This window comes from Polyodon spathula, chromosome 7 (genome assembly GCF_017654505.1).
Source record: "Polyodon spathula isolate WHYD16114869_AA chromosome 7, ASM1765450v1, whole genome shotgun sequence".
In the NCBI taxonomy this organism is placed as follows: domain Eukaryota; kingdom Metazoa; phylum Chordata; class Actinopteri; order Acipenseriformes; family Polyodontidae; genus Polyodon; species Polyodon spathula.
Window position 1 is genome coordinate 19,815,497 of NC_054540.1, and position 237,357 is coordinate 20,052,853.

General features: G+C 37.2%; 2 protein-coding genes across 7 annotated transcripts; both read left to right on the top strand.

Annotated features, from left to right (window-relative positions):
• Positions 1-26,412: 26,412 nt before the first annotated feature.
• On the top strand, positions 26,413-37,440 carry LOC121319033 (solute carrier family 13 member 1-like). The gene is made up of 15 exons (XM_041256260.1): positions 26,413-26,490; positions 27,111-27,239; positions 27,366-27,502; positions 28,032-28,219; positions 28,304-28,343; positions 28,444-28,507; positions 29,945-30,102; positions 30,413-30,532; positions 32,579-32,677; positions 32,784-32,885; positions 34,209-34,312; positions 34,745-34,854; positions 36,205-36,366; positions 36,550-36,687; positions 36,771-37,440. The coding sequence occupies exons 1-15, from the start codon at positions 26,413-26,415 to the stop codon at positions 36,912-36,914; spliced, it is 1,773 nt and encodes a 590-aa protein (XP_041112194.1). The 3' UTR covers positions 36,915-37,440.
• Positions 37,441-42,919: 5,479 nt separating this feature from the next.
• On the top strand, positions 42,920-225,584 carry LOC121318323 (calcium-dependent secretion activator 2-like). 6 transcript variants are annotated; one of them, XM_041254845.1, is made up of 29 exons: positions 42,920-43,985; positions 91,617-91,730; positions 108,326-108,658; positions 120,553-120,633; positions 121,048-121,284; positions 122,117-122,238; positions 129,069-129,180; positions 131,906-132,045; positions 154,625-154,691; positions 154,994-155,102; positions 156,053-156,262; positions 161,104-161,240; positions 166,768-166,955; positions 173,266-173,367; positions 176,450-176,513; positions 178,665-178,788; positions 180,280-180,383; positions 183,575-183,731; positions 190,261-190,402; positions 190,646-190,765; positions 195,970-196,125; positions 196,296-196,443; positions 196,988-197,002; positions 198,535-198,609; positions 200,689-200,772; positions 200,873-200,905; positions 202,655-202,762; positions 221,429-221,533; positions 224,557-225,584. In XM_041254845.1, exons 1-29 carry the CDS (start codon positions 43,662-43,664, stop codon positions 224,725-224,727), a joined length of 3,882 nt encoding a protein of 1,293 aa, XP_041110779.1. In that variant the 5' UTR covers positions 42,920-43,661; the 3' UTR covers positions 224,728-225,584. The 6 variants fall into 6 exon arrangements, with proteins under 6 accessions (XP_041110779.1, XP_041110782.1, XP_041110780.1 ...); XM_041254848.1 differs by having other exon boundaries at positions 156,053-156,223; XM_041254846.1 differs by lacking the exon at positions 196,988-197,002.
• The last annotated feature ends 11,773 nt before the right edge of the window (positions 225,585-237,357 follow it).

Genomic DNA, 237,357 nt, shown 5'->3' on the forward strand with positions numbered 1-237,357 from the left:
AGAGGCGGGGTGTTAATATGCCGGGTAAGCACTGAATTTCGCCGACTGTTATTGAGAAAAATAATACATTTCAGTATTTAGAATTTAATTTTCTAGCTCTGTATTTTTTATTTCACCAGACAAGGGAAACGCCGTAGTATATTTAGTTACGAATCCACTTTCTCTGAATAATTGTACTGGAGATGAGCGATTTTTAAAACAGAGTAGTGTTGACAAATTTGCCAAATTGAAACAAAGCGAGACGCTATCTGTACTTTATCTGTGCTATCTGTATTTTAGTTTACTCATGGTTATCTGTGTAAACATGCTAATTAAAAATATTGTTAAAAATATTTGCACACACACACACACACACACACACACACAAACACACACACACACACACACACACACACACACACACACACACACACACACACACACACACACACATATATATATATATATATATATATATATATATATATATATATATAGTCAGCATGCCCGCAAACAGCCAAGTAAGATCAACTTATGCCTGTGCTAAAATTACTTTGAGGACCACTGTTCTAGACTATAAGCACTGAATTTTATGGTTCGAAATAGAACCTTCCTTGGTCTATTGGTTAGATGTAACGGTGTACTTTGGACATAACAGAAAATGGGTAACATTATTAATCAAACAATAATTAAACGAATAATGGTTGACATGTTTCTCCCCCCGTTTAATTAATTTGTCTCCTTCCAGAAGTTACAATGTTCTGATCTCTTTTTATTGTCATATGCAAAATAGTAACCCTTTGGATAAAAGTTTAACATTTGTTAAGTGATTTGTTTCCTGGTGTTTCAATCATCGTCTGTTCCGTCTAACTGTGATTCTAGTTGTTTTAATGTAGATAGATATCTTGCTTGCTAAATGCCGCTGTAAATCTAGTTCCTTTATTGTTGCTGGTAATGCTAAAGGAAGAACTGAGCCTGTTCCTGTTTGAACAATTCCCTTGTGTTTTTTTTAATGTACTCTTGTCACAGAGACGGCCGAAGTGGGCGGCGTCAGAACCAGGAAAAGTAATGAAATACACAAAACACAGGACGGATGAAATGAAATGATGAAGACGCCTGTTGGCGCCGGTTTAATACAAAATAAAAGGTTTAAACAAACACGAAAAACACAGGACACGGCACTCTACGCCAAAATAAATAGACAAACAAAAACAGACTAAACTTAACAAAACGGTGCACGGACAGACACTGACAAACACGGTGAGCGGATACTTTCTCTTATTATTATTATTATTATTATTATTATTATTATTATTATTATTATTATTATTATTATTATTACTACTACTAATTTCCTCCGTCTCCAATCCCGTTCTCCGCTCACCGAACACCCAACCACCAGTATGTGACAACGTGCATCTATATATACTATTGTGCTGGGATTCAATTACCAATTAATTATTCACTTGAATCCCAGCACGTGAATTAATAAAGTGCAATTCCCCGTGCTCACATATTACTACATTTTACTTGCACGTGAAGTGCTGTGCAATCCTCGTGCCTAAATACACATATACATTTTTAAACACTCGTGTTACACAGACCCGTTTATATCCCGTGTACCAATGTCTATACACCAACATTTAAACACACCACACGCAACACATAACAGATAATATACACAGGGGCGGGCACTTTGTTACAACTCTCTATTACATTATTATGCTTGTCACATTCTCACAGCTTCAATGTTGCTTGTGCTATGGTGATCTCTTGGTGTGTATTTCAAAAAAATAAAAAAATAAAAGATAAAAAGTGAAAAAAAAACAAAACATGTTAAATTAATTTGAAATAACTTCCACTGGCGCCTCTCAGTCCATGGCTACCACGGCAACACCCTCATTGAGTGACTGTGGGGAGTGGTAAGTCGCCATGGTGACCAGGCACCTTCATCTGCACTGCGAGCTCCGTGCCTCAGTACTGCAATCTTCTGGCTTCCTGCTGCTGCGCTTTCACAACCTGCGAGGGCTCGTTCAATTCGCCGAATTGTGACATCTAAATACTGTGTTAACGTATTCATATACGTGACTAACTGTCCTAAAACGAATATATTCAAATCTAAAAGAATACGCAATTGTTGTTCAACATTGACAAGGATTTCAATCACAATAACCAAATATATTTTAATATAAGCCAATGGTTAATTCCAATCATAACCTCTATATGGCAGTATAACACCACAAATTCTAAACATTCTTTAAGCTGGTTTGCTATCACTGTGAACCTCACACACTCCAGTTTTTCAATACATTCCTGCAGTTTGTTGTCATTTCAAGGGATTCTCAGGAGTTCCCCCCTCCTCCTCAACCTTTTGCCTACTTATAGCAACTGACATTCTTCAAATTCATCTCTTCCCCTCTTCGAGGACCTGATCATGAAGCAACGTGCTCAGCTGCTTTTTGAGATGCTCAGAATCTAGCATCACAGTAATGTCCAGCTTCCCTGCATCAGGCATCCATTCCTGCGACTTATTCCTGTTCCCAGATTCATGTTTCCTCACCTGGCGCCGCTCCTCCAATCTGACCAGCTTCATCAAGGCACCTTATTCAACTTTCAAACTCATCATTTCATCAACACGAGCCGCCAGTCAGTCACGGAAATATGTCCTACGATTATCAACGTTTTAGTCAATGTCCTCCTACCCCCAATAGACAATACTCTCATAAACTACTCCTGAACAATCAATAGGTTCTGCAGATACCTTGGACAACACATTCTTCATCCTCTCGGGTTCTGCAGCGGTCTCAGATCTCTGCATTCTTCATCTCTCCCAAAAGCAGCCCCATCTCTGGCTCCATCTAAAACTGCCTTAAGATTGAAAAAACAATTTCTACCGCATTCCGCAGATCCCTACTCTCTGCAGCAGACCACCACACTCTACTGGTGGTAGTCCTGTGTTCACTATTGCATATCTCTGCTTCAGCAGATCTCTGCTCTCTACAGCTGGGCCTCTGCACACTACTGACAGCACATCATTTTCTTCTTCAGACCTCTTCTCTGTTCAGCAGATCCCACCCTCTACTGTTAATCGCTCCTTACTACAGCAGATCTCCGCTCCCTGTTCAGATCTGCTCACTACTGCAGCATGCAAAAGTCGCTCGAGTTTACTGTTTAGATCTGCAACTGCACTTCTCCAGAGCCTCCAATGCTTCAGCTTTCCTCCAATACACGATCATTGCAGCGTTCCCACAATCAAGGCTAACGCTAATCCCCATCTAATCAAAATACGGGGCACTTCCTCAGCAATCCTATTCATATCTCCGCTCATACTCTCAAATGTTACAGCATCAATACTTGATGAGAGACGTGGGACGAGACTGGAAATCTGTCTGATTATGAGTTAAGGAGTTCCACTATTAAAGAGAATAACTGGAGTTGCAAAACCCAAATCTCTGAATGTGAGTTTACCTTTTCCATTTCAAGCAGACATGATAGTAGCAAATCGCTGATCGATCCTGTATTAACTAACAAATAGAATAGTGGCATCTCATTTCTCTGCCTTCTTTTCTAGAACCTGGGGCGAAAAGGCGCCGAGTTTCCCCAGCAGACGATTCATATGTTCGTTCAGTCCAGCTGTTACCTCAGCCCTCAGTTCCAGCTCTCCTTCTGCCTCTACTTTTGGTATCCAAGTTCAGTCAACTGGTCTCATCTGCTTCCACAACCCCCATCCAGAATCCCCAGCTTCTCCAGATGTTATTTGACTGAATCCTACTCTCAGTAACCTCCTTCAATCTGCTCAGCATTGCATGCCTGCATCCCTCGCCCCTTGTTCAAGAGCTCCTATTCTACAGCCTGCTCAGTGTCTTCAACCTTCTGCACCCAGAATCGAATAATCATATTCCTTCAATCAAAACCGGATCCTGGCTCTCATCGTCCATGATAGGGATTCTCTCCATTGCCCTCCAGTCTCTCCATACTAGCAGTTTGCCTGTGGGATTCTTAAGATCTTTCCTCCTGCCTCACCTTCCTGTCTGTCTATATCAACGTACATTCTCCAATAGTTTGTTACTAATTGCTCGTCATCCATTATATCCAAAGGATTTTCTTTCTGCAAATCCTTCTGCTAAGTGTGGCTCTGTCCTCTTCAATTTCCAAGAACTCTGCCTTACCGTTTTTTTTTTTTTTTTCGATTTAAGGGGCTTCAGTACAACATGTAAGTATTTTCACTTAGTTACCCCCTGCAGCGTTATTTCATTACAAACCATGCCCGCATTGACAATGAATTTCCAAAAGATTCTGAACTTCTGTCTTTAAAAGTTAATGCTAGAACCGCCACAAGTCATGCGTTTTATGTGCTAATTTTGAAAATAAACATTTATGTTTGTTTTTTCCATTAAAATATGATGTTTCTGCTATGCAAATGATAGATGTTATGTTCATGAATACATCTTTTGAGTTGTATTTGAAAGTTTGTATTTCATTTTCATATCGGAGTTGATTAAAATGTTCCAGTCAAATTGACTGATGTTGGTAAAAAGCAACAAAAAGCCTACTCCTAACAAGTGGCCTGGAACATTGCCCGTGCAAAAAAAACTCCACTCCGAAGGTGAGTTTGTGAAAACTTGCCTTAGGGATGTTATTGCTATCCTATGTCCAAACAACAATCAACTGCAAAAGCTAATTTCAGACCTGCAGCTCTCACATCACACAGTAGAACGTTTCCATCTCAGATCTAAATAGTGACATTGAACTACAGCTGCATTCGGAACAATGTGCATAGTAAAGAATGCCAAAAGCCAGTCACACTGAGTACAGATCCTGCCTGTATGTGGTATAAGAAAATAAATTATAGTTAGCTACTCACCCAAATAATAAACATAAACAAAAATAGTGAAAATATAGTTTGGATATCAATATTACATATTTACTGGAAAAAGGTCAGCTGCAGTTAATAGTATGTGTGATAGTAATTGCAGTAAAAAAATATCAGTGAAATGCTAAATTAAGCACTTTTTAAAGTTGGTGGCTCTTTGTCACTGTACACTTTATTTCCTTGGCTCTTGGTATATGAAAGGTTGGCCTCCCCTGGTCTAGAACTACATTGCTGTGTTTACATTAAACATTGGTAAGTTCCACCTAGATCAAAGTGGATGCCCCTTTAGGATGCTTGTGGCAGAGCAAAACTCTGCCCTTTTTAAATTGGCAGGGATGGGGTTAATTTCCCCTACCTGCCTGGGTTTATTATGTTCAGGTAGCTGGGGTTGATTAGTTGATTAGGTTAATTAATGATCAATCAGCGCCCAGCCAGCTGACATAAAAGGAGGCCTCTGCTTCTCCTTGAGGAGGAGGGAGCTGAGGTTGCTGGTTGCTGGTTGCTGGTTGCTGGTTGCTGGTTGCTGGTTGCTGGTTGCTGGTTGCTGGTTGCTGGTTGCTGGTTGCTGGTTGCTGGTTGCTGGTTGCTGGTTGCTGGTTGCTGGTTGCTGGTTGCTGAAATTTTGATCCAGTGAAGGCATTGCCCATCCTGGAAACCTTAATTTTGTAAGTTTTGTTGTTTTTCTTTTTGTGTTTAAAGATTTATTTTGCCCTTGTGCACTTTATTTTTGTGTTTTTAATAAAAATTAGGATTTTTTGAACTGCAGTCTGTCTCTGGGCCTCTATCCACTCACCAGCCTGCCACAATGCTCTTACCAGGATGTTCTGTATTACACTGCTTTAATTTTGTGGTAAAGTCTGGAGTTCTGGGGGTGATTTTTACCTGCATTTTAGTATTCTGCAGGCCTCAACTGCAGTGGACCATGTTCCTGTTCTCATTTGGTCATCTCAAAGGTAAGAAATGTCATAATTCCATTGAGGAAATCTTAAAATAATCTTATATTTTTAATTGTATGTATTTTTTGGTTTGTTTTTTTGTTGGGCTTTCCTTTTTTTAAGGAAGAAGTGAACATTTCAATATGTGCATTACAAATGTGGAGAGCTTGCATAAAACTCAACTGACATTTTTTTTTAGTCTGTGGTACATGTTATATTTCAATTATGACTATTACCCCAAAATGTCATTGCCATAGAACTACTAATATCATAGTGCTATTGAATTGTGACACGTGCAAACCATGAGTATACTTTTCTGGTTTTATGTCTAATTAAAAGAAGGGTTATTTTTAAATGGAGTAACCCATTTAAGGTATACAGTATATTGCACTTATCTAATGTAAAAACCCATCTTTTTTTAGATCACCAAGAATGGTTTGATCTTTAAGTGTCATGTTCTTTTTGGGTAAACCTCCAGAGTTACCCCACAATCCTTCAAGGAAGAAGCTGGGTTTAAGTGTTGCATCATTTGGTGCAACAATAGAGATAAAAAATACATCAAAGTCCTTCACCAGGACTCCATAAAAACCAGCTTAAATTTACAATGGAGGTCTTGTTACAGTATATGTAGCTTTGTATGTATGCTACCATCAATAGAAAAATGCATTTGAATATCAGTCGGTGCATGCAAAATGTGACAAGCTGCAGTAAATGCATTATTTAGGTACAATGCACTCATTGTATACCTTTGTATGTTTTTACAGTACACAGTCCAAATAATGTGTTAAAATACAAACCTATTTGTCTTATGACAAGAGTGGCTCTGGGGTATTGGACTATGCTGTTGAATGTGGATACCAGCCTGTTCTAGGCAGCAGTGGCACACTCAATCTGAATGATCTAGTTCAACAGGATCTCCTTTGTGTGTTCATTGTTGTCATAGAAACCATTGGGAACTTTATGGAACACAACTGCCTTACATGTTTTCATTCAAACAGGCTACTCACTATTGGGAAAAGATTCCCAGTCTAAATAAATTTAAACATCTGTCATTAAGTTTTCATATACTAGCTTACATTACAATGAGGGAGTGTATCCAATACAAGAATATCAGCTTAGAAGTGGTTTTATATAATTTGTCATTCTGTCTTTACAACCAAATGAATGGTTTCTGCAAGACAGCACATAGTTAGTCACGAAGAGCATGGTATATTTAACGTATAAAGGATCCTTGGAATGCTGTGTTTTAAGTGTTTCTCTGCAGAGATCATCTTGTATGGGTATCTTCAGTCTGAACATTTTATAATGTGCTTTTCTTGTCAAAAGGCAAAGTGACCACATACACTTTATATTGACATTTATATAGGCTATGTTTATTAATCTAAGTTATTTAATCTTTCATGTTTTGTTTTTAGTTCCCTGTGGGGAAAATCAGCTTTATGAAATATGGAGCTGCATAATGTGCTGCAGCCACTCTAACCAGAGTTCAAGGAACATAGTGCTGTTTCTTAGACGCGTTTCAAGCATCTCGTGACTGGAAAGCAAGTTGGTTAAAATCCAAGTAGGAAATAAAGTGTGTACATCTTGTGACTGGATGCAACATTATTTAACCAACACAGAACATTTTGAAATGTATCCTTCTGAAGCATTGCCACCAACACTTTACATTGAAATATTGCAATGTAAAGTTCCTCAAGTATAGCAATACTTCCAGAGCAAGATCCAAGAGTCACTTTGTTTTTCAGATATTGCAGTTGTGTTGTGACTTTCACAAGTGTGAGCATATAAAGGTGTCTTATAGGGTGAAGAGAACCAAAAGGAAAATGTCATAAGGGAGATAAATAGTTCTCCATATGTTAACTGGCATGTGAATTAGGGCTACCTGTATTGTTTGACTAGCTGTGGAAGCCCAGGATATATATACACACACTGTCATTTCCCATGAATCTTCAGAATATTATGTTAAAGTACATCTCAGAACATTTTACTAAATGTACTGTATTTCTGTAGGGGGTTAGTTTATTCTAGAGAGGTTCAAGCATCCTGACTATTCTAGAATAGTTTGGGTATATAAGGGTTAGAACCATTCTAGAACAGGTCAGATGTACAATATGCATGTATACGTTTTTAATATGATTAAAAACCAGTTTTAACAAACTTGGTTAATGAAAATAAAAATAAAATGCTTTTTTTTTTTGACAAAAAAAACGTCTGACTGCTAGTCCCTTTGGTGGCTTTCTATTATACATATCAATTGAGACTTCAGCTTCATCCTTGGTTTTACCAGCAGTGACAAGGCAAGGCTCAAGCCACTTGTCTGAGTATCTGCAGAAACAAACAGAATGGAACATCTTCACTGCATATCATTTCCCAATAGAAGACTTGGATATAGATCCATCCAAGCCTAATTTGTTCCTGGTTAACTTACCAGTACTAAACAGATATAGTATTGAAGGCTTTTGCATGTGTTGTATGCAGTGTTTTTGTAAAAAATAATTAATTGGGTATTAATGTAGGCCAAGTTACAAAGAATGGGGGGGAAAACTACAATGACTACCTTTACAGGAATTTACTTTGTCATATTAAATTAACTCCTATGGTCGCTAGTGTCAGCTCTGTTAAGATGTAATGTTAAAATGGCTACTTTAAACAAGACACAATTGGAGTATACTTCAACCCACCCCAACCTTTTTATTCCTGTAGTTACTAGTTCTTACTGTCCCTACAGAGACTTGTCCGTTCTCGATATGTGAAATGTTTTTGGGCAGATACAGAAGACCACAAAGCTCCAGAGCATACTCCTACATAATATTCACTGCAGTGTTGACAATTCTTAAAACTTTCTTAGCAGGATCTGTGCACTGAAATAAAACAAAAGATTTGTTTTCGTTCCTGACCACTGAACTATTAAAGCAATTTACCTTGCCAGAAACAATTGTTATAAGTTTAAAAAAAAGTTACAGGTAGTTATTTCCAGTTGCTTTGTTGCTGGAATGATTGTTTGCATATAGAAGTAACAAATGGCTTGTCGCCATGCAGATTCTTTAAACCTTTTAGCAGGTTATTGTTTCAAGATGCAATATAAATTTGAGGACATGGTGGGAAAGGCTGCCTGTTGGTTTCCTGGTGATTCACAAAGCAGCCATATATAACAATTTTCATAAGTCCTTGAACCATGAGCATTAATTTGCATACACTAACATTGGTACCACATGTAAGTTTACCTATGTACCCTGTTATCACTAGAAATCTGGAGCCAGTTTCATAAAGCACTGCTAAGAATAGAACTCAGCAAGTCTGCATGATTAAAGGATACATATGAGTTTTTTTTTTTTTTTTTGTGGAAGTTAATTGGATTTAGCAGGCTACTACCTACAACTGCTTTGTGAAAGTAGCCCCTGTTTATTTTAATAAAAACATATGTCTTAAGTCTTTAATATCATGACCCCGTCCATTTTTTTCCCTGTTAATCTTTATGATTTCCTTACTGTGAACTTTGATAGTACAAAGACAATATGACTGGGTTTTTTTTCTTTGTCATAGTGACAATGTCCTGGCTAACAATGATAAGTCATACATTTAGTGCTGTTTAAACACTTTGTTTAAACACAGTGTTGTAATTCACTAGCCTTTCAAAATGTACAAAATGATTTACTGTTAATGTTTCTGTTGCAAAAAGAGTAATTATTTTAAAACTGATACAATTAGAAGCATCTTAGAGCAACTTGGTATGGGAATAAAATGTCATAGTATTCTAGATTCACTTTAAATCAGTTTGTTTAAACCCTTGGCCTCAATACAGATCATATAATGGGAACGTTCACAACAAATTTGAAAAATCGTGGAATTCAGTTTGGTCATTTATACTGCATTTAGTCCTTCCAAAGGGAGTACAAAATGATTCCAAACATGATAGTGGCTTTAAACATCAAGTTATTGGATGTGCTGAAGATTCACATACTTCTAGATGTGCATATTTTATTTTAATTCCTAATAAAACAGAAATCATAAATATAAGTTAACACTAATAGTCTCTGAACACTGAATACACCACATCATGTTTAAGTATAGTATACACAACCAAGTGTGCAATTACTGTGTTTTTACACTTAATGTAAAGTGTTACCCAAGAAATTAATAAATGACTGTACTAAATTGCACTAAATCAAATAGAACTACACACACTGTACATGCTTAGAGCAACTCAACAATAACAACATCTCTAATGTTGTTTTCAAGGTTAAGAATTGGCATATGTTGATGACTTATGTTTTACAGTATGGAATGACCTTCCTCACCTGTAAACCCCAACTTTCATTCCAGACTTTTGATTTTCCAAACTCTTGAAGGTCTAAAGTCATTTTAAATGTGCTAAGCAAGTGTTTTTTATGACCTTGCTTTTGTTTTACAACATGTACTGTTTGTCTTATCCTGTAGACAAGCCTCATTTGAGTAGTTGATGGTTTTGCTAGTAATGCAGTATTGTGTGTTTGCTCTAGGTGATTGTAAAGTTCTACTCCACTGCTTATCTGTTTGCATAAAGCACTCCTCAGTCTAGTGACTAATCTCACTAAATGGAAAGACAAATAGATTTTCATCTGAAAGTATTGCAATCCCCTGTGTTTAGGGTTTATTGGACACTTTTCATTAAGCCCAGTTTATCTTTTTTGCTTTTATGTTCTTGATGCTCCTGTGTGCCTCTGGAAACTGAAAACAGTTTGGATCAAATATTTAAAATATGGATTAAAGGCATAACGTCTTAAGACCTGATAACACAACCTCTGCAAATCCTTGATAATTTGTTATTTTGACTTTAACTTGAAGTATAAAAATGGGCAAGGGACTTTACTGAGTAGTTTGGTTAGGATCCCAACAGGTTCCTATGAAATGGACCATATTCACGATGCATTTACTCAAAGCCACTTTTTTTAAATTAAGTAAAAAGATTTGTAATCGGTGAAGATGGATCATATACTTGTTTCCAGCCTGGGTAAGAATGACAGTAGTAATGGTTAGCTTGATGCATTAAGAAAGTTAAACTGTAGCTTTATGAATCAATTGCAGATGCCAGTAGAATTGCAAATGTTTAGTTTTTATGCCTTTCCCATGAACAAAGGTTTTGGTGAAAGGTTGTAGGCCATTGAGTCTGAGTGATGTCAGCTTTAGTCACTTTATTTGCATTTTTCCAATAGTTTTAAATAACTGAGGTTTCAGTGCACAGGTCATTTATGTTAGAGCGACTAAGCACAGTTGGATGGTAGATATAATGCAAGCCTAAATAGTTCAAGGTTTAACACTGTGGCAGTGTCCTGCCCCTATGTATTTGTGTGTATTGTAACCAGGGAGAGTTAAAATCCTCCCTACTGAAAAGTGCAAATGCACATTTAATTGTTGTATTAATTATCCCCTGCACCTGGCTATCATTGTAAATTGGAGCCAGGTGCAGGGTATTTAAAGAAAGCAGTCAGTCAGTGTGTGTGTGTGTGTGTGTGTGTGTGTGTATATATATATATATATATATATATATATATATATATATATATATATATATATATATATATATATATATATATATATATATATATATATATATATATATATATATATATATATGTGTGTATCCTTGTCACAGATCTCTATGGAGGTTTTAAATGGCCATGATAGGTGTGCATTCATGAACATAGCAAGGCTACGTTATTTCCTTTTTGGTGAACTTTTTTCTTTCTATTTTGGCTCTGAACATCACCCATCATGAAGATGTGATGGACCTGCCAATCAATTACTGTTTCCCTCTCTTTACAGGGACTCAAGTACTGACGTAACTTTTCACACTGGACGTCAGTTATTGGGTGTGAATGTCCCTGCTCTGGCCCGATATTCTCCTAACTGACTAATGGCACTTGCACGTGCATCATAATGTTTGCTACGAAACTAGCCTTTAACTTTCGAAAATACCCTTCATGTTGACCTGACAAACAAAACATGTTTCCCACACAGTGAATTGAGTGCTCTGACGCCAACAATTCGTAAGTATTTTTCAGTTATCAAGTTGCCAAATTAAATTAAGAGGTATTTCCACACAATGTGCCTTACAGCACTATTGTTGGTCTTAGTAAATGGACAAACATGAGAATCATGTCATTGATGTAAACAAGGCTAAAATAATTAAGGGGTTATAGCTAATTCCATTACCTGCAACGCACCTTTGTACTTTATGCAAGTCTCATGTAAACTTAAATAATCAATCATTAAATATTATGACTTGTGTTTGTAATGGAGATAAATGGGAAACATAAGTTTAACAAAATTGTTCCGTTTTACATGCAATCCTTATGTTTCATAATATTTAATATGTTTGTTTAAAGGTCTCTAAAATATTCCAGCCCTGGTGAAGGAATCAATACACTGAAACTCAGGTGGGATTTTTATCTCAACATTGTAAATATCTGCTGTACCTATACACTGTTACAGCGCAAGACTGCTAGAATGCAGCATCTTTCTTTAAATGAGGAAAGTTATTTTAAAATACAAGAACAGTTTCAGTATAGTTAATATGCAGTTACCTACTTGTTGTTCATTAAGTTACTAAATGTAACATTTATATGCTTTTACACATTTCTAATGACCAAGTTCTACAAGGGCTCAGCACGCAAGTGAATTACTTTTGATTTGCTGGAGAATGTACAAGATCATTTATATACTGCAAGGTTTAATGCATCCATCTCTGCACCTGCAGAGTATTCTCATCACTGTTGGCTAGTGGGAACAAACATGAATTATGCTTCAAGGGGGGAGGGGACGAAAGTGTTTTATACAAGAAATGGAATCTAGTTGGATAAAAGTAGCTTTTCAACGATTATTGGGCATTAGTGGGTTACAAAGTAAAAACTTTGGTAGCTGGGGGTTTGTGTAAAAATAATTTGATAGAACCATACATTGTTGTAATCTCTTCCAGATTCAAGGTTTCAACATAAATAGCATTTTCTTATGCCTGTGCATCATTCTTCACTCCTGGGATTAGTCATTAGCTAACCACTAATGACAGATTTGATGATCCAAAAGGTGCAGTTATCTTTGTTCCTCAGACTAACACTTCTCTTATATTTAATCAATGCTTGTGAAGTTGTTGGTTACAATCTCTTTTTGTCCAATAAAAGGACTTGTCTGCTCAGAAAGGAAATTGCTTAAGTGAAGCAATTCTCTTGTGATTGTAATCTAACTTGATCTGATTTCTGTGAACTGCTCTCAACTGTTTTCAGTGGTTTACAAATAATAAAAGCATAAACTCGCTTATTGGGATTACCTCTAGGGCTTTACGGGTAATCATTGTTTTTAGGATAAATTATGAAAATGTGGTTGTGTAGTAATCAAATAACACTATGTAACACAATTTTTGTTCCTGGGTAGTAAGTGTTATTTCCTAATTGCTTATGCCTCAAGTATAGAAAATGGCTATTCCCCACAAACTTTGCTTTTGTGACCAGGACATATTTCAAAATATCACTATTTCCAATGGGAAAACTGGCAAATGTGTGTCTTCGTTCACAAAGTCAGAAAAAAAACAACATATGAATCCAAATTAACATGTATTTATACTAAAGTAATACAAAGATGACTACAAAAGATTTAGAAGTGAGTAGTTTTGAGATTTATGATTATACTGTATTTACAGTAATCGTAAATCTCAAAACTACTTGCTTCTAAATCTTTTGTAGTCATTTTAGTGTTACTGGGGTACATTTTCAGTTTCCTATGTTTTTCTCCATGCTTACAGTATGTGTTGCCTTACTTTTACAAGCTTAGTGTTTGTACTGAATCAGCGTAACTTAATCTAATTATTATTGTATTGCCTTTGGTTGCATGACACATCTTACCATGAGAAAATAATGTACTGCCTTTACCAGGAAGTTTAACACCTTTTCTCCACAGGCTTTTAACTGGCATGTTGTGCACTTCTAGTGTTCTTTTTGTGTAGATACATTTGTTGGTAATAAAGCCTCATTCTTGCCATACCTCCCTAAATAAACCTGTTAAATTGGTTTTTATTCAGTTATTTGACTTCGTGAAATCCAGACAATACAAGTCCTATCACAAGTACTCCCATTATCTATCAACTATATTTGGCCTCAGTTTTAAATTCTTCAAATCTATTAAATACATCTGCTTTGTGAATGTTAAAAACTTCTAGTTAAACTGTGGTACCTAGCCTTTAAGTAGCATTGGCCTTTTTAGCAAATGTTTAAAACAGTTGCTGGTATCGATCTGAGAAAAGCATGAACACTTCTCAGAATTGGAGGTGGGACAGGTTATTGCAGGTCCTGTTTATATTGTGAGGTTTTATTTTTAAAGTTTTACACATGTAATGTTTGTACAATGTGTTAATATTAACAGATGCATGCAATGTATAAACATTTGCCACTGAAGTGGCATCCAAATGCATAACAAAAAAAAATGTAAAACTGCAGTAACAATTTAAATGTGTGTTTGTTTTCTATTGTTACAGGATTGAACGGGTTATATGATTAACCAATACTAAAAACATTAGTTTACCTACTGTAAACCTGGTTCCCTGAAAGAGAAGACAGCCACCAAACATTGTTACGGGGATATATGCCTGCCTAATGGTAGGTGTCGCTGAGCTCGTTCTATCAAAGCTGCAGATAGGCCCCCTTCCTTCGGTGACCTCCTTAGTCCCCGCCTACCAAGGGTACATAACTGTCACACAGGGAAGGATCATTCCCTTTTTGCAATGAAACCGTGAGGACGACCGACGTGAGCTTGTGGTTGGTGGCCATCTTCTTTTTCAGGGAACCAGTCTGACCAACGGTCAGCGCTGCAAGTGTGCAACCTCAAGGACCCTTCTGCCTATTGAAGGCAATGAGGGATCTATTACGTTAAGGTGATTAAACCTGGAAAAGTTTGCAGGGTAGCCCAGCTAGCTGCATCACCAATCTCAGCCATGGAGGCACCTCAAAAGAGGGCCCATGACGTAGCCACACCTCTCGTGGAATGTGCGGCTACCAGCTCAGGTGGGGGTAAGCCAACACCGTCATACGCAGTCAAGACTGCGTCCCAATCCAATGCGACAGTTGCTGCTTCAAGAGTAGCTGTCCCGGGGTCCGTGTCCTGCGGCAGATGAAGAGCTTGTCTGAAAGACGCAGCCCGCTCTCATCCTATCCCCATAACATTTCAATGCCCGACTTGGGCAGAGCAAGTTCAACTTCTTATCCTCCTCCAAAGTAAACAGTGGAGGATTAAAGGACTCCAGTTCCAGAGACTGATTCACGTGGAAGGCTGTAACCACCTTGGGGAGAAAAGCAGGGTTTGAGCGCAGTGACGCTCTATTACCATCATCCCAAATCCGCATGCAGGAGCTATGCACACACAGTGGCTGCAGCTCACTAACCTGCTTTCTAAAGGTGATAGCCAAGAATAAGGCTGTCTTCAACCCAATGGAGTATATAGGCTCAAACGGGGCCTGCGTGAGAGCCTCCAGTACAACCTCAAGCTCCATTCTGGGAGAGTAGCTCTCCTACAAGGGCGCAACTCCTGCGTGCCTCTGAGAAACCAGGTAGCCAGAAAATGCCCACCTTGGGACACTGAGTCAACGGGGGCATGGCAAGGAGAAATAGCCGCTAGGTATGCCTTCAGTCTGGAAGGAGATCTACCAGCCTCAAGCAGATCTTGCAGAAACTGCAAGATGACAGGCATAGGACAAGAAATTGGATCAGGACCGTTAGTACGGCACCAATCTTGGAAATATTTCCACTTATAGGCGTACGGCAACCTAGTGTAATGCACCTAGCACCCTGTAATGTACACACAATTGCATCTGACAGCCCTAAGGCTGACCAGCGGTCCCTTTCAGGGGCCATAACTGGCGCCTGCCCGGCTCCAGGTGCCAAAGCGTGCCTCTCGTCTGACTGAGGAGATCCTGGCGGGGCCAGCAGAGCTGAGTCCTGGTGGAAGAATCGCGCTTGTATTATTTTTTATTTCTAAACTGCAAAGCAGTAAAATTAAACCACACATTCACAGACACAACAGAAAGCTGTGAGGGTAATACAACAGACACCATGGCAATTAAATTTTAAGCACACCGAGAGGGCGGGCTGAGGCAGTCCAGCAGAGTCAACTCTAGAGCGGAGCATAGCAGAGCCGGGGTCCGATGGACGATCACGCGTCTCTTTTTTCCTTCAAACTGCAATAGCAGAGAAAAGCACAAAACAGCGAGCGCTGTAAGGTTTAAGCAGACTGCAATCGCAAAACGATGCAGGCTATTACAAAGAAAAAGAGTAAACACAGTGTAGTAGCTGGACAAGGGTGTCTAGCCTGGACTACATGCAGTCACACGACCGAGGCAGCGCATAGCCTACAGCGGAGTGGAGCACCATCTACAGGCAGAAGCAACGAGGCACTGTTGCGCTAAGTCTGAAGCAGTGGCCAAGCACTGTGTGCACCTGAGCAGCATGCACACTGTACTGTGACGTGTACCGTGCAGCACTGCGTTCCCACACTAGCTCCAGATACCGTGCGCACCGCGTGCACCGAGTACTGCGTGCACCACATACACCAACTACCATGCGCACCAAGTGCGCTAAGCACGGGGTAGCAGGTACCGTGCACACTGTGTGCACCAAGCACCGTGTGCACCGCATGCCGTGCAGCACTGGGTATATTGTGCACCGAGCACCGTGCAGCGCCAGGCACCGTGGGTACCGTTGGGTACTGTGAGTCAATGAGCACCGTGCGCACTGTGGTACCGAAGTAGCACAGGCCAAGCACGCACCACGGTGCCTACCCTGACCGTGTGGTCAAACACTTGGGCACCACGTAACGTACAACGGGGACAGGGCCGAAGCAGCAGCAGGCAATTAACTTTAGCAATACAGCAAAACACAATACAGTAATACAGTACAATAATAACACAGCAGTACAGATGGCGGAGAGCACACTGTCTGTTTGATTGCAAGGCCCACACACATGGTGATAGGCCAACACAGCATGAGTATATTGCAACTCAACAACGGGGCAAGCCTCGGTGAGGAGTACACACTTGGTCCGGGACGTGCAGCACAATCAAAACAACAAGGCCCGACCAGCAGGCCGAAGGCGGCTGGTGGACTAACTCGACAATGGGGACAAGGCAGACCTAGCCCCAGTGGAGTAACAACACTCTCCCAAGTAAAAAAAGGGGTGAAAAAAAACACACTCACTCCTAATAATACTGGCAGTCGACTACACAGATGACAGACAGAAGAGAAGCAGTCTGACACGCGTAGCGAGCAGGTGCTAAAGACAGTATAAGAAATACAAAAATGGCTACAATTTAGGAGCTACTGATTCTGTGAAAAGCGGCAAGCCAGCTTTCAGCAGGAAGTGCAGGGGAACTAGCAGCAAGCTCAATGCAGCGCTTTTTAAGTAACAAAAAGGGCTCAATGCAACAAATTAGGTCTTACTGTACCATCTTGAGAAGTGAAAAGAGAGTGCTCTTTCCCTGCATGACGGTTATGTACCCTCGGTAGGCGGGACCGAGGACATCACCGAGGGAAGGGGGCCTATCGGAAGTTTTGATAGAAAGAGCTCATTGACACCTGCCATTAGGCAGGCGTATATCCCATAACGATGTTTTTGGTGGTCATCTTCGAATTGAAAGGGAACACTAAGTTATGTACATAGTTTTAGCGGTTCAAATGTTCATTTACAGAATACTGATGTAATATTGTTTCCATGCACTTTCAGCATCACAGCAGTTCATTATCTTGTTTATTAGTTTCTTCAATAAAGAAAAACAATGTGAACTGTATATAAAAGGGTCAGCTTACTGTTTAGGATTAACCACTGTTTCAGTTGTAATATTCAATAGAATTTCCAGCTGGACAAATTCTGGTTAACTGGTTTCTGTCCACTGCACCACCACTCCCAGTCGGTCTCAGATTCAGTTATTATTGCCTCAAAATCACTTATCTATATAACTTTAGGAATGAGAACAGATATAATGGCGCAGCATACCTGAAGGACAATTTCACCTACTATGGATGGACCGACACTGAAGAGGTATAACAGGGTCCTATATTTTATTTTGTGGCTAACTGCCACAGAGTGATGACCACGTTTTTTTCTTGACCGACATTGCAACACAGCTGGTGGATGGCCGGGAGATGAATTAAGAAAGCTGCTCCCAAAAAAAAAAAAAAAAAATCAACAAAAAAGTTTGCTTGACATCAGGAAGTTCGATAACTAGTCCTACTCATTTCAGGTTTCCAAAACTGAGATCCCACCAGCTGGAGCTTCTCTCATAACTTCAAATTGATCTCTGTACTGTCTAACACAACAGAAAGATACTGCTTCTAATATCTCCTTTCTTATGCAGCCGCACTTGACTTCGGAATTTAAACTGATAGCTGACAGGGACAAAACAGCATCCTTGATGGAGAAGACTTTGTTTTTCCTTGCAGATTAAGAAGTTTGTTGGGATACTGTACTCTACTAAAAATCAGACTTAATTAACCCTGTTTCATTACTGCAATATGCACACACATAGCCCCTGAACTACAGTGGTGACCTCAGACTTCATATCTCCATGGCAACCTTACTACACACTGGACTAAAAGTTAACAGACATGCCTTGCGGTTCCCTGAGTTTACTAATGATTGAAATCCATTTTCATTTTATGGTTAACACAGGTCTTTATTTGGCCACTAACAAACATATACTGTATTACTTAGTGATTAGCTACAACCTGGGGAACTACACAAAGCATGGCCCATGAAGCATGGAGGACAAAGTCGAGCCCTGCAGGTGTCCTCTCTGAACTCACTGGGCTGTAGCATAAGGAGCAGTTCCTCCTTAACCCATGCGAGTCCCAGAGCCAATGCGACACTCCCTTTGGAATCCCCAGCAAAGATAGCGAGTCTGCACAGCCAAGACGCAAACCTGCATTTTATGACTCACCCTGCACACCACACGGCTGTGCTTCTACTAGGAGTAGGATTTTCTATTTGTATAAATAAGTTGCTAGTATATATTACAACTCTTATTTGCAGATATTGAAAAAATTATGTATTTTTTAATATTATTTTACTTTCAATATACATGTTATATTAATAGTATTTTAATATTACTTTAACATTATTATATGCATGTAAAACAAATGTTTTCCAGTTACAAGCATTTGCAATATTCACCTAAAATAAACAATATACCCAACATATAGTTATTTCTTGCAGCTATTTAAAATACAGTTTTTTTTTTTTCCCCTGTCTAAAATTGTTTTTGACACTGATGAAAATAATTTGACACTGATTTACAAAAGGGAAAATTTACAGAAATGCAAACTATAAAGTTATCTTACCTTTATAATATCATATTTGAATGTTCTACATTTTATATAACTCAAAACTTATATGTTGCTTATTATTGAAAACACACATTGTTCACATATGCCTATGCTAAAGCAGGCTATTAAAACTTGGTTTTGTATTAGTTTAACCCTCTCAGATAACGACAACATTAATATATATTTTGTTTGTTTGAAACAATACAGAAAGGAGAAAAGAGTTGGAACAGTCCATATCATATGTGTTGTAATAAAGAAAGCATACACAGCAAGTATAGGCTATATAATGACTCTAAAATAATAAAGATTTATTGTTAACTAGGACTATATTTGAATCTGTGCTAAGGGTAAAGGTGACCATTTAGAGAAAAATTAATCAAGCTTGAGTATTTAAAATGCGTGAAGGACTGGAAGGACCAGATGCTGGCTAAAGACAGAAGATGGGCTTTTTCACCAAACTCTGGACTTTCCGCAGTATCCTCATTATTGTGCTCACTCCACTGCTGCTACTACCACTTCCATTACTCATTGGTACAAAAGTAAGAGAAAGCTGGTTTATTATTTTGTTACATATTGCAGTGAAGAAAGTTAACAGGAATTAAAATAAGTGCAGTATAATGTGTGTATCTTAAGGTTAATCTATCAATTTACAGAGGTTAATAAACTTGCACTTGCATTTCCTAGGATTTATATTGTATTATTATTATTATTACTAGGTACTTTTATATAAAGTACTATAGCTGAATTTGTTTTAAACAAAGCTTGTAACATCATGTTAATATCAGTACAAATGACACTTAGACTATTTTCTTTCTGAAATTTTCAGATTTTTTTTTTATTATTTAGTTATTAGCAGTTGCACTTATCCAGGATGACTTACAATTGTTACAAAATATCACAATACAAAGTATCACATTACAAAATAGTAATTTTACTGCTGTAATGCTAGTGATTTTTACACTATATGAACAGTGTTTTGGTGCTATGCGCAAAGTCAGGCCCATGTTGGGGTCCCGTCCTTGTACAGCCTGTAACACTGTCATCCCACAGGAGGATAAACATACCCTCGGTGTGTGGTGCTTGGGCATTCCTCATTCCACCGCTGCCCTTGAAAGGGACAAGGCATGCAGTGTTTGTGTGGTCTTTCAGCTTGGAGAGAGCCAGGAGGGCGAGCTCTGCTTCCTCTACGGTCGGACCGTCAACGGCTCTGGGTGCTCCAGATAGCATGTCCCAGGACTCTCTTCTGGATGTTGTCAATGTGCAGGCCTCCTGCAGTTGCTCTGCATCTCCACAGTCGAGACGGGCAAAGCGTTCTAGGCAGACGAGGGACATTATGGACCTCAAGGCTCAGGTGGTGCAGGTCCTAGAGCTCTTGACAAAGCAGGTGTCGGCGGCCCAGGCCCCTTTGCAGGGTACACCGTAACCCCAATTTCCATACCCCCACCCGCCCTCCCCCCCCCCCCCCAACTCCCCTTTGGGGATGCAGGGTGACTGGGGAGAGCCGCCTCAGCTGGAACTGGAGGATACGCCAGCCTCAGGGGATGGAGCTTCTTTCTCTTCTGATATGCAAGTGGGTGAGACCCTTGCTGAGGAAGAACCCAGCTCCAAGAGTTTCTGCAGGTCCCCTGGATGCTGGTGGCAGAAACACGCTGGTCCGTTTTTCGGACACAGGCGCTGGCTCCTCACCCTCAGAGTTTCCCGGCCTTCCCAGATTTTATGGAGGAAGTACGCTCCTCCGGGGTCACCTGGCTTCGGGTTTACTTAAATAGGCCGCACCGCTCACCTCCTTGGAAGGTGCGAATAAGCTCGGCCTGGTGAGGTTTCACCATCGCGGTAGACTTCACCATCGTGGCCCTGGTTAAGGCCCCGTCGGTGGGTGGTCTGGCTAGAGACCCAGCGTGCCTGAACCCTCAATGTAGGGTAACGGAGACGCATTTGAAGTGAGCTTACGCAGCAGAAGCGCAGGCAACTCGATTTACCAATACAGTGAGTGTGCTTACTGCGTATTTGGACGGTGTACTGCGTGAGGCCCAGCTCTCTGAGCCAGTGGCCCCTGAGTTACATCTCCTGTTCAGTACACTGCTGCAGGTCTCCAGTCTCCAAAGGCGAGCCCTTGGCCGGAGCCTAGCCAGCTTGGTTGTGGCTCGTGGACAGCTGTGGTTGACACAAGCCAGGGTCCCTGATGCTGATAGGGTCACGCTACTTGACGCGCCCATATCTCCACGACACACTTTTGGGAGATACTACAAAGGTCTCACCGGGAATGCAAAGCGTCCCGTCAGATGGCTGTGCTGCTCCCTTCTCGTGCGTCTGCATGGGGTGGGTCGAGCCGCTGGCAAGCTCCCCAGACTCGAACTGTCACTAGAACGGACCCAGTCCCCACAGCTCCGCTGGGTGACCTAAGGCATCGCCTTCAGGGCACGTCAGCAGGTAACTGAGCCCAACTGACAGGCAGAGGAAACACAGGTTGTGGTCTGTCCACAAAACCATGTCAGAGGAGGCGTTTTCAGGGCCAGCGCCCTAAACACTCACTCCAAACTGCCCAGCCCCAGCCTCAGCAGCCCTGCCAGGGCCCCTGAAGGCTGACATCCTCAGATTCCATTCTCGGCACAACAGCTGCAGTACTGGCGTGCTTGCACCTCAGACTCCTGGGTGCTCGCCACCGTGCAAACGGCTATGGGCTACAGTAGCCTTTCGAGGTGTCACAAATACTTTAGTGACAGACCCTCTATAAGCCTCGATACGATTTGGCTGCCTTTTTGTTCAAAGGAGCCATTCGTCTTGTAGACCCATTCTCCCACGGAGAGGGATACTACTAGAGATACTTTCAGGTACCCAAAAAAGATGTCAGCTTTCGCCCCATCTTAGACTTGAGGCTCCTAAACGGGTTCTTTAAAGAAAGGAGGTTCCGAATGCTGACACATCCTCCTATCTGGTTCGCCATGGTGGACGGGATGCATACTTTCATGTTCCCATTCGCCCAGAGCACAGAAAGTACCTGTGCTTTTCCTTTCTGTTGTGCTGCCATTCGACCTCTCACTGGCTCTGCGTACGATTTCAAAGGGTGTGGATACTATCCCGTCTCTTCTGCGGCTGCAGGGTATCAGAGTAATAAACTCGACAACTGGTCGATTTGTTCCCAGTCGCGAGAGGGAATATTGGCCCTCAGGGTAATTGTGACGGAGCATCTGGTCAGGCTGGTCCTCACCATAAATGATGCAAAGAGTCGGCTTACACCAGTGCATTCCACCACGTACCAGGGGCTCTGGCTGGACTCCACCACGATGCGCGCATACCTGTCGGACAACAGAGTTGCAGCTATCCAGGGTTGCCTCTCCCTGTTTCAACAGGGATCGCAGGTCACCCTCAGATTGTGCCAGAAATTACTGGGTCTGATGGCCGCAGCAATCTCAGCCATTCAGCTGGGTTTGCTTTGCATGTGCCCACTATGTGGCTCAATGTGTTTCACCTCAATGCCAAAAGCGACAGACACCATCGGCTGACTGTGACTTACACGTGCTCAGCAGCCCAACACTGGTGGAGGGTTTCCTCTCAGCTGCGCAAAGGAGTGCAAATGGGAGTAGTACTGAACTGCCAAGTGGTGACGACAGACAAGTCCAACCTGGGTTGGGGAGCGGTCTGGGAAGGCAGAGGAGTACATGGATCCAGGTTGGACTGCTGGACATCCCTAAACATGCTGGAGTTGCAAGCGGTGTCCCTTGCTCTCCACCACTTTCTCCCAGTGCTGAGCGGCACATGTGCTGATCTGGACGGACATCAGAACATTGGTGGCATATGTCAATCACCAGGGTAGCCTATGGTTCCCGGGGTTGCATCGCACAGCTTTTAAGCTACTGATATGGGCTCAAAGGAATCTGCTGTCCCTACAGGTGATGCACATTCCCTGCACAGTGAATTGGGCAGCGGAACTCCTCTCCAGGAGAAGCTCGCTTCCGTCGGCAACTCCACCCTCAGGTGGTGGAGCGCATTTGGGAATGGTTTGGGAAGGCGCAGGTCGATCTTTTTGCTTCGGCAGAGCCCCCTGTGGTACTCCCTCCAACGCTTAGGTGGTCCACTCGGCGTAGACGCCGTAGCGCACGAATGGCCCAAAGCGATTTTATATGCTTTCCCGCCCATACCGGTACTCCCGGCTTTTCTCGAAAAAGTCCGGTTGGAGAAGACGTCAGTTCTCCTAGTGGCTCCCAAGTGGCCCAGGAGAATATGGTTTTCGACCCTGTGCCAGCTGTTGCACGGCCAGTCCTGGGAGATTCCACTTCGTTTGGATCTCCTCAGTCAGGCAATAGGCTCTCTTTGGCACCCTAAAAGGGACTGTTGGCTAGCCCTAGGGCTATCAAACGCGGTTGTGGAAATGATGCAGAGCACCATGGCAGACACCACTAGGTCATTGTATACCTGTAAGTGGAAGTATTTTCAAACTTGGTGTCTGGCTGGGAACCATGGCCCCATTACTTACCCTATGCCAGTCATTTTGCAGTTTCTGAAAGAAGTGCTCGATGCTGGAAGATCACCTCCCACCTTGAAGGCGTATTTAGCGGCTATCTCTGCTTGCCATGCCCCCATAGATTCTATGTCTCCGGGTGTGCATTTTTTGGTTACCCATTTCCTTAAAGACGCACGGCGATTATGCCCTCCTAGGAGGACTGTTCTCCCAGAATGGAGCCTTAATATTGTACTAGAGGCTCTCACGAAGGCTGCATTTGAGCCTTTACACTACATAGAGCTGAAGTATCTGTCTATGAAGACCGCAATCCTCTTGACCATTACCTCCGCTAAGCGGATCAGTGAGCTGCAGGCGCTGTGTGTACACAGCTCCTGCATGCGTATTTGGTAAGTTGGCAGTAGGGTGTCACTGCTCACCAACCCCGCCTTCCTCCCCAAGGTGATTACAGTGTTCCAAATCAACCAATCTGTGGAACTGGAGTCTTTTCATCCCCCTCCGTTTGCTTCTAAAGGAGGATGAGAGATTAAATTTCCTGTGCCCATTGCGGGCATTGAGATGCTACGTGCATAGAACAAGAGCTCTGCGTCAGTCTGACCAGCTCTCTGTCTGTCACGGGACACGGACCTTAGGACAGCTCCTCTCTAAGCAGCGTCTGTCACACAGGATTGTAGACACAGTCTCGACTGCGGATGATGGTGCTGGCTTGCCCCCTCCAGGTAGGGTAGCCGCACACTCCACTAGAGGGTTGGCTACATCTTGGGCCCTTTTCAAGGGTTCAGATGGAAAGCCGTAGCCACCTTAGACAGGAAAGCTGGTTCGTGAGCAACGATACCCTGTTTCCATCATCCCAAATATACATACAGGCACTGTGCATTGACAGAGCCTGGAGCTCACTAACTCGCATAGTGGAGGTGATGGCTAACGGAAAGGCTGTCTTCATAGAGAGATATTTCAACTTTATTTAATGTATATGCTGAAACAGGGTCTTAGTGAGAGCCTCCAATACCACATCCAGACCATTCGGGGAGGGCGTCCTTTCTAGTAGGATGTAGCCACCGAGCGCACTTTAGAAAACAGGTCACCAGAATATGAACACCCAGGGAAACTGAGTCAATGGGGATATGGCATGCAGGTACTGCTGCCAGGTACACTTTCAGTGTAGAGGGGGACCTGCCTGCCTCCAGCAGATCTTGCAGAAACTGTAGGATAGTTGCTATAGGGCAATAAATGGGGTCATGACCTCTGGTCATACACCAATTTTTTAAATATCTCCACTTATAGGCATACAGTGCCTGGGCCATCTGGGGGCCACCAGAACTGTTGCCTCGTCTCTCCAAACTTTCTCAAGGAAAGCCGGGAGCAATGATATTGGCCGGAATGCGTATAAAAGCTCTCTGTGTCACTCGTGCGCTACGGCGTCGACACCTAGTGGTGAGGACCTTCCCTGGAGAGAATATCCGCCGCTCAATTCACCACTCCCGGGAGATGAACAGCCTGGAGGGATAGCAAATGCCTCTTTGCCCAGGTCAACGGCTGAAACGCTCTGCGGTGCAACCCCGGAGACCAAAGTCCTCCCTGGTGGTTGACATACGCTACCACAGACATGTTGTCCGTACGTGCCTGGCCAGACTGCACCCCAACCCAAGCTGGATGCGTCTGTCGTTACCACCTGATGGTTGTGGATTACTCCCATCCTTAAGCCTTCTCGCAGGTGAGGGGTTTGCTCGTCCAGCGTAGGGCTTCCCAGCATACGCAAACACGATCAGCCGACAGCGTCTGTCGCCTTTCGGATGTAGCCGGAAGACATTGAGCCACATTTGGGCCGGGCGCATGTGGAGTAACCCTAGTGGGATGGCTGGTGAAGCTGTGGCCATCTGACCGAACAGTTTCTGGCACAACACCAATTGTACTGTGGATCCCTGTTGAAACAGGGCTAGACAGTTTTGAATGGCAGCCATTCTGTCATCCGACAAGTAGGCTTGCATTGTAAGGGAATCCAGCTGGAGACCCAAGCAAACCGTATTTTGCCCCGGTGTTAATTGACTTTTGGCATCGTTCAAGGTGAGACCCAGTCTCGCCAAATGATCTGTCACGATCGCCAGATGGATCACTGCTCTCTCCAGCGACTGGGAGCAAATCAACCAGTCATTCAGGTAGTTCAACATCCAGATCCCTTGCAGTCACAAGGATGGGATTCACAAACTTTGAAAATGTGTGGGGGGCTAAGGAGAGGCTGAATGGCAGCACGGAAAACTCAAACACGCTTCCCTGAAAGGCAAGGCGGAGGTATTTCCTGTGCGCTGGACGAATAGGGATGTTTAAATACACCTCCTTTAAGTTCACAGTGGTAAACAGGTCGCCTGGCCAGACTGACTGGAGGATGTGGCGATGTGTGACCATCTGGTACCAGCTCTCCCTCAATAACCTGTTGAGGTGTCACAGATCTAGGCTGGGCAAAGGCCCCCGTCATTTTTTGGCACTAGAAAGTATCTCAAGTAGAACCCCTCTTGTTGAGAGGTGCATTCTACAAGACTGATGGCTTGTTTTTGAAGTAGCGTTTCTACTTCTTGCCTTAGAGCCAACACCTGGAGAGGATCACTCACAAACGGGAGGAGCTCCTATGTAGAGTGTCTGAGGCTGGACCCTGTCTCCCGAGTCACTTCCTGGACATTTGTGTCCTGCTGCTCCACAGGAAGTGCAAAGATGGAACTTGGACATGGTGCTGTCCGGAGCGTCTGCAGTAGGAGTGTCTGAGCCCCGATGCATCGAGGTCCGGGAAGAGGCCAAGGGGCTAAGCACCGAGGCACTGAAACACCATGCCTGAAAATGGTATTGCTGCTCTGGAGCACCGACGGTGCTGAAGCACTGATGCACAGAGGCTCTGAAGCACCAAATGCACCAAGGGTATCAATGCAGAGGGTGCCTGTGCACTGAAAGTGCCGAGGCGTTGAGGCTCTGGAGCACTGAGGGTGTCGAAGCATCGATGCACCAAGGCTCTATAGCATTGAAGCACTGAGGGTATCAATGCAGAGGGTGTAAACTTTCTTATGTTCTTATGTATATGCACCAAAGCACCAATGTGTCACTGCTCTGGAGCACCAAGGGTATCGAAGCACCAGTGCACTGAGGCTCCAAGACACCTATGCACCAAGGGCAGTGAGGGCATTGATGCAGGGAGCGATTAAGCACCGAGGGCACCGAAGCATCGAGCCCCAAGGCACTGAATGTGTAGAGTGCAATGTCTGTGTGAAGGTGCTTTAGTTCTAGCTGCCTGCAGTAGAAATATGTAACATAGGCTAGACTTACCAAAATTACTTTAATAATAATATTATGTGTACAAGAAAAACAAAAGGAAACCTCACAAGTGGCCAGTCACTAGATGGCCCTGCCTGTTACTTCAATGAAAACACTTTGGCTCATCTAGCTCATGTTAAAAAAGTCTACTGAAGAGCAGCTTAAGAACTCGTGGATATGTGATATTCAGCTCCTGTTGACATGTACTTCTGTTCTCTGTATTTTCTTAGGAAGCAAAATGTGCTTACACACTGTTTGTAGTTGCTATTTACTGGCTAACAGAAGCAATGCCACTTGCAGTGACTGCTCTCATCCCAGCCCTGATGTTTCCTTTGTTTGGCATTATGAAATCCAAAACGGTAAAAAAAAATTTAAACACCTACCATGTATTTTATTTGTATTTTTTTTTTTTATTTTTTTTTTTTTAATTTATATTTTTGACATGTCTATAGTCTGATTCAAACTGTTTTGCATGATGATTGCAGGTGGCCTCATCATATTTCAAAGACTTTCATCTCTTGCTAATTGGGGTTGTTTGTTTGGCCACATCGATTGAAAAGTGGAATCTGCACAAACGCATCGCTCTGAGGATGGTTATGCTGGTAGGAGTCAACCCAGGATGGTAAGAACAAGTTTATCCAAATTATAGCAAACCTAGACTGTGCACCTGCAAGAAAATGTTACCCGTACTACTAAAAATGAGCATAAAGATTTTTCATGTCTAAAGATAGCAAAAATACATAAATGAGTTATTCTATTTCAAGGCATTGTTAATCTTTTTTTTTTCAGCAATCCTAGTAAATTAATTAAGGAATGTGTGGAAAGCGCTGCTGAGAGCTTATTGGTTAGTCAATTGGCCATTTAATTTTGATGTGCTTTGGGCCTTTTGAGAAATTCTTTACCGTGGTAGTTTGATGGCACCGAGAAAAGGTTGGTTAGTCCCCACAATGTACAGTATAGACTTGTGATCCTAGATAGTCAGAGCAAGCTGCTAGTCCTCTTATAAGCACCTTTCAAGAGGTAGACTTTCATGTTGTAGAGCTCTCTAGACTGCCAATAAAAGTTGGTCAGTGAACTAAGTCAAAGCTGTACAAATCATTGCATTCCCGTGTAATTCGCTAAAATGCTAACCATTCTTATTTGTTTTTCAGGCTTATGCTGGGGTTCATGGTCAGTTCTGCCTTCCTGTCTATGTGGCTTAGTAACACCTCCACTGCTGCCATGGTGATGCCAATAGTTGAGGCTGTTATTCAGCAGATTCTAAATGCTGAAGCTGAGGTTAATGCTATTCAGATGAATAATATGGAAGGAACATCAAATTTAGGACTACAACTTGATGGTATATATCTTTGTTATAATATATTGTAAACATTTTACATATGTATTAAAGAAAGTGAAATAATTTAAAATCATATTTTCACAGAGGACGACGTAAAACATGAAAATAACACAGAAGCAATAAGGTGGTGTAGCTTTATTATATTTTATTCATATTGTTAGTTTACAGGCAAAAATACTTACTTTATATCAGCATTGATATATTTTATTTGTCTTAATATTTAGCAATGGAGTTGAACATAATACTGCGTGCAAAATAGAGCTGGAGGATGTGTCTCCACAAGGATCGGTAAGTGTCTCTAAAATGATTGAATGTTAAGCCTAAAAGATTGTTTAGAAGACTTTCAGAACCGTAATAAGATAATAATGATAATAAAAAAAGAACTGACCCCCCCCCCCCCAAAAGCTTTCTTCTACTAAGAAAGGGAGCAAAAGCCAAAGTCATTAAGAGTGACATCATACTTGGGTGGAATAGCTGTGCAATCATTCAAATATTGATAATATGAGCATTAAGAACTGTGTAGGGAAATATTGAATAACTATACCTGTAGTTTATTAGATGTAAGATCAGTTGACATCCTTTGGATCCATGTGACTCAGTTTATTACAAACTATGATTTGAGCCCTCCAGTGATAATACAGATACCACACATTTTGTTACTAACTATGCACAACTAAATTACAATGTCCAAAATACATTTTTCGGAGAGGTTTTTTTTTTTTTTTTTTTTTTAATAGATTTGACTATTACTGTAGGTATTTTAGATATCATAAAACCATCAGTTTTCAATAGCAATTCTACAAGGTTATTTTACTGCTATTCCACAATTGTGTGGTTATGTTTCTTGGTTTAAACCAGGACTCTCAGCAACCCATTGCTGTATCTTCCTAGTATATATTCCATACCACATCTTAAAATGTAGTACTGAAATTTAAAGGAGTGTGCTAATGTTTAATATCTAATATTAGCATCAGAAGCATTGGGACCTATTTTTAAAAAAATACTTATGTGCCTAAAGGGGCCATGTTCCTTTCTAAAGTAACTGAATTAAGCACAGTTTTCCAATTGCTATATTTAACCAAGCCCAATTAACCATATAATAATAATATGAACGTTTCTTTTTTCTTACCAAATCATTCAATTTCATGGGCATTCCCAGAGTTAAGTGTCCCATATTCAAACATTTTTTTTGTTTTTGTTTTTGTCATGGTGGACAGAGGAGAACCACAATTAATTCCTGGGGAACCATTTAAAGGGATACTCATCATATTGATACAATATTAAAACGCTGTGTTGAACATTTCTAATGATTAACAAAAAAATAAAAATAAAAAAGACACATATTTTAATCAGTTAGCCTATGTAGGACACATTATTTTATTCACTAAGTCGTGGATTTGTATTGGACAGCCAGCTGTGCCCCAGAATAAGTGCTACAAGTGTTTTGCAAATTTTGTATTGATATTTTTTCTTTTAATAGTTTATGATTATAATGTAAGTAAATATAACTAGTTTTGAATTAAACTATGCCTAAGGTTGCCTCTTAATTATAAACAAAACAAAAGCGTGTTTTGTTTTTTTGTTTTTTTAAATATGGGGCCCATTATATGTTGCACTCCTTCCTGCATGGTATCTATGGCTTATATAAATATAATGCTGTTTCAACCTCGCGACATTACTAACAAGTAAAGGAAATCATTTATCTCCACAATTATATATTTTTAGGTGCCTAAACCAGAGATAGAAGGAAAATACATAAGCAAGAAAGATCATATGATGTGCAAAGGAATGTCGCTGTGCATTGCATATTCCTGCACCATTGGAGGATTGAGCACCATAACAGGAACATCCACCAACCTTATTTTTGCTGAACACTTCAATAAGTATGTGTTTAAAATATCTTCCTCCTTCCATTGATATTACTATAAAACTATAATTTGATTAAGTTGCATTTACTGTATCAGGTGCAACCTGAGTTGACTAATTCAATAGTACTGGTACATTTATTTTCTGCTATAAGCTGCCCCTTTAGTGTGTCAGAAGGCTTTAGATGCCAGTAAAGTTGATCATTTTGTTATTTCCCTTCAATCAGCTTTTTTTTAAAAATTGTAATTAAAATAAAGCCAGTTTTACTGTCAGGCAATACCCATACAATTGAATACTTTGCCTTGATCAGTTTTCTTTCTCTCCTAGCCGTTACCCAGACTGTCAGTGCATTAACTTTGGAACCTGGTTTGTTCTCACCTTCCCGATAACTATTATCATTCTGATTCTGTCCTGGGTCTGGCTGCACTGGCTTTATCTTGGCTTCGAGTAAGTATTTCCTTCTGCTTATTGAGGTATGCAAACAATTATTTCATACTAGCACACCCCAGTGTTGCCAGGTCCGTGGTTTTCCCGGGGAATTAAGCTACTTCAAAACCACAGCCGCGGGAAATATTAAGGAGTCGCGAGTTGACAATGTAATTACATTAGTGGTATGACTTCAAAAGACTGTTTTTACGTTTGCAATATTGTTTGGTATACAGTACCAATATTAGTATTTCAACAAAGGGATCATGCTGCAATTAGGGTGCTGGTCTGGTATGAATCTCGATTTGTCCTTTCAGAGCTTCCGTACGCATTTGTTGACAGTGATGTCTGGATGAGCTGTACTGGGGCTTGTAGTTTTTATCAAATTTATACTAGGTATCTTTTCCTACAAACGTTTTTTGTTTGTTTGTTTGTTTGTTTGATGCATAGGCCTGCGTGTTAATAATAAGCTTGTTTTCAGTTAAATCAAATAATTGGGCTATTTTGAAGTGACTTTGGGCTATAAACACTTCAGAAATCTGGCTAACCTGGCACACAGCAGGGCTCGGGTGTGTTCGCACTACTGTACTGTTCAAAGCAGAAGCTGCGCTGTGGAATGTCACGTCAAATTTAGTAGCCACAGGCGCACAAATGAGTGGTGTTGGTTTGTTTTGTTAATGGATCCTGGGGTCGCACGATAAAGACTACCAAAAGATTACAGAGGAATTGAGAAATATGGGACTAAACCGCAGCGTGAAACGGTGTTGTGAAAAACAAAACAAAAAAAACAAAACAACAACAACTTATCGTTTGTATTTGTTTTTCACATGTTGCTGAATGCAAATACAAACCGAATTATTTAATTTAATATTATTAAAGTTAAATTAACTACTACGACTGCTAATAACTTTAAAACGTTATAGATAGTATTTGAAAAATGTCAGTAAACACTTAAGAAAAATAGATTTAAAGTAGGCCTATTAAAAACCAACTCTAAACGTAAAGTATTTAAAGATATTTCTTTACAACTTGTTTTTATACATGCAGTGTTATGGTATTCTTAAAAAAAATGACCCTATTGAATGGGATTTTCAGATACTTTGCTGAAGCGTCAGCGTTAAACAATTTAAAGGAGAAATACTTAAAAAAAATAAAATAAAAAAAAAACGGCAAAGCGTTAAGCGTGTTGTAATATGTAAACCCAGCTTCATTATATGTGGGCCTGCACATCGATTCCAGAAGGCATTAAATCATAATATTTCCCTTTTTTGCGGTCTAACCCGATTTAATTGTTTTAATCTTTTTTTTTTTTTTTTTTTTTTTTTTTTTTTTTGTAATCCTGTTTTATTTATTTATTTATTTTCACAACACTGTTTCACGTTGCGGTTTAGTCCGTATTTCTCAATTCCTGTCAAATCTTTTGGTAGACTTTATCGTTTCAGACAGTGCGAGTTAACCGCGCCGCCAGCCTTGCTCAACCCCGAGCCAGTACCAGATATCTTGTGAGGCCAGAGTTTCACTGTTCCGGATCGGCTTGGCTCGGCAAAATGACCGGTGTGAAACTAGCTGTACTCTGAGGGCTTGGCTCGGCTTGGGTGTGCTAGTGTGAAACGGCTATTCTTGACTGCTTCTAAGATGAAACACAATATCGTGGAGGGAGCGTCGAATGCCAGTTCCAATTTTTTCACTAGATCGCTAGTATTGAGTCAGCAGATACTGGCAATTATGTTTTCACAGAATGTAAATTTTATGTCAAATCATGTAAATATTTTTGCTATACTGGTACAACCGTTTTTACAACTTTCATTGCTAGCAGATTTGTCTAATAATTAAAAGCTATCAAATACAAACATTATTTTCATTGTATTAAAACACTGAGTAAGATGTGTGCAATTATATCACTTTTACGCTAGAAACGCAAGGTGGACAGGAGACATTGTGGTTTAAACATTCGCCTTATATGATGCTCCTGTATTACAATGTCTTGTTTTATGTGTAAAGGGAAAAATAATCACTTAGTTTAAAACTTTCTATATACTGATTGTTATTTAATGTTTTAACCTACAGCTTTTCCGGAATGTTCAGATGTGCTAAGGACAAATCAGAAAAAGAGAAAGCCTCATCAAAAATCATAAACAATGAATATAAAAAACTTGGTCCAGTAAGGTAATAGTTCCCACACTTCCTGACAAGAACTAGAAATCAAAATAATAAAACAAGGAAGCATGTCATAAAGAAAACAAAACAATAAATGTATGTTTTTGTTTTCCAGCAATCAGGAAATTGTTACACTTGTTGTATTTATCTTAATGGTGCTGCTTTGGTTTACAAGAGAGCCAGGATTTGTTCCTGGATGGTCATCACTCTTTCCTCAGTAAGTAAAAACAGTATTTTTCAAAAGTATTTTGGTTATGAGATTTTAATCCTCAATTATAACAAGAGGCAAGAGATCACATACATTTGTACAATAAACTAAAGGTTGTGATTGAATTGTGCACAGGTCAGGATTCAAACTTGATATACACTATAATATAAGTCGGTCTGTCAAGTCTTCACATACAAATTAAAGTAGACAAAATAGTGACTTTAGAAGGCTACATAGTATCAAGTTGTTTCTAAGAACAAGACCCCTTTGCATATATTTTTGCGTGTACTGCTAAGGTAAAGTGAAGCATGTAGAATGCCATTCATGAAAGTCGACACATGTAACATGTTGGTCCTGAAGTGCAAAACACATACAAACCAGAAAACCCCCCACATACAAATTAAATCAAATTGCGTATTAATTTGTGAAGCTACATCGGGTTATAAGTTTAAAGTTTCATTTTAGGAACCAATAACAGAGACAGAAAGTTTTTCCAACCCAAAAGATAATATTATATAGTTTCATGTTAAGAGGAGCAGTGTCTCATTCTCAGTACAGCACTGCCGTTGTTAATCTAAGACATTGAAAACTAAGCGCTTGTCTGACGGCAGCTGAGGCTCCTTTATACATTTGTATGGGTTTTGTACTTTAGGTCCAGTATAACTTGGTATATGTTTCTTTTTTATAATCTGTATGTGCTTTTTTTGTAATTTGAATGTTTTAAGCACATCAGGGCCACTGTACTAGTCATATAATTATAAGCCAAATATACATTATTAGAATGTGATGAATTCAAGTGCATTTGTGTGACTTGTAGCGTTTCATGAGGCAAGAGCCAGGCCTATGTAAAGAGAGTAGTACAATAAAGAGACTAAGTGATCGTGAATTTAGCAGCAGAATAGGGGTTTTTCCATCCCCTATTCTATGAACTAGTCTGTTATCAGGTATTAATATCTATCAGGCTAAAGCAAGTTTGGTTTAGGTAAAATGATCTTAGGTCTGTTTCAATAAAAGATTAAAGGTTAGAAAATTCAACACACATATCTAACCAATTCTTAATAACTAGCTTAATAACATGTTATCAAGTATATTTAATTATTTATAGTTAGTTAATATATACAGTAGTAAACTATTTATAAATTATTAAAGACTTCATAACATTTTAGTAAGCCAGTTGTTGACAGTTAATACAAATGAGCCTGTTTAAATAAGCAATACCCTACCTACATCTTTATTTTTTTTTTCCAGACTAAGAATAGTATGCTGTTGCAAATGAACTGCTATTACTCTTAACTAACGCCACACTGCTAATTAAATGGATTTCTTTCACAGATACAAGGGTTATGCAACAGATGCTACTGCAGCTTTAATTCTTGGCCTTCTATTTTTCATCATTCCTGCAAACATGCCAACCAACTCTTCATTTGGCAAAAAGAGTAGGTATTTTTTTATCATTAAGAGGAGACCGTCAATCAACTTGCATGTAATCAGCATACTAACAGTATTTCTCCCTTACAAATATTTCCAGGTAACAACTAACTTGTATAATTAGCCCACAAAATGCAGTTCTCTTGTATACCAGTTATTGTCAATTAAAGCTACTGTATACTGTAAGATTACAATGTAAAGTGCTCCTTCCAAAGCTAAAGCCATTTGACAAAATGTTTCTAACAAAATAACTTCATAATTAATTTCAACACTGCAAACCCTTCAAATGAAAATGTAAATAATATATCACAGGAATCACCTGCTAGTTATTTATTTGATTAATAAGGAATGGCCTGTGGAAACTAGCATATAGAGTACTTTATCAGAATCTCTTCTGTCAACTTAAATGCAGCCTTCTTTACAATGGTTTTGTCTTGCAGATGATTTGTCCTACACTACGCTGATTACGTGGAAGGAATTCCAGTCCTGCATGCCCTGGGAAATTGCTCTCCTTGTGGGCGGTGGGTTTGCACTGGCACAGGGCACTGAGGTAATGCACAGCCCCAGCTAGTTACACTCTCAACTTTTGCTTGAATTTTCAGGGAGCCTAATTACCAAAATATTGATAGAGCTTAAGTAGCAGGGTTCCAAAAATATAACGTTACATGTCCCCACGTGTTGCTATAACTGTTTAAATAATGGACCTTTTCATTGTTAACATCCTGACAACTTTTTACACTTATGGCTTTAAAGTCTGTTTCAAAGTTCTTTTCAAAATGTCTGCTCTAGTGAACTGATAGTGTAAGGATTATTGCCCACATTGTCAAACAGGTAACGCAGCAATGATGATCCATGAGGTGTGTGAGAGGGCATGAGTTATTCACTGAACACAGGAGTCAGAAAGTTTATTTGAAACACCACTGGAGTGCATTGTTTTATTTATTCCGGCAGCAGTCACTCTTATGCAGCAGTCTGAACACTGACAACATTAAGTGGGTAGGGCTCAGAGGTTACAAACAGTTGTATAGGAATAGACACAGTCTGGTTTGCACTCACAGGTGCTGAAAATAAAGCAAAGAGTAAAATAAAACACTGCAACAAAACTACAAAATAAAAGGTGCTGCTCCTTGCAGCGTCCAGCGGCCTCAACTCTCCGGTATGGCTCGGGTTTCAGAGACACTTTGCTGATCCCTCACTCACATTCAGGGGGTTGCCCAGGATTCACCCGCTAATCTGACAACATCCCACTTGGGTACGTATTAAAATAATAGGCGTCGGCTGTCTTCCTCAGCCGGGCTTGCTTGTCCATTTTACCTTCCGGACACCGGTGATCTGTTTTGACTTGCGGATCCCAGAGGGCTCCCGACTTCCCCTCATGCCTGCGCCTGATGGCCAGCACAGGTCTCCCCTATCACAGTGTGGTACGGAACAGAAAAGCCAGAGCTCTTGTTTTGTTTTTTGCAGTGATTTGGAGGACAGATCTCAAATCCCAGTGCACTAGAGCAGGCATTTTGAAAAGAGAAACAGACTTTAATGTTATAAGTGTAAAAAGTTTTCAGGATGTTAACAATGAAAAGAAAAATTACAGGTACGTTATTGAAACAGTTGTAGCAACACGTGGGGACGTATAACGCTAGATTTTTTTATGAACCCAGCTACTTACTCTTTAAAGGCTGCCAAAATGTATGATTCAGTTTGGTTAACAGATTATTAAATGTGTGTTCTAATAACAAGCTCTGAACATGCTGGTAAATTAACTTTTAGCTATTTTTATTTGTGACATGTGTTCTTTCCCCTTGTAGTCATGTATTAACTGAAAACAATCAAAACTGATAAACTATGCAGACTTGAAAGCTTTTTGATATATATCACTTCACTTCAGGATATATTACATTTGCAGGATTCTGGACTTTCTGCGTGGGTTGGAAGTAAGCTGACTCCTTTAGGATCCTTTCCTATTTGGGTAACCATTGTAGTGTCTAGCTTAATTGTAACCAGCGTGACTGAAGTTGCAAGCAATCCAGCAACTATCACAATATTCCTGCCTATACTATCTCCCTTGGTAAGTATTTATTTTGTTGTAATAAGATACCAGAAAGCATCTGTATAAATGTTCTTTGTGGATAGTGTATTTTATTTCTTCACGGCTATCTCAAATGAAAATGTGAAATGTATGCTTCAAATAGTCAACTTGGGCTATTTAAGAAGGTACATTTATTTGTTCATGTCTTTGCTTCCCTGACAGGCTGAAGCCATCAGTATCAATCCTCTTTATATTTTGATACCAACTACATTATGCACATCATTTGCATTCTTGCTGCCAGGGGCAAATCCACCTAATGCCATTGTCTTTACCTATGGTCACCTACAAGTAATAGATATGGTAAGTCCTATATGTTCAATGTATTTGCTTTTAATATAAAATAGTCTAAGATAGATAATTATTGAGGTTTTTTTCGACTTCAGGTAAAGGCTGGACTGGGAGTTAACATCATTGGAGTTCTTGCTGTCATGCTGGGTGTAAGAGCATGGGGAGTCCCTCTTTTTGATCTGGAGACATATCCATCCTGGGCTCCACCAGATTTCTCTGCCAACATGACTGGCCCATAAATGCTGAGTGATACGTAATGGGGAGCAAGGCAATGACACTCACATTTGTGAAGCCAGCAGCAGGACTGTAGTGGCAAATTAAAAAGTACCGGAGCTGTCCTAAAAAACAATAATGTATGCTACATTACACTGTGTAACAAAAACATTTTTTTTTTTGAACAAAACTTGTGTTACATAGTGTTATCAGCAGTTAACCTACATTTTAAGTTTAATTAAATTAAACATCAGCTGTGTCAAAGTACACATACTAATGCTACTAGCACTTGAAGTATAAAGAAAAGCATATAACAATACGTATTGTGTATTTTAATTAAAAAACCAAATATACACCCACCCTTTGTTATATCACCCCTCGCTATACTGCAGAATCGGTTATGTCGCAGTCCTGGAGCTGGCTCCCCATTTCTACTGTCTAACTGCGTAAGCCTTAGCGGCATTATACATAGGAACTTGGAATTACTGATCGTTTTATTTTGTACTGCACATCACAAACAACAATAAACAAAACAATTAAAAACAAATCATTAATATCATAAGAACATAAGAAAGTTTACAAAAGAGAGGAGGCCATTCGGCCCATCGTGCTTGTTTGGTTGTTAGTAGCTTATTGATCCCTGAATCTCATCAAGCAGCTTTTTGATGGATCCCAGGGTGTCATCTTCAACATCGTACTGTTATTATATACACACATATTGCACAATAACACAAAGCAAATTAAATATCTACTTGCTGAAGCTGTTTTTATTTTAGCCAACAAGGTGTTCACTTTTGGCAGCAATGCACTAGCAAAAGTCATAAGGCAGTGACATCAGCTCCCTAGCAACAAGCCTCCTGTGTTGTTGCGGGGAATGGAATATTTCAATGCAGCGGGTTTGTGCATTTGAGAAAGAAGAGGAAGACTTGTGTAATTAATTGGAGACTGAAGTTGATGAGAAGCGATTACCCTCCGCTGTACGAATTAAAACGGTGTGCTGCTATACGAAAAATGAGAAAAAGTAGGTTGCGTAGAGGATTTATACTGGACCCTGACAACTGCGATATATCGAGTGGCTGGTGTATTAATATTAGAAGAACACTGCTTGAAAAAAGTGATCTCTGTTTCCCGCTCGCTCCTTCTCCTTCACCACTTGGCCTCCGCGTTTCAAATAAACCTCTTCCTGGTTAGTTTCGCCCTCCAGTCTCTCATTAACTCCTGTTTTTTTTAAAGAATAAAATACATCTGAATGTTAAAAAAATGAAAAACAAACACCCCGAGAGTGCTCAAAGGAACTTGGATTACATTATTTAGTTGTTTCGTTCTAGTTTTGTCAAATTATCAGCCATTGTGACCCAAAAATAGCAGTTAATTAAATGCTGGGTAAACACTTTGAAAATATGGTCCAGATAGTCTTGCAATGGGGAAACATCAAATAGTGGCAGCAATACAGAAAATGATTGTTTCACTGTATTGAAGTTTTCAGCAGATAACTCAGACAACATGAATGCTATGCCAGTCAAAAACTATTGTAAAGCCATTGAAATTTACACAAATGTAAATAAATTGTGTAATGATGGGAAAGGGTCTGGACAGAAAATGAATTTCCCTTTAAAAAAATTGGGTTTTTAACTTTTTTTTTTTTATTTTCAGTATTGTGTCATGTGTTCTAACTTAAAATATATTTAATCTTTAACAAACTATCCCTTTGACTTTTGTTATTATACATGTGAAATGTTCTGGTCTGATATCACTGTCTTTTTTATATATTACATTTGTAATAAAGATTTAAAAAAAATGAAACAACATATTATTTTTTGCTATTTTTTGGCTATTTTGTAAACTTGCTTAATGTTTTTAAAAAAAAAAAGAAATAAACAAACAAAAAACCTTGACTGGATTCAAACGTTATTTTTTTTAAATTTAGGCTAAACAGTCTTTTATTTAAATTTTAGAGCATCAGAATTGCAATCATATTTTATTATATTCTTGAATTGATGAGTGTGTAGTTGTTACATTAGACTGGTAGGACTTTCAGATAATTTAGAACACTTTTTTGCCATGTGTAGACATAGGAAAATAAATTATTTTTAATTTTGTTTTATGAAAGACGTAACTGATCAAACGTGACAATATAACATGGATACATAGGCATAATACAATGATGCAAAATGCATTATATTTATAAGAATAACTAGAAAGACCCAGATGTTTTGGGGTCTTGGTTAAACCAACAAAAGAGTAGACAGTTATACAGTTGTTGCCAGCTGTACAAGGCTACGCTATTACAGTATTGAATCATGCGGTATAGAATAAGATCACATCATAAATGTACATTTAAATTCATCGTTAAATTCAGTTTGCTCTTTGAGTAAAATATTTGTTTATTCCAATATAAGCTTTCTAAAGGATGTGTGCCATAGTCTTTCTGTGTTTAAAAATGTGGACAGAGCAATATGGGTACAGGGGGAAGAAACTATAATAATAATAATAATAATAATAATAATAATACAATGTACCAGTTGGAATTGCCATAGCCAGTAACATTTTGATCAATTTCTTTTATGCTTAATTTACTTTTTTTAACTGTCCACATATTATTGGTTCTTGATAGTTTTCCCTGCCTTGTTGTTATCTACAATGTATCAATACAATGTTGATGCAGTCATAAGAATCTTCTTTTTGTTCTTCAATTGTAGCCATTTGTAAGACCCCAGCCATTTGTGCGTGCATTAAAGGCACATGCTAACTCTCTTTTTATTTTTCTCTACAAATTGTTAATACACACAGTGCAGTAATTGTTAGTTTGGTATGTTAAAGAGCTACAGAAATAGTACTATAGGTTTTTTTTTTTTTTTTTTTTTTATTAAGTTCAGTAATGATGGCAAAAAAAAATATGTAAAAACAGTATACAGTCGATTACATTTATATTCTGTACTACATGCAAATGAAATTAGTTATTTAAAAAAGTGTACTGAATTATTACTTATCACTTAATGTTCTAATGTCCTGTAATAACAAGACAGAATTTACAGATTCATTACAGCTGTCTAAATTATGTACAGTAAACCATAAATTTACCTCTATATATATATATATATATATATATATATATATATATATATATATATATATATATATATATAATAGTATGGAGATTATACTGCAATTTATCTTTTAATGTCTTTCAGTTATATTTAAAGTGAGTGCGTACATGCGATCTGTATTACAGAAGATGAATGCCAGTTGTCTCAGCCTCAGAGCAAACCTGAATCCATGTTAATAAGATTGATAAAAAACTATCCAGATAAAAACTGTCCAAGGTGAATTACTTTATTTAAACAGAATAATTTCCCCCTGGAACGTAAAAACGCATAAAGCATAAGAACAGCACCACCATGTGGTAACATTTTCACTGCATGACACAGACATCTCTAAAGGAAAGCTTTTTTTGCAATTTATGAAACACATTTTTTAAAAACTGCAACGTCTCACAGTGGTTTTTCATCATTTAACACTTTATCAAAAAGCAGACCCTGTTTACTATCCAAGCTGTTTACATTTCCCAAAGGTAGTTTTAGCTCTGAAGACACAAGCTTCTTTCGTGAACCTCACCCTGCCAGCCTAGTAGCCATGCAAATATTACTGCTTCAACAACTGGAGGTTACACATTACATCTTTAACCTTTTAGGATTTAGAAAAACAACATAACAATGCCACAGAGCGAAATGTCCTGAATACTTCTGTATTTATGTTGTACTTGTGCACCTTTAATGTTACTTTAATGGTGTTTTTGTTTGTATATATAGTATTGATACATATTTGAAAAAATAAAAAAAACCTATTTATATATTTTTTTTTTTATGGACAAAAATAATTATTTATTACAGATAATAATTTGCAAAGCATTACTGAATCATCATAATACATCTTTTTTTCCATTAATGCTCTCCTACTCTCAGCACATCTCTACTCTGGCACACTTCTGTCACTTTTTCCTCAACAACATACATAGAATTCACCCCTTCCTCATCAACTACTCCACTCAGCTCCCAGTTCAGGCACTGGTACTGTCCCACCTTGACTACTGGAACTCCCTTGCCTTGTCTTTTCCCTTCCTCGTTTCTCCCAAGCTACTCCACTGCTTCTTCGCCCCTCCACTGTCCTTATTGCTGCTCACATCCAGTTCAAAAACTCTGTACTCGACAATCGTTGACTCGACCTTTCTGTCCCCCCCACCCCACCCCACCCCATCCCCACCTCTGCCACTGGGGCAGATTGGCTGTACCCTCCTCTGCTCCCCCAACCGCTTCCAAAGCCCGCTCCTTCTCCACCCTTGCCCTCAGTGGTGGAACAACCTACCCACAAATATCAGGACTGCTCAGTCCCTGACCACCTTCAGGCGCCTCCTCAAACACATCTGTTCAGACAGGATCTGTAAATCTAACAACTCTCAACTATACTGGACTATATGACACTCAACTGTATCAGTACTTTTATCATCTTGTACGTACACATCATACTTTCTAATGTGATACTTTGTAAAAATTATAATTTGTCCTGGATAAGGGCGTCTGCTAAGAAATACATAACAATAATAATAATAATAATGACACAGCCAGTACAGTCAAGGAAATCTCCTGAAGTGCATGCTGCATTGCTGTACTCTTGTATTACTTCTTACTGCTGTCAATTTGTCAAACTGCTTTTAACTTTATTAATTAAATATTCAGAGGATTGGTCTCTGGGCTTTAACGTTTTATCATATTAATTAAATTGCTCATGATTTGAGCCCCAAGCCTATACTGCCAAAATACATATATAGAGAGAACATGAACCACCACAAATAGTTTTGTCTGTTTGCCTTCCTATTCCTTTTCATTCAAGTCCTTTGATATTTTCTTCAAACAACTGACTTTTCAATAACAGCCAACAACATAATGATAATATGGAGAAAAGTAAATCTGACACATATGGATCTGAAATTAAGGCAAGACAAAAGGTATTAGACTGCCACTTCTTGGGGAAAATAAGTTTCTATATCCTACACTTACCATACAGTATTAGTTGGGTTTGAAAGTGGAGCGAATTTCATCAGCTCCTGAACTTGTCTGTCTTTCTGTCCTATTTCTGAACCCATACTGAATCACTTCGATTTGTAATGAAATTTCACTGACAGATATATTCTCAATATTGTGATAACATCCCCTGACATGCACAATGGATCATGTTGTAGACGAATGGCACAATTAGAGGCACATGCACATTTTCAGGCATATGAAAATATTTCACCCTCATATTTTGTTCTCTAGCAGTTATGGGTTATGGTCATCATGCGTTGAAAGCACTACTAATAAGTCCCAGTAAGGATTAGCAGTTTTGATGTGTGGGTTTGTGGAGGATGGATATTTAACTGTGGCTAAAATGAACACCAACAGACTTTTAAAATAAATACATTTTAATGTATATTTTATAAATAACAGCAGGAGCAAAAATAAAAAGAATAGTACCAATGCCTCTAAAGCACAAAACAAAGCTGTGTATGCGTTACACTGCAATATGTACCATGACAGAAATTTACAGAATATGTCTATGTCATTTTTTTCATAAACAAAACTGAAAAAAAAAACAACAACAAAACTAACAAAAAACAACATCAATTAACTTTAAATGCAAACAACGGAGAGCTGCAATTACCACGAATAACCCACCGCCAAATCATAAACAAAACATATTAAATGTTCAATGGTTTCTGTTTTGTTTTAGTTTCCTGTGTTTCTAATTATTGCATATGAATGCTGTTCATAAGACGGGTGGCAATCGTGACTGCTGTGGATACTGATACACATGCAGTAGTGCTGAGACGCATGGGAATTCTAGACTTCGAATATTTTAATGACAAAATTATATATATATATATATATATATATATATATATATATATATATATATATATATATATATATATATATATATATAGCGGCATGGCGCTGCACTGTTTTCAGGTACCGCAGTACGGCCCATACTACATTTAATTTGTTTATTTTAGTGCACAATGTGAAAGAACAACGGTCTGTTCAACAGACAGAGCTCTACAAGCTCATATGGTCGCTGATATGTTATAGTTTAATTTTAATGCAGTTAATAACAATCGAAGCTGTGAACAAAATACACTCGACTCTGACTGCCACAGCTTGTGTCCCAGGTTACAAGGAAGTGCCCTCTTGAGGATGGTTTGTACAGCCTCGAAGGAATGCGGATGACCGACTAGAAAAATAGTACTGCTTCCAAGAATCTAAAAATCAATTACGGGGGCTGTTCTATATTCCAGGAAACGGGGGATTAAAATAACATTTCCCTCTAAAAATCATTAAAGACATGCAGGCATAAACATGTAAAGGCATTCTCATGTTATAAAGTACCCTAAGAAAATAAGAGTGAAACGAAAAACTTATTAGTGCAAGGTCCCCTTAAGGAAGCAAATTGCGTCCCACGTGTTGCGTGTTGTTGAGTGTTCCAGGTTGCCCACCTGTGCTCCCTGCATCCCTTACGTTTTCTCCAAGCCGTGATCTGCTTACATTACATCAACCTTGACAGGATCATTTTTGAGCAAACCTCCCAGGGAAACCGACTAGCCTCTTTCCAAACTCCGCCCCTCTCGATCATTGTTAGGAAACATTCAGTTTTAAAGCGACGTGTACAAAAAAGCATATCTCCAAAAACTGGAGCGCCTGTTGATTTTTTTGTCTCAGTAGTTCAGATCAGCGATTAAAATGCTGGACCCATCTTCAAGCGAAGAGGAGTCTGGTGATGAGGTCCTGGAAGAAGACCGACGAGACGCCCTACTGGCCGTCTCCCAGAGGTCCCTGCCTGCACCGGGGCGAGATTCAAGGAATGAAAGGCGATCAGGTACCGCTAGACCTGCAAGCCCAAGTCCCTCTATCATCAGCGAGAAAGAGAAGGAAGACCAAGACCGGTTACAGAGAGAAGAGGATGAAAGGAGGACACGGCTACAGATATATGTGTTTGTGCTAAGGTGCATAGCATATCCTTTTAATGCCAAGCAACCTACAGATATGTCCAGAAGGCAGCAAAAGGTATGTAGACGCACTGTATAATGACCAAGCGTGATACATGTGTGTATTGATCAATTTACTGACGCTTGTTTTCTATGTCTGTTGTGAGATGAAGTCGCTGACAGGTTATCTTATTTTTTGCACATCAGAGGGACTTTTCACGCAACAACAGGTGCGGCAGATCTGCAGCTAGAACACATAACTTTGTGGACTGAAAGTTACTTTGCTGTCATTTAAAGTAATGCAAATGGTAGAGGACACGTAAAGGTGGCATTTAAAAAATGTAAATTGCGTAAGAGGAAATAGACAACAGAGTGCGTGTCTGTGTGTCTGTCTGTCTGTCAGGGAAAACTCCTGTTCATGAATAGTTATTCAGACTGAATAAACTTCAGTACTAAATGTTCGGTTACAGCACAGATGTTGTTTGAGAAAACCTGATGCTTATGTTTGTGTACCAGTACACGTGACGGTGGCACTGATACAATCTGTACATTCTGACACCCGCTGACACTAAGATGTTTTTTATCCTTCAGCTACATATACTTGGTAAACCCACATGCAAAACCATTCCCCTAATATTTGCGTTACAGTATAAAAATATCCTGCCCCTAAGGAAAACGTACATTACCAGGTAAGCTTGAATGAGCATTGGAAAACTTTTCAAATGAACATTTTTCAACACTTAAGCTTATTAAAAAAGAAAAACAGAGAGAAGCCTCCATAAAGAGTCAAATATAATGTTCACAAAAGCTCTGAGAAATAATTTAAATAAAGCTGAAGCCCTGGAGATAATATGCAAAGTGTTGGAACTTTATTTTGGTGAACAACCTGTTTACATAGTATTGTTTAGGGGGTGTGCATAATTCCTCAGTGGAAACCCTGGATATGAAACAAACCTTCTTTGTACTATATTTACTTTGCTACAGTTTCAAAGACTGGGACCCCTTTTCACTGTTGCACCCTGAGACTGCTGGTAAGCTCTCAGTACAGTATACATGAAAACAATTGATTAGTCACTAATTATGGCCAATTTTAAAATACTTTTGCATGAAAGGAACATTATTATATTGAACTTTATGCAGGGCAGTGATCATTTCCTAGTTATTATGTCGTATTTGGTACTTAAATGTATACAATTCATGCATCACCCATGCTGCTGATTCTGCACAATCTACCTGTCCGTGCTCCTTTGTTGTTGACCTATAAGGATAAAACAGACAAGGGCTTTTATTATATTTATGGATTACATTCTGTTGATCACCAAAGTTTGGTCACATTTCCAAAGAGTACTTGAGCTGAGGCAAGTGAAATTTAGCATCTGTGTTACAGCATTCAAGGATAATGAGGGACAGCTACAATTCTTTAGGATTTGTTAAAATAGCCTAAAGAATTGCATTTCAGTAGAATTCAAATAGTCATTCATAAGATAAAAAAGGAAGGTTCCGTTAAATTTTCTTTAATTCAGTGCACCCTCTATCTGTGCTCTACGTGATGTTTAAATTGAAAACTGGATTTGAAGTCCAGTCCTTCATATAAATGAATCATTCTCAATTGAGTCAGGCTGGTATGTTAAGGGGAAAGCGGCGCTATCATTATTATACTCGCTGGGTATGCATATCCAAGGCAACAGGGAAATAGTGGAGTTGCTTGTACTTGAGCCACGTATTCCAGTTCTGCAGAACCACTGATCTGATTGGGATGAACGTTGGTTAGGATATTCTTTATCACAAGTTAATGAAAGAACTTGAATCTAGGGGAGGAAACTTTCTGCCTGTGTGTAGATGTGACCAATTACTTCATAAGAAGGCATTGTAATTGTCTGCTGTGAGATTTATGTTCTTGCTGGCAGGGATACAGAAAAAGAAGTTAAAACAAAAGTAGTGCCCAGACATTCAGGCAGAGAAGATCCTCATCAACTACCTGGGGCCAGTCTGGCATAAAAACACCAAGGAACTGTAAATATTTGGAGCTATCCCCTTAGAGAGAATGTTACTATACCAATGTGTTCATAAGGCTGCTGTCTGTAGTGAAACGTGTGTTTCTCTGGTTTCTCATTTGCTGACCTGCAGTAAGAGTCATGTAGATTCAAGGTTGGTTTCTAGCCAGTCAGTTAATCCTTGCTGAAAGATAAGGTAGCTCCTTAAATGTCAAAGTCTTTAAATTAAAAGTACTCTAAAAACCACTGAAAAAAATAACATTTTTGTATTGTGTGCACTGTAGATTGCAGAGCTTTTTTTTTCTTTGCATCTCTGCTTCATGAAAAACTGAGATTTGCATCGCAACTGAAAAAAAAAGCAAGACACAGATGCCTAAATGCAGTGGTAGTCATGACAGTAAAATACTATACTGTAATGTAATTTTAATTCAAAGCACATTACACATAACACCAGTTAAGGTAGGCACTCTCATGAGATGATCACGTCGGAAGTATACTGTAGTAAAATAGGATTTTGCAGCCGTGAGTAAGCATACTCGTGATCATATAACAAGCTGCTTACCCACAAGGACTTGTTTTGATTGTTTTAATATATTGTCCTCAGTGGTAGAACACCATTGACAGTTGTATACTGTATTTAAACTGCTGATGCGTGGAGGCGCTTCTGCTAATTGTAATCATATCGATCTGCTTTTAAGAATCAACTGCTTATAAGAATCAAATCGTCCGGCACGGATGTGATTCTTATAAACGGCCTGCACTGCATATATATATATATATGAAAAAAATTGGATGTCCACAAAAGGTTTAAATGATTAAATAAATAACTAAATAATTTCAGTCATTTATTTAAATTGTTGGCAAACCTTTGTACATATATCGACACACATTCAGTAGTCCCTCACTAATACAGACACCGTCATGCTGTACAACGTATGTCACCCAATAATAACCAATTTAGTGTGACGCTGTGAATTGCACGAGGCAGTCTGGCACAGTCCATGCTATGATTTGATTTAAGACGTCAGTGTTTTTTTTTTTTTTTTAAATCGGGTACCTCATTATTTCAGACAACCTGTTTGTCTCCCAACATCCAACAGAACATTGAGGTTTAACGCTCCCTATATATATTTTATACAAAGCTATATATTCCCGATATATATATATATATATATATATATATATATATATATATATATATATATATATATATGTGTGTGACAGACAAAGGTATTGGCACCCTACATATGGTAATTTTCTCATCATTGCAACATGTAAAGCATGGTGAAAGCATTGTAAAGCCCAGGTATGGTACCCAATGCTTTGGGTCTCTGTCATGTTGGAAGATAAATTGTCTGCTAATCAGCCTACAAGTGGCTTCCTGGTATCATTAATGTTTGATATGTGACTGCATTAATTCAATCGTCAATCACATGAATGTCTCCAGTCCCTGAACTGCTAAAACACCCCTATATAATGATCGAACCACTTCCATGTTCAGATGTAGGTACAATGTTTTCTTCATTGAAGGCTTTACCTTTTTTTTCTAAACATACTGCGGTCCATTTTGGGGGAAAGTTATATTTTAGTATCATTGGAACAGAGAATTTTGTTGAAGAATGTTTCAGATTCTTGTTCATATTATTTGGCAAATTTTAGACAGTTTGATTTAAGTTTTGTTCAAAAGAGGTTTTCAGTGAGGTCTGCATGCATACAATCCTCTTCTGTGTTCAGATGCGTCTGTACAGTTGTTTCGTGCACTATTATGCCTGATTCATCTAAACCTTTCTTTAAGTCCTTGGCTGTTAATCTTGGATTTTGTTTTGACTTTATAATGCAACTTAGTTACCGTGTAATGCTTTTCAATCAATGAATATATGTTTTCAATTAGTTCTATTATATTTTTTACTGGCTTTTACTGTAAAGGAGCCAATATTTGAAATTGCTTACATGCTTTTTTTTCAGTCTGGTTTTGAAACTCAAGAACTTGTTTTGCTTGTTGAGCATACTTTGCTGCATGCTGTGATTCTAACAGTGCATAATGTTATCATTGAGTAGTTGAAGCACCCTGAAGCAAAAAGACTGCAATTCAGAATATGATCTGATTTGCAAGTAAGTCACCATGCAAATTACAAGCTTGCAGAGCTGTAGTCTCTCCATAGGTGATGAATCATTAAAGGAGTGGTTTTCAATCTGTGGTCTGCCGGCTCCCTTCAGGTGGTCCGTGGAAAGGTTACATAATTACGAAAAGGAAGCGGCAGCATAATTAATAGATCCTGTTGCAAACCCAAAAGACCTTAAAAGCATAAAGAAAATGCATATATGGAGAATATCTCCAAGTTAAAAAAAGGTCTAAACTCTCCTTCATATATAGTTTTGGAGTGTCTAAAATGTATTCTTTACTAGGGAGTTTTAATTTATTGTGCTTATGTGCACACAACACAGCAGCTTGCAAAGTAAGGGACAACACTCGACAGGGCGTGCCTTGTGTTGCATTAGCATACGGCTGTAGTTGGGTTGGAGGCATGAAGCGAAGCCGATTACCTTCAGTCAACAAAGACGTATGTAAATGCACAAGCCCTGGTGTGTATCCCGCTTATAAAATGGATACAATAAAAAAAAAAAATATATATATATATATATATATATATATATATATATATATATATATATATATATATATATATATATATATATATATAAAAAAAAAAAAAAAATGAACACATTTATTATATGTCCTTCCACTTTGGAGAAAGTCCCTCAAACAAGGTTTTATTTGGTGTAAACATCAAACTGGAGGTTTCCATTTATTGTAATTAATTAAAATGAATGAATACCCTGTGCTGGTCTCGATTGCTCTGTAAACAGAGCAGACATAAACTGCAATGTTAGCCTTGTTAGTGACCAAGCATTTAAAAAATGCCAATCATTTATTTTTGTTGATAATGAACAGCTACAGAAAAGGAGGCAAAGACAAAGTTGACCCGGAGAAGGTAATACAAAAGACATTATTGGCATTTTTAAATGCTTGGTCACTAACAGACTGTCTATTGCGGTTTGTGTCAGCACTGTTTACAGAGCGATTGAGACCAGCACGGAAACTAAAGTAAAAAAATTGAGGACACTTTGACCAGCCGAATTACGCACTGAAGCATAGAATTATTGTAACAGAGCCTTTACATTTTCAAGACAAACCGTTTTTAAGTCGATTACCATTTCTTTATGTTTCCTCCAATCAATAAAAACACCAGCTGCCCAAGCCATTTTAGTTTCCTTCGATTTCATTAAGTTGTTGTCTTGTTAGATCTTAGATCTTTTATTTTTTTTCAACTGATGAAACATCAGTTGAAAAAAATAAAAGATCTGCTTGTAATTCTAGCCACTTGTCTACTTATGCCTCCAAAGATTTTTAAAAACATTAAAATACCTCTCTCAACAATGTGCATAGGTAAGTTTAATATATTGTTTATTGATAATGTATTAATTGAGCTGTGCTTCGTCAAATAAGTTTGACCATGTATTGTATTGTATCGCCATGTATTGTACTATTTAGCTGCACGGAAAAACAATCCTCAACAGCCAATCAGCGTGCAGCATCCAAACCTTCCGTTTTATAAGTAAGCAATAAGACCCAACAGGGTGGGCGGTATTGGGCAATACTGGACTGCCCAGGGGGCGGAATGAGGCCATACCCACCCACTGGAGGGTCTGTTGTAGTTAGAAAATGGGAAACTTTTATGAAAAAAAGACAAAAACAAGTTTTGTGATTTAAAACTTGAATGTAGAAGTTTTATTTTTTTTTTTTCAAAACAAGAAAAAAGTTGTCTTCAAACAAAACCCTGTCTTATGGGTTTGGTAAAGACAGTTATTTGTTGTGGGTTTAATGACAGTTAAATGTGCAGTTGCTTGGGTTGAAACTGGGGCCAGTGTGTATGTTGAGCTGTCAGCCGGTCTGAGGACTTGTGAGGTGGCTGTTTACAGTAAAGGCACGCGCAGAGAACAGTAGCTGGCCACAGAGAAGTTTTCTCCTGCGGCTATTCTGACCTTTGTGAAAAATTTACGAAGGTGATTATTTTAAGTGTCAGTGTCATTGTGCCAGTCAGCAGTGATGTTATTGTGCCCAGCCCACTGTTTAAATACTGTGATAGCCCACTTGTTGTTTTTTTGTGCGTCTGTTTCTTCACGCTCCGTCTATATCAGGTCTAGCTGCCTGTCATCTATTGTTACAAATCTTTTAGTTACCGTTTGTTCATATTTTGTTCTTCTCTGGTGGCATTTGTGAGTTGTTTGCCGGTGGGAACATTCTCTTCACGGTATCTTCTGGGTTAAGTTCACAACTGAAAGAAATGTTGTCGGACATTTTTTTTTTCTTCTGGTGGTGGTTTCTTGAGCAGGTGGCACAAGGATATCTGTCCAGATGAAACGGTACCTTTTATTTCCTGGGTCGTGTATTGAAGGTTAAAGTAGCCCTGTTCCAAGGGTACTAGCCAATGAGATGCCAGGAAATAAAAAGCCAGTTATCTAAATAAAGAATATAGCTGGAGATTTGTAGCTCTGACTGTGCTGGTACCTCATGGATGTAACTTCACAGATTATTAATTCACATAAATCAATTACTGCTGTAATTATCAATTAACTACCCTCTTGGTAGATTTATGTTATGAAAAGTCAATTAAAACTGTTATTTAAAACTCAAATTTTAAAACACCTTTGCTCATAGAAACAGGCCCACCCATTGCATTAAAATAAAGAAAGGTAAGTCTGCAGTTATTCTTAATATTATAGTGATTTTTTTTTGTAGTGCTTATTTTCCTGTCAGCTATACTGTTTGTTGTGAGGTGCGCAAACAAAAAAGTTTGACAACCACTGTAGTAGAGTATACCTGGGGACCATTTTGTTTTCTTCTGTATGTCACAACATTTTTACACATAGTCGAGGGCTTTAGCAGTAGGCCATGCCATTTATGTTCTACCTTATTATGAGAATACAAGTGCCAGCCACATTTGACCCACCTTATAACCTGCTCCCCTGTATAATGGGATGCCTTCTAATGAGTGCATCTAGAAAATTGCCTAATCATTTGTGATGAAATCTGATCTGGATTTTGAGAGCATCAGAATACTATTTCTGTATGCCAAACTTTGGCCATAGTGATCTACCTTTTCATATTATTGATAGTCCTGGCAGGATTATATAAACACCTTGGCAAACGTACTGGTTACCTTCACCTCTATCTTAATATGGCTGTTTTGCTTCCCCGATCATTGAAGACCAAATAATATTTTTCAGTCAAGTGTGAGTATTCATATCATCCTATGCAAACTGACTAGCTTTCATATTCTCCTCCGTTTGCATGGAGTCACAGTATTCAAACAGGACATTCACATTTCACAATACCACAATGTATTTGTTTTTATGTGGGGTTTTTGTGATGAAACAATCATTTTTGTTATCTTTTTATATAGATTTTGATCATTATTGTAACAGGTATTTATGGTCATTAGGGTGCTAGTCAAAATATGCCAGTGTACCCTTAATTGGGCTTGCAACTGGGCATTGCAGGAGGCCATAGCAGCTGGTTTAGGGACTTGTGCACCAGCCTGCAGAGCTGGCCAGGGAGACCTGTGTGTGCTCGGCGGGATTTTGCACACGCGTCATAGCTTCGTGTTAGCTGTCAGTCACCCACGCAATTAATAGAAGATGTTTACATTGTGTTGGTTTTTGGTTATCGCTAAAGGATGTGTAAGACCCCTGTGCACTGTATGTTGAGTAGCTTTAGGGAGAGATAAATAACTGGGTCAGCCTATTGTTACAATATCTGGAGGTATACTGAAGGTATGTATTGAGTACTGGCTCTATACAGCCATGCGTATCGAACAAAACAAGGGTTTCAGTCCCGAAATAATAAGACACTAATCATAACACACAACACAGACACAGTCACTTCTCCAGGCAGTGAGTGCTCTTTCTGTAGGTGTGGTGCAAGACAACAATTGTTGCTGGCTTGTAGCGATGCCTCCCGGTTAGTGTTAATCATCTAACAATGACAATTAGTCAGAATAACAAACAAACAAAACACAAAACACTCATGGTACATTTACACTCAGTAATGGACCTTTACAGGTCCTTGCAGTAACAATAACAAAGGAACAGACTGCTTCATCACATCCCCTGAAATACCATAGTCATGCCCACTTCGATAGCTAGTGCAATCACTTATCCTCCAATCCATGACTTCTGGTATTGTGACTCCGACTCCATCCTGAATGGCTGGCTTCTGACTGACCCTGGAATGAACTGTCAAACCATCCAGTTTGGAGCACACTGTTCGTGTTATACAGCGCCCCCACAGGTCGAGAGGGAGATTGTTGACTAAGATTCATTTGCTGTCTGTCACAGTGTCACACTTTACATTTTACATCTAGAGATCAGCTTGTTTCTTTAAACGTTTGGATGTCCATACCCTACAATCTACACACATTCCACAGAATCTGGCACATTAGACGAGCTTTGCAAAACAATTTGAAAGAGTCTACGCTATCAGTCTGTACTGATTGATTTAAGACTTCAATGTTGTCAGTATACTTCCTTCTGTGGACATGAAATGTAACGCCTTGTATTTGGAAGCCGCTCAAGAAATGTAGCATTTCAAGTCCTTAAAATACTCCTCTAACCATTGATATTCGTATAGCTTTGTTTTAAGACCAAAAAATGGATTGTTAAAACAATCGTATGATGGAGTATTTGTCCATAGAGCTCACTTCAACAGAGACATACGTCAAAATTGTGTTGTGTGACAGTATGCTGCTGGTTAAGGGCATCCTCTGTTGTATTTATAAAATTGGTTACTGCCAAGCAGTGACTCTTGTGTAAAAAACACATTACTGTTTATTTGATTTGTCTTGTTAGCCTCTGGTGGTGAACCTTTTACTAATCTGTAATTTTAACACTTCACAGAATATATCTTGACAACTCTTGCTGCTAAGTAATTGCACAGAAGCCATGATTTGATATCAGCTGCTTGTAAGCCTTACTGTCTCTGACAGCTGTCAAAACCTGGACAAAAATGGGGATATTCAACAGATATGTGGAGTACAAACCATTAATTATGAAATGTATCCATAATTTACATTATAACCCAACTGATCCTGACATTCACCATAAATGCATGTGAAATGTCAAATCCTCAGATATCTATATCTGTCTCCATAATACTGGTCCCTTGACTTTCCTAGACTGAACTTAGCCTAGGAGTCATTTTAATGATGGTCCCACTGTCGTTATGGCTGCTTTAAAGATTTACAAATAACAAATGATAAATACAGCTGATAATTAAGATGTGTTTTAACATTACATAATTGTACATGCATATCATAGTTTAATTTTTTTGGTAAAGCTTAACTTTTAAGCACTAAGTCTTCTGCTTTAGGGTACATCTTGTTTGCTTAACTAATATACTGTAGTATTGGTGTCATTATTGAGATCCAGTATGTCTAATTCTTTGTGGTTTATCTCAAGAGCTTTATCGATTGAAAGTTGACTGTATCGGGGGTTGTTATGCTAATATATATACAAACAGGCATCCATTTATATTATTATGGTGTATCTATACAAAGGCTTGCTGCATGTCTGATTATTATCACTATAGCAACATCTACAGGTGCATTTTGGAAAAAAAAAAAAAGTGTATAAGTAGTACAAGCAGATTTTGTTGTTTAGCCTCCCTGCTTATTAAAGTAAGGAGCCACTACGGTCTGTATTTGTTTCATTATTTTTTGTGAGTTGTTAACAGTTGTTCCGATGTGCTTTCTAAAATAAAATGGTTGATTGATGTGGTATCAACAACAGTGTCTTCTCCTGTCTTTTCTGCTCTTAGAAAGAAAATGTGAATGCTTGTCGAAAGTGTTTTATTATTGAAGTTCATAGTGGCCCTGTAGGATTGCTGCATTGGGGACATTGGAAAGGCGTGCCAGTGTGGCTTATAATTTAACAGAACTCAAATAAAATCTCATAGGAAGTAGCAATTCATTCAGGAAACATCCCTAGATACGACTTGCATCAGAAGTATATCAATCTTAGCGAAAACAAGAGAAAACACCAATAGTCCCATACTGCAGAAACATGACAATTACAGTGGCTTGCGAAAGTATTGACCCCCCTTGGCATTTTTCCTATTTTGTTGCCTTACAACCTGCAATTAAAATTGATTTTTTGGGGGGTTTGTATCATCTGATTTACACAACATGCCTACCACTTTGAAGATGCAAAATATTTTTTATTGTGAAACAAACAAGAAATAAGAAAAAAAAACAGAAAACTTGAGCGTGCATAAGTATTCACCCCCCCAAAGTCAATACTTTGTAGAGCTACCTTTTGCAGCAATTACAGCTGAAAGTCTCTTGGGGTATGTAGCTATAAGCTTGGCATATCTAGCCACTGGCATTTTTGCCCATTCTTCAAGGCAAAACTGCTCCAGCTCCAGTTGGATGGGTTCCGCTGGTGTACAGCAATCTTTAAGTCATACCACAGATTCTCAAATGGATTGAGGTCTGGGCTTTGACTAGGCCATTCCAAGACATTTAAATGTTTCCCCTTAAACCACTCGAGTGTTGCTTTAGCGGTATGCTTAGGGTCATTGTCCTGCTGGAAGGTGAACCTCCGTCCCAGTCTCAAATCTCTGGAAGACTGAAACAGGTTTCCCTCAAGAATTTCCCTGTATTTAGCGCCATCCATCATTCCTTCAATTCTGACCAGTTTCCCAGTCCCTGCCGATGAAAAACATCCCCACAGCATGATGCTGCCACCACCATGCTTCACTGTGGGGATGGTGTTCTCGGGGTGATGAGAGGTGTTGGGTTTGTGCCAGACCTAGCATTTTTCTTGATGGCCAAAAAGCTAAATTTTAGTCTCATCTGACCAGAGTACCTTCTTCCATATGTTTGGGGAGTCTCCCACATGCCTTTTGGCGAACACCAAACGCGTTTGCTTATTTTTTTCTTTAAGCAATGGCTTTTTTCTGGCCACTCTTCTGTAAAGCCCAGCTCTGTGGAGTGTACGGCTTAAAGTGGTCCTATGGACAGATACTCTAATCTCCGCTATGGAGCTTTGCAGCTCCTTCAGGGTTATCTTTGGTCTCTTTGTTGCCTCTCTGATTAATGCCCTCCTTGCCTGCTCCGTGAGTTTTGGTGAGCGGCCCTCTCTTGCCAGGTTTGTTGTGGTGCCATATTCTTTCCATTTTTTAATAATTGCTTTAATGGTGCTCCGTGGGATGTTCAAAGTTTCGGATATTTTTTTATAACCCAACCCTGATCTGTACTTCTCCACAACTTTGTCCCTGACCTGTTTGGAGAGCTCCTTGGTCTTCATGGTGCCGCTTGCTTGGTGGTGCTCCTTGCTTAGTGGTGTTGCAGACTCTGGGGCCTTTCAGAACAGGTGTATATATACTGAGATCATGTGACAGATCATGTGACACTTAGATTGCACACAGGTGGATTTTATTTAACTAATTATGTGACTTCTGAAGGTAATTGGTTGCACCAGATCTTATTTAGAGGCTTAATAGCAAAGGGGGTGAATACATATGCACGCACCACTTTTCCATTATTTATTTTTTAGAATTTTTTTAAACAAGTTATTTTTTTCATTTCACTTCACCAATTTGGACTATTTTGTGTATGTCCATTACATGAAATCCAAATAAAAATCAATTTTAATTCCAGGTTGTAATGCAACAAAATAGGAAAAATGCCAAGGGGGGTCAGTACTTTGCAAGCCACTGTAAGTATGTTCAAGCACAGATGTTGCAATAATATATTCACCTCACACTGTTCAGAAGTACTTGTGAATGCCAAGCCAGGATATGAATAACAGAATCTTACAAAATATGAATTTAAATTTGGCTGCCAGGAAAGTGACAAGGATTTAGTAGTTAAGTAGACACTTATAGAGAACAATACCTCAACCAGAGAAGTCACTGACTACCATTGGCCATTGCTGGGTACATATTAAGCTGCTCCAGTCCTGTCTGTCACAGCAGGTCTAAATAATAAACTCCTTTAATCCCAGAAACACATCAGGCAGACTGGATTGACTCTAGGTGCGTTTACACTAGCGTTCCGGAATCTTTCGGATAAGATTCTGGGACAGTCTGTTCCGGAACAGTGTGTTTACACTTGCTTGAAGCAGCGGGGGCTCATAGGAGCAGATTCTCAGCATGCATACTTTGGGGGGGGGGGGGATCAAATGCCCTGCTGTAGTGACAGATTTTTCTGCTGCCCATTTAGTGCTCGTTTGGATCCTCTCTTCTCTCCAGATAGATATTAAAACCCTGCTTTCTTCATCAGTGAAAATGCACAAGTGTCCTTCAGACATTATTTCCGAAATCTGTAATGCCACAAAGCAATTAGGTTTAGCCAGTAATTGCTACACATTGAAAAATGCAAACTACATAACCAAAAAAAAAAACCCCAAAACATGCAGCCACCACTGTTAATTGATATATCAAACATATTCTCAACACTTAATATAAAAAATATAGAAATGTGTTACACTTACTTCTTTAGATGCTATGAGTTGGAATTCTGCAGTCTTTCCAGAACACATCCTCAGCGGGTTAACACTGAAAAAAAATAATGACCAGAATCTGTCCTCTTTTCCTCTCAGTCCGGAATACGAACTCAACATTTTAGAGGATACGAGGATGGAATGTAATCAGTAGCGTTTACACTAGCAAAAAGTGACCGGAATCCATCCTCTTATCCTCTTGATCTGGAATATTTGTGCCGGTGGAAGCGCATCTGTAGAGGTGGCTATTGTGATCAGGTTTACCCAGATATAAAAATAATATCATAAATAAGTGCTTTTTTTTTTTTTTTTCCTAAGTTTGATAGACCTGACAGAATACTGATTGTGTTAGGAATTGTATTTTATTCTTTAGGTATACTCTGGAATATTGCTGTTGTTTTGTGTCCACAGTACAAATGAAAGGAGGCATATTGAGGGTTTAAAAATACTGCATTTTCAGACAAATGCTTCACAATTTTAGCAAGTTAAATTGGTTGCCTGAAATAATGACTTGTCCTGTATGTGTTGGCGCTTTGTCCTTGTTAAAGAGAAATGTAATAAGTGAACTTAATAAGTGGGGAGAAAGAATGCTCTGGAAGTGCTCTACTTACTGTAAGGGCAGAATGAAAGGCATATATTTGATGGCCTAGTGCAGTGGTAGGCCCGCAGACATGTGTCATCTGACCCGCGGAACTTCATTTTAATATTACCGTAAGGCGGCTGTCATGTCAATGACCTTCATTTCTTGCGAGTAAGCAGAAAATTAAGTGTTTTGCAAAATCGATTCCAAAGTACAGATTAACCCATTTTATATCACCCACTTAATATCATACCCCGTTTACTATCATTATTTTTCAAAAATCACTCGACATGCACCATAGGTTCACTGCTGCATGACAGGGCTTTACTAAGTAACCACAGTATACAGTTAATTTCCAACGGAGCTAACAACCAGAAGGACCTAACAATTTTGGCTGATAAACTGACATTTTGTGCAGCCTGTCAAATGCTTTGTGGGTGGTACTAACGGAATACAGTTCAGTTACAAAACACCAACGGCACATGGCACTTTCCTACATAGACAGGAACGCAGAATAACATAAAACAAATTTCAAAAGTAGTAAATTTAAAAGTTCATGGCTTTATGACAAATTTAATGAGAAAAATGGCACTTTCCTTCAGCGATCAGCTTTAGAACATCAGGTGTGATAGACGTGACGGCGATACGTAGGCAGTCCTCCAAAGATTCTTGTGTCGGCCTGTTTCATGCCTCTGTTTTTAATATTGTATTCATTGTGGAATAAGCCGCTTCGCATGTGTAAGTCGATCCGAGCATGGAGAGCACAAACAGAGGCAGCTTCTTCATGGTCGTCTAGTTCTCTGGACATATATAGGCGACCAGAATGATTCCAGATTTGCTTTGTTAATTCAGTTTTCAGCAACGACAATGCCTGCAAATCTACTAGTTATAGGGTAGGGCATTGCAAGTGGCCCGATCTGTGGCTGCCCACGGGTCATTTGGCCACCCGTCAAATTTAATTGCCGGCAACTGGCCTAGTGATTTAGCTAAAAATGGTTATTTGCAAGGAATCCTATTGGCATTTGTCTGAATCATTATTATGGTACTGTTTTTAATTTTACACTCACCTGAAGGCAGTCTGCAGCACAGCATAGAATATAGTATGTATCTTCAGCTAATGGAACATGATGGAAGTGTATATTGCATTTCTTCTTCACTTTACCAATTTCAGCAGCAACCCAGATAACAAGAAGTTACATTTAAGAACAATGCTCAATTCTCACAGGCAGCATAGCGCTATACCCACACATCACAAGGTTGAATGACAGGCCTGGTGATTGCAAACTACTGATGTGCACCAGCTATTTACAGCTTAATTTTAAGAGTTCATTAACTCTGCGTTGATTCAGAGCTTACATTAAACAGGAAAATCACACCAAGTTTACAGACAGTTTCAATTGTTTGTTTACTATTTAAATGGGACACAAAATGGAAAGGAACAAAGGCTGATGAAACGATAAGAGCTTGTGCCATTTAACTGGAACAATGTGTTCACTGCCCCACACAAGGTGCCTGGTTACCAGAAAAAGCGTATCTGTTCCAGTAGTGTGTTATTGTGTGTTGTGTGACACTTACCTAAAGTTATAGCATGTCACTTCTGACAAAAGTAAGTTAGAACCAGTTTTAATTGGTTTGATTATGGTTTGTACATAAGTTCAAAACAGCTTATCAAGCAGAAACAAAGGTTTTATCATCCCTCTGAGGTCACAGCTGCACTCAGAGTTATGTAAACCCAGTTACTCCCTACATGGGTGTATTTTGGGCCACGTGCCAAGCAACAGAGCTACAAAGTCAGGGCAATACATAGGCAGAAATCCTTACACAGATATAAAAATAATATTGTAAATGCTTTTTTTACTAAGTTTGATAGACCTGACAGAATACTTTTTTTTTTTTTATTAGGAATGGTATTTTAGTTATTATTAGGTATGCCCTGGAAGTAGAATATTATTGTTGTTTTGTGTCCACGATACAAATGGAAGGCAGCGATATTGAGAGTCTAAAAATACTGCATTCCTTAGACAAATACTTCACAATTTTAGTAAGTTAAATTGGTTGCATGAAATGATGACTTGAGGTCCTGTATGTGTTGGCTCTTTGTCCTTATGAAAGAGAAAAGTAATAAGTGAACTAAATAAGTGAGGAGAAAGAATGCTCTGGAACTGCTTTGCCTACTGTAAGGGCAGAATGAAAGGCATATATTTGATTGCCTAGTGATTTCTTAGCTAAAAATGGTTATTTGCCAGGAATCCTATTGGATGTCTTAATCATTATCATTATGGTATTGTTTTTAATTTTACACTCAACAGAAGGAAGTCTGCAGCACGGCATGAATATTAAGCTGCAGATAGTATTTGTCTCCAGCTAATGGAACCTGACGGAAGTGTATATTGGACCTGTCAGACTTCCAGCCAAACAATTAAAGGAAATGGCTAGGGAACACAGTGTTTCCTGCTTTGTAGGAAAATACTCAAAGCTGTATGTTTCTGCCAAATGCCTGGATTGCGTGATCAAAACTAAAGCTGTTGCTACACAGATCATCCAGTTAGTTCTACAACAATCTAGTTATTGTCCAACGCTGGTTTACAAAGCAGGCAAATAGTGTCCATGATTGGTCATTGATGTAAAAGAAACCTTAAAAGTTACTGGATCATCATCAATAATAATAATAATAATAATAATAATAATAATAATAATAATAATAATAATAATAATAATAATGACCTCTTGCACATCGTTTTTATTCAAATAAAAGTATACCATGATAAAAATGCTGTTTTGTACACTAGTCTTATAGAGACACTCATAGGTAATGTTATAATGGAATACTAGCCTATATTTTCTAGACTGAGTACTAAATTCTGTTGAAATAAATAAAAATTATAATCAATTGCATTCTAACATTAAAGTATAAAAGCAAAAAGACCATCCACATCGGCATTACCAGGCATTATGGACCGTTTGGATGTAACAATCCCATTACCCAAATGGTTCTTAGTGCCTAGTTATGCCCTCTGTCATCTTATTGCTTACTTATATTTTTAGAAAATTGTAATAAAAAAATTCATTAACAAATATAAATGTCCATAATTAACTTAAATTCACAATTCTTTATTGATACTGATTTAGAGACACCGGCAAGATTCAAGTTTCATGACCCTAGGAGAAAGAGAACTGCAGCATCCCGAGACACAGAATGCAACCTTGCTATTGTATAGCACATGGTATGCCCCACTACAGATAATGTTGCAGTTTTGTTTTTTGTAATTATTTTTTATTGATTTTGCTTTTCTTTTCCCCACCCTTTGGGAATAGGGAAATGGGGGAGACATTACAATAAAAAATAATAAAAATCACATTTAATAAGCTAATACAGAGAATAATAATAACTAGAACTGCCAGGCAGTTTTACGGCTTCCAAGCTCAGTACTAATTGGAAATTGTGGCAAGCTGTAGCATTGCAGAACAAGTGTCAGCAAAAGATCAGTTTTATGGAGCAGTTTCAATTCAAAATACTGTATTAGTTAATTATCTCACAATGCTTTATAACATTAAACACCATAGTAACCATCACCCTATCTACACACTGTAAGGAGTTATACGCTAATTTTACATTTAACCTTAAGGAGAGGTCAAGGGTCACGATTAAGGTCATTTTTGAATAGCACATATAGGGGTTCCTAAATGTGTTGTACAGTAACCATAATCCTATGTGCACAGTAAGGAGTTATAAGCTAGTTTTACATTTCACCGAAGATTTTGAAAGGTTTTTAAAGAAATGCTTCAGGTGGCCATATTGGTTTACACACAAACACCATTTCTGAAAAAGTCAGTTGATATAGGGATGATGCTTGTGATTTTTGGAGTAAGATGTTTCCACTTCCATACTGTGAATACCGTGCGAAAAGTTGTAATCCGGAGCAAAGTTATTTCATGCTTACTGACATTCCATCCGAATCAAGGGGTGAGAAGCACAGGCTCCTGCGCGCAGAGGAATCAATAGACCCCATCGTATCCTGAAAACATTAAGCAAAAAAGGAATTGACCTCCTCAGGAGTAGTGAAGGACAGTCGCTCTCCTCTATGATTTGACTTTCTAGGTAGCTGGATCCACCAAGAAATTGTCCATGTCTGGAACCTAACTAAATAAACAGGACGGCTAAGCTGCTTACCTGTAAAATGAAGACACACAGTTTGGCACTTGTGACTGCTGTGAAGCAGGATACACACCATCCTGCTTCCTTCTCATCAGCAGTCTCGAATGAATGATCTGTGAGGTTTTTATTCCTCACAGAAACAAGTATAGGCAGATGGCGCTAATTTACAATTAACTGCCTAAAAAAACTAAACAAATTAACAATAACACACATTTGCACGTGTGTTTGTGACAGGGATGGCTAAGTAGTGACGTCAGGCCAGATGCAAGAAGAATTCAGAGACACTGCAGGTAGGTGCAATGGTGCTTGCGCTGTTTTATTTTGAAACAGCGCAAATTAAATAAAAGGTTTACAAAAACACACTGCTCACAGAGCAAAATAAATATTCAAACAAAAACAAATCTTGAACACATAAAACACAACAAAACTCGGGTCAGGCTGAGCAATCGCTTTCACTGATCCTGTAGTTTCTGTTTAAACTCACTGTTCGCTCTCATTCTGTCGTTCTTCTCCTCTGCAGTCCCACCCCAAACTGAGAGCGCTGCAGGTTTATATTTACTGTGGCCGAGGGGTTAACAGTCAATTATCTCATTACCCCTCGGCCACAATCAGCACAAGTTTTTTTTAATTACCACTGGCAGAGGATGAGCTGCCAGCTTCGCCTCTGCTAGAACAGATTTAAATGAAACACAATAACAAAACAACGCATGGCTATGCCTTCATATATATTTTTTAATAAATACAAAAATGAAACAAAACAGATACAAAATAATACACACTAAACACGGGCGGAGGGGTAACCTGTTCTAAAATAAATAAACAATACAAAAACAAAAACGCCCCTTTTTCATGTGCAGGGCTTCTCTCCTGCTGCCCTGCTACCGCATCTCAAAACCTAGCCCGCAGTACAAATGCATTCATTACAAATCAGGAACGAAAACATAATTCTAAGAACACACTTCAAAATTTATATCCCAAAAGCATGTTCATTTAAGAATATCGTAGAAAACCTTTGTTTGAGTCTATGTATATCTTAGTTGTGTAAAGGAAAAAAGTGCAGTACATACAGTAGGCTACACTACACTACACTAATACTTTTCAGCATATTTCAGGTGTCTATGCACTACATAATTACTGAGAAGAAAAGATTTCAGTTTGTGTTTAATTAAAGAACTCTGCAATGATTTGTTTCTGTGCTTCCCTTGATTAATAAAGCGCCTTAACATATAAAAGAAACCAAAACAACATGTATGTATTGCCATCTTTATCTAATATAAAGTATTAATAATAATTATTTTGGTTTCTTTTATATTTTATGGTGCTTTATTTTAAAGTAATGGAAAACGTTTAAAGAGGAAGTTTCACATACGAACAGCTAGTTAAATCTACGCCAGTGAGAGGAATGCGTAAAATAACAGGCACAAACCGAAGTAGTAAATCAGGACAAAATGAGCATACATCAGGGGTAAGCGTGAAACTTTAATATTATAATGAGATTCGTACATTTGTATACTAAAGTAGTTTAAGACGAACTTTCGTAACTAAACTGCCGCAGCAGGGATGAAACTAAGTGAAAATTACTTTAAGACATTGTCTACGAATTCGCAAAAACCTACGAAAAGGCAAGATACGAAAGAATAATCAATGATACACAGAGGCCAGTATCTGTTTGAAATGTGAATATATTGCTGTGGTAGGCTAGACCTGGATTTCCAGGAAAAATAGGGTTTTTATTTGTCAGCTGGGGGAGGGGTTAATAAGGTTTCTAATGTTTGTAAAGATACATCATGAGGCAAAAAGCATCTTAAACACGTGATGTGTGATATAGTTTCGACAGTGCAGCATATAAGGCATAGAACAGTCCCATGCTGGTTGGTTGTAATGATATAAAAAGTGGATCCCAGGCAGAGCATGTACTGTACAAAGTATCTGCTGCAGGAAATCTAGGTCCACTGTGTGTATCACTAATGTATGTTCATTTTATAGGAGAAACCAGCTGGCAAAATTAGTGTTTTGAAAGGATTTGTGTCTTGTAAGGAGGTGTCTAGTTTGGTGTAAGCAGCTTCTCATTCAAAATGGTTTTAATTGTTTCTTGTATATTGACAAATGTTGTTATATGGTTTATCAATCACCCACTTGTTGATTTATCCTGTTGTCACTGTCATCAATGGATAATTAATTTAAACCCCTCTTTGCTTAATTACCTGGAGCCCCTCCACATATGTTTTCACGTTTATTTCCCAGGTTTGCAAAGATCTCACTGATTAAGATGTATTACTGGTTTGAACTGTTGGTGTTAAGCATCCTGTCATGCGTGGAGCTTGGGATTCATACTTTGCCACAAGCTGTGCGCTCTGCTTTTACCCGCAGGGCTCACGGGCTAAAGCACCACCTCTACAAAACTTCTGTAATAAAATAAAGAATAAATCAATACTGTGAAAGGTAACTCATTTTACCTACTAACAGCATGCAACAGTACACGAACAACAATACCTTTTTAAAAAAGTAGCAGAAATGAATGAAATGCTGGTTGGCCAGCCTTGATCTATGCTGTTTCTACAAATTGTACATCACTGTGGTACTGACGCAGTTGAGAACTGTGTATCTCCAGCTATACTCTTCTGTGTTTATAAGCTTGTGTTTTGATGGCTATACCCCTCTAGGTCCGGCTGGCTGGGCTTTGAGGGCTGGATCCAGAGGATGTGTACTAGAACTGACATTTTCTTTCATCAAGCAGAAAAAGATCAATTACGTGAACAATACTGTATGTAGTTTTCAAGTTAAAGGGAATCTCTGATCCATTTTTTTAATATACAGCTATACCTCTTACATGCCTTAAAGAGACTTAGAGTTGGTCCCCCCCAAGGGGGGGTTGGAGGGGTGGCAGGGGGGGCGCTTCCCAAAAGGGGGGGGTGGCAGGGGGGGCAAAATCATATTTCCGTTGCCCCCTCCCTGCCCCCGCAGTTTCGCTTTCAGTGGCTGAGAGGACACTTTCATAGATTGGGAATGTACACTTGGCCTCTGACACTTTGCAATTAAATGCTTATAACCCATTGACTATAGCATATATATACAGTACCTATAGAAAGTCTACACCCCCTTTCAAAATGTTCAATTTATTTATTCATTTATTTATTTACACATCCTACCCCACAACTTCCAAGTGAAAAAAATATTCTAGAAATTTGTAGAAAATTAATTCAAAATAAAAACTGAAATAGCTTGGTTGGATTAATGTCCACCCCCCTTGTAATAGCAATCCTAATTAGCTCAGGTGTAACCATTCACCTTCAAAATCACACACCAAGTTAAGTGGCCTCCATCTGTGTTAAATTGTAGTGATTCAAGTGATTTCAGGATAAATTAAGCAGTTCTTGTAGGTAGTGCATTTCAAAGTAAAGACTCAACCGTGAGCACCAAGGCGCTTTCAAAAGAACTCTGGAACAAAGTTGTTGAAAGGCACAGAGCAGGGGATGGGTATAAAAAAATATCAAAGGCCTTGACTATCCCTTGGAGCACGGTCAAGACTATTATTAAGAAGTGGAAGGTGTATGGCGCCACCAAGACCCTGCCTAGATCAAGCCGTCCCTCCAATCTGGATGACCGAGCAAGAAGAACACTGATCAGAGAGGCTACCGAGAGGCCAATGGCAACTTTGTAAGAGCTACAGGCATGATTGATTACTGATAATTAAATTCTGGGTGGTTTTAGCATGTAATTTAAATAAGCCTGTACTCGTTTTCTGTCTATGTTATCCAAAATGGTTTCAGTACACTGCCAATTGAGGGTATTTTTAAACTCATTTTCTTCATATGTGAAATTCAGTTTGTTGAAGAATTTGGCTGCCTGCCAGTCTCATTGGTACCAATCAAGAAATCAGCAATGAGTGCAACAGCCTGTAAGATCCACTTAGACACAATGTCTCATTTACAAGGGTGTCCTGCAGTGGGTTAAAGGTCACAATTGTATTGACCTGTATTGGAATCTATGTTTAAACTGTCCCCTGCTGAGTTACCAGCACCACTGCTCAGCGCCTGCTTTTCTAGAGGCCCCTCAGCCAAGTAAAACCAGGCTCAACCTGGCTTAGCTTCTGAGATCTGATGAGATCAGGCTCCAGTGTGGTATGGTTGTAGACAGTGAGACATGTTTGAATAATGACACCTCTCTGAATTTATCTTTGAGAGGTTCTTAAGTTATAGGTGCTTAAAGAAGGAAACATCTCCAGCCCCTTTCACACTGGCACTCCTACCCGGGTCCCCACCCTGCTTCTGGCAGCCCGGGTCACAGTCCTGCGTAGTGTGAAACCATGTACCCAGGTTGGCTCGGGTCAGCAGCGCAAACCTCACGATGTTTGTCTTGTGTGTCCTGTAGTTTTATTGTGAAACAAGACAGTACCATACTGCTGTAGTTTAACAAACAAATCATACTCCAAAAATAAATAAATAAATAACATAGGACTTTTTATAACCCTGTAATATGCAAAATTGTTACCTACAAATAAATAAGGTTAATAGAGTTCATGGGTCTGGCTAATATTTGTTAATTTTTAGTTGTTTTAAAGTGCATTAAGAGACAACAGCAACATAATACAGCTACTTCTCCCAAGTCACTAACGATTCCTTGCATTTTTCAACATATCTGAGTGAAATAAACAATTTAGTTTTTCTGATTATACTCTGATAGTAATAAGAAATATAGTTTGCCACGAGTGACCCTAAAACCCATCTTACCTTGTACGAGGTGAGAGCACCTTGTTTAAGTGAAAGGTGTATGTGGCAGAGATGTATGGCTCTTTGATAGAAACAGCTTAACTTATATGAAGTCTTCCCACTGATGATGGGAATGAGAATGTAGAGATGGGAGCCCAGCTAACAAGATTAAAGTTTTTTGCAGGTATCAGGCTTTTAAAGACAGTCACCCACACCTGTGGTGGCTTTGACAGACTCACTGAGAGTGAGTTTATTTAGTATACAGTGGACCTACCAAAGAAATATAATTCATTTGTTGACCTCGTCTTTACCTGCTTGTAGCAGAGTGGTGCTGGGCATGGGAAGTGCTTTTTAGGCAGTCGAAGTGAGACTCACTGGTCATTAGCAGTTTAAATTCAAGGTCTTTCCATAATGAGCGATCTTTTTAAAAACAACTGACAAAATACCTTTTGGTAACAGAATAAAGGAGTATATGGTGTAATGTCCATTCACTTCATTATATTATAGAAATTAATAAAAACTTGGCAGCCGAAGCGAGCATTTGATTTAAATTAGAAAAGTTGTCAACAGTATAAGTTCTTGTCAGGACGGTAGCGACTTTAATTGGGATGATGTTTGTGAGCCAAAAATACAGAGGGCCTGATCTTCGATCTTCACGCAATCTCATCGCTAAATTAGTGCCTCACTAAAAAATAGTCACAAAATGAGAGATATTCCAAAACGGCACAAAGCATTTGCAAGACATTGGAATATAGCAGTTTTTTTTAGCAATTTGCAAATCTTGTCTGCGCATTCACTACCAGTATAGCAACTGCACATAACAGCCAAGCAAGAATGCAGAATGATGGACAGTCACCATTAATAATAGCATTACCCCAACAAGATGCTATCGTTGGTGTCGCCACAGTATGTACCGGTATGACAACAGACGAGACCACACAATATATCGTGCACACATACATACAGACCATTCAAATACACAATTGGCTCCATAGCTTGGCATATTGAAACTGTCCTAGAGAAACTGCCGCACAGTTGCCTTATACAATCGTTCAAGTTTCATCATCAGCCAGATATAAAAAAATGTCCTACTCTCCTCCGTCTAAAAGAAGTTGACTGTCTTGCCAGAAATATAGACAGGAATACCATACAGAATGGCCTGTTATTAAAACAAGTAAAATCTCTGACTTGCATGCCTACTTTGAATATTGCCGGACTGACTTCTTGGTGAAACACGGTAGACGTCACAATTGCATCGTTCATGTAGGTACAAAAAAACATCAACAATTTGCCAAGTCTATTGGAAATCATAAATCTGTGCGTGAATTTTGGTGAGTATAGGTGAAGATAATGCAGTGATAAAGGCAGAGACACTTGTTTTGTAAACTTTATTGTTGAGCACAATCTTCCAATTGCTGTTTCGGATCATATTGGTCCACTTTGCAAAGCAGCATTTCTGGACTCAAACATCGCCAGCAAGTACGAATCAGGCCGCACAAAAAACACTGCCATAAACCACTTTTTATTAATTAGAATCAGCCATTCTTGATAATACTACCATAGCAATCAGTCCATTTTTTAAATCATTATTTTCATTATTAATGATTCAACAAAAACATTTAACTTATAGTTGTTGACTAACTGTGTGTGGTTGAATTTGTTGTGTTGCTTATATAATTTATTAGTACATTGTGAATTGTTTAAATGAAAGCCTTAACCAAATTATTAAATAATATGTATTATTTGAATGATTGTCAGTGTTCTGCTTTTTTTTACAAAAGTCTATTTTTATGTAGTTATTGTTATTTATTCATTTATCCAAGTGTAACATTCAAGTCAGTTCTGACAATATGAAAAATTGCATGTTACATGCTGTAGTAAATATGCTTATTTTAAGGACTGTTAGCTAAATTGTAGAAAAGTACCTGATCAAGGACAGAACCTTCCACTGCCTGCCGTCAGCAAAGAAAGTGTAAAATGCAGATCCCATTCAGGTTCACAGATGACACCTGTAATTTGATTCCTGATTGAATTAGCCTTTTTTTGTAAATGTTCAATCAATACTTGGATGTTGAATATTTCAGTCGAGATTTGATTCTTCCTTAGGTGATTTTCATTTTAATTTGAAGGTGCTAGGTGCAAATCCAACCTACTGAGGGAAATATATTTTAAGCCTGGGTTGGAATGATTAAACAAAGTAGGTATTGTATATTGGAAAGCATCTCTATATGTATTCTCTATATCTATCTATCTATCTATCTATCTATCTATCTATCTATCTATCTATCTATCTATCTATACTTGTACAAGCTGGTGTTATGTATTAAACAAAGATCTCTCTCATATATACACATATCTGTTTTGTACTTGGTAGCAAGGACCGTGTAAACTCCAGTTCACCTCATTTTTAGAGGAAGGAGGGGTGAAACATGAGATCATGACCAATTAATTTTAGATTTATTTTTCACTTAAAAGATAAGGGTTGTAAAACAAACCAAGTAATTAGATTTATTTGGGTCTTCTGGCGAAATATAGCAAGAAAAATATTGCTGTGTGAAAAAAGCTTGAAGGTGCCAGATAAAATCTTGCTGGAATGGAAATTGTGATTACATTATTGGACCCAAGCACTTCTCAATGCTAAACTGTGCTTTCATTCCGGATAGCTAGTTCAAACCATCTCCAGGCTTTGATGTCAGTTGGCTTCTTTGATGTTTCAGCAGATTCATACAGTACAGTATCCACACATTTCTGTGTAAAAAATAAATGTGTGCAAACAGGTGGTGTAAACCAAGTTGTAATTCAAGTAATGTCACCAGTGTTGACTATAGCTGAAACATTTGCATACTTGATTAAGTGGCATATTTTCAAGGTCTCTTGAACTCTTAAAAAGTGTTTCTTGTTTTAAATGTAACATATAATTTACTCATTCACTTAATGTGGAATGTTCTTGTTTGATGTGCTGTAGCATCTGATTTTAAGGTATTAGGTGGGTGTTTTTTTATTATTATTATTATTATTATTATTATTATTATTATTATTATTATTATTTAACACGCCACTATATTCGGCATGATAGTATAAACATTTTGGGTTGGTTAAACATAGCTATTTGCTCAGAAACATTTGCTGCTTAGCTCATCAATTTATAACTAGAGTTGACATTTACTCAGCTCATTATAGTTTATTGTCACTGTATATCCATTCATTGTTGCTGTATTTATTAAGAGCCTCGATAAATACTTTAAATTAATTGATCTTTTTAAAGCGTGGTGGAATATATTCTGCTGACTGCAAACAACAGGCTGTACTCACAGTCCTCAGTTGTCCCACTGCACCCTGTTTCAGGCTTTGGAAGATGTTTCTGACACCTAGATAGATATTTCACCATCAAAGCTGTGTTCAAGTGGCAGTCATTACTGGCTGAAACCATGCCAGTCAATAGGGGAAGCAGCTGGTTGGTTAATGACAGAAAAGAAGCTACTGAAGGAGCAGGAACAGTTTCCCCCAGAATACCTAATGGAGGACTCTGCTCCTCAATGGAAGAAGGTGGAGAAAGCCATGAAGAATCTACAGCATTGTGACACAAAGGTTGTACACCTATCTATTGAAGAACCGCATGATCGATAATTCCCAGTATCCCAGACTTTACAGCGTGTTTGGAGCATGACAGTGTGATCTAGCAACAGATTTAGTTTGGACAAAAAGAAAAGGAGCTCCATGTAACATTCCTGAATTTAGCTAATGGTCATAATAAACCACATAAACTCCTTTTGGAGTGCTATAAAATAATTAGTGAAAGCCTATTTCGGGGACTTGCAGTTCTGTTTTTCAGTTCCAGACTTTGCCACTACTTTGTCAGTTTCTCAAAGAAATCATGGCAGTTGCATCATCTCTCCACTAGCCTTCACCATGGCAGTGAAATTCATTATTAGTGCCTCAAAATAGGTAGCGGGTGGAGAACAACTCGCTTCTGCCATGTAGCTGCGACCACTTAGAGCATACATGGATGACATGACCACCATAACTACAACGGCAAACTAGCAGATAACATCAGATGGGCATGTATGCAGTTCAAGCTCTCCAAGTCGAAGTACATCTCCATCATCAAAGGCAAAGTAGTGGATAAGGTGTTCTGTATTGATGGCAAGGTGGTATGATGGAGATTTAACACTAGAACCGCCGAGATTTTGGACTACATACAACTGCCGCACCCGCAAAATGTGCAGCTCCATTTTAAAACAGCTTCGATATGAAAATGAAAAACAATTCGATCCAACTTAATATTTTTATTTATGAACATCATACATAACATTTTCATAGCAGAAACTCCGTATTTAATAGAGGAAAGTGTAAGGTACTGCACGCAGGAAATAAAAATGTGCATTATAAATATCATATGGGAGAAACTGAAATTGAAGGAATCTATGAAAAAGATCTAGGAGTTTTTGTTGATGTCTTCATGTAGACAATGTTGGGTAGCTATAAAAAAGGCCAACAAGATGCTCAAATATATTGTGAAAAGTGTTGAATTTAAATTAAGGGAAGTAAAGTTAGAACTGTACAACGCATTAGTAAGACCTCATTTAGAATATTCTGTTCAGTTCTGGTCACCTTGCTACAAAAAGGATATTGCTGCTCTAGAAAGAGTGCAAAGAACAGCGACCAGAATTATTCTAGGTTTAAAAGGCACGTCATGTGCAGACAGGCTAAAATAATTGAATCTATTCAGTCTTGAACAAAGAAGACTACGCGGTGACCTGATTTTCAAGCATTCAAAATTCTAAAAGGTATTGCCAATGTCGACCCAAGGGACTTTTTCGACCTGAAAAAAGAAACAAGGATCAGGGGTCACAAATGGAGATTAGACAATGGGGCATTCAAAATAGAAAATAAGAGACACTTTTTTACACAGAGAATTGTGGGAGTCTGGCACCAACTCCCCAGTAATGTTGTTGAAGCTGATACCCTGGCATTGTTCAAGAAGCTGCTTGATGAGATTCTGGGATCAAGAAGCTACTAACAACCAACCAAGCAAGATGGGCCGAATGGCCTCCTCTCGTTTGTAAACTTTCTTACGTTCTTATGTTCTTAAGTGCAAGGGCTGAAAAGTATGCTCCATCAAGCTGTTCTAGACTCTAGGGAGGCCTCACTTTGGTTGATTGCTAGATTGCTGGAGCAGTCGCCACCATGGTGTGTGCGGATGTGCCAGGGAGGCTGCAAATAGGCTGATCCCTGGAGCCAACATTGCATTTCAGCCATCAACACAGTACCAATAGGAAGTCCACATTACCTGGCTGAGGAAAAGCATTGAAGGCTCATATATCACAGCAAAGCTAAATAACAGCTACTCGCATATAATAAAAATCATCATCCTCCAAGCAGGTGCAACACTAACTGTAAGAGTGGTTGCAAAGAGAGATTTCAGTAATGATGTGTAGTACCATAAAACATGTTTTAAAATAAAAAATGCATGTTAATTACTGGACATCGAGACCTATATAATGAATGGAAGTGCACAACCAGGGAACCTTTTTGGAACTACCGGTGTTTTGTTAGCTACAGTGATTTTAAAGAATGTGTTGTGCTTCCTGCAAGTGCCTGCTTTGGGAAACACTTCCATGGGTTGATGTTCTGTCATTATGATTCATGCAGACTCACTTGGAGCAGGGTACAGGAGAAGCACAAGTACTGTGAAACTTCTTGGCAGGCTGCTTTTGGCACTGATGTAAAGTTCAAGCATTGTAATAAATGGATCTCTTGAATACTGGGGAGGGGGGATTTATGATTTTTGGCTTCCCCCTCCAGTTACAAGTAACACAATCCTATTTAATTTCCCTGCTTATGTAACTGACACTTGCTCCTGCTGTAAATAGTGTTGCCATGACAATAGTATCAAATGCTTCAGTAATTTTGGTCAGCAGCAGCTGATGCATATGGAGAAAAAACTGCCTCACTTTAAGCATAGGACACCAAATCCATTATAGTGATTTATGTAAGAAACTACAGTTGTTTTATCCAATGCATTCAGTCTGTTGTTCAAATTGTACAGTGAATGACTTCAAAAAACATTGATATTTTAATTCCCCCTCCTTTTAAAACAAACACTAGTCCTAGTGCAACATCAACACAACTCCTAAGCCATCTCTTTTTTACACGAAAGGTTTTGCTGGTTGTCAGTTTGGAGTTGTGATACATGGGATATTCAGCATGCGTATATCATATATATATATATATATATATATATATATATATATATATATATATTATATGGGCACTGTAATATATATAATATATATATATAGATATATATAATATAATATATATAATACATACACACATATATATATATATATATATATATAGAAAAAATATTATTACTTTTTACTTATTTTCATTTGTGATCAAGGGAAAGCAATGCCATTTGCATTCATCATTGGATTTTCCTTTTCATTTTACTCTGTGTAAGAAATAAAATTCAAAAGGTGAGTTAAAATAGTTTTAGATGCAGTTATCTCTTATAAAAGAGTAGTATGGAATACCATGATAAAAACACCTTGCATACAAATATAAAACCAAAGTATCTCTTTAAGTTTAAGGTCTGTGTATGGGTCATAAAAATAACAATGGAATTCATGATTACATTATATAGCCAACATTTATTTGTATTTTCTATACAGCTCTTTCCTAGTCAGCTAAAGATAACTACACTGGGTCTTCTGCCCATGTGGATGTCACCTCACATGTTAGACACACATAAATTAGTCATTGGGTGCTACTTTCATCTCATAGCTTCAAAGGGAAAGCACTATTTCTATTTTATTAGATTGTAGCATTGTTTTGACACCAGCACAGAAGCTTCATTCATTTTAATTAATTACACTAAATGGAAATGTAGAAAACCTCTAGTTTTAATGTTTACAACAAATAGAACCTTGTTTGAGGGACTATTTTTTTTCTCCAAAGCAGGATATATAATAAAATGGTTCATTTTTTTGAAAAAAAAAACAAAACAAAAAACGTGTTTATTTCATTTTTTTTTATAATTGTATCCGTTCTGTAAGCGCAATAGCACACTCCAGGGCTTGTGCGTTATGTTACATTAACATACCAATTTGTTGGTTCAACTACAGTCGTATGTTAATGCAACACAACGCATGCACGCCCTGGAGTGTGTTATCTCTTACTTATATTGTGTTGTATAATTTTTTATACAGTTTGGTGCCCTGGCAAGCTACATGTACTATATTTATCTATGTGCTAAGCTTGTATACAGCTCCTGGTGTGTCCCTCTCAAACAGCTTTTCCAGTTAATTATTGGCACACAAAACATAATCAAAAGAAATGTAACTCAAGTAGACATATGGCTTTAATATGGGTCTGTTTTGTTTTTCTGTAGAAAAATCTGCAAGATCTCTCCCATGGTATACTTTAATGAATTCTGAGGTGTCCTACATGACAGATCTTCCCACTCTTGAATGCCACAGCATAGCTGCATGTAATCATTTGCCTTAGATACTGGCCCTAGGGTTTAAAGCTTGATGCTAAAGAGCTAATCAGTGACAATTGTAGTGCAAGAGCAGACTCATTAGTGGTGTTTCTGTGTTGAGTTTAGTAACGGTTCTGCACGTTTTATCTTGCCAAATGGGAAAACAGTCTTTTTCAGGCCAAGCCCAGCCATTTTTAACATTCATTCCATAATTTACTACGCTTAGTGCTATTTGCGAATGAACAGTTTTTCTTGATCTAAGTAGTTTTAGGTTTGTTATAAGTAACGCATTCATTAAGGGACTTTTATTAAGACTTCAAACCGAACATTATTTTAATGGAACACAAAAGTGTAAATATTGAAACTACTAACTACTATCCAATACAAAGTCTGTAAAAAAAGTGTGCACAACTTTTCTAGATTTATTAAAAAACATGCGCAAAATACATTTAAGAAAATATCTTATTGTTTCCAGTGAGTTCATTTGTGTTAATTTTTTTTTTTTTTTTTATCTTGCTCAAAATGAGGGACATTAAGGCAAATGCAGTCCTTGTTATTTCTTGTTGAAAGACAGTTACCCTTCTGTACCCCCTAATGATGCTCTTGTCTTTATAGTGTCTACTAGAGCTGCTTGCACTGCCTGTTGATAAGCGGTATTATTCCTTTTTTTACAAAGAAGTGTTTAATCACAATCCATTCATACTGTTTTTAAAATACATTTTTACTCGGGTTATTAAGGGTTTTAAAGTTTATTTTGTAATAGTAGGACATAAGATATTAATAATAATAATCTTTTATATAGCGCCTTTCATTGTGGACCACCTTCACAAAGCGCTTTGCAAGGTACAAGACTAGGGTGTGTGAACTATGCATCGGCTGCAGAGTCACTTACAGCAACGTCTCACCCGAAAGATGGGAGCACAAGGTGGTTAAGTGACTTGCTCAGGGTCACACAATGAGTCAGTGGATGAGATAGAATTTGAACCAGAGACCTCCTGGTTACAAGGCTGTTTTTTTAACCACTGGACCACACAGCCTCCTGAAGGTTAAATATCAATATTTAGTCTTAAATACCAAATATTTATTAAATCCAGTCACATATATATTGATTTCCTTTGTTTTGTAATATCCGCTTCCTTACAAACAGAGTGTATTGATTTAGTGTTACTGAGGCGTCTCTGTTTTCAAACAAGTTCATAACTGCAATGGTTTATACAACAGGACCATTGAAATTGTCACGTCTGCTGCGTTTCGCAGATTTTCACGTACTCTTTTTATTCGGTCTTATTTATTTTCTGTTTACTCTGCACACACTCTTAACTCAGGGGAGACGTTAGGAGGACAGAGATATTATAAACTCCTAGTGGTTTATGTTCGAGCACTGGACGAGCTGTAAGTATGTCCATATAACCTTTACTTAATCGGAAAGAAAGACACTCAAGACTCATTCATTTTAAGTTTTACGAATCAGAGCAAAGCTCTTTCGCTTTATTAAAATGCTTTTAATATTGGAAAGGTAGGTTGATCAGACCACCAAATTCCAATACACGTGGTCTACAAGCACCCACTAATATATTTTAGTTTCATTCTATATAACACTCTCTTAAAACCAAAACATAGTTTCAAAACCTTATAGCAATACAACCAATACAGGTAAGATATAACAATGTTAGTAATATGCTTACCTCCTATTATAAGGAAAAGTAGCGTGAACAAAGGAATCAGTCTGGTGGAGATCTGCAAGTGATGGACCACTTCACCCTGTCAAGCAAAGGTCTTGATTGTGGTACCCCTTTGTGAAAAGTGTGAGTTTTTATAGGATTTGTCTCCATAGGAATACATGGATAATCTTTATCAAGTCCAATTCTTATCTCTTTGGCACACAACAGCCTAAAAATTTAGAGCCTTGTGTCAGCAAAATTTTTAAAGATATGACACCTGGTCTACACATCCGATCATGATCTCCCCGGCTCATCTCTCGACCCCTCCTCTATCTAAAAAGTTAGGTGAAACAAAGAAAATAATATTATTTTGAATATATAAGTGTTGTTTGAAATATATACAACACTATAGTGTTATGTTGAGTATATAAGTGTTGTATTAAAGTATATACAACACTAATGTTATTTTGAATAGATAGGTGTTGTTTGAAATATATACAACACTAATGTTATTGTTGAATATATAAGTGTTGTTTGAAATATATACAACACTATTAGTTATGATTATACTGATTATATGTATTAATGTCTAATAATATATTCCCTCATGCCATTCTATTCTTCAAATTAGTTTTCCTTCTCTCTTTACAGGCGTGTGCTTAACAGATATTATAAGGAACAAGTGTAATACTATCCCATAAGCTTTCCAACAGCACGAATTCAGTAGTTTTAGCTAAGTTCATGCTGCTAAGAATACCCATAGAACAGTTAGATGAACTCAGCTGAACTGCAGACAACCTCCTATTTTTCAGCGGCACATAAACCAGCTAAAACCGGTTTGCTAGCTGTGCACTTATCTTTCCAATTTCCAGCGATAATCAAGGTTCCTCCCGATTTTTCTATGGCGAGAAGACACTCTAACCTTGATGCTGTTTGATAAGAGAACTCCGCTGTTCGTGCCAACTATCCCTTTACTTTCTGGCACGACTTCAAGACAGGCTCACAGCAAGTTATAAAGTTTTTACTTTCTTAAAACCCATCTTCTATTCTTTTTCTTAAAATTACTTTTTAAGCTTCTTATTTTATTTTTCAAACAATATCCCTTTATGTTGCATCATCTTTTAACTCCGAGTCAAACTAGACAGTTTACTCCCTGTAGAACACGATTATTAACTATTTTAAATGCGAACCTATCTTGACGAGAAACAATTTCATGTATATTATTATAATAGGCAGTGTTAGGCATATGATCTTACACGCACAAATTGTTTATAGTAAAAAGCAAGCATATTAAACCTTATTTCAACATTTAACAACATTTTCTTAGGCTAAAAAGGGTGCTGCCGAAACTTAGCATTCAATTCTGGGAATCAAGCCCATCTTGATAAGAAACTGCCTAAAAACTGGCCACTGCCCAAAAGCTGGCTATGTATCAAATTATACCAGTTTCTACTGCATGAAATCTATATATAAAGAAAATACATAAGTTATACAATTACCAACTAAAACAGCATTAAGCGTTACTTTTGATTACACACTTACATAACACATATTATTGCATTAATACATTTAATTTTAAATAGGCACAAAGTCAAGGGTTTCAGCTTGTTCCCAGCAAGACTCCACTTCGGTCTCCGGTTCCGCTTGGGTTGGCTCAGCGAACACGACAACAGGCTCTCGAATCCATCGTCTCGCATCACAGGTGTGAGTCGCCATGGCCTTGACTTCGTACCTACAAGACACTTGTACACGCTTAGTAGGGACACCTTCCTCACATTCTAATTTTCCCAGATGCGCCCATTTTACTAAGTGACCCTTTCACAACTCATGCATTCAATCCTCTTAATATCTTTTTGGGTTTACATTTAAATGAGAGGAAGAAACACCTACATAATTATTGCATTCAAATAAGATTCTACAGCGTTTAGCCAAATGACTGCATGCCGGACAAAGTCTGAGCCCAGTCACTGGTGACTTGCTTTGGCACATATTACATACACAATTAACAAGAGGATTATGTTTTAATTTATATGTCAGGGTTACTGCTGCACCATGTACAATAGTTCTGGATCTGTACACATTGTTACTATACACTTCTTTCTGCTCACATAGAGGCACTTTAAAAGGGATGCCATAAAATCATCCAGAATACAGTAGGGGGCCAAAACTCACTGTTTTTCATATCAGCAGGCGCCTAACTTGTAGTTTGTTTATCATCGTCAGTTGGCAGGCACAATACAACTGAATCTGAATCAGTTGATGAACCATGAGCCTTAGCTACTGATATTCTCCATACAAAAGGATTCAATGTTTTACTGACCAGCCTAGCTGATTCAGCGTTATTTGCGACAAAATGAGATAATGGTGCTATCAGGGAGTGTTTGTCATTCTGCCTCTTTCAAATTATTTGCGAATACAATCTAATGTTCCACAATTTAGACTTTTTTTTATCATTACTGTAAGTAATCAGTAATAAATACATGTGTGGTCCAGTGGTTAGATAAACTGGCTTGTTACCAGGAGGTTCCCAGTTCAATCCCAGCAAGCCATGTAACCTCCTTGTGCTCAGTCCTTCGGATGTAACGTAAAGCTGAGGTCCTATTGTAAGTGACTTTACAGCAGCAGTTGTGATTCATAGTTCACCCTCCTAGTCTCTGTAAGTCACTTCGTATAAAAGCGTCCGTTAAATGACTAATTATTATTAATAATAATATGTAGAATATATCATATATATTTAATATGTACAGTTAAGGCTATTTGGTCTGTAAAATATCTATTTATTGATTTATCAACTGTCAAAGAAATAATAAATCCACTCAAAACAGCAGACCAGTAAACTAGTGTATGTCTGCATATTTTCTCTTGAGTGAGTTAGTGCTGAAATTGACTTCTGCATGTCAACATTTTTCATCTTTTATCCACAGCGGATTATCAATGCTTGTTCATGACTCCGCCCACCCAAATCCGTTTGGATTAGGTTTGTACACACCCCGGCTGCTAAAGTGTAACACCTGTATAATGAGAGATTGCCTTGAGCAAGAAGCATGTAGTTTTATAAAAGCCAGCTTTTCGTTTCTTTTGACTGGTGTCTGTAACATCCCACACGCATTTTTAAAAAATAAAACTTTTTTTTTTATTGCGTTGGTGTATAAGAATCTGAAGCAGCGCAGAGGACAGAACCTGCATTATTGTTAATAGTACTAGCGAGTGACATTAGTCTCTGCCTGACAATTTTGCATATTTAAATCTACAGTCCATTACCTTGTTCTTGTCAAAGTACATCTGCAGACTGATGCCATCCCCAGAGGGTACTTCATATTTTTGGCATTATATGTTGTAATAATAAAAGGAACACTAGACGAAAAGTGACCTGGACTTGTTTAATATGTCCATTATCATAAAATCTTGTTTCCTTCACCTGTGTTTAATGGCTATCCAACCCTCAGATGCTTATGTAATTCTGATAGTGGTTTCTATATAAATATCTATGCAAAGTGCAGTACAGTAGTTCATTTTATGGTTTAACAATCACATACATTGTTCAATGTTCTAATGTACATATCTTCTGTAGTGAATCAGTTGTATGATTTCCCTAAGCATTTGTACACACGACAAAGCCCAGTAGTTTAATGGGATTTGTTGCTCGTGTACCCCTCACCTCTATAACATGACCTATTGAACAGCACAAATGCCTGTATAAATTATATGCTATACACAGTTGCTCCAAATTTCATTAGATCTTGAAGAGCAAATTATTGGATCGCTATGACCCTTTTTAATAAGTGTGTGTGTTGAGTAGTATTCAGGCACATTCTTGTTAGGCATGGATAATTCCAAAAAAGTGCTTTAAAGTATTTACAAATACAACAGCAGGTCTGCACAACAGCCTTCAAAGTCTTGTGGTAAATATTACTTTCATTTTGTAGACGTTTTAGTCTTGGTTTATTCAACCATGGCATTTATGCTCAGCAGTAATTATCTGATATTCACTTCTATTTACAAACATGCAGCAGTTATTATTTTAATACCATCTCAAGACACTCTTTGGTTTGATTCCAACCACCTATCAAATGGCATTTCATTTATATTTTATAATCCTTGATATTCACTGCTCATTACACAAATGACACCCTGTACTGGTTTGCTGCCTAGGCCTAGATTTCTACTGAAGTGCCATTATTTTCTACTGTTGTGTACTCTTCAATGCCTCCACACCACTTTGCAAATTCTGACACCTTTTTAACAGCAGTATTGACAAGTTGAGTATGTTTTGATTTATAAAAGGATTGTGCATGTTTCATCAACCGTAAAACAGGTGCTGAGGGTTCTGAATTCTTGGATGGGATTTATAAAACACACGCAATGGCATAAACATGCAATTAAAGCGTGATTTGCGGGGGCAATGTGCCCTTAATGCATATGTAATTCTGTATATACATATGTAATTCTGGGGTGTTTCAGAATGAAACCGCTAAAATTTGGAGGGGATTTTGCAAATGAGGTCTGTTAAATATTCCGTCTAATTTATTAAAGCTGATGTTAATTTCAGGCCTTGTATTTGCGTGATTATTTTAAGAACTCTGAAAAGCAGGCTTTAATTTACCGCAGTCAAACTATATTAAAGGCAAGGTGATGTGGGAGACTGCTGCAAGAAGAAGACATCGTTTTCAAGGACAAAGAAACATCATATAACATTTTGCAAAGAGCTCATTTTTTAACCCTTTTAAGAACATAAGAACATAAGAAAGTTTACAAACGAGAGGAGGCCATTCGGCCCATCTTGCTCGTTTGGTTGTTAGTAGCTTATTGATCCCAAAATCTCATCAAGCAGCTTCTTGAAGGATCCCAGGGTGTCAGCTTCAACAACATTACTGGGGAGTTGATTCCAGACCCTCACAATTCTCTGTGTAAAAAAGTGTCTCCTATTTTCTGTTCTGAATGCCCCTTTTTCTAAACTCCATTTGTGACCCCTGGTCCTTGTTTCTTTTTTCAGGCTGAAAAAGTCCCTTGCGTCGACACTGTCAATACCTTTTAGAATTTTGAATGCTTGAATTAGGTCGCCACGTAGTCTTCTTTGTTCAAGACTGAACAGATTCAATTCTTTTAGCCTGTCTGCATATGACATGCCTTTTAAGCCCGGAATAATTCTGGTTGCTCTTCTTTGCACTCTTTCTAGAGCAGCAATATCTTTTTTATAGCGAGGTGACCAGAACTGCACACAATATTCAAGATGAGGTCTTACAAGTGCATTGTACAGTTTTAACATTACTTCCCTTGATTTAAATTCAACACTTTTCACAATGTATCCGAGTATCTTGTTAGCCTTTTTTATAGCTTCCCCACATTGCCTAGATGAAGACATTTCTGAGTCAACAAAAACTCCTAGGTCTTTTTCATAGATTCCTTCTCCAATTTCAATATCTCCCATATGATATTTATAATGTACATTTTTATTTCCTGCGTGCAGTACCTTACACTTTTCTCTATTAAATGTCATTTGCCATGTATCTGCCCAGTTCTGAATCTTGTCTAGATCATTTTGAATGACCTTTGCTGCTGCAACAGTGTTTGCCACTCCTCCTACTTTTGTGTCGTCTGCAAATTTAACAAGTTTGCTTACTATACCAGAATCTAAATCATTAATGTAGATTAGTCAGTTTCTAAATTACGGTTTATAATACCGGTACCATATTGTTTTCCAAACTTCAATTTTCAATACATGTTTCATAGTTTGCTTGACAAAACAGAAAGTCTGCAAGTAGAGAATATTGAATCCATATTAAAAAAAAAGGTTCTTAGATGCACCTAAAAATGTCTCCCACAGTGGCAAAGCAAGGTTCTATTATTATAAGCAGGGTGGAGGAGATTAAGAAAAGATGGAAATGATATTCGGAGGCGGACGAAAAAGTCTCATATACATGTAATGTATTTTTTGTAATATGGCATTCTGGTATTTAACAATACTGGTTCAGACAGTATTGTGAAAATTCGAGTTGGAAAGAAAACGGTAAAAAAAAAAAAAAAAAAAAAGACAGGGACAGATGATGCAGTTAGTTTGTAGCTAGAACAAGTACAGTTTTTCAACCATATATACCATACAGATATGCTTTTAAGTCATACATAGAGTAAGAAATACAGACAAACAAGAAATAGGAGAGTTGAGAGTTGTAGACTTTAAGAAGATATAAGTCGTAGTTAAACTGAAGACTTCATATGCAGCTGTATTGAACACTTCTGTACAACAATGGAAGGATTATCCACCCGTTTGACTGCCATGGGTGTAAGTAAATAAAACTTACTGTTTCTGAAGTTTGAAAAGTACATACGCCTGGAATTATTCTTTATGAAATAAGAAGTTGAACTAATATGCGAAGCACAGTAAATGGATGATGCGTTGTAATGTATAAGAAACCTACTGTACAACAAACTCTGAAGTGGTACATTTGTTTATTAAGAAGCCACCACACATTCCATATTTTATTCCTTTGTCCTGGGGATGTATTTCGAGCTTGTAACACATCTTCATGTGTTACAAGTACTGCTTGTACCAAAATCTCCAATTCCTTATTGGTAAATTTCAGTTTTCACTTCAGAGCATCCTCATCACCATGGCTAGTACCAGACTAAGGTCTTTGTGTGCCATTCATCTTTTGGAATGTGTAGCCTACACACGCAGGGTTGACCCAAACCCGCTAGTTATTGTGAGAGGTGTGTAATTCTCCACGGCTAAATGCGGTGAGGGGTATTTAAATTGGTTGATGGCGGAATTGCCTGCTTTTTCTAATTAGTTTTATAAAATAGGTCATTATTTTGATGATGAGTGCGGCCGTACTGAACACTCACAATATGTGGCTTTTTGCGGTCGTTTTTTCCCCTTTATAAATTTGGGCCCGAGTTCACTTATATTTTTATATAAACTTACTGGGACTGATTTATGTGACAATAAGTGCTCTGGACAGTATAAAGTGAGTGTATTTCTGTTGGCATATTGTTACATAACAACTTGAAAAGTAAAGTACTATACAAGTCTGCATTGCAACTTTTGACATGACACCATTTCAAAATATGTTCCAACTGCTAGCTTGCAGCATATTGTTCTTGTTATGTTTAAAATGGACTATTAATTAAAAGGTGAAAGGGTAAAGATCCTCAATTGCATCAAAGCGACCAAAGGTAGTACTGTTGTGTGCTATTTGCATAATATTATAAACACAATAGGCAATAGACTGACACATGATTAAAGTGATAGTAGCTTACAAAATTATTCCATACACATGCACATCCATCATTCACTATATTGGTATCAAATGTGTTGTTTTTAAAAACCGTGATATCTCAAACAACACTAGGTTAAAGGGATCTCTGTTTGCATACCTTGCTTTCTGGTAGTCTTGCACGTTTATGATCATTTCGTCGGTCGAGTGCGATTGGTCCACCATTTCAGGGGCCACCATTACTAGCTTCTTCCCCTGGTGTGACAGACTTTGCAGCCGCACTTGACCTCAAAGATACTGTTTTGGTGACCCAAGGACAAGGAAGTGCAAGTGTGACAGATTTCCTGGAAGAGAACTTTCTTTTACCTAGTGTAGTAGCAGATGTCATGTTTTAAAAAGATAATACATGTTTACGATGTTTTTATTGGAAACTGCAGATTTCAAATTTATACAGTCAATGTAACTGCATGACCCGTAACATTTATGCAAGTATTTTTTTAGCTACAACCACTTTCAAGAACTATATGTAAACCTAGAAAATGTAATCAGAAAAACAGTCATGTTATTTTTCAAAACACAGGAATACATCTTCTAGTTCATAACCAGAAAAAAAAAAAACATCCCAAACCAAGCACTTGGTACTATGTTGGAATCCTCAGGTTTATTTATTTATTTATTTATTTTTTTTATTTTTTTTAACCATTAACTCCATGGGAATTTGCTCAGAAATGCAATCATGTTAAATAGTATTTGTGTACAGTAGAGTCAATTATCCAGTCTTTGATCAACTGTATTGTCTAATCAACCGAAAGCACCTGTAATCCCATGATGAATTTTGTGTGGTCTATTATGCACACAGCTTCTGCTGCTAAAACGGCTGCGAGATTTAGCTGCCAAAACAAGGACCAGCAGACTGAGGCAAATGAAAGTTACAGAAATAACCACCAAAACCTCAGGAGGAGCATTGTGTGCTGTAAATTGTTGCAGTTAAGTAAATTGTTGCAATCCTTGATTTTTCTTCTATTTCGTCAGTAAGGGCTGGAGATCCTGGCTATATTACTGAAAAGCTAAGAACTTTTATTTTATTAATTTCAATTGCACGTTATTACAGTGCCGTAACAGCAAGTATCAAAGTATACAAACATTTTACTGAATTTTTGAAGTTTAATGATTCCTAACGTTCTGTAATGTGTTAAAGTTGTGCATTAATTTAATGATTTGTAAAGCTTTGTAACTTTGTATGCAAAGGTACTTGTGTAATAAGTACGTGTGTATGTTACCTTTAGTCTATACCTTATTAAAGATACAGTAATTGTTATTAATACCTGTTTAATTATGCAAACTACTATCAGTCCCAATTAGTTTTGATAATTGACTCTCTACTGTATATGTTTTATAATAGCTTTAAGGCATGCCATGTGTCTCATAACATCCCAAGTGTGTGGTTTCTAGTGGAATGCCTTTGGTTAACTAACTACTGTAGCATCTCAGTAAAAAAAAACAAAAAAAAGCATTTGTCATTCAATGTGAAGAAATTTCAATTCACTCCAGAAATGAAAGCATTTACTTCATGGTTTTAATTTGAGTAATGAATAGACTTGCATTGTGATTCAGCTAGATGTTAAATAGTTACATTTGTTGATGACTCTGGCATTGACCCATGACCTAATTCTTGGGTAAAAAGTCAGCATAGTTTTTGTTGAGGTCGTAATATTTGGTACCCAGCACTATTCTATGATTATTTGTCAGGTAAAAAGGAATGTTCCATTGCCACAGTCTGTTAACCTCTGTCCATGCATTTTCAATAATCTTCATTCTTTTTCACTTCAATAATCTTCCTTCACATATCCACTGTACTTTATTTTACATGCCTTGCTTTGTTGTTGTTCCAGAAAAATAAATTTTTGTGGTATTTGTCTCTTGTAACATAACATTAAACCGCAAGTCAAATTATACCCCTGCGCTTCAGTGCTGATGTGATTATCTTACATTACTGTATTTAACTTAGCACTGAGCTATATCAAAATGAAACAGCTGCATTGGCAAGGTTTTTCATGATACCAGTTGATGGTACCAATAGTAGCATTCCATCATTTTATAATGTCAACATAATCTACCATGTCTTGTTCATATATGTGAAGACTTAGGGCCTAAGCCATGGCTCTTCTTGAGCTGTTACCATGGGAACCATTTTTACACAAACAAAGGAAGGGATGTTGGTTTTATGTCTCAGCCAAGTATTAACACAGTGCCCCCACGCCTGTTGAATTGCTAATAGGTATGTGCTCAGGTAATCCCAGGCAGGACGTGTATATGTGACTGGACTGTTAATAATGTGATGCATATATGTGATATGCTGGAGCCAGTAGGGAAGACGGCCCAAAATGTAAATATTGCTTTTTAGAAGCCAGCGCAGGAAATGTGAAAGTGCTGGAAAAATGCCAATGTCCGTCAGCTCTGTCATCACATCTGTGATGTCATCTGCAAAGTTTGTAAACAGCTGTTGACTGCAGTTTAAATACTGATGTTGAAGTACCAGGCAGAAACGTAGGAAGGATAAAAAGCAAACAAAGTGACTTGTCTTGATGAAGAATTGCTGACAAGCAAAAAGATATGTCTTGGCTATACTGTTCATGCTGCGTGTTCAGTGCCAGGCTGCACCAACAGTGGTTACAAAGATCATTGTATGATCGTTGTGTAATTTAACATGTACTATTGTGAGTCTGACATATTCTTTGAGATACTGCATGTGTATAACGTAACGGAAATTCCTATATTTGGAAGTAAGTGAAGGTGTCCACCTTGTGGGCACATTAAATTCATACTAATGTTCATTGTTTGTTGATCTATTTTTTTTTTTAATTAAACTTAAGAGAAAACGATTAACTGTAGTCAAGCGAAATTGCTTTTACTTTGTAGCTGCAATGAATCTTTGATGACGATGCACATAAAAAATACATAAAGTTCAAGCCTGTGTCTTATATTTACATTTGACTTGGAGTAAAAGCCGGAAAGAACCGGACTTGGAACGGCATTAAAATGAATTATATTGCATTTAAAAACAGCAGAGAAAGTTACACACACTTGAGAAAAGAATGAAAATCGATTTAATTATTGCTTGTCATCCCTAAAATATTCATCTCAAGTGCATGTCACTTTATCCAACGTCACAAAATGTACTATATATCAGTGCAGTTCCCCATGTTAAATATTTACAATTTGAGCATTCTTTATAGCATATGAATACTGTTTACAAAAGAATGGGACTTAGATAGTGTAGATAGTGACTTTACATGATTGCTTTCACATTGTAGTGTCTACACAAGCTGCAGCCAAGGGTGTGAAATGTATTCCGCTCAATTGTGTTATAAGTCGCATCTTAACTCGCCATTGAGCGTATGCACATAGGCCTGCTAGCAACACTGTACATCCTTGGAAACATGCTTTTGTCCGGAGTTCTTGGATTTAGTTTTAATGTAAGTTTCCACTGTTGAAAATGTTATTTTCTGAAAAAACAGGCTGTACCATCTATAGGAAACTGAACATTAATAAAAGCTAATGTGTGATATTGCTTAGTGGAGCAACTTTTAGGGCCTTGTTTTAAAAATAACTGTTAGTTAGAAGTTTGTCTTCTTTTCTTCTTCGTGCATTCGAAAATATAAATAATTATTGTGATACCGAACTCAGTCAAGCAGATGGGTATTCCATTTTCCCTAAGCACAGGTCATAACAGAATCAACAAGACAATACAATGTTGGGGTTAATATAGACTTAACCTATGACATCACCTCTTCTTAACACTAGAAAACCCTGCAGCAGTAATTTTGGTGGTTTTTGGTTTTAAAATGACATTTTCTCCAGTTGTGTAACACATATGGGGCTGCACGTTCATGTACCTTTCTGCCCGTATGCATTAAATATCCTCACAAAGCATGAAACGTGGGAGTGCAGAAATAAAGGCAATATATTACATTACACCTGAAAGCCCGGGAGCAGTCACATTGACGGCCACACAGAAAACAATTGTATTTTGATTATACAGAATGGTATTCTACTTTATTATTTTTATTTACCAGTCCAAATTGTGTTTAGCTGTAATCAGATTAGTCTCCACTTGCTGCCTGAGTGAATGACTGACAGTCATTGTTGTTTTTCAATCAGCCTTTTCAAAGTCTGGCGTCTGCTTGCCAGCTGCGCTGTTTTGGTCAGTCAATTACCATCAGGACTAGTGAAAATAAATACCAGAGACCGCAAAGTTTTACTACGCAACAAAATATGGAGTTGATATTTTGGATCAGATGGCATGGAAGTATTCTGTGAAAGCTGGCTCCTGATGGTGGTCTGTTCAGGTGTTTTACAATGTATTGGACATAGCAGCCATCAACTCCTGGGTATTTTACAAAGAATGCAGTGAGAAGAATTTACCAAGGAGTGAATATATTTTACAGTTAACACAGGAACTTTGCAAGAAGCATTTGGCACAGAAGAAGACTGCCAAGCATGTACCCACAGCTCAAGCTGGCAACCCCGTTGAACGCCGCAAGAGACGCCAAGGTCAGGTTGGCAAGAGCAATAAAAATAAAACTTCGGACAGCTGTGCCCTGTGCAGAAAGGCAGCTTGGAGAAGTGCATTATCTGTGCTTGATTGTGAACAGCCTTGTACTCAAGGTAAAGGAATACCCTTTTGTCGAAAAGAAAAAAAACTTTTTGTGTTGTGCACTTCTGTAAAATGTTTTTCTAAGTTTATTTATCTACATTGTTTAGTTGCTTTTGCTCGTCTGATAATAAACCGATTGCTGTTGAATAGTAAAAAATATATAGCTATCGTTTCAGTTTTAAAAATATGTATGTTGTAAACCAATGTCTGTTCAGTTGTTTGTTTATTTACATTTGCTTGTTTTGATTTGTAAAATAAATGTTCATATATATATATATATATATATATATATATATATATATATATATATATATATATATATATATATATATATATATATATAATATATATAAGTTTTATAGTATAATAATCGATCGAAATTGTGCAGTTGATTAATCGTTCCATTGTATAACCAAACAGTAACAGAACACCTCTGTTACACCATGGACAACCAGGACCCTACCTCCTGCGCCATTCAAGGGCTTAGAGGAAGAATAATAGTGTGCACTATCTACAGACAACTTCTGTTTTCATTGTAGACATTATAAATTACTTTGCAGACTTGAGGATCTGCTACTTCTTGGCTTTGGAAAGTCAAAAAAATCTGTTAATTGAATCATGTTTGTTTTTATAAGTTAGTAATAGACAGGATAAATCAGGTTCAAATTATAAAACAGGTTTTTTGTACATACTTATTTAGCCTGGCCTTATATAATGCAGCTACCTTTTGTAAATTTAAAGGTTAAATCCCAATGTTTCTGGTTAAATTGTCATTGAATTGATACGCTAATCTTGCATCCGTGTGGCCTCTAGAGCTCTCAAACATGTTGTTTTGTTTTTTTTTTTTGTTTTTGTTTTTTTTTTTCTAGAATGATACACCAGATGTGATACACCAGAGTGTAACATTTAAAAATCTGTTCTCTGCAACACTGTGCCCCCACTGCATGTAAGAAATATGTGGTGTTTGTACTGATGTAGTTTATTTTGAATATCCACTAGGGGCAGAGTGTTGCAGGGGGGAAAAGTGAATGGTTACACAGTGGTGTACCAGGTGTACTGTATTGAGGCCATAGGGTTAGCTCTGAGTTTAAAAGGTTTTAAAAGTCCCCAGGTTGTGACTGAAACAGAAACTGATAATCATTAGTTCAGATAACTGGTGTTTCATACTCACACTAAGTTGTTCTTTATCACTTTATTAATATTTGGTTTAATTTCCTAACCATTTTACATATTTTGAATGGAAACCCACTACAGGAAGCCCTCCAGTTGAGTGCTGAGTAGAACATTTATGTGGAAAATGGAAACTGCTTTAAGTATATACAAATAAATTGCATACTTACTAATGTGTAAACACTAAGGTTACCACCTATGTTTGACGTGCGTATTTTTGACAAGGTAAACAATTAGGCACAATTCTAAACTAGTAACAACCATAGTACTTACTGGTACTCAATACACACTGAGCTGTACATTTTCTGCGGTGGGTTAAACAAGCACTGAAAGAATATATATATGATACTGAATGATCATTTGTGGTATGCAGTTTTTATTCACCGCATATAATTATACAGTGCAGAGAAAAAGTTTGTGAACCACTAGTTTTCAAAGCTCAATTAAAGGCATAATTAGAATCAGGTGTGTAAATAATTAGGTACATCTTCAGGGGTGAGTTTGGGAGGCCTCACCGTATATAAAGATCAGAAACTTTGTGAGTTTGGTCTTCATCATACAGGTGTGTGATAATACATCATGCCACGATCAAAATAAATCTCTGAGAACCTCAGAAAAACAATTATTGATGCTCATCAGTCTAGAAAGGGTTATAAAACCATTTCTAAGGATTTGGGGCTCCACCAATCCACTGTCAGACAGACAGTCTACAAATGGAGAAAGTTTAAGACCACAATCCTCTACCCAGGAGCGGTCGTCCTACCAAAATCTCTCCAAGAACAAACCGGAAAATCATCAAGGAAGTCACAAAGAACCCCAGAGTAACATCCAAGGATCTGCAGGCCACTCTCGCCTTGGCTAATGTGAGTGTTGATGACTCAACTATCAGAAAAAGACTGAACAAGAATGGTGTTCATGGAAGGATAACCAGGAAGAAACCACTGCTCTCTAAAAAGAACATTGCTGCCCGTTTTTGAAGTTCGCCAAAGAGCACTTAGATGATCCACTAGACTTCTGGAACAATGTTCTCTGGACAGACGAGTCAAAGGTAGAACTTTTTGGCCTCAATGAGAAACGTTATGTTTGGTGAAAACCAAACACTGCGTTCGAAGAGAAGAACCTCATACCAACCGTCAAGCATGGTGGTGGGAGTGTGATGGTTTGGGGCTGCTTTGTTTCCTCAGGACCCGGATGGCTTCCCATCATTGACACAACCATGAATTCTGCATTGTACCAGAAGATTCTAGAGGAGAATGTCAGGCCAGCCGTCCGTGAGCCGAAGCTGAACCGAAAGTCGGTCATGCAGCAAGACAATGATCCCAAACATACAAAATAATGGCTTAGTCATTTTAGAATGGCCTAGTCAAAGACCGGACCTAAACCCCATCAAAATGTTGTGGTAGGACTTGAAGCGAGCTGTCCATGCAAGAAAGCCCTCAAATGTTACCGAGTTGAAGCAGTTTTGGAATGGGCCAAAATTCCTCAAAACCGATGTGAGAGACTGACCAACGATTAAAGGAAACGCTTAGTTGAAGCCATTGCTGCTCAAGGGGGTGCCACCAGTTACTGAATCTAAAGGTTCACATACTTTTTCACACATTGATATTGAATGTTGAATAATTTGTGGATGAATAGATGTTGATAAAGTATCATGTTTTTGTGTCATTTGTTTAATCAGGATCTAATAACATGTTGTTAAATATTGGTGTAAACTATTTGAAAATCCTAAGGGGTTCACAAACTTTTTCTCGGCACTGTATATATTGGAATGGTTGGTTGGCAACAGCAAAAGCTGTTACTAAGACAACTGATTGGTCTTTATTATTATGTCCTAGGTTAAGTGTCCAGAAGCAATTATTTAACAGAGGCACATTTGATTGGCATAGCCACTGAACCCTCAGCTGGCTAGAATTTTCTCAAATGTGTTAGAAACTTTACTATACATAATAATATTTAGCACTGTGTAATAAGTCTAGTAATTCACACACACATGGAACATGTACTTGTATTTTTCTTCGTACCTAGCCCCTTTTAAACCACACAGTGCATGGTATATGGTTTTAGTGCACAGGAAGTATGTTCAATGGAAACTTCTTGTGGATGATCAAGAGGAATCAAACACCTTTAAATATCTTATTTTTATACTTTTGCTTTTATTCTTTGTAAAAAAAAAAAAAAAAAGTATTCCCAGATGTAAATTGAATAGTGTTTAACTAATTCATTTTTAACTTTGATTTATGAAATCAGATTATTTGTTATGATCTATATTTCAAGTAGATAAAGAAATACATTAGATTTTTGACCAGTTATAGTGTTGCTACAGCTGTGGATTGGAAGTGGGGGTTCTTTTGTTTTTGTGTCTGTACAGCAGCTCAGGAATGTGCCGTTCTTTAGTAAACAAACTTAATATCCTGAATAGATTTACTTTCTAGCTGTGGGAACCATTAGTGTATTATTGATAAAGGCAATACATGTGTTCTCATTTAGACCAAGTATGAGAGAAATATATTGAACATTACATGTCTTGGTCTACCTGGTATTATCATAGTTAAGGTAGTCCGAGTTTAGTGATAATCAGTGTTTGTGAAACCAGCTGTACACTATATGTTCAAGATGGGATGTGGAATCAGGGGGCGTTTCTGCCCCTTCTCAGTTAACCTTTAACAGAACACCCCATAGAAGATAACAATTACAACACAAAATGCAGGTGTTCTTTTGAAGGTTAAATGGTCATATATGATTCCTAAACATTTTCTTTGGCAATCGAGAGCTTTTATCTTTTACCTTTACAAAATGCAGAAAAATTCTGGTTGCCTGAAAAATTCAGGTTGTATGAAGCTGGTGGATCAAACTTGGCCATAGGCATTTAAAGATAGTAAAAGGTAGATTTTTATACTGGACCACAATTGTGTAAATGAAACTGCCCAAAGTTATGAAAATCAGACATCCAAAAATGTGTTTGAATATCTTTCGTTTATTAAATAAGTCAGTTCACTTACTGAAAAATAATGTTTATTTTTACCTGAAAGTGATGTTTTCTCATTCTGAAAAGAAAACCCAATTCTGTTTGTTTTAATTAATTTGAAAAAACTCTAGCTATCCTGTTAATTGTTAAATTCTAGCTAGAAGGGACATTATTGAAGTCTTTCAAATTTTAAAAGGAGTTGACATTCTTAATCCTAACCAATACTAGTACAGTAGAGACACCAGGACCAGAGAGCAGTGTTAGAAATTAAGTGGTGATAGACTTTGAAAAGACAGAGAGTAGTGAGGGTGAGGACTGGGTTACCTAGTCATGTTAAGGCAGAATCACTTGGACCCAACTTGACAAAGTTTTAAGATCAATCAGCTACCAGCTGGCCTTTCGTTCATAAATTTTGTTATGCCATATTTTGTACTGCAGTTTCATTGACTATTCTGTATTAATTAGTGAGTGTAAGGATTGATTATTTTTTTTAAATATATATTTTTCTGTAACCTAATAGACTTGTGGTGGGTTTTTTTTTTTTTTTTTTTACAGCTAAACAGGCAACAACTACTGACAATTAAAGAGCGTTTCCAGGCCTTTTTGAGCGGAGAGACCCAGATTGTGGCAGATGAAGCTTTCTGCAATGCAATTCGAAGTTATTTTGAGGCAAGTACATTTAAAACAATTATTTATTTATGTCCGTGAGGCGGATGTTATTATGGGGGTCATCATTTACATATAGTGGGATTAATCCTGGTATACAATAAAAATAAATAAATAAATAATAAAAACTTTATTTTATTGAGTATATTATGGGAAAGCATCCTAAGCCATACAGTTAATCTGCCCTACACCCTGAATTTTACAGTTTTGTCTCGTAGAAGCTGGGAAGAATTACTGTATTTCAGTTCAGTTCTACTGACCTCAAAACAGTTGTTGTAGGCGTCAAAGGCATTACAGGTGATTTTAATAAGCATTTTATTTCTGCAAAAATAGAGACCGAACATCTGCTGTCAGATACTTGCTCAAGTGCCCAGGTAATGTGTCCACAAGAAGCCTAATTTTCCCCACCTCTTGTAGGTAGAATAAATGTGTTTATACTGTCTAGAAATATTTATAATGGGATGTATTGCTTGCTAGTTTCAGCTGTTAACCAACCAATCAACACACATCACTGCTGCACTGCTTTGCAATTTAAAATACTTAAAATCCGCTGTCTGGGTTACAGAGATAAACTAGCTTAGGGGGCAATTTATTTTCAAAGGTATAACTGCAAGCAATAAGCTACCAAACTCTTTTTGTGCTAAGATGTTACTATCTCATTCTCCTTAGGACAATCTCTCCTCATTTCAAATTAATGTGTTAATGCCGCATAGCACAGTTCAGCAGACCTGGAGAGATGTAGTAATCTTGCTATTTAGGAATATATGTGTGTGTGTGTGTGTGTGTGTGTGTGTGTGTTCAAAAAACTCAATTTGTTGTATACGAACAATGGATTTCTATACAGAGAAAAAATGTATAGATTTTTTTTTTCTCTGTGCAAAAAACGTTGTTCATGTATAAGAAATTGAGTTGTTTGAAGTTAGTTTGGTGTGATTTAAGAACAATAAAACAATTCTTAGCAAGGAAAATGTTCCTTTCTGTTTCTTGTCTTGCAGGACGATTTCAGTATCTCCTAAATAGTGTTTTTTTGCCTGTTCTGAGGCTATTTGGCCACCAACCCAACAACAGCTTTTCTTTTTAATGTCTGCAGTGTTGACTGTACTCTAGTGTCCGACTTGAAATAAAATATTTTTCAACTGTTAGCGCATCAACAATAATAATAATTTTAAAAAAAAAGAAAATAGAATGCTGTATTTCCAACCCACAAGAGTAAAGTAGTCTTCATGGCAATCTGATTCTAAGAGAGAGATGTTCAGATTGAGAAAGAGACAGCTCTTCTGGAAAGCTGGTATTTATAGTGAGAATTATTTTTCTTTAATGTTTTGTGTTTGAATTACGCTTTTACAGATAACGTTTGTGTGATGAGAAAAATGTAGCCAATGCCAGGAATGTTTATCTGCGTTTACACTTTCAGCTGAAATTAGTGGGCTTATCATACTGAAATTAGTGGGCTTACCGTACTGAAATTAGTGGGCTTACCATACAAACCTGATTTTTCGCAAACCTCATTTCACTTTACGTAGTTATGTCAATCAGCTGATAAGGAAAACCCCAGCTGGATTGCTATTGAGATAAAGACTGTCAGAAATTCTCTCATTGAAGAATAGATAGAGCTTTTCAGACCTCTTTTGGTTTGTATATGTAATCTTGAACAGGAAGTCCTTGAAGGCAGCCATTGTAATATTTAATTAATCAGACCTTGGCTCAGATGGGGCCGTGCATTATCATGCTGAAACATGAGGTGATGGCGGCGGATGAATGGCACGACAGCCTCAGGATCTTGTCACGGTATCACTGTGCATTCAATTTGCCATCAATAAAATGCAATTATGTTCGTTGTCCATAGCTTATGCCTACCCATACCATAACCCCACCACCACCATGGGGCAGTCTGTTCACAACGTTGACATCAGCAAACCGCTCGCCGACACGACGCCATACATGCTGTCTGCCATCTGCCCGGTAGAATTGAAACTGGGATTCATTTGTGAAGAGCACACTTCTCCAGTGTGCCGGTGGCCATCGAAGGTGAGCATTTGCTCACTGAAGTCGGTTATGACGCCGAACTGCAGTCAGGTCAAGACCCTGGTGAGGATGATGAGCACGCAGATGAGCTTCCCTGAGACGGTTTCTGACAGTTTGTGCAGACATTCTTTGGTTGTGCAAACCCACAGTTTCATCAGCCGTCCGACTGGCTGGTCTCAGACGATCCCGCAGGTGAAGAAGCTGGATGTGGAGGTCCTGGGCTGGCGTGGTTACACGTGGACTGCGGTTGTGAGGCCAGTTGGACGTACTGCCAAATTCTCTAAAACGTGTTGTAGGTGGCTTATGGTAGAGAAATGGACATTCAATTCTCTGGCAGCAGCTCTGGTGGACATTCCTGCAGTTAGCATGCCAATTGCATGCTCCCTCAACACTTGAGACATCTGTGGCATTGTGTTGTGTGACAAAACTGCACATTTTAGAGTGGCCTTTTATTGTCCCCAGCACAAGGTGCACCTGTGTAATGATCATGCTATTTAATCAGCTTCTTGATATGCCAAACATGTCAGGTGGATGGATTATCTTGGCAAATGAGAAATGCTCACTAACAGGGATGTAAACAAATTTGTGCACAAAATTTGAGAGAAATATGCTTTTTGTGCTTATGGAAAATTTCTGGGATTTTTTATTTCAGCCCATGAAACATGGGACCAGCCCATGAAACTGGGACTTTACATGTTGTGTTTATATTTTTGTTCGGTGTGTGTGTGTGTGTGTGTGTGTGTGTGTGTGTGTGTGTGTGTGTGTGTGTGTGTGTGTGTGTGTGTGTGTGTGTGTGTGTGTGTGTGTGTGTGTGTGTGTGTGTGTGTGTGTGTGTGTGTGTGTGTGTGTGTGTGTGTGTGTGTGTGTGTGTGTGTGTGTGGCAAAGAAAAGTCTTATTTGCTGCCCAGTTTCAAATTGTTGTGGGTTTTAGCAGAGCCAGAGTGGTCTTCGCAAAATGCTTTTCAAAGTGCTATATCAGAATGTTTTATTATCCTGTTTCTTTTTTATAGTACCATTTAAGGTTTTCACATCAGTTTTCTAAATATTTCACATTACTGCTTCCATACTATTCTTGTGCAGTTGAACTTGAAGGAAGTCCTTTTAATCGTTTTGAAAAAGGTCTTATTTGGGTCAGAACAACAAAGATAACTTGATAAAAAATATGACTCACTTAAGAATTGTTTGTGATTTTTTCTGAAGTTGTTAATTGTGGCCTGTTAACTGTGCTGTTAAATGTATTCATTGTCCAGTGTAATTAAACTTGGGGATATATAAAGGAGCCTGTCTGTCCTACTGTACAGTATGTCACATATTTATACATGTACATATACTGTTAAATATATTTAACATATTCAATATAATCTAGCATGCAACATGAGGAGACAGCTGCAGCTGAACTGCTTTTCTGTATAATGCACATATTATAGTATTGATGTTATATTTTCATAATATATTTTCATATTTGAACACTTTCCTTTGTAATCGGGTTCGGGTGTGTAATGTGATGCTCCAGTGTTGCACATTACACTGATCCCGAATATGACAAATATTGCCATTTCACTGAAGGTTAGTACTTAATCGTGCAAAGGGATCTGATTCTACTGAGGTCAACAAGTATACTGGTGGGACTATGAGGTAGCCCGTTTGTGTCTGGCATTTGCAGTGTATTAATTACTGAAGAACACCTATCCTGTGAAGTTATGATTTTGAATATTAAGCAGATACTAATCTTGTGCTGCATTGAATACAGTGCTGAGATTCTATGTTCTGGTTCAAAGGTTGAGCAAATATTTTGAAGTAACTTGATTGACTGAGTAGTCCAATGTAATGAAGAGTATTATTATTATTATTATTATTATTATTATTATTATTTTATTATTATTATTATTATTGGTTCCTTGCAGAATTATTTGGTTCTTTTTTACATGCGGAAAGTGATTGAATGAACTGTCCACTATATAATTACTTGCAGACTTTCATCTGGTTAAATGTCTGAGAAGCAAGTCAGGGAATGTACAACTTGAAAGGTTAATGAATTCAAGGCAAAAAAACATGCTTTCTGATGAGAAGTGAAGCATGAAATCCATATTAATCCGTGCAAGTCATGTTTTATTTATGTTGTTTTAACCATAAATTACCTGAAGAACTTTTAAGATGGTACTGCAGGTACAAGTTTTGTAAGAATTTACGCTTCCTGAACGGATTAATTATTTCCTAGATAAATGTTATCTTGATTCCATGCAGTGACGTCCAATTTTGTTTTCAGTTGTTTTTATAGCAGGTTGCACATCTATTGGAATGTATGTGCAGTTCGAGGACCACAAGAATGCCTTTATTAAAAGGTTAACCATTGTTTGCTGAGCCTGATGTTTCTTATCTATGTAGTTGTCACGGCTACAGGGAATGATTGGCTCAGACTGAGGCACCTGTCAGCAGAATGTTTTTTGCTGCTGCAAGTGTGTATTCTTTGAAAATCCTCTAACAAAAGTGTCTGTCAGACAGTTCATTCATTTCTGAAAATACATTTTCACGTGTTTTTATTAAATAGAAGCGCATTGGAAATGATAATGATGTCCTGCACAACATGTCTGTGAGAGGAATGGGTTTATACTTCAGTTCATGGATTTACATTTTCTGTACACAGAATACTGTTTTTCTTCCTATTCTTTCAGGCAAGTTAAGATCCTCACTGAAATAGGAAAAATAACTCCCTTCACAGTTTTGCAATTTAGTAGTCCGCCGCTTGTTTGTTATTTTAGGACCCAAAGACATGTAAATCGGAGGCTCCTACAAAAATTAGGGTTCATTTATCATCATCTTGCCATATTACAGTGGTGTGTTTACTGCCCTAGAGATTCAAATTGAAATCCTTTTAACTTCTTTGAAAGCATGCTGTAGACATTGGCTTTGAAGATCAATTATGTAAAAATTGTAAGCTTAAGGATGTTAATGCTTGTAGTTAATTTTGAACCAAAATGTGCACGTGTAAACAGTGACACAGTCTTTACAACAGTGGCAAACTTCCTGGTGCAATTTTGATAAAATAAAGTCATGTGTGTAATGTCTGAAGAAATGTTCAAGTGATGACTGGCCTCATATTCCTGGGAGTTTATAGTGCCATAGAGTAGGGTCATAATGTAAATCATAAAGATAAATGTGTATTGTTTTGACCCAGGAGGTGCTATTATTTATTATTATTATTATTATTATTATTATTATTATTATTACACCGTGTAACAATTATTATTTTTTTTTTTTGGTTCCTGGGTAGTAAGTGTTATTTCCTAATTGCTTATGCCTGAAAAGTATAGAAAATGGCTATTATTCCCCACAAACTTTGCTTTTGTGACCAGGACAGTGATATTTAGAAATTTGCCTATTTTCCAGAACATTCCAGATAGATTCAGTGCTGAGTAAACTTGAAGTAACTTCTAGAACTTTCCAGTAATATAAATAATAGTATAAATACAGGGGCTTTAAGCCCACCAATTCAGTTTAGTTCCAGCTGCCTAAGTGAATACATATCTGCATTTTTCTGAGATGGCATCAAGAGGTTGCAATGGTGGCATTCCTGATGGGTCTCCAAGGTGGTTTTACCAAGTTTCCCTGCTATCTTTGCCTTTGGGACAGCAGGGACACCAAGGCGCACTACTACAGGCGGGACTGGCCACAGCGGACCGAGTTCTCTGTGGGGAGGAACAACGTCAAGTGGGAGCCACTGGTGGACCCCCGGAAGGTGCTGATGCCACCACTGCACATCAAATTGGGCCTTATGAAACAATTTGTCAGAACGCTAGATAAGGAGTCGGCAGCCTTCAAGTACCTTCAAGACTTCTTCCCTAAGCTGTCTGAGGCAAAGGTCAAAGCCGGTGTCTTTGTCAGACCACAGATAAAGAAGATCCTGGAGTGCAATGAATTCCCCAAGAAGCTCACCAGTAAGGAGAAAATGGCTTGGAACAGCTTTATCGCAGTGGTTCGGGGCTTCCTGGGCAATCACAAGGCTGAAAACTATGTGGAGCTGGTTGAGACTCTGGTGAAGAACTACGGCACAATGGGCTGTAGGATGTCCCTCAAAGTCCGTATCCTTGATGCTCATCTTGATAAATTGAAGGAGAACATGGGAGCGTACTCGGAGGAGCAAGGCGAGCGCTTCCACCAAGATATACTGGACTTTGAACGCCGCTACCAAGGACAGTATAACGAGAACATGATGGGAGACTACATTTGGGGGCTGATTCGTGAAAGTGATTTACAGTATAATCGTAAATCTCGAAAAAAACTACTCACTTCTATTACTAATGTTACTTTCAGTATAAATACATGTTAAATTGGATTACAAATATGTTGTTTTTTTCTGACTTTATGTGAACGAAAAGACCGTTTTCTCATTGGAAATAGGTAAATTTCAAAATATCACTGTCCTGGTCACAAAAGCAAAGTTTGTGGGGAATAATAGCCATTTTCTATACTTTTGAGGCATAAGCAATTAGGAAATAACACTTACTACCCAGGAACAAAAATTGTGTTACATAGTGTTGTTATTATTATTATTATTATTATTATTATTCTATTATTATTATTATTTATTATTATTATTATTATTATTATTATTATTATTATTATTATTATTTTATTATTATTATTATTATTATTATTATTATTATTATTATATTATTATTATTATGTTAATATGCATGTCATCTGATGCATACAATGCAGTGTTTCCAAATGTTTCAAGACATACTTGTACCTCTTTCTGCACTCAGTATATTATTATATTAGAATAAATTCCAGGTCTACTATTTTTGAAGAAAGTGAATTGTTCCGCTGGCAGAGAAATAGAACAGTGATCCCTGGGCCCCCCTCCTCCCAAACTTAATGTAACACTTGTTTATAAACAAACATGCTAAGCCAATATTTTATTCTCAAAACGTGAAAGAGCAAAAGATTACTTACAAGAAGAAAGTTATCTGTTCATCTACTTGAATTGCATTTTGCGTGCATATTTACATCTAGCACTGCACTATACTATTTTAATCTGAAGCTAAGAAGTTTAATCACCAGTCCCTTTAGGATTCCACGATTCTGCGATTGCAGAAATCAGTACAGAATTCACACATCGGTGAAGAATTCTACGCAGAAATTCTCAGACATTTTCTCACATAGAATTTTTTTTTTTTTTCAATCAGAACTACAGGCATGGTAATTTGCTTTAATTTATTTTGGTAGTCAGCAACACTTGTTAACCTCTTCTGCCCAAACAACAGGATGAATCGTGCACACAGAATATAACTGCAACAGACTGCTGAACAGTACCCCAAAAACTTCCATGAAGACAGTGGGAAACTGTTTTGCACTCTGTAAACCCTAAGCTACAGTGGTTGTGGAGTTCAAAAAAGAGATGTCTTCGACACATAACCGTGCCTAGTGCCAGCCTCCATGCAAAAACAGTTGCAGCAGGGGGAGGAAAAAAGTTAGGAAACTAATTTTAATTCAACAAGAGAACAGCGGTAAATGTTGAAAATAGGGATGATAAAAGCATAATTACTGGCACCAGTAGCTACAATCATACGGATATAAAGAGGTTGCAACATCTGCAAAGATAAATGTGAAGGATATTATCACTGTTTTTTCCAAACTGTCATACTCCTGTGCACCTCCCTGAGTGCTGGGGCCCCTGTGCAGATGCACTGGCTCTTCCTCCGCCACGGAATTGTTCGGGACCAGCAGGCAACAGGATAAACAATTAATTACACCATATTACATACTATAGTTACAACATCTGTGCTGTCAAGATTAGCTCCCAGTTCCAAGCCTTTGGGGGTATACTCTACAGTATTGATAATTAGAATAATTTTGAAATACGTCTTGCAAATTACTGGAAAGTTAAATCCTGACATTTGCCTTAATTTTGTATTAAATTCAAATTGATTGCTTTTAGCTACAGAAATGCAAATACAACTTGACTGTCTTCACATTTTACCTTGTGCTTCATATTACAGCTACATGTGCTGTGTATCAACCACGTGTAAACCTTTAATCTCCCTATATACATGTACATGCACATTCTTAATCTAAAATGGTTTATCAGTCAAATATGTCCAAACTCTACATTATGATAGTGTATGTGTCTGTGTACTTGTCTGTGTACAGTCCATTTTATATATCTAGATTAAAACAGATTGTCTAAATTGAATCAGCAAGTGCAAATAGAAACAGGCTCAGGTGTTTGGGGCATTGGTACTGTGACGGTTTAATTTAACATTCAAATACTGTAGCGTTACCAAAACAAGAACGCCTGCATATTCTGCAAACAGCATCTTTAACGACCATCTTTCTCACTGCCTGAGTGAAGCGCCAGCTAAATTAGCTCCAGCTCTGCACGAATCCATCACAGATATGATACAGATTAAAGCAAATCAGTAATGTTAACCTTTAATACCCTTAAAACAGCTCAGTATCTGAGTGCAAACTAAGGTTACGTTGTAATGAGTATTTCAAGTTTGAATGGTTTATCGGTTTTATTCCCAATTAAATTTTGAATAAATACTGTATTTAACTAAATACGCAGCAGATCACCATTTGCCAAATAATTATCTTATGAAAACATTTCTCATGATCACAGTTATGGAGCTGCATGACACACTGGGATTATTGCACAATTTACATTCATAGTATAATACAAGATTAGAATAGTATCCAGTGCACTCCAACCCTACAGTAAGTGCAGACATATTAGCATTTTCAGGTTTAAACTGAATGTGTTAAACAGTATTGTAAATCAAAAATAATAAAAACAAAGGCAATGCAATCAAGTTGTAGCTTTTGACTTATGTGTAATATATATATATATATATATATATATATATATATATATATATATATATATATATATATAAACACATAGCTGTTCCAATCTACTTTTAGCATGGTTTTGTTGTTTACTTATTATATAAATATAAATTAGTTTATTAGGTTTGCAATTCCCATGTTTTTGGTGGAATGTTACCCAGATCACTGATGATTCATTAACTTTAAAGCATCGTATCAACCGGCAGGGTTACTGTATGCTCAGATGTTAACTTCAATTAGAAATTCAGAGAGGATCATTTATATCTGCTTAATGTATAATATTAAAAATAACAGCAGTTTTGATCCCTTATGATGATAAATAATTTACTTGGATTGTAAGTCCCAATTAAGAGTAACAGCAGGAAAGGAGGAAATCCCATTGTGCCCCTTTCATTAGCAGTAATATGGGTGACATTGCCTAATTAAGTGCTTTAGTTAATCCTCTAAAACCACAGCATAGCTTTACATTGATCTGGTTACTGAATTTAAACCAAATTATATGAGAAATAAAGCAGACTACAAAACATTACTTTGATTATCTTCATATAATGCTATTTAACAACACCCTTTGAATTAATTCTGACTGATACATGTGTTTATCACATTTGGTGTTTTAGCTGTTGGCATCACAGAGAGTCTCTTTCAGTTAAGTTTTAGTGGGTAACATCTGCCAGAAACATTTCATCAGGGTTAGCACCTGTTCTTCTACACACAATAAGATACAGCGCAAGGCTCATTCTTGCTCCTTTCAACAATTTCGCACTTTAAGAATGTTCTTGTGCAGTAGACTGTAAGAGATGACGATATGTGATCAAATGTGCTCCATTGTTGTTTATCCCTGTTCTTGCTGCATACATACAATCCACTGTTTTCTTTATACACATTGGTATGGATTTGTTATTTGATATTGCTCATAGGTGCTATACCTTAGAAAAAAAAACAAACTTATCAAAGGCTTTTTTCACATTTGGTACACCATTTTAGGCCAACATGTATTGAAGAAGCAAACACGAAGAGACACAAAGTGCATGAGCGAAAAGAAGCAAACAGTTAGAATTAGATTTTCATTTACTGTTCTGATTTAAAGATATATCTTTCTTAAAATAGATCTTGCTGACATGGGACCAGTTTTTGAAGGATTTCAGTAGCTTTGTTTATAGTTGTTTATTTGCATTTTTTAAAAAACAATGATGTCTAATGAATGTTGGTTATTAAGCACCTTTTCCTAAAACATATTTGATAAAAGTGAAGTCTAAACAAGTAAAGTGTTGGACCAAAGGCCACAAGGAGGCAGAAAAGCAGATGCTCTTAGAGCACTACTGTCAAAGCGAATATAGTTGAATAAAACAGGGAGTCCAAGCACACAGGATGATAAGAAGATCTAATGACCAATGACAGGCTGACCTGAGAGAATAAGAACCAAACCAAGAACAACATGAACATGAAACTAAAACAGTGGAGCAGCACAGTGAATTACGAAAACATGCTTTTTCTTGACAGGCTTTGTTGGAGAATTAAAACAGAAAATTTAGTGAGGTTTATCACTCCCTAGTTCACTTCAGCCTGGAAGTAAAGTATTAAAAAAAAACAACAAAAAAAAGCAGTATTGATTTCTTGTAATCAATAATAATAATAATAATAATAATAATAAAAAAGTCATGGCCTGTATATGTTTAGCTTTAAAAAAAAAAAAAAAAAAAAAAAAACTCCCTTATGTTGTTTTTTGTATCATTGATTTTTGTTTTGCTGTATTTGTGATAGTTTAACATATGGCTAGTACTTGGTTCCCTAATTGGGTTAGGTTTTGTTTGTTTATTTGATTTTGTTTTTCCAAAATTAAATACAACCCACGGAGGGTAACTGTAATACTGTTGTCAGTGTTTGTTATTTAAACATACCTGGTAGTGTGTGGAAGACTGTACTATACAGTTATAGAGTGCAACCAGAAGCAAGAATTCGTCACTATATATATATATATATATATATATATATATATATATATATATATATATATATATATATATATATATATATAAAAATGTTAAGGGCGAAACCCAGTGGTCTTGCCTAATTTTGCCTGGACCAATCTAGTTTCACCAAGGGCTTCTGGGCGAATCCCGAAGTTACCCCTTTTTTTTGGCACTCGTCTGCATCCAATCGGGTGAATCTAGGTTAGCCCAGAACTTGAAAGACAACTGGGCGAAACCCGTTTTCACTGAATTTCGGGGCAAACCCAGGCAAGTCTAGTTTCGTCCAACAGTAAAGTGCAGGCAACAGAGAGAGAAATAATATGTTAATTGTTTGTGTTCTAATCTTCTTTTGCTGATTGTAACAGGGTCAATAATGCACCTGTTGTATTTCACATATTTATTTGTCACTTTTATATTTTATTTTTATAATTGTACACTTTGATTTGATTAGTGAATGTTTTTTATATATTGTCGACCTAGCACTTTGTAATTTGATTTATCAACCAGGTTCGCCCAGCATCGATGTTGAAGCGTTGGACTAAATTACACTCATCCGGGCTAGCATGAAACAATTATTCACTTAATCAATTATTGCTTCGATTCATCGATTATTATTCGGATAAATACCAACACATCACTCGATAGACAATACAATATGTGCCTCGATATGATTGCACTTCCTTTGCTTTTTATATTTCAACAACACAAATTACTTTATAATTTCTAAAATATTAAATAAGAACTACTCAGCGTAGTATTCTTTTGACAAAAACTGCCAAGATCAAATGATGGTAGCTAATAATGCATTGAAACAATTAAACATACCACAACTTAACTTAATAATTTTGCAAACAAACTATTTATTTGAGTTAACAGCTTCATAAGACAAAAAGCAACTACGGTATATGTTAATTATTGCTTTTTGATCAATGGAATGACTTGAAAAAAATGTCATTCTTGTAAAACAAAACAAAAATGGTCTAACTTTTCTATTACATTTCGCAGCAGGATGTACTTTAAACAAATGACCCGTTTTGTTTTCAAATATTAATAGCCCTTTTATTAATTATTTGTGAGGAAACTAAAGACATGAATTATATTTGGTCTTTTCAAGTCAGTCACGTGACAATACAAAGTTTTTTGTTAGACAGTATTTGAGTGCAAGAATACCAGCATATCAATGTGTTCTGGGGTTAGGCCTGCCCTCTTCCTTGACTATAGAGCCTGCTACTGAAGACAAACGCTCAGAGGGAGTTGATGTTGCTGGTATTTTGCTTGCAAATTTTGGCAGGTAAGGAAATCTTTCTTGATTTGCCTTCCACCATGCTCAAGGGTCAGTGTCTCTGTTTCTAGACTTTTCTGAAAGATATTGCATGATTTCTTTCTGTGCACATGAAATGTGCTGTCCATCAGAATCTTCACAGCTGCTGGTGGTTCACTGAACTGGCTGCCTCCTTTCTGCCCTGCTTCTCCCCACAGAGGAAGGTGGTTGCAACCTCAAAAGGCTCTAGTAACTATTACATTTTTAAGTACAGACCACTGGTTTGACTGCAGGTCCAGTTAATGCTGACATTTTGCAGTAATCGATGAATCAAAAAGCACAGCAGTCAGTGGCCATCTTTGCTCTAGCAATTGTGTGACCATGTGTGGAACCATCTTGTTTCAGGGAATGTTGTGGCACACTCATCTGCTGCTGTGTGTTTTTTAGAGCACTGGGTTCTGCCTCACTTCTGTAAAAATGTTCCACCAAACATTTTAATACTCCCATAGCTCTGTCAATTCTTGTAACTTTTAGAGCATTGCTCACTACTAACTGAATTGTGTGCCCTGCTCAGCTAATGTTGGCCCTGCTGAACTTGTCCTTCAGTTTTCGGGTATATTCACAATGTGCTGTTATTCATTGCTTTGGCGCACATTCGACACTGAAAGAAACACTGCAGGAAATAAACCATGAAGTATCAAGTCTCCTCTGTTTTGATTTTGTAGAAGCTGCATTATAAACAAAGAAAAAATGTAGAGTGTATAAAATATCAAACAGTTTTTAAAATTTGGTACATCTTTTTACTTAATGCTTTGCTTGTGTTGTATTTGATACAAAGCCCCTTCGTTGAATATAATAATAGTAATAATAATAATAATAATATAAGGATAATATTTTGTGTATTTCTTTGTTTCCTTGTAGCTATTAATCTTTTAACTACCACTCAATAGTGAATGCTAAACACTAAATTATATTTAGAATAGTATTTTCTGTTTAGTGTTCAGTAGTAGAGTTAAAATAAACAGAAACAAATACACAAAATATTATCCCTACATTATTATTTTAAATGTTATTCAACAAAGGGGCTTTGTTACAAAAATATAAATCGCTTGCGATGTGAGTCACCAAGTGCTATAAGACAGACCTTTCAAAGTAATGAGGCATATAACACAAGTGAGCCTGATAAGTAAGAAATGTATTTTATATTTGCCGATTTTCATTATATTAGACCTTTAATTGTCACAATGTTAGCTGAACTGACACAAGTTAATGTATTAATTACATGCATGGCTTAAAATGGGCCTTTCTTTCATCTGTTCATTTACTTTCTTATATTTAATGATGCAGATTCAAAGTCAGATTTTTTATTTCTTTTTATTTTATTTTTTAATAATGATAAATAACCAGAAGAACGTAAATCATAAATTAAAATGTTTTATTTTGATAAGATCGTATCACTTACATTTTGGTTTCTGTTTCATTCAAAGGGGTGCTTTGCTTTTTTAGGTATTCAAGCAGAACGGTCATGCTGCTATGATAAATCATCAACTGTTTATGTAAAGAGCAAGTCACTGTGCCAGTTTTTCCACCTGAAGGAAGAAAAAAATACTTTTGACTTTCTTTGCTTCAGTGCTTTTGGACAGCCCTTGTCCATTAGAGCAGGTGGATGCAGAATTGGTGTCTTAGTCTTTGTCACGCCTGCCATTTCAGTATTTTTGCGGGCCTGTTCAGATTGGACGTGGCACGGGCAAAATGACGTCATAATGTGGGTAACCATTTTGCCTCAGTTATCTGTCTACACTGCCTAAAAAAAACAACACATTGTTGCAGGTTCATACTCACTGCCATCCCGTTTTTGTTTTTGTTTTTGTTTTTCACAAAAGATGAAGTTTTCCAGGTGTTGCTACAAGTCTATGACAGGAATGTCTTTCATTTCGCATTCCTGTCCAGTTTCTCTGAGATACGAATGTACCAGTGCTACATCAAATTTAGATCAAATTTGGGCTTCTTCACACAGCAGAGCCGTGAGTAGGCTGGCTATTGTTATTATGTACACTGCAGTTGGCTGCAATTTGCAATGTTTGCCAGCTGATAGTAATTAGCAAAACAATTATCAATTAACAACCAATAATGCATTTTATTTTTACAGGGCCTCCTGATCTGTCTCACTCTATCTATCTATCTATCTATCTATCTATCTATCTATCTATCTATCTATCTATCTATCTGTGTGTGTGTGTTTATGAGGTCTGTAGGCACCAGGGTGATTGATTTATCAATGCTTGTTTAATTGAAGGTCGCAGAATAAAGCCGTAATGATCAATAATCAATTAATCAATTAATTGTTGCATCTCTGCCAGTAGTCATTACTGGGTCCAGTAAACAAATCTATCAACTAATGTTTACCAAATCTATGCATATTTATTCCGTTTTAATGGGATACTGCTTACTGCTCCTGAATTTAATTTGACCAAAACATTTTTTTAAAAATCTGGTGTTTCATTTTCAATGTTCAGTGTCTGTAGGTTATGCTTTACCTTCTTTCTCAACATACTGACACCAGTAATGTGTTAAAAAATACCTGCAGCAAGAGATGTATATTCCTGACATAGTGTGACAGAGATCGAATGATTCTTGGTGTTAGATCTCCCTCCCTACCTGCAAGGCAGCTGCGTAAAGGGAACAGAATACCCTGGAATAAATTACATGACAGTTTTTTCCCAGGGTTAGGTGGAAGTCGGCCATCTAGAAAGGGGGTAGAGCTATGATACACAAAACCAAAGACCTGGACGGAAACGGCGTGGCATCCGCGGATTGGAGGAGCGGATGCTCTCATTGACCAAGGGGTCACGGGTGCCGTTATAAAAAGGAGATGTAGTGATGTGATCTGTTCCTTTCTGAATGGGTAATTTAAATGACCAGAAGGAGAATCTGTGCTGTGAAACATGAGTGATTTGTTTGTTTTTGTTTGTCATTAATAACACTGTTTTTAATTATTTGGATGGCTAACACAATCCGGCCAACAAACTGCACTTTTGTTGTCACTAAAGAACTGTATTCACCACGTGCACTAGAGCACGCACTGTGGACTGGTGTTTGTGTTTGTGTATGTTATGTGTGGGTGAACTGAAACAGGGCTGTTATTATTATGGGGCAAACCTGTGGATTATAAATAAGCAATACACGCCGCTGTATTGCTTCATTAAAATCATTATTCTTTACTGCCTTTATCCACCAGGCATTGGATTATACAATTAAACCTTCATTGCACCTGGGTTATTGTGCACTGTTAACCACTTTGCCACACATACGTTATTCCATTTGTTTGCCACTGTGCTTACTGAATACACTTGCAGGTTTTTACACCTCATACCAGATAACATGCACTTTGTAGGTTAGTACAGCGTGACCAATTTAATTGGAACCTTTTATTGGTTTCCCCAGTGATGGTCTCATCAGTCTATACTCTGCTTACCAGTTGATATATTCTTTTATTCCCAGGCCCCTAAGGAGAATACAGTGACATCAGATAAGTAGATATAATAAAATACAACCAGCTTCTTATCTGTAATGTCAAGTGGAGCTAGCAGGCATCCAGCACCTTTTTAGCATAAGAACACTTTTTTTGTGTGTTTTGTTTCTCTAAAGACCCAGCTTCCCTTCTTGATTTGGTTGATAATATATCTTTCTCAAGGGAGTTTATTTATATTTAAATCAATGTTATTAAGTTTATGCTGTGATTTTGAAAATAAAAAAGGAACAATAATGTTTAGTAAAGAAAGATCTTGAACATAAAAACTGCCCCCCATTCAGTGTATCTACCGTATATTAAAATCTGGTATTATCTCATTTTGATTTATTATATTCATGACATCAATCAAAGCATACATAGTTATAGTGTTTTTTTTTGTTCAGAAAATGGTTTCAACCTTTCAATATTGGACCAAGAACTGTAATGTTTCCACCAGTGTTAAGCCATTTAATGAAACTACAATATTTGTGGGCACTATTAAATCATACCAAGGAAGTTTATTTATATTTTAGATTTAATTTAAAGCACTGTTGGATGTCAAAAGTTGTTTATACTAAGATAAGTGAGACTTATCAACAACCATTTATTGGGATATTGGAGTCATTTATGTGGTGTGAACAGGAGACTGGTATTTAATTCAGTAGAATCAACTTGCAAGGCACTGAGAACAATAGATATTATATGCCAGAGTTAATGATTACAACAGTTTAATTAGAGCTTTCTTTTCAAGACTACAGGAGTTGTCTATAGTTAGTTATCATTCCTAGACCTGTATACAGGTCTGCAGTGTTCAAAGAATTACATGGTGCAGCTATATCAAAACTGAATTGTGCTGCAGAGCTCCTGAAAAAAAAGGTCCAAGCTGTAAACACTATCTTTATTTTTATGCCAGGCGTGTTTAATGAAAGGGTCTAGAAGAAACCATCATGATTAAATTAACTTTCTTTTTTATATCCAGGTGTTCCTCAAGAGCGACCGTGTTGCCAGGTTGGTTCAAAGTGGGGGTTGCTCAGCTAATGACTTCAGGGAAGTCTTTAAAAAGAACATAGAGAAGAGAGTGCGCAGCCTTCCTGAAATCGATGGCCTGAGCAAAGAGACTGTCCTGAGTTCCTGGATTGCCAAGTTTGATGCGATCTACAGAGGAGAGGAGGACCTTCGTAAGCAGCTACCCAGGATGCATTTAAACGCTGTATCAGAACTGATCCTAAGTAAAGAGCAGCTTTATGAAATGTTCCAGCACATTCTGGGAATCAAGAAATTTGAACACCAGTTGCTGTACAATGCTTGTCAGGTGGGTATGCTGATTGTTTATTGTAAGACACCTGAATTGAAATAAGATTAGATCTTTGCTAATAATGTTGAACAATTATTCTTTTAGATTTTAGATTTTGAGTTGACATTCTGAGCAAATGTATATAACGACATATGATACCTTTCAATCCCAGTATATTTCACAATATATGGACTCTTTTATAATTCATTTTAAAAGAGCCCAATATCTTACTCTTCACAGGTGTTAAAAAAAATAGTATTATTGTCACTTTCAACATTCTGACAGTTTTTTAAGCTTTCTAACTTAATCACCAGGTAGGATTAAACTAGAAAATAATACTTGTTATACGAGACAGCTAATATTTCACTGGAATTGTCTCGCTATGAATACAGAGCAAAAGTAGATTAAGAATTGAAATCCAAATATATATGGGAATCTCACATACCACGTACCAAGTGCAGGATATGCTCTATAGCCTGGAGATCGCAATTTCGAATCCAGGCTATGTCACAGCCAACCGTGAACGGGATTTCCTAGAGGGCGGCGCCCAATTGGCAGAGCGTTGCCGGGTAGGGAGGGCATAGGTCGGCAGGGGAATCCACGGCTCACCGCGCATCAGTGACCGCTGTGGCCAGTAGGGCGTCTGTGGTTCTGCAGTGGAGCCACTGGATGTGTGTTGTCTGGTGGCATCTCTCTCTTGCTGTTGTTCACTACTCCGAACACCCGCCCTGAACAGGGAACAGCACCAGACTTTTTAAACAGGTGACCATCTCCCAATTATTGCTGTCTACCAAATATAGTAAAGCAATACAACCAGAAAAATCTTTTAAAAAGTTGTGTATTTATTAAGCAGTTATAGTTATAAAAAATGTTTCTTTTAGCTGTAGAATCAGTTGTAGAAATAAACCCTTGCCTGACAGTTTTGTTTGTGTTTGTTTTTGTTTTATTTTATTTCTTATTTATTTATTTATTTTTATAAACCTATAAAAAATCTATTACTTATATTAAGTAATAGAGAATAAAACACACTAAGTTAACAACTACCTAGCCTAAATTTAATTAATCGTTTTTGTAATCTTCCAGCGGCTTCTGTTGCATACACATTGCTGATAATAATGCAAACCGTGGGTCAAACCAATAATGTTCGTTGGGGTGCGTGTTTTTTCCATCAATGTCGTCCTTTTGGAGGGCCTCTGAATGCCTTTTAATTTATTTTTGTTTTTTAATCCTTTAATTAATTTCTCTGCACGCACTACTACTTTGTATATGATGTAGAATACGTGATTGTAAATATCTAACACAAGTACGTACAATACTCTTTCAAATAAACGTGTTATGATTTGGAATATGCGCTTCTTAGGGTCGATTTTGTTGTCATTGCTTGCCCCCCGGTACCTCTTTCTTTAAAAAATTAAGCACTGACTTTTTTTTACAGCTTCTTGTGCTGTGCACTTCTGTAAAATGTTTTTTTTCTTTATTTATCTATGTTGTTCATTTGCTTTTGCGCGTGTGATAATAAACCGATTGCTGTTGAAAAGTTAAAAATGTATTAGTATTCGTAAATGTATTTCAGTTTTATATTATGTTGTAAACCGATATAATAATTGTTGATATGCATATACAGTGCCTTGCAAAAGTATTCAGACCCCTGACCAATTCTCTCATATTACTGAATTGCAAATGGTACATTGAAATTTCGTTCTGTTCGATATTTTATTTTAAAACAGTGAAATTCAAAATCAATTATTGTAAGGTGACATTCGTTTTATGTTGGGAAATATTTTTAAGAAAAATAAAAAACTGAAATATCTTGCTTTCGTAAGTATTCAACCCCCACACATTAATATTTGGTAGAACCACCTTTCGCTGCAATAACAGCTTTAAGTCTTTTGGGGTAAGTATGTACCAGCCTTGCACAGTGTCTGAGTGATTTTGGTCTATTCTTCTTGGCAGATTTGCTCCAGGTTGTTCAAATAGTGCCACAGATTCTTAATGGGATTGAGATCAGGACTTTGACTGGGCCACTGTAGGACATTCACCTTTTTGTTCTTGAGCCATTCCAATGTTGCTTTGGCCTTGTGCTTGGGATCATTGTCCTGCTGAAAGGTGAATTTCCTCCCAAGCTTCATTTTTTTAGCAGACTGAAGCAGATTCTCTTGCAGTATTTTCCTGTATTTTGCTCCATCCATTTGCGCCAAACATAGCGCTTTGAGTTTTGGCCAAAAAGCTCTATCTTGGTCTCATCTGACCACAAAACCTTTTCCCACATTGCAGCTGGGCCACTCTCTTGCTTTCTGGCAAAATCCAGACGTGCTTTCAGATGGTACTTTTTGAGTATCTGCTTCTTTCTTGCCACCCTCCCTTACAGGCCAGTGTTATGCAGAGCTCTTGATATGGTTGACTGGTGCACCATTGCTCCACTCCCAACCACTGAACTCTGTAGCTTCTTCAAAGTGATTGTTGGCCTCTCTGTGGCTTCTCTCACAAGTCTCCTTCTTGTATGAGCGCTGGGTTTTGAGGGACGGACGTTTCTTGGCAGTGCATGGGTGGTGTGAGGTAGCTTCCACTTCCTGATTATTGATCCAACTGTGCTTACTGGGATATCCAAACACTTGGATATTATTTTGTACCCTTCCCTAATCTATGCATTTGTATTACTTTATCTTTAACTTCTGTAGAATGCTCTTTGGTCTTCATTTTCCTTCAGATTCACAGCCTTACCAATGATCCTTCAACGATGGGGTTTTTATCCAGAAAATGTGACAGCAACTTTAATGGTTCACAGGTGGAGGCCAATGGTAAGGTAATTGTGTCCTCGTTAGGGCAATTTCTTTCATCGGTGCAAACTGGGAGCTTCCACAGCACAGGGGTTGAATACTTATGCAAGCAAGATATTTCAGTTTTTTATTTTTCTTAAAAATATTTCCCAACATAAAACCAATGTCACCTTACAATAATTGATTCTGAGTTTCAGTGATTAAAAATAAAATATCAAACAGAACGAAATTTCAATGTACCATTTGTAATTCGGTAATATGAGAGAATTGGTCAGGGGTCTAAATACTTTTGCAAGTCACTGGATATAATATGCTTCGGTTTTTCGGATGTTTATGTAACGTACGCAATAAAAAAAAAAAGTACATAGGACTGTTTCTCCTTTCGTTATACTATTTACAGTGTTTTGAATACAGCCGTCAGAAAGACTGCTGCTGGGCTTCTAGGTGTGAGTATATCCGGTCCTTCTAGTGTTAATAGAGAAGTGTATTGGAGATTCCGAAGGCAGTGTTGCATTAGCTCTAATGCTCCCAAGGGTTGAGGCGGCAAAACCAGCATGGGTAGTTTCTATTCAACACACTACAGTGAACCCTGCTGGCAAGGTGCCCAGCGAGCTCAGAACAGCAGTGCTGGCCTTTGTCCTCCAGAAGCTGGTAGTTTGCTGGCATTGGCTCTCGAGTGCCTTGGTGTAAAAGAGGAAGCTAGCTTGGACATGGGATTGGAGGACGCCCACTGAACCTTGGGTTCTCCTAAACTATGTAAGGGAATTTCTGCAGTGAGGGGGAAGAATTATTGGACTATTGGAGTCAGTATGTGGAACAAGTCCCAGCCTTAACGTTATACCTAACATAAATAATCCACCAAGCAAACATGACCACCACCACTGTCCATTAAACAGGATGTGTTGTCAGTCTGTGCCAAAAGATATAACTGATAAATCATAGTTAGAATGTCCTATAGGGTGTTTCATGGTTACGGAACTTTTATGCAAAATACTTTTCTTTGTAGTGTTATACTGAAGGGTATTCTGGATACACCCCTGTGACAGAGACAGAATGATTCTTGGTAATTAATCTCTCTTCTGACCTGTGAGGGCACTTTGTAAGGACTGGATGGCCAGACAGTTCATTCCCAGGGTTAGAAGGAAGTCGGACATCTAGAAACGGGGCAGAGCTACGATACACTAAATCATTGACCTGGAAGGGAAATGATGTGGCAGCCGCGGATTGGAGGAGCCGTTGCACGTTAACCAAGGGGGCGTGATTGATGGTACAAAAGAGGGCGTAGCGAAGTGATCTGTTCCTTGTTATGGTTAAGCTGAACTGGAAGGAGAAACCTATGTTGTTATCGTGAGTGTTTTGTTTATTTTGTCGTTAATAAATACACTGTTTGTTGTTATTAAGATGGCTAACACAATCCGGAGCTGTCGCCAAAGGCCAGCACTAAACCCGGACAACACTTCACCTTGTTTGCACGATAAACTGTATTTGCACTACGAGCACTAGAGCACTCACTGGACTTGTGTTTGTATTACATGTGGGTGTAAAAAGATCAGGGCTATTATTATTTTGGGACCAACCCGTGGAGTAAACCAGAGCAATACATGCCGCTGTATTGTCTGTTATCATTGCATCTGGATTATCATTGACTGTCTGTTCATTGATCACTGCTATATTCCTGCACCTGCACGCAGTTAACCACTTTGCCACAACCCCCTGTCTCTGTTTTTCTCATTAACTCTTCTCAATTTTGACCAAAATCAATTTTTCACTCTGTTGCTGTTGGTAATGTGATCTGGTAGCTAAGTGAAGTTTTAATGTTTTGTTATTTTTCTTAAGGGTGCTAGTGTAATAGCCATTTCTATTTTCTCGTTGCTACTTTTTGAATGAATAAGTATACATATCGGTACATCTGATCCTTCCAGTGTAAATTAGTCTAGCAGACAGGATCAGTGCTCTTCTCAGCTACTCAATGTCATTAGCCACAGTCCATCAGAAGATCCATGGTACCTAGGGGCAGAAGCTCAAAGGACTCCTCTTAACTTTTCTTACTGAATAAATAACAAGATTTGAGCTTTTTTTAATTTGTATTTTAGTTTTTATGCTTTTTGATGGTTCAATAACCTAGTTAATCATATATGTTAAATGGGAATATATAATTAAAGGTACAGCAATTGAAATGGTTCTGTATGGGGCACGTGTCACAGAGACGGCCGAAGTGGGCGGCGTCAGAACCAGGAAAAGGAATGAAATACACAAAACACAGGACGGATGAAATGAAGTGATGAAGACGCCTGTTGGCGCCGGTTTAATACCAAATAAAAGGTTTACACAAACACGAAAAACACAGGACACGGCACTCTACGCCAAAATAAATAGACAAACGAAAACAGACTAAACTTAACGAAACGGTGCACGGACAGACACTGACAAACACGGTGAGCGGATACTTTCTCCTATTATTATTACTACTACTGCTTATGCTTAGTGCTCTCCGTCTCCAATCCCGTTCTCCGCTCACCGAACACCCAACCGCCAGTATGTGACAACGTGCATCTATATATACTATTGTGCTGGGATTCAATTACCAATTAATTATTCACTTGAATCCCAGCACGTGAATTAATAAAGTGCAATTCCCCGTGCTCACATATTATTACATTTTACTTGCACGTGAAGTGCTGTGCAATCCTCGTGCCTAAATACACATATACATTTTTTAAACACTCGTGTTACACAGACCCGTTTATATCCCGTGTACCAATGTCTATACACCAACATTTAAACACACCACACGCAACACATAACAGATAATATACACAGGGGCGGGCACTTTGTTACATATACCCCCTCCTGTGCAAAGCACACATGGCCTCAATGGCCACCTCCCCCCTTAAAAGCCCAAAAGTCCCGCCCAAAGTCCTTGGCCAGGACCAGAGGCTTCCAGGGGCCCACAGGTCGTAATGCTGTCAGCAGGGTAGCATTCTCCTGCCAGGGTAGTCCTAGCAGCGGAAAGGCTGCTTGGGGTGTGGTCTCCTGACCTTCCCCCTCCTTCGGCGCCGGCAGCTCCCCTTGGTGGGGCTTCAACCACCGTTCTTCCTGCAGGGAAGAAACTGCAGAGGGAGCAGGTCTCCGGACCTCCCCCACGATCTCCGGCGGAGAAACTGCTGCTGGGGTTGGCGGTCTCCAGACCTCCTCCCCCTCCTCCGGCAGCGAAACTGCTGCTGGGGTTGGCGGTCTCCAGACCTCCTCCCCCTCCTCTGGCAGCGAAACTGCTGCTGGGGTTGGCGGTCTCCAGACCTCCTCCCCCTTCTCCGGCAGCGAAACTGCTGCTGGGGTTGGCGGTCTCCAGACCTCCTCCCCCTCCTCCGGCAGCGAAACTGCTGCTGGGGTTGGCGGTCTCCAGACCTCCTCCCCCTCCTCCGGCAGCGAAACTGCTGCTGGGGTTGGCGGTCTCCAGACCTCCTCCCCCTTCTTCGTGGCCGGCAGCTCCCCTTCGTGGGGTTCCGGCCACAGTACTTCCGGCTGTGATGCGGAGCGGCGGGCAACCCCAGGCGATGCAGAGCGGCGGGCAACCCCAGGCGATGCAGAGCGGCGGGCAACCCCAGGCGATGCAGAGCGGCGGGCAACCCCAGGCGATGCAGAGCGGCGGGCAACCCCAGGCGATGCAGAGCGGCGGGCAACCCCAGGCGATGCAGAGCGGCGGGCAACCCCAGGCGATGCAGAGCGGCGGGCAACCCCAGGCGATGCAGAGCATCCTTGGGCGAAGCGAGGCTGGCATCCTTGGGCGAAGCGAGGCTGGCATCCTTGGGCGAAGCGAGGCTGGCATCCTTGGGCGAAGCGAGGCTGGCATCCTTGGGCGAAGCGAGGCTGGCATCCTTGGGCGAAGCGAGGCTGGCATCCTTGGGCGAAGCGAGGCTGGCAGTCAGGACAAGCTGGGGTGCGGGTGTTGGCCCTCTTTTCGGCCACTGCAGCCGGGAGGTTCTTCCCCGTGCTTCCCTCAGCAGCCTATGCAAGGGCTGCTGAGGACCGCCAGCATCTAGTCCTGGCCCTTGTGGTGCAGGGAGAGGCAGCTCCTGCTCCTCTCCCCCTGATGGAGGTGGAGGCAGAGGAAGCTCCAGCTCCTCTCCTCGTGATGGTGGGGGAAGTGATACCAGCAGGCATTCACCCTCTGCTGGTGGGGGAAGTGATACCAGCAGGCATTCACCCTCTGCTGGTGGGGGGAAGTGATACCAGCAGGCATTCACCCTCTGCTGGTGGGGGAAGTGATACCAGCAGGCATTCACCCTCTGCTGGTGGCGGAGGCAGAGGCAGCTCCTGCTGCTCTCCCCCTGCCGGTGGAGGTGGCGGAGGCAGAGGCAGCTCCTGCTGCTCTCCCCCTGCCGGTGGAGGTGGCGGAGGCAGAGGCAGCTCCAGCTGCTCTGCTCCTGGCGGTGGAGGTGGCGGAGGCAGAGGCAGCTCCTGCTGCTCTGCCCCTGCCGGTGGAGGTGGCAGAGGCAGCTCCAGCTCCTCTCCTCGTGATGTGGGGGAAGTGATACCAGCAGGCATTCACCCTCTGCTGGTGGGGGAAGTGATACCAGCAGGCATTCACCCTCTGCTGGTGGGGGAAGTGATACCAGCAGGCATTCACCCTCTGCTGGTGGGGGAAGTGATACCAGCAGGCATTCACCCTCTGCTGGTGGACAGGGACCCAGCAGGCATTCACCCTCTGCTGGTGGACAGGGACCCAGCAGGCATTCACCCTCTGCTGGTGGACAGGGACCCAGCAGGCATTCACCCTCTGCTGGTGGAAAGTGGACCCAGCAGGCATTCACCCTCTGCTGGTGGACAGGGACCCAGCAGGCATTCACCCTCTGCTGGTGGACAGGGACCCAGCAGGCATTCACCCTCTGCTGGTGGGGGAAGTGATACCAGCAGGCATTCACCCTCTGCTGGTGGACAGGGACCCAGCAGGCATTCACCCTCTGCTGGTGGAGAGGGACCCAGCAGGCATTCACCCTCTGCTGGTGGCGGAGGCAGAGGCAGCTCCTGCTGCTCTCCCCCTGCCGGTGGAGGTGGCGGAGGCAGAGGCAGCTCCTGCTGCTCTCCCCCTGCCGGTGGAGGTGGCGGAGGCAGAGGCAGCTCCTGCTGCTCTCCCCCTGCCGGTGGAGGTGGCGGAGGCAGAGGCAGCTCCTGCTGCTCTGCTCCTGCCGGTGGAGGTGGCGGAGGCAGAGGCAGCTCCTGCTGCTCTGCTCCTGCCGGTGGAGGTGGCGGAGGCAGAGGCAGCTCCTGCTGCTCTCCCCCTGCCGGTGGAGGTGGCGGAGGCAGAGGCAGCTCCTGCTGCTCTGCTCCTGCCCATGGAGGTGGGAGCGGCGTGTAGTCTCCTGGTGGTGGAGGTGGGAGCGGTGTGTAGTCTCCCCTTGAAACAGGGGACTGGTGCGGCTCTCCCTCACTTGCAGGGGACTGGTGCGGCTGTGGAGACAGCGGTGGGACCTCTGCCTTCCTCTTCCCTTTTCCCCTTCTCTGCCACCTCCTCACCTTCCTCTCCTGCGGCAGTTCCTCCTCTCCCTCCTGGTAGGGGCAGCGGAAGGGACAATTGGCAAAGAGATGGTCCTGGTTGCAGAGGAGGCACCCCGGCAAGGACTGGTTACATCGCCGGGGATGTCTGGCCCTTAGGCGGCACTCCTCCTCCCTGTCCCTCACCTCTTTATCCTCTTTCCTGCTTCTCCCCATTTCTTTCTTTTTTTTTTTTTTTGTAATCCAAAGACGCCCCTTTTTTTTTTTTTTTTTTTTTTTCTCCCACACACAAAAAAAAAACACCTCTCCTGGTCTGACGCTTGGAGGCGCTGTTAAATCCCACGCAGGACACCACGTGTCACAGAGACGGCCGAAGTGGGCGGCGTCAGAACCAGGAAAAGGAATGAAATACACAAAACACAGGACGGATGAAATGAAATGATGAAGACGCCTGTTGGCGCCGGTTTAATACAAAATAAAAGGTTTACACAAACACGAAAAACACAGGACACGGCACTCTACGCCAAAATAAATAGACAAACGAAAACAGACTAAACTTAACAAAACGGTGCACGGACAGACACTGACAAACACGGTGAGCGGATACTTTCTCCTCTTATTATACTACTACTGCTTATTTCCTCCGTCTCCAATCCCGTTCTCCGCTCACCGAACACCCAACCGCCAGTATGTGACAACGTGCATCTATATATACTATTGTGCTGGGATTCAATTACCAATTAATTATTCACTTGAATCCCAGCACGTGAATTAATAAAGTGCAATTCCCCGTGCTCACATATTATTACATTTTACTTGCACGTGAAGTGCTGTGCAATCCTCGTGCCTAAATACACATATACATTTTTAAACACTCGTGTTACACAGACCCGTTTATATCCCGTGTACCAATGTCTATACACCAACATTTAAACACACCACACGCAACACATAACAGATAATATACACAGGGGCGGGCACTTTGTCACAGGCACCTTTTGCCATATGAAACACAATTGCATAGCTGCATGTTTATAAAATTTATGTGGCTTTGTTTAATGATTTTTTAAAGTATTTAAAATGATAGATGAAACAGCATGATGTTTACACGATGGTCCTATAAGTTAACAGCATTCTTAAATATGGAAAAAGCAGTGTTTTGTAACTGTGGACATCTTCACCTTTAAAATAGGCTGTATTATTTATTTCTAGCATGAAAATTGTCTTATAACTTGAAGCAATGTACAAAATACGAAGCTTTCATGAACCACTAATGTACACTTTAACCAGACAAGTGTGTGTTGTCTAAATTTAGATATCACCATGGAGGGGTAATTAGATAAATGTGCATTTTAGCACTGCTTGTCTCCCTCCTACATGAAACAATTATTAATTACAGACTTGCTTTAGAGGTTTCCAACTTTCTGTAGGCTATATGTGAAAGTGAAATTATAAAATGACAGATAAAACAATATTTATGTATTCATACTAACAAGACATAGAAGCTGTAATATTTGTGTGGCATACCATGCTTAAAATCTCATAACTTAACCAACATGATAATGAAACAGCTGGAATTGTATATATAATGGGTATCCTGTAGTTTCCCCATATTTTAGGCAATGTCTAAACCTTAAACCCCTCCTAAAGAATTGATAGCATGCTCTGTCAAGTTAATAGAACAGTATACTGCATTGTGGGCAGAGAGATGCTGTATGGAGACTGGTGAAGGGGGCAGGGTATAAGAATATTCAAATAAGGCATTTTAAACTGAATAAAAACTGTGCTTTTTTGAAAGGAGAGTCAATTTATGTCAAAGATTAGATGTAAATATATATTTTTATTCTAGTTGAAATAGCATATCTCTTATATTGTCTTTTCCCCGGATTTCATTGATCTCCTATAACCTTAATAATATTGTATCTAAGGCATTGGCCTTTAGATTACTCAGTGGAATGCTAACATATCAAGAGTTATTTCTCTTGTTTTGTCTTAACATAAAAAAAATTAAAAAAAATCACAGCACTGTTTGGCAAGGCGTACATAATAATAACCTTTTCAATTCCAGCATTTATATTTCAGGCTTTCATTACATATTCAATAGAGGATGTACTGTCGATTTAAACTTCTTTGAATGAAAGCTCTGTAGCTTTCATTCTCTATAGTACTTGGTTTTAGGAATCAGTTACTTCTGTACTTGCTTATTTCATTATGTTTTAACTCTTTCATCACCGGATCTTAAAATTTACAGGAAAAAAAAAAAAAACTCCACTCAAAACATCAGACCAGTAAACTGATCTAATATACTTATATGTTTACATATGCCCATTTGTTTTTCATTATTAGACACTGAGACTACTTAACCCTTTGCTCAGTGGTAAGGGGGGAAAATGAGCCCCAGTTTAAAATAAACATATCTCATAATGTTTTTAAGATTCTGGGATAGTCTTACATTAAATGTTGATCAATTAACTAAAATATATATGACGGTGTAGAATGTGTATACAGTGCTAATTTAACTATAAATAATGCATAATGTAACACAATCATGTAAAACGTACAAAATATTATTAAATATTCTTGAATTGCAATGATTAGTAAGTAGTAGTAGCAGTTTAGCAGTGAATCATCATAGTGACCATTTATATATAAATCACAAGACTTGCTTTTAAATCACAAGTCTTACATTTTGTTTTAAAAGCCAAAGCGACTAATATTTGTTAATGTAAATACAGTTACCCATAGCAGTTTGTAATGAAGTGTGTCAAGCATTAAATACTTAATCTCTCATTGTAGCTTTAGCAAAGATTAGTGTGTGATTGGTGTGTATCTATATCTGAAATTCACGATAGTAGGAAATATATATATATATATATATATATATATATATATAATAGAGAGAGAGAGAGAGAGAGAGAGAGAGAGAGAGAGAGAGAGAAAACTTCGTTGAGAAGATTCAACTAAAAAGGAAAGATCCTACTTTTATACTTATTGGTAATGTAGAAGAAAGATCAGTTTTGAAGGCACAAAAAGTCAGAAACAACACTTTTCATTTGTTGCTGTGTTTTGTTTATAAAAGTGCTCTTTAAACTGCAGCTTTCCGCCTCCGGGTCTGCTTCCTGCCATTTGTCAGCCTTGGCCATGGTGCTGTCCGGTCACAACAAGTGGTACTCAGCCTCTTACACCAATGAGTTGTGTCAATAACTTTTTTTGGGAGGGAATTCCTTAAAACGTGCTTTTAGAATGACATTTTATGTGTCTAGCCCTATCCCCCAAGCATGCACATAACACATGCATAGCTGTGTCACTCTCATTGGTTAATGTATAATCAGTCACAAATGGAGAAAACCCACCCCATTGTTCCGCGTGAACAAGAATGACCCCAAAAAATACTTTCATGCATAACTGCAGTTAAACACTGTACAGTAAAATATTGTCGTGCATAACTGCAGTTAAAGACTGTACAGTAAAATACTGTCGTGCATAACTGCACATAAAGATTGTACAGTGTGTACTGTGCTAAATCAAAGATAAGTCATCCTTGATTGAGACACAGTTCCTGTTTTAACCTATTTTTTTGGTTTTATGAACACAATTTCTTGTCATTTTTTTTTTTTTTTTTTTTTTTTTTTTTTAAATCAGCTGGACAATGCAGATGAACAGGCAGCACAGATCCGAAGGGAACTGGATGGACGCCTGCAACTAGCTGATCAAATGGCTAAAGTAAGAATGAACAGAATCTATTCATAAAAATAAATAAATAAATAATAAATCGGCAACCAGCTCTCCATGGGTTTTCCCTTGTATTGTAATAAGCTATTGTATGTGTATCAGAAACTCTTTCAACTTACCCCTAAATGACAATCACAGAAACTTGATATACTGAATGTATCTTAAACTGAGGAAATGGTTATTTCCTAGAGTACTGTTCTCATATAATTAATCAATATCACTGATAATACAGGAATCTGCAGAGTGCACTGGCAACAATTTTGACAAGTTTAAAAATTATTGAAAGTGCAATCTGTTTTTTTTTTTTTTTTTTTTTTTTTTTTTTAATTGAAAACTGTATAGAATTACAAATAAAACTGAGAGTTATTCATGTTAACACCAGTGTATTCTTGTTTGTGTTTTAAGGAAAGGAAATATCCAAAGTTTGTTGCAAAAGAGATGGAAAGCCTGTATATTGAAGAGTTGAAATCTTCAGTAAATTTGCTCATGGCCAACCTGGAGAGCCTGCCAGTTTCAAAAGGTGGTTCTGAATTTAAGCTTCAGAAACTGAAACGATGCCAGAATTCCTCGTTTCTTGACATTGGAGATGAAAATGACACCCAGCTCTCCAAGTCAGATGTTGTTCTGTCATTTACACTCGAGGTGAGAAATGTGCACCAATACTGCTTTATTCACTGAGTAAACAATGGCTTCAGACATATTGAAACAGATATAACTGTACCAGGACAAATCCACAAGAAATATTCGAAGTTCAAATGTATACAGTGCTCCCCCTTTATAAGGTGGCCCGTTATATGTGGAACAGTTTATAAGGCAGTACGGTCATGGCTCCCATTTTCCCCATAATGCCTTTACCCTAACGATAGTATTCTCGTTATAAGGCAGAACACAAATAGCACAGTCTCTTAACTATGGCTCCCAATTACAGCGTTATAAAGGAGGAGCACTGAATTTCCTGCATCCTGATTGGCTGCTGACATTCCAATGCAATATATTTAAAAGAGTACAACCATTGGTTTGTATCGCATTTGATTACAATAATGATAGGCATACCAATAGTTACAAAAAGATAATTTGACATCTATCTAATATAATACCACAACTGCTCCAAAACAGTAGAATATTGTATTTAAAATATAGTTGAGCTATGTTCCCTAAATGTGATTAGATCTGGATGATGAGTGGCGGAATAGTTGCCTTATTTGGCTTCATAATGATGTAACATCATTTTTATTTTATTAATTAATTTTTATATCCGTTCACATAAGACCTGCCATTGAAATCCAATTTTACACATGTAGATTTATTTTATCTTTTTTTTTTGTAGTTGAGACAGCTTATTTTATTTGGATATTGTCCTCTTCAAAAATTATAATACTAGATTTGAATATTTACCAACATATTTGTCCTCAGCTAAACACATTCAAGTGCTGTGGTGTATGCTTAATATTGTGGTCTGTTATTTCTGTCTTAGATTGTTATTATTGAGGTGCAAGGCTTGAGGTCAGTGGCTCCCAACAGGATTGTGTATTGCACAATGGAAGTAGAAGGAGGAGAAAAGCTCCAGACAGACCAAGCAGAAGCCTCAAGACCACAGTAAGAATATGTTTTATTCTCCATTTCTCAGTTTGGAAGTAATGCATTATTGTTATTATTTAGTGGTTTCACAAACCCCGATTTTAATACTCATTTTATTTAAGCTACAGTAACATTAGGCAGTCCACATGTGTGCTAATCAGGGTCTCTGGAACCAAAATGCTTTTCCATTTTATTGCACATGCAATAGTATGACAGTTTGCAGCAAAAACATTTTATTAGTAACTAAGGGATTAAACTAACATGTAAACCTGCTGAATATTTCCGGTTTAGTAATAAAGATGGTACTAGGAGAACATGAGAAACATATGTATGAGTTAAACTACACAAATGTTTTAATTAATTGTGTGCAACTTCATTTAAAGCATAAGTCCTGCTTATCATGTGAGTTGCATAGCTGAAAAGCATCCTTTATATCCATCCGTCTTATTGTTTTTAAACGTTTAGTAATACAAGTGCAGCATTTAACTTATTGTTTTGCCTCAACTACCACTTGGATGCAAAGCAAAAATGAATTCCTTTATCATGATAGGTCCTTTTTCATTGTTTTACTTTGTTGTTTTACAAGGACAGCCCTGAAATGCTTCACTTGTATTCGTTTTATGTCATTCAAAAACTGATGGCTCTTGATAATACCTGAAATAATTGTGTTTACTAGAAAGACACGACACAAGAATCTCTGAAAAAAAAAAAAAAAAAAAAAAAAAAAAGATTTGTTTTATGAGAATCATCCAGTCCTACTCTCTACTGCAACAATATTGGTTCTCTGATTGGAATGGCTTATTGTGATGTCTGAAATCAATAAACAGTGTTGCAGAAATAGCCTGATCTAGAAACACTTGCATGCTTGTAAGAAAAAAAATACCTCAACTGTCTTGCAGACAAAACCGTTTTGAATACTGACTTATTTTGAATACTGATTGTACATGGGAAAGGACCCCTTGATCAGAAGCCTTTGGATACCCAAAATGCACCAGCAGTGTTTGACCACTTAAGTTAAATGCTGTCCATTTGAAAAAGAATGTTCCTTGAACATACACTCCACAGATGTGTCTCAGCCTTAATGCTTTAATATGAATACAATCACAATGGTTTTATTATTTGTATTTTATTGCTCTGGCATAGTTGCAACAACACTGCGAAGGCAAGCTTATTCTCGTGTGTTTCTCATTGAAAAAGCAGGAAGATTCGCAATTGTATTTTAATTTGTCATCTGAGGAGGTTTTCCTATGCTTATGATCCTTGGATGTGGAGGAGTACTGAAACAGCAAACACTAGATCTAGATGAGTGTTAAAATATTGAGTGAGAAGAGTAAATCAACATAAAACAAGCTTCCTATGTTTAAGATTGGTGACAGTACCTGCCAGATCAGGTGTCAGGAGGCTACTGTACCTCAGCCATTCATTCTAAAATGTGTCAGTTTTCTCAGAAACAAGATACTCCTGAAAAATAAATTTCAAGCAAAGTATTTCACCCACAAATCCCAAGCAAAACAGTATCAGTTTTTATTCTTATCCATTTTGCTCAGTGCAGTTTGTCAAAACTTCTTTAATACTGTTGAGCAATGGATCAAATGTAATAATGCAACCCCAAGAAATGTAATATTTTTAATTGCATGCTCATTTTCATTACTTCTTTGAGTTTGCTTTTATACAGTGTAGACATCAGTGGGACATTTTGTCTCCTTCAACATCTACAATCTACTGTAACCATGGATATTGTAATAACGTGGTAAGAATGGAAGCGAATACCTGTTTAAAAATTCTATTCATGGTCAAATTCCAAATCTCATTTAGATTTCTTATTGATCCCATGGATGTTCTCTAAAGGATGAACTAGGTCATTTTAATCCATTTTAATAAAGCTGAAATTAAATCATACTGACTTAATTAAATATGCTAACCGCCAGTGTAATTTTATGTCAGAAACAAAAGGACAAGCCCCATTTGGAGTAGTCATATATTTATATGACACATTCATAGAGTTTGGCCTAACAAATTAATGGAATGGCCCTATACCTGGGAGGACAGTCGGTTGGTTTCACAGGTCTTGATTAGCTCTGATCTTTGACTACCTACTGTTATCTTAGGCAAGGCAGTCCAAGACTAGTGATATTTAGGGTGTGTGAAACCAGTCGAGGATGATACATTTTATTATCCACATAGGAATCCATCCTCAAGTGATCTAAATGTGTTTACCCACCTATTTTTATTATTTTGCATAAACAGATTAAGCCTTTTGTACTGAGTGATAATAGCAAGGCTTGCATATATTATTCCATCCTGTATGCAGATTTAGCACTTTAATCCAGACACACTTGCTCATCTGCATGACAATGATCTTTTTCAAGCAGCACCTACATGGATTCCACAAGACAAGACTATAGTAATTTAGGAGACGTTGCTCACATTTATTTTAGCCTTTCTTGACTGGGATTGCTCTAGCAAATTAGCACAATGTGACAGATTGTCATTGAAAATCACTTAGTGGTGCACAGTGTGACGGATTTTCTTTCTTACTTTGAAGCAGACGAAATCCTGATATGGCAAATTGACTGATAAAGGCAGTAGAGAATATGATTTTTCCTCACACTAGTAATGTATTTCAAACAGAAGCAATTATTAAGTCTGTGTATCCCAGCTGGTGGTTTAAAGCTGCAGTCGTACAGTCGTGACGGCAGTTAAAAGTTTGCTATAATATGTATTTCTTTCAAAACTGCATGTTTTGAAACCTCCTGTATGCAGCCAATGGAAGTGCAAAACAGATTTATAGAATTATTTTCTAATCTAAATGAACTTTTAACGTGTATCAATATCATACAGTATTATTATTTTCAGATTGAATTCTGAATATTCCTATTTCCTTGAAGAAACACATGTTTCAATTTCTAGTGAGATATTTCATTCAATCCTAAGGCATCTTTTAGAAACTATTAATCTGTGAATCAAAAATGGTTTGTATTCGTGTGCTGTTTAGCTTTGGAGATGATAATAGCTTTGTCTTAAGTCCTGGAGCTTTTGTCATTGTTTGTTTCAATTATGAAACAATTTAATTTATGGTATTTTAGGAAAGGCAGGGAATTACTAACCTGCTACATAATATAAAGTACAGTAATTTCCAGGTCTGGTCTACTCAACATGCTAAATTTAAATGGGATTCTCCATTGTGTAATGGAGGGGGCAATACAAATGTATATTATGTATATTCAATGCATATATCTACGTTTTCATTTTCCTGATCTCTCTAGTTCTGTATTTATTTTGTATTTATTTATACAATTATAAATACGTATTCCCATGCAAACTTGACACAGGATTTATGTTAAACACTTAGTTTGGCCAATGGCTAGTTTACCAACTGTACCAGAGAATGAACATTTTATTGGATATAAGTGTGTTTTGAAATATAGTTTTGTTTTTGAACCCTAATTGCATCGGTCATAAATAGACTTTATAATGTCTGATTGTGAGTTTGCAATTGCCATGAGGGTTGTAATAATCTCTTCCTAGTGGCTGATAAGTTAAAAGTACTGACATCAGCATAAGACCCTTACTTGCCTCTCGACTCCAGAGCTTGCTCTTTAATTGAGTGGCAAGTCATTTGTCTGGAACTGTGTGAATCCTGACCCCTGTGGTTGAAACAGGTAATTTAATTTCTGTGTTCTTTGCATTATTATAAGCTATAGGATGTATGCTGGCTTGCAAGACGTGTGATTCTATGTAGTTGCTCATAATCTTTGGGGACAGTGAGCCCGATGTTGAAACTCCCTGCCTGAGCCTAGGTGATGCAAGCTTGAGGACGTGCTTTGATTTAAGCGGACGGAGAATGTAATGAATTTCCTCCTTCAGCTGATGAGTTAATAATACTGACCGCAGCATAAGACACGTATCTACCTGTTAATTAGAGAGCTTTCTCTTTAGCTGAATGGTAAGGCGCTTGTCTTTGAACTGTATGGTTTGCGTTTTGTGTCCAGCCCTTGCCCTTCCATTCAGTTTAATGACCCGGGATGCCAGTTCATTACAGTGCCTTTCCTGTAGGCTGAAAGTCTCCTTTGCCAGTAAACTTGAGTTCACAATAGGATTTCCTTATACATTATTATAGTTTCTAAATGGAACGTCTGTGGAATTTCTTTCCTTAGCTCGCTTATCTGTACATTGCCCCAATATGTATGCATAAAGATTGAATCTTTGCAGCCGAACCTGTGTCAATTGATTTTTACAGTTGTCATATTATGAGATGTAGAGTTTTGATTTGCCTCTGGAAATGGAGCAGCAATAGGGATGTTATGATCAAATTAACCGTAACTGTATAACTAAAGATGAAAGATTTGTATGGTTTAGTTAAAACCTATCTAAGAAACCTCATAATCCTCTTAATGTAGCGTGAATGATCATTTTGACAAAGTTTTGTGTGCAGTTTGAAAATGAGTTAAATCATGTGTCACAATTGTTGAATTATGGTAATTAAAAAGTAAAATGATCAAATGTCCATTAATACAGGTTCCAACCCATGGTGATATCCCAGTCAGAACAAATTTTAAGTGTATTCACACTTTTTAAATAGGAGTACTTTTTTGGATTCCATAAAAGGTCACACAAATTTTCAAATTTGTGATTGGTTATTGAGTTGTATGCAGTGACATTACCAAGAGTTTTGTATTCTGGGGTCACAAACTCTAAACTAATTATATTGTAAAATGTAGTTAAAATGTCAAATGCTTTATAAACATGCAAAACGAAATATTTTGGTGTCATTCCCTGAACTTCGGTCAATCTTAGTACGTTTGAAAAGCATCTATTAGTAGCAGTGTCACTAGTCGGCATAATTGATCCTGCTCTGCTGGAAAAAAAACATGCAAATGTACAGTGATCGTCTGGTTCTAGCTAATATGAAAAGTTTTATTATTATTTTTAATCTTTTGTACCCATTACCAGTAAGACTAAGTACTATGAAGATAAACCCAGAAGTACATAATACAATACACACTGTTAAATAATCAAACATGAGTTTAAATAAAAAAAGGACAACAATCTTTTGTTGTGTATTTCAAATGTTAGCAACAAATTCAGAATGCCTCTGCTAGACAAGGACTAGATAAAGAGCAGCTGGAGACTGCAGCTTTCCTGAGAATGGCTTGTGTCAGAGGGCACACAGAGCCTCAATGGTTTTCACACCCTGCAGTACATACAGCTGCTGTATGAACAGAACCCTGTAGGCTGTGCAGCCATTCCTTGTGCTTGTGTACTATTCATAACTACACAGGAATTTTTTTTTTTTTCTTTCAGTATTAAGCTTCAAAAGGAATACACATTTTCTAATCGGTAAGGACTGCAGCACATGTGTGTTTTCTGATTTGAAACCCATTTGTAGCAGAACTATTGATGTGAACCCAGTTAAGATAACAAGATTTTAAAGGGCACTAGGATGAGTAGGATTGGTTATTCCATAGATGAGACAGAGAAATATAACTGGAAATGTCCCCCAGATTGATTTCAGTTTTCATTTTTCTCAGCATATTTGTTTTTGTCAGAATATGTGTTTGAATCTACCGTGCATAGCAGTACATGGGTTGCATTATTTGCTGCTAAAAGACAGGTCTATTATGTTTAGTATTTTATGGCATTTCAAGCTGTGCTTTGAAGAGTTGGAACGGGGCAGATTTAGTCCTGCTGTTACATTCAGGAGCCATCCAGGGCAACACACAGAGTAAATCATTATTTAGTAACTTCACCCTATATAGAGCAGTGCTCTAAAGGAAGATTCTGAAATACCATTTTCTTATCATGCACAAAAAAAAATTAATAATATATTTCTTTTTTTTTTTTTTTTTACACAGATACAAACATTAATTGTAGCAATAGTTCAACCTGTCCATTATAGTTAGGACTGACCCGGTGTCGGTTGTCTATTTCAACATGTACATACATTATACAGTGCATCCCGTTTATAAGAATCACATCTGTCCCAGATGATTTGATTCTTATAAGCAGCTGATTCTTAAAAGCGGACCAATATGGGTACACTTGGCAAAAGCATGCTGAGTAGAACACATCAAAACAAACAGGACAAGTCCTTGTGGGTAAGCAACCTGTTATATTCATGATTATGTTTACTCAAGGCTTCCAATCCGTGGCTGCCAAATCATTTCCCTTCCGGGTTGATGACTTGGTGTATTGTAGCTCTGCCCCCTTTCTAGATGTCTGACTTCCACCTAACCCTGGGAATTCATTGTCTGGCCATCCAGTCCATGGCACTTTGTTCCCTTTACGCAGCACCCTCACAAGTCAGGAGGGAGATTTATCACCAAGAATCATTCTGTCTCTGTCACAACACATCATTGCACTTTGTACAGTACCGTATTACATGTAGTCGGTTTGTCCCGAAATTATTCTTATAAGTGGATTGCTTGATTCTTAAAAGCTGATTTATTTTAGCAAGGTTAGTATAGGAATTATAGTGGGGGGGGGTTGCATTTCTTTCACAGCTGCTGTTTATAAAGATTGTAACAAACAGTTTACTAACAAGGTATAAAATCATAAGTACTTCTGAAAAAAATAAACACACAGGCCTGTCAGTCAACTAATTCTCTGTGCGAACGCCTATATCACAGATTAATGGTAACGGCATTTATCAAATTTATTGTAAATACATAGGATAACATAGTTAAAGGTGTTCATGGTCAGCTTATTAAGCTTCCCATTTTTAATACTACAAACAGAACAATAAATGACCAAACCAAGAGAATCAAGAATCTGCTCTCAAACCTATGAGGTCCCTGTTGAGCCTCCAGCCACAATTCTGCTGCATAATGAACCTTCTTGTTTTGCAGGTGGGGGACCCAAGGGGATTTCACCACCACTCATCCTCTCCCCGTTGTCAAAGTGAAACTCTTCACTGAAAGTACTGGGGTCCTTGCCCTGGAAGACAAAGAATTGGGAAAGGTATTTTTTTTTTTCTGCAGAGCTGAGGAACTCTGGGACCTGTAGTTCTCACTGGAAGGATAATGGTTGGCTGGATCTATTCATTTGATGTGCATTACAACTAGGAGCCAGACCTAACCTTCATTTAATCTCTTTGCAGGCATAAAGACCAGCAGCTTGCTGTGGCATTTTGTGTGTTATTGTTTTTACTAAAACTGCACCCCTAACCTACATAAAAGGTATTTCCTTCTGAGGTTTTCTGAATGAAGCCAAGTGGACTCCTTTTACATGACCACCTTTAGTTACATTACAGGTTTTTTTTCACTTGGTTCATTAAAAATGTTCAAGTTAAATCTGAAGGTTTTTGTGGGTTGGTCACATTGTAATAAAAAATGCTTGTAGTGACAGCAGGGGAGCAATTGTTTTGAGGACGGGAGATGGAATTCACTAACTTTTCCAGTTTTACTTTCTCTATAGCTGAAATTATTTAAATTCACTTTGTCGACTTCTTACAGCAGCAGAATGATATAGCCGTTAATTTTTGTTTTTCATTTTAGCTGATGCTACCACTTCATTAAAAAAACAAAAAAAACACCCACACACTTTACTCATAAGAGCCTTAATTAGTGTCTGTGAAAGACAATTTCGTAGCTTGGTGGTGCAGCAATGCACATGCTTATTAGAGACCTATTTCCGTAACCACAATAAAACAGAGATTTTCTTTACAGAATGGAGCTGAATATGCTTTACATGGTAACTAACATTATAGTAGGCCAGTGGCACAACAGTTCTGTGTAATCACTATTTGCAGTGCTTATGTGTTAGCATATGTCTTTGATCCAGCAGCAAAAGCCTGGAAAGAAACAAAGATATCTTAATACCAACAGATTTTTTAGTACTCCTACAACATGGAGGTGGTTCCACCAGGCTTTGCCCCAACGGCTCCTTTCAGCACACTAGTGCAAGAACCTAGGCTTAATTATGCAAAATCTATGTTACTGTGTGCACATAGAAATATATGTAAAATACCGTGGGTCCTGTTTGAATGAACTGAACAGCTGTGTTTCTGTATACCACTACCCTTTCACTTTATATTAGCCCTGATAGTGTACACCAAGGGTGATTTACTTATACCACTATTTATCACTAAATTAAATCTTGAATCTGATTTAATGTGGATTTTATAGTCCTGGTCACCCCTAGTATTCCTTTCTGATCACCATTTGTTATTCATGTCCTTTAGATTGAGGTGTGAAGCATTTAAAGGTGTGCAGCATAAGTTAATGTCGACCCAAGGGACTTTTTCAACCTGAAAAAAGAAACAAGGACCAGGGGTCGCAAATGGAGATTAGACAAAGGGGCATTCAGAACAGAAAATAGGAGGCACTTTTTTACACAGAGAATCGTGAGGGTCTGGAATCAACTCCCCAGTAATGTTGTTGAAGCTGACACCCTGGGATCCTTCAAGAAGCTGCCTGATGAGATTCTGGGATCAATTAGCTACTAACAACCAAATGAGCAAGATGGGCTGAATGGCCTCCTCTCGTTTGTAAACTTTCTTATGTTCTTATGTTCTTATGTGTGTGAGGTGTCTCTTAATGTTGTAAGAGATGTCCTGTTGTGCAGTTTGGGTGAGTGGACTGTGACGTGAAGCTAAAGCGATTCTGTCTGCTTAAACTGTGAGAAATTATTTATATTGTAAGAGATACCTAACACACATCATATTACATTATTATAAATGACAAAAATAAAGACACAGGATAAGATCTCTTGGATTTTTGACAAATCCTTAATGGTTAAATTCTCATACAGTACATGATTTACAATAAGCACTACACACCATGTTAGCTATTTTTTTGCTTGAATTTCTGCAAAACTATGCTGTGACCTTAATATAGGCAATTATTGTACCCAACAAGGCTAGGTAATTACTGTACAAGTGTTGTGTCTTACATTCTTTGCAAAGCAACTACAGTTGTGAACAAGACATATATTGAAAGAAAATGAATGCAAATTTGGCCTAGACTACTAAAGAAGACTTAATTTATTGTTAAATATGACAACCAGTGACTAACTTGGTTTAAATCACTTTTACATTGCACTGATAATAATCTCTGCAAACCTGTTTCAAGATGCAGAAGCTTTCCAATATGTCTGCCTCTAGGCTGTGGTGTGTGGGATGACTTCACTTTAGATCATGTGATCACTTGCTGTCGAACTTTATGCAATGGAGGAGAATCCACGTTCATACAGATTCACTGTTGTTAAATTTTTATTACTGTGTGGGGTACTATGTAGTGTGTTCTATTAATAGGTAATTATAGCTTTCCTTTAACGAAGATGCCATCTATGATTCTGTTAAGCATTGTACTGGGTAAGGATTCTCACTGTTGGGTCTGATTTTAGATTCCTGGGGTCTAGCCAATTGCGTTTTATTTTTACTGACATTTTTTTTTCTGTTCCCATTACCAGGTACTGTTGTGCTTTTAGTAAAAAACTGGAAAATGTGTTGTTCATAATAGAAAACACCTATTTGTCAGAATATAAACAAATCTGTGATAAACACATCTAGTGAATGTGATGGAGTTAGTGGGTTTATTAGCCTAGCCTCAGCAATGCCAGCCCTGATTCAAGCATACAGTGACAAGCTGCCACACTCAATCTGCCATATCATATTCATGACATCCAGTCGCTAACTTACTTGCAGCTTTAAATATTGATAGATTTTTCTCTGTCCTTTTAACAGGTTGTTCTGTATCCAACGCCAAACAGCTCAAAGTCTCCAGAGCTGCACAAAATGATAGTTCCAAAAAACAGCCAAGACTCAGAGCTCAGAATCAAGCTTGCTGTACGGATGGACAAACCACCAAATACAAAGCACTGCGGGTAGGTATTTTTTTTTAAACGTGTATTATGTTAAAAAAAAAATATGACTGCTTATGACGAGAGTGTGAGAAATAGCAGTGTCTAAATTCAGGTACAATGTGTGGAATCTGTTGTGCAATACAGAGCCAGTGCAAATCTGACTGTATAGTCAGGCATATTGCCAGGTTGTACAGAGGCTTTATGACTTAACTGGGAAAGAGAACCTTTTCTCACTTTGACAAACTCTAGGCTGGCTGGAGCAGTTGAGCAGTAATATTATATCTATATCTATATCTATATCTATATCTATATATATATATATATATATATATATATATATATATATATATATATATATATATATATATATATATATATATATATATATATATATATATATTAGTGCCAAAAAAAAGTTTTACCATGATAGCCGCCTTGTATCAAAACCAGTATTTTCTTAAATATCCAATAGGGTATATATTAACCAATTCCATGTCTTTTGAAACAAAATGATGTATGAATTAGACAAACAATGAGTAATTAAGATTCAGGGTATGTGAAAAAGTTTGTGAACCCTGGTTTTATCAGCTCAATAAATGGGATAATTAGAATCAGGTGTTTAAATAATTAGGTAGATATTTAGTTGTGAGTTTGGGAGGTCCCACCCTATATAAAGATCAGAAACTTTGTGAGTTTGGCCTTCACCATACAGGTGTGTGGAAACACGTCATGCCACGATCAAAAGAAATCTCTGAGGACCTCTGAAAAACAGTTATTGATGCTCATCAGTCTAGAAAGGGTTACAAAACCATTTCTAAGGATTTGGGGATCTAAGGATTTGTCAGACAGATAGTCTACAAATGGAGAAAGTTCAAAACCACAGTCACTCTACCCAGGAGTGGTCGTTCTACCAAAATCTCTCGAAGAACAAACCGGAAAATCATAAAGGAAGTCACAAAGAATGTGAGTGTTCATGACTCAACTATCAGAAAAAGACTGAACAATAATGGTGTTCATGGAAGGATAGTGTGGAGGAAACCACTCTAAAAAGAATTGCTGCCCATCTGAAGTTTGCCAAAGAGCACATAGATGATCCACAAGACTTCTGGAACAATGTTCTCTGGACAGATGAGTCAAAGGTAGAACTTTTTGGCCTCAATGAGAAACATTATGTTTGGTGAAAACCAAACACTGCATTCAAACAGAAGAACCTCATCCCAGCCATCAAGCGTGGTGGTGGGAGTGTGATGGTTTGGGGCTACTTTGCTGCCTTAGGACCTGGACGGCTTTCCATCATTGACACAACCATGAATTCTGCATTGTATCAGAAAATTCTAGAGGAGAATGTCAGGCCATCCGTCCATGAGCTGATAAACACACACACACACACACACACACACACACACACACACACACATACACATATATATATACACACACACACACACATACATACAGACACACACACACACACACACAGGTAGTGGACAAAAAAATGGAAATACCAATGTAAAGTCACTTAATAGGGTGTTGGGCCACCACGTGCGGCAAGTATGGCCATTATGCGCCGTGGCTGTCAGCCTCTGGAATTCTAGAGGAGGGATGCAGCACCATTCTTCCACGAGAAAGTCAATCAACTCACGCCTGGTTGATGGAGGTGGGAAAACGCTTGCTCAAGTGTCGTTCCAGAATCCCCAACAATCAGCCCTCTTTCAAAGTCACTGTGGTCTCCTCTTGCAGCCATTCTAGCCATAATTATAGGCAACCAGACCTGTCCATCATTTTTATATATGACCATAAGCATGCTGGGGTGTTATTTATTAACACATGAGCCACACCTGTGTGGAAGCCCTTGCTTTCAATATACTTGGTGTCCCCCATTTACCCAGGTGTTTCCATTTTTTTGTCGAAAGGTAAAAATAAGGTATATATATATATATATATATATATATATATATATATATATATATATATATATATATATATATATATATATATATCTATATAAGTAATCTACAATAGATGCCACCTCCAGCCAATTGCAGAAAAAAAAGCCAAATCTACAATTAGATGCCACCTCCATGCCAATAGCCTATTTGGAAGGGATCCCAGAAAAAAAGCCTTTATTGAGAGCAACCAACAAATGTAAGCACCTGGACTTAAAAGGCATTGGCACTTGGATTGGAACCAGGTGCTATGGTCAGATGAGACGAAAATAGAGCTCTTTGGCCACGCACACCAGTGGTGCGTTTGCTGTCGAAAGAAGGATGTGCATGCAGAAAAGAACCTCACATCTACTGTAAAATATGTTGATGGATCTTTGATGTTATGGGGCTATTTTGCTTCCACTGGTCCTGGGGCCCTTGTTAAGATGAACGGCATCATGAACTCTGGACATTTTAGCCAACCAGGACATTTTTGCCAAAAACTTGGTTGCCTCTGCCAGGAGGCTAAAACTTGGCCGCAAGTGGATCTTCCAGCAAGACAGTGACCCCAAGCACACATCAAAATCCACAAAGAAATGGTTAATTGACCACAAAGTCAACATTTTGCAATGGCCATCTCAGTCTCCGAATTTGAATCCCATTGAAAACCTGTGGATGAATTGAAGAGGGCAGTCCATAAGCGCAGACCGAATGATATCAATGATTGGAAAGATTCTGTATGGAGGAATGGTGTAAGATACCTTCCAGTGTGTTCTCCATTCTCATAAAAAATTATAGAAAAAGGCTCAGTGCTGTTATCCTTGCAAGCCGAGGGTGCACAAAGTACTGAAAACAAGGGTACCAATAATTGTGACACTTAATTTTTTTGGAAATAAATGTACAATTTGAGAAATGTGTAATTTTGATTGATTCCCTTGAATCATTAATAAAGTACAATATATTCCACATGGTGGAAAATTACAATATAGCTCATTACCTGTGTTGTTTATTTTATACAGCCTTTTTTGCTCATCTATCAAGGGTGCCAATAATTTTGGACGTGCCTGTATATATATATATATATGCACGTGCACATGCCGACACCTTGTTTTATATACCTGCCTGCTTGCTTGATCATTGGCTCATTATATTAGTCAGGTGATTCCAATTATGGCTCTAATTCCAACCCCAAGGTATTCTGGGGGATGTAATCCTATGTCCTATTTTATCAAGGGTGCCAATAATTTTGGAGATGCCTGTATATAGGCTTGCTACTATTCAATTTTTTTTTTTTTTTTTTTTTTTTTTTTGTTTTGACAAATCAACATTTATTTTAGAAAGAATTTACTGTTTTTTTTTTTTTTTTTTATCTTTATATTTTGATTAAAGCAGAGAACGGGTGAAATCGACCTTTATGCTTTCAAAAAAATAAATAAAAAAAGAAAAGACTTTTTATGCCATTGAGGAATGTCTAATTTAGTGAAGCCCCATTATATTCAGCATTCAACAAAACCATGGTTACCGACATTCCAGTTGAAATAACGTTTGGTCACATCAGAGCTATACCTTGTAAATATAAAGATCCTACACAAATTTTAAAAAGTGTCTCAAATAAGCATATAAAAGTGTATTACAGACTTATATAGCATATATTTACAAGTATATATTCTTCAGCACTGGAAGGTAAGGCAGACGGGCCTGCTTTATCCTGCCGCGGAGACGTCGGTCAGGGGATTGTGCACAATACTCATTAAGTGTTTTCCTCTAACTAGTAACTGTCATCGTGTACCTAGCAAAAGCCTATCTACTCCTTAACCTGCTAATTTCAGAAGTAGGCGCTTTGAATGACAGGCGCTTGAGCTAGCAAATGAAAGCGCACAGTGGGTACAGGTCTGGATGATTGACAGTCAATTAAACGAATGAGAGTAATCTGTCGCTGCTTCAGTCAACGAGATCTGTCAGAACAGTGACAGTGAAACTATACTAACAGATCACTGAGATAATTGATAGCAACCTCTAGCCATTCAGAGTGGAACAGAGACAGGACAAACAGCAAATATAAAAACTAAACAAACTATAGATGATTTCTACATTGTTATTTTTGGTACGAAAATAAGAACTAGCAAGTGGTTTTACCAACGTTTATCCTATATAAATTTATTTAAGTTAGTTTAATAAATAAATATACAGTTTATTAACCTTAACAACTATCTTACTAACATGTCACAGAAAGTCAGTTGATATTTTGAAGCTATTTACAAACTAATACAAAAAAAAGAAATAAAATAAAACCTGATATTATTTGCTAACTCTTACTGTAGTGGCATCTTTAATTGCCTTTAGACAAATATAATCCCAGGCATCTGAGTAGGTTTATGTATATTAACTAGCCAGTAACAAGAAAGGAACAATGTTTATTTTTATTTTTATTATTTATTTATTTATTTATTTATTTATTTATGTATTTATGTATTTAATATAATATTGAGCTAGTTGTTAACAGCTCATAAACTAAAAACATGTCCCTCAAAATAATCTGTCACCATTTGATATGTTCCTACGTAGCATAGAAACAGTTATTTGCACAGAGACAATCCCTATGTCAACAAAAAGCCTGTAGTAGGTGTGGTGTTAATGCCAGATATGCTAACAGTTTAGATAATGTGAAAGGATATTTTCAGTTGCAGTCAATACCAGTATTTAATTTGAGGTATTAAGTTCCTGACGTTAGGTGGAGAACATACATAGTAGATTGCAGAACTTAAACTATGTTATAAAAATGTTGCCTTTTTAAAGCAATTCCAGAGATGATAACTAACTAGTAACTTAGATAATAAAGAAAAACCGTGAGGCACCCAATTGTTTTTCATGATCACTCATGTAATGGTACAGTATTACTGTAATAACACCAATACGTATAACTTTGCAGTATGGGTGCTTGAGGAACACCCAGAAAGCAGTGAAATGGGAAATGATGAAACGCCGACAAAATATACCCCAAAAAACAACCATCTCTTTAGACTGTGTACATCTTTGTAGGAAATCAGTATGCTAAATATGTTCACATGAAGGATACATTGGCAATGCTTGAGTTCTGAGAGCAGTGGGTTGAGAAGGAATTACAGAGTGACTCTGCAGGTGACAGCTGGTGCATCTGCTGTCTCCTGGGGCAAAATAAGCTCTCACATTCCTTTTAACAAAAACGGTGCTAAAGACTAGTGTTGGCTTTGTTTCCATTAGATTTAACACAGAGGACATTCCCTGCTGATCACATTAAACAGTGCGTGTCTGCACAACTTACACAACCAGCTACCAGGCTGGCAGTTGTGCTCTCAATATGACTTCTCACCGTATTGTGGTTTATGTACCCGTACTAAACGCAGTGCCAAGTACCACCTATCTAGGTTCATGTGATGTTCATATAATGTGCTTTGATTATGATTCTATTTTTTTTTACATTCCCCTGTTCACCCACATATAGTCATTCTTCTCTACTTCCAAGTACCATCAAGATCATTCATGTGTTTAAGTTTGCTTGTTTTGGCTAGAGATTGTGTTGCAGTCTATGTTATTCCACAGTCAGAAGTGCCAGGTGGAAACAAAAGTAACAGAAGAAAGGCAATAGCAGAACACTTTCTATAAAAGGCCTGTCCTGAAGGTAGTGTGATAAAGCAGTGTGCTTTAAAAAATCTTAATTTGTGTGAAACTAAACCTTGAAAGAAAAGTGTACTAGCGCCATCTACCTGTCACCTGTAGAATCATAACACTTCAAATGCAAGTGGTTCACTGGAGTTTACATGTATTAAACTGGGATATGTAATAGTTCACAGTGAACTGTTTACATGTTGTGCCGTGATAGAGGTGTGTAGCATGATAGATAACCAAATGGTGCTTAAATGATGCATACATGCCATTTATAGTTAATGAATACCTGCTCTTTCTGTCTCTTTAAACAAAATTTTATCTATGTATCTTATTAACTATATATATATATATATATATATATATATATATATATATATACACACACACACACACACACACACACATATATATATATATATAGAGAGAGAGAGAGAGAGAGAGAGAGAGAGAGAGAGAGAGAGAGAGAGAGACACACACACACACACACACACACACAGTGGTTTGCAGAAGTATTTGCCCACCTGCAAAGTTTTCACATTTTTTTGGTACCTGAGCGTACTCCACAACGCTTTCAAATTAGACTTTACATGTAGAATCTACACAAACTAAGCCACATTGATAAAGTTAAAAAATGCATATTGAATATAAATAAGATTTACAGAGAAAAACAGATTAATCTCAGTTGCATAAGTATTCAACCCCTTTGATACCACCCAGACACTAGCCAGATCAGGTTGCCCTCCCAAACTGAGCAGCTGAGCAAGCAGGAAACTAGTTCAGGATGTCAGTCTGAAGCCAACAATGACCTTGAGAGAGCAATGTTCTGTGTCTGAGATGGGAGTCAGTGTTCACACATCAAAAATAAGCAGGTCGACTTGTCAGGATAGAGGGGAGAATGGATGGTGCAAAGTACAGGGAAATCCTGTGTCGGTCAGACAAGACTCTGAAACTGGGGAGGAAATCCACATTTCCACATGACTTGCCCGATTCTGATTGTCCTGTGCATGACCATTTCTTGTAAGATGTCATTCTGCATACTGTAAATGTAGGTCATGGTGATATAATTTGTTACTGACAACCTGTATAAGTGTTGTTCACATCCTTGCCTGGAGATATTTTACATTTTTTACATACCCATTTAATAAGGGGTTTCTTCTCCCTTGGTGAATTCATTAGTTTGTGTTGTATAATTGAGGTTCTGCCTAATTTAAAATTGTAGTCACAATTTGTTTAAATGAAACATTACACATGTTTAAACTATAAAAACATGGACTATTTTCTTTGTAAAGTCCTTACCACAATAAATATTTTTTAAAGATTCAAATATAAAAATAAAAAATTGAAGCATTTGTAAGAACTGCCAGAAACATTTAGCAGTATATGAAAGGTCAACACGGTTTAATTAAGTTTCTATTATTTATGTCCCTGCATACTGGTTCAGTCACAGCACTTCAATGAATGCCCTATCACATCTTAATTAAGTCAATAGATTCCAGCTTCATTGTATCATATTAATTTCTGATGTTGCTTTCCAATTGTCATTATACTTTCCTGCTGTGCAGTAATGTGTTTTTTTTTTTAATTAAAACTCCGTACTCCCATGTTCACTGACCTTGTGGACCAGAACCAGTGGTCAGTATGAGTCAGATCCTGGCCTGGGAGGACCCACCTGTATATTTGCAGGGAGACAGTAAATATGTGGCTTGACCCATTCCATTGGAACAGCAGTTTTCTGTATCTTCCTTGGCCTTTGTACCATGAGCATCTATTCCCTGTTTTGATGGATGGAATGAGATTGTGGATCTTTTGTTTTCTCATTTAACCATTGATCAGTAGGGAGCTAGGAGCCTGTTATGTTCCCTGGATTATGAAAAAAGATACACCAGCTTATCTTTGTAGTAAGATTTATCTTTCGTATCATTATGAACACTGCCATCTTGTATCCATATCATGTTGTCGCCCCATTTTTAGAACATAAATAAGAAAAGTTTTTTTTTGGCTGTGAGAAAGGTGCATAACAATTTATTTGTAAAGGCAAATGCTTTATAATTCTTTCATTTTCTCTTTGAATCATTGGTTGGTAGGGAGCCGAGAGCCCCAGAAATCTATTCCTGTAATGTCCTGGACTTATCAGGTCTGTACTGTACTGTAAACTGGTTGCAGACAGATTGGAGCACTTCTTGTTTTTTCCTTGTTGTTGATAAATATTTGATTCTGTCATCAGCGTGGGAACCTACACGCTGAAAAGTGAGAACGTTACTCAACTGTCAAGACTGCAGTTAACTCGATCTGATATAAAGGAATGTGCCTGTCTTGAGAGGACTTCGTCCTGCCCATTCACAGGATTTCAGCACATTCTGTTTAATTAAACAGTTTTTGAGAAGAAAAAAAAAGGATGATGCAGTTGCCTTTTCTAGTAGAACCAGCAGATGGCACTGCAAATTAATAAAATAATCCCCTAAAATATAACGTGTCTTTGCGGTATGAAACATCGGATCAAAAACAAAAGTGTTCTAATCTAGGGGTTGCATTTATCCAAGCATCCCACCCTGAGGTTTGGTATTAAATTCTCATTTATCACCCACTACCCCATGCAGTATATTTTATATCTCTGTGAGCATTTTTTTTCCTGCCAGTCCTACAGTTCAATGTTGCTTGTTGCTGGGAGCTTACTATACTTTAGTATTCTTTAGTGAGTTATTCATTCGCTCTGTGGTTGCGTGTGCTCTGTTGCTGGTGTTAATGAGTTCGTGTTTTCCGTAGTAACCAGACGGTTTGTAACGGGAAATGTCAAAAGGAGGAGCCGATTGAAAAAAAAAAATGCTCGCAGAACTAACTTATACAACAGTTGCGATTTTATTTATTTATTTATTTTTACTTCAGATATCATTATTATAAGCCAGGCTTTTGTTTTTCACATGGGCATGAGAAACACTTTTCTTAAGAGTGTAAATACTGTTCTTAACATACAAATTCTTACTGGGAACATGAATCAAAAAATTGAAACAGTCAATGAAAACTTTCAATGAAATTAACCTTCTGATACTCCTAGTGAGTTCAGTAAAGAACAGCCACAGCTACCTGAAATTAATGAAACTAAAAGGCAAGCAGTGTATCTTAACTGATTAATTATGTTTCTCCTCCAGTGTGAGGTTTTGCTCCACATTTATCAAAGTAATTTTTTAATTTATGGTAAATACAACATAAAGTAGCATATGGTAAGTAAAAATGTATTTCTAGTTTTGATTAGCTTTTGGAATAAAGGCATATTAAATGTAGCCCAAAATGTTCAGCTGCACTCTCAGTTAACTGGAACTTAATATTATGGCTCCAATGATCAGCTTGTTGACAAACTTTGCAGTATTTGAAACAGACATACATTTTACAGCCTTTTGCATTTTAATCTGACTAGACTGGAATAATATTTAACCTAATAAAGTATTTTAATATATTGGGATTTTAGTGACAGGTGCTCAGTATTTAGTCTTGCTATGTTCCAAGGAAGTGAAAAAAAAACATACACTTGCTTATCCTAAGATTTTTAATTCTCATCATTATGAACATCACCAATCTTGTATCCGTATAATGTTCTTGTTTTTAGAACAAAAGTAAGAAAAGATTTCTTTTAGCATTACGCTTTCTTTTTTTTTAAAGCTAAATGCATTCATATTGTACCATAATGACCAGTGGTGGAGGAAGAGGAAGATGGGCCCCACTGCAGGACCTTATTGTGGGCCCCCCCTCCCCAAACGTTAACTGAACCCATATTTATAAACTGTTTAAACATTACCCAAGAAGACGTGGTCATAATACCAAACTGTATTTATTTGTCAGATCAGTAGCATGTAACAAACAGTACGGAAATTTTTAAACAGGTTACTCCTTACCTGGATGCAGTCATCTTTCCATTTGTCGTCAGTAACTATTTATAAACATCAAACATACCAAATCAAGTGTTCAATATTGAACTGTATTTATTTGTCAGACTGTTAGCATGTATGAAACAGTACGGAATAAGAACATTGTCTACTCGCTTACTTTATTTTGCAGTCATCTTTACATCTAACAGTAACTACACTATTTTTTAAAAAATAAACACACAGTTTTAATCACTAACCCTACCAGGATTCCCCAGTTATGCGATCACAGAAATTATTACAGAATTCACAATTCTGGCACCGCACACCGGCAGCTACAGTGATACAAATGTGTAACATCTGCAAATATAAATGTGAGGGATATAATCATTGTTAAATAGATAAATAAATAAAAACTTTGGAACCCCTCCGGGGTCCTCTGAGTGCACGGGCCTGTGTGCAGTTGCACCTGCTGTACCTGCTATCGCTCCGCCACCGATAATGACATAATAAAAATAATATGACATGCCACATCAAGCAAACCAAGGTCTAGTATTTCATACATTTTAAAGTGTACATTTTAAATTGCACAAGCTAATTTTTACAATAATGTCACAGCAACACAAACAGGAAGCCTTTGGATGAAAGCCATATTGCGTGATTATTTTTAACCTGTTATTGGCCTGTAGATGGCCTGATAAAACGACGTTACCTATTTCTTTATTTACTTATTGAACATTACGCCAATCTCCATTTGTATTCATATAAACGTGATTGACTGGGGAACTCAATCCCAAACAGTTGAGGCATAAAGGAGTTAAAGGGTTTTTCCTGGATTTAAAGAGTAGCAGCCAGAGCTGTTTACTTGCTTGAATGTAATTACTCAGGAGGACCTGCATGTGTGATGAGTCCAGAGGAGGTGAATGTCTGTTTTTAATTGCCTGAGGATATAATTTTAATTGAAATGTCATTCTGCACTGACCTTAAATAATTGGGCTGGATTGTTGATGAGAACCATCCACACTCCTCTTCATGCCTGAATTGAGCTCAATTTGAGGTCGTGCCATAAGCATAAAACACTCAGTGGCATGAGTAGTAATACTAAAATATGCTTATAAAATTTTGTGACAAAATGTCTTCATTGTACCAAATGGACCTAATGTAAATGTATTTACATTTGTTGAACATTTTACCACACTCAAACTGCTTCCTTACCAAATATTTTGGAATTCTAAAAAAAGATAATCACCTGTTTTTCACATATATATAAATGATTGAATTGAAAAATCTATCGAAGAAGAGCAGCGGTGCCCCAGAATGTTACCCCTTTAATAGGAATGGCAAATAACTGGTGGTGTGGCATGGATTGCCCTTTAATCCCACTTGTTGTTTGCCAAATATTTTTTATACCTCGGAATAGATAATGGAGCGCTATTCAAAAATAGATTAAATATTTTAATAAAATGTTTTTTTTTTTTTTTTTTTTTTTTTTTCATAAACTACCCATGCAGGGCTGCTTATCCATAGTCATGACACTAACTTAATATTGTTAGCAAAAATGTGTTAAAAGTATGGATATTAAGTCTGTCTGTTTATTGTGTGTATATTGAATTCATGCTGATTTACTTATTCATGGTACTGAAAAATTATGTATGCACAACCATGGTGGGGGTGCGGGGGTGGGGGTGAATGTTACTGACATTTCTGTTAAGTATAAAATCAGTTTAATTAAGATATCACTTAAACTGACTGTACTGCATATTTAGTATAATATTATTCTGTGAATGAAAATTAACAGGCATATAACTCCCAAGAATCATAATCATTATACAACCTTGGTCAGTTTTGTACCTGACATGTGGATTCTCCGCTCTGTTTAATTTCACAGACACCTGAGAATGTGCTTAACTAGCTGCTGTGGGAATTTAGACCCCTGTGCACTTTTCCCAGATTTTAAGGTTGAGTGATCCTGCTAAACAGCCATCTGTTGATCTTAATAGTGAAGTAAAGGCACTTTTGTGAGTGAGTGAATGCCTTTTCAGCCACTTTTACTTCATCTAAATGGCTGACAATCTGTCACGGCTAGTCCTTTCTGAAGTATATGAGAGTATTTATTAGTAAAAAAAAAAAAAAGTTAATTCTCTTTCATACCCTGTTGAAGACAAAGATTCCCATAACATGACAGAAGCTTCATTGTAATCACACGCTGCTACTGTTTGTTCCATTAACTTAGAGTGTTTGATATACATCAAGTACATGCCCTTTCAATTTACTAAGCCTGAAATGGTTGTCTCACCAAGGTTGTCTTGGCATATGTGAATTGAAAAGCTTACTCTAATTCATAGCATACTTCACAAACAAAAGGGTCTAGTTCTTAATGTTAGTACGTATCTTGTAAACCTCAATTGCTCTTACATCAATACAGTTAAATTGTTCTCCTGCAGGATAATTGATGCCCATCTCTAGACGTATAATTGTTTTGTTAGCTGCATCAACTTACTGATGCTTCATAGCATATGGGACCTAGCTAGTCTTTAGATATGTGTAAATCTGAACAATTACATCTGTTGATTTAGTGGAAAAAAAAGAAACTTTTTCAGGCCAAAAACTGGGTGGTTGGGTAAAGAGCAGTTATAAAAGTACAGTAAGAGCAAAATGAAGATTACAGTAAATTATAAGTAAGGGCGAGTTTGACTAAGAGCAGTTAAAACTCATAGTAAATATTTGCTTGCTTGAGAAACGAGGAAGGGAGAAGGCAAGGCGAGCAGCAGAGTTTTGGATGACCTGGAGCGGATGGGTAGCAGAGGCAGGAAGGCCGGCCAGGAGGGAGTTGCAGTAGTCAAGGCGGGACAGTGCCAGGGCCTGAACTAGGAGCTGCATAGAGTAGTCGTGAGAAAGGGGCAAATTCTATATATTTTGCTGAGGAAGAAGTGACAGTAGCGTGCCAGAGTACAGATGTGCTGAGAGTAGGAGATGAAGGGGTCAAGGGTAACACCAAGGTTCTTGGTGAAGGAGGAAAGAGAGAGGGTGGTAGATTCAAGCAGAATCTAGAAATAGAGAGAGAGAGCGATCAGTGGGGGAGGAAGAGGGGGAGGAAAGGAGGTCTGATTTGGAGATTGAGTTTTAGATGATGCGAGTGCATCCAGGAAGAGATGGCTGAGAGACAGGTAGAGATATGGGAGGAAATGTCAGAGTCAGAGGTGGGAAAGGAGAGGAAGATTTGAGTATCATCAGCATAGAAGTGATACGAGAAGCCATGTGAGGAGATAAGGGGACCCAGGGAGCGGGTGTAGAGTGAAAACAGGAGGGGTCCCAGGACTAAGCCTTGGGGGACACTTAACAAAAGACAGAGAGGCAGAGGGTGAGCCACGCCAGGTCAACCCGGTACATGCGCTTGGAGAGGTAGGAGGAGAGCCAGGCGAGAGCAGTGCCAGAGAGTCCCAGGTCAGCTGAGGTGAGTGGGGAGTGAGTCTGAGCATGTGGTGGGTTTATGGCTCTGGAGCATGGAGAAGAGATCAGAATCTGAGACGGGTGAGAAGGAGCAGTAGATGGTAGAGTAGTAGATGTTGCAGAGGGTGATGGGCAGGGAGTGAGCAGAGGATACGGTATGGGTGGGGAAGGATGCGAGGTAGTGAAGAGTTTGCAGATGTCTACAGTTTTGGAGGAGAAGGAGGAGGCATTATGCCTACATTCCTGAATACGTACAGTAATTAAACAGTTTAATTTCATTCAAGTAATTAATGTTTTAAGTGACGAAAAAAGAAGAATTACTAATGAGTACGGTAACTGTAATTGGCAAATTATTGCTGCTTTCTTTATTGAGTGAATTTCCATTACATTCGAAACATACTGAGCAAAACCTAAGTACTGTAACCAAGACTGTACATACATTATATTTAAAGAGAGATTTCTTTCATGCCGGACAGATTTTTAAATGTAATTCTGATTTAAGTTCCTTATGTTATTATCCATAAAGAGCCTCATCTATAGTTTGTATTGTTTCAACATTCTAGCTGACATATTTATAATATCAGCTTTTAGCATATGACAACAAAACTGGAACTGTCAATATTTCTCTCTTAATTGAGTAAATCTGTTACTAGATGATAACACACATTTCTATTAATTGGAACAGGTTACTATAAGTAACACATTCCTTTTAAATACAAAAAAGGATGCTATAAACAAAGTAAAGAAGGCTATCCCTACATCACTCATAACAACAAAGTTTATAATTTTCCTTAATTGGAAGTCTCACATTTCTGGTGGAATAGTGTGCTATATTCTCAGACTGCTCTGTGTCCCGCCTGCTCGCTTGTGCTCTATGGGTGACGGGGCCTTCTGTTGCTATGCCCCCAAATTATGGAACTCTGTTCTACTAGAGATCAGGAACTCAGCTTCTTTGAGTGTTTTTAAAGTTAATTTAAAGACTTACTTTTTTAGAAAGGCGTTTTTATGATTTTTTTTTATGATGGTTTTATCTCATTGTGTTTCTTTTATGCATAATTATTTATTGCAGTACTATTAATTGTGAAGCGCTCTGAGATCACTGCTTTTAAGGGCACTATACAAAATGAAGTTTATTATTATTATTATTATTATTATTTATTATTATTATTATTTATTATTATTATTATTATATTGCCAGTAAACAGAGTTCCATTTAAAGACCCTATAACATTGAAAAATGATTTCACAGAACAGCAAAAAAACTCGCATTGCAGTTATTAGTTCAGTAGAAAACGGAAAGTATTGCACACAATATTTTTTAGCAATTAGATATGCAATACTTAAGCAGCTTGATTTGCTAAGTTGGATTCCCAGGCTATAACTCATCATTGTATATACTAAGTAAATATATCCTGTCATACCATTGGTCTGTTTATTTCCCTGTTCAACTGTGTAACTTAAGATTTCCAGAAGAGGGCACTATTGCAACTATTGTAACCACCTGCTCAACTACAGCAGTCATTCGAATTTTGTTTCAATTGTCATTTTCTTTCTGCTACTATACTAGAAGAGGTTGTTCATTTTAATCAATTTCACAGAGTCATCTGTAGTTGGTAAGGTTTCCAAGCTGTCACCAAAATGCGTGCACTTCTATATTACAGCAAATGTACTACATGTCTCATTATTTATTTATTTATTTATTTATTTATTTATTAACAGACACCCTTACCCAGGGTGAATTACAGTTGTATACAAAAAATACATATCAAGAATTACAGTACAATTAAGAGCAAGATACAAAATTCAGTGACTTCAGTCCTAATAAGAGCAAATACAAAACACAGTACGATTTGATGTCGAGGCAGTTCAAGAGCAGATAACAGTGTTGATATAGTGTGCAAGTGAAATACAAAATACCACAGATTGGGATAAATGCTGGATTAAATACAGTAAAATAGGGAGAATATAAGTGCAATTTAAAGTGCATTAAAGGCAGAGTGCTATATAGTCCAAAAGAGAAGAGTTGAGTTTTACAGGTGTTGTTTTTAGAGATGTGTCTTGAGGAGGCGCCAGAAGGTGGTCAGGGACTGGGCAGTACTGACATCCAAAAGAAGGTCGTTTCACCACTGCGGGGAGAGGGTGGAGAAGGAGCAAGCTCTGCAGGCAGGGGAGCGTAGAGGAGGTACAGCCAGTCTTCTAATGCAGGTGGAACAGAGAGGTCGGGTGGGAGTGTAGGGAGAGATGAGGGTCTGGAGGTGTAGTCTGGTCAAGGCATCGGTAGGCGAGTACAAGAGTCTTGAACTGGATGCGAGAGAACAGGAGAGGAACCAAGACTGATCCTTGGGGGACTCCTGTTGAGAGTGGGTGAGGTGTGAAGGTTGAGCCGTGCCAGGTTACCTGGAAGGTGCGATTGGAGAGGTAGGAGGAGAACCACGTCAGAGCAGTACCAGAGATTCCGAGGTGAGCGAAAGAGGATAGGAGAATAGAGTGATTGACAGTGTCAAAGGCAACATAGAGATTAGGACAGAGAGAGAGAGGCAGCACGGGCAGAATTTAGAGAGTTAGTGACAGACAGGAGAGCAGTTTCAGTGGAGTGAGCAGAGCGGAAACCAGATTGGAGATGGTCAAGCAGAGAGTGGTTAGACAGGAAAGCAGAGAGCTGGAGATGTACTGCCCACTCAAGGGTTTTAGAAAGGAAGGGTAAGAGGGAGACAGGATGGTAGTTCTGGAAGGAGGTGGGGTCAAGGGTAGGTTTTTGATGATAGAGGCTTGTTTGAAGGCAGAGGGAAAGAGGCCAGGAGGAGAGAGGTGTTGAGAAGGGAGGAGATGATGGGGAGTAGAGAAGGAGCAGCATCTTGAAAGAGGTGGGTTTGTGGCCCTGGAGGAGGGAGGAGAGGTCAGAGTCTGAGAGGGGAGAGAAGGAGAGTGTGTTAGTAGGGGAGACAGAGGGTGTTTGGGTTGGAGCAGGATGGGGTGAGGGGGAGGGAGAGGTGTTAAAAAGTTTGCAGATATCATGTTTTAGAGAAGAAAGAGGCAAAGTCATTAGAGGAGATAGAGGAGGGAGAAGAAGGAGGAGGGTTGAGGAGGGAGGAGAAGGTAGAGAATAGTTTCCGGGGGTTGTTAATGGAGGATTGGAGAATAGATTGGAAACAGGAGCGTTTAGCAGAGGAGTAGAGGAGAAGGAGGGAGCAGGGCGCGGTAGAGGTCTAGGGCAGCAGGGAGTTTGGTTCTCTTCCATTTCTTTTCTAATTACGTAGTTATGTAGTTGGAGCAACATGCATATCTCAAATTACTAACACTTAAAATTAAGAGAACTTTTACAATTGCATGGCAAACATTTAGCTTTTATCAAAGTTTCATCAATTTGGTTATGTATTTGGAAACTGTTACGCTGTAAATTCCAAATTCCATTATGTTTATATGGTACATTTTTTAGAAAGTCATATTCTAATATGATATTACATGTAGTTTGAGGGGTCTATTTATTTGATCTAAAGCGCAGCAGATAACAAAGTTGTGTGAATCCGTGACCTTTGACCTCACTCGGGTCAAATCGCGTAACCTTGGAGTTTTGTCAGTTTTTGATAGATTGTAGCCTAGACCCTTATCTACATTTCCTGCAAGTTTAATTTTGTGCCTGCCATTTTGTGTTTGCCATTAACTAACGTGCCCTATTTACACAATCAGCTAAAACAAACAAATACAGGTGAATTAAATATAAATCAATACTGAATTGTGCACATTTAAATTTGTCCCCACTTCTGTCAGCGCATGTTTGGTATTTTAATGATGCTTCTCCAGGAGCTATAATTACCACTGTTCAAATCCAATGAATCACTGAGCCCTGAAAAGAAAACATATTGTTAGAAGTTTTGGAAATGTAAATGTTTAATTTTCAGGTCTCTATCCTTATATTTCTGCATCCAACACAATATATCACTCACCTCTGCTAAGTTGCCCTTTTCCTTCATAGCCACTCTTCTCAAGGCTTTTGATGGTTTGGCCTTGTCCAGTTGTTGGCTCCACTGATGTCAGCACATCCCTCATGACTACAATAAATTGATCTGGACAGCATGGGAAACAGAATGATTGTGTTGGTCCATTCAGGTGCAGGAAGTTAATTTCTACCTCCTGTATCTTCTGATCAGCAGACACCACCAGCCCGAGCCACCAGTGACTGGCATACAGAACAGTAACATACCCTTTCACTTGGTCAAATGGTAGCACATCCTCTTCGACTGTGATTGATTCTTTTCTTTGTTTTGTTGACTGGGAGAACTCTCGTACAAGGACTTTTGCTTTGGAAACTGGTCGAAAGAAGTGGAGAGGCTCTGTGCCAGACACAGTTCTTACCTTGAGGAATCGTTGCTCCAGAAACTCTTGCTCAGCTTGCCATTGTGCTATTGTGAAGCATTCTATTTCAAGAGTATGAATGTTGTCTTTTGCAAACCTGTACAATTGATGTGGAGTCTGGATCTGGTCATGATATGGACGCTGCAAACTGGCTTTTGTTGCCTTTTGTTGAATGGTTCCTCCTACACCATCACAGGGTCCTTTGCCATGAGATGTTGCAAAGAAGTTCCACTCTGCTTCCACCCCAAAATCTTCCAAGTGCTGGCACAAATGTTGAGGACGTTTTTATAGTTCTTATATTGCCCTTCACACCCATCAGAGAAGTAATAGATTTTTCTCGGACGCCTCCCAGATTTGTTCTCCAAGAACCTCAAAAGATGCTTTTGAAAGAGATAAACAGTGACTCTTTCATGAGTCATGCATTCTGATATTGCAACATACAAGATGTGCTGAGAATTCCCATCTTTGTCTCACCAATAGCAAACAAAAGAATGTATGGTTGCCTGAGAGTTGTTCCAATAGTGTGATTGTGCTTCATCTTGCATGACAAAAGTTTTCTGCAAAATCACCAACAACTGGGAATTAATTTTCTTGAAGGAGTTCATTCCTCAGCTGTTGGTAATATGCATTCTATTGATAATATGTCGATGAAGACGTTTGGAGGTGGCTTGTGGAAGTCTCTATGAACTGATCAACACGTTCATTGATTGTCTGAAGGGTGGATCTGTCCATTGTAGTCCCCTTCCGATACTCCACTGCATCCACCAGGCTATCTTGAAAGAGCATTTGTAGTGATGGACAATTTTCACACTTTCCTAAGTGTCAGTCAACGTTAGGTGGGGAACACATGAGGTAAGATAAGCAATGCCGATAGTGATTCAAAGGCGCGTCTGTACTGGCACACAGTTGTGGAAGCTTAGAAATGAACATCAGCTTTACATTCAGGTGTGTTGTGCAGACACACAGCATGTATACCACTACTGCCTGCCAATACACACCATCCTTTGGTGTCAGCTCTGCAAATTTAGAGAGACAGTCTTAATGCCAGGATGCTGTAATTTGAAGAAACGATAGGCCTCTCAGTGATTGCAGAGAACAAGGAGTTTGTGTTGGTGTTCGCTCCTTCCTGACTCTTTATTGTAAACAGAAACACAATCTTTCTTTCCGGCCATGTGTTAACTAACATCTTCCCTCTTGAAGAACAATTTTACCAGTTGAGCAATCCCCTCTGTTAGCGCTCTCCCCCTCTCTTTTGGATTTGGATTCGGTAGGCATCCCTTCTCTTCCTGTAAAGCCTTGGCTGCCCTGGACATGTGGTAGCTAGCACCAAACTCAACAACAGTCCTCCATATAGACCAAGACATTGAGACAGTCAAAATATGAACTTGCTGACTTTGACTGATATTTGAATTAAATTCTCTCTTAGGCTGGGCCATCATCTCTTGATATACCTGAGCCTGCCCCTTGATTGTTTCATTGTCTTCCACTTCTGTTTCTGTCTTAGCTTTCTCTTCATTGCTTCTCCGACCTTCTTTACCTTGTGAGCTTTGTGACAATTTCCTTGTTTTCGGTGGAGAATCTTGTATTGCCTCCAAGGCCTTGTTTATTTGTGAAATCTTATGTTCCTTTTCAATTTCGAAAATGTCGTTGCTTTCAGGTTGTTTGTCTTGAACAGCATGAGGGCTGGATTCTGTGGAACTAGATTCCTTGGGGTCAGTTTGTGTTGAAGATGATGTTTAGTCTTGATCAGGAGGACGATGGGCTAGCAACTTAACAAGGGTAACATAGCTTCTGGCCATAACACAGTACAGCTTCTGGTGGTCGTTGGTCTGCTACTTTGTTAAGTTGCAGCCTCTAGTGCAACATGCTCCACGATGCTTTGCAAGTGGGTCACAGCATGCTTTGATGTCTTTAGCGCCAAGAAAGTCATTGGAAGTACTTGCCATTTATGCAACAAATTGTCTTCATTATCAAATAGACTGAAAAACTGCAAGAATTTTAGCTACAAACATTTAATGTCAAGAATGTAAAAATGATAAGTGTAATATATAAATGTTTTTTGGAAGAGTACCAGGTTTAAGGACACACATTAGTTGACTTATAGTTGGGTTTTCATGTTTTTCACTTTATAAAGGGCACATTTCATTATTGACCTGTATTTAATTCACCTGTGCCGCACTTTAGCCACATGTATTAATAGGCCACCAGCTCACTGCAACTTCAATTCAACAGGTGAGTATACTCGGTTACAACTAAATATTGTTGTTTAATTGTATTAGGTGTGTATTCAACTCTGTGCTGTGCCTCAACCAATGGCAGGCACAAAAGACTTGTAGAGACTTGTAGAAAATGTAGATAAGAGTCTAGGCTACAATCTATTAAAAACTGACAAAAATCTAAGGTTATGCAATTTGACCTGGGTGATGGCAAAAGTCACAGAATTACACAACTTTTTTTTTTTATCTTACACTTCATAGAATGAGAATATAGTTTTATTACTACCTTTCTATGTCAATTTTGGAGGAAATTATGACCATGGAAAGGTTGGGTGGGGGGTCCAAAATGGGTCAACTTTGCGGAGCTGTATCTCAAGCCTAAAATTTACACTGTAACCACATCTCTCAAAGGCAGACATGCAATTTATCACAAATCAAAGGGTTTTTGGTGATTGATTTCATATGGAATGACCTGCCTGTTTAAATTATTTAATAGCTGCTGTATTTTAAAGGACTTTTAAAAAGCTAATGTACTTAACAACCCACAATGTGGTTCTGAAACAAAAAATATATAAAAAAGACAAACGCGTGAGTACACGTAAATGTTCCCAATGCTCCTTTTGCAAGGAATGGTTTAATGTCATGGAAACAAAATAAAGCAAAAAAACAACAAGAAAAATATACATTTTATTGATGCGTTGTAAGGGGTTGATCCTGTCCATATTGTTGTGTTGAACTGGATGTGTCTCTTTGAATGAAGAGATAAAAGGCTTAATCTTGAGGAGAGTGAATAAAAGAAGGAATGCACTATTAGAGAGACTTACTTTATGCAGCAAGCGCAGAATGTCCAGTGATGACTTGAAATGCCCGTGGGCATTCTGTCCTATTGGTTTTCACATCCATTGCTGTGATGCCCACAGATAGCCTGTATTGTTGTCAGTTAAATGGGATCATGAGTGTCTGAAAGGTGTTTGAGAATGAACTGAAAATCATTTTCACAAGTGGATGATTACTTCTGCCACATGTTAACCGAACTCGATCAGAATGGCCCAGATTTCTTAGACTGTATTAATTGCTCTTTCAACCTTGACTGAGAGTTTTTCTTTAAGGAAACCCTGTGCTCCCTGTGTGTGTGTGTGTGTATGTATATATATAAAAATAAAAAAACGCTCACTGTATACTGATCCCCCCCCCCCCCCTGCATATTTCTTATTGCTTAATTTGTAATGTGATTTGTAAAGAAGGATGTTGTGTAGGGAGTTTTGAAAAGCATTGAGAACCCCCATTCCCTCTTCTCCTGAGCACAGTGAATAGTTGATAATGAGTAAACAATTCTGTTTTTCATGTTTTCATTAGCATTGATTTAAGTGTGAAATAAGACCGTGAAATTCGAGTGCACACTGATATGTGTCTGTCTTTTCTATTGGCAGTGGATGTCAACATGATATGAGACACAAAGTACTTTTTTGAAAATGGTAGCTTGGGTTGAGATGAATGTTTAGCTAGATGGTCTTTTGACATTTAAGCTTTGTTCATTCACTGGGATAAGAGTGTGTTCAGATCATTTTCATCCCAGACTTGGTTAATTAAAAAAGCTAGCAGTAACTCATAGTAATAATGAGAATCACACCTTTTCGGTTAGGAAGCACTAGACCTGCCACAGTATATTTTTTTCAGTCATAAAAAAACCTTGCATAAGAATTCAACAGTGGTCTCTCGCTATACAGTTTGTACTGGATAGAGATTAGCTCATTATAATTAAGGTCAGTTCTTATGTTAATGATATATTTATAAGTTATATTATAAAAAACAAAACGCTTGGCAAAAAATATGTATATTTTTTTTTAAACTTAAAAAGGTGACAGTAAAATCATACGATCGTGTTAGTGCACCATTACTGCATATTGTATCATAACTGAGACAGGTGCTGTCATGGTGTTAGTTTACATGATAGAATAATGACTGAGGTATTAATCTGATGGAAATCTCACCCCATTTGAGATAACACTTGGGAGCAGATTTAAACTGCGGGATTAGCTTGCTGTGTTTATAGTGTTTTGTAAATCCTTGTGACATAAGGCAGTGCTTCACAGTTAATTCCCAGCTTCGTGTAAATGGTGCTAATTTCTTTGTTACTTAATCCTGTGTAACACCAGTGGTATTGCTGAGATAAACAGCCTGCGTTAGGGGAAAGCCAGGATACTGTCTCTTCATTACTGTATTTAGAGCCTGCTATTTACTTATCAAATTCATGCTGGCATTACTCTCCATAAAAATAAATAAATAAATAAATAAAACTTATATAAAAAAAGATTCCTTATCAGTGTTCTAGGGTACTGTATACATTTTGCATACTGCAGTTCTTATTAAAAACAAAATAACAAAAATGGCTAAATGAGAAAAGGGTTTGAGAATGCTAGAGTACAGATATACCTTATGTACAAACATTCCATTTATTTTACTTGTATGTCTTATATTTTTCCAATTTAAGGGTGTTGAAAGAAAAACTATATGACACTTATACTTCAGGAAATTAATTTGAATAATACATAATGCCATCATTTTCCAGCGACCGTAAATCAACAGGCATTTGCTTTATGTTTTACTGATGGGTAATTGGGCTACAATTATTTCGTGCAGGAATATTTGTAGACTAATTGACTGCTGCAATCATTGTTATACTTCAAAACTGATGGAGTGTATCACAAAAATAAAATAAAACAGCTAAAAACAGTAAAACTAAATCAAATTTTACAAAACATTTACAGCAAATCACTCATGAGTTTAATATTCTGATTAAGTAAATAAGGTTGGAACTTAATGCTCATTTGGAAACTTGAATAAAGCATTACAAATGGTATACCATGCAGCGGAATAATCTTATAATTCAACAGTGTCAGTATATAAAACTTTCTAATAAATAGTTGTAATTTTAAGAAAATATCAATCTAAAATATTGCAGTTACTAATTCAATGGTCAGGCATTATCTGTATTGCATCACATGCCATTTATTCACATTGAAACGTAGTGGCTTGTTGATCATGTGTGTTTATTATTAAAATCCAACAAACCCATTAAAAAATAACATTCACACTCTAATGCATCTATATACATAAAGTAATCTGTACATCTCATTATTCTGTTTTCTGTTAGGTATCTTTATGCACTTGGTCAGAAGGTTTGGAAGCGCTGGAAAAGGAGATATTTTGTACTTGTTCAGGTAATGAATTTGATAATTTTGCACAGGGTAATGTGCTTCTTGGTAACTTTTAGATAGATAGATAGATAGATAGATAGATAGATAGATAGATAGATAGATAGATAGATAGATAGATAGATAGATAGATAGATAGATAGATAGATAGATAGATAGATAGATAGATAGATAGATAGATAGATAGATAGATAGATAGATAGATAGATAGATAGATAGTGTGTGGGTGTGTAACATGATTATTAAGTGGTGTAAGGGATACCAGAAGCTATAAAGTCAGTGGATTTTTTCTTCTGCTGTTTGTTCAGGTTAGCCAGTACACCTTCGCCATGTGCAGTTACAGAGAGAAGAAATCTGAACCTCAGGAGCTAATGCAATTGGAAGGATATACTGTGGATTATACAGACCCCCAACCAGGTACCTATATCATCAGTGTTATATATTTTATTAACATTCAAAAGAAAATTTGACTTGCATTCCATTCAACCTAAAACCCCATATATATATATATATATATATATATATATATATATATATATATATATATATATATATATATTATATATATAAACACACACACACACACACTGGCTGTGCAAAAGACATGTTGCATTATTCTACTCTGATGCGTTACGAGCATCACAAATTTATTCAAAGCCCCCACTAGTGTTTTATACTATTATAACAACCTTGAATTTCATAAAGAAGGAAAAACATTGAGTGAAATAGGTTGCATCGCTCGATTTTCAAGGTATCTGAAGCATAATCAAGTACATAGAAACATCATCTGTAATTGACAAACCCAGGACTGGAAGACCCAAAAAGCTGTCTAACAAGGATGAGCAATACTTGAAGATAATGTCCTTAAGTAGTAGAAAGACAAGCATTGAGTTGACAACAGAACTGGAGGAATGCATAGGTGTCGTTGTCCATCAAATCAACAGTACGAAGGTCACTCTTGAAATCAGGAATTAAAGGATGTGTTGCAGTAAGAACACCACTGTTAAACACAACTAAAAGGCTTAAATATGCACAAGAACACAGAAATTGGACTGTGGAACAATGGTCAAACGTGCTTTGGACTGTTGATGGATGGACAACGACACCTGTGCCTTCTGCCAGTTCTGTAGTCAATTGAATGCGTGTTAATAATCTTAAGGGAGTGAAAATGTTAAATTATTTCCATGTTCTATGAATTGACTGTACAGTTGAAAATATGCCCTAATATTAAAATATTTTGTTCTCAACAAAGTTAAAGGGGCAGTAATGGACAGAAGGAACAGTTTGACTTAAAAATACTTCACTCTCGATAAGACTTTAATTTTTCTTTGGTATGCTTAAAAAAAGTTAACTTTTCAATTCTGAAGGTGTTACAGGTGGTCGAGCATTTTTCAATGCAGTGAAAGAAGGGGATACGGTGGTTTTTGCCAGTGATGACGACCAAGACCGAAACTTTTGGGTGCAAGCAATGTGTCGAGCTACAGGCCAGTCTTACAAACCTGTTGCCCCAACACTGGCACAAAAACACAATTTCAAAGGTGGGAACCTACACACAGATGTACCCATGACTCAGCTGAGTAAGTTGTTGCTTTATTAGGATTAGATTTTTTATTAAGGTTTTTGCGTGTTGCTTTGGACTGAGATTATTATTTCTGCACAAGCATCATTTAGTTAATGTAACCTATAGTTGGGGAAAGGTAATAAAATAAAATAATAATTGTATTATGCTGTTGTACTTAAGTAGTAATTCTTGAGAAACCAGATGATTCTTTGTGGTTATAAACTGCTGTCAATTAATGCCACAAGAAGAATTGTTACTCTTTAATTAATGGCATGATGTGTTAGTTCTGTGTAGTGTTGTGACCAGTGCTGCTGTAGACAAACTGAACAGCTAAGCAGTCTGTGAACACAATGAGCAAGCCACAGCCAGTACTGTAAAATACACAGAAGTGTGAGAGTTAGATTAGGTGAGATGTGGCTCCAGTTCAAGTTTCACATACACTTGTTGACTGTCAGCTGTTTTATTTATTTATTTATTTATTTTTGTTTGCAGGCATAAGACTTGTGTGTACACTAATACCCAGGCCCTGTTTAAACCCGTATTCTTTAATGTATTGTAGTAATGTTTCATTTTTAAATCAGCTGTTAACAGTAGCTCTCAGCTTTCAGAGAAAGAAAATTACACAAGCCAGAATTTAGACTGACAAATCAACCTGGTCTGTTTCCATTGCTATTCTGAAAATAACTGCAATGTGCTAAAATATACCATTTTATAAGGGTCTTCAGTGACTAATGGAAGGAGGCATACCTGACACTGAACAGTATGCATTTTGTAATTGTTTAGTCATCTAACTTGGATATCCATTACCCAGATACACGTTAGTCACATTTTACTGCCCTTGTATTAAGAATAAAATCAATCCCCATTATATATAATAACAAATCAGTGCACTTATCTGTGACATGCGATTTCTGACTCCATCACTAGTTTTCTGATACAAAGTCTATCTCATCATTGTTAAACTTTATCTGAATATATATATATATAATCTGTGATCTTTAGTTGCTTTTGTGCATTTTTGTGTGCAAGTGAACTGAGACATTAGGGCCTTATCGAGCAATAGATTCTGCAATTTGGAATACTGGCTTTGGATACTGTTTTAGTTCTGGAAACTGTGTTGATTTATTTATTTATTTTATTTATTTATTTAAATCTTTTGGTTTTGCTAAATTACATTGCCTTATATGTTTTACGCAGTTCTGTGCATGGATAACATTTAGATTTCATTTTGCTGTTGGGTTGTTAATGGGAAATTTTTCATACTGCTAAAATACGTACCGGATTTAAAAGTATGTACTGTATTACGCATCATCTCTAGTTTTGGCAAGTGATATTTTAAGAATCATATTGTTCTGAATTAAAATACTACTTCTGTTGACAATGTAGCACTGTAGCAACAAAACCAGTACAGTACATATAAATGGAAGGCTACTTTTTTAAAACACAGTCCTTTCAGATATATATTTTTGATATTGTCCGTTTTTCAGAGAACACCAAAAAGATACAAGGTTGGAACAGGCTAAAATGAAATAATCAGAATGCATCACACGCGTTTAACCGTCGCTGAAGTCACAATTATGTACGGTTGGATATGTGAGTGCTGACTATACCTGATAAGATACTGTACGATTCAAGTTGATATGCACATTGGTCCACATTAGAGCAATGCAATTATTTTATTTTGAAACATTATTGTTTTTAAGCAACAATGTTCCGCAACAATAAATTAAGTTTGCTGAGTGGTGATTTTAAGATTCCTTTGACTACTAGATTGGTTTTATGTGAAAAATAAAACAAACAAAATACATTTGTTATTGAAAGATGCCATTGACCTGAACTCATATCTTACTGGAGGTAATATTGAAAAAAATTGGTAAGTTGAAAATATACCTATTTTTGATGAGACTTTTATGAAGTCATTGATCTTCAGAATGTGCATGGCAGAGCTGGTTGTATCAATCTGTCTTCTTAACAAACAGGTCTTGTAGAATGAGCTTCTCCAGAAATGTTCTGATACCTGAAATCTTATTAAGCTACGTCAATATTATGCCAAGCATTTCTTATGCTGCATTCACCTTGCTGAAAACTGTCACATGAATGTGACTCTTGCTTTGACAATGGAAAGCCAAGTGAGATGAATTAGTTTGTCTATCTTTTCAAGACGTAAGACTGTGAGTCCTTCAGCTTGGATTAAATAAGTCCTCCGTCTACAATAATAGCTGAAAGTTGGATATGACATGGATCAATATGATCTCGGGCAACATTTCTAAATGTGACTGAAAATATTAACATCATGCTTCCCAGATCAATATTGAGTTTTCCTGTCTCTATTATTGGATTTAATCTATAAGTCTTTGTCTCGTTTTCTTTAGAATTTCCTTTTTTTTTTTTTTTGTATATTTCTGGTAATGAACATAAAATGACCTACATCGGAATTAAAAAAGGACAAAGAAGGGCAAAGCCACTTTTGTAAGAAAAAGTCAATTCCAGGTTGATCACAGATTGATTTATGCTGCTATACACTTTAAAAGAAATGACGTGCTAATAAATAAATATCCCTTACGGGCACTGTAAGGCTTTTTTTTTTTTTTTTTTTACCATCTATACAGTGCTGAAAAAATAATTCACATTTCTTACATACCAAAAAGGGCAGTATTAAGAAAAGCAATCACTGAGGTTCGCCTTTTGACAGACCCGCAGGGGTTCAAGACGTCGGAAGATGCATTTGTATAGATCAATCTATATTTGGTCTTTTGTGGTCATGTCCTGTAAGAAAGCGTTATCCAAAATGTATCTTTACAGAAAGCAAAAGAGCTGCTGTACTATTGACAGCTTTCACATTAGCCATTAGTTCATTTAGACTTCTCATGTGGTGAGCATAATGCAAAGACTGAGAAATGAACTAGCCTCTGTTGCTTTTCCATTCCCAGCCATGTTTGCCACTTAAATCCGTCGTCTTTTATCTCTGTACTGTGTGATTACTGTACAGTTCAGTGGGTTTAATGCTCTAGTTGGAGCTTAATTTTAGAAGACTGAGGTTCATTGAAAATCATAATGTACAATAACTGAACTTACCAATCTAACATATTTAAATAAATTTCGAATTTGCTTTGCATTATAAATCTTGCACTGAATGCCTGCTTTGCTTGGTTTAGATTTGTGGTTTTAAAGAACAACAATTATGAATGTATAGGCTGTTCAACATAAGTTTATTGCAAAAACAAGAACACATTTATACTGTAAACTGTCATGTAAACTTGCTGTTGTCTTGCTAAACACTGTTGTTATTAATAACTGTCTAATATTGTTGGTAACCCTTTAGCTTAGGCATCTGTTCTAAATTACTATAAACAATCTATAAACATGTTGTTAATTATGCTATTAACAATTATAGAAAATGATTAGAAATAATAAGACTATAATTATAAAATGTGGCTATTGTTGTTTTTTGTTTTTATTTGCTGTTGTTTATAATCACTTAACGGATAGCTTAACTAAAGTTTGTTCATTTATTTATTTAGTGCTTTTTTATACAAAAGTATCGCAAAGCACTGTACAGTACATAGCAGAAAATAAGAACAAGCCACAATCAATTTGTATAGAATGTCACACATACAACTGCAACAATCAGACCATTTAAATAACATATTTAAATAACAGTACACACATAATAATACAAAAGCAACAATTTTATAGTTAAAATTAAAACCCACTAAATAAGAAAGCCATTTTATAAAAGTGCATTTTTAGTTTTGACTTAAAAACTATAATGGTCCCAGCTTCCCTGGCAAATGAAGGCAGAGCATTCCATAATTTAGGAGCTCTACAAGAAAAAACCCTACCACCTCCCTGTTGCTTTTGTTGACCCTAGCAATAACCTGCAGCCCCACATCCTGTGATCTCACAGTCCAATTTGGAAGATACAGGGTCAGTAACTCCTGCAAATAAGTGGGTGCTAATCCATTCAGGGCCTTGTAAGCTAACAGCAACATCTTTAAATCAAGTTTACATTGCACAGGGAGCCAGTGTAAAGAGGCCAGAACACGGGTAATATGTTCACTTTTCCTGGTCAGTCAGAATTCTAGCATTTTAGTCAGAATGCCACACATTTTGGGACACCAGAAAAAGTGCAATACAATAATCAGTTCTAGATTAGACAAAGGCATGCATTAGTCTATCAGCATCAGATAACGAAATAATTGGTCCAAGTCTGGCTATATTTCTCAAATGGTAAAAATATACTTTAGTAACTTCCCTAATATAAGTGTCAAATGACTGACTGCAAGGGTTACCATTTTGTCCTTGCAAATCAGGTCAAATGTTCAATGCCTTAAAATCTATAGTGCTCTATATAAGGAATGTATGTATGTAGGTGCATATGTATAGCGCATAATTCCTTTCTATTTAAATAATGGCTTTTGACTTAACTGTTATTATATAAATAACAACACCTGTTGAGATTTCTGTCTTAGAAATGGTGCACATTTTACAATTGAGCAAAATGCTTTGGTGTATTAGGCATGAGTCTAAACAGGTACCTTACAATATGGTAGAAAAGTTTTGAACGTTGCATTATGTTGCTAAAATATACACAGTCTGATTATTAAAATGGTAGCTAAATATGTTTTTGTTCTTTTGGTACTGTACAACAAACACTGCAGATAGTACAAACTTGTATTGGTCTTCCTATATTTCTGCCAGGCCCACTAATGGGGAAAATTGTAATTTGAAAAATACATTTTCCAATAATCTTTCTAACCATCTTTAGTTGGCACCTAAAATCTCACAATTAGGTACTACAGTAGTAGATGCTGTTTTGAATGTCTTTTTTTTTTCTTTCATTTCTTGGGTATGCAGATTCAGAACGCTCCCAGAAACTTGGGATGGATGAATTTATAGCTGCTGACCCCTGTAAGTGTATGCACACTGCCCTGTTTCAAGTGCTTCAGAAGCAGACTCTGCAACACAGAATGAACGATTCCTTTTCTTGTCTGGTGAGTACAAAGCAGTGGGAGAGAAAAAAGGGTGCCAAATTGCTGTTATGAAGTCGTCCTCACCTCCAGGATCTCTTAATAGTCATACCCTGGTTAGGATAAAGGGTTATAATCAATTGGTTTCAAATATGAAATGATATTCTCCAAGGCTACTGCTGTGCCACTCAATAGAAAAGATAATAGACTCAGGCTGCCTCTAAACTGTGGTTTATTACTTCTCCAAAGAGCTCAATGAGGGCAGAAGGCTTAATTATAGACAGAAGACTAGATTTACTAACACCGGTACTGGCATTTGAAGGTGCAGAATGGATCCACCAGATGTCAGACATTGTGTAATGTTTTCTTTTGTTTTAGATTTACAAACTAAGAAAATATGGTCAAATCTGCAGAAATACAATTTATGTGTTATTTTGGCCACTAAACAATGTTTGCAGCCATTTGGTTTTGCAAAAAAAAAAAAAAAAAAATGAATGTTAAGTTTGTGTCTTGTTTACAGTTTTTAATCAAAGCTCCTATACTAATATGACAAAATGTTTTTCGTTTTACAAGCAAATATGAAGCGATCACACCAGTTGAGTGTGACATATACTGTAATGATAAAGCAGACTTGCTGTACCTCCCTTATGCGGACAAAATATCCCAAGCTTTTGGGATATACGTTCCAAACAACAGTTGTGTGACCCTGTTACCTTTACACAAGAAAGCAAAGCAATCAGAATATTTTGTTGACTTTATTCGTTTCATCACTGCAATGGGAAAAGCTGTTCATTTTCCCGAGATAGCAGTGTAAAGTAATTAAGGCATGCTGTATACTGCTTTAGGAAATTGAACTTTTGCTATCTACCTTCACTGTAACTTTATAGATACACTATAAGAAGCATTTTACTTAAATGGTTTTGTTTTGTATGTCTGTAGACATTGTAGCTTGCATGGTTGTAGATAACAGTTTTAATGAGAGCAAAATTATGTATTGCAAGTGACTGTGTGGGCACTGCCTTTGAACTGATGTCATGTAATACAAATATTTAGCTTATTGGGTAGTGCATTTAGCCACAGGAAAAGCCTCAAGGTAGATTTAGGGAATCTGTGGAAAGCAATTGTCACATTTCTAAAAATCATCCCAACTGAGAATCCCTAGGGATGGGAATCTTCTTTTCCCTGACAGATTCACATGAGCGTTATCCCTAAATCAGGAAATGTTGAGGGATGTCATGCACAGCTCTAATGTAATTATACATGTTCAATGTTCTAGCCTCTCTCTTAATAGCTGATTTACCTTGTGAGACATACCTCCTCTTTTGTTTGCAATATAGAGTGCAATTAAATGCTAATGAATTAGAAATGATTTACCTCTAGACTTCAAAAGAATCATTCTTAATTAAGTAAAATAGTCCTCTTTCCAATTACAGTACATGTACCTAATATAGACCATTTGAAGTGTGTAATTCTAAAACACAATTTAATAGAGGCCTTTAATACCGTATGCAAGAAAAACATTTTTACCATTATGAAATTTAGTATAACAAAATTTAAATAAATAATATTGCCAACAAGGCACATGTTTCCTGTTTGATCCTGTTAAATTCAACATCTCCATCCTTAAAATACTGCAATAATGACATTTTGTTATTGTTAAAACAGGCCACCAGAAATGTAGAGGACTGTGTACAAATAGCTGCTGTTTTATGTGAAACTATTTACCAAATTCTATTTATGAATAATAGTTTTTTTTAAATGTATTTTAAAATTTTTTTTTATTTAATTTCATTGTTAACACCCATAAAATAAAATACATTGAAAAAAATGTTTGTTACTTGTTTTAAACTGTTATGTACAGAGGCCATTTCACACAGAAATGTATACTGCTGTAGATTATGCATCGTAGATATTTAGGCAGCGTTCAAAACAAATACTGTACTCAAAAGAAGCATCATTTTCAAACACAGCCTGTCAGATATTATTTTTCACTTTGAATATAAGCCCAATGCTGTGATTGCCTAATCAGTTTAAATACTTTGTACTTTTCTTGCAAAAATGCAAGCTGACATATATGTCTTTTAATCTTTAAACATAATTAACATTCAGAAACAGATGGGATGATTGCCATTACACGTTCCTTCTCCATGTAATCCACTCCACTTAATCCCTATATTTAATGAACTTGTGTAAATATGAATATTTTCTGTTTCTAAATAGGGAGAAATAAGGACAATATCTTCCTGTTTTGCTGGTTTTTGTGCAAATGTAATTAAATGTTAATTAAACAGCATTCCATTTAACAGCTCTGTAAACAGCAGGGTGTCTTAAAACCATGTTATACATAAAAAGATCACCAGTTAACTATAATTATTGTAATAATTAGAATGTTTTTCAATTTATAAAGTTCCTTTTTGGGTTTAATGCCAATGCACCGAGGTTTTGAATAATTCCTAACAAAAAAAAAGACATGGTACTCAAGCTGAGTTCAGGCAATTACTGTTTTAATGTTGGTAACTGCATGGGCAGCAATGAACAAATATGGTTTATCTTTCAAGGCAATAATAAACTTGAAATGCAATTATTTCTGTCTATAAAAGACCTTTCTTTTGATTTTTTTTTCTTCACAGTAGTATATAGAGGGAATATAATTTTTGTTTGTTTTGTTTCTGTTTACAGATATTAAATCTGAATGTAAAAAAAAAAGTGCTGTAAACATTAAATTATGCTTCCAGAGCAGATTGTTTATACATGTATCACATGTTGGCTGGCAGCAATGTGAAACAGCTCCTATCAGTCAGTCCTTACAAAGGTCTTTTCTAATAAAATCCATCTAATACCACATGAACTTCCACCAGGCCAATAAACCCTGCTCTTCAAACTCATGTTTACATTTGATACAGTGCTGATAGTTTTCTTTAACAATTTACAGCTGTGACTTGACATTGAGTGTGGCTATATTTGATAAATATATGTTGATATTGCTGTAATACCTGGTTTTGCATGCAATGCATGTTTAGGATACAAACAAACAAACAAAAAAAATTCTATGAATTGTATTTGAGTTCTGTTTACACCAAAAGCATTCATAGCATAGTCTACTAGATTGTATACTAGACTTCTAAGCCTGAAAATAAAAGCATACAAACAGTCAGGCTCTTTTCCCATGTTAGTACTGAGGTGCGTGCTTGTAATGCCCCAGAAGGTATTTGTCTGTGCTCCTACAACAAACAACTATTTTGCAAGGTTGTGACACTAGTCTTGTTGGCCTCAAGCAGCAGCATATTTACATTAATAGTGAAATCCCTAAGGCTAATGGACAGCACACCAGGTTTGTGGGCTAGCTAAGTGTTTCAACAATGTTGGAATGAAGCTCCGATTACTCCCTTCCATTGTAGGCTTATATATTTATGGGATTTAAGTGTCCCAACCGAATGAGGTAATTTGAATATAATATGGAACTATCAGCCTTTTTCACAAAGCTTTAAGTCATGTTTTGATGGATATTATATTATTGTTAACAAGACCACCAATAGTCTAGAATGGTTTAATGAATATCAAACTTCATAAAATCAAACTTCATTTAATCCATCAAAGGAGACTTTTTAAAAAGTTCTTTACATGACTCGTGGGGTTAAATGACACTAATAAGGAATTCATAAATTTAAACCCTAACAATAGAACAACAATCTTTTTTTTGTACAAAACACCTGCAGAGATTGCTTTTAAGAGATTGAGCAAACATTTAGTCGAGCGTGACAGAGAAAACTGCGATCCTATTTGGTTTCTGAAGCACTCTCGTGCTCCTGCAAAGTAATCTCTTATTACTGGGTGCTGACCATTACATCTTTTTGGCAGAATTTTTTGCCCGCCCCTATGTGTATTTTGTGTTATATGTTGTTTGGTTAATGTTGGTGTATAGTCATTTGTACACGGGATATAAACAGGTCTGTGTAACACGAGTGTTTAAAATGTATATTTGTATTTAGGCACGAGGATTGCACAGCACTTCACGTGCAAGTAAAAAGTAAGAATATATGAGCACGGGGAATTGGATTTTATTAATTCACATACAGTTGTACTGCGACTCCAATTGAATGATTGATTAGCAATCGAGTCTCGGTACAGCTGCATAAAAGCAACATGTTTTCACTCACTCGGGGTTGTTGTGGAGAACGGGATTGGAGACGGAAGTAAAAATAATAAGAATAATTGTAATCGTTAATAATAGAAGCTCACCGTGTTTTGTCTGTATAGTCAGTTTTGTTTGTCTTTTTGTTTTGGCGACAAGTGCCATGTCCTGTGTCTTGTTTGTCTTTGCAACCTTTTATTTTCTGCTTATATAAATTATTAAATGCTGAGCGAAACCATTCACTCAGCTCCACCAAACTCCACCTCTCTTTTTGTTTATTTCCTGGTTCCTGTTTCTGGTCTGACGTCCCCCACTCCGGCCGTCTTTGTGACACTTACCAATAGAAGTATTGGCCTTAGGAGTTTCCGAGTGGCACTTCTGGTAAAGGCACGGGTCACAGGTTTGAGTCCAGGCTATTCTTTTGCCGACTGTAGACAGGAGCTCCCAGGGGGCAGTGCACCAGTGGCTGAGCGCCGCCCGTGAGGGAGGGCTCAAGTTAGCCAAGGCGTCCTCTGCTCACCACAGTCCAGCGACCAGTGCAGTCTGGCCAGGTGCCTGCGGGCTTGCCTGTAAGCTGCCCAGTGCTGTGGTGTGAAAAAAAGCGGTCGGCTGATGGCACATGCTTTGGAGGACAGAGTGTATTCGTCTTCAATGCTCCAGAGTCAGCGCAGGGGTGGTAGCTGTGAAGTGAGCCTAAGAATAATTGGATATGCCAAATTGGGAGAAAATAATAAAATAATTAGTGATTAATAAATTTAAATAAAAATAAATAAAATTAAAAAAGGAAGTATTGACCTGATGTCTGAAACCTTACCAACCTTGGTTTGATCTACATAAAGTGCAGCAAATGTTAAAGCCTGTGTCCTTGGAGCTGATGAACAGTATTACTCAATTTCAGACAGATCCTTTTCAATATTAATGAATATTTCTCTTTCTTGTCTCTGTTTTGACAATAGCCGCATTCGCTGCGGTCTACTGAAGATCTGTTAGGATTTAAAATAATGGAACTTCTGTGTTGTTTGGGTGTATTTTAAGAAAAGAGTGTGGTCTATTATATATTTGTAGTTGCTAGCCATTTTGAGGAACAACTCTTGGTTGGGCAATTGTAAAATCTAGTCCATCAAACCCATTATAATAATAACAATACTATTCTAACTTGTAAAATAATATTTCAATAAAGACAAGGTTAAAAAAATAGTACTCCAGTAAACAATATCTGTTTTTCCTTGTGATGTTTTTTTTTTTTTTTTTTTACTGAAATCCTTACACATACCATATAAATGCTTTTTTTTTTTTTTTACATGGTACTACATAGCATGTTTATAGATCATGTCATTATTTTACAATGTTAGTACAACAAATACATTTGTAATGCGACAATTGAAGATTTGTCACTGGATGTTAATTGTCTCTGTTTAGGGCTGGTTCAGTCCTGGCCAGGTGTTTGTACTGGATGAATACTGTGCTCGATATGGAGTACGGGGCTGCCATCGACACCTCTGTTACCTCAAAGAGCTCACTGAGTATGCAGAGAACAGTGCTGTGATTGACCCCACCTTGCTTCATTACAGCTTTGCCTTCTGTGCTTCTCACGTTCATGGAAACAGGTAACTTAATATCCTAACACTCACTGGAAATCAATAGCCTATATTCAGAGAATGGGTAGACATTTTCTTTGTCACTAATACACACCTTTTGTTTAGCTGTTTTTTATTGAGTGCTTGATTGACATGGAAAAAAAATGCTTTGAATTTTTACAAATAAGCAAATTACATTCTTTTGTGTTAAAATGTATTCTGTAGCTGCATTTTAATTAGTTAAACTTGGGACTAATCATAACAAGATTGTATGACAATTCCTAGTGTTTGTCAGTAATTTTAATAATTTCATTGTTAACTGTTTAATACTTGCAGAATAGTATCAAATCATCTGATGTAACCTTTTGAATTATTTCTTTATTGTTTTTTTGTTGTTTTGCACAATAAGATCTTCCCTCTCTGTTTCCCTTTATTTTGTATTAGACTCACAGAGAAAATAAATATAAGGGAGTATTTAACTCCCTGGGGAGTGTAAGTTCCACAGTATATGCCTGGTGGTTTGAGTTTTTGTTTGGCTAAATATGCCCAATTGATCAACATGAGTTAGTCTGATGAGCGCAGTCTGTAGGAATTTCAGCCTTTCAGGACATAGAACAAATGGTGCAAATTTAAGACTGTTCATGTGACATTTTAAACTATTATTATTATTATTATTATTATTATTATTATTATTATTATTATTATTATTATTATTATTATTATTATTGTTGTTGTTGTTGTTGTTGTTACAAACAACAAATATAATCAGACTGTTTATCAAAGCACATTTAGTACAGTTATTACCCAACTTAAAATAGTTTAAATGTTACTTTAGGATTTGTAATAAAATAATAATTGTTTAAGTTTGTCAGGGAAGGGAAGTAATGGTATGCGTTCTAGGTTAAATAATTATTTTAAAGGATTTATCAGCCACATTTTAAAAGAATAAAATCATGCACATTAAATCTTATGTGACAGGGTAGCATCACCGTCCAGGCTGGCTACCGGCAGGAAAGAGACTCAGAGACAGAAAGCTGCAGTTTAAGCGCTGGTGCGCACGTTTATTTCGCAAACACAGACACATAAAAAGGAACAAAGTAAACACGGCACGTGGGCCAAAATAAAAGGTTTAAACAAAAGAGTAACTCTGGATTCTGGTGGATGGGTTGTGGTGGAGCTGGTCTCCTCGCCCCCTCCTTTTTTTTAGAAAAAAGAATTGTGTTTAAAGCATTGTCCTTTTTAACGAACATTATTAAGTGCTCTTTTCTAATAATGGTCCAGTGTGGTGGTGGTGGTGGTGGTTGTTGTTGTTGTTGTTGTTGTTCTTCTTCTTCTTCTTCTTCTTCTTCTTCTTCTTCTTCTTCTTCTTCTTCTTCTTCTTCTTCTTCTTCTTCGTGCACATAGTAGATGATCATTTTCCTTTAAACTTCAGTGTTTTATAGTAGTATTATACAGAGTGGTGGCACGAGAACCATGTATAATAAGATTAGATTCTGGCGTGAGACCAGTATATAATTAGATTGTTTATGTATAATAATGTTGATAATAAAAGTGTTAACCTCCAATTTTAAAAACTACCACCAGTACATGCACATAGCAAAACACCGTCAATACTAAAACAAACAACAATGGCTCAATATAAAGTTTTGTGTGCAGAAGACTAGGAGAAATTTGTGGATGAGCAGAATGACGCAAGTTCTCTTGATAAAATAATAAGCAACATACATTTAGTAAGAAATGACCTCAGCCACATGCCCTCCATGGGATGTTAGGCAGTGTAGACTGATGGCTCTCAGAAAACACAGGCTCTTGAGTGATGAGGAAGTCATCCCACTCCACCCTCCAGAAAAAGTCAAGCAAAATTTCTACTCCAATTCTTAGTAATAATACATATCGTTTTTTTCCAGTGCTCCCCCGCCATTGCATCCAAAAAGATTTCGGAATGAAAAAAAAAACATACAGTTTTTTTTTTTAATTCTGTTTTGCAGTCTTATTCTAAAAACTTCTTCAGTTGCTTAAAATAAACACTGCTAGTTCTACAATTTCTGTCTTCTGTGTCACCAAATAATATAACAAATAATATACCTATACAACCAAATTATTGTTGCCAAGAAACAAGCAGTAGAACTGTGCTTTTAGTGTCTTAGCCTTTTGGTTCTAACAAGTGAGATTTCAGATTTCAGGAAGAAAAGTAGACTTTCTTTCTGTCTTTCCTTCTTTGTTTCCCATGTAAACACAGACAGACAGATTGGATATAAGCAATTTCTTTATGTGTGAGAGGCTCCTGTTGACAGGGGTATTTGTCTGTTGCAGCCCTTCATATGTTCTGGTATCTTTTTCCCTGCCGTTATGTGGCCCATACCAGGTGTCATAGCTACTCCCACCTCAGGTCTTTTTATTTGCCATCTGCTTGTGTTCTACAGTAAGGCCTTTAAGGGGTGGGTTGGGGGGAGAGGAAACTGTGAATCATTTATCAGCTATAATTTTTTAACTGTAATTAAAACAGGGGGGGTTTCAAGTAGGACACCAATTACAAACCAGTCCAATTAACTCAAGGAGTGAGGAGAGGATAATAGCCTTCCCAAGTTATTAGTGTTAGTACAAAAGCATATGTATTATAATGACCTTGTGCTTACAGAGTGTGTCTTTAAAGAAAATAATTGCATTGCTGCACATTTAAAAAGGCATGATAATTATTTAATTAAAAAAGAAAATGAACTTAGATTGTTATTAAACCTGAAGTTCAAGGCTTTTCAATAAAACAGGACACATTCTGGAACCTGAATTGAAATGAGCATGTTTACGTTTTTCAAATATGTGTATTCTATATATTCGTCAACTGATTAATGGTCTATTATATATCAATTCTATGCTACCTCGTATTTGATAGCTCACCATTGCCAATATCCTTTTATTGCAGTAGCAAAGCTACGAGATGCAGATACAAATAGGATTGTGACAGGCGTGCTGGAATCCAATTATTTGTAATATAGTTTTGTGAGAGTACTTAATCTAATTTCTGGTCAAATATGTAATACAATTTAGAATGTTTGTGCTGATTAACCTTTTTGTTTGTTTCTGCTGTACCACATCTAATTACAAAAATTGCTCTAAAATAGTCAAATCGACTCATTTTGGGGAATAAAAACGATTTTATAAACCATGAAAAGGTTCAATTATCTTTTAGGTTATTTTTGCATGATTCAGTTTATTCTGCAAAACAATTTTCTTGGTTTTAGGGTGAATGCTTTTCAGTTTAAAACTACATGTACTAATTAATTTAGGGTAATATCCTCAAAATCGACTAAGATAGTCATGGAATACAGCTGTGTACTAATGGCACGTGGCCTTAGTATAGCAGCCATATTAGGTTGGAGCTCAAGATCAAATTCACCAGAATATTTTCCTCCAAATATGAAGTCTGAAATGCAATTTGAGATATGAGGTGGTGCCAGTGCAATGTGTATGTGAGAATCACATACCTGTAGGTTTGATTTGTCATTTTTAATTGCCACAAGCTACTGCTAGTGATACTATATTTTTATTTGATCTGAACTGTAAAGTATCCCTTTCAGTTATTATTATTATTATTATTATTATTATTATTATTATTATTATTATTATTATTATTATTATTATTAATAATATTTATTTTTCAAATCTACTCTATTCAAAAGTTTAGTCTATATTTCAATACGGCTACCCCTCATATTTCACAAAAATCGAATGTAGAAGCTTTTTTGACCTTGTTATCTGTATTTTATAGTAAACTAATACAATCTTACTTTAGGGTTTCTGTAACTGATAACACTTAGGTAATGTAACTGAAAAGGTGAAGCTTCGCTTTATCTCCCAGTATTCGAGAAATAGAGACCTGAGCATATGATATGACAGTTTTGTTTCAGACATGATGGCAAACCGACAGAGTAAAGTGACAGATTCCCCGGAAGTGACTGAGAGGAGCTGTAGCGCAGGTTGACAGGAGTGACATTGTGCAAGCTTACCTTTCTCACTTGTCACTTTCTGTACCTATAGCGCTCTCTGTCGTATCTGTCACTTGCTATGGGGAAGCTACATATGACAGAACTATTTACCCCATCCCTTCAGGCTTCAATCCCCCCTGACATTCAACCATGAAGGTGAAATGTACTTAAACATTGCAGCACTTCCATCCATAGCTGTCAATCTTTTAAGGGGATGTGACATGTACTAGACCTAAAGAGAAGAAAAAATAATAGTAACTCGCATTTGCTCATTCACATCAGATTTATTTAAGTTGCTGTTTTGCTAATATTACATCAGATTCTTCTTGGTTTGATTTTGTTGTTGCTGAAACCATCACTTCAGAGTTTATGGATGTCTCACAGCCATTGGAACTGAAGGATTCAAATAATAGTAATAATAAAAATGAACTAAGATTCAGTAACCCTTGCCCTTTAAACGCAGCTGAAGAAGAGGAAGGTAATTCCTCTATCTAAGCAGCTGATTAACTTGTCACGACCCTCTCAACGCCAGGCCAGTATTATCCGTGCTCAAACATAGGTGCTTCATTTCATTAGGACAATACAGTTGTTCCTGACCTGTTGTCTTGTTCTAGTGAACTCTGCAGTGGAGGATTATGGGAAGTTTGATAGGATTTATGAGTGATGCTTAGACTTTGAAAAGCTACTTATTTTTATGCATACTCAAGATTTTATACCAAATTATTTGATTATGTTTTATGTTGCACAAGTTACATGGTAATGCTTAATTGTACAATACATAGATAGAACCAAACAGGGGTGTAAACATTTCATTCTTTCTTTCTTTCTTTCTTTCTTTCTTTCTTTCTTTCAAAAGAGTCATACCTAATTTCTCTTTTTTGATACAGGTCTTTAGTTCTTTTTAACACACAATTTGAACTGAAAGGAATTGTGTGCAACAGGTAGCATTTTAAGTAATTACCAAAAAAATCTAACAGGGTCACAGTGACAGATTTGAATGTTGATAATGCATTACCATCGTCTTAAAATTCTCTCAATATAACTTTGCTATACAAATATGTGAAAGTGTGATTTACAAGTTGATCTAGCTATTTGTAATGAAAAGAAAACAGCACCACATTTCTATTTATTAAGGTTGTACCAACTATATAAAATAAAAAAAAAAACATGGAATTAAAATGTAGCAGAAGGAAGAAGATGAAATTAAATAAAGGGGGTATGATGCTTGACGTGACAGGTGGGTTAATTGGGTACCACAAAATGATGAAGGTATTCTAAATAATTCTTATTAATTAATTTATTTCTTAAATAACACCAAACTGCTCCGTCTAAAACTGGTAACCTGCTCTTTTGCAAACCTCTGTTCACTGCATGTAGTGACATTTAATACATGGTTAATAAACCACTTAAGTAAAAGATTGGAGTGGAAATTAATAGGCAATACTTAAACCTGCTGCTCTACAGGGCATATCAAAATGGCGTTTTGGGGAAAAATATGCTGTTAAAGGTATTGTGTGCTGTAAAAAACATTAAAAACCTGGTTGTTTTTTGTCAAGGTTGGGGTTATGGGCTGTCACTATTGTTCTGATTTATTATGTTTTTTTTTTGGTTTGCATAGATAATGCATTCAATGTACAGATAGATATATGTTATACACAGTTGATTACTGATGTGTGAGAAACCATTGTATCTGTGACCTTTGTGTAATATTTCTCCTGTGGTGGAGTAACTGCAGATTTAGAGGGCTTTATTTCACAGCAGGCTGTTTGCAATGAGGAGGGCTAAGCAGGGAGCTTCCACTTTAAGATTGCATGAAAAGAGATTTACTTTTCAGTCTGTGCAAATGCTCAGAAAATCCCCCAACCGCATTGCACCTCTTAGCTTACAAAGTTCACATCATGTGCAGGTCTTTCTAAGGAAAGAATACGAAATCGCTTTCCTTTTCTTTGGCTTGGATTAGTGTTTCTCAGTCAGTAGGGTTTTTGATTAACTGCAGTTTCAGTGAGAGGAAAAGTGGGTGTTAAGCATAGGTACAAATTAAATGTGGATTTAACTGAAAATCAAAGGTATTTAGGGCAGTGTTTTTTGTACTATGTTCTTTCGCCACTTAACGTATTATTGTAGTTGTATGTGTTATTTTGATCTACATTTTATTGTTACTGATTTAAACATTATTAAGTAATGCATACTACCTTTAAACACAAGCTCAGCTCTTCAAAGAGTACGATTTTGTATACAGTACTGTGGTATATTTCTGCCAGAATGTCAGAAATATTAAAACAAAATAGTCAGTAATATTCAGAATGCCACAATCCTTTCTTCTGTACCAATGCAGTTTCTTTGAATTCATTTTACAGACCTGATGGGATTGGAACAGTGACCACCGAAGAAAAAGAACGATTTGAAGACATAAAAAGCAGACTTTTGTCTCTTCTTGAAAACCAGATTGTCCATTTCAGGTACTTTCTTACACAATATAATGTAGCACATTAACCAGCAATGGACGGACTTGTCAAAAAACTGAAATGCCGTACATTTTAGCGATGAAGGATAAATAGCACAACTGTTGTATTTTGCTCTGTACAGTACAGTGCAATTAGTAGGTTTTTAAGTTCACGAATCAACCCCTACCCCTGTACCTACATAATATAAAATTTTAAATGCAGTGTATGTAGCACACTCCTTTGTGCGTTAGGAACAGACCAGTAAATAGCCTCTCTTAACACAATGGCTTCAGGATTAAAATGTAACTGCTCTCCCAAGTTCAGAACATGAATAGAAGAAAAACACAAAACAGACATTTTAAAATGCATGCTCGGGGTGAATTCATAGAGAGAAATGAAGAAAAAAATTATAAGGTTATACGAATAATTTCTCTCAATTTGTCATCTACCCTCCATGGAGTAGGCATATTCATTTAATATAGAAAGAAAAAACAAGATGTATATTTTGAGAAGATGAAATGCTAGTTAACATTGAGCCTCTTTATTTAATCTATTTGTAACAGGATTAATCTCCCTTGTTTGTTGCTTCTGTTTTTTGCGTATCATAAATTGTGAAGAGCTCCTTAGGACACTTTCAGTGGAGGCCCCCATGGATTGGAATCAGGGAATGTAATGTTGGGATCAGCAACATTCATTCATAAACAGCCTCTCGCCAACAGGCTAATGGGAGTAAACAATAGGATAAAGAGTGTATGGATTATGTAAATATCTTGAGAAGGACCAGGCTGTAGGAGGGAAATACAACAGCAAAAACATGTAGCTCATTTGAAAAAAAAAAGGATTAGGGGCAACACACTGATGCTGATTAAGGCTATGTTGCTAATTTGTTAATACCCCCAAGGGACAGCGTTGGAGTGTCAGCACATGGAAAAATAATAGGTACAAGTGAAAGACCCTTCAATAGATAAAATCTGCACCTGCCCACATAGTTTCTGAATTTAAAGCTTTTAAATTAATATATTTTAGACCAGGGGTTCCCAAACTTTTTAAACCAAGGCCACCTGTTCAGCTGCATTGGGCACTATGGCCCACAATTAGCACTCCTTGGGAAAATGTCAAATTAAAAACATTTGTTATGTTTAAACCTGTAACAGTATAAATAAACCTAATCTAAACTGTCCTTTATTCATTTTAATTAATGTTGTGAGTAAAAAAAAAATTGAAACACTTTTATTAATTTATTTACATTTTAGTAAATAAATTAAATTGCAAAAACTAAACAGACATTTTTGTCAAACCTTTAAATTAGGCACCTTTTGTATAATTGAAAATTTTAGAAATGCTGTTATTTTTCTTGGTCATCTAAACAAGTGCATGTCTCTTATTATTTCCATTCATAAATACCTGAACAGGAATCACTTTTGAGTAAAACCAGTACAACGTGCACAAAAACATATCTCTTATATCCTAATTTCTGAACACTAACTAAAACGTCCAACTGTTACCTCTCATGTTGACCTGTCATGCCTAAAAAAGATGAATGCGCGCAACACAGAGCGAAACAAGAGCCTTGCATAAGTTATTTTTTTCGGCACAGCTCTGTACGACCAAATACAACTTGCAAAATCACATTCAGTTGGCTTGCAACATCCCCCCCCCACCAAAATAAATCACAGAGTGCAGCTCCACCACTTAACCAAAAGAAAGCTTATGAAAATATATCCATATGCAGAGAAATTTGAATCAGTCAAAAAACATTTTTATTATTATTGTTTTCCCAAAAAAAACATGTTCCAGGGTTATTTTAAGATGACTTTGAATGAGCCAGTAATCAATAAAATAATAAATCAATAAATCAATTACCGGTGTGTAGCAAGATTTATCAGTTTGATTAATAACTTGATTTAATATTGAAACATACATCAAAGTGCTCAATATTTTTATAGTTAATAGCTAAGTTACAAAAACATATTCATCATAAGCATGAATTGAATTTTTAAATGAACGTTATCCAGTACAAAAGTTAGTATGAAAATATTTCTACAAAAGAAAAAACCCATTCCACCACCTCAAAACTGAGCCCACAGTATAAATGCATTCAAATTCCTTTAGCTGTCATTTTTGTTCTTTATACTTTATTCTTTATACAAAACCTATTCTTTGCTAACAGATTCGACATATTGTAATTTTATTAATACTCAGCGCACTTTTGACCTCTGCCAGCAGTGTGATCACATGACCTTAACACTGCCCTATTGTCAGAGCTCTCTCTCTACATCCTGCCTACAGGTAGGCAATCTGTTAGCTCGGATTTGTGAATTTCTGCTTTGATTGACAGTCCACCAATACTGCCTTGCTACACTTTGATTTTTCTACAGTTACAGCTGCTGCCCGGACCTGCTTTTCACTATTAATAGAAAAAAAATATATAGAATGTCATTGCTCCCGTGGCCCCCATTAGATGGTACTATACCTATTATTAACCCCTTCACAACAGCCAACATGATTACAATCATAATCCTTTTTGCCATTTCAGTGGCACAGGAGCTGTTTGTGGCCAGTTGGCTTGACATCTGCTGTAGCACTGGGAGATTCAATATATAGTTTAAACTGATCAGGAAAACTATTTTGAAGTAGTCAGGTTTATTGAACAGATTTATAACATCAAATTCATTGGGACAACGTGGTTATTATGACATTATTATGACATTAAATCCCACATTAAATTACATTAGAATTTAATTTAAGATCTGGCACCTGGACTAACTACAACCAGCGTAATTCTGATTGCGATGTTAGAGCATAGGGGCTCTCGCATAGACAGGCAATGGTGATATGCCAGCAGAAGAATGACATGAATTTGACCAAAGACCCAGCTCAATACAATAGAGCAACGCAAAGTTTAAGGGCAGATATGGCACGAGAAGGTTTGCATGAATGACACTGAACGAGAGAATGCAGGTAGGTGCTGTCAGTACTCATGTTTTGAAGTTGCTCTACAAAATAATACTTCAACAATCTATTCATTTGAACTATTTATGATTCATTCTTAATTTCCCAAATAATAAAAAATAATAAAATTCACATTATTTTACAGGTATTGTTTCCCCTTTGGGCGTCCTGAGGGAGCTTTAAAAGCTACACTTTCCTTGCTTGAAAGAGTGAGTATTTTTCTTTTCAATCGTCCTGCATTTCCCCATGTTTTGTTTTGTTTTTGTCACATGGAAAAGAAACAGCTCAGAATACATGGTGATTAAACTAACTTATTGACAGCATTAACCAATTCTTCAGAGTAGGTACTTATTATCTAATTTAAAAGCCATTGTTAGATGAGGATAGAGTACAGCCTAGCGTGCTGGTATCAATTGAAAGTATCTGACTGGGAGATATGCCAATAACCCAATTAAAATAGAAGCCAGCTAAAATGAGTCCCTTGGAATCGACAGAATGCTGATGTTCCAGTAGAAATGTCAACACAATAACACAATGCCCTCTTCATAGTTTAGGTAAGCACTATACTGCCTGTGTGTTTAAATTAAAATGATCTGAAGTTGAAATGAGCCAAGTTGAAATGGTTGTATATTAGTTACAGTGAGGGTCATTTCTTACCACTTATCCAAAGGTTTGATAAGTAAGAAGTCAGTTTAATGATTATCAAACTGTATTTGGTTCATAAAAACATATGTTTAAAATAAATAAATAAATAAATAAATTGTTATTAAAAAAAATAAAAATTAAAAATAGAATAGGTCCATAATCTCCTGAGACTTTTTAAAATATTATAAAGAAACAGTAAGATTAATGGAAGAAAATAAATTGAATTGAGTCTAAGAAAAGTGTTTGATGTAAATCATGCTAATATGTGCTAGCAAATTATTTTGCTCACAGGTCTGCTAATATCCAGTGGTTCTGCAAAACATGCCAGTGTGCGCTCATGAATGATTCTACTTCTAAATCTCCTGTGGGTGGGTGTTTTGGGGGGAAAGCTTTATTTTGTCCACCACAATTATAAAGATGCATGCAAAGTATTTTAGAATCTCTCTCTCTCTCTCTCTCTCTCTCTCTCTCTCTCTCTCTCTCTCTCTCTCTCTCTCTCTCTGCCATTCATTTTTATAGGATTCCAAATCCTGCTACCCTACAATAACACATGAAAATGTCACAAAGGGTCCATGTCGGCAACAGTCTGTTGCTGAGCCCAATGACCGTTTAGTTCAAGTCATACATTTTTTAGTACAGTATGTCAAATGCAGGATTGTTCATGCATTTTGAGGGTGATTTTATACCATTTTTAGTTTTATTAAAATATTAAAGGAAAGATATAATATCTAATGAGTTAAGCTGGAATTTAATGAGGTTGGAAACCCTAGGAGGCTGTGTGGTCCAGTGGTTGAAGAAAAGGGCTTATAACCAGGAGGTCCCTGGTTCAAATCACTGACTCACTGTGTGACCCTAAGAAAGTCACTTAACCTCCTTGTGCTCTGTCTTTCGGGTGAGACATTGTTTTAAGTGACTCAGCAGCTGATGCATAGCTCACACACCCTAGTCTTGAAAGCTCTTTCTGATGGTGGTCCACTATGAAAGGCGATATATAAAAATAAAAATTATTATTATTATATCTGTCTGGTATCTCAAGACAGTAAGAGATGTGCTAAACAGTTGTTTGTATTTTCTTTTTGCAATTAGTATCTTTTTTTAGACTACAGGGGGTGATTGAGGGCAAGGGTTTTTTTTGCACCTGAGCCCATATAAACTCCCCACACAAAGTTTACAGTGAAGGAAGCGAACTGGCTTGATTATTGTTGTCCTCATTATATGTGAAAAGTGCCAATACACCATCACTGCTAAATACGTAGGGCTAGATTTATCATAGTATTTAAAGGCATATCAATGTATTTGTTAATTTTAAGAGTAGCCAAGCGGGAGTTATTTCCTTTGTTAACTTGTGGCTTTTCACATTAACAAAACATGGTCATATGCTACCACTTTGATAAAATCAAATCAAAATGCAACAGGGGGTAAAATTTCAAATTGAAGCCACGTAAATCAAGTAAAGCATTCTGACAAGATGAAGAAAGACACTTTGTGGAAATACTTGTAGAAATTAGATAAGTGCATTACCTATTATATGTGTTACTTGAAGTTTAGTGTAGAAATAAAATGTGAATTTGTAGAATAATTCTTGTTTAAGAAAGTCTGTATTTTAGTGGTGCTCCCATATCTTCAGATTTAGGATGACACCACTGACAGGCATATGAACTAAGAGTATCAGTAATAACAATTTACTGTATATCAATTAATTCCTCTTTCATTAGGTTTTAATGAAGGACATTTCCACCCCTGTGCCGCCTGACGATATGAAGAAAGTGATACGCAAATGTCTCGAGAGAGCTGCTCTGATCAATTACTCCCGACTCACAGAGTACGCTAAAATAGAAGGTTTGTACATTGTGCAGACTTGAAAATGTCAGAAAGAACTAGTAGGTCTATTAACGGAACAGAAGAAGAAAAAGTATTTCTTTTTCTTTCCCCTTTCCTGAAAAAACCTGAGCAAATTCAGCTGCAAGTGTCTCATTAAAATCTCAGCTGGTGAACTACAGAACCTTTTCCTATTCACTAAGCTTATCTGCCTCCTGGGACCCTGCTTGAGTGGGAATCCCTGCATAACACTTCCCTGTTACATTCTTTCTAGCCCTTTTATTATATGAACTCATTCTAGATTAGCTCTCCTTTTTTTTCTTAATAAAAGTTTCCAATTTAAAATTGATCGCTTGAGGGGTTATCATCAATTGTTGGGCGCCAAAGGAAATATTTTTCTAAGAATTCTACTCTGCTCATTTAAATCATTTTGTAAAAATAAATAAATAATAAATAAATAAATCTACAATGAATATTTATTGTATTATACCAATTGTGTTTTTTATGTATATGCCATTCTGCTTTTATTGATAAATATTCATTATCATATTTAATTTGTTTCTGATTTACCAAAGGATAACAATTTAATCAGTTTAATGAAAGATTTTTTTTTTTTTAAACAAGGTTTTTTTATAATGGCTTAGTTACATGTTTTATAACACTGCAATGCTTTAACCATTTAGCAATGTATTATTAACTGTTTACAACATATCCTGTAACTAAACTGTAACAAGACTTGTGGGTGATATATTTAAAGCATTTGCTCTCGTCATTTATTAACTTGTGAAACATGTACAATACTAGAATCAAACTAATGTACTTTTATTTAAGGGCACTTGTTAGGGGAAGTTGTTTGGTTCTCATTATGTGACGTTAACATAATAAAAATAAGAATAAGAAATACCCAAACCACATTCATTATCTAAATTACGTATTTTAAATTAAAGTACAGACCCTTTTATTTATTTATAAAATGGTGCATCCTTTTCAAAGTTGGTTTAAATATGTTGTGTGAAAAACATATTTCCATGTTTACCCTTTGGATGCTTTTTAGTGATGTCTATGCTGTTGAGCACACACTTCACATACACAGCCTGAAAAATGATGAAGTGTATGTAGTCAATGTGAAAATGAAGTAGCACATTGCCATATATTAGTTTGGTTTCCTATGAAATGCATGCTTTAAAAATAGAGATTCATAGCAAGAAGTAGTGTGTGTGTGTGTGTGTGTGTGTGTGTGTGTGTGTGTGTGTGTGTGTGTGTGTGTGTGTGTGTAGTTTTAAATAAAGCAAAACATTTTTCAAAAGATTGGGATCAGGAAATGATGTAGTTGTGGCCTACTGTATATGTCAATATTACAAGGAACAAATGTATTATTATTATTTGAAAGTAATAGTTTATAAAGCAATTCACTTAAGGTTGATGTCTGTCTTTTGTTTATTACTTTTGGTTGATGTTTTATATTTACAGTTGGAAGCATAACAGCTTTTTTTTATGGGAATTTGAATCTAGATACTATGAACCAAGCTGCTCCTGCTAAAAAACTAGAGGATGTTATGCGACTAGGGGAGCTGTGCATTGAAGTACTACAACAGAATGAAGAGCATCATTCAGAGGTAATGAATGAAGAGTTGCTGAGTTTACTGATCACTTTCACCATTTATATATTTCTGTCTTTCAAGTTAGGTAATTAAAGCATACAGGGGGCAGTTTTTAAAGCTATTGGAAAATGCACATCACCTTTTCGTTATTTTTCAGTTCTACAATGAATATGTTGTAAGAGAATGTTACGTAGAGCACAGTTGTGTTGATTGCTAACTCTTCTGAATGTGTCCTGATGCTTTGGCTGGTTAGAATAGGAGAACATCCATAGCCTGATTCCACAGCTGGTTGCTTCTAAAGCGGTGACGTTTGGCATACCCAGCCAAGCAGGGGATAAGGGAAGTAGGGTTTGGTAAAATACAAAATGTATCAGTTCTAATTTACAGATGTTGCGTAGGTGATTTAATCAACAGGAGTGCAGTGCAGTGCAGACTTTTTTTTTTTTTTTTTTTTTTTTTTACTAACATCTGTTCAATTTAACTCTGTTTTTTTTTTTTTCACACTGGACATGTGTGATGTTTAATTTCTTTTGAAGCAAAAGACAAGTGTAATTTATAAAGCATCTTTTTCAAATTAGCACAGATTTTAAAACAGACATGCAGGTCTCCTTATCTGATATGTTTTTCTTCTGTGGTATTGGAACATTTTTGAAAAGATATAAATAATCTGCCAGTTTCTCTGAAACATCCCTGGGGTTTTTTGCACTTATTAAATTAATATTACATTATTTAAGCTTTACTACTGTTTCCAGCCAAACATTAGAATACAGTAGCCAGCTATTATTTTAATCTCTATTTCAATGTTATAGATTTATTTTTTTAGCTGTAGGCAAAGGGATCTATACATATAAGATACATGTTTTATATAAACCCTTTTTTAGAAGGTTTTGATATTCTTACATTGTCTAAAAAAGCAGTTGTATATATAAGCATTTCAGTTTGAATGATTTAATTTACCTATATCTTCAATGTTGCCCACTTTACTTGAACGTATGCATTACAACTATGATTTGCTTACCCAAAACCACACCTTCTAACGTATAGGTTACACTCGGATATTCCTTCCACAGCAATGTATTTCGTTCTCACTTTTGTCTCTACTAAATTAATTTGCATATTTTGTAATAAATGCTATAAAGTAAATTATAGGTTTGAACTGAAACTCGAAATACATAACACTACATCTAATTTATTATACATATATGTATTACTGCTTGTCACTATTTAAAGAAAAGAGGACAGATTGACAGTCTTACATGATGATCTGTAACTTTTTTTTGTATTCCTTTTACTCAAAATAAACACATGGATTCGTGCAGGGAAGAGAGGTATGTTTTGCTACTGTTATGTTCAGTGCCATGACATTCTTCCCATCCTGTTATGTGTGAACTACCTGAAAGTGCCATTCCAGTGATTTTTGTTTGGTAACATTCACTTTAAACCTATATTGCAGTCTGAAGCTTCAAAAACATGACAGACTGTGTTGAGCTCCAACAAGCATCAGACAGCAAATACATTTCAAGGAGGGGTTTCAAAAGAAAAAAATAAAAGCACTTTACTTTCACTAACAGACAGTTCTCTGGATGAAGCAAAAGCTGTAAATATGCTTTTCAGAAGGTCTTATCACTAACGTGTTTATCTATGCTGATTTTATATATTCAAGTGTCAATTAAAGCATTCATTCATTTTCCCTAAGGCCCTGACAGAAAATGAAATGACACTGAGCGTTATTTAAAAAATTATGTTTTTGTGAATAAAGTATTGTTTTATGAATTTCAAACACTTTACAAATACTATTTAACTGTGTTTTTTTTTTTTTTTGCACAGACATTAAATCACTGTAATTTTGCACTTAAATGTTCTTTTTCAGCTTGTATTACCAATATAAATGCTAATGCATACAAAAAACAAGTACAGTTGCGTTAGGAAATGTGTTAGTCTAAATTTACCTCATTTAGCAGGAGTATAATTTAGGTATTTAAAATGAAAGCAAGTTGGTTGCAGTATATTGGGTAAGAAAGTTTCCTTGCAGATGATTACAATTAATAAATATCAGTATATGTACAGTAATATCTATGAGTTAAGACAGATATATTACAAGCATCATATAGTAGATTGCTTTCATCCTGTTTGCCTCTGCTATCAGTATTTTGCACCATTAGCTTGCATCGAACCTGTCACTGATTCAGTGTTGTTTCTGTGCGCCCCCCCCCCCCCCACCCGCCCACCATTTACAATGGTTGATTTCTCCCTGCATGAACTCTACCATGAACTCTATGAAGATGTAAATAGCTGTTAATCCTAAAGGACCGACTGGAGGATCTGTTTGTGTCCAGAGTCTTCCGGGAAAACGCTCAAGGAAATAGTTTCTTCTGGCCTGTCCATTGTTAGGAGAAAATGTATTTACTGGTCAACGCTTCAGGCAGAAAAAAAAAAAAAATAAGCGTGTTAGATCTGTCACAGATTTCACAAAGTCCAAGCGAAAGGTAATTGAGTTTAAAAATATAAAAGAAAAAAAGAAATTCTTGGTAGAGATCATTGTGGTTTAAAGGGATATTTTTTCATATCTGTTTAATATCTTATTACAGTGTATAATAATAATGACCTGACAATAACTAATGACCCTTTTCAATCACTGGACATTTCTGAAAAGACTTCTAAAGGGTGTATTTCTGAATGACGTGGTCTTGTAAATTAAATAACCTAATCAGAAACAGCTATAGGGATTGTTAGAGCATACATCATATTATATTAAATAGGTAAATAAGTATTTTGCATACAGAATTAGCCCTCTTACAAGTGACACTGACTCTTTTCTAATTAGATTCAGCCTGGTAATCTTTTACAGATATTGTGCCATTTTACGTAATCACACAACGCTAAAAAGACATTTCAAGATGCATGATTCATGTGTAAATTAATAATGTCCTGAACCTTCTCCAAAGTGGCCAGGTCTATACTCATAAATAGTAACCCCTGGAGGTACTTGAACCAGCAGCAGCTTATTGTGCTTGTGTATGCTTATCAGCTGAAGGAGCCCCATGGAGATAGCATATGTTAAATAGAAGACTAGTTTGTTTCCCTGGCTTGCAGATTTGCGCTTGTAGATTGCAGGCTGTTTACAGTGGACGGTTTGTTTGAAGGATTTTGTCCATACTATTTACTCTTCCATTGGTTTAAGAAGATTGTTTCATGTATCTCTTTAGGCCTTTGCTTGGTGGCCAGAAATAATGGCTGAACACGCAGAGATATTTTGGGCCTTGTATGCTGTTGACATGGATGCCTCGCTTGCGGCACAGCCTCAAGACTCCTGGGATAGTTTTCCACTTTTCCAGCTCCTCAATAACTACCTAAGAAATGATAGTAAGTAAACTTTCTTTCAGTAGCTCCTTATTATAATCATAATATCAATGTAATGTAAATCAGTTCAAATGTTTCAAATGTATTTTACTTAATCATTATTGTACAACAGGTGGTGTGATAGTTCAGCACATCATAATGACTGGGGGCATTACAAGGCCCCAGATGATTTTGAAACAGCTTTTTGCATGTCCATCTGCATCAGGGGTGTTTTGTTATCTGCATATAAGTGATGCAGTTTTACACACACCATTATAAACTGTTAAGAATATAGTAGCTAAGGTAGCTTACAATATGTGATCCATCTGCAAGATAATACTGGAAACCATAACTAATCCTGCAACATTGAAACCAATAGCTTAAACTAGAAATCATGTTTGTTAAAGAAATGTAAATTACATTCTTAATGCTTTAATCTCTCAACTATTATCACAGCACTGATTAAATGAAACTGCATCACAAACTAAATGTATATTTGTTTTCGGTAATGTGTTTCTGTCTTAGTTAAGTGCCCTCACCTTTATTTCAGGATTGACCTGAGTTAGCCTACTGTACTGTCACAAAGGGTTCAGGTACCCATTATTTGCTCTCCCATTGTTCTTACAGCATAGTACCAAAAATAATTGTTACCAAAAATGTGTCTTTTTTATATATATTTTTTATTTATTTATTTTTAATATCCATACATGTTTGGGTACTTCTTCAGACACAAATGACTGCATCTTTATACATTTGTGTTTAAACAGCAAACACAATTTTTCTTTTGAGGTTAAAGCATTTTTTCTCCAAAAAGTGTCATTGAGGCCTGCAGCTCAGAAAGTGAACGTGTTTCAAACTGGCTGAGATTCCTAGTACTGTAAATTTAATTAGAAGCAGTTCAAGCAGCCTGAACTATTTACAACATTTTTTCTGTTGTATAATTACTGAAGTGGGCTATGTAAAGATAATAAAAGCATGCTTTAACTAGTTTAATTAACAATTTATTTTTTCGTAACAAGCACTTATCACATTAGTTTTAAATGCCATAACAGGATGTAATTGGTTTTTAAAACTATAAAATAAAAAAATGAAATTATCATTTAGTTTAACTTTTTAGTACATTACTTTTCCCAGAGGAGATACATGTCACTGATGACAGAGATATAGACGCATATTTAAGTGTATCACACTTAAATATGTAACAGTAGTGTGAGAAAATGTCATTCAATTGTGATTCAAATGTCTACGGTATAGAGCGTCGCACAAACTGTTAAGTTTATCAGAATCTACATTATTTGACCTACATTTATTTTGATTTACACATCTTGGTTTAACGTCATTGGAACATGCATTAATCCTGTATTTATATTATTGGAACATGCATTAATCCTGTATTAATCTTATGGGAACATGCATTAATCCTGTATTAATCTTATTGGAACATGCATTAATCCTGTATTTATATTATTGGAACATGCATTAATCCTGTATTAATCTTATGGGAAAATGCATTAATCCTGTATTAATCTTATTGGAACATGCATTAATCCTGTATTTATATTATTGGAACATGCATTAATCCTGTATTAATCTTATTGGAACATGCATTAATCCTGTATTTATATTATTGGAACATGCATTAATCCTGTATTAATCTTATCGGAACATGCATTAATCCTGTATTAATCTTATGGGAACATGCATTAATCCTGTATTAATCTTATGGGAACATGCATTAATCCTGTATTAATCTTATTGGAACACGCATTAACCCTGTATTAATCTTATTGGAACATGCATTAATCCTGTATTAATTTTATTGGAACATGCATTAATCATGTTTTAATCTTATTGGAACACACATTAATCCTGTATTTATATTATTGGAACATGCATTAGTCCTGTATTAATCTTATTTGAACATGCATTAATCCTGTATTAATATTATTGGAACATGCAGTAATCTTATTTGCTATCAATTATGTTTACTGAGTTATTTTTCTCTTGAACAGCATGGAAACTCAGTTTTGCATTTGGTAACAACATTTATTTAAAACATTGAAAGCTTTTTGCATGTGTCCAAGTGCCATCTGGGGTGTTCTGTCAATAGAGTACAGAATAGTGTTATCTGCACATAAGTGATACTTAAAGCTGTTGAGTTTTATATACTGTAAACAATATTGTATCCAAGATGACAGGGCTTCATTTGGTAATTTGTCAAATCAGAATTAACAATATGTGATCCATCTGCAAGATAATACTGGAGACCTTAGCTAACCCAGCAGCATTGTGGCCGATGGCTTGAAACAAGGTGGTCAGGTACATCATATCCATATTAAAGGTACAGGTACACATTAGTTCTTCTTAGGCTCTTATCCAACACACTTGAAATGCCATCACTTGTTTTGATTTCTGGGAGAAAGCCAGGTTGTTCAGGAGCTAGAAGTTTGTTTTTGTTTAAGGAAGTAAATTATGACTGAACTTTGTTTTATCAAACTTTTACTAAGAATGGTAACCGTGTAATCAGAGTCACCGTAAATAAAGTACTATTTATTTATTTGTTTATTTATGTGTTTATTTGAATACATGTTACTTTAGAATACCAACTGAATAAATGTGTTGTAGGGTTTTAGGAAAATAACAAGATCCAGGACAATCAGATCTATAGCAACTAAAATAGACAACCAAGAAAAAAGAATATTGTGTGTGTGTGTGTGTGTGTGTGTGTGTGTGTGTGTGTGTGTGTGTGTGTGGATTGCTTGTAGTCTGATTTAATATATCATGAGAATTGAGTATCACGAGATTGGTGTCAGTGGCGTTGCCAACAGCAAGCACCTCATCAAACACATTTGTTGTCTTAATAAATTTCTGATTAATACAGTTAACGATCCTCCTTTTTGATCTTGTGTCCCTGCATGCAAGTGTGAATGCCACAAAAAAATGAGTCAGTTACCCTATAATTACTTTTACAAATGATAGTTGCTTTACTGATCAATTTGTTGAACCTCAATGTATATTAAATATAGTTTATGGACACTGACAGAAAGAAGAGGTACATAAATGTACAGTGATCAATTGCACACCTATATGTCCTTCATTAACTGAAGATAATAATTTGAGAAATGTTGAAGTAATTTATTGTATATTTGGATGTTCAGAAAAATAGGTTCATGGTGATTTCCTGTCTAAGAACATATCACTAGTGGGGAGGCTGATTGATTTGTACAGCATTATTATTCAAATAAAGTACATGGGTAGTAATTTAAGTAAATATGATATAATTTGATCTAGGATTTTCACTTTTAAATGTTTATTTATGTCTGTTACAATCATAACAATTTCAATTGCCTTATAAACAAACAGGGAATAGCAATGAAGCAAAAACGTTTCAAATGACAAGGCATAGCAATTAGTGTTGTTTTGGTGCTTTTTTGTTTAATACTGGGACATAATACCAATCCTAACAAAGCAGTTATAGTTTTAGTAAGTACACTGTGTCAGGGCAGAGCCTTGCCTGTAAATAAAGTGTTGGGTTAATGTGTTTTGGGGTAGTTGGCAGGGATGGGGTTAATTCTTATCCCTGCCATATACATGTGAGAATGTGGCTGGTTCCCAAGTGAGATAATTGGTGCTAATTGGGAACAACCACATGATATAAAAAGGGATCTTGAAGCTCCATTAGGGAGAGGACTGCCAGGGAGCTCATAACAAGAGGAAGTACTGTGTGTATTCTTGAAGAGTATATGTTTTGCTTAGCTGTCTAGTTTAGTTAAAGAAAACCAGTGAAGGCTTTGTCTATCCTGGTAAATTAAAGGAGCGATTTTGTTGGTAAAATGGCTTAGCCATCCTAACTTTTAGTTAGGGAAAAACAAGTAGGGGGCTATATCAACCTTTTAGTTAGGGAAAAACAAGACTGGGGGCTATATCACAATACATATAAGCCTACAGTACACAAAGTACTGTGTTTAATTTGTAACCTTCACTTAGTGATGTAATGCCACTATAATATCTAGAATCGCAACTAAGACATCTAGGGCTACTACTTTATATAATAACTAGATAATAATGAAATAAGAAGAAACCTGGAATTTTGCTTAGTGTTAAATATTTCAGAGACTCACACACAGTCTGACAGAGGTGTTGGCTCTAACAAAGTTTCTTTTGATGATTTAAACTGTGGCGTTGTTTGTATGCACACCATTTAGATCAATTGACCTAAAAAAAAAAAGATGTTTGTAATGATACAGTACTTAACAAACTATTGTTCTGAATACTATTTACAAACCAAATTCCATCTAAAAAAAAAAAAATGAGTAAAACAAAGAAGCAACCTCAGGAGGATAAAAAGGCTAGTGTTAATAGTTAACAAGGAGAGTGAAGTGGAGTCAAATTAGTCATAATAGAGCCCAGAATGACTTCTAAAGTCAACTCTCATTATCAAAAAAATCCTCATTAGGAAATGAAAATGTGAAAATCCCACTGGGAAGCTTAACTCCATTATATATTATATGTGTGTGTGTGTGTGTGTGTGTGTGTGTGTGTGTGTGTGTATATATATATATATATATATATATATATATATATATATATATATATATATATATATATATATATCACTGATAGAAATCTGATGTCACGCAAACAAAAACAAAGCTCATCTCAAGGTTTACAACATAGCATTATAGAGGACATTCTAACATTATACTGTTAGAAGCCATTGATAATAACTCAAACAGCTGCTAAATGCACATTTGAGACGCACATGTAATGAGATGTGGTGAAATGATACCGCCCTATCTGTATTTTAATATTTCTAGGTACATAAAAGATATTTGTATGAAAGAAGTTCATTATAATTGTACTGAAGCTAGTGTTGATAATACTGTAACCCTGTAGATCCTTGGTTGCTTTAAGTTAAAGGGATGTTCTCCTTTAGTGGATGAAAGTAGAGCTTGAAGTGGGCTCCACTGATTAAACTGGTGCAAGCAGTGGACCCAGGAGGTCTTGATGGGGAGTGGTTGAGGTGAACTTGTATGGATGCTCCTCTGCCTTTGTTTTCAGGTTGTTGGAGTGATGTTGAATAAGTCATTAGAAACAGGATAAAACAATTGTTTGTAAAAAGATTTGAAATACTGTAAAAATGATGCTGAGATGAATTTCAACTGAGATACTTTGGAGGCTCCTTACATGGGACTAATTGGACTAACTCAATCTGCCACCAAAACTCCTGCTTGTTTTCTTTTTAGTGGGAGTGCCATTTACAAATCACAACTCCTATCTTTGCAATTTACATCATTTAGTATAGTTGCCCCTACCGAAAAATGAAAATCATGTTCATTGATCCTAGCCATTTTATTTATTTATTTATTTTACTCTTCTACCTTATTTGTTTCTTCTCTGTACCTCCTGGTTCCTGTTTCACAATGGGCTAAATTCCAAAAGCCTTTTCCTCCAAACCGTCATTAGCACAGTTTTTCTCAGTAAGGAAAAATGCACAGAAGAAAGTTTCTGAACCAGAAAGGTATTTAGTTGAATTACATGTGAGCAGTGTTAAGTTGTTTCATGCTTGTTTTAGAATTGTAGGTGGTGTTTTTTTTCGTAAAAGAAAAAAAAAAAATCTAATGACGATTTGTAAATTTTAAAATTAACTTCAGACAAAGCCAACACAAGATAATTTAAAGAAAACATTCTTAAATATTACCAACACATACACTGCTTTTAGATCTCTTAACCCAGTAATGTCTAAGTTTACCGTTTCTTGGTGCAAAATTTGAATAACCTTCCAATTAAGGTCTTTGCTAGTCCCTCAAGGACATGTCTTCTTTTAAACCAGTTCATGCATGTAACTCAACAATAATTGATTATTTCAGTGTCTTGTTTTCTTTTATCTATGTTAATGATTTGTCTTGACTTTGTCATGCTGAGTGCTGCTGGTCAAATAAAGACAAATAAAAAAGCTGGCTTATCCCAGGTTTATCGTAATTTAAACTCTTCCCACATCAGATTTATAGTTTCTACTAAAAAATCTATATATGCCTTGCTCCTTCACATTTGTCTGATATTGTTCCATTATACTCATGGCCATTCACTGCAGAAAGGAGGTCTGCTGCAGCCTCCCACACTCTGCTTAAAATAGTTTTCTGTTCTACACCCAAATCTTGCAATGTGACAGATTATCATGTATTATAGGTTATGAATTGGTTGTTTATGTTGGAAACGCATTTTCTGTACTTCATTTATTCAATCAACTGATTATTATATGATTAGCCCGTTTTGGAAGAATCGTGCGTACCTACAGTACTTAACAGCATCTCGGGTGTTTTTTACATGATTATTTGTTCATTTAATTTTATTTGCAGGGCTTTAAGATGTTTTAAAAGGCTCTATACCAATGTGCAATTGCTTTCCATTGCACTGTACTAACGTATAATTCTCTTTGCTGTATTATCTGACTAAAACCCTTTGAATTGGTTCGTGCGGTTTGATACAGTGGGGGTTGCATGTAAATATTTTAGATAGCATTTCATTGTCTTTCTTTCTTGTTTCCTGACAGCTCTCCTCTGCAATGGGAAGTTCCATAAGCACTTGCAAGAATATTTTATCCCTCTGGTTATCCGCTACATTGATCTTATGGAGTCTTCTATTGCCCAGTCTATACACAGAGGATTTGAACAGGAAACATGGCAGCCAGTCAAGTAAGCAGTTTTAGAAAGCTTGAAGGTTTGAAAATCTGCTTCTGCAAATGCCCCAAATTCTATTACTGCACAGACTCTGATATAATGTTCCAACTCCTATAGATTAAAATAAATAAATAAAGTGTTTGTGTGAGCACTAGGCTTTCTTTTTTATTTTCTTTAATGGACATAAACTTGTACTAATGGACTTTCACCCCTTTTCTAATCAAGATATATCTTGATATGCTGTTTGTTCCCATGCAGGACTATTACCAACAATCTCCCACATGTGCCTCTACCAAAGGTTCCAAGTCTGCCCCTTAATCTTCCTCAAATACCTAGCTTTTCTGCACCATCCTGGATGGCTCCTTTATATGCTAACACGTGTGTATTTCTCAGCGTTGAAGTGTCCTTTATTTGCATGAATGAAATAAGCATGAGCTGTCCTGTGGTGTTTTGAGTAATGGTTTTGTTTTGGTTTTGTTCAGTGCGTACAGTTGTCAACTTTTAACTCTACCTCTTTTCCACAACATAGATGAAATTCTGTTCCCATGCTTGTGATCATGGTACATAATTACAATGTCAGTCTACCCTATTTGTTATACAATAATTTAAAGTTAGCTGTAAATGCATCCTGAAACATTGAAAAACAACCTTTTCATTTCCTGATAAACTATATGACGCAAGCCCCTGAGAAAATATAACCAAAAAAAAAATTCAGGAATGAATATATAACTCCCAGTGGTTAGTGTGGAGGGAAAGAACTAAAAGACCTGTCACTGCTGTAATCTACTGTTTTTCATGGAAAAGTAATGGTCGGTATTTATGAAATGGCATTATGCTTTTTTTTTTTTTTTTAATTACTCCCAATTGACAGTCCTATTTACTTTTTTATACATTATACTTTCACTAAAATTGTGATTGTTATTTGTGTTTGCTGCTAGTGAATTAATGATAACATACTATAATATAGTATGTTATCCCTATATTATTCCTAGATGATTTATGATAGTGTTAACATGCTAAAGAAAATTTTTTGAAGCGCAGCTAACTACTGTAGAAACGATGATGGCTGTTTATGATTGGTAAGTCATGTTGGTAGGCTGACATTGGTCATCAGTGTATCAGCTAAGGCAAAACGAAGGGAAAATGTTTGTCAACAGATGGTTGGAGAGACTTGTCAAGTCCAGTACCTTGTTGAGTCTATGCCACACTGGGCCCTGTTTAGCAAATATGTGCGCAGCCGCTATCGCCAGGGCAAAAATGACAGCGTTAGCGAACCGCTGCAATAGCGCACGAAAATGTGATTTAGAAGTCGGGTCTCATGCGAGTGCTAACGCACATCAAATAGTTAATCATGTTCCCAGCCAATCAAAGCACAGTGGGGGGAATAAGGAGTCAACATTCTCTTTAAGAGCACCCGTGTGTCTGCGATAGCGAACGGGGGGTATTTTGAAACCCAAAAAAAAGAAGGAAGACAAAAGTGCAATTTTTTTTTTTTTTTTAATCTCCAACAGCCCAAGTGAAGAGGATGACCAAGCCCCTCAAGCAAGGCTACACATCTGTTTTAACAGCTTGGAGGGGGAGAGTGAATAGGAAATTTAAAAATAAAAGTGATCTATAAGTTATAGTTGGTTTAGAATCAGTTTTCTTTAAGTTAGGCTTGTATAGCGCACCTTCAAACCTTCAGCACCGTTGCTGCCTAAAAAATATACTGACAGTACGCATTTGTGTCTTAAACAGCAATAACAAAGTCCGCTTTTTTTTTTTTTTTTTTTTTTGGTCATGCGTACCTGCGTACCAGTTATGTGAACACCTGTCTATAAGGCTTTGTCTGACCTGCCTGGCTCTTGCAGCATCTGCATCCTCCAACACTGGGGCGTCAAGTTCAGCACCTGCTTCCCTCAAATCCTGTTTTATTTCCTCTGTAAGTTCAACATCCATTACGGAGTGCTATGTTGTGTAAAACACAAGCAAGGATGGTATTGCTAATCTTCTGAGGAGTGTACTGTAGTGTTCCGCCAGAGACATCAAAACATCAGAATCACATTTTGAGATTCCAAATGTTCACTGATTTACAGTATGCTCACATTTAAAGGTGCGGTTATATCTCTGTTTGACAGGAGTTGTGGGGTTGAGCAGCAGTGTCAGTAGCCACAGCTTCAGTGGATACCCATTGTCCTCTATTAACTAGCCTCTCAGACTGTCATACTGCTGAAACGCAGCTGCCACCTGCGAATTAGCGAGGATAAACAAGCCAACAATAGTTTGCATGTACATTTGTGATGTGGTTGTTGGTATCACAGATCACACACTAGTTGCACTTTGATAAAATAGGTCCCCTTACGATTTACTTAGAAGTGCCTATTCTGTGTCGGTGCGCGTTCCTTAGTGCTACAAGCAAATAGTGTGCTCCCCGCATGTCTCCTTTCAGGTCAGCCTGAAGCAGTTGAGGCAAAATTGCTATATACATTGTGTGTCAAGACAGGCTCAGAAAAGACAGATGAATTCCTCTCTTTATCTGGCCACATAGATTATTATTTATTTATTTATTTATTTATCTATCTATTTATTTATTTATTTATTAGCAGGCGCCCTTATCCAGGGCGACTTACGATTGTTATAAAATCACGGTACAAAGTATCACAACGGTGGCTTGCCGAGTGGGCACTAAAACACTTTTGTTAAATCACATATGTGGGCAAAGTCTGTTTGCCCACACGTGCGCCTGATTCTGGTGCGCTAACTGTCCGCTAAAGTGTTTTGTGATTGCCTTAGGGGTTTGCGAACATTGCTAAATAGGGCCTACTGTGTCAGGGTGTGATCAGTACAAACAGTGGCCCAGCCAGGTCCTAATAAAGTTGTTATATGTTAAAGATGACATTAGTATTGCTCATATGTGATGTGTTTAATGTAATTGAATGTCAAGATCACTTATTTCATTTACTAAATTAAACAACTGACTTTGAGCAATTACTTTCCTTAAAACAAGCTCTAACTTTTTAGCAACTTGGCGGAATTTTGAATAATGCAATCCGCCCAACCATTCTGCCACATATTTTATTTTTTTATATAAAGTATTTCATGGAACAGCTTCAAATAAGAATACAGCTTTTAGTGCTACAAGTATTGGGCCCAATTCCAAAAACATTTTTTGTTCAGGACTAATTAAATCAAGTTTCCAGTTCATAGATATATTCAGCTGTTTTAGAAATGATTTATTCTCATTTTACAAAGCACTTTGTTCATAAACACTAATTAACAGCCCTCGAAGTTTTGGGAATATTGCCTATTACTGTCCTCCTATTTCTGCTTGTGATTATTTCATTTTTAACCTTTAGATTGAGTGGAATGCGTTTAGCTGATTTGTTGTAAGTACAATTTTTGTTCATAAAAAAAAAAAAAAAAGTTTTCGGTATGTTGTCTAGTCAGTTATCAATATTAAATAAATAAATCAATATGCAATCTATACATATTCACCAAACGTAAATAATGTTGATACATCTTTTTATACTCTCTGGTATTGTATATAAGTTTGAAATTCTTCTAAAGCCTTCAAAAAGCAATGTGAAAATGCAAAAACTAGAGTAAAGGTATTGACTTTTATTCACATTGATCCTGATCCAATTTTATGTAATCGTTAAAAAAACAAACAAAAAAAACAATTACATTCAAAGACAATCAGTTATACATAGGAGAGTTCAACAAACCTCTGTCTATGACATCTAATTTTAAAATATTTTGTATAGTCAGGTGCCAGTGTATGGTAAATATGCAGTATTTGACAAAGATAAAATTATTGCTTGTGAAAACACTATGTAACACAATTTTTGTTCCTGGGTAGTAAGTGTATTTTCCTTTATTGCTTATGCCTCAAAAGTATAGAAAATGGCTATTATTCCCCACAAACTTTGCTTTTGTGACCAGGACAGTGATATTTCAAAATATCACTATTTCCAATGGGAAAATGGGAAAATGTGTGTCTTTTCGTTCACATAAAGTCAGAAAAAAACAACATATGAATCCAAATTAACATGTATTTATACTAAAGTAATACAAAAATGACTACAAAAGATTTAGAAGTGAGTAGTTTTTTGAGATTTACGATTATACTGTATTTACAGTATAATCGTAAATCTCGAAATAACACTTACTACCCAGGAACAAAAAAAAAAAAAAAAAAAAAATTGTTACAGGGTGAAATTATTGAATTATTGAGAACAAGATATTTAACTGTGAATCGCTGTCTTTAAAACACCTTCATATCCCAATTTAAAGTACAAAAATAAGAGGTAAGATTTTTTTAAAAGCTTGCATGCTTATGTTCCAAGTAACTTGTTTGTTCGTTTGTATTCTGTAAGCTAAGTCTTCTAGGTTAAGGATATTTCAGATTTCAGAAACATATTGGGTGACAGCTCTTCACAATGTTTTGTAGTTCTTTACCCCTTTGGGAGCCATGCTCAAAGGATATCCAGGCAAGACTAGAGAGCTCTGTGAATTATTGGCAGGGATAGGTGAAGTGAAGGTAAGGGGGAAGTGGAGACTTGGGACACCTTGTTGAGGAAAAGCCTTTTAATTAGCCAGGATGGGTTATTATTGCACTGGCTTAATTACACTGTATCTTTCCAAGCTATTTTTTATTATGTTACATCGGAGAACCTAGCAGTGTTTTAAAGGCTAAAGACAGGCCTTTTCTATTTTCTTTTTGCGTTTTGCTGTACATTTTGTTAAATGTGCTGCTCAGAGCATTTGTAGCCCACACAATGCATGTTTTATAAATTAGGCTGAGAGGTGTGTCTCTTTGTGCTGTATATCTGTGTATCCACATAATTAAATCAACATCATTTTCACTGAGTCTAGATCAATTATAATACAGCTTGTAAGTTATCCTTTCAAATTTTGTTTATCCTTGAATAAAAAAAAGCACATTTGAACTTGGGAAGCGCGATCTCTGTATGTAAGAGGAAATAAACTTTCAAGTTTCTGATGGTTGGATAGCACAGGGTGAAAAGTAAAATGCCATATTGGTTATAACTCAAAAATGCTACTGATGTTTTCCTGCCATCTTCTTAATGAATCTTAGCCTGAGTGTTTTGACTGTAAGAAGCATGTGTCATGGAGCCATGCTGATTGAGGATTCTTGCTTCAGATGTGATGCAAAAGTGGGCAGCCACCTGCTTTTGCACCTCTGCTATCTCAAGGATTGTTAAGGAGAAGTAGGCTCAGCGGAGAAGCTTCAACTCCCCAACCTAAATAAGATCCGGATCTTTGTGGAAGTAAAGGCATATGTTCACAGAGATAACATGCAGCATACTATGATACTTAAAATTAGAAAAAACAGTAAATTGTGAACAATTAAATGATGAAGACATTCATGACATCTGTTACATTGCATAATTCTTGTTTTGTTGGTTACATTGCACAGTGTTGCTGTTGTTTTTGTGGAAGTATTCTAAGTTACTATGGGAGAGACTCTAGAGCACTCATTTTTCTGAGGATATGTGATTTTAGCATGATTGTGTGATGTATTTATGAAAAATATGTAACTTTAAAAAATGTGTGATTTATTTATTTTATTGTATTTTTAGCAATGGATCAACCACATCAGAAGACCTGTTCTGGAAGCTGGATGCGCTGCAGATGTTTGTCTGTGACTTGTACTGGCCCGAGCCTGAATTTGCCCAACATTTAGAGCAGAGACTCAAACTGATGGCCAGTGACATGGTGGAGGCCTCTGTTAAAAGGTCAAAAAATATTATCTCTCTCTCTCTCTCTCTCTCTCTCTCTCTCTCTCTCTCTCTCTCTCTCTCTCTCTCTGTATTTATCTGCATTCATATTTAATGATTTTTCAAATACATATTCTCCATGTTCATCCTTTTGAAAATGATTGAATGGTCTTTGTTTTGTTAAGCAGAACAAGAATAGCTTTTGATGCCAAGATGCAGAAGGCCAGCAAATCAACGGATTACAGAATCTCTCCTTCTGTTTGTACCATGTTTAATGTGCTAATGGATGCCAAGAAGCAGTGCACCAAGCTCTGTGTTTTAGATGCAGGACAAGAGGTGCGCATGTACACTTTATTTTGTTATTTTGTATTTTATTTAGTAATGATATCAATGCAAAATTGTGTTCAGCTCAGATTAATGTCTATACACATAAATACATACATACAGAGTGATTAGAAAGTAAGTTTACCACATGAGATATGGTGTGTTGATGTTGTGTATAACAGTTGTTTTTTCTCTGCTAATGTTGTTTTCTGATAATTATATATTTTTTTAAGTTTCTACTAGTGAATAAATACCAGCAATGTAATATTTGCCATTTATGATATTTATTTATTTTAAAATATTTATTAAAAATATTACTCTTGTTAAAGATCCTAGACTCGTCATGACATTGGAAATAAGAGACCCTGTCTTGAGTGTAATAAGCCTCATTTTAGTCACTGATCATCATCGCTTGCTTTTTTTTTCCCTGTACGTTTGTGCTAATGTGATATTTTTTGAGATTCTGTTTATTTTGCCCTCATTACTGCTTATAATGTTCTTCTACCCATCTTCTGTCTTGTTTTTGCCATTCCTGTCCACCATTATTTGCATCCAGTTTGATAAACAATGGGTAAGTGCCTTTTATTTCATTAGATCCAGGACAAAAAGGGGTATAGTTTTGACCAGAGATGTATATAGTCTGTTCAGGTCTAAGTAGAACGTGTAATAGTTATAACAATTATCAGTAGTTGTTAACATATGAAAACAAATCCACATGTAGTTATAACTCATAACATTTTCTAAAGTATAAATTAAAAATGATTTCGACTTCCACCTTCTGCTGTTGGTAAGATTGTTTCTCACTTGCTTTAAAGAAGATGACATATATAATAACTAATTACTAAATGTCATTTGTTATCTAAATTATATATTTAATTAGTTTATATCTGCATATCAGCTCCTATAATTCATGCTGCATGATGTTGTGGAGCAAATAAAGAGCATCAGTTGAATTAATGTTTAAACAAAGTGTTTTTATTTTGCAAAAGCTCCCTTTTTGATGGTAACATGCTGTTCGCTTTATTTCATTATTTCATTCATTAGAACACAAAGTCATGCTTCATCATGTGAACTGAATGGCTTTTCAATAGCAGTTCATTGCCTCATCTTCTTTGTGTAATACTAAGGTGGCTGTCAGAACAAACTTTCAGCAATGCAGCAAGGAAATAATATTGATTTTATATTATGTTTAGTAGTTGAATAGCTTGAACAGCAAAACTGTAAAAGAAAGACGCTGCCTTCATGATATATCCACTTGTCCATTGTTTAGTGTTGTTTCATTAAGATGAATTCATTGTATCGTAACAAAATACCTCTACAAACATGGACACTTTTGTTTATTTACATTTACCCAGGAACAATTGCCTTTATCCAGAATAATGATTGCCTTTGCATACTACGGCCATTCTATATATATATATTTACTTACACATTTACTTAAAAGTGGCTATTGGAAGCTTGCAACCAGACAAACAATGTCACATATTCAAACTGAATATTAAATCCAATCTCCCTGTAGTTTTAAAAAAAAAAAAAAGCAACAGAGCATTACTTTAATAAGAGCAAAGACCTTGAAATGTAATTTTAAAAAATAAAAAAAAAACCAGGGACACATGTGACCCATAAGCACCTTTTAATTTGTGACAGATGAGCTGTCTTTGTTGCCTGAAACTGGATTTCAATCTTTCTTCAAATAACTTGTGAATAAGAATTATCAGACATTGTTGCATTAATTTAATATTGTGCAAGTCTTTCGTCCTCCCAGCTAGACCTGTCTTAGGAAAATACATGGCCGTCATAATTGTTTGGAAGACAAAGAGTATCCTTCAGATTCCTTTGCCTGAATGAGACTGGGAACTCAATTCATTCCAATAATAGGCCGGTTAGCTGCTTAACTCAACAGTGTACATGGGAAGATTTCCAGCAGTGAATGTAAAATGAATTGGGTGGATGGATTGTGTTCGGAGCTTCAGGTCTATGGTGTTCATAATAACATTTCTTCAAGGCATAGAGTATTTTGCAGCTTTTGCCTGTCTCTACCTAAACAGAAATATCACTGAATTATGAGTCTTAAAACCCTTTTTTATTTTTTATTTTTTTTAGCAACAGTACCATTCGAAAATAGATGACCTAATTGAAGAAGCCTTTGAAGAAATGATTTCCTTGTTGGTTTCAAAGGTACTGGCAAACCCCACTCCCCTTATATACGTGCTGCCATGCTGCATTCTGTCATGTTTGAGTGAAAATGTACAGTGCCCTATACTGTTTCATGTTTTAAACACATTTGCCATGTGTATGCAAAAGACCTTTTCTCAAAGCTGGATAAAACATTGCAAAATGGAAGGTTCACCCTGAAATGAATGTAACTTAAGCCCTGTTCACACTAGCATTTTTATACCGTATCGTTGTGGAACCATACCGAAACAATACCTAAATATTTGTCCAGACTGGAGTTCTTATCGGTGTCGTGCCGATATAACTGTATCTGTACAAAACTCAAAAAAGAGCAGGTTTTGTACCGTTACTGTTTCGGTACGACTCGGAACAGCTTAAGTGAGGACAGGTAAACTGACACGGTATCGATATAGTAAAGTCAGTATTCTGAAGCACACACACGTCTTGCTTTACAGTTTAAATACTTTAAAAAGCATTTCATTTTATAGTGAGCAGTACCTTTATCATGGCTACACCAAAATAAGGGACCAAATAATCTCCACAAAATTAGTGATGATGACTATGAGGTAAAGTGTGCTGCTCTAAAATAAAATACTTTGTGAGGGAATATCAAAAAGCAAAAAAATAAATAAAAAATCCCGAAAGCCGTGATGCAAGCCCGTTGTCTTTGCAACCTCATGCTTTTACAGACGGCTAATTGTTTTTGCCTTTTTGTTTGTCTCATCCTTTTGCATCTCTTAATACTGATTGATCACCAAAACAAAATACTGTACACGGACAGGACAGCACAACATGCTCTGTTACATGACAACAGATCCATTTCTAACAGATGTGACAGCGGTCGTCATGGAAACAGGTTCAAAACCTGAACACTGTCAATTTAAACATACATGAATGTGTATGGCAAATTATCATTTAGAGATATCTCAAATTGCATTTTAAGATATCTTGTAATATTTAGAGATATCTGTAAAACATTTCAAGATATCTCAAATTGAATTCCAGATATCTTTAATTGTGCAGTTTTTAAGATATCTAAAATGAATTTAAAGTTATCTGTAAATCAATTTGAGATATCTAAAAATGAAATAAAGATAACTGCAGATATCTTTAAATACTATGGAAACCATATGGATTGTGCTAGCATGGCACGCCATACAAGTCATTTAGAGATATATTGAAATGAGGATTTTAAAGATGCCTCTAAATAACTTCCTGTTATATATCTAAATAACTTCCTGTTATATCTCTAAATAACTTCCTGTTCATTTAAAGATATATTTAAATCATTTGAAGATATCGTCAAATAACATCCTGTTCGTGAACAGGAATTTATTTGAAGATATCCTCAAATGATTTAGAGATATATCTAAATGAATAGGAAGTTATTTGAAGATATTGTTAAATGATTTAAAGATATGTTTAAATGATTCAGAGATGTCTTTAAATGAACAGGGTGTTGTTTGGAGATTTAGAGATATCTGAAGAAGCTTATAAAGATATCTAAAAATGCATTTAAATGTCCCATTTAAAGATATATGTAAATCATTGTGAGAATATATTTGTAAATGTGTTTTAGATATTAAAATGATTTAAGATATCTTCAAATATTTTTGAGATATCTGGAAATTTTTTAGAGATATCTTCAAATATTTATAGATATCTATAAATTAATTTGAGATATAGCTAAATGATAATTTGGCTTGCCATGGAATGTGCACTGGTATATCACAACTGTATCGGTACTGTACCTGTATTGAAAAGTGAATTAGGACAGAAAGTGGTTTTGTACCGGTATATCCTATACCGAAACAAACTGTTCTAGTATCAAACCGATACAAGTGTGAACAGAGCTTTACTACCAAAACTAGAATACCCTGATACACTGTGAAATAGAGTTTGTGTCATTTAAGGTTAAATATTACATTAGTTCATGTTTTAAAGACTTTGGAAGTAGCTATTTAGCTTCACTTTTGTCCACTTTAGTTTTTTTTGGTAGCCACTATAAGGTTATCTTTATGATTTTATCGCTTATATGGGATAGATGAAAGAAATCTTATCAATAAATATGTTTTACTCTAGTTTGTTGCAGTGTTGGAAGGAGTACTATCCAAACTATCAAGATATGATGAAGGAACGTTGTTTTCTTCCATTCTTTCTTTTACTGTAAGTGTTAAATGTGTTCATGAACCATCATTTTTAAAGTTGAATTTTAAACTCCACATGTGTATTATTATTGCTATTTATTTATCTTTTTGTTTTCCAGGTGAAGGCAGCTGCAAAGTATGTTGATGTTCCTGTAAGTATGATCTCCTTGGCATTTAAAACTAGGTTGTGAAGAGGAGTTGTAAACCAGGGGCTCAGTTTAACTATTTGTACGCTGTACTTGAGTACATTACCTAAGTGTTTGCCTCACTGTAAAGGGGTGGGTGGGGGTGAGCTGTTGTTTTTTAAAATAGAAATAAAAATAGATTTAAAAATAATAATAATAATTCTCAAGAAAATGCATGCGTCAGCTTAATGTTGCAAGTGTTCTCAACTGGTGCAGGTGAGCTTCCAGATTGCATGACATTATAAGCTTGTTAAAAAAACAAAAAACGAAAACACCGTGACAGTGTTCTCTCTCACCATGAACATATTTGTGACCCCTACACGAAAGGTTAAGCTACTTATTCTATTCTCTAGCCTGTTGCTGAAAAACAGCTCAGGAAAAGGACCCACCTACAGTACCAGAACAGCCCGACTTTTAAAAGCTGCACCTGTGAGATTAGGAGTAGCAGCAGGAAGCGATAGTATTTGTAGTATATAATTATGAAGGCTTTATTTCTTTTTCATTTCTTTTTACACAACATGTTTATCTGTCCAGGTTAACTGGTAATTAACTTCAAGTTAATCCGCTAGACTACACCCTTATTTAATCGTACAGGTTTAGCAGTTTTGATGAGCTGCTGATGTCGACGCTGAAACAGAATCCAGTTTGTTTTTATACCCTTCTTTAGCTTTGAAACCCCGTGGTTACCCCTAGCCTAAAAGAACAATACACGTGACCGTTACTGAAGCCTTACTCTGGTAACTCCATTTATTTGAGGTTTTGATTCTGTACTAGGTTGCACTTTGGGTTGCCTTGCACAAATGCAATGGTTAGTTGTTACAGTCCTTCAACAGATACAAATGCAGACCCAGATCTTTGGGGAACCCTTAGTACCAGAGCTGGATTTTTGTTTTTGTTTTTGTGGAACATCCACTGGGGCCAACAACACAGTATTTTATTTTATTTAATTGTATACTCAGGTTTACATTTAACTTTCATCCGACTTTAGCGCTGTCTCTTTGGCCCAAGCTTTTATGTTGTTATCCAGTGCAAGTGGGGATTTATCCATTGTAGATAAGTTTTAGCATTTCATTGCAGATAATTACCCTGAGTACATTTAATTTAAATAGTTTTAAAGAACTGTAACTCTAATTGGAAACTGTCACCAGCTGTTACGATTATTCCTCTAAGTTGTGTATATTCCAATAATAATTAGCCACAGTCTCACATTAGAGGCTGCACGAGAAAGAAACTCTCAAGGTGTGAAATTCCCATATGGCATTGTGCCTGCGACAGGTAGACAGGTGGTGGGGGAGGGGGTGGGGCATGGTACATTGTGCCACCTTTTCTTTTTTAGCTTCATGTACTTACCAATAACCCTTTAGTTACACTTCTCTACGGTAACTAATTTACCTTAACAGTGGTTTTGCAAAAACAATATGTATCATTAAATCATGTCTATTTTTGTAATGCTTTAATGCTTTAGCAATCTGTTATAATACATGTCCCCATTAATAGCAATTACACATATACTGTTGAGAGTAGTGTCTTGCATTTGCTATGCTCATGACCAAATTTTCTACCAATGCAGAACGACTGTGTCCGATAGCTTTAATGAAATTACTTTTAAAACACTGAAATGTGTTTGCTGGCATTTCTAAAGTGAGTGATAATGTATGTGTTACTTTGTGTAGTCTTATAAGGTAGCCGTTAATCTATGTATTCTGTTTCTTTCAGAATCCAGGGATGGATCTGGCAGACACTTACATAACATTTGTACGACAGAACCAGGATATTCTCAGAGACAAGGTCATTGAGGATATGTATATAGAAAAATTGTTTGATGTAAGTGACTAACTACCCTTGCAAGGCATGCTGAAATAATGATTTAGAAAGGACTAGAAGGGAGGGACAAGTTGCATTTTGATATGTATTGTGAGCATGCTCACTGAGATAGTGTTAACCAAGATGCTTATTTGTTTTTTCTTTGTATAAATCCAAGTTTTAAGCAGAACTAAAGCTATTATACAAAATAAGTTACTAACTTTCAGACAGTAGAACTTGCCTAGGAACATTGGGTAATTTTCTAGGCTTAAATAATTGTTTTGGCTGGCTTATAACTTCTAGTTCCCTTTCAATTTGAAGACGACCAACAACAATACTTTTAGGATATGCCTGCCATAGGTCAGTTATTTACTGAGCATTTTATGTCAAAGCTACATCCACAGAGACCACGATCTCTTTTGCTTCTCACAATCAATTAGATAAGATAGATATATCTAACCTCTCAACTCATGTGACTGTATTTTGTAAAAAGAGCTCTCACTTTGATTTGCCTGCAATTCCACGGCAAGAAATTGCTGGAAATCGGTTTGCCACTTCCTGAAATCAGTAACTTGATGTCTGAGAACTGAGCAATCACAAAAAAAAACTACTCTTCTTATTTCAACAGCCTACATTGCTTGCCGATTGTAGGCTGCTTTCTAACCTACAGCATCTGTTGTTTGTGTTTTCTCTTCTGCTTTTGCAACAAAAAAATAAATAATAACAGAGAGAGAAAAGAGTCGCTTCCTCCACCAGGGCCTGGTGCTGTTGTACCCTCTGTCGAGTCTACGTCACTGGGCATACCTTGTCCTCCCACTTGGTGTGCGAGGCCTAAAAAAAATTAAATAAAACAAAATGTGTTTACTCTACCCTTCAGCTCTGTTGTGTGTGTCATTTTTACACTTCTCTTTTTTCTGTCTCTCTCCTTTTGTGTGCGGGCCTGTAGCCGTGCTCCATGCTGCTGTAAGCTTTGCGTTGCCCCGGTTGTGTGACTACTCACAGGCCAGGCTTATACTGTCTGTAGGCAATGCTCCACACCACTGCAAACTGCGCACTGTATTGGTTATGTGACTGCACAGGCACCCTCTGCATCGATACCCTAGGTGCATTTAGTGCTTTGGCACCTTCAGTGCTCCAGAGCCTTGATGCTTCGGTGCTTCTGTGTTTTCGGTGCACGGACGTCCTGTGCATTGATACTTTCGGTGCCTTGGTGCTTGACACTTGGCCTCATCCCGGACCTCAATGCATCGAGGTAGAGATTGCAGACGTTCCGGGCAGCACCATGTCTAAGTTTCATACCTGCATGTCTTGTGGAGGCACGCTTCCCCCACAGGACAAGCACTTCTGTGTGTTAAGTGCTTGGGGATGCAATCCACTGCCTCAGGAGACAAGACGTACTGCTCGATTTGTTCAGCGTCCCAGCCCCAGTCGCTGCGCAGAAGACTGGCAGAGTTCACAGAGGCTGCTTCATCAGCCAACTCAGCTGAGCCCTCTGCAGCGTTGGGAACCCCACCACCCCCCTTCTTTACCTGCCTTCCAACCCGTTGCAGGGTATTCCCTGCGCACAGGTTCCTGCCCACCGAATCTGTAGCCACACGGTCTCTCTCGATGAGCATTAAGCGAACCCGGCATAGTAGGCAGGCGAAGGATATCGTGGACCTGAAGAGCCAGGACCTTGAGTACCTGGTCAGGCAGCAGGCTCTGCCCCTGTCCCTGACCCAGGACAGTCCCCGCCCTTACCGGCAGTCAAAGACATCTCGGATCAAGACGAGGCGATGAGCGAAGGGGACCAGGGCAAGATTTCCATTGCAGCCTCCTGGGATGGGGACTTCTTGGGGTAGCAGGAGACAGGGGTCCACTAAGTGACTCAGGAGACAGGGCCCAGCTCTGAGAGCCTCAGAGACTGACATTACCCCTCTGTCAAGCTCAGTTCGAGCATGCATGGAGCAAGCTCCCCACTTCCTCCAGGTTCCCTGAAGGGCAGCGCCTGAACAGTGCCGGTCTTTGTACAGATTGGCGCAAGTTTTGACTCCCCAGCATTTTTCGATATTCCCGGATATTCTGGAGGAGGTTAAATTTTCCTGGCACCAACCTTGAAAGGTGCAGAGGCTCTGGAACTAGCGAAGTCTCTGCCAATGGATTCCACCATAGTGGCCCTGGTGCGAGCCGTTCCACTAGGAAGTATGGCCAAGGATCCTGTATGCCCTAATGGTCAATACAGGATCGCAGAGGCCCACCTTAAGAAGGCTTACGCAGCTGAGGCGTAGGTAACATGCTTGGCCAACATGGCAGGTCTCCTAACAGCCTACTTGGATGGCATCCTGTGGTTAGTGCCTCTCCCTGAGCCAATAAAAACAGAGCTGCACCTAGTGTCAGGTTGCTGCTCTAGATTTCAGGCTTCCAAGGGCAAGCCTTAGGTAGAAGCCTGGCAGGGCTTATAGTGGTGCATAGACAGCTTGGCTGTCTCAGGCCATGGTTCTGGATGTGAACAAATCAGTCCTGTTGGACGCTCCTATCTCCCCTGGCCATACTTTCGGGCCAGCGGTGGAGATCCTGCAACACTCCTACAGGGAGCGGGAGGCGTCACCACAGGTGCTCCCTTCCCATACTCTGATATGGGACAGGATGAGGCGCTGGTGTCCACCTGTAACCACGGTTACCCGGACAGTCCCAATCCCCACTGCGCCGCTTGGTGACCTGAGGGATCGCCTACAGGCTTCTGCGGCAGCCAATACTCGAGGCCGTCTCCTAAACAGGCTCCACTGTAGCCTCAACAGCCCCAGCAGGGCCCCTGAAGGCTTGCGACCTCAGACCCACTCCTCCCAACACCAACTGCAATACTGGTGCAGACATCGTTGGACATCCCTGCACATAAATGCGCTGGAGCTGCGTGCGGTCCATCTTGCTCTCCAGTACTTTCTCCCAGTGCTCCAGAGAAGACATGTCCTTGTCCGCATGTACATGTCTGTGGTAGCATATGTCATCCTCCAGGGAGGACTTTGATTCCCGGGGTTGCACTGCATAGTGTTTCAGCTGTTGACCAAGGCAAAGAAGCACTTGCTGTCCCTCCGGGTTGTTCATCTCCCGGGAGTGGTGAATTGGGCGGCAGACTTTTTCTCCATAGAGGGTCCTCACCTGTCATAATGGCCACTCCACCCTCAGGTGGTAGAGCACATTTGGGAATGGTTCAGCAGGGCCCGAGTCAAACTCTTTTCTATGTTAGAGACTACTCACTGCCTCCTATGATTCTCCCTCCACCACTGCAGCGGTCTACTAGGCATCGACACCCAAGCGCATGAGTGGCCCAGAATGCTGATACCATTGCTCCCGGCTTTCCTAGAGAAAGTTTGGAGAGAAGAGGCAACAGTTCTCCTCGTGGAGCTTTGCCAGCTACTGCAAGGCCAGCCCTGGGAGATCCCGCTCCTCAGTCAGGCAAGAGGCACTATCTGGCACCTAGAACCGGCCAGACTCCAACTATGTGTCTGGTCCCTGAACTTGACCATCTGTCTGCCTAGGGCTCTCACTGCAGAATGCTAGGGCATCCTCCACGAGGGCACTGTATGCCTATGAGTGGAGATATTTTCAAAATTGGTTTATGACCAGAGGTCATGACCCCATTTATTGACCTATAGTAACTATCCTACAGTTTCTGCAAGATCAGTTAGATTCCCCCTCTATGCTGAAAGTATACTTAGCAGCTATAGCTGCATGCCATATCCCCATTGACTCAGTTTCCCCGGGCGCTCATATTCCCTGTTTTCTAAAGGGCGCTCGGTGGCTACGTCCTGCTAGAAAGGACGCCTTCCTCGAGTGGTCTGGATGTTGTATTGGAGGCTCTCACTAAGACCCTGTTTCAGTATGTACATTAAATAGAGTTGAAATATCTCTCTAAGAAGACATCCTTTTCATTAGCCATCACCTCCGCTATGCGGGTTAGTGAGCTACAGGCTCTGTCAGTGCACAGTGCCTGTATGCGTATTTGGGAAGATGGAAACGGTATCGTTGTGCACGAACCTCCCTTAGGTGGTTACAGCTTTCCACTTGAACCAATCGGTGGAACTAGAGGCTTTCCATCCCCCTCCTTTTGCTTCAGAGGAGGATCGGAGATTGAATTTCCTCTGCCCGGTATGGACATTGGGAAGCTATGTGAACAGGATGAGAGAGCTACGTCAGTCTGACGAGCTCTTCACCTGTCATGGTGAAAGGACCCTGGGTCTACCCCTCTCGAAACTACAGCTGTCCGACTGGATTGTGGACAGTTTCAACTGCATATGCTGCTGCCGGCCTACCCCCAGCTAGGAGAGTGGCCGCTCATTTGACTAGAGGTGTGGCTACGTCATGGGCCTTCTTTAGAGGCGCCTTATTGACTGACATCTGTACTGTGGCTTGGTGGTGGGATGATTTTACCACATTCAGCCAAAGCTACGGATTGGCTATTGTTTTTAAATGCCATCTACAATATATTATTATTAAGCTTTTTTAAAGGACTTGTTAGTGTTGTAATGTTATACAGTGAAACCATAACACTGTTTTACTGTCAATTGCTTTTAGATTACGCGTCATAAAAGGTCTATATAAATTAAATATTATTTTTTATTTAATTTTGTTTTTTGTGATTGCTGTTGAAGTTTTGGGGTGCTCCCAAACAGGAATATACAATATGTTACCCACTGGGGGGTGGGGGGGCTCATATAACACCCTGAATAGACAGTATCTGATTTATTTGCATCACGGCAGAACCTTTTAAAAAAAAAACAAAAAAACCCACAGCTATTTAGGCTTCCAAGCTGGCATGGGAAGCCTATTGTTATTGTAAAGATTATTTTTATTATTATTTTTTTTTTATTGTCGTTTTTCCTCCCAAGATTTTAAAGGGATCCTGTTCGCACACAGTGTAACGTTTCAGTTGGCAGGTATCATCCCATGTAGATTAGCGTTCAGATGCAAAAAAAAAATTGCACTCCTGCAAAAACTTCAAAATCAAAATCATCTTCTTGGAAAGCGGTAAACCGATGATCCATCATCAGCAACCAAACCCGCTTCAAGTTTGCGAAGCAGAAGTTGCTGCAATAAATTTTACTGTCAAAATGGCTGACACCAAATTCGCCAAAACACGCCCCATACATCTAACTGCTTCTTTTGCAAACAGTTTAACCAACTAACTCTGAACTTGGTAGGCATCATCCTGGGAAAAATGGAATTAAAATATTCCAAACTGATGTTCTTTTATAAAACAAGATGGCCGCCAGACCTACATTTTCAACTTAAATTTAAAACCGCTTCAGTTTAAAAAATGGTTTATTTGATTTACTCCAAAGTTGACAACCATCATCCCTGTGTTAATGCAACTGACTTTTTCAAAATATGGCCACCTGAAGCATTTATTTAAAAACCTTTCAGAATCTTTGGTCAAATGTAAAACTAGCTTGCCTGTGACCTTTGACCTCTCCTTAAGTTAAAATGTAAAACTAGAGTGCAGATAGGCTAGTGGTTACTATGGAACACAGATAGGAACCCAGATATGCTATATCCAAAAATTACCCTGCCTGTGACCTTTGACCACTCTATGGTCAAATGTGAAACTAGCTTATAACTCCTTACAGTGTGTAGATAGGGTGATGGTTACTATGGTGTTTAAAGTTATAAAGCATCATGAGATAATGAACTAATGCAGTATTTTGAATTGAAACTGCTCAGTAAAACTGATCTTTTGCTGACACTTGTGCTGCAGTGCTACAGCTTGCCAAAAATTCCAACTGGTACTGAGCTTGGAAGCCGTAAAACTGCCTGGCAGTTCTAGTTATATTTATCTTTGTATTCTAGATATTGTTGTTTACTCCAACAGTCGGGGTAATCGACAGAGTGAATACTTGCAGGGGAGTTTCTTTGCTCTTGTCCAGACATTAAAGGTCCTGGCTGATGAGAAATTTACCGATTTAGTTCAGGCTTGGTGCCGACTTCTCTTTAGGTCTGATGTTTTTGTGTTGTCCAAACTGTTGGAATCTTAGATTGCTTTGGCTGGCCTAGATTGCTCTTTTCATTTTGACGTCATGAAATTATTACACAAAAATAACTGACTGATATGATTTCAAACACAAATGTAATGCATAACATCCATGGTTACAGTGACTTACAGGGGAAGTGCTTCCGGAGAATAAAGGCATGTAGAGACAGTAAAGTCAAAGTTTTTTGTTTGAAACTAAAGGTCCGAGCAGGGTGTTTTGCAGCAGTAAAACATTTGTATATATTTTTTACCCCTAGATTTGTTTTCTTTTGCCTGTATGCTATACTTTCATTTTTTTTTTGTTGTTGTTTTTACTGGTATGCATACTGGCATATTTCGCCCCACTTTAACCACTGCTCTGAAGGTTAGGAATAGATTATACTGTGCCGTTTGATTTCTGACAGTTTTTACAGCTGATATATCTGTCAAGATGGTGTCATTGACACTGGATGCAATGTAAACCAATTCATCATGTGTAGTGGTTTTAATTAGAGACATGGACTAATTGTAACAAACCAGTAGAAAACCAAAGCAGTGATTGTGAGTTCGATTAGGTTCATAACACTTTGTTGAGCTTGGCAAAATATTGATATTGTGACTAAATAATATAAGGTAAAGTACTTTTCCTATATACTTTCCAAAAATAAATAAAACAACACAGTACATGTAATTATAATTCTAGAGCTGTCTCATAAAGTTTTCTAATTTTAATTTAGCTATGTTTTGCTGGTGACAAGTCAAATCAGTTATTCAATTTAAAGCAGTTGACATTGATTGCATTATTAAAACCTGACAAATTATCTCACTGAAACAATCCATTACAATAATGTTCATATTGAGTAGCACTGTTTCGTCTATTTAGTTTCTCACCATTTAGCACTAACCACCTTTTATTAGTTTTTTTTGTTTAATTATGCAAAAAAATACAGCAAATATTATGATAACAGTAATTCACGGCCATCCCTGTAACACTTAAGTGGTGTTGGTTATACAAGGTCTAGTTGTCACTTTGAAAGTTATTTAGGTGTTTGTTGTGTGTCATGGTGGACATTCAAAATGATACTTACATCCCAAGTCCAACAAGTCTAGACTACTTTGCAATTGTACAGGATTAAGAAAAAATGTGTCTGTTTCTAATAGCTGAGTGTTAATAAATGTGTGAAAACAAGTTTTATGAAAGTGTTGATGCCCTGCAGGGGTAGACTAATTATCATCCATCCAGCTGGCACTTCACCAAAATCCATTCTTAGCTACATTAGATTTCACTTGATATTGCACTGAATCTGCCAGCATGTTGTTTTTTTTTTATTATTATTATTTTCACTTTTTTATTTATTTATTTTTCTGTAATGTTTTATTGCTATGTTTACAAGTGAAATCCTCTGTGGTGCATCAATGAAATTCTCCAGCCGGCCGTGAAATTTGTAATTTATTAGTGGTGTTATTACCCACACTTGTCCAAGATTTCACCAAGCCACAAACCAGTATGAGGACTATGACAAAACAGCGTCAGACCACCCCTGGAGATAAACACCACAAGGCACTGTTGTTAAACGACACCTTCAACCATATTCTTACAAATGTCATGTAACTGTTAGAAATGGAAGTAACTGGAAACTTAATTCTGGAATTAATCTTGCATGAGATCTTGCATAGAGTCAAAATAAATAATTTGCAGAAGAATGTAATTATAACCCTAAGAACTATACAGACAATAGACAAACCAAATATTTGGGCTGCAGTTAGCGTAGTGCTATCCAACGGAGGTCGTTAAAAAAAAAAAAAAAAAAAAGACAGGTGTTCTATTGAGCATTCATAAAAAAACACACTGAGAATATATATATATATATCATGTGATATATTTATTGATATTTGATATTTGATATATTGATATTTGATATCATTTTGAGTACTGTCTGAAAATTTTTAAAAATAAACGCAGAAAAAAAAGAAGCCGTCATTATTCAAGTTTCTATAGTAAATATAATTTTCTTCTCAGTAGTTACTGTCTCTTGGTGCCAGTTCTTTTGCATCATTGGTTGAATGTTAGCCTGAATCTAGCAAGATCCATTCTTGGTACGCCTGTTTGAGCAGTTGCACCTTTCATTGCACCTAATGCACACACATCTGTATAGTAACCCAAAGCTAGTCCTGCCGTTGCACTCATTCAACATGTTGATGACATTCAGTAAAACTACCACAGTGAAGGCTTTCCGGAACCTCAAACAAATCTCAGGTGCAGTGCTAACAAGTTTTAATTCCAAATTATATTTTATATACTTTACAATTGGTAATATTGAATCAGGACTTTTTGGGGCAGAATATTAACAGAAATAACAATTCCATTTACAGTGGAATCTGGTGTCAATAAGTATAAAGAGACCTGTAAAAAGAATCGGGTCTGAGAAGTAGAAAACTAACAGCAGACAGCTAATAGAAAATATTCATTCCATACCCACAGAGAAAACCATTCAGATGTTTGTTTTGTTCTATTTTTCAAAAGGCAAAGCCATAGCCTTGAGAGGTGAATGTGGTGTGGCTGCCAGAAAGAAGCTAGTCTATAAGCTATAAGTCTATTTCCTTTAATAAAAAAGACTTAGTGAATGTGTCTTATTTACTTTGACCCTCATGATTAAAATTTAGTGGCGATGTTGTCAACTGTCATTGACAGACAAAAGGATTCATAAAAAAAGTCAATGCCAGTCCATGGCAGTAAGAGTTGTTGTACTTTATCGTCATACAAGAAAACTTATATAACAAAAACATCTGACCAAAAAGCTATTTCTGCATTGAAATACTGCAAGTCATTTAGTGCCAAACACTTTTGCTCAGAGTTTGCAATTTACTTTCTTTCAAACAGTTGTATTGAATATCTCCTTTTTAGTTTGCTTGAAGTCCTGACCTAAATCTCCTGAATAATCTTTATGGCTAGATGGAAAAGAAAAGAACACAATCGGAAGTACAAGCAGAATCAGAAAGTATATATCCAACTTTTCAGTGTCACCAAGAAATCAGCACAGTGTGGCCTACTGGATTGAGAGAAGTTGGGAAGTTTAGTAAAAGAACGACAGGTTACGGATGTAACCCTGGTTCCCTGAAAGAGAAGACGACCACCAACCAAAATATCTTTTGAGATATGCCTGCCACGGGTCAGGTATTCACTGAGCTGCCGATAGGCCCTTCCATGGAGTGATGTCCTCGGTCCCGCCCACAGAGGTATTAAATAATCACTCCGTGCAGATCTCGTTCTCTTTTGCACTGAACCTGCGAATACGAGTGATGCGACCTCGTAAAGTTTGGTGGTCATCTTCTATTTCAGGGAACTGGGGTTATATCAGTAACTTATCATTCCCTTTCAATTCGAAGAAAACCAACAACCAATACTTTTGGGCAAAGTGTACCAAAGCCGTCGCGAGGGAGTGTCAGTGGACAAGATATGAGGGATATATCGCTGCCGCCAACTAGTGTTCATGGTGTGAGCGAGCAACTTCAAGGACCCTTGCGCCTAATGAAGCCGGAGAGTTGGATTGAACTTTGCATTGAATTGGTAGAACCTGGTGAATGTATGCCCAGCTAGCTGCAATACAGATGTCAGTCAATGAGGCACCTCTAAAGAGTGACATCCACATCTCTGGTAGTGTGCATGGCCACCCTCCCAGGTGGGAGTAGGCAGGCATTAATACACACTGTCGAAACTGTGTTCACAATCCAGTGGGACAGTCGCTGCTTCGAAAGAGCTTGACCCAGGGTCCTTTCACCATAGCAAACTCTCAAGCCCGCACTGGACAGAGGAAATTCATTCTCCTGTCCTCCTCTGAAACAAAAGGAGGAGGATGGAAAGCCTCTAACTCCACCAATTGGTTCAAGTGGAAAGTTGTAATCACCTAGGTAGGAATGCAAAGTTCGTACGTAATGATAGCCTGTTTCCAGTATCCCTAACACGCATACCAGTGCACAGACAGAGCCTGTAGCTCACTGACCTGCTTAGCGGAGGTGATGACCAATTAAAGGCTGTCTTCATAGAGAGATATTTTAGCTCTATGGAATGTATAGGCTCAAACTGAGCCTTAGTGAGAGACTCCAATACCACATCTAGACTCCACTCGGGAGGACATAACCGCCGAGTACCCTTTAGAAAACAGGCTGCCAAAATATTGGTGTCCGGGGAAACTAAGTCAGTAGGGACATGGCATGCAGATATAACTGCTAGGTACAGTTTTAGCGTAGAGGAGGACCTACCTGCCTCCAGCAGATCTTGCAGAAACTAAAATAGTTGCTAGGGGCAATAGATGGGATTGTGACCTCTGGCCATACACCACTTTTGAAAATACCTCCACTTATAGACATATAGTGCTCTTGTGGATTAAGCCCTAGCATTCTCAGTGTACTAACAACCGCATCTGAGAGTCCTAAGGCGAACAGACGGTCACGCTCAGGGGCCAGATCCACAGCTGGAGTCTGCCTGGTTTTTGAAGTGCCAGAGTGCCTTTCGTCTGACTGAGGAGATCCATGCTCAGCGGGATCTCCCAGGGCTGGCCTTACAGCAGATGGCAAAGGTTCAAAAACCAGATTCTCCTGGGCCATCAGGAGAACTGTCGCCCTGTCTGTCCTGACCTTCTCGAGGAAGGTGGGGAGCAGCAGTATCAACAGGAAAACGTACAAGAGCACCTTGGGCCACTCATTGGCTGGGGCGTTGACGCTTAGTAGACCTCCGCAGCGGTGGAGGAAGAACCACATGGGGAAATTAGTCATCTCTGCCATGGCAAAGAGATCGATTTGGGCTTCCCCAAATCGTTCCCAAATGCATTGCACCACCTGAGGGTGGAGTTGCCGTTCTGATGTGTGAGGACCCTCTTGAGAGAGGAGGTCCGCAGCCCAATTCACCACTCCTGGTAGATAAACAGCCTGGGGGGATAGTAAGTGCCTCTATGCCCAGATTAACAGCCGAAAGGCTATGCGGTGTAACCCTGGGGACTGAAGCCCTCCCTGGCAGTTCACATATGATACTAATGACATTGTCCATGCAAACAAGGACATGTCTGTTCTGGAGCACAAGAATGAAATGCTGGAGCGCGAGGTGAACTGCTCAGAGCTCCAGCGCATTTATGTGCAGGGATGTCTAGTGACCCATTCAGGACCCACGGACTCCTCTGCCTGCCCAGACCGCACCCCAACCTAGGTTAGATGCATCTCTCGACACCACATGGGTATATCACTCCCATCACTACACCTTCGTGCAGGTGAGAAGTTTGCCTCCACTAGCGTAGGGCTTCCCAGAATGAGCGAGACACTGTCAGCCCTACATAAACTTGTAGTGATGGGCTCTTTTTAAGAGACAGTCATACGACTGGAAAGAGGTTAGTTATACCCACCTTACCTACCTGGTTGTGAGAAGCAAGAGAGAACAAGATTTCAGTGGAGGAACTATTTAATACCTTAAAGAGCGAGACAGAGGATGTCACTCCACAGAGGAGCCTATCGGCAGCTCTGACATAAAAAGCTCAGTGAATATCGCACCTGTTGCAGGCATATCCCCAAATTATTGGTTGGTGGTCGTCTTCGAATTCGAAGGGAACATCTTTCATACACACACTTGTTTTGGTTTTTATTTTCATAATAGCAGAGAAATTACCTGATGTTTTTGATAATTGGCATCAGCTTCATTTAGGGTTGTTGCAGCAGTCAATGACTTCCAGTTTAGTTTTGCAGGGCTACAGTAGTCACGAGTATCCATTGTTATGTGATTTCATTGATGTGTGTATTCTGACAAGTCAGATCATCATTCATTGGAATGTTAGGTTAAAGGGATTCCACATCAATAATAGCTTGGAAAGTGTTGTTGGTTAATTCATTTTAGAGGTCTGTTGTATTGAGTGTAGCTTGATGTCTTCCTGACCAGTAGTTTTAGTATGGACTGAACAAATAATGTAATCCTTTGGGAATTCTATTGTTGTTTTTGCACAGGGTAAGGAAAACGTAGAGTAATGTGATTTGGCATTGACTAACATTTTTTTGTTTTGTTTTACAAAATATACAAGCTTTTCAAGTTTTTGGTAGGTTCCTTAGTTGAGTCAAGGTGGAAAAGAAGAAACTGTGTCGATAACATTTTCAAATGTTATCGTTTTCTTGAATTAGTTGGATACCATATTATCTCAGAAATGTGTGTGATTGTGGTAGCCTATGTCATACTATTAGGCTTTCACCTGGGGTAGTCCAGAATGGCCAGCCCTGGGTCTGTCACCTCTGAATTTATTTTTTGAATAAACTTGATAGGGACATTCCTTAGCAGGAGCTCTTGTATCAGAAAGAATCAGTTTTATATCTCATATTATGTAATCTTCCGAAGCGTTTTCCAAAATTTGACTAATAACGCAACTGATGAGAAATACCTGACCAACAGGCATTTACTGCATGTATATACAGAACTATTGAGACAGTACAAAATAATACAGGGACAGCAGGGATACAAAAATATCACAGAGGATTTCACTTTTTTAAATGTTAATTGTGTTTTTATCACTTTTCAGCTTTTTGTTTTGTGCTTAATGATCATTGTGTTGTATCCATAGAGTCGCATTGCTACAGTTATGTATTATAGCTCTGGGATTGCAAATTGTGTTCGCTGTTTAATACACTAGTAATTGTAATATATACCTTCAATTATATGTGACAGCCTGTTTTGCAAACTGTTTCTTTTCATAAGCCATAGTTATAGATCCAACACAAGTGAAAATGAAATGATTACATAATCACGATAGATAGATAGTGATTTTGATTCTTTCACTGCTTGCTACACGTGTAGAGATTTTTCAGAACAAATCTCATACATGCTTTGAGATTAATCCAATCCACTTGTTCACCACTTTTTTTTTAAATGATTACTGTTATTTAATGAGAATTTTGGGAACATAAATGATTAAATCGAATTCTCAGTTTGTTTGTTTTGTAGTACGATAATAAGCTATTTAAGAATTCACATCCAATTCACAAACTAATTTCTTTCCTTATGCAAATTGTTATTGTAAATATTGCCAATATTGAAATCTACCTTGAAAATAAGTTTTTGCAGAGATTTGAAATCAGTGAGACGTGGAAAGGAAAATATTATTTTTGTTTGTTTTGTTTAAAAAAAAAAAAAAGAAAAAAAGTTGTATTAACATGCACTACTATACATAAAATCAATGATGATTGTTATGTCATTGCATATAATCCCAGTATTATGGGAATGGCTGTATAAATATATGGCACCTAAATTACATTAAAAACACATTTAAACCCTGCACTGCAAAGTTGTTTGCAATGGAGAATATGCCTGGTTTTTGGGTAAGTAATAGTTAAAATGTTTGTAATTTTGAAAAAATCTGTCTGTGTCTGATGATCCATTTTATAGGTCACACCCCCCGCGCGCGCACGCACACACACACACACACGCAGGCTGAATGTATCATTTATGTACCTGATGTATGATTTTGTTTAAGTGAAGTTATTAGGCCCGTAGCATACTTAAAGTACAAAGAAACGTTCACTTCAGATCCATACCATTTTGTAATGTTGAAAACATAACTCAGCCTTTGGAACAATACAGTTGTATACCTTCATTTGAAAATAATTGCATTGGACTGATAAATATGAAACACTGGTTGTGTATTTCATTTAAAACCGTACTTCACAAATAGTTAGTGAATTGAGTCCTACTTTTTGCAGGCACATCCTTCACATAAAGACTTGAAGCATACCCCAGAATATTAGTTTTTTCATTCCATAACCACTGTTTTCCTTTTTTCATCTTTAGAAAAGGAGGGGTGATTTAAGTTCAATGATGTACTTGAGGCTGTTTGAGGTAACAGTTTCTTCTTAAATGTTCCTGTGCTGTTCTGTGCTGTCGTATCTCTGAAAGTAAAAAATTAAGAGAATGCAAAGCACAAGGTCATTATCCAGTCATTGTTATAGGCAGTAATGAACTTGCAATTAAGCTGTGTATTCATCCTTCATGTTGTGTTCTGAAGTCTTCTGTTATATGTAGCCAGTCGCTGACTATGTGTTAACCATGTTAAGATCTAAAGATTAGCGCTTTTCCTGTTGGTCAACGTCTGTACCTCTTTGAAATGCTATTTCATGTAATCTTTTCAGCTTGAGCTACAGAACAGATTTAATAATATTTCATCTTTTATGTGAAATGATTAGAAAGTGGTCAATTTTGCAGTGTCTGCAAGGGAAAGAGTTTTAATCATTCTTTGTTTTTGTTTTTTTATTGAAACAATTGTGGTCTGTCACATGAGATTTTTAGCTGTTCGCTTTTTAGTAATATTAAAACACACACATAACATTGTTGCATTTATTTTATTTTATAAGGAAAATGCCAACTAAATCAAGCAGTTGAGGTGAGTGCCTGCATTATACTGAAGTTTTCTTCAAGTTTCACGTTAAAGTTCATGGTTGATGTTGGTCTGTTTGCTGTAGTGGAGGTAATTTATCCATAAAGCAAAGATAACAACATCAGTGCTAAAGCAAGCTTCCACATTCTGTATTGCTCAAACATGTTCAGAAGAAACCATTCTGAAAGGGGTTAAGGGAGAGGTTAGCCTCCATGCCCATGGTCCATGGTCTCATTTTGAGCCTGCCTGCTTTGTGGAATACTGGCAACTGAAGGTAAAATTGGTGTATATTGTTCCTTTGAAAACATTGTATGTTTTCAATATTTGTTTTATTAATTTGCCATTCTGTGTTTAATGTACTTGCTTTTATTTTGTGTTAATATCGAGCACATACACACACAGTGAATTCTGTTACCGTTAGATGATGTTCTCTATTTATTCATTCGTTAATTTTTTGTTGCTGTAATGAAAAAAAGATGGACAAACTCGTTTGAATTATTAAAATCTCAACCAACTCTAGAAAACCTCTCACAATATATTTCTGTATGTTGTGGCAGCAAAAAATAAAACAAAACAGCATTTCACTTTCCTTATTTTAAGGAATAATAATCATGTATTATTATTATTATTATTATTATTATTATTATTATTATTATTATTATTATTATTAAGGCTACAACATTATAATAACGATCACTTTGACTAGCGGATATGCCGACTAGACATTATATTTTAAATTTATTTTGCCTATATTTATCGCTTTATTCTCGACTACGGTCAGGATCTTGAAAATGCACCTCTTAGTAAATAATTTACAAATGTTTATAACAAACATGATTCTAAGCCCTTATATCATTAGCTATTTTAGAAAAAAATCTAACTTGAGTGTCCTTCTCCACTGACAAGAACGTGGTATTTGAATGACAGGTTACTTTATGATGAGCAGGTAAATATTGACTCTTGAAGACAAGTCAGTGTTTTTTTTTTTTTTTTTTTTTTAGTAGCACTGTGATGGCTGGAATTTTATTTCCGGGATGTTAATGGCAAATGCATGAATGTAATCCATCAGGAGGAGGGTCTTTCCAAAATGGATCTTTAATGCAGTATTTAAAAATGATAAACGGTAAGACAGAGCCAACCGGTGAGAAGTACTGTACTATTTGCCCTTTTTAAGCATGTGCATGTAATACATGTTGCATGACTTTTGAGCATCTTGAGATTTTGGTACAATCTCCTATAAGACTTTGGAATTGCTTATTTTGGGGGCAAGTTCTAAGAAAATGGAAAATTGTCAGAGAAATGAAATAGTTTTCCTGCAACTAAGTTGTCTTCTGATATGTTTATAATGTTGTATTGCTCTCCAAATAGGTTCACTTGTGGAAACGAAGTAAGGTATTTTATCATAAAACTGTAAATGCACCCTTTCCCTGGCGAAATGGCATTATTCAGATGACATTTTCCATGGCTTCTGAATGCTGAAGTCATGAAAGCATTATAATAGCGTGAAAAATATGGAACATGTAAACTTTGTAAATTTTGCCAGTGAGCATTTTCTTCTGGCTTAATGCAGCTGGCTATGTGTGGCTTGGCTGGTGGAATCAGCTAATTAACAGCACAGGTTTTAACAGGCACCTCATCTGGCAGTGGAGTTGGCCGCCTGTTGGTTCTCAGCAGGACTTGGTAGTGCTTCTCATTCTCTGCCCTAATGGTCTGCTGCCCACCTAATTTTACCCTATTGAAAGCTACTATTTACCACAGCTTGAGACCATCCCAGGGGCCTGAATTATTATCAAAGGATTACAAAGACGTAGCCTTATTTCTCGGACATTTCAGTTTCCTTGTCTATGCCAGAACGCTAATTAGCTGTGACTAATTAAGAAAAAATGTTCTTGCTGGAGTACGCCATTTTACCAAGAGCTTGGGGGGGAGGGGGGTGTAGAAAGGCAATTCAAAAGCTGAGCACTACTTAATCTGGCCCGTATCTTTTAGTCTTTCAAACTCCATAGTTCACCATCCTCTTCAGAAATGTTGCTATAATAATTAGCAATGTGTGCTTTTTCTGGCAGCACTTTAGCTACTCATGGACAACTACATATGAAAAAGGCATCAAAAAGTATTTCTTTATAACACAGAATTGATAGAGCAGTGCTTTTCTGCTGCTCTTTTTATTGTCATTAAGAACTGTTGTATTGTTTCTTTTTAATTTATATTTTAAAAAGTTAAAAGAAACAAATATGGCTTTTTTTCACAGTAAGAGGGGCTGATATTTCAAAAACAGCAAATAGCTATTTAATAAAGCACATTTTAAAAGATAAAAAACAAAACATCATAACCAATATTTATTTTTGTATGATTTAATACATGTTTAGGCACTCAGTTTGAGTCCAAGAAAATTCTGGAATTAAATGTAGTTAAACATATACTGTACAGCCGAAATATAATAGCAAGATGTGGTAAAGCACAGCAAAACATAGATAAGACATAGTAAATCATGGATAAGATATACACTATGTAAAGCTTGGGAAATGCACAGATAACTGTTTTATTAAAGTGGAGTGGTTTCTAAGGATTGAACTGACAATGTATTAATAATGTTCACTTTGCTTCAGAAAACATCTTTAATGTGTGTGTGTGTTAAATGCACACATTATTTGTGAAAAGTTTTACTTGCACACACATTGTTATGGACTCTGTTTTATTTGTTTATCATGTTTTAAACAGGTGACAAAATGGATTAAGAAAAACAGTTTTCCTGACAGGGAAACACTTGGCTGTCAGCATAGTAATTGCAGTATGTTCGGGTACCTATTTTAGAATAAGAGGCTTCATTTAATTAGGTCTAGGACCAGAAGCCTACCAAAAAGCAATTGTTTTTTTACACTGCTACCCCATCTTTAACATATTTGTGTGTTTCCCTTGAGATTTTTTTTTTTTTTAACAACTACTTTTCAACTTGTAAGAAGAAATGTCCACTGGGCTGTGAAATCTCTTTTGAAAAAAAAAAAAAAAAAACCTATCCCAGAAACAACTTTAATCCTTGTTAGAAAATTGCAGAGTCTGGAGCTTACAAAAAGCCCATGCCTTGTCCTTTTGTTGGGGCTCCCAAGCTCTGAGTGCAGCCCTTTACAGCTGCAGCGACAGAGCTCGGCTCAGCTACACTATTTAGGTGAGTGGAGATTTGTCAGTCTCTATTGACAATGGAGCTGCCTTTATTCACTGCCTCCAGCAATGCTGCACACTGCCAGGGATCAATGCCAGCCATTCAGGCCTGTCCCTTTTTTCTTCTTTATTGCAGCAGTTTGTTAATTCAAGACTAAAGGTAATCTGGAGGGGGGTGGAGAGTGTTTAAAAAAAGCTGATGGACTGAGAGTGCTTATAACCCTGTTGTGGCAATTTCCATATCCAGTGGCAACTGTTAGCATATTGGGTTCTCCTTCACTGTTGACCTGTTTACTATTAAAAGTGCACACAAATATAGGAAGCTTCACTGTTTCAGCACTCTTTCATAACTGCCACCACCTTCTGTGTTCTTCAGCTTGTCCAAGGCACTGAAGATCATTTTAGATTGGGTTTGAAAACTTCACCATAAACACTAGATTAAACTGATGTTCTGTTTTCTGTGTTCCTGTTGATTTGTTGAACCTTTCCCAGTTGGGAAGCAAGTACCAGCTTGATGGAAAGACAGTCCACTAATATGATTTGCCAGTCTACAGTCATGCACAGTAAGCGTGAATAAATACAGAGGTCTTGCAGTGTCAAACATGGCTGTTTTCTTCCTGTTTTTTTTTTATCCTGAGAGAGATGTATCAGCGGGTAACGCATGCCCTTGCAAGTGCTGGTTGATCCATAAATAGGAAAATAATACTGATTTAGCTTTTATTAGGTGAGTTGGCAGAGGTAGCACAGATCTACAAATGAATCACATATGTGAAGCTTTCTCTTGACTGGTATATTAATTACAACAATTGAAACACTTGGGGCAGTATAACAAGGTTGAAAAAAGTCTTGTAGAAACTCAGTTCTGTACGTGTCAATGGTTATGTGTTCAAAGTATGTGATATTATAAAAAATACTAAAAGGGCTTTTTTATGTCTTACATTTGATATATCCTGTTAAACTATATAGGACATATATTATATATATATATATATATATATATATATATATATATATATCTATATATATTATATATATAATATTATTACGCGCTTCTCAAGTACAAGGCTGGGGGTTATTCTCATATTTTGCTACCTCTGAAAATGTAGAATGTCTGCAGATTCTCTTTTTTGTTTTTTTTTGTATTCACAGCAATGGTATACCAGTTCAATGAAAGCAATCTGTGTTTGGCTTGCTGACAGACTTGATCTCCAGCTCCACATGTATCAGCTGAAAACTCTCATCAGGATAGTCAAGGTAAATTAATTGTCATCTTACTTTTTTACATAGTGGATTTCAGAAGAGGTTTTAAAATAGCTGATGTAAACAGGTAAAACACACACACACACACACACACACACACACACACACACACACACACACACACACAATGAGGTTTATTCAATTGATCTGAACATACCTCCACCCTTGAAATGGTTCAAAAATGACTTTAATAACAACCAATAACTAACCACTAAAAAGTGAGCTCATTAAATTAATTCATTTCTGTTTTAATTGATTTGAAAAGTGGTGGTATTAAGATTCACCTCAGTTTATATCAATTGAATACACCCCAATGCATTTTCAAGACCCAGACGTCAATATGTTGAGTACCAGTAATTAGTATGTAAATAATAGTTTTGCAAAATGCTGTTTTCAGATTCTTTCAGTACTATAATATGGGCAGATGAGTGTCTCTTGTAGCCTTTATAGTCTAGCACTTTGATAGCTCTTATGACATAGTAATTAATTACGTACTGAAATTGTTTAGGGATATTTTATTGGCTGAGATGGATTTCATGATTTAATGTAATATTGTAGCGATCTCGGGTCCCGCAGGCAGGCGCACCACAAACAGGCGGAGAGCGGGCATGAACCCGGGACCTCTCTCACTAAAGCATAGCGGTCTGATGTCTTCATGCGTGATTACATCACCTACCAGCCCTGCTGCTGTCTTCCCCGGTGCACGCCACAATATTGTGTTATATAATACTACATATATATGGTACACATATAGTGGTACACTATCATTCAATGTTGTTCACATGCAATAAATTACATATTTTACCACTGGGATGGAAACAATACATTCAGAGAGTTGAATGATTGAACGTTATGTATATAAAACTACGAAGTATCAATACAGCACTTATTGACATCAATTAATGTATATATTTCCAACTTCACAGAAGAAGAAAGAAGAAACATTTAGGTATTAAGTACCACTGGACTATACATTTTAGAGTTTTTTTGTTTTGTTTTTTTTAATAAAATAAAGTGATCCACATTTTGAAAAACGTACATTAGAAGTAGTGTTAGTACCATTTTCACTTTTTATCCAGTAATTCTAGAGTTCTCTTTTTCATTACAGATCTGTTAGTATCAAGTGTATGTCCCACCAATAATAATAATCTGCCATCCTCCTTGGGATGTGTACTTGCTCCACCACATAGATACTGTAGAGTTCTGCTGACCCATTGGATTACATTGAAAAAGATATTGCCAGACGCGGTTGTTGGTACACTGCAGAACGCTAGATGTTATATTGACAGGACGTGAGCCCTGCATCAGTCTGACCAGCTGTTTGTCTGCTATGGTGTAAGGACCCTGGGTCAGGCCCTCTCAAAGCAGCGGATGTCTCTCTGGATTGTGGACACAGTTTTGACTGCATATACTAATGCCGGCCTACCCCCAACTCTGCGGGTGGCCGCACACACTACCAGAGGAGTGGCTACATCATGGGCCGCCTTTAGAGGAGCCTCACTATCTGACAAATGTACTGTGGCTGGATGGGTTAACCTGCATACTTTCACCAGGCTGTACTGACTTAATGTGGTAGATCCCTCTATGCCTTCATAAGGGTCCTTGAGGTTGTGTGCTCGCACCACTAACCATGGTTTTGCGGTCTCGAGACATCTGCTGTCTGCTCTCTGCTCTCTCCGCTCACGCTCCCTCACGACGGCTTTGGTATACTTTCCCAAAAGTATTGTTGGCAGGCATCTTCGACTTGAAAGGGAACGTTCTCTGAAAGAGAAGACGAACACCAACCTGCAAGGTCTCATCGGTTGCCTTCGTGGGTTCGATGCAAAAGAGGAAGTGAGCTCAGTGGAGTGACTGTTTGTTCTCTCGGAAGGCAGGACCGAGGATGTCACTCCCCGGAGGGTCCAATCGGCATCTCTCATATAAAATGCTCAGTGAATACCTGACCTGTGCTAGGCATATCCCAAAAGCATTGTTGGTGGTTGTCTTCTCTTTCAGTGAACTACTTTTAGTATTAATATATAACCTTGTTTTGCATATTGTAAAATTAATGTGATAGGACAATTGCATAGCATGTTCTTGATAAACCTTGCATTCATGGAACCTTTGTTTTTATCACTATGGCAAGTCCACAGCACAAAAGACTCAAAACCTTGTGTGTTTACCAGTCTTACCTTTACACTTTCCACTGATCACAAGTCTGGCACTGTGTCATTCAAATCACCACACCTGCTCTTTTGTTCCTTTCCAAGTAGGTGCTGCAGAAGGCATTTTGAAGGCATGCTTTTCAATTGTTAACTCTGCTGTAGGATGACTAATCAGTTGTTGCTAAGGTGGCAAAACATGTCTTCGCAGAAGTGTTAGTAATCCTGTCATTGGATAGTATCTGAAAGTGCTTTTCTGTTGAAGTGCACTGTTCTGCAGTTAAACATTCATTAATGGCTCACTGACAATATTAATAGTTCAAGTGTGTCTCAACTTTGCTTTTGAATCCTAAGTCACTGTTAAGGAAAAAAAAAAGAAGTGATATGTAAAACTATTGCAGTTAATAAAAAAAATACAGTGTGTGACATTTTTGTCATTGTCTCAGTACAACACCAAAATGGGTGTGAATAGACCTTGTTTTATAACAAATGAAATATACAAAGCCTATTGAGATAAAAGTATGTATTGTCACTTTTGGTGATATCTCAATGGAATTACAACATGATTATGCACAATTGAGTGTTTATTATTATTATTATTATTATTATTATTATTATTATTATTTATTATTATTATTATTATATTATTATTATTCTAGAGAGTGATTTGAGATTGAAGTTAGAGGCAGCAAGCCACAACCTGTCCACTAAATTATTGACTTGACTCAACTCTGCTTCATCCTACCACCTGTAAACCTGTGTGCAAAGAAGATATTTAATTTCAGTTGAGCTATCTATGCTAGATCAATGATTTCTAAAATATTGCAACTGGTATTCATTATTAAAATATTGGATTTTTTGTCTTCTCTGTTGTAGAAATCATACCGTGATTTCAGGTTGCAGAGCGTGTTAGAAGGAACCTTGAACAACAAAACCTATGAAACCATTTACAACCGCCTTACTGTCGAGGAGGCCACCGTCTCAGTGACTGACGGGAGTGGCCTTCAGGGGATATCAATGAGAGACAGTGATGAAGAAGAGGGGTGAATGCCAAAAGAAAGAGTTGAACAATAAACGATCAATCAGTTTTAGTTCCATGTTACAGCAGCAGAAACATTCATGTTTGCTTTGTTCCACTGTATACCACTGTTACAAAATTGATGCCAGTCATTTTTCTACATAATTATTTCTAAATGAGACGCAATGCCGAGGATGTGTAAGAGTAGATTTTAATTTACAAAAATCAAACTATGAACAATACTGTTATGGTAATTTAATGTTTACATGTTTTTACTTTTGAGTTTTTAAAGTTGAACACATTTCAGATCTGTACAATGATGAAACTAAGTTTGCAATTTATCCTGTAAATTTAAAACCATTTTTTTTTTATATATTAGGTTATGGTAACAATTGGCTGGAAATGAACAAGTCCGAAATAATCATATATAATTTGAGTTAAGAACTGTCACTGTAGTTGTGATAAACACGATGTCTTTGTGCCAAGATCTGATCTTACAACATGTGTGTTTACTTTAATATTGATGCTGGTATTCCCTCTCGGGTGCCAAAGGACCAAAGCATTATGCTCATCATTGTGATGGTATGTCATTTGTTCTATGTTTATGTGCTTCTAAGTTTAGTGACAAAACTGGCATGATGCTTGACAATCATGTCAATTAATCCATTCATAAGTTATTAAGGTAACTAGTGCCTAACGTAGTGCATTTTCTTTGAAACATGAATGATGTCTAATAATATATCAGTACACTTCAGTAAGATCATATAGTTATGTTAATTACAAAACCACTGCACCTGGCATTAAGAATGCATACTTGTATTTGTCATTTTTACACCTGCTTTCATCCAGGTGTCTTCTGAGTGTTAAAATAAAGTGTTTTCATGAAGTCTGGCTGTTTATGGTTTATTACAGATCTATTAATGCAGATGCACACAATACCTCCATAAAAAGTGTCATGCTGACCATATAGGAGTCTTACATATAAATCTGTTTACACTACATAATTCACAATTTAAAACACGCAGCCTGGCTTTTGAAACTAATAAGGAGGCAGATTTTGACAGTGTTTCGAAAAGAACTGGAACATATATTCTGCCTGCACTTACTGAATTATTAACAGAAATATGTTTTTTCTTAAACCAATAACTCATATTGCAGTCCTACCACCATCCCCGTTTTACAATATGTAATTATATATATATATATATATATATATATATTATATATATATATATATATCTATATATATCATATATACACACACACACACATATATATATATTTAATAAAAAATAACAAATGTGTGTAAAAAAAAAAAAAAAAAAGTCAAAATATTTTACTATGTTTATTTGTTTCTACAGTGCAACCAACAATGGCAACGTAGTGGTTTGAATTTGTACCTACACTCACTTCTGTATAATCGTGTATTGCGAATTCATCATGAGACATGCGATTTCTAAGTGCAGGGGGACTAAAATGACACAGATCTTTAAAAAGAGCATCGCCTCAGAGTTGCCAAAAGCAGTTATTGAGAGGTGCAAAACTGGTCCATACTCGGTTATGATTGATGAATCAAATGACCGTAAGGGTGAGAAGAGGCTGGTCATTCTAGTCAGGTTATTTGAAGATGATGGCACCACCAGCAGGATTTTAGACATGCGTGTTTGCAACATTGGGACAAGCAAAGCCATCTTCGGTACATTGAATAAAACTTTAAGGTAAAACTATTTATTGTTACTTAACCACCTATTTTTTATATATAACATTTCTAGATTCTGTACACAGACTATGAATTATTTTCCTAAAAACGTTTCATACTGTATTGTTAATTACACTATCATTTTACAGTAATCATGACATTCCATGGAGCTTTGCAAGCAACAACTGCAATGTCATGATAGGAAGAAAAGATTAGACAGCCAGATGTTTTCAACATTCGATGTATATGCCCTCTTGCAAACTTGTGAGTTGCTGCCAAGATAAAACAGCTGTCAGTTCCTTTGAACATAGGTGAGTTCTTAATGTTTATTAGGTATTATTTTAATGTTTGCTATTTTATTTTAACTCAATTAGTGAAGGGGTTTTCCTTACATTATTTTTATATGTTACATTATGATGTATTAAAGTTAGATGGTTGTATGTTTAAATGTATTTTAAGGTTGTTGTTTTCAATATTTATTCCTACCAAATTACTTTATAAAGTAAATAACTCAAATATGCATTATTAACCCTACCAATTGTTTCTTTACTAATTCTGCATATGGCTTAATTTTTAAAAAGACTGATATTTTTCATAATTGTGACATACTTTAATTAATTTTGCTGTGTTTTAAATGTCTCATATGTACCTGTCTTCCTGTAGACTTTGATGCTGTTTACATTATACTGGTAAAAAGTTGTCTTTAAATATCTCACTAAAATGGTTACAACAAGTCTTGTGTAGTGACTACATACCTTTCTTCACAGTTAAAGCAATTTTCTTTCTAGCCTGTAGATAGGAATCTTTGCTTGTTTTTCTTCATTGTCAGATATTTGCAATTTTGCAATGCTAGTTAAAGTTTTACAGGCAGGTAGAGAACATGTGTAACTATAATGTGTGATATACACTATATATATATATATATATAGATATATATATATTATATATATATATAATATAATAATATAATATACTCGCTTAATGTCATTATATGTAGGACACAAACGAAAAACAGGAGTGTTTGGTTTTGCCTTCAGTTCCAAGGATGGAAGTTCTAAAGAGTTTCAGGAAACAACTTCAAGTTGGTCGCTGGAGATTATTATTATTATTATTTTTTATTTTAGTTTATTTTTTTCTTCTTTTCTTCTTTGTTGCAGTTTTTACAGGAAAAAAAAAACCCAAAATGATACACAATACAAAATGAAAAAAAAAACTAAACAAAACTATTTAAAAAAAATCACATTGTCAAAAGAAAAGATAAAAGAGACAGGAAGTGATGGGATAGGAAACACATTCAAGAAAGGGTTTAAAGAAGAGAGGGCTGCTGATTTGGGTCGTAACAGTTTCACTATAACAGGCAACGGATGGTGAATGATATGATTCTGAGTGCTTGAGGCAATCATATTTTTGGCTGAGAAATATAAACAAAGGATCCTAGACAAGATTACATTTTTATCACGAAATCTTGCGGTGAGTCTTTCGAGGGATGCATGCTCGTAAATTAGGTTAAGCCAATATGTTAATGAGGCATTAGTGCTGTTTTTCCAGTTCTGTAATATAACTTTGTTTGCTGTTGTGAAAGAAAGAAGCAGAAACTTTGAGTGATGGGTGGGGAGCTCAAGGGCATAGAGGTCTCCAATTAGACACCCAGCTGGGGAGCCAGGAATGTTAAGGCCCATAATGTCAGCTATAGCATCTTACACCAAAATTGTTGAATCGGTGAGCTTGACCATAGTGCATGAAGGTAATTGTCAGGAACCCGTTCTACACAATGTTGACGTGTATAAGTATTGGAAAGTCTCATCAGGAATAACCTCCTTCTGGTGTAATGGGTCCTATGCAGTACCTTTTATCGAATGAGTCGAGTTTTGGAATTGCATGTAGAAGGTTTGTGCACAGATTTCTTTCCAGAAGTCTACACTGCCACTGATACTGAGATATCTGTTCTACTTATCTATTGGAATACAGATATCACCATCTGATGACCCTAAGAATTTGTGAATCGTGGATACTAAATTATTTTTTTCTGTTATTTTTAATATATCAGTGATAAGGGGGAGAGTAATAAGCTAACAGAGTATTGAGTTTTAATTGTAATGCATGTCGTATTTGAGAGTATTGGAGAAAGCAACCTACTGGAAGAGTAAACCTTTCTCTCAGCTGGGTGAATGAAAGAAAGTTATTGTGTTCATAGAGCTGTTTAAGATGGTTAATGCCCCTCTCTTTCCATGCATGAAATAAAAATGATTTGCCTGCAATTACCAAGTCTGGGTTACGCCATAGAAAGGAGAGATGGTGAAAGTTTATATTGTAGTTTTTTATGGGCTTTCCACCATGCTTCTAAGGTAACTGGAATGCAGGGATTTTGAAAACAGGATTGTTTTTTTAGACTATGTCCTATATTGGCAAGATCTTCCAGGAGGATTGGAGAACAATGTAATCGTTCAATCTCAGCCCACGCTGGATTACTGTCAGTGTTACAGTCAGACCACTGCCAAAGATTTCAAAGTTGGAATGAGTAAAAGTATTGCAAAAAAATCGAGTGCTGATAGGCCCCCATACAGTTTACTTCTTTGAAGGGTACTTAATTTAATTCGAGGTAAATTATTTTTCCATTAAAACTTATGAATTGTTTTTTTTTTTTTTTTTTTAAGTGTGGTAAACCAGCTAGCACTGGGAAAAACTGGGGTCATAGAAATAAATAGTTACGCTTAGGAAGGATGTTCATTCTAACCGCTGCAACTCCTCCCAGTAGAGACAGAGGGAGCCCATTCCACTTTGCAAGATCTTCAGCAATGTTTCTTAGAACTTGGGCAGGGTTAAGGTCAAACAGTTATTTTAAATTTGGTGTTATCTGTATTCCAAGATATCTGAAACCTTTTGTGTACCATCTAAAGGGAAGGTTTTGGGCAAGAGATCTCCAGCTGAACTTATTTAGTCCAGTTGATATTAAAAATCAAATGGTTGACCAAAGTGGATTATAAGTTTCAGGACTGTTGGTAGCGATATTTCTGGTTGTTGAAAAAAAAGTAAAATGTCATAGAGTAAAATGCATAGAGGCTAATTTTATGATTTGTGGGCCCTGTCTGGATACCCTTAATACTTATGTCCTGACGAATAGCAGCTGCTAAGGCTTCAATAAAAACAGAGAACAGTAGTGGGGATAACGGTGATCCCTGTCTAGTGCCCCTGAGTAAGGTAAATGGCTTGGATAGCAAGCTGTTTGTGATAACAGATGCTGCTGGGGAGGAATATAGAATTTTAATCCAATTAACAAATGTATTGCCAAAGCCAAATTGGTGTAACACTTCGAATAGGAAAGGCCAATTCACTCTGTCGAATGCTTTCTCTGCATCTGAGGAGACGACAATGGAAGGTGTTAAATAATTTTTTTGAAACATGAATCAGATTAAATAACCGTCTGGTATTTTCAGAGGCGTGTCTGCCTTTGATGAAGTCTGCATTTAAGATGGATAGAGGATAACTAGAGCAGTTTGAGTGGTCTTTGTCCTTTTTAGGGTAAGGGTGGTGTTCCGAGCTTGTAGGATTTGTGATGTTGTAAGTAAGCCATTAAACATTTTAAAAAGAACAGTGGAAATTAGTGACCAGAAATTTTTATAAAATTCAGAAAGAAACCCATCAGAACCAAATGATTTGCCATTTTGCATGACTAATACTGCTTACTGAAGCTCACCAATAGTGGGAAATCGAGTTAGCCTCTTGTTAGCCTCCCGTTCTGTCAGCTTTGGAACTTTCAATTTACCTAGGCATGTTTTAATGTCATCTAAATTGCTTTTATCTTCTGGGTTATATAAATCGGTGTAAAATGTTCTGAAAGTGTAATTAATTTCTTTAGGGTCAGATTGCCTTGAGTGTCTTTGATGATTGGTATAGTTGATTTCTCCAGGAGATTTTAAAACATTGCCCGATGCGTTGGCTGTTTCTTCAGAAGGTGGTAGAGCAGGTTCTTGACCAATATCCAGCTCTGAGAAGTTAATTTGCCAGTCATGAAGATACTGAAAGACTGGGAGGTCCCTTCACTCAGCTGACCTTGATGTTCCTCAAATACACCTTGACACTATGGAACGATTTCAAAAAGCTTTTCCAGGTACATTTATCTGCTAGCTTTGTATCATTTAATGGACTGTCATCAAGGAGTAACCATTTTAAATGCATAATGGCAACACTTAGTCCTTAACAATGACCAGTTTTAAGAGTTTTCTGGTCATAGTAGTACTACTAATAATAATACAGTTTAGTCAGTCATTATCTGTTATTTAATTAGTGATTTATTTTGCAGAAGACTGTAACAGTTACATGCTGATGAAACTAAAATAGGGGGCATGGTACCAGAGATTGATCATCTGCTTAGGAAATTGCTTTTGAAATCTGTTTCCATGAGGTACATCATTTAACGAAAGTGGAGTATAATGTCCCGGAAAAGTTAATTGTATTTGTATTCTGATTGTTGTTTTGTTTGCTGTTCTAGGGAAGGTAGAGGTTTCTGCTGTGCTGTGGTCAAAAAGGTGCTTCAGAAGTTCCCTTTTGATGTTAACATTTTGAACAATCTGGTCATCCTGGACCCTGCTAGATGGAATGAACTTACCTATGAGCCAAGTGTGAAAGCTCTATCCAGCTTTTCTGTAGGACTGTTGCTTGCTTTAAATTGTTTCAGTTGTCTTTGGTGGCATAAAATAAACATGGCTTAACTGTGCATTATATAGTGGCTATTCTAGATATTTATATATTTTATATCTTTGTTTTTCAGTTGTGAGGCTTGCAGTTAGATAACCCCCAATTTTGATTCAGAGGCGCTGAAAGATGAGTATGAGGAGTTTCAAGTGGTGGAAGATGAAGCATTGCCCAGCATGCTAGAAGATGGAAAGCCAAAGAGGGTGGATTATTTCTGGGCTGAAGTGAGCAGAGGGTTCCATGCCTAAGAAATGTGATGAGAGCTGTGTTGTTTACCCTATAGCAATGCTGACTGTGGGAGGGCTTGCTCAGTGGTTAGAAAAATCCACACTGAATGTAGGAAGAATATGGGGACTGATACACCCACTGCTTTAATGCAATGCAAACTATATGTGGACTGTGTTCACTTCCAAAATTATGCATGTAATAAAGTGCATGCCTAATGTTTTGGCTGATTTTTGAGAACAGCACAAATTTTATGAGAAATGTATTTATTTAACAGTGAAAGAATATATATATATATATATATATATATATATATATATATATTATATATATATATATATATATATATATATATATATAAAATAAATTAAATTATATATAATTTCAACAACAGAAGGTCAAAGTGTGTCTTCCAGTGTGTCTGTGTTTTTTTTTTTTTTTTTTTTTTTTTTTTTTGCATCATCAATGCTGATGCTCATGTAAAAATTATCGTAAAGTACAAAAGGACTCCTTAATTTTCTTTGTTGTTTTGTGCCCTGTAACACCGATTTGGTGGTGAATAGTCCATACCAAGCAGTCATATACATATTGCCAGCTAGAGCTTGAAACCGAGTTTAACCTCGGTAGAATGCCAGCTCTGCTTACAACGCTGCACACTGCCCATTTAAAATATGGTTTTATTCGTTCAGATGTATTTATCAGTTTATCAATTGTATCAGGCTGATTTCTTAAATCGTTGTACGTTAAAGTTAACACAGACAAAATCCTTATTGAACTGAATGGTGTGATGCCTTCTAATCCAGAACCTGCCTAGTAGGGAAGCTGGCGTGATTTGTAAATGCTTTCTGTTTAAAACCAATGTATCACGTCAAGTGATTTTTCTTTTCTATATGTATGATCAAGTATATTGCGTAAATATGAGAATGTACAGTGTATACAGGTATCTGCAGTACACTTCTGGTTTACAATCTGGGGATTATAATTATAACCCTAGAATTACAGTGTATTCCTGGATTGTACTTATGTTGTATATAAATATGTATTTATTACTTTATTTATTTTACTTTATATCTATAAATAGAGGCATTTGCTAATATACGTTGACGAGACTATATTATTATTATTATTTATTATATTATTATTATTATATTATTATTATTATTATTATTATTATTATTATTATTATTATTATGAAGTCTAGCTTATCCACAGCAACAAAAAGGGATTGTATAGGCCTAATTGTATGTGCATCTAAGTATATGTGATAAGTGATTTTATGTCCAAATATGTATGTCTACAAAGAAATGACCTTGAGGCCGATTGCAGAATGTAACGACCCTGGAATGCATGGAGGTACAGTATTGGTTTTTAAAAATGCATTTAGGTGCACCATAAAAGGGTTTTTTTGTTATTTTTTAGTTGTTTTTTTTTAACATAGTTTATGTTGAATGTTTTCTGTATTCTTAAGATTTATGCGAAAAAAAGAACACGAATAAAGAATTATATTTTTTTGTTGTTGTTTTTTTTGCTGCACTTCACTCAGACAATGGCTGGAGATTAAAATATAGCCTGTAAGAACGTTCCAATATTGAAATACATGTACAATAACTAAATCAAATAAATAAATCTAGAGACACTACAAATGAATGTGTCAACTAAATATCTTTATATTAAATATGTTTTCATACAGTCTACGAACAGTAAAATATGTATAAACTGGTTGCAATGTTAGCATCCCGTCGCTTGGAACCAACAAAATTGTGGCTTATAATACTGTGATAGTTTACAGAAATAGGCTACTGTAAAAAAAACGAATACTTTACGTAAAAAAATAGTTCTGTCCTCGTAAACCATTTAACTCAAGGATTGTATTCATGTGGCATACATACGTATTTATACTTGAAGAGAAAAACATATGACGTGATGCCAGACTGCAGTCAGGGTTATAGACACACGTGATTTACAAATCATGTCAGATTCTGTAATAGACATGTTCCGGATTGGTAATGTCAATAAGGGTTTGGTCAGGACCCCAAAATGATGCTGCTACATGACATAATGCTGGTATGTTAGGAGGTCGATTAGACAGATTTTACTGTGCATTTTGGTTACTGTCTCTTAAATAAATAAAACGCAATAATAAGTACACAAAACGGAGTATTTTACAATTGTAAAAGTGTATACTAGTAATACTAGTCATTAATTGTGTACCATGTACTTTTGTATGATGTTATGCATATTTTATATTTTGTTTATATGTTGTTTTATTGGTTTTTTAAACGTTATGTTCAGGAACACCCTGGCCTATGGGCCATATTCTCACTCTGAAAGCTCTTCCAGCGGGTAATTAGCGCGTAAACCAAGTGCAAATAGGACCCTATAAGAACAACTTCAAAGCGGGCTTTAAACAATGACCTGCGTTAACTAATGCGAGTTATATACGCTTGAATGTACTGTAAGTGTTTGTGTACCACGCACAAGGACACACCGCGTTGGAAAAGTCGTAAAATCTCCTTTGTAAGGCAACTTGAATTTTTGTTTTACCAACAACTCTCCCACTTCAGCTATGACTGAGCACATCATTTACAGTAGTCTGTTCCCCTTTTGCTAAAAAGTAAAACTATTTTTTAGCTGCACCAAAAATATGTAAATGTCAGATTTAAAGAAAATATAGTTAATGAGTTAAAGCCGATGAAGCGAAATGTATATTTGTGTTCAATTCAACCAGTAATTTGTTTTCACTGGTGTTGCATCAACTAATTGTATATTTTTCAAATCCGATTAACGCTTCCTTTAATTAAAAGCCTATTTTACGGTTTAAATAAGTAGACCGATACTTAAATGCCCTATAATTTGTATATACCGTTTAAAAACAACAACAACGACAAAAAAAAAAAAAAAAAAAAAAACATGTATCGATAAATGGCCAGTTGTAACATTTCAAAAGATGCTGACATTTGTATAGAGCATGCACAAGTGAGAAAACACCACAACATTTTTATTTTTACATACTTTTTTTTTTTTTTTTTTTTGTATAAAGTTGTGGCTTTTTAATAGTTTATTTATAAACGACTGTGAACAAATGTATCGCGAATACATAATACAACAGCAGGCATATCGACCTAGATATTAATTGTGTAGATCGTGTCATGTTAAGTAGGCTAATTTTTGGTGTATCCTGTAAATCGTTGAGCTTTGAAATGAATGAATGTCGTACTTATTTACACCTGTCAGTGACGCGCTTGTAAACCGGATGAATCACATCATTACCCATTACTTATTCAATCATCGGTTCAAATCTAACACATTGTGTCAATGACACTTAAACAAAAATGCATTTATGAAAATTTATGAAAAGCCAACTATGTATGTCTCACCGACTTGAGATTTCCTGCAAAATATAGCCTAAATAAGATTGAAACTAAGGGTGTGTGTGGTGTGTGTGTGTGTGTGTGTGTGTGTGTGTGTGTGTGTGTGTGTGTGTGTGTGTGTAGATATATAACACAAGTTTGATTTCTCCGGTGACCATATAGGCCTGAATTATTATATTTTAGTGAGTGGGTACGGTTTAGGAAAACGGTATAAAATAATAATAAAAAAAAAAGCTGACGAAGAAATTAAGACCATGGATTCAACAGTGGTTTATATATTCATATACTCGCTTATGATCGTCAAGCAAAATAATCTTTTGGTTTAAAAAACCGCATTAAGTTTTCGCGATATAAACCCACATACCATGTGTGGCTCACAGCCTTCATTAGTCATAAGCATTTACTTTTTCACACTGCACTTGATAAATGCAACTCAGTTAAAAGTCTGTTAAACAAATTAGGTTAGTTATTTGTCCTTCCTTAGTAATTCATAGGCCTTTTTACATTTTGCCTACGAGACTTTCAATTTCAGCCCGTAAAAGGAAAGCAGTTTTAGAAAGAACAAAAAAATCATTAATAGCAGCTATATTGTTGTTGAACGCACAAATAACTGTGTAACGCATTCTTAAAACATAGAAACATAGACTATTCCAGTAAAAAAAAAAACGAAAAAAAAACCCACTAATACTGGACATTTCACAGCATAATATCTGTAGATTTACGTAGTGTCACAGCGCAATTAGAAAAAATAATATATTTTTTAGTTGTTTGTGACAGAAAATAATTTATCCGCGATACAATTAAAGACACGAAACAATCCTTAATTCCTAAAAACGATTAAGCACCCTCGCAGTAATAATGAAGGTAACACACTGTCCAGAATAGCAGGACAGTAGCTGGATTTCATATAAAACGCTGCAATTATAGTCTTAAATGAGACCCCATCTGTTATTGTTCCCTCCCCCACAGACTGAGGGTTTCCCCCATCTACAGTTAAACAACAAGGTAAATAGTCAAATATGGGGGGGGGGGGGGGGGGGGGGTGCAGACATTCAGGATCTTTGTATCAGGATTTGATATTATTTTTTAAGTGAATTGTTTCAAATGGGGTAGTGTTTTATGTAAAACAAAATAGGATGTGACTTGTTACCTACAGATAATACTTTAATCAGGTAAAATATAAACCCAGTAAATTCATTGTATATGTGTGTGTGTGTGTGTGTGTATATATATATATATATATATATATATATATATATATATATATATATATATATATATATATATCAATTTGGTTTGTGCAACGTGTGTACCAGGACAAATAGTACAATTGTCAATATAGGATTAGTTCAATATAACGATTAACCTAATCACAATATAGTTACTACAAGATCTATAACAACGAATTTGCAATATTTTACCATTTATATTTAATCAGTCTTTACCTGAAAATAACTCCTCGTTCCACGTCGATTTTGTCAAAATCTTCATTTCATTTGCAATGATAAAAAACTTTGAATACACTGAGAATATTGTCCACGTTGTCTTAGATAACTACCCCGTCCCTCTCATTATTAGCACTCTGGTTGTTGAAGTGATATCTTTAAGCCATAGTTTCCGCTGGGACCAAATAACTGCAACATCTCGTCATTCCCCTTGGCAGTGTTTAGCAAAACCTCTGGGTTTTGACATTTTCAGACCGTTGTCGCAGGTCTGGTAAGTTACATTTATTTGTTCAGGAGTTAGTCTTTGTATCGAACTGCATTGTATTACGTTTTCGCACCAGTACTTGAATCACACATTTGGATATATTATGTTAAAATCTTGAATGTGAAGTGCTCATAATTTTGGCCAAAAAGTTCAAACTTGCCATGATATTATGATTCTCTTGTGGACCGCGTTTAAAACCTTTTTTTTTTTATTTATATCCATTATGCCCGGTTTCTATCTTCAAACTCTGTTATCAGAAATAAATTCAACGATGCCAACAATATTTCTTAATTGTGTGTGTATTTTTTTAAATGGAATTGCTATAACAAAATCAATTGCACAATAAGGTGTACATAATAAGTGTATTCATTCAACTCTTGAAATCCCAATTTACCAAGTCTAAAAAAAATGGGGGGGGGGCGGGGGGGAGGGGGTTGGGGGTACCCATTGGCTGACAAAAGGTTTGACACACCTGAGAATTCACGTGTAATGTCTTAATGGTACCAGTTGTGTTTAAACGAGAAGGCTAATCTATGGACAGTCAAACATCTAAATATTTATATCCTACAAAGTTAAACATTGTTGGTGGAATTCAGTAGGCTACTATTAATATGAATGGTGGATTTAGTCTGAAAAAATTAAACTCTAATATGAATCCTCCAATTTAATACATATTTAAGCTGGTTTATAAAACAATCGAAGAAAAACCTTCATATAATAAACAGAAAATACCATATATAAAAGACACACAATATTTTCCCCTAATAGGCTTAGTAGGGGCCCAAAATCAATAATAATAATAATAATAATAATAATAATAATAATAATAATAATAATAGCAACATTAATTTATTAAAATGAAGGTGATCTTTTTAATGCATGATTAAAAACACTTTCACCAACATTTCTAATATAATCGGAATGTTAATATTACATTATAGTTGTTGTTTTTTTTATGTCAT

Coding starts and splice junctions, on each gene's coding strand:
- LOC121319033 (XM_041256260.1), top strand. CDS start 26,413: ATGGTATTGCTGCTCTGGAGCACCGACGGTGCTGAAGCACTGATGCAC. Junction 36,367..36,549: donor TGCCTATACTATCTCCCTTG/GTAAGTATTTAT, acceptor CTTCCCTGACAG/GCTGAAGCCATCAGTATCAA. Junction 36,688..36,770: donor ACCTACAAGTAATAGATATG/GTAAGTCCTATA, acceptor TTTCGACTTCAG/GTAAAGGCTGGACTGGGAGT.
- LOC121318323 (XM_041254845.1), top strand. CDS start 43,662: ATGCTGGACCCATCTTCAAGCGAAGAGGAGTCTGGTGATGAGGTCCTG. Junction 108,659..120,552: donor TGCTGTACAATGCTTGTCAG/GTGGGTATGCTG, acceptor TTTTTAAATCAG/CTGGACAATGCAGATGAACA. Junction 202,763..221,428: donor ATATAGAAAAATTGTTTGAT/GTAAGTGACTAA, acceptor TTGTATTCACAG/CAATGGTATACCAGTTCAAT.